Here is a 288,358-nt window from a genome sequence, read left to right as displayed (position 1 = left end):
ATACTAATACATAATTTTTAAAAACATGATTAGCACAATATTTTTAACCAAAAACATTAATAAAAAATACCATATAATAATATTTAATTACCAATTAATAATTAATTATCAATTATATAATGAACAAACAAATTAAGTAAAGAACATTATTACTTAATTACATTTAAATTACTTACCACCCTATTCCCCTATAAACCCACAAACCCACTACAGAACATATTTATCAATTAATCAATTAATTTAAATTAATTACCAATTATTTAAAAATATTTACCAATTAATTAAAATTTATTTATAATTCCTAATAATTAATAATTAATTTAACATAATTAAATTACTTCCCACCCTATTCTCCTATAAACCCACAACCTGTTACAGAACATATTTATCAATTAATCAATTATTAAAATTAATTACCAATTAATTAAAATTAAATACCAATGAATTAAAATTAATTTATAATTCCTACCAATTAATAATTAATTTAACATAATTAAATTACTTCCCACCCTATTCCCATATAAACCCACAACCCGCTACAGTACTAAAAAACAAAATTTAATTAAATTACATAAACATAAATTAAAAATATAATAAATACATAATAATATACACAAAAATAATTAAAAAATCGATATTAGTAACATCAAAATTATTAACATCGATATTACTGACATCGATATTTAAAACTTCGATATTACTAATATCGATATTAAATCTATCGATATTACTTACCTTCTATATTATGTCTCTTCGATATTTAAACTTCGATATAATTGTATATCGATATTTAAATATCGATATTTTGTCTGCATACCGTATATATGTATGTATGTATGTATGTATGTATGTAACAATGCTATAGTGCAAACTGAGCCAAGAGGCAACAGAGCGAAGTACATGGTCAAAGACATTCATAAAGCCAATGAGAGATAGAAGGTGAAGCTGGTTGGTGGATGGTTGATGGATTGTGATGTAGTGTATTTTTAAAGAGGTGCATATTCAATGATTTCCTATTTTGGAGCAGTGTTGGGACAGTCCTGATGAATAGAGGGATGTTATTCCAGATCCTGTAAACATATATGTAAAAGCCTGCTGCCTTGCATTTAACACTTGGTTGTCATGAGCTACTAAGCTACTAAGATGGAGAGCATGTCTGCAAGATAAGCCAGGATGCTGGTCTTGATGGCTTTGTAAAATAAGCAGTTGGTTTTGAAGATCGTGCAGGCTGGCAAGGGAAGCCAGTGGACCTTCATCAAGATGAGGTATTGTGATAATATTTCTTCAGTCTATGGATGAGACATACTGCGGCATATACAATGCCCTAAGTGGTGCTATTATGGATTCTGGTAGGCCACCATTCAGATGCAAGAGCATGAGGGCTTAAACAGTAGTTCTGAAGATGCTTTCTGGAAGAAATTAGATCCCTTTCTTTAGAAAAGACCACTGGTACCAGTCCATCTTTGCTTTTTTGTCTGTTTCTTGATGGTGATATTCATGTCTAGGGGGAATTCAAGTGACTTGGCATTGATTGAAAGTTGGGGTTCATAGCCATCAAAGTTCATGACATTGAGTAAAGATTGTACTGTTTTTTGTTTGTTGTTGTTGGGAAATAACAGGAAATCTGTCTTAGTTGAATTGAGCTTCAAGTAGTGACTGGATATCCAGGTCTGGATGATGTGTAGGCAGCATTTGATGAATTGCATGTCTGAAGCAGAGGAGGCTTTCAAGTGGAGTTAGGTATCATCGGCATATTGGTAAATCTTGATGCAGTTATCTGTAAGAAGAACAACAAACAGCTCCATGTAGAAGCGGAGGATGTGAGGGGACAGTATAGAAACCTGGGAATGATATATATCCTTTGGGACCTTGGGTAGCCCATGTGAATAAACTGGGATAAGTTACAAAAATGTATAATTTTCCTCCATAACCAATTTTCATCCATTAGATTTTCTCACCAAGTGATGCATGGTTGGTACACAATGTAAAAAATTCACTTATTAGCTGTAAGTACCAGGGCTTTTGGGCAACCTACAACCACTGTATAACTCTGTTCCTGGAAGTGTCCAGCAGCCAAAATAGTATATTACTTTCATAGCTCAGCCTTCAGTGTAAACAAAAGTACAAATTAAACCTGTTTGACAAATTTCTCTTTTTCCCCCTAAAGTCATCTTCTTTTCAATAATTAGTTTATTTGGGACAAATTGAAAGGTCCACACAGTTCACCATTTGCTTAATTCAGAAAGTTGGCTAGTTACCAGAAATGTGCAGCTTTCTGGGTTCACTGATGGTTTTCACACTGGTTTCCAGTACATATTGTACATATTTAGAAACTAGAAGGATTGGAAGTATTCACCTCCTCTTAGAAAATTGCAAAATGAGTGGTGACAATTTTTTTTCCTCGCTACCTGTTTCTGAACATTATTATATTGCTTTATCCTCCCAAATAATCGGAAATACCGCCCTAGCCCACGGAGGCACAAACACGGCGAAGCAATAAAAAACCCACCAGGAAAGGGATTTCGCTCTCATAACTTGAGTCACATCAAAAGACTATTTTTAGAATAAGGCATGGGGTTTCATTTGTGCAGCACTCTCTAACAAAAAGGCTTTCCCAGATGTCAAATGGACAACATTCAGAAAGGTATATACACTAAATACATCAGATGATCATAACAACTGAAGACTTAAATGTGTACACAGACACACTCACACATTACAATGAAAACAACACAGATGATTATAACCACTGGAGACTTGAATGTGCACACAGACACACTTGCACATCACAATGCCAATAATCAAAAATAAAACATATCACCGGCTGCAAACACTGCATCTTAGTCCAATGCAGACTGGGGGATTCACAGCCGGTTAAGAGACTCAGCCAGCCAGGTTCCTGCACGGAGGTAGACGCATCTGTCTTTCAGGCCTAAATCCGGGTTTCCAAGTCAACAAACCCCAGTTTTATAATCTCAAAGCACAGTTGAGGTTTTTGAGAGCCCTCCTCTGCACCAAGGAAACTTACTGGAGTTGGCCACTCTCCATGCAAGCATTGCAAAGGCAAAAGAGTTCTCATGTATCCTCCTGCGCTCTCACATGTTCTAGTTGATTATCTTAACGAAGCTTACGAAAGTCTCTAACAGCACAGAAAGCAATCTCCCAAAACAACCGTGAACATGAATAGCCTAAACAACTTGAGAAATCGGGGGGCCTGCCTGTGCGCAAAGCTCAAACTAGACAAAGTCAGAATTCAAGATGGCATGAGGGCATGTCAAAGCCAATAGTAAGAACTTCATAATACGTCCCTAAACTAACACAATGCACATTTGTGCACCATGGTCTAAAGCACTTCACACTTTATTTCCCAATGTGCAACATAATGCACATTTGAGCACCACTGCTTATAGCACTGCACTCCAAGACCAAGAAGTGCATTCCACACCTTTCTCTTGTCCTTTCAAATGCACATCCCACATGTTCTGTTCCTGGCAGGGCTGATCTACTCTGTGAAAGCTCTCCCACTCTAAATCTACAAGGTTGCATGAAAAAAATCTTAAAGGAAAAGTGCACATGCAGGAAAAATGATGTTGTACATTCAAGAAACACCTAAAGTCAATTAAAATAATGGTAGTCAAAGGTCACCACATGGTCCCAATACAAGAGAGTACCTCTGGCACTACAATTATGAATAGGATAGAGTTAGCAGAGCAAATATGTTGTTGCTGCCTTTTTTTTAGAACAAGCACACCTTTTATTTTATTGCAGTTTCAAAACTAAAATGTTGCAAATATTAGCTAATTTTTTTAACCCCTCCAAAGAAAATCACACACAATGGGTATTCCTACCCTCCAGAATATATGGGTACAAAGCATGTAAAATGAATCTGAATGACATAGCTTATGGAGGTGATAAACCTGTCAGCCTTAGGGTGGTCTTCCTCCAAAAGTTCTGCCTTACTCCTTATTTTTCTGATCTCGTTTTTGTTGGCCCTAGGACTCTTTTCACTTTACCACTGCTAACCAGTGCTAAAGTGTGGTCACTCCTTGAAACCTGGTAACATTGTCTTATCCCCAATTGGCATATTTAAATTACTCACCCTAGTAAAGTGGTACTGCATGTGCCCAGGCCTTGTACATTGATTGCTGCTAGAGAGCTTGCAGCACTTGTTGTGCCACCAACTTAAGTAGCCTTGCAAATCTGTCTCAGGCCTGCCAATACAGCCTGTGTGTGTGTGCAGCTTTAAACTGCCATTTAAATGTGGCAAAATCAACCTTTTGCTGAGCGCATACCTTCCTTTCTAAAACCCAAACATGGGAAGAGGAAAGCAAAAAGTTTGGGTGACCCTGCAGAAATGGTCATTTTCAACCCAGTCATTCTCACTCAGGCATGAGGGCAGCAGGTCTGCACAGCAAAGCAGTATTCCAGCAGGGTGACAGTCCTTTCAGCACCACAGAAGTTTTTCTTCCTGTCAAAGTCTTCCACAGGTCCAGAAGTGAACTGTAGAGTTGGTGTCTGAGATCCAATATTTATACCTGGTGCCTCCTTTGAAGTGTGAAAAGCTTCTTGTCAGACTGCTGATACTTAGGGATTGGTTCACTGCACAAAATGGGTCCACCTCTCAATCACCTCAATTCTGCTTGCTCTTACCGCACATAATCTTGAGATGATGAAGTGGGGGAAGGAAAGTATGGGAAAAGCAGGGAAGGAGACCTAGAAGCAAATAAAGCAATTAATGATAGTTTATCTCAGAGTTACATATATTCATCATTTCTCCCTAAGCAAATACCTGTAAAATAATATAACTATCATCGAAGATGTGTGTAGAACATATATGCATGTAGATTGATATATCTAGAACATGGAAGTCTGTTCCAAATGAGGTATATGAATTAGGATTTTACTGAGAAAACAAAAAAAAACACAAGATCAAGAATTAGAACAATATAAATTTCTTCCCCCTTTTGTTCCTTAGTAAAATATTCTGTGAACAATTCACATTGAGTGTTACCCACCAGAAGATAACACTTGCCAGGCTTCACAGGGGAGAAGAACAAAACCTCACTCTATTGGCGCCCCTGTTAATTGGCAATAACAAAACAAAGAAAGCAAATTCATTCTCCTGTAGCTGAAGGCTCTATATATTCGTCTAACAAGAGCTCATAATCATACTTCATAGTGATCAAATTTCCACAGTTGAAAAAAGCTACTTTATTCCTCATAGCTTTATCTGTAAACCCCAGGAAAAGTATCTTTCTTTCTCAAAGAGTATTTGTACTGTTCCAAGCAAAACACAGCCTCAGAAATTGAACTTTATTTCGAATTCATTTCCCTCCTGAACTCTCTATTTACTCCTACAGTGTGAGCCTCAAAGAATTCTTTCCATAAAGGAAAGGAATGTAATACAATATGGGTTTCTTTAGGAATTGTTCATTAAGGAAAGAAATGAAATACAACTTGAATTTCTTTCAGTTTAAATCCAGTAAATCCAAAGGTCACTTGAGAAGGCAGACTAACCATTAATTAATCCTTAAATTGAATTCATTTCAGCTGAAAACACCACTGTCTCTCTTAGGCTTTCTGAGAAATACAAAATAAAAAGATATTGAAGGAGAGCCACAGAAACTCTCCAACCAAGGTAGCCCCTCACTTATGAGCAAGGCAAAATATAACTCTTACCCCACCACAGATGATTTACAAGCAGTTGCGAAGATTCATGCTGAAGAAATTAATAATCTGCAATGCACTGCTGTCCGGAAGCTTGATTTATAGTCCTGCCTCTCCCACTTTCTGCTGAGGCTATGGAAGCACAGAGAAAATGTCTGCACAGCATCATGGGACATGTAGTCTTCTGTGATCACATAGGATATTTTGCCATTTATTTAATCAATACTCCTGACTCCTGTTTATATATTATCCATGATGATATGAGGGAATTTTGTTTAATCAAAGTTAGATTGCCTATGTTTACCAATGTTCATTCTTAAAGCCCATGGCAATGTTCAATTTTCAGAGCTCAAGGACGTGACACTTCTAGAGGATTCCCTTTGAAGTGCTCAGGTTCCCTGCCTCCCTTGCACTGGCTCCAGATGATCTACATAGGATATGCAATCCTTTGCATTAAGGCAGAACACAGCTTATGAGTAGTGGGGCTGTACCCAGCTCTGCCCCCCATCCTGCCAGTGATGGCCCATCCAGGCACACATAAGCTCTCTATGGTATGTGGCTGTCTAGGAGGAATACACAAAGACCAACTACGAAATACACCTAGTCATGTGACCCAGGGACAGGCTACAGGCCCTAAAAAGCTAATGGTACAACAAAAAACAAGAGCCCTACTCAAACACGAATCCTCCGTTTAGAAAAAGCAAAATGCTTTTTATAGTATAATCCTCACCCACCATGTTTACTAAGCCTGGGCGGGAGTTCATGGACTTTTACTTTGCGAAAGTCTGCAAAGTGCCAGAAAAACTCTGCAGCGCTCCCTGGAGTTCCGCCAGTGGCAGAGTCTGTTAAGTTGTGCTGCTCGGACTGTTTTTTAGCGCCAGGAGTTTGTCCTGCACTTTAAAATCAGTGCAACTGGCACTAAACGTTGCACCAGAGGAAGTTGCTGCTTTTTGCTACTCGAGTGGACATTCTGTTCGAGACCGGCTGCGACTGTCCGCAATGAGAAATCTCACAAGGAGGTCTAGCTCGTGATTTTTTCTCATGAGCACTCGCCAACATATCAATGGCAAGCTGCTCCAAGGAAAAAACTCTGCTCCGCTTCACTTCGTGGAGTTTTCCCAAACTCCACACTCTGTGTAGAGAGAGTGTGGGCAAAACTATGTGAACGCCACCGGCAGAGTGGAATTTTTTGCCCACCTCTACTGTTTACCACTTGGTGGCATGCTTTACCATTAGGCTCTTCCCGCGCCGCTGATGAACAGGGCATCCTGCTACCCTTGTGTTATACAGGAGCACTGTGTAGTATCTAACCACAAAATGATGGATGATAGGAGTTGGAGGGGGTTCCAGCCAGGTTAAAAATAACTGTCTGATAGGAAAAACTGCATTATATTCATTCCTCCAGGCGGTATGATTAAAATATGGGAAGAAAAGGAAGGTCTTGTTTAAGTCTGGTTTAAAGACTCTGCTTTCTTTCGTATAACTTGGTCAAAATTAAACCTTCCTTTTTAATACTTGTAAGTCATGTCTAAGTCAGACCCTGGACAGTCCAAGGGCAGGGTGCAGTAGATTTAAAAATTAGGACATGTACTTTTAAATTTTACATGTCCTGCTATTGAAAAACTCCTACATTTGTTTTTCACTACTGCAAGGCCTATCTTTCCAATAGGATAACATTGGGATTACCTTATTACATTTTGTAATTGCAAATTCCAATTGGGAAGAGATTTGAACCTCAAGTTTGTTGTCTTTGGAATCGTAATTTAAAATCACAACTTATGGTGAAATTGGATTTTAAATTGTCATTCTGAAAATGCATCTTTTAGAAAGTTGGCAATTTCTTACTTTAACCATTTGATGCCTGCTGCCCGTGTCTGATCACGTCTTTGATGGATGACAGCTGGGCTTTATGTATTCCCCCTAGCCAGCCACACACAAAGAGAGCGTAGGTGTGACTTGATGTGCCATCCTAGTAGGATGGGAGGGAGGACCTGGGCACAGCCTCACACATACTCCTGAATAGGCTGTGTCCTGTCCACACACAAAGGGTTGCATGCCCCCCTGTAGTGAGTCTGAAGTCAGGCGGGAGGGGATCTGTGCACTTCAAAGGCATTTCTTTGAAGTCTCCCCACTTCAATGGCACCACTGGATATAAGTGCTGGACCTCAGACACCACCACTTCAGTACACGTCTGGACCTGCAAAGACTCTGCCAGGAAAAGGACTACTGTGCTGCTGCAGGACTGCCACTCTGCTGGACTGATGCTCCTGAAGAACCACGTTCTCGCTGTGCTGACCTGCTGTCTGCCTGCTGCCCTTCTGGTCTGACTGAGAACGACTGGACCTGCATCCCTCGAACCCAGAGTGACTCCAAGGGATTGCTGATTTGCCTCCTGTCCTGAAGTCGCAGGGAAATAGAAGACTTCTAACTATCCTTCCTTTGAACCTGAGCTCTGCCATCTGTGAGTATGCCAAGTGGTGCCACGCCAGTCCTGGTCCCTTGGAATTGAGCCTAAGGTGCTTGTCCAACACATCACCACTGCAGAGATTCAACTGGCACCTCGTCACTTTTGCGTGGTCAGCACCGATTCATCTTCACCACTGCACTGATCCGAACCGGCACATCACCCCTGTTTGTCTGGCCTAGACCTGATGCATTGCTGTATCTGTGTCGCTCAGAGCCTGCGCTCCACCTTCGGAACCACCACTGCATGACACTCCACAAGTCAAGTCTTCGCATCTCCCTCGACGGCTGCATCAACATCATAGTCAAAACTCTGCATCGCATCAGAACTGATGATCATCACTGTTGCACTGCCAGGACCAGCACATGCCACCGACTGCACAGGTCAACCTCAACACATCACCCTCTGCACTACACAGTTCATCCGTCTACAGGATTTTTGACGTCTATTCAAGTCGATCCAAGGTACTTTTGACCTGCAGGCCCACCGTGGTCCCTGAAGCAGGCCCACTCTCTATCGCAGTCAGATGAAACGTTTGACTTTGGCGCAGTCTTGTGCGACCAGATGTTCCCCATTGGTGCTTAGTGCTTTTTGGTGCTATTTTCACATATTCTTTTAAAATTCAATATCGCCTGTTCTGCTTATTGGATATTTTTTGTTTTGGTCTTGGTTTACCTATTAAATTATGCTCTATTGTTCTAACCTGGTGTGGTATCTTTGTGTGTAGTGTTTTCACTGTTTTACTGTTAGAAGTATCGCACAAATACTTTGCACATTGTCTCTTAAGTTAAATCTGACTGCTCTGTGCCAGTGGGTGAGCACAGGCTAGTTTAGGGTGTGTTTGTGACTTAAGATAACTAGGATTCTGGTTCCTGCTTGGATAGGGTGCACACCTCTGCCAACCAGAAACCCAAATCTAAAAGACTGGAAGTTGCAACCTATAGGACCAGCAGAGTGTCTCCAAGGGCTAGGCTTTTGTAACCAGCACCTGGAAACTGCAACTGTGAGTGCTACCCTGCCAAGTGGTGTCAACCCATGCCTGGACCCTTGGAAGTGGGCCTGAAGGTGCTCTGCCAGCCCATCTGTGGACCCAGCAGAACTGGCAGATCGCCTCTGCTGGGCGGTGCAACCCTGAGCAGAACCAACTCAAAACCTCTGCTGCATGGGCTTCTCATCGCATGGATGTTGCATCACCCTCACAGCCCACAGGCTCATCAGAACCACCGCTGCTTAATGCATCTTCGATGCAGGCCCGCGCATCTCAAGTCCCTCATCAACGACAGCCTTGACGACGATGTAGCATTGCCGCCATAGACATCAATGGAGTTGCCCTGATGCTGGGAATGCAGGATGCTGAGAATGCTGAAAGAAGCTCTAGGTGCTGTCCCATTTACGGGGGAGCCCTTGCGATATTCTTTGGTAAAGTGGGGTGCCTTTGGCTATTGGCGTGGTGTTCCTCAAAGGCCTCTTTGTGGCTGGGTTACCAATCTCTGTACACAGCGGGTTCAGTGGTTTCCTTTGGAGAAGGGTGGTGTTCCTTTTTGGTGACCAATCTGGACTCAGTTGACACTCTTAGGTCAATCAGGCTTTAGATTTGATGCATTGCATGCTGCAGGAGGTCAGCCGACTAAACCTTGGAGTCTGCTTTGGTCTGGGGCTCGAGAGTGTCTTTTTCAGGAGCCACAGGCACAGTCCTACTGTTGCTAACTCAAAGTGTGGCTGGTGCAGTCCAGCAGTTGATGCAACCTCTCTTGCTTGGGGTCAGCAGGGTAGTCTTAATTTGGTCCATTCTCCACTTCCGTTGTGATCTGAGGTTCAGTGTGCCAAGGGTGCCATATTTATGCCCAGAAAGTGCCTTGGGGGGTGATACAGTCACTAGTCAATGTGAAACCAGAATCACTCATGCCGGCTGATGATTTCTGGCTGTGTGACATCTCGTAATCCCAGAGTTCATTGTTCTTCCCGCCCCCAAGACATATGAACTTTTCCATGGATGTCAGCAGTGTTTTATTTGAGCCATTGGTTTTTGGTGCTCGGCACTGGCACTTAATTGTCAACACCGGAGCTTGTGACAGTCTTCCACAAGGTTGCACTGTCTAGCTAATTAAGAGATTACCACAACAATTAATTATTTTTTCAATAAACATTAAAAATTACTATTATCTGCAGCCCGAGCCAATCTTGTAGCTTTAGGGGCTTGAAATAGTCCGAATTGTCACACTTGTAGGAGTGTGATGGTTAGTAGTTGTGTTGCTACCATTATTAGCAGCACAGCAGGGGCAATGTGTGGTGCAAGTTGCAGCAGCCTCATGAGGAGAGCCCTGGCACTTAGGTTTTTACAAATTAGGCACTGGATGTTAGGAATTTGATAGCTTACCCTAGAGGTGTGGCTAGCTGTGGGATACACGCAGACGAAAAACTAGTTTGAGCACTGGTCTCCCCTCTCTGTTTCCATCGCCAGCCAGTCTACTTGAACAAAGGGGCAACCCTTCAGGAGTATGATAGCCTTTAGCCCACTTAATACAGCTTTGCCCTTGAAGCTTGTGTTTTGTGCCAACACCCTAAGTGGCTTACTGGAAGGGGAGGTAACAACTCTCCTTGTAGCAGGCTTCTATTGCTCCTGAGCCTGGGAGTCGTTCCCTCTACTCCCCAGGAGGACACCAGGCTGTCTGGTGGCCAGCAACTGTGCAAGGCCACTGGACAAACTTGGCAACAGAATGGTAACTTTCTAAAAGTTGCCTTTCCTTAAAAGTGAAATTAAATTCGACTTGGGAATCAAGTCAGGTTAATGTCAAGATTAAGTGCCTTATTTATGAGAAGTGTTGCATCGTAAAGCCCAAGGCAACGATGCAACACTTCTCAGTGTACCCTCCTTGCGACATGATGGATGCGCTGTATTTAATGTACGGTGCATCATATTGCAAAGAGTTACAGATACATCAGTATTACTGACGTATCTGTAGGTGCAAAAGGGCGTATTGCAACGGTGTGTCTGAAAACAGACACAACTCCAGCAATGTGTCCTTTCACATGGGGCACCCTTACCCCTGCCATGATCATCTTATAGATTTCAATGCTCCACTTTAAGAGGCTTTGATGCGGGGTAATGCCCACCCTGCATACATTATGCTTGGCGCAGGTATAATGAATGTAGTGCAGGGGTGTACAAAGTGACTCATTTGCCTTGATGCATCACTTCGTAAATATGGTGAAACATGATTATTAACGCTACTGCAGCATCAGAAAAAGTGACACAATGGTGGCATAAATGTGACGTAAGGGCTCATAAATAAGGCCCTAAGTTTTTACTTGAAGTACCCATTTTAGTAGACCCATTCAGAAGTTAGCTGGGTTGAGAGGCCAACCGGTAACTCTGTGTTAGCCGAAGGGGCTACTAACATTTCCACAGCAACAACAACAATTTGAAAGTTTTGCTGTCAGGGCATAATAAACGTTTATGTCCTACTTAATTGAATACAGCTCTGAGCCTCAGGGCTCCATAGGCCTTCGTTAGAGGGGACTTACATATGTTGCGAAGGGAAAAAGGGGCTTTGCCATTGATTTAAATGGCAAATCTAAACTAGCAGTATAAAACTGCTCTGTCAGGTTGAAGTGGCAGGCTTGGAGCCATTTAGTGCTGTGTCACCCACAGGGTGGCACAACCATTGCTGAAGCCCTGGGAGGACGATCTGGCTTATGTGCCCTGGGTACCCTTGGCAACATACACTAGGGACTTATAAGTATGTCATCTTATGCCAACTGGGGGAAGCCAATTCAACAAACATTTTATGAGGGGTTAGAACACTGGCACTGGGGTCTGGTTAGCAGTCTTCAATGCACTTGGGGTGATCATGCAAAAAAGAAGCATTTCCATACAGCAGGAATCTCGGGAAGCTGACAATAGGTCTTTTGCAAGGTGAGAGCTTCGCTCTCCTATAGCCTCAACCTAAAAAGGTTTAGCATTTTAGAGGAAATATCAGTCAAATTGCCTACAAGGATGCAGCAATGAGGGGGCGCTAGAGGGTGCACACGCAGTATGGCCGCACTTTCGTGAGGCTCCTGCCGCCTGGATGCCTTATCCTTAAATTATCCTGCTTAACTGGCATATACGATTGCTGTAAACACTGTACGACTTGTGTACAGTTAACCCTCAGCTACGTTGAAAGTTTGAGGAAGAACCGTTATGGAGGAGAGCGCTGGCGAGGTCCGAAAGTTAGGGCCGAGACTTGGCTGGAGGTAGGCGGAGTGAGGAAAGCGGTGCCCGGCAGCTACGTTAGCCCGCGGATCACCAAGAGGGAGGTAGGCCACACCAAAATCGGCTGCAGGACCCCCACTTTGCAGCGGCGCGCCGTGCAAGCTGCAACCCCATGATGGCAGCCGGCGCTTAAGACTCCCTACAACTGCGGATCTATTTCTGATTAGGGCAAGGCGACGAGTCCCTACCTCCCCCGGGCGGAGTGGAGCGTAGGCGGGCCCGCGCTGCCGGACATTAAACGCCTGTCCCGCTTGCACATCATCTGTGCCTAATTTGCAGTAACGGAAGCTCCCGCGGAGGAGGAGCGGGACGGGAGGCCCAGCAGGAGAGTGAGAGGAGTACTGAGGCGGCCCGCGATCACCATCACAGGACCGCAAGGTCCGACCCGAGCAGGGACGGAGCGGACTAACCCTCCCACGCAGCAGGCACACAATTCACCGGTACCGAGTCTAGCCGGTCACTGCCTGAGCTGCCTACGAGACCGGAGAGGCCCCTCCTTGCTATCACTGGGTGCCGCTTTGCACTGGGACATTGCAATAAGTGCACATTGCCTGCTTGACCTCAGACAGACGTGTCACACCGTGACTAGCAGATTGCTAGGAGCAAATACCGTCGCGAGGGGAAGGTCTGTGTGCCTGTGAGTCCAACACAGGGAACGCATTACGACACTGGTTCCCCTGAAAAAGGTCAACCAGCACGGACACTGCCTGCAATAAACCAAACCAGCATCACAGACGCATACACTAGTGGCGCAGACGTCGAGGCCCATACTGAATTTCTAGCACCTGCGCTGTGTAGCTCTGCTCTACCGCACAACTACTACTCCTCTACTGTAGGCAGCAGCAACATCATGGGTAAACAGGACATTCGACATCCCAAACTTAGCTTTGACACTGCAGGGAAGAGGGGCCAGAGACCAGCGACGAACTCTGGCGGACCAAGCAGAGCGGAAAATGCAGAGGAGAGGCCGGTGCCATCTGACATGGACACGCAGCAGATATTAATGGAAATACGTCAGGGCTTTGCCACGGTCGTGGATAAGGTAGATCGTATGTCCTCCAGGATGGACGCCATTGCCCACAAACTCGACCTCCACGATGAGCGGATCAAGGAGGCCGAAAGGCGTATCTCTGACGGTGATGACGTCACAGCTTCCCACACAACTCAGCTTGCACGTATGAATAACCTCCTCCGAGTGATCGCAGCTAAGAATGAGGACTTGGAAGCCCGAAGCCGACGGAACAACATCTACGTAATGGACATTCCTGAATCTACGAATACTGGGCGCATGGAGGTCTATATTGAGAAACTGCTTACCAATGCTATTGGAGCTGACGCTTTCTCTTCACAGTTCATTGTTGAGAGAGCCCACCGATCACTCGGACCGTGTCCTAAACCTGGGGCCCCGCCGCGGCCCATTATTGCATGCTTGCTGAACTACCGGGATCAAGATGTGGCTTTAAAGGCAGCGCGCACCCAGAATACCTCGTCATAAGAAGGAGTCTCCTTCTCGATATATCCTGATTTTAGCCCGATGGTGCAAGAAGAACAAGAACAAAAATGAATGTACCCTCTCCTCCAATTTTTTGAAAAATTATTTATGAGGAAATAAACGAAAATGAATGCGTTTATCCTAGCCGTCAATTTTGGCTAATTAGTTTTAATTATTCTTCATGTTTCAAAAAAAGAACACATAGTCTACTCAACAAACAATCCATTCTTGTGCTATCTTACTAATAATACATACAAATACAATTAACATTCTGTCAAATCAATTTCACAATACTGACAAGAAATATAATAACAATAAATCACAAAAAATAACAGAAAAAACAGTTGTGATATGTAAAATAGAAACACTTTTACACAGTTAAACGATACATTATGTTCAGAAAGTGCAATGATGAATTTGTACAAAGACTCCTATGGTCCAGGGATCAGGCTATACTTAATATAGTGGCCGACGCGTTTCAAGTCCTGGTTTTTAGAATTGCCGGACTCTCATCATGGCTGGATGAGTCTTTTCATAGAAAGCCAACTGTTTATAGTAAAAAAACAAAAACTAATTTGTAATGCGCTTCCTAATTCGTCTTAAGCACGATAACGCATTCTTATAGACAAAAACCTACATACCTGGCCTTTAACCAGCGAAATTTTAAGACCTTCTGGTGTGAGTTCATGCAGTGCTCGCCTGTATGTAACAAAGTAGCAAAGGCTAAGTCATCTTATTTATAAAACCTAACCACATCTTATAGTCTTTTTTCTCAAGACGAAAGAATTACCTAAAAAGGTGCTCCTCTAGGGCGTAATGGTCTCAAACCTTTAAACAAAGCATCATGATCGTATTCCAGTGAATGACTCAAACTCGGTAGGAGCGAGGACGAGCCTCCATTCTCCCGTCTTCTTTGCCGAGTTGGAAAAGTCACGTGATCGTGAAGGGGGTGGAGCTACCACCGCTATTACATACAATGGATTGTGGGATTTGTATTTTGTTAAGCAGAGTGGTTCCTAGCCCGTGAGCAATATCTGGGTTACGGGAAACTAGTATTGACCCATGCTATCCCATGCTGATAAACCACATAATTTTAAAACATAGAGTTAATCGGTAGATTAAACTCTGTTAAGCTCACTCATGCAATTTAATCCTCGATTTATGCTGTCAAATTTCATGATTAAATACGCTTCTTTGCGTAATAAGGCACTTTCAACGCAAGGAGAGCGATGTTTTGAATCAATTGCGGACAAAACAGTCCATTTAAATTGATTCGCATTGTGATTTAGGGTAAAAAGTGTTCGACCATGGGTGCAGATTGGACCTTTTTCTTAATTCTCGATCTGTGTTGGGTTATTCTTATGTTTATTTGTTGACTTGTTTGGCCGATGTATACCTTATCACAAGGACAAAGCACTGCATAAACCGCATTTTTCGTTTTGCAATTTGTAAAATTTGTATGTTTCCACGAAATTCCATTGTGGTCAAAAACCTCAGCCTCCAGCGTTGAAGGGCAGGCAATACAGTTACCACATCTGTGATGTCCAGTGATCGGTGGTAAGTTCCATTGCGTTATCAAATTACTTTTTGGTTTCGGAATGTAACTGTCAGCACGTATTAGCTGCTGACCAACACTCAGGTTCTTTTTCATTGCGAAAATGGGTTTTGACATAGGGCAGTTAAGGTTTTCCAACAGATGCCAATTTTTTAAAACAATTTGTCTGAACTTGTTTGTGTGGGGCCCAAAGGTTGTCACACAGACAAGTTTTTCCAAATCCGACTTGATCTTTTTCTCTAATAGGGTCTCTCTGGGTGTGAATCTCGCTCTTTTTTTAGAGTGTTTTAGTAATTTTCTAGGGTATCCCCTCCCTTCCATTTCTTTACAGAAAGAATCAGCATGCATGTCAAAGTCCATTAACTCAGTACAATTCCTCCTGATCCGTAATAGTTGTCCATACGGCAGGTTTTGTTTTAAACACTGTGGGTGCGAACTTTTATAATGCAAAATAGTGTTTCTGTCTGTCTCTTTTTTGTACAGTGACGTGACAAGTTGTTTGTCTTGACAACTGATTGAGACATCTAGGAATGTCATTTTGCTTTTACTAGATTGTATTGAAAATTTTATATCAGTATGTCGTGAATTAACCCAATTATGGAATAGGTCCAACTCGGTCTGGCTCCCCTGCCACAGGAGCCAGACGTCGTCTATGTACCTCCACCACTGCAGTATGTTGTCAGAAAAAGGATTATTGTTGAAAATGAATTTCTCCTCATATTGAGCCATATACAGTACAGCCATTTCTGGCGCATAAGGACAGCCCATGGCCGTCCCCTTAACCTGTACAAAAAATTCGTTTTCAAACTTAAAGTAATTCATGCGGAGTGAAATTTCAGCCAATGATATTATGAAGGATGTGGGGACCCTGTGTGGTCTTTCCCTAGACTCCAGATATACTTCAATCACCTCAAGAGCTTCGTCCTGAGGGATTTGGGTATATAATGATGTGACATCCATTGTAGCCATAATCTGTGTCTCTGTGTTAAACTGAAAACCCTCCACCTTCGTGATAAAATCAGTTGTATCTCTGAGATACGATGTTACATTATGAAGAAACGGTTTCAAGAAAAAATCAATATATTTAGATGCTGGTTCTAAAACTGAATCACAGCCCGAGACTATGGGTCTTCCGGGTGGTTCTAAGTTGTTCTTATGTATTTTTGGTAAAAAATACAAGACTGGTGTTCTCGGGTGTTTTTTATTTAAGAACTCAAATTCTTTAGGACCTAGATAGCCTTGTTCAAGAGCTTCTTTAGTCAGTTTGTCAATTTTACTCTGGATCTCATGGACAGGATCTTCCCTGACTGGTCGATACCATTCACGGTTCTCCACATGTGAATTCCCAACAGACAAATACATGGGGCAGGGCCAAATTACTACTGCACCACCCTTGTCTGCTTGTTTAATGACAATTGAATTATCTGCTTTAAGATTCTGAATGGCAGCTGATTGTCCACTAGTGATGTTGCTTTTTACATAACATTTGGATTTTTCCAACTTTGTAATGGACGAAAGTACAGCCTGCTCAAAGGCATAAATCTGTTTAGGTATGTTCATGGTGGGAGTGAATTTTGACTTAACTCTTAAGCCAGTTATTTCACGATTTTTGGCCACTTCTGAACCCGAAAAATATGATTTTAGCCTAATCTTACGGCAGAATTCAAGTGCCTCTAGCTTCATCTTGGTGAAATCTGTACGTCTACTAGGGACAAATTTAAGACCCAAGTTCAGGATACTTATTTCGTCCACTGTAAGTTGTTTGTCCGAGAGATTGACTATAGTAGATTGCTCTAATTGTTGTACTGCCTGTTCCTTGTTCGCATCTCCCAGGGTTGTTTGAAACGAACCCGATTTTGTTGTCCCCTGCCTAAAAAAGGCTGATTGGGATTCCCTTGTTTATTTGGTTGCCCAGGTCGTGAGTCAGGGGAAGAATCAGAAGATGACGTATCTGAGAAACCAATAAATCGATTTCTTGAACGCCCTTGGAAGGAAGTCAATGCTCGTCTAGAGTCTAGTGTTGTGTAATAATCCTCCTTAAGGAACGGGTAGACCTGCTCTATTTTAAATGCTTTCGAATCTCTCTCGAACTGTGTAGTTTTAACATTAATTGTATGATCTTTAAAGGCAATGATCTCTTTTTCCACCTTCTCAATTAATGCTTTTGCATCAGATATTGTTGGATTTTCAGCAATCGCTTTTAACAGATCCTCTATCTCTTTTTCCTCTTGACTACACAGTCTCTGTGCCGTTTCTATGGTATGCACCATCAGATCCCTACTACATTTTGTATTGATATAACTAAAACCCTTTTTGTAATCTGGATCTTCTGTGAAGATAACAGGAATATTTTTTATCTGTAATCCCCAAGGGATGGTACCTGCCCGTAAGTGCTGGAGGAGAAAGTAACCATGAAGTTCAGTCCTAATGTGTTTTTTGCGCAATCTTGTTAATTTGTCAACCTCATTCTGTTGTTTAGCTGAGGTGCCCAAAGATAAAGACGAAAAAGGGGAAGATGCAATTAAATTTTGAATGTGACTCTCTGTAAAGGACAACGTGTCCTTCTCTGCCATATTTTGCAGTGGACAAGTCCACTGCTATCGATGTAATCGTGAATAGGACACCACGGTGTCCCACTACCCACTCGAGTAAAAACTCGCTCTACAAGTTTATCCAAAGAAGGGGTTTGGCCCAACGAGATAAGGGAGGGAAGGTAGGGCCGATTAACAAGAACAAAAATGAATGTACCCTCTCCTCCAATTTTTTGAAAAATTATTTATGAGGAAATAAACGAAAATGAATGTGTTTATCCTAGCCGTCAATTTTGGCTAATTAGTTTTAATTATTCTTCATGTTTCAAAAAAAGAACACATAGTCTACTCAACAGACAATCCATTCTTGTGCTATCTTACTAATAATACATACAAATACAATTAACATTCTGTCAAATCAATTTCACAATACTGACAAGAAATATAATAACAATAAATCACGAAAAATAACAGAAAAAACAGTTGTGATATGTAAAATAGAAACACTTTTACACAGTTAAACGATACATTATGTTCAGAAAGTGCAATGATGAATTTGTACAAAGACTCCTATGGTCCAGGGATCAGGCTATACTTAATATAGTGGCCGAAGCGTTTCAAGTCCTGGTTTTTAGAATTGCCGGACTCTCATCAGGGCTGGATGAGTCTTTTCATAGAAAGCCAACTGTTTATAGTAAAAAAACAAAAACTAATTTGTAATGCGCTTCCTAATTCGTCTTAAGCATGATAACGCATTCTTATAGACAAAAACCTACATACCTGGCCTTTAACCAGCGAAATTTTAAGACCTTCTGGCGTGAGTTCATGCAGTGCTCGCCTGTATGTAACAAAGTAGCAAAGGCTAAGTCATCTTATTTATAAAAACTAACCACATCTAATAGTCTTTTTTCTCAAGACGAAAGAATTACCTAAAAAGGTGCTCCTCTAGGGCGTAATGGTCTCAAACCTTCAAATTCATTGATTGAGGTCGTGGCGCATGGGTTCAAACAATCTAAAGGAGTGGAAGTGGTTCAGAAACAAACATCAGTCATTTGTCCCTCTGGTGTTGCACGAACGCTAATGGCGCTCGCATGTGTAAGACTTACATTAGGTTGGTTTCAATTCAGGCAGGACGCCACGACTTAAAAATGTTCAGTTCAGTGCCGATTTCAAATCTGAAAACGGAGAACCAAAGAAATGTTTACCATCGAGTACCCAGCATGTTATAAAATTATGCATGTGCACGGACCTCTTTGTAAAACGCGGAGTCACGCTTACCTTTAAACAAAGCATCATGATCGTTTTCCAGTGAATGACTCAAACTCGGTAGGAGCGAGGACGAGCCTCCATTCTCCCGTCTTCTTTGCCGAGTTGGAAAAGTCACGTGATCGTGAAGGGGGCGGAGCTACCACCGCTATTACATACAATGGATTGTGGGATTTGTATTTTGTTAAGCAGTGTGGTTCCTAGCCCGTGATCAATATCTGGGTTACGGGAAACTAGTATTGACCCATGCTATCCCATGCTGATAAACCACATAATTTTAAAACATAGAGTTAATCGGTAGATTAAACTCTGTTAAGCTCACTCATGCAATTTAATCCTCTATTTATACTGTCAAATTTCATGATTAAATACGCTTCTTTGCGTAATAAGGCACTTTCAACGCAAGGAGAGCGATGTTTTGAATCAATTGCGGACAAAACAGTCCATTTAAATTGATTCTCATTGTGATTTAGGGTTAAAAAGTGTTCGACCATGGGTGCAGATTGGACCTTTTTCTTAATTCTCGATCTGTGTTGGGTTATTCTTATGTTTATTTGTTGACTTGTTTGGCCGATGTATACCTTATCACAAGGACAAAGCACTGCATAAACCACATTTTTCGTTTTGCAATTTGTAAAATTTGTATGTTTCCACGAAATTCCATTGTGGTCAAAAACCTCACCCTCCAACGTTGAAGGGCAGGCAATACAGTTACCACATCTGTGATGTCCAGTGATCGGTGGTAAGTTCCATTGCGTTATCAAATTACTTTTTGGTTTCGGAATGTAACTGTCAGCACGTATTAGCTGCTGACCAACACTCAGGTTCTTTTTCATTGCGAAAATGGGTTTTGACATAGGGCAGTTAAGGTTTTCCAACAGATGCCAATTTTTTAAAACAATTTGTCTGAACTTGTTTGTGTGGGGCCCAAAGGTTGTCACACAGACAAGTTTTTCCAAATCCGACTTGATCTTTTTCTCTAATAGGGTCTCTCTGGGTGTGAATCTCGCTCTTTTTTTAGAGTGTTTTTAGTAATTTTCTAGGGTATTCCCTCCCTTCCATTTCTTTACAGAAAGAATCAGCATGCATGTCAAAGTCCATTAACTCAGTACAATTCCTCCTGATCCGTAATAGTTGTCCATACGGCAGGTTTTGTTTTAAACACTGTGGGTGCGAACTTTTATAATGCAAAATAGTGTTTCTGTCTGTCTCTTTTTTGTACAGTGACGTGACAAGTTGTTCGTCTTGACAACTGATTGAGACATCTAGGAATGTCATTTTGCTTTTACTAGATTGTATTGAAAATTTTATATCAGTATGTCGTGAATTAACCCAATTATGGAATAGGTCCAACTCGGTCTGGCTCCCCTGCCACAGGAGCCAGACGGCGTCTATGTACCTCCACCACTGCAGTATGTTGTCAGAAAAAGGATTATTGTTGAAAATGAATTTCTCCTCATATTGAGCCATATACAGTACAGCCATTTCTGGCGCATTAGGACAGACCATGGCCGTCCCCTTAACCTGTACAAAAAATTTGTTTTCAAACTTAAAGTAATTCATGCGGAGTGAAATTTCAGCCAATGATATTATGAAGGATGTGGGGACCCTGTGTGGTCTTTGCCTAGACTCCAGATATACTTCAATCACCTCAAGAGCTTCGTCCTGAGGGATTTGGGTATATAATGATGTGACATCCATTGTAGCCATAATCTGTGTCTCTGTGTTAAACTGAAAACCCTCCACCTTCGTGATAAAATCAGTTGTATCTCTGAGATACGATGTTACATTATGAAGAACCGGTTTCAAGAAAAAATCAATATATTTAGATGCTGGTTCTAAAACTGAATCACAGCCCGAGACTATGGGTCTTCCGGGTGGTTCTAAGTTGTTCTTATGTATTTTTGGTAAAAAATACAAGACTGGTGTTCTCGGGTGTTTTTTATTTAAGAATTCAAATTCTTTAGGACCTAGATAGCCTTGTTCAAGAGCTTCTTTAGTCAGTTTGTCAATTTTACTCTGGATCTCATGGACAGGATCTTCCCTGACTGGTCGATACCATTCACCGTTCTCCACATGTGAATTCCCAACAGACAAATACATGGGGCGGGGCCAAATTACTACTGCACCACCCTTGTCTGCTTGTTTAATGACAATTGAATTATCTGCTTTAAGATTCTGAATGGCAGCTGATTGTCCACTAGTGATGTTGCTTTTTACATAACATTTGGCTTTTTCCAACTTTGTAATGGACGAAAGTACAGCCTGCTCAAAGGCATAAATCTGTTTAGGTATGTTCATGGTGGGAGTGAATTTTGACTTTACTCTTAAGCCAGTTATTTCACGATTTTTGGCCACTTCTGAACCCGAAAAATATGATTTTAGCCTAATCTTACGGCAGAATTCAAGTGCCTCTAGCTTCATCTTGGTGAAATCTGTACGTCTACTAGGGACAAATTTAAGACACAAGTTCAGGATACTTATTTCGTCCACTGTAAGTTGTTTGTCCGAGAGATTGACTATAGTAGATTGCTCTAATTGTTGTACTGCCTGTTCCTTGTTCGCATCTCCCAGGGTTGTTTGAAACGAACCCGATTTTGTTGTCCCCTGCCTAAAAAAGGCTGATTGGGATTCCCTTGTTTATTTGGTTGCCCAGGTCGTGAGTCAGGGGAAGAATCAGAAGATGACGTATCTGAGAAACCAATAAATCGATTTCTTGAACGCCCTTGGAAGGAAGTCAATGCTCGTCTAGAGTCTGTTGTTGTGTAATAATCCTCCTTAAGGAACGGGTAGACCTGCTCTATTTTAAATGCTTTCGAATCTCTCTCGAACTGTGTAGTTTTAACATTAATTGTATGATCTTTAAAGGCAATGATCTCTTTTTCCACCTTCTCAATTAATGCTTTTGCATCAGATATTGTTGGATTTTCAGCAATCGCTTTTAACAGATCCTCTATCTCTTTTTCCTCTTGACTACACAGTCTCTGTGCCGTTTCTATGGTATGCACCATCAGATCCCTACTACATTTTGTATTGAAATAACTAAAACCCTTTTTGTAATCTGGATCTTCTGTGAAGATAACAGGAATATTTTTTATCTGTAATCCCCAAGGGATGGTACCTGCCCGTAAGTGCTGGAGGAGAAAGTAACCATGAAGTTCAGTCCAAATCCCTCAGGACGAAGCTCTTGAGGTGATTGAAGTATATCTGGATTCTAGGGAAAGACCACACAGGGTCCCCACATCCTTCATAATATCATTGGCTGAAATTTCACTCCGCATGAATTACTTTAAGTTTGAAAACGAATTTTTTGTACAGGTTAAGGGGACGGCCATGGGCTGTCCTTATGCGCCAGAAATGGCTGTACTGTATATGGCTCAATATGAGGAGAAATTCATTTTCAACAATAATCCTTTTTCTGACAACATACTGCAGTGGTGGAGGTACATAGACGACGTCTGGCTCCTGTGGCAGGGGAGCCAGACCGAGTTGGACCTATTCCATAATTGGGTTAATTCACGACATACTGATATAAAATTTTCAATACAATCTAGTAAAAGCAAAATGACATTCCTAGATGTCTCAATCAGTTGTCAAGACGAACAACTTGTCATGTCACTGTACAAAAAAGAGACAGACAGAAACACTATTTTGCATTATAAAAGTTCGCACCCACAGTGTTTAAAACAAAACCTGCCGTATGGACAACTATTACGGATCAGGAGGAATTGTACTGAGTTAATTGACATGCATGCTGATTCTTTCTGTAAAGAAATGGAAGGGAGGGGATACCCTAGAAAATTACTAAAACACTCTAAAAAAAGAGCGAGATTCACACCCAGAGAGACCCTATTAGAGAAAAAGATCAAGTTGGATTTGGAAAAACTTGTCTGTGTGACAACCTTTGGGCCCCACACAAACAAGTTCAGACAAATTGTTTTAAAAAATTGGCATCTGTTGGAAAACCTTAACTGCCCTATGTCAAAACCCATTTTCGCAATGAAAAAGAACCTGAGTGTTGGTCAGCAGCTAATACGTGCTGACAGTTACATTCCGAAACCAAAAAGTAATTTGATAACGCAATGGAACTTACCACCGATCACTGGACATCACAGATGTGGTAACTGTATTGCCTGCCCTTCAACGCTGGAGGGTGAGGTTTTTGACCACAATGGAATTTCGTGGAAACATACAAAGTTTACAAATTGCAAAACGAAAAATGTGGTTTATGCAGTGCTTTGTCCTTGTGATAAGGTATACATCGGCCAAACAAGTCAACAAATAAACATAAGAATAACCCAACACAGATCAAGAATTAAGAAAAAGGTCCAATCTGCACCCATGGTCGAACACTTTTTAACCCTAAATCACAATGAGAATCAATTTAAATGGACTGTTTTGTCCGCAATTGATTCAAAACATCGCTCTCCTTGCGTTGAAAGTGCCGTATTACGCAAAGAAGCGTATTTAATCATGAAATTTGACAGCATAAATCGAGGATTAAATTGCATGAGTGAGCTTAACAGAGTTTAATCTACCGATTAACTCTATTTTTTAAAATTATGTGGTTTATCAGCATGGGATAGCATGGGTCAATACTAGTTTCCCGTAACCCAGATATTGCTCACGGGCTAGGAACCACTCTGCTTAACAAAATACAAATCCCACAATCCATTGTATGTAACAGCGGTGGTAGCTCCGCCCCCTTCATGATCACGTGACTTTTCCAACTCGGCAAAGAAGACGGGAGAATGGAGGCTCGTCCTCGCTCCTACCGAGTTTGAGTCATTCACTGGAAAACGATCATGAGGCTTTGTTTAAAGGTATGCGTGACTCCGCGTTTTACAAAGAGGTCCGCGCACATGCATAATTATATAACATGCTGGGTACTCGATGGTAAACATTTCTTTGGTTCTCCGTGTTCAGATTTGAAATCGGCACTGAACTGAACATTTTTAAGTCGTGGCGTCCTGCCTGAATTGAAACCAACCTAATGTAAGTCTAACACATGCGAGCGCCATTAGCGTTCGTGCAACACCAGAGGGACAAATGACTGATGTTTGTTTCTGAACCACTTCCACTCCTTTAGATTGTTTGAACCCATGCGCCACGACCTCAATCAATGAATTTGAAGGTTTGAGACCATTACGCCCTAGAGGAGCACCTTTTTAGGTAATTCTTTCGTCTTGAGAAAAAAGACTATAAGATGTGGTTAGTTTTTATAAATAAGATGACTTAGCCTTTGCTACTTTGTTACATACAGACGAGCACTGCATGAACTCACACCAGAAGGTCTTAAAATTTCGCTGGTTAAAGGCCAGGTATGTAGGTTTTTGTCTATAAGAATGCGTTATCATGCTTAAGACGAATTAGGAAGCGCATTACAAATTAGTTTTTGTTTTTTTACTATAAACACTGAAGACTCTTCTCTTCCCATGAGCACTCCCCCCATGACTTCCCACCCTCCAGGACTGCGGTCACTAGCGCCGGGATGCCCTAGGGTAGCTGTGCGCTCTACAAAACTCAAAATCAAATCAATCAATCAAACAGTTGGCTTTCTATGAAAAGACTCATCCAGCTCTGATGAGAGTCCGGCAATTCTAAAAACAAGAATGGATTGTCTGTTGAGTAGACTATGTGTTCTTTTTTTGAAACATGAAGAATAATTAAAACTAATTAGCCTAAATTGACGGCTAGGATAAACGCATTCATTTTCGTTTATTTCCTCATAAATAATTTTTCAAAAAATTGGAGGAGAGGGTACATTCATTTTTGTTCTTGTTAATCGGCCCTACCTTCCCTCCCTTATCTCGTTGGGCCAAACCCCTTCTTTGGATAAACGGTGCAAGAAGAACAGCGCAAATTCATTGACGTGAAGAAGAAATTACGAGCTGCACAAATTGATTACGCACTATTGTACCTGGCACGGCTCTGGGTGACACACCAAGGAAAACAGCGATTTTTCACTAATCCACAACAGGGGGATGATTATCTGCGCACTTTGAGAAGACCACCACAAAATGCCGATAGTAGAGGCCCTGCACAGCAGAATGAAGCACAGGACACGGACGGGGAGGCCTAATGCTTGAACATTATGCTTACCTACTACAAATTGCTACATACGTTCTCCTAGATGGAACCCTCTGGCTGCGACTTTAGCTACGGGTCCTGACCATATCATTTGGGGAGGAGATTTTAACATGTCCTATGACCCAGCGGTAGATAGGTCACACCCAGCCCCACACCACTACACTAAGTCACATGCTGAATTACGAGCGATACTGCAAGAGTACGAGCTGGTTGATACCTGGAGGCATTTGCATCCGGGCGTGTGAGAAGGCACACACGTCACTGCGCAAGCTGCGTCGTGGGCACGATTAGACTACATATTTATGTCGTGAGAGCTCTGTCCTGTGATCATAAGTGCAGCACTTAGCTAGAACCTACTCAGATCACCCTTGCAGTGGAGGACCTCGGCCCCCCAAAAACGCCCTGGAGGCTGCAGCCCACTATGCTACTTGATACGTGCTTTCGAGAAGAACTTCAAGAAGAGGTCCTAGACTTCTTTCAATGCAATAAGGGGTCCGTAGACAGTGCTGAGGTGATTTGGGAGGCATTTAAAGTAACACTGAGAGGCATTTCCATAGCAAAGGGGTCAGGTGTCCTTAAAAGCATTCTGAATGCACTCACCATTCTTGAGCGTGACCTGAAGCTGCTGGAAGAGTCCCTGGCCTCACACCCAGAAGCAGCAACACGCTCCCAAATCAGAGAGAAGCTTACAGAATATAAAGAATTAGACAGGGAAGCGAACTTATGGGGCCGATATTGGACAGCGCGCAGATATGGTGAGGGGGAACGGCCAGGGAAAGTATTAGCAGCGACAATGAAACTGATGCGACCAGTGAACGGAGTGCTTGAAATAGAAGAGGGGGATGGCAGGATATATAGGGATACGGCGCATATCCTAAATGCTTTCACTGCTCACTACGCCAAATTATATACCTCCACAAGGGCAACCAAACTTGACCTTACTGAATATCTGGAAGATGTGTCGTTGGCATGGCTGAGTGACACGCAACAGCGCTTCTTGAGCACCCCATTTGAGCTAGATGAAGTTAGAGACGCCAGAATGCATATGCAATCGGGCAAAGCCACTGGCTCTGATGGCATCCCCGTAGAATTCTACAAAACATACATAGATTTCATGGCCCCGGTGTTGCGTGAGGTTTACGAGGATGCACTTGAGGTGGGCCACTTTCCCCCTTCAATGAGAACGGCCCTTATAACGTCCCTCTTGAAGCCAGGAAAGTCGCCACAGCAGTGTGACTCTTATAGACCTCTATCACTACTCAACTGTGATGTCAAAATACTAGCCAAAATTATAGCCACCCGTCTTAATCTCCTATGGAGAATTTAATCTTACCAGACCAGTCGGGCTTTGTCCCCGGCAGGGCGACTTCACACAATTTAAAGACATTCTTCTCTGTCCTGAATAATCTGTCTGAAGAGTTACCCATGGTGGCCTTATTTCTCGATGCTACAAAAGCATTTGATTCCCTAGAATGGGACTATGTATTTGCAGTTATGGAACGCATGGGGTTTCCCCCTATCTTCCTAGCCTGGATCAGATTATTATATGAATTGCCAACAGCCAAAGTGGTTATCAATGGGAAGTTGTCTCAGGACATACCTATCTCGAGAGGCACTAGACAAGGCTGTCCCTTATCATCCCTAATATTTGCGATCGCAGTGGAGCCACTGGCGGCGAAACTAAGACAACACCACAATGCCAAGGCTCTACAGTGCAACTTACGACAAATTCTTGTCTCGTTATACGCAGACGACATCACATTGTATGTCCGAGACCCCCAGCTGAACCTGAACTCCATCCTTAGGGAATTCATAAAATTTGGTAGACTCTCTGGGGTTCAAATAAATTGGACAACTAAGTTCCCCATGGATTGTCCTATACCATGGTGTGATGATGAGTTTAAATATTTGGGAGTTTGTATATCCAAGGACAGGGACGAGCTGATGAGAGCCAACTATGGAACCACTATAGTTCAAATCACGGACAGAGTTTCGCGCTGGATCGCTCTGCCCCTCTCTATGGCAGGCAGAGTCTCTCTGATAAAGATGGTTATACTGCCACAGTTGCTGTACCTATTCCTTAATATTCCTTTTTATCCGGGGAAGTATTTTTTTAAAAAGCTTAGATCTGAATTGACTCGACTGGTTTGGGGTGGAAAAAACCCGAGACTGAAATGGGAAATACTTATCCGACCTTACACCCAAGGAGGGTTTGGGATCCCTGACTTCGAGCTCTATTATTATAGCGCACAAGCACACTATGCATTTTATTGGATATTTCAGCCTCGATATGTGCCTCAACTAGCGGCAGAGCACTGGCTTGCACATCCGGTCCCCATAGAAGGTGCGTTATACATCCCGTCACCTTGTAGAGACAAGACCCCGTCCACTGTGATGAGCACAAACAACGCATGGTCACACTTGCGCAACATGCTGGGGATACCCCTGATATTCTCGCCGCTTTTACCATTGGTCTACCTCCCGGACATGCCCCTGTTATAGGAGGTGACTTTTCACAAATTCTTAGAGCGCACGAAGATAAAAAGATGGGGGGATCTGTATCATGAAGGTACATTCAGAACCCAGGAGCACATGTTTATGGGCATATAACGGTCTGCTCTGGATACCTTCCTCTATATTAGGCTGCGTCCAGGTCTTAGGGCACTCACAACAGACTTTCCCAATGAACCTCCTACTTTTGCACCATTACACAGGATATTACTAGAGGGGACAGCCAAGAAATTAGTGTCGACCATTTATAAAACTGTGCAGGGACTGAGGGAATTCGCCCCACCGGGCGCAAGGGCTAAATGGGACCAAGAGCTAGGAATAGAACTAACGGATAGGCAATGGGACTTTTGCACACAGCAAACAGAGCGCATTTCAGCGAGCAGTAGGCTTAGAATCATCCATTATAAGTTCCTTCACAGGCTATATTTTACCCCCGCACGCATGCATAGGCATCACCTGTGAGAAACAGACACCTGCGATCGCTGCCACGCCCCGGGAGCTGACTTTTTGCACTTAGCATGGGCCTGTGAAGGGGTGCAAGCATATTGGACACAGGTTTTTAAAGCTCTATCCGACATGATAAATTAAAGCATAGCTCCCTCCCCGGTCCTAGCGCTCCTGGGATACGTGGAACCGATCCAGGCAGTACATCGTAAATATACTGCACTGGCGCTACTCATGGCTAAAAGGCGAGTGGCGTGTAGGTGGGGCAGAGGGAGGGCGCCTAAATTTAAGGATTGGTTAGATGATCTTGTATACTGTCAGGAACAATTAGCAACATATGCCGAATTACTACCACCCGCTTCAAGACCGACAGATATCTGGGCCCCCCTCACATGCTACTTACTTACACACAGTGGTCCAGGCTCCCCGGAAGAGCCTTCATGAATGAGCACATAGCTCTGACGTACGGCGTCATGCTTACTTCTTAAGGCTGGAGGAGATAATGTAACTCAGATTTATTGTGCTCCGTAAATATTGCTAGATGGCTGCTTGATGTGCAACATGCACAGGTGGCGCTGGAGCTGTGATGCATGCATTTATTAATCACTGTAGGTTCCTATCTTGATTGGAGTATAGTACTGTCCTCATATGGAATTGGGCCACGATATTTTCACTCGGATGTGTGCCCTTGGGCCACCCAATAATGATATATTGATGAAATGTACCTGGAGTACTGCCTTCACGACATGAATAAGTATGAGTATGTACCTCTATCTGTCTCTATTTAATGCATGTGATGTTGACCATTTCTTTGCGGTCTCACTGCAGTACTGTGTGATTGATATATATTGGGTTGTTTTGTATCTTGTATGCCTTAAACTCAATTAACAAAGTTTAAAAAAAAAAAAAGGATGCAGCAATGAGCACTGCATACCCTGGGTGTAGAGGAACGCCTAGACTCCTGGTGCATGCCCCCCCCCCCCCCCTCAGCCACATTTCATTCTCTTTCTGAAAGAATGTTTGGGCATAAGATGGGCACTCCACATTACTCACAGAGAAGGTTTCATTACACCCCAGATAGCACCTTAGAAGCTTGAAAGTTATTTCATTTCGTGAATATAACTTTGCCATGTTTTCTGATATTGGCCACGAGGTGGAGATAGTTCCACGCATTGTGACTGAAGCTTGACTTAAAAAGTAGAATAAGACTAAACGTGACGTGTACATTTTCTTTGGCTCAACGCTTCTCCTCACGCAGGTACTCTTCCTTATTTCTGCCTTTCTTTTACACTACACAACCCGGTTATTTCAGATTTCCATTCCAGAAGCCCCAAAGTAAGCTACACTGATGATGCTGTTGTCACTTAGGGATAGATGGTCGCCCAAATTATCAAAATCTCTGGTAGCGTTCGCGCATTTTCTAAAATTGGCCGCTAGGTGGCGATAGTTCCTCACAGTGTGACTGAAGCTAGATTACACCTCATTAATACCAGTTAAACACCGAAGCAATGTAAATAAGCAACAGAAAGGTGACCAGTAAGCCTTTGCAAATGAACTTCCACTTTGTGGGAATACCTGTTGCTGCGATTTTAGTAACTTTTGAACCACTTGAGCTAGAAACAAATTTTTTTGTTAAAATCTGCAGATTATACAGCAGATGATGAATTATGTGGCAAATGGGGGAGGTCCATAATTATGCAAAAAATGCTGTAAAAATGCTGCAGCCACACAATCACATAATTCCAGTGGCCCTGATTTTAAGTTGTTTATAAATCGCGACTGTAATGTATACTTGGTGCTGGACGTTTCCCTATAAAGTACTTTGAAAATGTTTCTTAGCGCTAAACTACTTCCCACATATTCTGCACTGACAAACTACGCCAATTTTCGCTTTTAGATGTGGCCAGATGGCTTTAGCTGTCTAACATGCTCTTGCAGTAAAAATCATAAATATATTACATATAACTATGTAGAGGGTTATTTGGTCGAACCTCTTCAACCATTTTGTGTTACCATGTCGTTCACATTTAGCTTCTGCAAAGAGCATGGTCCAGTGGTATAACACACTCCGGACGCTGGCAGGCGAATGACAGTGTTTTTACACCTCAGCAGATGTGCACATCTGCCTGGCCCTTATTTGTACATATTATAAATATGTGGTTTTGTTTGAAGTAAATTCTGCCCCGTGTGTCACATTTTATGATTTTATGACAGAAGCCTGCTAAGCAAAATCATTCTTTCAATGCTAGATTGTCCTAGAGTTCACCGCTAATCAGGGTTGAACATGCAGGGCCATATTACCAAGGGCCTTATCGCCGCTTTAGCGGGAATTTTTCCCGCTAAAGCGGCGATAATTTTATCGCCCTATTACCTAGCTGTCGCTAACACCAGTTAGCGACAGCTAATAGGCGATAGCGGGCATTTAGGGGCCCACTATGCATGTCAGCGATGATTATCGCTAATGACATGCAAAGTGGGCGTGCCAAGATGTTAGCGACTGGAAACAGTCGCTAACATCGTTATCCCCTATTACCAACTTTTGGAAATAATCGCGCTAAGCGCGATTATCTCCAAAAGCTAACGCCTGCCCAGAGCAGTTCTTAGCCATGTTATCCAATGGAAGGTGGATAACATGGCTAAGAGCATTGTCACAATAATGCATGAATATCACTGATTTTACAGCGATATTCATGCATTTCCCACGATTTTTACCGCTTTTGAGATAAACCTTGATAATATCAAGGCATCTCAGCGGTAAAAATCGTCGGAGCGCGGCGATATTATAATACCCGCTAACCAAGCTTAGCGATAATTATCGCTATAGCTTGGTAATATGCCCCACAATCCCTTGTAGGCAAACTTTCACTTTATTAAAGCTTTATCGCCCAAGCCTCCAAAGGGTACATTGGGTTTTCCCACTTCTTTTGAAACAGGCTGTCGAAATGGCGCTACCGCAGGCAGAAAGTACAGGAATCTACTGTATTGCATCAATACAGTGCATTCCTTGCCCTTCACTTTGGCGTAGGGCAGCACAGCAATCTGACTTGCTGAGCTGCCCTACGCCAAATCCCCATAAATGAGGGCCTAGGTGTCATCTGTGCAGTTTATATTCCTCTGCTATGTTGACAAAAAACGTGCTCTCTTCTTCAACATTTCTGCTTTGTGTTCTGTGAGCAAATGTAAAAATGTAATATTTCCCATCTGAGCAGGATTAATTTAAGGTCTGCTTATGCTGTCAAGATCGCGTATCTTAACCTCCATAAGGGATATTGGTATGCAAGTAGCTCTCCAAGACATGAAAATGCCCAACTATAAGTACATTTTTTTAAAAAATGATCAAAGCTGAATCCCTCAAGTTGGATAAAAATGCACTAGCAGGGAAAAATTATGCATGGTATGTGATGAAATCATACCAATTTTTATGCACTCAGCCATATTTGACTGCTTATTTCTCATTAAAAATAAAAATTAAATTACGAATGCAAATAAATCCTACAAAAGAGGGCATGTAGTCATGGATTCAGCAGTGGCCAGATTCTAATTGTAGACTACGCGGTTGGCCACAAGAAACATTAGAACATATAGGGGATATTCTCAAGAACGAGTGATAATTACGGTAAAAGTACCTTAACTCAACTCTTCTTATCGGAGTCTATCGTGGGAAAATAACGCTGTGTTAACATTGTATTCACTACACAGCAGTACCATGTCTTAGGCCCACAATAACGCTTCAAATGTCCGCGATAAAGTCAACGCGATGTCACACAAATGCGAAACATGAATGCAAAAAAAGCTGCGATGAGGCCAATCGCGATACAAAAATCAGCGAAAACCAGTGACAGGCCTGCAATTCACACACGTCAGGCGGGAAAAATCACCATAAAAGTAGAAAAAAAATATACAAACAAAAGCCAAACAACAGCAAAGCACAATTGATGTTGGTAGAGCAAGTACAGAGGACAGCCAGAACCCCACAAGCTCCCCGGATGACCAGCCTGGGACCTCGGGGTCAGGGAAGGGCAAGGACAAGAAGAGTAGGAGGAAGCAGTTAAGTCCGCAGGAAAACAGGATCCTTATAACGGAGGTGGTAGAACACCATCAACTACTGTTTGTCACCTCCACTGTGTCATTGGCAACAAAAAGTGGAATATGGCAGTGCATCGAGGACAAGGTGAATGCAGTTGGAGTGCTGAAGAGGACAATGGAAGAGGTCAAGAGGCGCTGGAATGATGTCAAGCACAAAACCAAGCAGAAACTCGCCAACACCAGAAGGCAGCAATGCAGACTTGAGGTGGGAGTCCTGTGCCACAGGAGGACCTTGACGAGATGGAAGAAATGGTGTCCACCGTCATCAGTGGGGAGACGGTGGCAGGAGTTGGGGGACCGGACACTGCTCAACATGACCGGACATAACAGCAACAGGGTGAGTAACTACCAGGGACTATGGGGACGGGGGGGAGGCAGGCACAATGGCACACATGCACAATTAAGAAGAGCAGATTTGCAGACAAACCATGCCCCAGCCACCAAACTCCCACACAGAGATCAATGTACCCAAGTAAGCAAAATCACAGCGCTGTACAAGCACAGGAGTAAAAGGCACACCGCATGTAAGGGAGAAGGGGCAGCAAAATCAGAGCTGTATGGGCGACTCACACAAAATGCAGTGCACACACATAACATGCAGAGCACATCAACATTGACAACGATGTGGTACAAACCACTATACGTCCACAACAGAAGACAGGGCACAACTGGTGCCGCATGTGTGTAGAAACTGCCCAATCACAGTTGGCATTGCAGGGAAATGTGAGTTGATTATGTACAACATCCGGGATGTTGTCGAAATGTCCACTGTCCCCCATCAAGTAGACAGCTCCTCACAAACAGACACAATGTACACAGTCATGCAGTCTGTATGTAAACATGTACAATGCAACAACATACAAGTGAACACAATAATACTGCATCTCCCCTTCAGATTGCAGAGGGAAGTCCAACACCTACTGCAGAGCAGCCTGAACCTCTATTCTCTAATGATGAAGAGGACCACCACACCTTCGACTCCGACGCCCTACAACAGCTCATGGAGTGCCCCTGCAGCCCAGCTCCAGGAACAGGGCAGCCCAGCTGCTACGAGGAGACCCTACCCCCTGCACAGACCACACAGCAGGTAGCACCCACCACCAAGGCTGCCTCCCAGAACCCCCACAAAGAACACATGGCCTTCCAACGCCGTGTGTTGGGGTGCCAGGAGGATCTGGCTGAACAGTGGGGTGGGGCTGGACCGCATGGCAGCCAAACTAGATGCCATACGTGGGTGTCTAAGTCCCATCACGGACCACTCACAGTCCCTAACGGAAACCCACAGTCTGCTACATGTTCTCCAATGGACCATGGCTGACATCCCTGGAGCCCTGACTCAGAGACTAGAACAACTGTCCGGTCAGAGTGGCTCTAGCCATGTCACACAGGGGTTGGGACACATGCAGAGGTTAATGGAGACTATGGAGCGGACGCAGGCGGAAAGAGTGGCTGCCATGGCTGCACACCAGCGAGAGGTAGCTGGGTTCCTCAATGACCTCAGGACCATCCTCATGGCATTGTTGTCACAAGGCCTAGCGCTGATGCATGTTGCTGCTATCACTACATCCACTAACAAAAATGGGGAAACCCAATAGTCGTGGACCTGGGTGTATTTAGATATAGGAAAACATTGGTCCTAGACCTTTTACTTCATGGAACTGAATCAATCAATATTTGTTTATTAATTTGAATTAATAAACAAATATTGATTGATTCAGTTCCATGAAGTAAAAGGTCTTGGACCAATGTTTTTCTATATCATCACTACATCCACAGCCCCCTGCAGTGTCAGTGCCACACAGTGTGGCAGACATTCCACCTCCGGCCCCTGAGGTATCACTGCCACAGAGTGCTAGAGACAGAACACCACGGCCCACACGTGAAGCACATGAAACAGCAGTGGACGAAGATGCGGATAAATCTGACTTCCTGGTAAGAAGAAAACTGTAGCATTAATCTCCACCATATGGACGATTTCTGCTTGGTTCTGCCCTCTGCATCATCACTTTCCACTGTCCCCCGATACACTCTGCGGTACTCACCTTGGACCTCGAAACAGACTGCCATATTCTGTTTGATCGCCAATGACACAGCAATCAGATTGCTGTCTTGTCATTCCCTGAAGGACTCTGGCTGGCCCTCCACTGGGCCTTAATTGGAATGTGGGATTTGCATGGCCCTGTACTGCTCAAGCTGCAACACTCCACTGAATGTGCATTAAACATTAATTATCACACAGATGTGTCATGTTTATGATCTTTCAAGTGTGGAAATATGGATGAATGAAGGGTCAGTGATACCCCCTTACGTTCTTGTTGCTCATGTTGTTGGACTTGGGTCAGAGGGTGACACATTGCGGAATGCAGTCCGGGTGGCACCGGCACTACAACAGGGACACATGCATTAGCTACTTCCTTGTCCAGCCCAGTACGGAACCACGCCCAGAGACCCAGTATCACTGTTCACACCTTTACGCTGGACTGGCATACGCCAGGCCAGCCCACTCTGCTGATGCTCACAGGGGAGGGGACAACGCTACATGTCCCAGGTCTTCCTTGTGGTGATCTACTGATCACAGGTCTTGTTGTCAGCATGCCACAGCCACTCCCTCATGGCAGGTACACACCCACACCACACCCATCCAGCACACGGATCACAGGACATGTGACGATGCCAATAAAAAAGGCCTGGGCGCACGTGCTGGACGCCATTTCCGCTCTCTATCTGGGTGTGTCTGTGTGCATCTTATTTATGCATGAGGGCCTAGGGCCCTACCACAGCACATTCCATAGGGCCGAAGGTTACATTATGGCGTATGCACAATGATACCCAATCATAGAGGGTCCATGTTTTGCAGGTCACAGACTTGGTGGCACCAGGCACACTGCAGCTGGCACAGGAACACCGCCACGGGACGGTGACTTTCGGTGCCCTGAGGTAGGGGCACCTTAGTTGCGTAGCAGGTGTGCAGCCTGTGATGATGCCCTGTGCACTGATAAGTACTCGGCCATTGCAATATCAAGACCCAGAATCAAGTGTGCGACCTGATAGGCCGCGGTGCGGGGCTGCATGATGTGGAGGCTGCCAAGGTCGCGGGCCCGGGCTTGGAGCTTACCCCGGCATGTGGTGGGCCCTCATGGAGACAGGCCGGTGGCGAAAGGTGAGCAGTGAGGTCTGGGTGGGCAGGGGCGGGCAGTCACCACTGGGTGCTGGGAGGGGCTGGGTGTATCAGCGTGTATGCGATGATGGTGTGTGCAATCGTATGTACTCTGCCATTCCTAAATCTGTGCTCTGTTTCAGATAAGGGACCTGGTGGACTGCAGTGTGTACTGGCACGTGGTTGGAGACACACCGATGGCAGCAGGTGAGCAGTGAGGCCTGGGTCCGCAGTGTCGGTATTCTCTCTCCCTCTTTCTTTCTCTGTCTCTCTCTTTCTCTCTCTTTCTCTCTCACTCTCTCTCCCTCTCTTTCTCTCTCACTCTTTCTCTCTCCCTCTCTCTCCCTCTCTTTCGCTCTCTTTCTCTCTCCCTCTCTTTCTCTATTCCCCTCTCTTTCTCTCACTCTCTCTCCCTCTCTCTCTTTCTCTCTCTTTTTCTCTCCCTCCCTCTCTCTCCCTCCTTCTCTATCTCCCTCTCACTTTCTCTCTCTCTCTCCCTGTTTCTCTCTTTCTCTCTCACTCTCTCTCACTCTCTTTATCTCTTTTTCTCTCTCTCCCTCTCTTTCTATCTCTCTCCCTCTCTTTCTCTTTATCTCTCCTTCTCTCTCCCTCCTTCTCTATCTCCCTCTCACTTTCTCTCCCTCTCTCCCTGTTTCTATCTCTTTCTCTCTCACTCTCTTTCTCTCTTTTTCTCTCTCTCTCTCCCTCTCTTTCTATCTCTCTCCCTCTTTCCCTCTCTTTCTCTTTATCTCTCTTTCTCTCTCTCTCTCTGTCCTTTGATGAGCGCATGACGCACCTTCTTATCTCGAATTTTGTCTTGCAGGCTGTGACTTACTGATTGTCCTGAGATGACCCACCATGGCTCTTCGAATTAGTTGTTTGGTTTTTATTTTTAATAAAAATGTTTTGTTTGGTAATTCAATGATGACTGAGTCATCCTCCTTTTTCTGATCTCACATGCATGCTGAGTGTTGTACTTGTGCGACATCAGGCGAATTGTTTTGGTCATGATTTCGTGAATTTGATGTCACATATCTCTGTCGGGCGGAAGTCCGGGGGGGGGGGTTGCAGGCCTGGGGGTGGTGGGGGTGGGTGTTGTGGCCCGCTTGGGTGTCCGAACTGCATGATCATTGGCTCCATGGCATCTGTTGTTCTTCAGGTGTGGCTCTGGGTTGGGCTACCTTTCATGGTGCAGGTTGTCGTCTGACTTTACACCAGGTCAGAGCAAGTGTTAAATTCCTGCTGCTAACGTGCCTTATTGCCTGTTTTGGGATCTTATTGCCGATCTTGCTCGTCGTTCAGAATGTTGCGGAGTGATGTGTTTGCTGCTTTTTGCACGGGAACGCCTTCTCTGCATCTCATTAGCAATAGTTGCCGGTGTCATCTGTGGCTATATTATTTGAGGCTGCTATCGCAGGTAAACCGGTGATATCACCTCAGCAATAAATCCTTGAGAATATGCCACATAGTATGAGTATGTCCTAAACTGATTAACATTCAACATACTTTTTTGAAACCACTATTCTTGAAGATCGGGGTTAGAGCAGCTCGCCAGGCCCTGATTAGGTCACTATCTGGTGAATCAATCCAGTTGTTATGCCAACTGCTAAAATTTTTAAATGCAGCCGAAAAATGTTTGATATAACAAGTTTAAGATGTATCATATTTATGTTCTCGGAACCTAACAACTTTTTTATATATATTTTGCTTTTTCGTATAACTTAGTGTTCATTCTGTTAGGGTGATAATTAGAAATGTAACAATATAAGGTTCCCTGTTACAGTAATTATTGATGCACTTTATTATTGTCTTTATACAATGGAATTATTAATTATTGCACGTTGACAGTTTCAAATGCAATATGTGCAATACCTTGTTATAATAACTATTGATGTATTTTTATTGCATTTTATTCTTGTCTTTATATGTTGTAATTAGTAATTATTGCACGTTTAAACTGCAATTCGTGTAAAATCCTTTTATAGTAATTATTGTTGCATTTTTATATGTGCTACCAACGTAATTAGTTATGCATGATTAAGCATACGTCTGACTGATTTTATATCCTATCTTTATATGCACAGGGTATGGTGAATTGTTTTTTTTTTTTAGATATTGCATAATGTAAAGGTGTTTTGATTGCAATGATTTTAATTAATCAAGCAATAAAGCTGTATTATTATTATTAAAAGGTTCTTGAACTTTCCCAGTATTCCTTCATTTCAGCTGGTTATCTTTCACATGACATGACCATATAGTATGTGATGGGATTGATAAAATATTTGGATAAAGTTTAAATTATGACACTTTTAGGGGGAAATAGCCATTGTAATCATACTATGATGAGAATGAAAGCCTGACAGGAAGTAAGGGTGTCACATACTTTAATAATTTAAAAAGCCCCACTATATATATATATATGCTTCTTAAACAACCAATGAAAATATGTTGGTAATAATTTGTGCCAAGACTATCTGGCCTTTAACTCATCTATATGGTGGCTTCTCCAACAAAAGGAGCATTAGAAGAATGAAAATACATGTTTTTGATTGTTGACTGTTTTAAGGAGTTATTGGGCTGTGTAAAATATTCAGGATGTTAAATATAGTGTACAATACGGGAACTTATTGCAAAACTATTTTAAGCTTCATATGTAAGTTTATGATCGAAAATGCCTCCATTTATGCCAGCCAGGAACTCACAAAAGGTTTCTAGTGGGCATACATCTATTTATTTCTTCGGATTCACTGCCACGAGTGCAAGGGACTCTGCAGTCACAAATCACACTCAACAGGGGGTAAATGGCATTTCAAGGCATAGATTGACATAAAAGTTTGGGAACAACAAAAAACATTAGTTTTTTAGGGATTTTCAAAGTCAGATCTAACCCCTTCCCATGTTGGACATAGTTCGATATTTACTTATGCCAGGGATGCAGTATCTCCCTTGCAGTATGGTAATAAGAAGAAATCACCCCAACGTTTGATGGAAATGTAGGGGAAGGGCTTATTCTAAGTGAAAAATGTCTTCCAAAATGAGCATTTCCGCATTGGGGTCCATCTGCCCTAAGCAGCATTTTACACTTTGGGGCCGATTCCGATTTCGGCCGGAAGGGCTCCGAACCATGTTCGGAGCCCTTCCGACCAAATCAGTCAGTCCTGGTCGGATTCCTTCCCGACCGAGCCATTCCGATGGGCTTGTTTGGGAAGGAATCCGATTCGGATTTCTGGATTACAGACGACAAGTTTGGAGAGCCTCTCCGCAGTCCGGAAATTCTCCAGTACTTCCCCGGTCACCTCTGTGCGACCGAGAGAGTACAATGGCAGCTTTTCACTGCCTTTTCGTACCGGTCTGTCTGGCACAAAAGGCAGTTGAAAGCTGTCTCAGGGGGCCCCGAGCAGGGCCCCCATGGGTGTGAGGCCGCCCGATGGTGCCTTTGGGGCACCTATGGTGCCCCTCCGTTGATCCCTGCAACCGGTGGCAGGCACCTTGGGGTGCCGGCCACAGGGTGCAGGGATGAACTGCACCCCTGCTTTCAGCAATGCAAGCATGCTTTCCGGTCGGAAAGCATGCTTGCATTGTAAGGTATACGAATGCGACCAAACCCTGTTCGGTCACATCGTACTACCAGGGCTGTAACCGACGACAGCAGGTCGGTCGGTTACAGCACCTGCCCGATGTCGGACGGACTTAGGCCCATCCGACATCGGAATAGGCCCCTATGTAGAAATCTGCAAAGGATGAACAGGATCCCCCTAGAAGGTTTAGATTTTGATTACCTGTTACAAATAAATTGCTCATGAAACAATGGATAGTGGTGAGAGCCAGTAGCTTTATGTGATTCTGAGGCCACAGAATATAACACCTAAGTACGCATTTATCACATTTTCCACATAATTTGAGACATAATTTGCATCATTTTCAGATGTCACCAAAATATTATTGCCACACAATGTGCCACATAATCCTGCATAAATTACCTTCTCTTGCCATCTAATTTAGATAACCTTGTTGCATAGTTTGGTTTTACATTGCTGCATAATCTTAGTTGTCCCGATAATGGAAAAGCTCAGCACTGTATTTTGAGAGGCTGTGATTATAATGAAACATGTATTTCACAGGGAACTGAGAAATATTAACCATATGTCATGAGTCTCTGTGAAATATGTTGGCTGGTGCCTCTAGTCCTTTAGCATGTGGAGCATGAGACTACTGTTGGCATGCTTCTGAACATACATATGCCAGTGCATCCAAGAACATGCCTGACCCCAGAGCACGTATGATCCAATCTGCCTTCATGGAGAGACTTCCCATATATCTCCAAGGCACCTTGTATCACAGTCTTTGAACACTCACACGAGTGTCTCTCTTTCAGAGTGTGTCAGAACTTCTCACTTAAGCCCAGATTTAATAGTGTTTCATGCAACACAGCACTGGAACCACATTTTTTGTGCTGCATTGTTCAAGGGGGAAAACACAGCACAGAGCCCTATCTATTAAGATAGGCCTGATGCTGCTGTCATACCCTCTACTGGCACTCTAAATGACTTCCTTGCTTGGAGCACAGCCTCACTGAGCTAAGTCTGCACTGTCTAGCATAGGATTTGTACTGGAAACATACTCTTTCAGTACAGATTCCTGTATAGAGAACCATAGAAGGATCCCGTGCACTGTATGTGTGCTGAGGTTTTTAAAAAATGAAAATATTTCTCTTGTTAGTGCCTTCTTCAAGAAGGCATTTGTTTTTGATACAAAGCTCAGTTCCCAATATTAGTAGTCGGGGTTTGGTGTCAAAACTTATGGGCCTTTTCAATGAGCTGCCCCAGTAACGCCCTTAATGCGAAGTAACACAATGAAGCGCAAAGCAATGCAAAGCACTTTTTGCACTGGGAAAGAGGGCACTTGTAAGTGCAACGTTCCTTTTAGCCTGCAAAGTAAACACCATGCTTCACTTTACATCACTTTGCAATTGCGCCGTCTTCGTAAATCTTGGCCTAAGTGTCCTATTCTACCTCTGTTCGTGGACACAACCTATTGAACATAGAACCTCAGCAGTTCACCCTACAAAATCTGCCTACACATCACAGGAGTTCTGCTTGTATATCCCACAGTATTGAATATGGGGTGCCGCTCGAGTAAGGCGTTGGCGTTTGGACGTTACAGCTGCAAGGAGACTCTGGGGCAAAGGGCACTGCGAGGACCAGCAGCCCGCACGGCGACGCTGCGTGCTCTTCCCGCCCTCCCCACACAGGTGTGTTAAATAGCACCTTGCGGCCCCCGCTCCGCGGGAGCCGCTCGAGTAAGGCGTTGGCGTTTGGACGTTACAGCAGCAAGGAGACTCTGGGGCAAAGACCGGCGGGACTGCGAGGTCCAGCAGCCCGTGCGGCGACGCTGCATGCTCTTCCCGCCCCTCCCTCACTGACCTATATCTCTGGCCCACCCTAGCGCAACGTGGTACGCGCGCGGACCCGCGCTGGGCGAAGCCCGGGCCAAGTGCGGGCCCGTTTTAGCCCGTTCGAGACCGGCACAGACCGGACCGGGCCACACCCTTTGGCTTTCCAGCGCTTCTACGTGGGCGAGGTAAGGAGATTTGCAAGTTTAAGGAACTCATTCCTGGGCAGTTGCAATAGATTGAGATGGCAGGCCGCGAGCTGAGGAGCAAAACTATAACTTCGGCCTCTAACACAGTAGGAACATTGGATAATTTTATTACTAGAGCCAGCTCGCTTTTATCTAATGAAATTACTATTCTGGAAAGGCGCCTTTCGCAGGAACTGCTAAATGCTAAAAGATCGTCCTTGGGTCACATCATGAATGCAAAGAGGCTGGACAGGGGAGCGCTTGCTAATATTGCTGGCCGCGCGGAAATGATGGACATTGAAGCACATGATGGGGTAGACCTGTTGGGGGGGGGAACGTTCACATTCTAACCACACTACTGAATTAAGTGTACTGGAAGTTAATCCTGTGCCCAATGTTAATGCCAATGCTGAATTTGTCAATACTTCCCAGGAGAAGCAGAATGGTAGTAATTTAAGGGGGCATTGTGAGGGGGCCATACCCAAAAGGAAGCGCATCACCCACAAATCAGGCGGGCGAAAGGCCAAGCTCGCTAAACAAATGAGCGGCCCAGAACCCCACGGGATGTCCTCCGTAAGGGCTCCAGTAGCGGCTGCCCCCACGGAGGCAAGTTTCCCCACTTTGAATATGGCTGATCCAAATATTAGCAATTCTGCACTCATGCAAGAAGATCCAATGATTGTTAAATTGAGTATGGTTTGCAAGGCTCTCCTCGGCCCTCTGGAAGCCAGACCAGCCCAGATAGAGTTAAGGCTGTCCAATATAGAAAGGGCTACTGTCTTGGCCGGTGAGGGCTTGGATAGGGTTAAAAAGCTCTTGAGGGAGGGTGCAAAGGGGGCTAAGAAGGATCAGGGGGGTCCTCAAACTGACATCTCTAATTCTTCAGCAGGTGTAGGAGCTACAGTACAAAGGCCCCCCCTAACACTAACACTAATACTATTGGTAATGCCCTGATGCAACCACTGGTAGAGATCCCAAGGACAGAGATTGATTCTGACCAAACTGCTCAAAGGGAAACCCATGTAGTTGGCTGCCCGCCAAACAAGTTGGCAATGAATTTACCCCCGGAAGCGTGTCCCCTTGTGGTCGTATTAACAGGGGTCCCAGTGTTGGAGACTTCGGCCAGGGAATCTTTCCAGTCCCTGAAAAATAAGGTAATTAGCTGGCTGAGTAGGAATAGGCCTCTCCCCCCCCAAATCTCTAGTGAGATTTTGATGGTTCGTAGGGTGCAGTGGATAGGCAATACGGCTAAAAATATTAATGGGGACTGTGTTCTGGTAAATTTTCGAGACCCAAGAACAGTCTCACACATATGCTCCTGGCCATATTGAGATCTTGATACTACCATACTGACCCTCCCCTTGTCTTTCTTCTACCGCCCTGGTTCTTGGAGTTCTAGTTGGGAGGGGGAGGATGGTTGGACGAGAGTGGGTTCCAGGGGAGGGAGTACTGGGACTTGGGATGGGAATGTTAACATCTACCTACCAGGACCTCTCCTGAGTCGTAATCACTTTAGCCCCCTGGATATGGTCGATTGACTCCCCCCCTACGGGGTGCAGGAGGGTAGCACGGAACTAATAGGCTGTAGCAACACGACAAAACCTAGGGTTTGCTGCAGCACCAATGAATGTACCAGGCAGGCTGAGAGTAATAACAAAACACTTATAAATAGCACAGATTTTGATCCCTTGATTATTGCTCTCCAGCCTACCCAGCCGGAAGGTCCACTTTCCCCTGACGTGGCACAGGGGATCGCGCAACCTTCTACGGGAGATTCTAACGGGGGTAGGAGGGGTACCGCTAACTATGCTAATCAGGGTCCTCTAACAATACTGTCATGGAATCTGGCAGGCCTCTGTAAGAAAATCGATTGCCCTGAATGGGGAGCATTTATAGATGGAAATGATGTGTGTCTTTTTCAAGAAACATGGGCCAGAGAGGATAAGACACGCACTGGCTATGCCTCCTTCTTTATACCAGCGAGATATGGGGGAAAGGGTCGTCCATCAGGGGGCCTTACAGTTTGGGTGGGCTCACACCTAGGCTGCACGGCCAAGACCCTGAACACAATATCTGATGACGTGCAGTGCGTATTTTTGGAATGGTCCAATGGCTCTAAGCTTGCGCTGGTCAATGTATATTCTAGACCAGTGGGTGCCACCGCGGAATCTAAAACAGTTGAGGAATTGTCCTCAATCATAAGCTCCATTCCCAGTGGTGCTCAGCTTGTTATTGGGGGTGACCTCAACTGCCAATTTGAGCCACTGGCAGGCCTGGTAGATGGAGGCCTTCTGGAGGAGGATGCGCGTTGGGCAATACTGTCACTGCAGGCTCCATTCCCTAGGCCATGGACTCCACTGGCGGTCCAAATCACGTCACTAACATTTAAGCACTCCATTAGGGCGTGCAATGGGTGTGTCAAATCAGATCTCCCCCCAAAATGCACTTTTAACAAACTGGGCCATGAGTCTCGCCTGGATTACATATTTGTAGAAACCCGATTTTGGGCCACAATTAGGGATTTCTTTGTAATTCCACGAAATGATAGCGACTACAATGCCCTAAGCTTAAAAATTACCATGCCTGGTGTCGCAAGAGAGACTCTGGATGCCAGTGGTATCCTGGATTCGAGAATGCTCCTAACTAATGGTAGGAGAAGAATAAACTGGGCGAAAATAGTGGAAAGACCAGAGCGAGTTTTGGAGCTTTATGCTCTAATCCTCCCTATCTTAGAGAAGACCAGTGCTGCAACCAATGATGAACGCAATTCTGACATTCTTTCTAAGTTGGGGACCCTATACGATCAGTTAATACATAAATTGTCAGATGTGTTCTATCCTCGTATTGTCAAACGGCCAGTAAAGGGTAGCAGGGCTACATGGTATAATTCTTCCTGTAGAAGAGCAAAGGCCGAACTTGTTTCTGCCATAAAATATAAGGCTGCCAAGTTAGTAGTACAGACTCTGAGAGCTAACTATAAGTGCGTAATGAAGTATGCAAGAGAGGAATGGGACCATGACAACTGGACTGGTCTATCTAATGCGTTGGCAGCCAGGGATCTACGCAAATTCTGGTCTATTGTAAATACAGGTTCGGCAGAGCCAGCGGCTGCTGTGGAGGCAAATATAGCTGAAAGTGTTTGGGAAGAGCACTTCCGAACCCTCTACGCAGTAGGACCTACTAACTTGGAGGGAGATTTAGGGGTGGTGCTGCCAGACCAAATACGGCACTTAGACGTTACTGACTTCACGGTGAAGGAGGTCAGTGATGTAATCATCAAACTGGCAGTGGGGAAAGCCCCGGGGCTGGACAAGCTCCCGGGTGACCTTTTCAAACACCAACCTGTAGCATGGGCCCCATACCTCTCAGTTATTTACAATGCAGTCCTGAGAGGGATGCCAAAACCTGGTACTTGGCTGGGCGCAGAGATTGTGCCTATCTTCAAGAAGGTTCACCTCTGCTCCCAGCCAACTACAGGCCGATCAGTTTGATGGACGTGCCGCAAAAGATCTTTGGCAGGTTAATATTGGACCGCCTCCAGGACTGGATGGAGGAAAACTCCATACTAAGCCCCTACCAGGCAGGCTTTAGAAATAATGTATCTACAGTGGACCAGATTCTCCGGCTGAACATGCTGTTCTGGAAGTCTGTTAAGATCGAAGGGGGAAGCCTTTACACGGTTTTCGTGGACTTGCGAGCAGCCTTCGACCTGGTCCCAAGATGCAAGTTATGGGCTGTACTTACCGAATTGGGCATTCCCCATCCAATCTTGCATATTTTAATACGGCTCCATCATGACAACTTCGCACGGGTCAGGTGTGGAAGAAATGGTCTCTTATCAGCAAAATTCCCCGTTGGCAGGGGGGTGAGACAGGGTTGCGTCCTAGCGCCTACCCTGTTTTGCCTTTATGTCAATGGGGTAATCTCTCACTTAAATGGGATACCATATACTGATGCCCCCAAACTAGCCGGCAGCAGGGTGCCTGCGATAATGTTCGCAGATGACACCCTGCTGCTTTCAAAATCCCCAATGGGGATACAGAAGGTTTTGGATGGCTTTGAGGGATTTTGCGAGGAAAGGGGTTTGGAAATCAATGCTTTGAAAACTAAATTCATGATTTTCAATCCCCCTGTACCCACGAGACTCAACCCTGTAATTGGAACAATCAGACTGGAAAGAGTCCAGACTTTTGACTATGTAGGGGTAACCCTTAATGAAAACATGACGTGGGCCCCGCATCAAATTAAGTCTCAACTCAGGCAATCCCAGCTTACAGGGGGCATTTTAAAACTCTCCAACACCTCTACAATAAAACCTATTCGACCAGTTGTGGAGATTTATAAAACAAAAGTGAGAGGGGCTGTTACCTATGGGGGCGAACTTTGGGGGTATGCCTGCAGGCCTGAGATTGTTGGTACAGAAAATAAATTTCTCAGGCAACTGTTGACGTTGCCCCCTAGTACACCCCTGTTACCTATTAGACTTGACATGGGACTTCGGCCAATAGACGAGGTTGTGGGCCTGAAGCCTCTAGCGTTCTGGCGGAGATTATGGAGCACTCCGGAGCTCTCTTCCTATAGACAGGAATTAGTAGAAATCTTAAGGCTACCAAATGCGTCGAAAATCCCGTGGCTTGCATATATTAAAAATGAATTCATCAAGCTAGGGCTTCACCAAATATGGTATACCCTGAAATTGCTTGCCCTAGGACTTCAAGAAAAAGCTTGTCCAAACTCTTTTATGAAAGCAAATTAACTGCTTCTCTACACAGCGGCACTCTAACAGATTGTTTTTTAAAGGAAAAGGATTTTTATCATTTTGAAATTGTCATGGATGATATTTTCCCTGTTTTTACGAGGAAGCTGTACTTGCAGTGGAGGTATGGTACATTACCAATCAGAGCTTTTACATGCAATTGGTCTCCATCTGCTCTGAAAAACTGTCCTAATTGCAGCTGTGACCTGGTAAGTGAAACACATATCATGTTTTTCTGCCCTGCTTATCGAAAAACGAGGAGGCACTGGTTGGTGCCCTTATGCAAAAACATGAGAATTACACACTGCATGCAAGCCTATCGCATTCTTAAAACTGATTTGTCACCCATGGTGTTTTTTTCTGTTGCAAAATTCCTTGCGGCGATATGGCTTAAACGCAGGGGTGTGCTGAATATTGCATAATTTTGTAAATGTATATCCATTTTACAAAGAAAACTTTTTAGCTGATGATGCAGAGGTTATTGACTGACTTGAATCATCTACCACACAGATCCTGTACCAGCATGAATTTGTTTTTTTTCATCTAATGTCTTTTAAAATGAGAAATGTTGTTTTTATGATTGTATGTACATCTTTCAGGGCATGTATTGCCGAAATAAAGATTATGAAATGGAAAATGGAATATGACCCTCAGTAACTTTAAAAGAACCCAATGAAATATTAGAAGCGTGGCTATGTGGAAAACGTTGGTCGATAGAACCACAAAGAAAGCAGCAGGAGAGGGCAATCCTGGATGGATTGTGTTGTTACTAAGTGACATTAAATGGTTAACTTTCAAACTGTGAGTGTTTGAAAGTGCATCTAGGTTATAGAACCATGCACAGTCCTTCAGATGTGTGCAAATGCTGTGTTGTTGATATCAAATGACAGGGCTGGCTTTAAGGCAATGCGACCGGTGAAGCAACGCCCAGTGAAGCTGCACCTGCCTCTGACCTTGGAGGGTGCCATGTTTAGAAATAATATGGGTTTAAAGGTACTGAGTGGCAAAATTACTTGTGTGTCCAGGAGTTTTCTCGCAGCAGTAAAAATGTCATGATAACTGGTGACTATTGTTCCTGCTGGAGAGGGATCTGACTTTTGTCTAGTGTCTGTTTCCATTCATGATAAAATAGCGTAGAGGGTTAATGTGCCTGCTACATAGAACGTGTACCATGCAAATCACAGAACTGTATTTTTTGTAGATTGCTCAGTAGGTTACTGCTGTTTTCACATGATCATTTTGGTGCTTGCCATGCATAAGTTACAATAAAGCATGGGCGGTGAACTCTGTTCTGCCAGCGGAGTTTTTGCAACTCCGCGCTCAGCTTGGAGTGCGGAGCTCAGCAAAAATTAAGCAACCGCCACGTAGCAGAGTTTATTTGCTGGTGCCCACTCATCCTGTTGTAAACAGTGTCTGAATGAAATTCTGTTAGTTGTTCATTGTCGTTTTGTTGGTGTATTTTGATTGGGGTATCTTTTCGTAGGCTGTGGTGCTCCTTTACTCTCTCTCTGCAAACAGCGCAGTCTGTTATGACCATGGAGTGTTTTTTCAACAGTGATAGGTGCGGGTACCTGGTGCAGCGAGCACTGGCTGATGCATTATGTTGCCTGCCTAAGGAGGGTGAGAAATCCTTCAAGAGAGCTCATCTGCAGGTACGTGGTGCTTGTATTGCTCTGTCACTTCGAGAAAGAGGGGTGGAGGGCCGCTCTGAGGCCAGTTGTAGGTTTTTGGCACCATTTCAAAGGTTAAGTACACATTCACTCTGACTAGAGCCTCAGAGGCTTGCAGGGCAGGCTATGGCAAAAGAGGGTCGTTCACGTGATGGCCTTTACTCAAACTACATGTTTGAAGCAAAACAAGAGTGCGTAAAGGGACAAAGAAAGCAGAACCTCAAAAATATCCACCTTTAGTATGTGCACTAAACATGTTCAGCATAGACAAGTGAGGCTTGCACTGCCGTCACTCATGTACGGTGAGTAGCATGCATACTCATCACTAGTTTGGACGGGGAGGTTGCACTTCTGCTCTGGTCACTGTGCCTCAGGGACCCTTGCACAACTGGTCTGGGCCCTCTGTACTCACTAGTATGAGGTAAGCTTGCACTTCTGCTATGGGCATAGTGCCTCACAGTGTCTGAGGGAAGCTTGCACTAATGTTCTGTGCTCACTGCATATGAGGTAGGCTTGAACTTGAGGGAAGCTTGCCATTCCACTCTGGGCACTATGTGGCACATTCACCGTATCTCATGGAAGCTCGCACTGCTATTGTCAGTGATGTACACATTTTGTGTGTGATGATGAACACCTGCTATGCTGCAGAATTTGCAGGATAGCACACTGAACTGCTGACTTAAGAGATTCCTTTCGGTACCTTAAAAGTTCAGCCTCACATGGTCGCACAAACTAAACTGATAGCTCATATGCTAAAATGCACCGCTAATAGTCTTGTGTGTATGCCTTACAAATCACAGCTTCTAACTAGGATGTCACTTTGAACACGTGTTCAGAAAAGGGGGTGGTGATGGACAGAGCATCTGAGTTAAACAGAACACTCACACCCAGTCAAAAGATCAGGGCTTGATCCATCACCGTTTTTTAGCTCACTGCACCATCCCAGCTCAGAACCTGGCTATATGCAAATTAGTCTGACCCTGGCCCAGTGCATCATGGGAACAGGACAGACCAAACTACCAAGCCAATTCTTAACTGGAAAGGAAACAAGCTTCCGGGGACCAGTTTCTGGCATTACAGCCGTCTTCGGCCCGGCTTGCTTGAATCCTGATGGTGCAGTGAGCAAGGGACTCACATCTGAGCATACCCTGCCACTCCTATAGTGGCCAAGACGATTCAGAAAAGGGGGTGGTGATGGACAGAGCATCTGAGTTAAACAGAACACTCATACCCAGTCAAAAGATCAGGGCTTGATCCATCACCGTTTTTTAGCTCACTGCACCATCCCAGCTCAGAACCTGGCTATATGCAAATTAGTCTGACCCTGGCCCAGTGCATCATGGGAACAGGACAGACCAAACTACCAAGCCAATTCTTTACTGGAAAGGAAACAAGCTTCCAGGGACCGGTTTCTGGCATTACAGCCGTCTTCGGCCCGGCTTGCTTGAATCCTGATGGTGCAGTGAGCAAGGGACTCACATCTGAGCATACCCTGCCACTCCTATAGTGGCCAAAACGATTCAGAAAAGGGGGTGGTGATGGACAGAGCATCTGAGTTAAACAGAACACTTTGAACACGTGTAGCACACTTATATTTATGATTTTTCCACATGTAGCTGACCCTATCCTTATGTCACCAGCCTTATTCTTACATCACTAGCCTTCTTCTGTTTGCCTTGCTGGCGGGCCTGAAATTTGCGGTTTGTGTATGTGTTGTTAAGACGGAAGCGAAGTTACTCTTCCCGCTCATGAAACTTCACAGAATCTCTCTGCGTTTCTCAGTAACTCTAGAGATTTTCATGGAGTAAAACTCTGTGAGCTCCGCCCATGTCTAGTTTAGGCACGCGTGGGGAACTCAGCTCTGCCAGGGGAGTGTGCAGAGACTCGCCTATTTTGCATTCTCCATGGAACGCGGAGTACGCAAATCTCTGCACACTCTGCAGCGGAGTGGAGTTGGCCAGCCTCCACCTACACCCCCTATTAAAAAATAATTAGACATTAATTAAAACAATAAAAAAAACACCTGTACTGCGGTGTCCCCTGGCGGTGTCCCCTGGCTGCCCTCCTCCTCTTCCTTGCTGTCTCTCTCCTACGTTGGGTGATTATTGCAAAAACTGCGCATGCGCGCTTATGCGCATTTCACACAAGAAATGAGTGGGCGTGCAAGCATGCTCAGTTTTCGCAATTATCACCCAACGTAGGAGAGAGACAGCGAGGAAGAGGAGGAGGGCAGCCCTGGGACGCCGCAGTACAAGTAAGTGTTTTAATTAATTTCTAATTAATTTTTAAAAGGGGAGGTGGAGCAGATTTCCACAGAGTTTGTTCCCAACTCCATAGACCTCCGCGTAGTCCCGCTCCGCCAGCTCCACCCAGGGTTAGCCTTGTTACAACACTACTATATCACTGTGAGCTATGAACTGCCATCAATGAGCTGCATGCAAACTGCATAGGTTAGAACGATATGCTTTTTCCCCAGTCTTTATTCTAATGTTGCTGAAAAGGGTTAATTTAGGTAGAAATATATTCTTATTAGTAAAGCCAACCACTGTGGTAAGCTTTAAATCCTAAGTTTGTATAAAATATACTGCCTACTAGAATCAGTGACATTTAACTCCTACACCTTGTAATGCTGATTGTCTTGTGCAACATTTCTAATAGACTGTTTTACACACATATGTTTCATTGGCTCTGTATAATGTGTGTGTGATGTAAGGTAATCAAAAACCCTAAACCTCTGTGAGTAGTGCTATAAAATAAACGAAATGCAAGTGAGTGAAGACCTATGGAGAGATGAGGGGTTTTGGTGGAGCACTGTAGTGATGGAATTCACGGAGAAGGAGTTTTTTCGGTGGGCACCAACAAAGATTGTCGCCCTAGGCACCCCCAGTGCTAAAGCCCTACCAAATGATGTTTTTATCCGAGCTCTATGCTTTGGAAAGTGGCCCTTTCTTCTGAGTTGGTCCCTTTCTGTGGAATTGTGCTGATGTAGCTCCAGCAGAGAGTTTCCAGAAAGACTGAAGACCAGTTTTCCATCAGTAACAGTACCATACCTGTTTAGGGTCAGCCCATGCGTTTTGCTCATTGACAGCTAGATCAGCTACGCTCAGTTTCATAGGCCCAAAGCATGTGCTTTTTCTAGCAATTGCAGTTCTTTTTTTATTCATCGTGCCAGATTTACATAATACTGTATATTATCTGAATATTTAAAGGAATATTTGTCTCTTTCATGAAAAGCCTTTCAATGAGGCCTCAATGCCTCAAAGCAGTCTTGTGATACCCACTGATGTATGACACAACTTCCTGTTTGGGTTGTCGTTTGTTCCACCTGTTTTTCTGTGCTTTTGTCCCTGGCACATAACAAGCAGCCTTATATGCAGATAAACACAACTTCCTGCCTTCCTCCGATAAAAAAGCCTACAATCCATCCACAGACACAAAGCGTGCCTCACAAAGTCTTCAGTCCCCAAAGAATGTGCAGGCTCCACAGTCCTACATCTGTGGTTTGACACCCTTGCACAAACAGCAGATCCTCAGACACTCACACAATATACAATCCCACACACTCACACCCAGCACCTCCAATAGGTAGTCTTTGCCAACCACAGCAAATTGCTTAGCCAGCATCACTAGTGCAATTAAAGGTTTAAATTTAGAAATCTCTTTATTGAAGAATCACAAAGGACAAGGTAATGTAACTGAAACACATCATGGCACATTGGGAGGGTATTAAACAAGTGGGGACACCTCATTTTTGACAGTGCTCCCTCAATAACCACATGCTGAATCATATATGGATACTCACGAGGAGATAATGTATGTATGTATCTGTTTCTAAATGATTGTTTTGTTTCAGGAAACCATCACTAATATTGACTGTGAGTGTTAAATGCGTTAGTTACTAGACATGGTTTGACTGATCCAGTCATTATAGTTGCAGACTTTGGTGAATACACTTGGGTAGCCTTTCAATGCACACCATTTAGCAAACGAGACAACACCCTGAAGCTGTCCATTACACACCAGAGGTCCTCCCGAGTCACCCTGCAAGGAAAAGAAGACAATCGTGCATTAGCAAATATAATTTGTGTTTGTTAACCATTGGCTTTGTTCAACCAGCCCCTTTTCAGCACTTGGCTTGAGACATTGCCAAGCATGCCTTGGCCGAGGCCAGTGAAGTATTCATCTTTCCCCCAAACTAATAGCTGTTTCACTGTATTCTTCCACCTCCACTCCAGCGCTTGCATGAACAGCACGAGGGACTATTTTGCAATTATAGCTCTCTTTGTCCACTACTGGTGCTCTAAAATGCTTACGTTGCATGTCTTAGCACGTTAAACCCAGACTGATCGGTTTGCCAATGCTTGTTTCGTTTTGATGCAGTGGGGTGTAAATAAACTTTTGTATTGCCATTGAAAGAAATGGGCAGTAGGACCTGAAATTACAAATGATGTCATACAACTGCACTCAATAGAAGAGTGGTGAAATCATTCTTTCCCCATTCAGCCATGAGTGTTCTGTGCATTTCCAACATGTTCCCCCTAAGTCTATGAAGTTCTGTCACTGCAGTCTGTGTTCAATTTGAAGAGTAAGTTGACAGTGCTCAGCTGTGTGACTCGTTTGACTTCACCAGCACTTATTTCTGATGGGATTCATTTATCCCACCAACTCAGCCAAGTGATGGTGCACTTGCACAATCAGCTGTGCTTCGAGTCTGCCTCCTTATAAATGGGCTTCCCCTAAATGTTATTTTAAAAACAATTTCACGTCATACACTAGCTGAACAGCAGGATGCCAGGTCCATGCTACAGTCAACCTAATTTTTTTTAAAAACCTGCATACTGAGACCTTAAGTCTCACTCCCAGTAAGTGAGACTTACACAGTTGGTGGTCAAGTTGAAGAATCACTCACAGCAAGCTAAGAAAAGCTACAACCTGACCTCTCAATGCATGTCTGACAGAGTTCGCCTTTTTGCAGAGGGGCTCCTGGTAGTTGCTTAACCTTCAGGAAGCAAACACACCTCCCGGGGAGCCCTCTATTGACCCTTCATTTGATGAGTGGAACAGCTTTCAACACAGTGGAGTGCTGTGGCACAGTTATGTCAGTCTTTCATCTACCTCAGTGTGGTTTGATGTTATTTTATTCAATTCAATTCAATACTTTATTTCGGCTTTATAACCATAACGGTTCATGCAACATACAACAGTTTACATCCATCATTAAATAACAGGGCCGAACCTACTATATAAATAAGTATACAAATATTTAAAACAGATCAAATAACTTATGTTAAAAGAAGAGTTTACATCAATGCAACATTTAAGGGCGATGGTTCCAAAATCCCACTCTGCTAAATAACAGTCAAAATACAACCTCAGCGGACTTTAAAGTGACAGTGCATCTTATGCTTGGTACACCTGTGTCAGAAGCAACCATTCCCCTAAGGAGTCCCCTTTCACTTGGTGGCTCTAATTCTCCACAACAAATAACAGAAATGTGGTCACAATGAACTCAATTATCTCTCTGTGGCGCATCTAAAAATTCTAGACGCTTCCCAGTAATGAACAAATGCCAGCAACTTACACACTGGAAAGATCCATTTCTTACGAGGTGTGGTGTAGATTGGACAAACAAAAATAGTGCTCAATAGATTCCTCTGTCTGCAGACAAAAGGGACAACCCAGGGTTGTATGCCCGTTTTTGTTCCATTTAGAAGTGAAATAATTTAAGGGTAAAATACCAACCCTAACCGTAATGTACAGCATTTTCGCCTGGGCTGGTTGGAATCTGTCTAAAAAAGGCTCAAAGCAAGGGCCACTTTTATGACTCAAAAACACCTCTGTTAGGCTCCCCACTTTCTGTTCTTTTCATATTTGTTCCAGCCTATTTTACCAATAGACTGGTTTCAGTATAAGTATTGTGCCCTTTATCATTCTGTCAGGGTGAATCCATATCTCTTCCATCTTAAGAAACTCACATAAAGCCTTTATCTTCCTTAACCAGGGAATTTCAAGTTTCTTATCCAGGCTAATAATCTCCTCCAAGGTTTTCCTATACATTTTGAAACAGGGGTATTCCAGACTCAAAACCAATGCATTAAACGGTTTAGTAAAACCACACGGTCAATTCTTTTTAGGCCAAGGTCGAAATGTAGTGGAGTAAGGGGGACACTTTTAGAGAGATTATAAAGAGATCTAATAAACTGATTTTCAGCATTACTAAGCGATGTTATGTCTGCCTACCCCCTAAGCTCTGCGCCATACACTGCCCCTGATAGGGTCATGGCTCTATATACTTCCAGGGCTGGGGTTACTGCACCGCTAGAGGTAGCCTTGTATTTTCTCCATAAAGATGGTCTCGCCTCAGGGTAACATACTACCAGCACAATGCCCTGAAGCGGAAGACCTCGTCCAAGGTGCAAACCTTTGCCCTAAGTAAAGGATATGATGGTCAGCAAATACTTTTTGGCTTATATCGATTAAGTTGAGGAGTCTGTATTTGGAGACTACATCATTCCTCCCCTTCTTGTAAATAGGCACAATGATTGCTCCGCACCAAGAGAGGGGAAAATCCTCCCCCTCAAGATAGCATTGCTAAGAACATTTAAGTATGAGGCCAATACCTCAGGCTGAGACAAATATAAATCTCCCGGGTTGCAATCAGGTCCTGGGGCCTTCTCCCTTTTTAATAGATGCAGTGCCTGGGCAGTTTCTACCATTGCAAGAACTATGTTATCTTTTGACATTGTCCTGCTCTTTTGCCCAGTCTGGTCCATGCCACTTCTCTCCAAATGTCCAATGCTATTGTGTGACCATGGCATGTGCAGCTCAGTGAAATGGGCTTCCCATGCATCAGATTGAACTGTCCACTCCATATAATTTCCTGTGGCATGAGGTCCAGCAGCAATGAGGTGCTAGAAATCTTTTGTATTCTTATTGTTTAGGGCATCTGTGATTTTGTCCTATTGCTCTTTATTTCGCTCCCTTTTCGCCTTTACTTGTTTATCTTTGTAGGCCTTCTTTGCGGTCAATAGGCCCTTACCATCCCCCAGTTTTGCTGCATCAACAATTGCTGTTTTGCCCTTTCTATTCTCGCTTGTGTACCATCTAGGTGGGTGTAAGCCAAAGTTTTCCTACGCCTTTCTACAAGATTAATTGCAATTGCCTCTACTGTCTTGAGTGGGGCCAACATGTCTACGTAAAGACTGTAGATACCCGCCTGCACCTTATCATCTTCTGCTACTAAAGTCCACTTGACATTCCTTCTATTGTTGCATATAATAATTCTACTTATAGTGGAAGCGGTTCCCAGGGCAGATGGATTTGCAAGTGGTCTAGCACCAAAATCGACCATTTTCGCTTCATGTTCACTATCATTTCATGTTATTACCCTCAGTCAATTAGGAAAAACCAGAGGGAACAATTCACCAAGATATAGTCAATTTTACTTGTATACAGTCCTGCTTAACGCATGGGGGTGCACAGCAGTCAGAACTTGTGCGACCGTTAACAATATTCAGGTAATGTGCTGCCCGCAAGTCAATGATTTGCTCAACAATCCTTGGTTGGTTTTCCCTGTGATTGAAATTGTCGGCTAAAGGTGTCATTGGCCCATGACATCATTCCAGCAGATTAGGCAGAATTAGGCCCTCTGCCAATTTTGTGTTGAAGTTGCCAGCTATGAATTTAGAATGAACGTTGTTTAAAGATTCACAGCTAGATTCATCATTCAAAAATCTGCTCGCAAAGGGCCAGATTCTCAGAATCTGGCCCTTTGCGAGCGCAATTTTTGCATTTGGGATTCATCATCCCAAATGCAAAAATCGCTATTTGCGAAATCGCATATTTGCGAGGAATTGTATTTAAGGAATCTCTATTTGACATTCTTAAAATGCAATTCATTAACCAATTTTAAATTGCGAATTCGCAATTTTTGGTCGCTATTTACCACGAAGTCTGACTTCGTGGTAAATAGCGAAAAAATAGAAAAAAGCACTTTAGTGCATTTTTCTCAGTTGCATGTTACACACACACATGTCCTTTGGACATGTGTGTGCGCAACACCTGTGTAAATTTGCATTTCAGGGGTGCTACAGGGTGTCCTTTGGACACATCTGGCACCCTTGAAATCGCATCCTTATTTGCGATTAGCAAATTGCTAATCGCTAATAAGGAATAACTCCCCATTCATTCCTATGGGCCTTTAGATTCAACTGCTGTTCACATGGAACCCTTCTCCACTTCGGCCTTCAAAGTTCTCGTTTGAATATTTGCTACTACCACCTTTAGGCCTATAGGAATGAATGGGGAGTTATTCCTTATTTGCGATTAGCAATTTGCTAATCGCAGGTAAGGAAGATGTAGGAATTGCAATATTTTTTGCAATTCCTACATGAATCCCGTTTTGCAAGTCCTTAATAGCGATTCCTTATGAATCGCTATTAAAGACTCGCAAAACGGGTGTTTGATGAATCTAGCTGTCAGTCATTTGGGATAATTGAGTTACCGTTCGTGAAAGGTGATTTGTCTGGATTAGCCGGATTAGCATTTACAATTGCTATGTGCCCAGTCCCTAGTGAGTGGGCAGAAGGAATAGCCATGCCTCGTATATCTCGGTAGTCAGACTTTTTACCTTAGGAAACAATTCCATTTTGAGCCATATCAACAGCCGACTGAATGGTCTTCCTGCTTTTGAGGGAATTGCACTAGATGCAAAAGTAATATATCCCGCTCTATACACAGGTTCTACAGCTCATGTTTCCTGCATCAATACTATGTGGAATTGATCTATAAATTTACTCCACTCTGGATCTTCTAGCTTTGCTCCTATCCCCGCCACATTCCATGATACAAATGTTATAGTGCCTATCTGAACCACTTCTTCCTTTTGATTATCTAATGCCATATTTATTTGTACTCTAATCTCCACGGGATGTGGGATAGAATCTTTTTCTCTATCCTTTTTTGATTATGGGAAACTACTGGGTTTGGCAGCCTGCTGTCACAGTGTGAGTCAGCTGTGGGGCTCTGATGTCTTGAGGCGGGATGCCTAACTGTCAGTCAAGATCAGACAGGGCCACCCCACATTCCACGGGGCTACTAGATCAATGGTTGGTGCCTGTTGATTTTGGTTTGTGAGTGATATCAATAGATTGTGTGCAGTCCGGTGGGTTAATCTTAAGTGTTATGTTTGATTCGATAGGAGGTCTTCACCTATGTTCCAGTCCTATTAGACCTTCCACCGGGCAGTGGCTTGCTAGCTTTATGCCTATATAGTCTGTCAGGTGCTGATCATCACTAAATCTGGTGGCTTCCATTAAGACTTCTCTTATGACAGATCTACAGCCCCTCGTTTGCCTAAGCCAGTGAATGGCTTTATTGATTAGCGAATCTGGGGTTTCTCTAACTATGGATGGCAGTTTTGGCACATCTACCATGTATATGTCCCATTTCTTTGCTTGCCCTCCTGAAGGTCTTACTGGGATTTTGTTAAAATTTGGTGTTGATAAAGCTTGTCACGTGTACTGTAGGTTGTTTGCTCTTTTACCCGTTTCAGATTCTCAGAGTGTCAACTTACGTACATGTGTCATGTAACCATTTCAACCATCTTCCAGGGGGGCCTAAATGACTCACTGTCCATTTTGGAGACCACAGAGATCAATACTGTATGAGGCTGGATTGTAGTGCGTGTTGTTGTACCCTGACAAGGAGTACTCCCCTGGTTAACTTTATGACTGGAAACAATTGAGGAAATGGGGTGAAGATACCCCAATGCCTGACACACAGCGTGTTTCTACTTATGTGACACAAATACCACCAGTTAGTCCAATTAATCCAATTTTTTATTCCAGTTTAATGCAAAACTTTTCGTTTTTCATAATTTTTCTTTTTGTCACATGAGGGACAAACTTATATTTTCACAAAATCCTTAATGCAACGGAAATGCCAATCCAGGCCTTATTCTGAAGCAAGGAATATATATAAGTATTCCTCATCCGTAATTCCTTTATAACCCAATGCATTTTGGGCCTGTCCTGGCCCTTCGTCAGGGGTACTCTACAAAATTCAAAGCGTTGTAATCACATAATGTGCTAAAAGACTATTTAAATGTGTCCATGGACAAATTTCCATATCTGCCTCTTGTATTGAGGGAATTTTGAAGCTAGGGGCAAAACTAGCGGTACAAAAGGGGGTGGTGATGGACGGAGCATCTGAACCAATCAAACAGTCACACCCAGTCAAAATATCTGGGTTTGATCCATCACCGTTCTTTAGCCCACTCTGCCACCCCAGTTCAGACATGGCTATATGCAAATCAGTCTGACCCTGTGCCTCATGGGAACAGTCCAGCCCGAACTGCCAAGCCATGCCTTCCCTGGACCGGAAACAAGCTTCCCAGGACCGGTTTCTGGCATTCCAGCCGTCTTCAGCCCGGCTTGCTTGAATCCAGTGGCAAAGTGAGCAAGGGACTCACGTCTGAGCATACCCTGCCACACTTATGGCGGCCAAAGCGGTACAAAAGGGGGTGGTGATGGACGGGGCATCTGGGGCAAAACTAGGCCTGTTAGTTTATCGACCTTTTCATTTATAACCTCAGAAGTGATTCTTTTCAAACGGATGAACTGGGATGTGGGTAAGTGTTTTTTCAAAGTTTCAGGGTGAAAACTCTGAAAGAGCAAGCTGGAATTGCGATCTGTGGCTTTCTTGTACACTTGAGTGTGCAGTTGGTGATTGATGATTACAATTTGCACATCCAGGAATGATATGGATTCTTTCTCAATAGTGTATGCGAATTTGATCCTTGGATTGAGAGTATTCAAAGTAGCTATATGCGCCATGAGTTGGTCTTTCCTGCCTTTCCAAATTAGGAATATGTCGTCTATGTACCTTTTAAACAATATTAAACTGATGGTCCATTCAGGGTTGTGCAGGATGTGGTCAGTCTCGAACTTGGACATGAAAAGGTTCGCATATGAGGGCGCCCCCCCAAAACCCATTGAGGTACCATTACATTGATTGTAGTAGTCTTTTTCCATTCAAAATAACTATGGAAAAGTGAGAAATGCATCAACTCAATCAAAAATACTTTATTTGCTTCACAGTCTTCTGCTTTTAGTAAGCTCCATTCTAGGGCTTCTAACCCGTCATTGTGTGGAATCGAGGTGTAGATTGCTACAACGTCCACTGTACAGAGCCAATACTCTGTCTCTTCTTCAAGTTGGATGGTGTTCAATAAGTTGAGGAATGCAGTTGTGTCTTTAATGTAGGTTGGACATTTCTGTACTTTTCCATAGTTATTTTGAAGGGAAATCCATATCATTCCTGGATGTGCAAATTGTAATCATCAATCACCAACTGCACACTCAAGTGTACAAGAAAGACAGAGATCGCAATTCCAGCTTGCTCTTTCAGAGTTTTCCCCCTGAAACTTTGAAAAAACACTTACCCACATCCCAGTTCATCCGTTTGAAAAGAATCACTTCTGATGCCAACATCCTTAAAACATCACTAATTGATCAACAACAACAATATTTACAAAGAGGATATCCCATAGAGATACTAGAGGAATCTCTAAAAAAAGTGGAGAAGCTACCTAGAGAAAAACTACTTAAATCATCAAACCAAATCTCAGCACAAAAAATTGTGTATGTTTTGAAATTTTCGACAGTGTCCCAAAGGATTAAGAAAGCCATCAATCGTCATTGGGACTTAATCAAAGCTGAACCTGATCTACAAAATCTATATAACGAACGGGTGACATTTGCTTTCCAAAGATCCAAAAACCTGAAAGAGATCCTATCCACTAAAAAGGAGGCAAAAACACCATGTAAAGGTATGACCAAATGTCATAACTGCATCCACTGCAATAATGTTATCATCGGTAATGTTTTCATGCATCCAACTAAAGGCTACAAAATTGAGTTACAGTATTCAGGAACATGCGACTCCACCAATGTCATCTATGCAATTAAATGCCCTTGTGGCAAGGTATATGTTGGGCAAACTGAACGAAAAATCAAAGTAAGAATGTCAGAACACAAAAGTAACACACGAACCCTGAACAATAAATCTACTGTAGCTATGCATTGGCTCCAAGCTAATCATCAAATTTCGCAGTTGAGGTTTACAATACTTGAGATACTCCCACACCGCTGCAACATGGATCCTGTTAAACAGGGATTAAAGGCAGAATTTTTCTGGATCAAAAAACTGAACTCCCTGCAGCCTGCAGGGATGAACGATCGAATCGAATTTTCATGTATTCTCTGATTCACTAAATACTATTACATAGCAATTGCACAGCTAAGGCCACAGGCCCTCCCCGGCCCTCCCGCATACTGAATGATCACTCCAAGTGATTGAGCAAGTAATCACTCATGAAGTGTTATTATTAGGATTATTTTGATTTATTCTCTCAATGATTAGTTTTTCATGACTTATTGTATTATTCGTTTTTCATGATTTATTGTACTCCTTGAGTATTAGTTGCATCCTCCTTTAGTATTCACGATGAGAATACACACACGCCACGTAAGATTCATTGCACTCTATAGAGCAACATGAGCCCCCCCACGTGGGTTTAGGCAGACATAGATCGCACCTCATTCTTTACCGCCGACTCGTGAAACCACGTGATCGGAACCCTCACAAGGTTATTGTTGGACCTGGCCCTTTTTGACAGGTTCACCCCAAAACTTTTTGCTTTTTCCTAGCCTGTTGCTGGAACCTGGTGTTGGTGATTTTAGGCCTTTGCACACTTTTTCACTGTGGTACAGTGTAAAGTGCGTGAGCTCTCTGTGTATGTGTGGTGAGTGACCTGCCCTCCCATAGGAATGAATGGGGAATATGTATGCCCATGGTAGTTCCTGATGTGTGGGGAGTGCAGGGTTGAGTTTGGTATGTGCGAACTCGTGAGATTGAATGCTGCGCAATGATATATGCGGCATGATTCTGTCTAGTGTAGAAGTGCCACTTCTAGAAGTTGGCATATTTGTGTAATTTGTGCCTGGCGTGTGATTGGCTGGAGCCTGGTTCCAGGAGTGCCTGGGCCTGCTTGTGGATTGACTGTCTGGTTTGAGGATGACAGGGGCTGGGGAGCCCCCAGGAGGTTGTCTGAGTCAGCCCTTGGTTGAATGACTGCATCTGCAACTAGGGAAGTGGGAGGAGATAGCACCTGGGAGTGAATAAGGCTGTGCCTGCCTGCCACAATGCTGGCTCCACCTCCCGCTGGGCGACTGTCACCTCTGCCCCTCACACTGAAAGGAGTTCCCTATAACCAGTTCCAGCTGGTTCTCACACTGCCTGCACCCTTTAGACAAAGGATTTTACAGTATAAAAAGGGGCTGTGTCCCCTTACAAAATGTTCTTGTTTCTGACTTGAATCCTGCCAGGGGCGTGCTGCTGCTTGGGCCCAGGGGAATCCCTGGGCCTTGCCCAGCCCCTGGATGCCTGGAGGATTTCTGGGGGACCCCTCTGCCTTGCCTGGGCTGTTAGGGGGACTTTGCTTTGCCCTGGATTCCTGATGGACATATCTTGGACTCTGGAGACCTTTTGCTGGGTCCCCTTTGCTTCACTTTGCTGCTGGACCTTGCTTGTAGCACTGGGGGAGTGCTTTATTTGAGTCAGAGACCTTCTTTTGCCTGATAGCGCTTGGGAGCGCTTGATTTGTCTTTTATATCGCTTGGGAGCGCTTTTTGCTTTATTGGAGCGTTTCTCCGCCCCGCATTTTGCGTGCGGAATTACAGGTGTCACCCTGCTTCATGCCCGATATCGTTGTTTTCTTTATTACGGGTGCCACCCCGTTTATTTGATTATTGGGCAAGTGCCCACCTCGCTTCTGTGTTTTAAATGCTCCTCGAGGGTGCTTACCCCTCTCTGTGCCCGTTAAAACCACCGCCGCGGCCCTCGCGCTGCAAAAACAGGAAGGCAGGCACCAAAAAGCCTGACTCGGGGCGGGACTTCCGGTTTTGCGTGGAAGTCCCGCCCGCTGCCGCGTTGGGATTGGCTGGTGCCCGTCCGAAGAGAGGAGGAAGCGTGACCCGTTGCGGGGGAGCCCCGGGAAGAGAAGAGGAAGCGTGGCCCGTTGCGGGGCTCCCGTGTGCTGAGGGAGCCCCGGGAAGAGAAGGAAGCTGAGTGGCGTGAGGAGAGAAGCCGAGAGAGAAAGCGCCGGCGAAGGAGAGCCCCGCAGAGGAAGCCTGCGAGCCGGTGAGTGAGGCCGGTACTGTTTGGGGCAGCAGGGGGCGTCGGGGCACATTGCCGGTGCCCGCTCCCTCCTGCGAAGTGCTCCTCCCTGCCATGTGTTTTAGAGCCCCGTAGGCTCTCACGATGGCCCGTGTCCTGCCCTCTGTCTGGGGGGCATAGTTGGTGCAAGTGTGGCGGCCCCGGTTGGCAATGGGTCACCCCAACGTTGAGTAGAGCCCACGAGAAGGCTCCGCATTGCTTCACATAGGAGCCCAGAGAGGCTCGTGGCCGCATTTACATTATTTGGAGCCCAGTGAGGCTCTTGGGGGCATTTTATATTTAGAGTCCAGAAGGGCTCACCGCCCACATGATGTTTAGAGCCCTGAGAGGCTCCCACGTTGGCCCCATCATCACAGCTGCCCAGCACTTCGTGGGCAGCTGCCACGTTTAGGCCCCTGACTTTGGGACACAGGACGTCCTAGCCCCATCAAGGCCAGTTGGCCTAGGGACTGCCACAGGTGGTGGCTTATGTAAGTTTTTGCGCAATTGTGTGGTTTTATTGCACCTCTGAATGTTTTTAGGCATCATGTGTTTTTGCGCTATTGAGTTGTGTTCTGGCACCTCTGAATGTTTTTACGCATCATGTGTCTTCCTTGTTCTTACACCTCTGAATGTTTTATGCATCATGTGTTTTCTTTCCTTACACCTCTGAATGTGGTTTTATGCATCATGTGTTTTCCTTTTCCCTACACCTCTGAATGTTTTGATGCATCATGTGTAATGTGTTCTTGCTAATACCCCTAAATGTATTTTATTCTTAGGTGGTTGTTCTTTCCAGTACAGGTGGTCCTAGTGATGTCCTGGTCCCCTGCGTGACATTCTCCTAAGGTGGTTAGGGTTGCGTAGGTGGTATTTACCTGTTACCAGTAGTTACTGGTTGTGTGCTATACTTGCTAATTTGAGCTACAGTGATTTTATATCCTATATTCTATGTTCTAGAAGTGCTATTTCTACTAAGTGCTGATTCTGACAGTGGCCCATGTGGCCCTGTCTTGTAAATAATCCCTTGTGAATATTGCCCGTGCCAGTTGGCACAATGTACATGTGTGATTTCTATCTGATGTGTTTTGACAATACAGAAGTTATTTTGTAGTGTGCCTAGGATGTTGTTGCTGTTGTGTGCTGGCGCAAATACTTTACACATTGCCTCCGAGTTTAGCCTTACTGCTCGTGCCAAGCTACCAAGGGGGTGAGCAGGGGTTATCTTGGCGTGTGACTCCCTTGCCCTGACTAGAATAGTGGTTTCTGCCTGGCTTTGGAGTCAGCCTTAGCCTACCAGAAATAGCCAGTTCTAACAGTTATCCAATCAGAACAAGTCTCCCTGTAACCTAAGAAACATGGCTCGCTAACAGCGTTGGCAGAGTGTTTTTTATTACAACATAGTGCATAACCTTTAGCACCCATTCGTCCACCAATCACGCATCCTTAGAGAGAGACCCTGTACATACCGCCTATACTATGACGAGTCGTCACATCACGTGACTTAGGACGACACCACAAGAAGCACTGTGATAGGCTTCTTGTCAAACCCGCCGACACTAGAAGAAGCAGTGTGATAGGCTTCTTGTTAAACCAGCCGATTCCGCACCCGGAAGCGACCTGCTCGTTTCACGAAGTAAGTTTTCCTCGACTTGTCCTGCTTTGAAACTTAGCTTAAATAAGTAGCGACTTATCCACGAGCGGTACAGTCCAGCCCGAACTGCCAAGCCATGCCTTCCCTGGACCGGAAACAAGCTTCCGAGGACCGGTTTCTGGCATTACAGCTGTCTTCAGCCGGCTTGCTTGGCAGATCGGGCTGGACTGTTCCCATGAGGCACAGGGTCAGACTGATTTGCATATAGCCATGTCTGAACTGGGGTGGCAGAGTGGGCTAAAGAACGGTGATGGATCAAACCCAGATCTTTTGACTGGGTGTGAGTGTTTGATTGGTTCAGATGCTCCGTCCATCACCACCCCCTTTTGTACCGCTTTGGCCACCATAAGTGTGGCAAGGTATGCTCAGACGTGAGTCCCTTGCTCACTTTGCCACTGGATTCAAGCAAGCCGGGCTGAAGATGGCTGTAATGCCAGAAACCGGTCCTCGGAAGCTTGTTTCCGGTCCAGGGAAGGCATGGCTTGGCAGTTCGGGCTGGACTGTTCCCATGAGGCACAGGGTCAGACTGATTTGCATATAGCCATGTCTGAACTGGGGTGGCAGAGTGGGCTAAAGAACGGTGATGGATCAAACCCAGATCTTTTGACTGGGTGTGAGTGTTTGATTGGTTCAGATGCTCCGTCCATCACCACCCCCTTTTGTACCGCTTTGGCCACCATAAGTGTGGCTGGGTATGCTCAGACGTGAGTCCCTTGCTCACTTTGCCACTGGATTCAAGCAAGCCGGGCTGAAGACGGCTGTAATGCCAGAAACCGGTCCTCGGAAGCTTGTTTCCAGTCAAGGGAAGGCATGGCTTGGCAGTTCGGGCTGGACTGTTCCCATGAGTCACAGGGTCAGACTGATTTGCATATAGCCATGTCTGAACTGGGGTGGCAGAGTGGGCTAAAGAACGGTGATGGATCAAACCCAGATCTTTTGACTGGGTGTGAGTGTTTGATTGGTTTAGATGCTCCGTCCATCACCACCCCCTTTTGTACCGCTTTGGCCACCATAAGTGTGGCAGGGTATGCTCAGACGTGAGTCCCTTGCTCACTTTGCCACTGGATTCAAGCAAGCCGGGCTGAAGACGGCTGTAATGCCAGAAACCGTTCCTCGGAAGCTTGTTTCCGGTCCAGGGAAGGCATGGCTTGGCAGTTCGGGCTGGACTGTTCCCATGAGGCACAGGGTCAGACTGATTTGCATATAGCCATGTCTGAACTGGGGTGGCAGAGTGGGCTAAAGAACGGTGATGGATCAAACCCAGATCTTTTGACTGGGTGTGAGTGTTTGATTGGTTCAGATGCTCCGTCCATCACCACCCCCTTTTGTACCGCTTTGGCCACCATAAGTGTGGCAGGGTATGCTCAGACGTGAGTCCCTTGCTCACTTTACCACTGGATTCAAGCAAGCCGGGCTGAAGACGGCTGTAATGCCAGAAACCGGTCTTTGGAAGATTGTTTCCGGTCCAGGGAAGGCATGGCTAGGCAGTTCGGGTTGGACTGTTCCCATGAGGCACAGGGTCAGACTGATTTGCATATAGCCATGTCTGAACTGGGGTGGCAGAGTGGGCTAAAGAACGGTGATGGATCAAACCCAGATCTTTTCACTGGGTGTGAGTGTTTGATTGGTTCAGATGCTCCGTCCATCACCACCCCCTTTTGTACCGCTTTGGCCACCATAAGTGTGGCAGGGTATGCTCAGAGGTGAGTCCCTTGCTCACTTTGCCACTGGATTCAAGCAAGCCGGGCTGAAGACGGCTGTAATGCCAGAAACCGGTCCTCGGAAGCTTGTTTCCGGTCCAGGGAAGGCATGGCTTGGCAGTTCGGGCTGGACTGTTCCCATGAGGCACAGGGTCAGACTGATTTGCATATAGCCATGTCTGAACTGGGGTGGCAGAGTGGGCTAAAGAACGGTGATGGATCAAGCCCAGATCTTCTGACTGGGTGTGAATGTTTGATTGGTTCAGATGCTCTGTCCATCACCACCCCCTTTTTTATCCACGAGCGAGCACCTATCTTTTACCCAGCCTGATTTCACTGATCTTGGTCCTCCGCATATTTTAGAATGGGTCATAGTTCTTTCTCTTGTACATTTGCCAAGCGATACTATTTAGATCACTCCTGCATGTGTATTATCACCACCCGTTGGTAGAAGCGAACACTTACTCTTTCAGATTTACTCTTTGAGACCATCTATTTGAGCGTGTACACGCATCAGAACCCTTTAGTTTTTGATTTTGTCGCAATACGACTGAAATGTTATTAATCACTATGAGTTATATTGCTTTAGTGTAAAATTGCAGAATTTATGTATGATATCAATATGTTATGTTCTGAACGCTAAGGTCCTGTATGTTCTCTCCCACAGACCCCTGATGAAGGGTCAGTTGGTTGACCCGAAATGCAATGGGTACAATGAAATGTACTTCAAGAATATTTTAAGAATTTATGATTGGAATGAATAATTGAAAAGAATGTTGAATTGGTGAATATCCAACAATTGAATAAAGAAAAATTGGTAGAAACACCAAATGGCTGATCTTGATGATTTTTGAAAAGCCAGAGAAGAAACAACCTTGTTTCATGTTAAAGGAGCGCGCCCTTTGTGATAACGCTATCACACAACTCACTAATATACAAAGGCACTGAGAGACACAGTGCGTCAAGGACAGCGCCAAAATCAATTGACCATTAAGCTGCCTAATATAATCAAGGTGTGCACGGAGACAATATAATTTTTGTTTGGTTAGCTTTCTCAACTTCCGCGGACTTCCAAGGTGCTTTCTGTTTCACTATGGTTAGGCCAGTTACCCTTTAAGTTCACTGAATTCTCTCTTTTCACAAGCATGGGGCTCCAACTTTATTAGGTACAGCCCAGCTATGCTTATTAATATGCCTTCAGCTAGTTGCACAGAAGTTTCCTTCTTAGTTGCAGATTCTGTTTGAGCTCTGGGCAATATGGGAGAGGTAGATGACAATTAACTCTTTTGCACCATCACCTACTTCCCTATGCCTGCTGAAAATATTTGCCTATATAAAAATAAGAGGTACTGATAATATAGGTGTAGTAGTCACAGATCATGAGTAAGCTACAAAGTAGGAAAAGACGGCTCACCTCCCATCAAGTTTACATTACAATCACAATATGAGGACCCCAGTCTGCTCCCCTGCACCACGTTCCTTTGTCAACAAGCATTGGCATAGCCAATAGGTCTTGCCTTTGGGACCTTATAAGTGTTTAGTTATCCAGCATAATATCCTTGGTGCAACAACATCAAGTATTGCATGGCTAAACACTGGGTATGCTCAGACGTGAGTCCCAGGCTCTCCACACCACTGGAGTCAAGCTATCCAGGCTGAATGAAGGCTGATAGCCAGAAACCGGGCCTTGGATGTTTGATTCCGGTCTGGGAAAGACATGGCTTGGTAGTTCGGACTGGACTGTTCCCATGAGGCACAGGGTCAGAGCTGATTTGCATATAGCCAGTGTCTAACCCAGGGTGGTGTGGAGTGCAAAAAAACGATGGATTTAGGACCAGATCCTTGTACTGGGGTGAATGTTTGACATTGTTCTACATTCTGTCCATCAACTGTGTTTTTTGCAATTTTCACCCCGAGTGGGCTGGGTATGCTCAGACGTGAGTCCCAGGCTCTCCACACCACTGGAGTCAAGCTATCCAGGCTGAATGAAGGCTGATAGCCAGAAACCGGTCCTTGGATGTTTGATTCCGGTCTGGGAAAGACATGGCTTGGTAGTTCAGACTGGACTGTTCCCATGAGGCACAGGGTCAGAGCTGATTTGCATATAGCCAGTGTCTAACCCAGGGTGGTGTGGAGTGCAAAAAAACGATGGATTTAGGACCAGATCCTTGTACTGGGGTGAATGTATGACATTGTTCTACATTCTGTCCATCAACTGTGTTTTTTGCAATTTTCACCCCGAGTGGGCTGGGTATGCTCAGATGTGAGTCCCAGGCTCTCCACACCACTGGAGTCAAGCTATCCAGGCTGAATGAAGGCTGATAGCCAGAAACCGGTCCTTGGATGTTTGATTCCGGTCTGGGAAAGACATGGCTTGGTAGTTCGGACTGGACTGTTCCCATGAGGCACAGGGTCAGAGCTGATTTGCATATAGCCAGTGTCTAACCCAGGGTGGTGTGGAGTGCAAAAAAACGATGGATTTAGGACCAGATCCTTGTACTGGGGTGAATGTATGACATTGTTCTACATTCTGTCCATCAACTGTGTTTTTTGCAATTTTCACCCCGAGTGGACTGGGTATGCTCAGACGCGAGTCCCAGGCTCTCCACACCACTGGAGTCAAGCTATCCAGGCTGAATGAAGGCTGATAGCCAGGGTCAGAGCTGATTTTCATATAGCCAGTGTCTAACCCAGGGTGGTGTGGAGTGCAAAAAACGATGGATTTAGGACCAGATCCTTGTACTGGGGTGAATGTATGACATTGTTCTACATTCTGTCCATCAACTGTGTTTTTTGCAATAAACACTTATAAGGTCCCAAAGACGAGACCTATCGGCTATGCCAATGCTTTTTTGAGTGAGTGGCTCGTGCAAGTGTGCCACTGTGAGGTAGAGAAGCTGCAAGTGCTTTCACAGGAGCCCCTGTGACATTGCGCCTCTTCAAAATGTATCTTGGGTTTGGTGTAATACTTCCAGCCCCTATTCCCGTCTTCTCGCACCCAATGCATCCTTAAATGTCCCATGTACAGCCGGGGTTGACACTCCTATTACCCCTGCCCTCCAGTGACACTTTACATGTTAGGGTTGGTGGTGGACATGGTGGTGGACCTGGTGGTGGTGGTGGACGGGGTGGTAGTGATTGGCATGGTGGTGGTGGACGTGGTGGTGGTGGACATGGTGGTGGACGTGGTGGTGGGTGTGGTGGTGGACGTTGTGGTGGATGTAATGGTGGTGGGGGATGTGGTGGTGGACGTGGTGGTGGATGTGGTGGTGGTGGATGTGGTGGTGGTGGATGTGGTGGTGATGGACATGGTGGCGGTGGTGGACGTGGTAGTGGTGGTGGATGTGGTGGTGGTGGTGGAGGTGTTGAACGTGTGGGTGGTGGTGGGGGTGGTGGTAGATGTGGTGGTGGACGTGGTGGTGGATGTGTGTGGTGGATGTGATGGTGGACGTGGTGGTGGTGGAGGTGGTGGACATGTTGGTGGTAGTGGTGGTGGACGTGGTGGTGGACGTAGTGGTGGATGTGGTCGTGGATGTGGTGGTGGTGGTGGTGGATGTCGCGGTGGTGAACGTGGTGTCGTAGTGGACATGGTGGTGGTGGTGGACGTGGTGGTGGACATGGTAGTGGTGGACATGGTGGTGGACATGGTGGTGGATGTGGTGAATGTGGTGGATGTGGTGGTGGTGGACGTGGTGGTGGTGGACATGGTGATGGTGGACGTGGTGGTGGATGTGGTGGATGTGGTGGACATGGTGGTGTACGTGGTGGTGGTGTACGTGGTGGTGGATGTGGTGGTGGTGGTGGACGTGGTGGTGGTGGATGTGGTGTTGGACATGGTGGTGGCGGTGGTGGTGGTGGATGTGGTGGTGGTCTACGTGGTGGTGGTGTACGTTGTGGTGGAGGTGGTGGTGGTGCTGGATGTGGTGGTGCTGGACGTTGTGGTGGACGTGGTGGTGGACGTGGTGGTGGTGGATATGGCGGTGGTGGTGGATGCAGTGGTGGTGGTGGTGAACGTGGTGGTGGTGGATGTGGTGGACCTGGTTGTGGTGGTGGACGTGGTGGTGGTGGACGTGGTGGTGGTGGTAGATGTGGTGGTGGGGGATGTGGTGGTGGGGACGTGGAGGTGGTGTTGGACATGGTGGTGGACGTGGTGGTGGTGGTGGATGTGGTGGTGGACATGGTGGTGGACATGGTGGTGGACGAGGTGGTGGTGGACGTGGTGGTGATGAACATGGTGGTGGTGCTGGACGTGGTGGTGCTGGACATTGTGGTGGACGTGGTGGTGGACGTGGTGGTGGTGGTGGATATGGCGGTGGTGGTGGATGCAGTGGTGGTGGTGGTGAACGTGGTGGTGGTGGATATGGTGGATGTGGTTGTGGTGGTGGACGTGGTGGTGGACGTGGTGGTGGTGGATGTGGTGGTGGTGGTGGACGTGGTGGTGGACGTGGTGGTGGACGTGGTGGTGGACGTGGTGGTGGTGGATGTGGTGGTGGTGGACATGGTGGTGGACATGGTGGTAGTGGTGGATGTGGTGGTAGTGGACGTGGTGGTGGTGGACATGGTGGTGGACGAGGTGGTGGTGGACATGGTGGTGGTGGTGATGGACGTGGTGGTGGTGGACGGCTATTGGGTAGGAGGGCGCTGGCAGAATATGGATGGAGCAGAGGATCTCTAAGGGGGCACATAGGAGAGCAGAAAGAGGCCGAATAATAGATACAATAAAATTTAAAGCGCATTAAAGCGCAATGGTCCTTTAATTAAAAAACACATGTGGTGCCTGCAGTGAGAGTGGCTCACAAAGAAAAGAAACAAGTTTGTCTCCAGTGTTCAGTCCGTTTAAGCTCCTTTTATCTAGACACCCAGTTTGTTCAGGTGCATGTGTGCTCAGTGAAATCTTGTGTACTGACTTGTCTTGTGAAACCTGGCTGTATTTCTCAGCTCCCCGCTTGTGCTAGTCAGCAGCCTGAATTAACTTAATTTACACCACATGGAGTCTATGTCAAAGACATCTGTCACAAGACAAGACGTTAAATGCATGCAGTCACAAAACTCGGAATCTAGGAGATTTCATGGAACAGATTTAAACTGAAGTGTGTTCAAGTTATGAACCTTCTGTCAGTAATGAAATAAAATATTTGGTGAAACAACAGCAAAACTTTTCTGACATGTTTCTGATGTGGAAACATTATTAAACTATACAATGCAAACCAAGGTCGGTTTCAGAGGCAGACATGAGCATTGAAAAAACAGCTCTGCTTTAGAATTGCTTTTGTTCTGCATATCTGTGTGAGAGAGAGAGGGAGCAGGAGGTGAGCCCGGGAGTGGTGCGTGCGTGCGCAGTCTGCTCATTTTCAAACACTGCACTAGTGCTTGTGGCGCACCCCTGCTCGCTCTCGCAAGGTGGATGCCGCCACAAGCAAGAGTATGTGCTTGAAAATGAGCAGAGCGACGGCTAAAGGCCCTCCTATGCAACGCATGCGCGCTGCGTAGGCGAGACCTGAAAAGCAGCACAGCATAAGTGAAGCAACAGATCCCCCAGATGTATAGTACATGTAGGACATGAGGTCGCTCAATAAGACTTCCTGCTAGGGTCTCTTGTTTTACCCTTTCAACTGACCCTCCACCTTAGCTTGAGATACTCCAATTGAAGACACCGGTACCCAAGATGTAAAACCAGAGCGGTTCAAGAAGGAGAATCAGTTCAACGCTTGGATACATAAATCATACAGGAGTTACCAACGTCAACACACAACCCGGACAATGACTCAAAGAGGGTGGCCCTGCCTTGCCTCATCTTGGCAATGATTGGCAAGGACGGGCTCGTTCTTGGCCTGGGCAGAGCCCAGGTGTGGCCGGCGTATGGCCAGTATGCGCCCTGAGGGGCACCGACGCGCTTAAGTAGCACATATGGAAGACAGCTGGAGACGAACAGAGTATTGTGAGATTAGTAGTCCCCAGTGATCATTTCCAGTGATGGTCTAGTACTCTATATTGATGGCTAGCAGCAGGGTGCGTAGAGATCAAGGCAGGCTCCTCGCAAGGGTCTGTTCTTGCTACAGATGATGGCAGTGCAGCCCAAGGCAGTGGGCAGCAAACCGCAGGTAGTTCCTTGTCCTCAGCACCACGGGGTACCCACACACTTAATTTGCGTAGATGGAACACAGCTGGGGCTGTACAGAGGATTGTGGCACTCATAGTCCCTGGCGGTCATTTCCCGTGATGGCCTAATCCCCTGTAATGATGGACAGCAGCAGGGTGCGTAGGGATCAAGGCAGGCTCCTCCCAAGGGTCTGTTCTTGCTACAGGCGATGACAGTGCAGCCCAAGGCAGTGGGCAGCTAACAGCAGGCAGTTCCTTTCCCTGTTCCCATAGGTAGCTGCTGAAACACATCTGGCCGTATATATGTGGAGCATTACACCCATGGGGGAGGAACCGAATGTTTTGCAAGTTTGTTTATAGCACCCACGTTTTGTTCAAATTAGGAGCACCAAGCCCAGCACAGATGTTTCCAGTTAAATTCCCTATCAAAGGGTAACCCAAGGTAGGTAAATGTGCTCACTGTCTCCAGGCTTGTGCCTTGAATGTGAAATAATCTCATCTACCCTGTGGTATGGCTGCAGATCATGGTAAAATAATTTGTTTAATTAGTTTGCAACCCTAAGGATCCCATGAATGCCACAAACCCCTCTAACAGCAGCTGAAGATCCACACATGTTCTTGAAATAAGGACACTGTCATCTGCGTACATTAGTACGGGGATGGCTCTTGTCCCTGCCCTTTGTGGATTGGCCACAATCTCTCCTAGGTATTTCTCCAGATCATTGATGTAAATACTAAAGAGAAATTTGGGCAAGGACACAGCCTTGGTGTACTCCCTTTCTGATGTTAATTGAAGGGGTACACTCCCTGTTCAGGCAGTAGCGGCTCCTCAAGGGAGTGCTGTGGGCCGGTGGGGTGGGGCAGGGGTGGGGCAAGGTGGGGTGTAGTAAACTCCGGCATACGGCTGAACGGAGGTAAGTAAAGAAATAAATAAATAAAACGAATTACATTGCTCACGCTGTAACGCCATATGGCAATGCAGCCTGCACAATGTAATTTGTTTTATTTATTACTTTACTTACCTCCGTTCGGCTGTATGCCGGAGTGTATTACCACCCAAACAGCCCCTCCCACACCCCGCCCCACCTTCCCACAGCACTCCCTCGAGGAGCTGCTACTGCGTTCAGGCCATACCTGACACATCGCACAACATCCTCATGCAATTTACTTAGGATGTGCACCAGCCCCGCCTCCATTCCCAAGTCCGGTAGTTTTGTCCAGAGTATACCTCTGTCAACGTTTTCAAACGCTGAGCTTAGGTCTATGAAGAGGAGGTATAGTAATCCTTTCTTGACCCTTACAAACTTACAATGAATAAGAGAGAGATGTAAACATTGATCAAACGTTTCTAGTCCACTCCTGAAGCCAAACTGGGCAGAAGTCAGAATCTCATTGTCAATTGCCCAAGTCTCCATACGCTCCAATAGTATTCTTCCCATTACTTTCACTTTGCTGTCAATGAGCGAGATTGGGCGGTAATATTTGGGGTCCCCTCTATCACCCTTTTTAAAATTGTCCCTATAATACCATTTGACCAGGACTTGGGGGGCCCACAGATGATGGCAGTATTTAAAATAATGACCAGGTTTTAATGTTATTTTATTCATTTTACATTCATTTTGTTTAATCATTTTAACTAAGGCCAATCCAATGTTGCCATTGATGTCAAAGTTTGCGTGACATTAATTCCTCTCATTAAAGAATACAAAAAGGTGATGGATGGAATGCTTGAATTAATTTTAGCCACTGAAATTACTCTGGGACACATTACACAGTAGACTGTGTCACTGGAACCAAGCTATATGTTGCTGGTGAACCCTTGTTAGATCTGTCAGTCTTCCTATGGTCTTCCCCTCCAACTTTTTGCCCTCCTCCTCTGCTTTTCTGACCTCCTTTTTGCTGTTATCAGGAATCTGTGCACTTTACCACTGCTAACCAGTGCTAAAGTGCTTGTACTCTCTCCCCTTACCATGGTAATATTGGTTTATCCCCAATTGGCATATTACATTTACTTTTAAGTCTCTATTACAGTGCACTACCTGTGCCCAGGGCCTCTACATTAAATGCTACTAGTGGACCTGATTGTGCCACTCACTTAAGTTGTCCTTTAACCATGTTTCAGGCATGCCATTGCAGAGCCTGTGTAGAAATGTTACCCTTCCATGTTGAACTAGCAAAATATGGTATAAAGCAGGAATATCGACGGGATAATATCGACTAGCATAAATATCGAGGTAAGAATATGGAATTTAAAAAATATCGTTGAAGTAAATATCGTTGTAGTAAATATCGATTTTGTATAATGACAAAAATATCGTCAAAATAAAATATCGTTGTATAGAATATCGTTTAGAGAAATATCGTTGAATATAATATCGACAAAATAATTGAATGTGTTATATAAGTGTAGAAAAATTTGTTTTATGTTTAAATATTATTAATTAAATGTCTATTTTTATTATTATAGGGATCAAAATGTAAAAAAAAATTAAATGTTTGTAAATATTTTAAAAATTGTTTTATTTATTGTTTGAAATGTTTTTATGTGTTGCTTGTTAAAGGATAGATTTGGCTATTAGTTCTAAGTATTCAAGACCTTCGATACTTGGGTACATTCTTATTTTTTGCTGTAGGTATTCGTACATATTTAATGTTTGTTTACTTAGTTTAGGGCCGATTTTAGATAGAGATTGCTCTATTCTTAGTTCTTGGTAGCTTTGCTCTTTTTTGATGCTTTGGATTAGTTTATGAAGTGTGGGTTGTGTTCTTCCTATTGTGGCTTGGAAGGCATTATGCCATCCTTCGACCGCGTTGTTAGTTTTGGCTTTCTGTGCCATAGTACTAGCATACACATTCCACCCAGGTATCTTCAAAATAGTTTAAGAAGGGAGTTAATTTTTTCTCATTGGTGCGGTAGAAAGGGCTGTCAAGTAGTAAATTGTAATAGTTAGCAACTTCGGTTGTTGGTACAAATGCCAATGCAATTAACTTTTTAATCTGATAAGCAAAGTTACTGTTTGTTGAATATTCAATGCTTAAAGTAGATTTTTGTAAGTGCCTCCATATACTTTGGTTGTAGTGATAATAACACCCTTGTATAGATGTGTGAGGATATATTTTAAGTATAGCTTGAATCATGGCTATTTCAAAGTCTATTATTATTCTTTGTGGATAGTAATTATCAGTAAAATCTTTGATAGTTGTTAAAATTTCTACGTAGGTAGCATTTGTTTTATTTGGCAGCAGTGTATAAATTAAAGGGATATTTGTTTCTTGGTATTCACCATGGATGGTGTAAAGTTGATAGAAAGGTTTGGGACATACTTTAAAAGTTCCGTCCATCATCCAGGTTTCACACGATTTTAGTTTTTGCAAATTGCTATTTGTTGCAAAAAGTAAAATTCTTTTATCATGACTGTGGTTATCATACATTAAGAATTTATCTTCATTGTGTGTAATAGTATATTCAGGATATATTTTAATGTCTTGAAAAGTTTCAGGTGCTGGTGGAGTTGGATCAGAATCTCGTTTTGTTTTAGCAATTAATCTTTTCAAGTTGGGTATTGAAGGTAACTGTCCTGTGACATGTTCTGGTACCTTGCTTAAAACATTTTTCAAAATAGTGGTGCTTGTTTCTTGTGAGCCTGTACTAGCTTCTCTCAATGTCTCTAGTGCTTCTCTTACTTCGACTTCTGTTACATTGGGTGGGTGGTTATGCTCATGTACATTTACAACATTGTTATCAACAGTCTTTGCTCTACCATAGCATGCAGTTGAGTAATATTTACTACATTTCCAGTAAGTTTTATTCCCTTTTATTCTTTCTTGGGTGTAGGTGTAACCCATGTAGCTCAGCATTATTTTCCCTTTTTGAGAAGTAATAAAAGTAGCTCCTGTTGCCATGTCTAAGGTAGATCTGTGAAGACATATATATTTTTTTTTAGTAAAAGTGAAAAACATTTCTTGAGATGTGTACGTTAAAAGGAAAAAGTGCAAAAACATACTTACAATGTTGTTTTCCTGCTAATTTTATGTTTTCTGTTCTTATATGTAGATTTTCACTCTTTAATGTTCTGTAGTTGTGGTAAAGAATAGTACAAAAAAATGATTTAGTTTTATAGTTGTTTATTTTGTCTTTCTGATTCTTAATAGACACAGTGGGTATACTTACTTAATGTAGTAGAAGATGTTGTTAGTTTAGTTGTAGATTGGTAGATGAAGTTTGTATATTCTGTAAAAGAAAGTTAATTTGTGTTATTTATTGTATTAGGATATATTAGTAGGTAATTACATATCAAGTCTTTTGCAACTTTACTTTGCAACTTTTTAAAATTATTTAAAAGCTTTCTAAGTAGACATGGATAAGGCAGTTCATAATTTCATTTAATTATTATCTTGTGGTGGTTGTTGATAGGATGTTGTAGTTATATTTAAACAAATATAAAGACCATGTTTTTAGTTTCGGGAGTTTAGCTACTTTTCGACAGGTTTGTATGATAAATGAAATGGGACTTGACTTACTTGAGTTGTAGTATGCTGTGTTGTAGTCGTTGTAGTAGGTGTGTATTCTCTTCTTTTCAGCAAGGTAACCGTTTCCCTCCAAGTTTGGCCAAAAAAAGGTAATTTAAGTTAAGTTTGTAATTGTATTTATAGTAGTGAGTTAATTAATGGTTATATTTGATTGGTTCAATTAAATATAATTGAAATTCATTGGCTGACAACATTAGTTTGAATTTGAAAGCCGTTATTTTGTAAAGAGTTAGTAGCATCAATAATTGTTTTCGATTTTTATTACCAAATGTATTATATGTGTTTTATTTTAATGGTAAATATTTATTACAATGTTAAAATTAGTGAAATGTGATTTTAAGTAATCCGATAAGAGTGTATGATAGTGTTTGGTAATGTTTATATTGGTATACAACCTTTACAACACAACTTTTACAACTTACTACCATTACAACCAAACTTTTACAATGCAAAAACCATTACAATGCATGTATTTACAAGGCATGTTTTTACAACGTAGGTACCTTTACAACGCATATCATTACAACGTAAGTATTGGTAAGTATATAATTATATTTAAAATGTAATATGTTTGGGGTTTTTTAAGGGATATTTTTATGGTTCAGGGTGAGTTTTACGTTTTTGGGTAAAGGGGTATTTTTAGGGTTCAGGGTCAGTTTTCAGTTTTTGGGTAAAGGGGTATTTTTAGAGTTCAGGGTCAGTTTTCAGTTTTTGGGTAAAGGGGAATTTTTAGAGTTCAGGGTCAGTTTTCAGTTTTTGGGTAAAGGGGTATTTTTAGGGTTCAGGGTCAGTTTTCAGTTTTTGGGTAAAGGGGTATTTTTAGGGTTCAGGGTCAGTTTTCAGTTTTTAGGTAAAGGGGTATTTTTAGGGTTCAGGGTCAGTTTTCAGTTTTTGGGTAAAGGGATATTTTTAGGGTTCAGGGTCAGTTTTCAGTTTTTGGGTAGAGGGGTATTTTTAGGGTTCAGGGTCAGTTTTGTGTTTTTGGGAAAAGGGGTATTGTTAGGGTTCAGGGTCCGTTTTCAGTTTTTGGGTAAAGGGGAATTTTTAGGGTTCAGGGTCAGTTTTTGGGTAAAGGGGTATTTTTAGGGTTCAGGGTCAGTTTTCAGTTTTTGGGTAAAGGGGTATTTTAAGGGTTCAGGGTCAGTTTTCAGTTTTTAGGTAAAGGGGTATTTTTAGGGTTCAGGGTCAGTTTTCAGTTTTTGGGTAAAGGGGTATTTTTAGGGTTCAGGGTCAGTTTTGAGTTTTTGGGTAGAGGGGTATTTTTAGGGTTCAGGGTCAGTTTTGTGTTTTTGGGAAAAGGGGTATTGTTAGGGTTCAGGGTCCGTTTTCAGTTTTTGGGTAAAGGGGAATTTTTAGGGTTCAGGGTCAGTTTTTGGGTAAAGGGGTATTTTTAGGGTTCAGGGTCAGTTTTAATTTTTGGGTAAAGGGGTATTTTAAGGGCTCAGGGTCAGTTTTTAGTTTTTGGGTAAAGGGGTATTTTTATTGTTCAGGCTCAGTTTTGTGTTTTTGGGGTACAGGGGTACAGGGTAAAACAAAAATAATATATTAATTAATTTATATTAAAAAAATTATTATATATTTACTAATACTTACGTTGTAATGGTATGCGTTGTAAAGGTACCTGTGTTGTAAAAATATGCGTTGTAAATACATGCGTTGTAATGGTTTTTGCGTTGTAAAAATTTCGTTGTAAAGGTATGCGTTGTAAAAGTATGTGTTGTAACGTCATTCATACTTTATATTACTAATGTATTTTTTCTTATTATATATAAATAAATAATACATATTGTATATACATATATGTTAGAAAAGCTTTTTTTGAATGTAAATAACTATGAAAAAGTGAATAACAGAAAGGTAATGTGTATATAAGGTTATAAAGAAAATGACGATATTTTATTTATATTAATATAAGTAGAAAGGTAGTCGATATTAGTGTTGGCGATATTAGTGTAGAAGATAATGTTATTTTAAATATTGTCGATAATGTAGTAGTCGATATTTATGTAGTCGATATAATTGTTAACGATATTAGAGTAGTCGATAAAAAAATCTCGATATTTGTGTAAATCCTTGTTTAAGTATATGGTTACGATATTTTTGTAGACGATGTATTTGTGGCGATATTTTTGTAGGTCGATGTTTTAGTAATCGATATTTCATCATGGAACCGCAAAATATACCTTTTGCCAAGCCCAAACCTTTCCTTTTTATACATATAAGTAACTCCTAAAGTAGGCCCCGGGAAATCCAGAGGGCAGGGTGCATGTATTTAAAAGGCAGAAAATGTACTTGTAAGTTTTATATGCCCTGGTAGTGAAAAACTCTCAAAGTCGTTTCTCATTGCTGCAAGGCCTATAACTCCTATAGGATAACATTAGGATTTCCTTATTACATTTGATAAGTGTCATTTCCAATCGGCAATCACAATTTAAAATCAAAACTGATGGTGAAATCAGGTGTTAATTTGCAAATTCTGAAAAGGCCACTTTTAGAAAGTTGCCATTTACTTACTTTGGCCATTTGGTGCCTGTAGCCTTTCTCTGATCCATTTCTGGGTGTAGTTGACAGTTGGACTATATGTATTCCTCCTAGACAGCCATTCACAAAGGGAGCTTGGGTGTGACCTGATGGGCCATCTCACAAGATGAGAGGGAGGGGCTAGGCACACCCTCACTTACACCTGAATAGGCTGTGTCCTGTCCAGACACAAAGGGCTGCATACCCCCCTGTAGTGAACCTGGAGTCAGAGTAGGAAGGGAGGATCTTTGTGCACTTCGAAGGCATGTCTCTGAAGTCTCCTCCACTTCAAAGGCACCACTGGGTATAAGTGCTGGACCTCAGATACCACCACTTCAGTTGACTTCTGGACATGTGAAGACTCTTCCAGGAAGGACTGCTGTGCTGCTGAAAGGACTTCCACTCAGCTGGATTGCTGGTTTGCTGAACTACTGCCTGCTATGCTGGCCTGCTGCCCTCTTGCCTGGTTGTGGAAGACTGGACAGGCATAACTTCAACCCAGAGTGACTCCAAGGTGTAGTTAGCTGGCCTCCTGATTTGAAGTCTTTGAGATAAAAGACTTCCAACCAACCTGCTCGGCACCTGAACTCTGACATCTGTGAATCTACCCTGCCAAGTGATTCCACCCCAGTCCTGGAGCATGGAAGCGGGCCTATGGGTGCTTTACCAGTGGAACCAATGCATCATCTGCTGAGCGGTGCATCCCCGAGCAGAATCAGCAAAAGTCCTCAGCTGAGTGGTGCATCTTCGAGCAGAACCGACACAGCACCGCTGTCCCATGGATTGGACCCGTCGCAAATGACTCACATTGCTGCTGCATCCCTCTTCTTGGGACTGATACATCGGTTTCAGAACCACCACTATGTGACGCTTTTCCCAGCTCAAGCACCTTGCATCTCTCATCAACAGCAGCCTCAACGATGATGCCGAACCTCTGCATAGCTTCACCGCTTATCGGAACTGAAACATCGTCTCCACTGCTCTTCACTTCCTTGGCACCGGCTTTCGATTTGCAAGCTCTGTTGACAGGATCCTTGACATCGACGCAGCTAGATCTTGCATCGCAGCCTCGTTGCACCACAGAACTGACGCATTGCTTTGCTGCTTGACACATCTTCGGCACGGATTCATTCAAATGATCCACAACCAGGATTTATGGTACTTTGGTTCAGCAGGCCTAACTGGGTCCCTATAGCCAGCCTGCGTTCCATCCTGGTTGGCTTGCACTTTTGTCTTTGTCCTGGTCAAATCGAACAGATATCCCCAGTTGGCGCTCTCTGTTTGTAAGTGCTATTTTACAGTTTACTTTATTCTTTAAAAATTCATAACTCAAGTTCCACTTATTGGATTTTGGTCGTTTTGGTCTTGTATTTATGAAATGAAGCACTATTTATCCAACCTGGTGTGGAATCATTTAGTGTGGTGTGTTCATTGTTTCACTGTTTAAAATATTGCAAAAAGACTTTACACTGCCTGTAAAGGTAAGCCTGAATGCTCTGTGTCAAGCTACTGGAGGGTAAGCACAGGTTAATTTAGGGTTTGCCTGCCTCTTACCCTGACTAGGATTGTGGTTGCTGCTTGACCATGCCTCATCGCCCAGTCAACCAACAACCACTTTTTAACAGCCCTAATCGAGTTGAAACTGGTCCTAATTTCCTTATGTTCCAATTCAGGGAGGACCTGGCCTGGTAGTTTGGGCTTGCCATTTGCATTGGAGCAGGGCCAAGACGTATTTGCATATGGCTAGGTGCAAACCGGGGTGACATGGTATGCAAAATAATGAAGGACTGGAATGCAGGCCAGAGTAATTACCAAATGGCTGAGATTAATTCAAGCATTCTATCCAATCTGTTTTTGTATACTTCAGTATTGCTTCCTATCATGCCAACCAATATGCTAATTATTTCTCGCTCCAAAGAATTTTCAAAACTTGAGAGGTCTGCACATATGTGATTGTGTTTCCCTTCTGCCTACTCCTTTGTCAGTGCTTTGCAGGCTGATGAAGCAAGAGCTGTGTTCTCTGTTGGGTCCAATCCGAGGCCAGCTCACTAATTTGTGCACTGGTCGGCAATCAGTTGGTCTCACATGTAAAGCACCAGCAGTGCCAGCCTGGAAATCAAAATTACCCGTCAATGTTCAAACCTGCACCTCTCCCTTCCTCGCTTCCTTCTATCTCTCTCTCTCTTTCTCTCTCTTTGTCTGTCCAAACATCCATTCTCTATCTCTCTTCTTCTTTCCCTCTTCTAAAAACAAAAAAAAACTATTCCCCTACCAACCTACCCATTATTTTGATCTATTGCCACTCTCAGGAACTGTGAGATTTACTGAAAACGGGAATGAGGCCTACTGCTAGTGTTTCAGGCCCTTGATTCAATGACAGAGAGAGATTCTAACCTGCTGGCAGTGTCTTAAGGCTCAGTTTTAATGGTTTGTTCCAACTTATCAGTGGCGGCTCGCAGACGGAGTGCTGGCGGGTGGTGAGACGGGGCATGGGAGGGGCAGGGTGGGGATAGTGGACTCGGACATACAACGGAATGGAGTAGTCTAAGTAAATAAATAAATAAAACTATTTACCTTGCGCTCGCTGCATAGCCGAGTTGGGGCGTGCTCAGTGTAATTAAGGGCGTGGCTTAAAACACTTACGCTAAAAATCTGTGCAGAGCATAGTGTGCCGCTCGACTGGTATTTTGCTGCTTCTGTACATTCATCCAGATATGTAATACAGCAAGAAGCATTACACCTACAAATTAGCAACACCTATGACTTTGTTCTACATAACATTAAAAATAGTTCACCTCTTGTAGGCGAGGTTATGGCTAAAGCCAACTTTCGAACATCAGATAGCAGGTTCGATCCTGATACCCCCTCAACATCGTGTGATTCAAAAAATTAACGTTCCTTCTAAAATGTAACTGGTGCTCATGTTTGAAATTGAAAAACGAGTCACTTTGAAGTTACATCAAAAGCAGTGACGTGTGCTACTATTGCAGCGTTCCTTTTTATTTTCCCCCACCCCGAGGCTAAAAATGGAAAGCCCGATAGAGACCCGTTTTGGCACCAGCTTTTAAGAACTGCCAGTGCTGAGCACCGGCAAGACCCGGCCCACTTAAAGCACTGGGGCAGGGTAAAGATGGGCCAACAAATGAAGCACCGACTGCAGCTAAGAGCAGGAGCACTTGTCATTCTTACGTAGCAAGTGCTCTGCCCTCCGCGCATGAATCCGGCGCACATCATGTTGTCGGTGTAGACCGCTGGATAGGCCTGCTGACACTGTCCACTGGCGATGATAGGCACATTCAGGCACTGGAGATTATCCGCATTCTGAACTGGAATGAGAAGACACAATTATACTATTATTTCTTTTTCCTGGAGCAGTAGAGTTATACATAAACACACAGGAGAATGAATAAAATAAATATATATGTCAGCATTAGCTAGAGTGCATTTGTAATTATGATCACAAACACCTGAAATGCATCTGCCATTAGGGTTACCCATGTATGATTGCAAAACATCATTTTAAGGAATGGTGCTTCAAGAACTGGAAAGGTTTGTTCAGTTACCTTTTAGATGGCCTGAAGAAAGGGTGACTTCTCCAAGCAGCCAGAGCGCCACCCTGTGCAGGATATTGTATTTGAAAGGTGCCAAGCAGCACTTAAAAAGGGCCCCAAATAGAAGGAGAACCCCATAAAGTGAAAAAAACACTCTTGGCAAACTTATTGGAGAACAGTCCATCAAATTGTTTAGTTACAACAATCTAAAATCAGGAACACAAATTACGTGAAGAATGCAATGAATAAAAAGGGAACAATTATGTTACAACATGTCCTTTCCTTACAGGTGCCTCATTATATATGGTCTACAGGAACTCACATCACTGGAAAAAGTCTTTATTTATTCGTGCAATGGGATCCTCTGACAACATCCTATGCACTGGCCACCATCTTGTTAATGGTCCATTATAAGGCTTGACCATGCCATCTTCCTGCAAATCATGGTGTTTACCTTGGAAACAAAAAAAGAAGTCCAAGTTTGACCTCTTTCTCCCAGTGCCGCATTCCTTGACCCTGATGCTGTGATTCACCCCTTGCACCCTGAACAGGTAGTGGAACCCACTTCTGGGTGGGCATGAGCATGATGACAACCGGGTGGTTTTGCCAGTGTGGGTGCTCAGCCACATGCTGGACGCAGTAACTCAGAACACGCCACCCTAGAACATGAGCAATTTGTCCCTCTGCTGCGCATGCAGGGTCTCCCTTAAGCGTTCTACTCTCTTCTTGTCGCGATGACATGATTTATGTAAAATGGCTCCCCCATTGTGAAACAAAAAAGCAGTGGTTGGAATGCTTGTATTAAACTGAGCTCCTGGGGCCGCATTCCAGGCCCTTGTTCTTTTGCCCTCTATCCTACTCCAGACAGCTCACACCCATCTGCAAATTATACTCGGCCCTGCTCCAGGAGCAAAAGCCCTACCTGAATTACCAGGCCTGCTCCTCTGGCCCGGCAATTCATGCAGGACTGTTGCATTGGAAATCTTAGAATGTTTTTGCTCTTGTTGGGCTTTATCAGTGAAGTGTGATTTGAGTCCAATAGTAAACTGAGAAAAGACCCATCCCAGCAAAAAGAAATATAAATGTGAGCTCATTTTCCCACTTCCTTTTCTTCCTTCTTGCTCTTTTGTCCAGGAACTTATCTGAAGGAAATTCGGAAGGCTTCCCTCCAGAGCTCCCATAGAGCATTTATATGCCTGGTGTCATGTAGGCCTCAGCCCCACAGTGCATTGTGAGATTTGGTAAGTTCTGCCCATGCCAGCATCTTCTCTGGGAGGTGAAACTCTGCTTCACCTGGTTGGGTTTTCATGCTCTGAACTCTAGCGCTGACGGGTAAGAGTTTGACATGAAAGCTGGAGCTATCACCAGCAAAGAACAGATCGCCCTCTCCAGTGATCCACACAGATCCTGCCGCAGTGTTTCTTGAGCGTGGAGCCTCAAGCTGTCCATTTCATAAAGGCGTTCAAACCTCTGCAAGCTCAACCCAGGTTTCCCATCCTTCTGTCTTTAGTAAACTGAGTGCCATCAAATTGTGCACGTGTAACACCTGTTATTTGCATCTCTCAGTAAATGTAAATGTGCGGTACAAAATGGTATTTGAAAATCAAGTAGTAATTAAGATGTGGCTCCAGGGCACCCATTTATTAAAGATTTGTGCCAGGGAGGGGCGCAAACCCAATCAAAGTCTTGCCAGGGTATTAGCTTTCCAGCACAAAGGACATTTGGCTCTAGAAATGTGCCCTTTTTCTGTGCAAATAGCGCTTTGCTTCAATTTGTGGGAAGGGACCATTACTGGAGTGTAAATTTGACGGATTAATGCAAACATCCATAGATTTTGACATGAAACCCAACAAGATAGGCCAACGGGGCTCGCATAAAAAACATAATGTCTCTTTGAAGCAAGCATTAAAAAAGGGACATTTTTCAAGCAGGCCGCACATTGCATGCGGTCTGCAGTTTACATCACACATCCACTGCGTGAGCTGCACTAATACTTTATCTAGGCTTAGGAATCTGTACTTGAATGGTATGCTTCCAGTACAAATCATATGCTATACAACACACATAGACCTCTGCTCCTTGTTGCAAGGTTGCACATAATGCAAAGACCTTTTCAATGCATCAGTGCAGGGAATGTCAGTAGCAGCGGGCCATTTTAAATAAATATGGCTCTGTGTTGTTTTCTGTCTCTTAAGCAACACAGCGCAGCAACTTTATTGCTTCTCTAAAAAATAAAAAAGAAACTGGAACGAAATCTGCTGAAGGTTTGCCTGGGCACCCTTCATAAGACAACGCAAAATATGGCATCTGTTTACTTACTGCTGGGCCGCACTACATTACTTTGCGTCCTGTGGGCATCAGTACATTTTTGCAAATGCGGGCATTGGACTTACAGAAACGTTATAATAAAAGGACTATGCAGGTAGACAGGACGATAAGCAGCAATACATATCGAAGCACAAAGGTTATATGTACTGATACCGAAATACAAAACATACTTTGTGCACCTTTTTACATACTTTCTACCAGACAAAAATTATTCAATTTTTCAGCCAGTTTATATCTAATGGACATTTTACCGTCGGGTATTGTGTCTCCCAATCCAGACACAGTGCACCAGGTGCCAGCGGCCACACAGCTGTTCGGAATCGGATGAGCATACTGGTTGTAGTGTGCCGGCTGAGCAAACTTGATCAGCATGATGTCGTTATCCAGAGTTTCGGGATTGTAATTCGGATGCTGGATTTGCTTCACAGCAGCTATGTCTTGTTCAGTGAAATCAAACTCAGATCGGACTTGCTCACCAAGGCGGGCCACCATGGTGCCGGGTCTAGCAAAGGAAAATATGATTACAAATCAGAGAGAGGGAGAGGGATAGATAATCAGCATGGAGAAAATACATTGTGGAGTGAAAGGAGATAAACAAGGCAGTAGAGAATGACATTATTTATAGAGGTAGAGACATTCTCAGGGGGAGGGCAAGACTTTTGGATGAAAAAGAAGGAAAAATCAATGTTAAACAACAGTGCCAGAACAAGGAATATATTTAAATATTTTAGTATGTAAGTGGGGTTAGCTCACATATACCAGAACTATAAAAACAAGAAAGGAAAAGGCTGGACTGTGGGAGCTTGTTCTCTCTTGCTGTGTATGAACTTTAAACAAAGTTTCAAAATGGGTTTTAAAAGTCTGCAAGGGGCACAAAAAAATGACAGTAAAACGCCAAATTATTTTCATGGCATGCTCTCCTTCGCAGAGCATATAAGATGCAGAATGTAGCACGCATAGAAAAAAGAAGTACTAAGGAGAAATAAAGGGAGGAAGATGGCAGCCGTGTGTGAGCAAGATGGCAGCCGTTTGAGCAGTTGCGTTCGGCTTGGCTCCTCTCCAGCTTCACTGGATCTGCATGAGATAGAGAGTGGCGGGGCTCCCGCCGCATGATAAAGTGCTGCAACAGGTAAACAGAGATGCGGTTCCTCTCATGTTGTCTACTGGGAGTGCAAGTATCCATTGCAGCGTCTGTCACCCCTGCGGTCTGGTGTGCCGCAAAGTATTTCAGGCACAATGGGTGCTACATATTATAATTTCCCAGGCAGCGCAAGGACCAAGGGAAAGGCATGCTACCTAAGTGTCTATAGTTGACTCGAGACCGGGTCGGGGAGAGCCTTGCAGCAGCCTTGCACACCCCTGATCCACCCCACTCAAAAGTGGATCAGAGGGGTAGTGCCAGGGATATAAGGAAAATGGGTCTAACAGGTGATGAGCCTGTAACATCCTGCAAATTACTTGTTTCCTGCATCTTTCTCTTTCTGTATTCATCTTGTGTATGTTTAAGGAGCACCATGGTGATCAGTATATTGTTGATTGCAGTCAGTTGCATCTGACACAGGCTGCTGGATGGATGGAAACATTTGTACTGCATTAAACTTTTCTACAATTATTCTACTTGGAGCCTCTTCATCTTCATTTCAACTTGAATTTTACACTGGCGACGAGCTGCGGTTACAACCCATGCAACAAGAACTTGGTGTCAACATCCAACAACATAGTTTTTAATGAATAATGGACTTTGCCTTCTGAACAGGAAGACGGTCTCCTTATTCCAACTCTTACTTGATGTGAGTACACCTTCCTTTTATCTATGGGGCAATGGACTTAATTTGAGCAACCGTCACACACACCTCATACCTATTGTTGGGAGCATTATAATAGAGCAGGAGAAGCATCCTGGAATACTAGGGCAGATGTGAGGTGGTCCCAGGAGACCAGATACTGCCTCCAAAAAGGAAAAAAAACATTATCCTGAGGATTCTCATGCCCAAAACTAGATGGATCTAGGAACATTTTCTTATTATTTTTTTTTTACAAATTGTGAAATGTCGAATCAAAATGTAAGTTAAAGAAAACGATATGCTTTGTCAAAGACCATCCACAGTGTGCACTGTCGACCTTGGGGCTGGTGCAGGGCCTCGCAAAAGTCAAAGACTCTGCACATCTGACTCATTGGCACAGAGGGGCTTGTTGTGTTGACGGGGTCGTGGTGGCACGCGACCTCGTCAGATGAAAGGCGGCAACTTGTGGGGAGCCTACGGCGACAAATGAAGACCAGGAGCCAGGGATGCAGTTGTGTGGCTAGCACGGTCGTACGCCTGACTGTCCTTACGTACGCACGCCACCATTTATTTTAACTCAGGTCACATGACCCTGCGCAGCGTACCAGTTACATCACAGGTACAACACAACATTCCTTCCCAACAAACATCAAACAACAATCAGCTTCTAACTTCAGCGCTCAGCCGCCCCTGGCAGTCCACAGCACTCACTGGCGCGCTCTAGAAAACATTGACCAATACAAATAGGAACATTATTACGTGAAGTAGTCCCTCAACCTGCGGGTCAGCTCAGGATTCCCTCGAAGTCGATACTTGGAACAGCTATGCCCACTGGGCCCTCTCTCTTCGGGTCCATCCTGTGAATCACCTCGATCCTCAGAGAGTTCACAGGGTTCTTTGCCTGACTCTTCATTCTCGGAACCCGCCTCAGAAGTTGAGGCTCTGTCAGAAACATCGTCATGCACCAGCACTCGGGGCGGCTCTGCTCCCAGGTCTCAATTCATTTCTGTCTGTCTCCATGGCCCCAGCGGATTGTCCCTGGTGATAGACCGGTCCGACGGCCGGGTTCACTGGAACTTCTTAAAGTATGACACGTTTCGGGTTACTGTTTCTTGGCCTCTGGTTGCGATAACTCTAGTGCCCTTCACATTGACTACAGTCACGGATATTTCTCATAGGGCAGTCGGAACTTGCTGCTGGTCATTCTATTCTTAAGTAGCACAAGGTCACCTCTTGCTATCTGCACTGGCTGGGCACGCCGTTGTTAGCTGACTTGAGCATCGGCCTTTAGGCGTTGAGCTTTTATGTGAGCATTATCCGGCACTACTGGACGCCACTGGGGATGATGTGGAATAGAGTCAGTGATTACTCACCCCATGAGTAGATGGGTGGGGGCCACCCCCGTATTGGTGTGGGGGATCTGGCGGTAGCTCTGTAGAAATTTGAAAATGGCCAAATCCACCGACTGACCTTTGTCATTGGCGATGCGTATTAACTTATTCAACGTTTGCATAAATCTTCCTACTTCACCATCAGCCTGCAGCCACCAGGGTGTGATCCTCCGGTGCCGAATACCCAGCGCCGTGAGGTAGGCAGCCAGCTCCTGGCCCTGGAAGGGAGGTCCATTGTCCGTTCTCAGCTCCTGAATGAGGCTGTGAGTTGCCATATTTTTTTCCAACTTTGGAATTACTTCTGCGGCATTTGGTGATGCATTGACTTCGACCTCTGGATATTTGGAGTGATCATCAATGGCTACGAAGAGGTGTCGACCATCAGGAAGACTGCCAAAATCTAAGCTGATGCACGACCAGGGTTTCCGTGGTCTCGGCTCTTATTGGGGCAGGGCGAGGAGCCTCCCCCGTTGCCTGGCACCACGGGCTGGAGCAGACGGTGGCTTCCACTAGCTCATCCATGAGAGGGAACCATAGTTTGGTCCGTAGCCGAGACTTTGTCTTGACCATCCCCTGGTGACCAATGAGGGCCAGCGGGACGACCGGGCAGTCAAAGCCGATGGGATCACTAGTCGATGTTTCCTCATTAGGCATCCCGTCGTGTCCTCAGTGAGTTCCTCCCGGATGTTGTACAAGCTGTCCATAATGCGCTGAGCTTCTACAGTTAGTCTTTTCCACTCCTCCTTTGCTCTGTGCCAGTTGCCATGTCTTAAGGCCAGTTTCGCTCGTTGTAAGCAATCATCCTTGTTGTTCTCCTCTCGTAGATCATCCATCGTGAGTGGAAAGGGGCAGGACCGTGCGGTGACACACCTGACATATTCCTCTGTATCAGCGGCATCCTCCTTTTCCTATTCACTGGCTACTCTTGGGTGGTGTGACAGATAGTCTGCCAAGTTTCTGGATCCCGGCTGATACTCTACTTGGCAGTTGTAGTTTTGCAATTGCAGCATCCATTTTTCAATCCTAGGCAGTGGCTTGCTGGAGGTCCCAGAGAACAGAGCTAGCAGGGGTTTATGATCCATTGCCACAACAAATGGTTTGACGTATACGTAGAGAAGAAAATGACGGCACCCCCGTGTATTGCAATAGCCTCTTTCTCTATCTGGGAGTACCGCTGTTCCGTGTCCGTGAGACACTGGCTGGCAAAGGCCACCGGAGCCCAGTCATCTTCTGTGTACCGCTGTAGCAGCAGTACGGCTCCTAACCCAGTCGGGCCAGCGTCTACAGCAATCAGGGTCATCTTCCTGGGATCGAAGAATGCTAGAGTATTCGCCTCAGAGAGAGCATCCCTAATGTCCTGGAATGCTTTAGCTTGTTCCTTGTCCCATTTCCAGGGGGTGGAGTCCTTCGTGAGTTCCCTCAATGGTTGGGTGAGCGTCGTGAGGTCGCGGATAAACCGCCCACAATAATTCACCATGCTAAGGAAGCTGCGGACTTCATTGACTTTGGTAGGAGCAGCCGCATCTTTAATGTCCTGGACTTTGTCAGGGTCAGGATTTACCCGCTCTACACTACTATATTCCAGTTTTCACCCGCAACCGTTTAAACAGCATTTACCATTCTCCCAATTGTTACTCATAAAAAGAATTGCCTCGGACCCCGAAAATAGAACAGTTGAATCTCACAATATGATTCAAAGGTTCCGTGATAAAGGATATCCTGTAGAAATTCTAACACAATCACTCAACAGGGTTAACACACGGAGCAGACCTGAACTCTTATCTAAGCAAGTTGTCAAAAAGCCGCAAAGAATCACATGTGTAAGCAAATTCTCCACCTTGAGTACTCAATACAAGAGAATCATTAGAAGACACTGGCCCCTTCTAAAAACTGAACAGGACTTTAAGAATATTTTCCAGGAGGAACCATTATTTGCCTACAGTAGAGCTAAAAACATTGCCGAAATTATTAAACACCCTCGTGATGAACACGTGACTGAAACTTATCAAGGAACATTCTCCCAATTGTTACTCATAAAAAGAATTGCCTCGGACCCCGAAAATAGCACAGTTGAATCTCACAATATGATTCAAAGGTTCCGTGTTTAAACTGGTAACAGCTGTAATAACACCAAGGGCAATTGCATCACACATCCTATGAAGGGACATAAAATTCCATTACGCGTAAATGCCACTTGTGATACCACCAACACTGTGTACTTTCTTAAATACCTCTGCGGAATGGGATACGTCTGTCAAACTGAACGAAAATTCAAAATTCACCTCAATGAGCACAAAAGCAACATAAGAACTAAAGCCACCAAATCAACTGTAGCAGCTCACTTTTTAGAATTCAACCACCATATAAGTCAAATAAAGGCTTGCATACTGGAAGTTATTCAGCGGAAAGAAGGAAAAGACAACAAAAAGGAGTTGCTTATGAGGGAAAACTATTGGATTTATCACCTTTACACCTTGAAACATAACGGGATGAACGAAAGAACTGAATTTTTGTGCTATTTATAATCCACTTATCTACAATTGTTTATCTGACTCTGTGAATACATTAACCTAGAACTGTCATATGCTTGCAGTACTTTTTGATATTATGTTATCTTGTATCATCGTAATCCGATAACCATTGTGTTTTACAAGACAATTAATATTGCTAGCTTGTAGTGTAGTTCCTATATTCCCAATAGGCTCTGCGCATTGGAATAATATATTCAGCAGTGTAGACGTAGGACTGAGGTCGACTAGGTCTCTACTGATTATATTAGACTTAAGGTTTGCCAGCTAGCTCAGAGGTCACTAGAAACTTTCTCGAATAAACGAGGAGGAGTTTAACCTCCCTGGATAGACAAGAAGGGATTAGCTTCTGACAACCATAAAACATGACAACTTTGCTCCCTCAGAATAAGAGTGTATCTCTAGAGTCGTGTGAAAACAATAGACAGCTATTTCACTCAGTCAAGTGTGCATACTTAGTTTCACCAGAGTGCAGAGAAAAGAGAGACGGGCGTTTTCAATAAAAGGTGTTATTTATTGAGCAGTCTTCTTTCTCATACAAGAGAAATAAATTGCCACAATTGCAATATTCATAGCAAAGTAAAGTGCGTACAGTAAAAGGAGGATTAAGAAATAATACTGTAAAAGCATGGATATGGTTTTTTGGCCATAAGATACTTTAAAATAGATAAAATATATACATACTTATATACATTGGCTAAAGTACTCAACTGGTGCTTCTAAATACGCCTACCCCGGTGTACCTGACCTAAGCCTAATACTTGGGAAGGAGTATGTAAGTAGCAGTTTAAGTTAAGTTGGTTTTGCCAAGGAATCTGAATCAAGAATTCTCTTTAAGGGTTTAGTCAGCTCCGTACCTGGGTATTAGAAAGCAGGAGGTCTGGTATCTCTCTCTCAGGACTCGATATCCCAGTAACCCACGAAGGTATCTGGAAACACCGGAGCTGGATTTCTCGGCAGGAGAAAAGACAGTGTCTCTCTCAGTGCGTCAAAGGGGAGGGGCAGCGTCCGTGGGCTCTCGCATCAGCTGGGCTCTCGGGCAAGTAGATAGCTGCTCTGCTCCAAAACCACCACCGTGTGTTTGCTTAAGGCAGCGTTGGTATGATGTAAGGTTGGACATAAGACGTCAATAAAGATGTCACTAAGAACTGGCCGTTCTTAGAGTGCTCACAGGAGTTCTAGGACGAAATCAAAACAAAAGCAATGGGGAATTCCCAGGTTGCTGGAGGTTTGGTTTATTTACAGAACTCGTTGTACTTGCTAGGAGCCTGGGGTAGTAGCCTTGCTTAATTTGGACAGCATGGGCTATGACTAAATATGGATATGATTCTTATGCCTTTATAAGGATATTATTCATTATAACCACATAAGGGCATAAATCAGGGCTATCGAATTTAGGGTCCTAGATAGAACTACAACAAGATAACGTAGTTCATGTCAATGCCATGCATAGACATTGTTACACTAATGCCGTTCCTTTTTTCATTTTTGTTCGTTCAAACTGCATTATGCTTTATTGTTCACCGCACGGTCATACTATTCAGGTACTATGTCCTTTTGTCTTCTGTGAACTGTTCCTGTTTTGAGCTGCTATTTGTCACGGACCTTGCGGAGAGTAAAACCGCCGACCCGCTGCTGAAAACCCCCCACCTCTCACGGCCCCCGCTGCACGGGAGCCGTTCGCGCAAAGGACTTCAGGGGAGTTTTTATTTTTATATCTTGGCTGGAGACTGTGACCCTAAGCCTACCCGGGACTGCGAGGATCAGCAGCCTCTGCGGCGCTGACAAGCCGCAGCTGGTCCTCTTCCCGACACCGCCCCTTACTATTTAAACAATAGATTGTACGCGCACGCGGGACGCGCGCGGGTCAGCGTGCGGGTCAAAGTGCGGGGCTAAGCCCGGGCAAAGGGCGGGCCCTCTGAGGCCCTCAGAGGCTGAAGAAGGCTGTGCTGTGCCCACCCCTTTTAAAAGTATTACATTTGTTATAACGTTTATTAGTAGGCTTGTGATTCCCTTGTGCCCCCCCTAGACCTATTCGAAATAACAGCCAAAAAGCTTAGGTCTGGAAGAGTACTGATTGGAAGGTCGTGTTCTAAAACAAAATCTAATCCCCTTCGCAATAAGGTTAATCATGTTATACAACTTAAAGGTACCTGTCAGTTATTCAATCTATGGGAACGGGGGAAAGTTAGAGCATCAAATGTTGAATCTGCCCACGATGATACGGTAAAAGTTCCCTCCTCTTTGATGGGATTGGGTACTGTGGGTTTGGGGCAGGAGAATGACATGGAAAAGGGAGTAATCACTCCAGCCGCACTAAGAGAAGGTCTTGCCTCCTTGACCAATTGTTTGTCTCCCTCCCCGTATAAATTAAAAGATAAAAATTCTGGTCTCCCTCTCCCTCTACAAATTTCCCCTGAAGTTATTTTCCTGGCGGAGGGAGTGTTAGAGCATGCTTTTCTTCCTAAAACTAGTGTGCCCCCTTCTGATAAATATGAACCAAATCTACTTTCCCCTAGAGATGTACAAAATAACGATCTAGCACTTTCTGATCTGGATTTGGAGCTCTGTAAGAGATACATCGAGGTTGATACTGACAAGATTATGGATCTCATAAAAACCCCTATAACACCGGTTCCACCTGTTCTCCACCTTTATAGCAGTACTCCCTCGAATATCTCCCAGTTAAACATCTCAACGAGCTCGAATCTTAATATAACAGGTATTGCTGCTTTACTTCCTCCTAGGGTGGATAAACCAGTCTCCGATTGCCTGTCTTCTCTCGAACACTTGCTCTCCTCTATTTTAGTATTATTGGAGAAATTTGTTGGGAGTTCTGACTGTGTATTGGAAACAGTAACCCAAATACTGAAAGTTTCATTACACGATAAATTTGAGAAGAAATCCCGCTCTAATTTTGATGCTGTGGGAGAAGATCCTGTAGGGCAGAAAATTCCTGGGTCAAAGATTGGGTTTCCTAACACTTCCAATCCACTTAATGATAGGGAACAATTAGTCTTCCCCTTGAAAACCCCCATCTCAAATTGTGCAGTTGATATAGTTCCAGTAGTGGAGGTCTTTCAAGATATGGTGTTAAAGGATGATATAGAATCACCCCCAATAATAAAGGATTCAAATGAAAGAGACCCTAAGGAAGATAAGGAACTTTTCCCGATTTTTAATAAACAGCATAGCGTGGGTGACAAGGAGGTTCCAGAACTAGAAGGCGATAGAAAAAAGGAGAACTTAGGGAAAGTTAAAAAGTATGGGACAAAAAAGAGGAGACTACTCAGAAGAATTGAAAAAAATAGACAGCGAAAAATTCTCTGGAAAGAAAAGTTGGAAATGGTTTCAAATCAAGAATTACATCAGGCCTCCTTGTCGATACAAAAAGATGAAAGTGAGGATGAAAAAATAGCGGAGGATACCTCGAACCCTCTAATACAGACCTCCGATTTCCTACCACCTAATCTTTGCTCTTCTGAGGGGCCTTTTATGGTTAAAGGGGATCTGTTAAATTCAATTTCCCCAAAAAAACGAGATCATCTCCACTGGTTCTGTATCCTCCTCTCTTAATCCCTTGGCTAGCCCTTACCCCGCTAAAATGGAAGGAGTAGCGAAAAACCTCCTGAAATCCCTATGGAGGAGAGCGTCAATACCCTCATCCTGGATTTCTTCCCCTTATTTGATGCTGATTGTATTCTAAATAGATCACTGCTCCTTAAGTATTTTCAGGAATCGGTAAATTTGAAATTGTTACAAACCACGGATATAGATCTAGTACGGGTTCTGAAGACAGAGGGTGTAAATTTAACGAGGGTAAAATTCTACTCTAAATTAGTGGTGAATCTAATTTTACAAAGGTCAGAAGATTTCCAGAGTAGAGGGTTTGACGTTATGCCTTTCTGGGGGAATTTCCCCTTTGGTAGACCCTCTCAGTCTTTAAGGCCTTTAGGGTCTTCTTTATCCCTCTTGCAGGCAGTACCTGGAAATATAGAACAAGCTGGCGGTTTTGATGATCTAAAAATCCGCGTATCTAAAGATATTTGCCTTGTATCTTACCCTAATCCGCCTATGCCCCTCCCTCAGGATAAGGTTGAAGATGAAACTCCTCACTGGAACTGGTTACCTGGTGTTCTTTCTAAGAAATTGACCATTAAGTACCCTCCCAATCCTCATCTTTAGTGACAATATAATGTTACTTTCTTGGAATTGTGCAGGGGTAAAGAACTGTCCGGAAAAAAATCAATACCTTATGTCCCTAAAAGCCAGTGTGATCTGCCTCCAGGAGACTTGGTGTTCTGAGAAACTCCAGATAGGAAGGGACTATTTTGTTCTGGAGGGTCACGCTGTTCCCTCCAGGAGAGGCCATGCTAGGGGGGGGAATTGCTTGTCTATTATCCAATCGGATAAAATGGAATTTCTCCCACTATTTAGATTCCTGTAATCTTTTTCAAGCTGTAACGTTGTTTAGCCATGACAACGTTGTGGTATCTAAACCCATAGTATTAACTAACGCTTATATTCCCCCTGAAGTTAGTTTTAACGCAACTTTAAAAAGGGTTTTCGGGCGTAGTTCGCGAAGTAGCGCTATGCGAAGCTACGCGAAGTGCACTTCGCACTAAGCGAACTTCACGTAGCACTACGCGAGCTGCGTAGTAGCATGTTCGCACTGTGCAAGATGCGTTTTCAATGATTGCACAGTGTGGACAAGCATCCGGCACTGTGCAAGCATTGAAAACGGCATCTTGCACAGTGCGAGCTGTAGTTTTCTGCTGCTCGAGTAGATTATTACTCGAGCGGCAGCTTTCTCAACGCGAACAGGTAGTTTCTCATTGAGAGGGGTCGCGAGCATGCGCAACCACTCACAATGAGAAACCTGACCTCCTCGCGTTGAGAATCTCGCCGGGATGTCATTTTGCTTGCTCGCGGTCGCGAACATGACGTTCAGGACCGCGAACAAGCAAAAAATGACCGCTGCACTACGCTATGCTGCACTACGCATGTTCGCACTGTGCTACGTGCAGCTCGCGTAGTGCGAAGTTGCGAAAACTTCGCAAACTCCGCAAGCGTAGCGTAGTGCTTCGCCCAGGGTTAGTTTTCGCCTATATTCAGAGTCTTGGGGAGAAATCTCCTCCCCCTATGATAATTTTAGTAGGGGGTTTGAATTGCAAAATCTCTAATCTAAGCTTGAGTCTGTTTCGCGATAAATATAAAGAAGAATCACTTCATATCCCCCAAGCCATTCTTCCTGAAAAAATTATAACAAATAAGAGAGGGAAGATGCTTCTTAAAGAACTGTCTGTAATGGGTGGGATCATAGCGAATGGAAGGCTCCCTTCTGATTCCCCTGCAAATGTTACGCATAAATCTCATCAGGGAGAATCAATATTAGATTACATGATAGTTGAGAACTCTACCTTTGCCCTATTAAAGGATCTTTGGGTTACTGAAACGGTTTTTAGCGACCATAAATTACTTTTTTCATCTATAAATATAAATCCTCCGAAATCTGACCAATGGTCACTCAATAGCGACCAGGTAAGCTTCGGAGCGAAATCGGGACGATGCTATTGGAACACAAAAGCTGAACAAGATCTGGAGAGTGTTCTTGATGCTGCAATTAATGACCTTGCTATGTGGCAGGGTTTTGAAATTGAGTGTGTTGGACTTGGCCTTTGTCCCCCAAAATTTTTCGCTTTTGACCCCCTAATTTGAATGTCTCCCCCATGGGATTAAACCTGTATAGGCCATGAGTGGTGTGAGACCCCTTTTGAAAAATGTAATTACCTGACTGAAATGTATTGTTTTTAAAATGGATGCCATGGCCATGGGTTTTGCCACTGGACTGACATAGGTCAGCAGTCTAGATTATATTACCCAGCTACCCCTAGTTTTGGAGGGAAAGCCTGGCACCCAGGGTGCTCACCCCCTCCCCTAGAACCAGTTTAGGCTAGATGTGCCAACATTCTAGAAGGTCCTGGCACTGCCTGGGAGGAGGGTATAAATAGGGTGAAGTGACACCAGAGAGTCAGTCAGCGCAGGGACAAGGAAGGGAGGGGGCCTGTTGTGAGGTGCTACCGCCACATGGGCCTGTGAGCTGGGCCCTGCACCCCTATAAACCCCCCCGCTGCTGTCCCCATGGGCCCCTGACAAGGGAGGGCCCCTACCCAGGACACTGACGCTGTGGGACCTTGAACTACGCCAGCGCTGAGGGAAAGAGGTGCCCCCATGAGGAGGAATGCTGTGGGCTTGAACCCCCCAGGAGGTGAGGAGTGTGCCCCTGGGGCTGGCTGTGGAACTATTCGCCCCCCCTCCGTGAGGTGCGCCTGTCAGACGCTGTTTGGGGAGGTTTGTTCCCCCAGGAAGCTGTGGCCCCCTTTGGAAGTGCTGCTGCTGCATTGCCTTAAGCGTTGAACTGGGAAGTTGCGGCCCCTGTGGAAGCGCTGGACCGGGAGGAGCTGCCCGGGGAGGATTGTGCCCCCGAGGAACTGTGCCTCACTAATCTGCCTCAGTCAACCTGCCCCTGGACTGCTGAACAAGCAGTGCGCTGTGAATAGCGCCATAGTGCTGAGAAGATTGTGAGGGGAAATAGCGCTGTGGTCTGAGGAGTAGTGCGCTGTAAATAGCGCCATCTGCTGAGGAGAATCGCGCTGTGCGGGCGCTGAGGAAACTGTGAGGAGAAACAGCGCTGAGGAGCCTACCCTCGTGTCAGCGCGCTGTCTGCCGTATTGTTAATTAATTACAAGGGAGCCTACCCCTTATCGCCGCTGGAAATCACCGCCGCAGCCCGGCGCGACTGTGGAGGGGCCCCCACCGCTGTGGAAATCGTCGCGGCGGCCCCCGGTACCAGGAGAGGGCCGCCGAAGTGCAGGAAGGGCCGCGCTAGGCCCTGAGGCCGTCAGGTTCTCCCGTCACATGACGGGGGCCCGGCCGCGTCATTGGCCCGCCCCCCCCGCGCACTGATTGGCCTGCGCGGCCGTGACCTGTAAAGGCCGCGCAGGGATTGGCGGACGGCCGGGAAGGCCGGGAGAAGAGGAACCAAAGCCCCGGGTCCCCGTGAGGTAGGAGGGGGACCCGGGTGAAGTGATCGGAGCGGGTGCGCACCCCGCCGGTAAGTGCCCCACGCTCGAGGGAGGAGCCGACGCAAAGCCCGGGGTCCCCGTGAAGGAGGGGGACCCAGGTGAAGGGTTGGTGCGGGGCTCCCATGACGGAGAGGGAGCCCCGATTACTAACGACCGGAGCGGGAGGCCACCCCGCCGGTCTGTGCTCTGGTAAGGACGGAGAGCCGCCCAACAGACTGCCCCGCCTTCAGGACTCGGTGTGAAGGAGGAGCCCTGCCATCGGGAGAAGGGAGGGGGCCGCGAGGCACTCTGTCGGTGCCTGGTCCCTCCGCTGTGGAGGTCCGCACTCTGCCACGTTAGGAGGGAGAACCCAGGGATTAGTACCCTGCCTGCCGCATCCTTAAAGGTCCGGGTGATTCCCGGAGGGAAGAAGGACTACAGCCACGAGGGAGCCCGTGGGAGACAGCAAGGACCGGGCCTCAAGGCAAATGGTTGGTGCTTGCCCTATCCTCATGGAGGCCCTGGACTGCTGGTGAGTGGGGCTTTGATCAACCTGTGTGGAGGTCGGGGCACAGGGTCGGTGCTCGCCCCAGGACTAGTGCTAACCCCAGGGAAACTGTACTGAGTTTCATTGGCCCTATTGGTCCCCTTTCCAAGCCTCTGAACTGGGCCACGACATTAGTAGTCCCTGCCTGGGGTGTCCAGGTGAATGTCAGCTAGTGTAGGGCTTGGGATCTGTGTTAGTGTGGCAAGGCAGGGCTCTCGCTGAATTTCGCACCCAGTGTGTCAGTGTGTTTATGGCCTAAGGGCACACCCCCATTTAGGTTGGCCTGAGTGAACCGGGAGGGAACAGATGCCTAGGGAGCCTTCATTAGATGATGCACCAGTGGGGAGGATTAGGCTCATGCTTATGGTTTAATACCTGCCAATGCTCTATAATGTGTATGCCTAATGTTCCTGAAGAGAGTTGGCTGTTGTGTACACCCTGATGTCTTATGCTTATAGTGATGCCAACGTTCTGCCTGATGTTGATACCCCAAGGTTGTTGGTAGAGGGAGCCTAGCTATTTCCTTACAGGTGTTCCTGATATATAAGGAGGGCTCCTACCTGATAGCTATGTTAGGCGATGTATGTTCCGCCTAGGTTGGTCAACGGGTTGGCCTGATGTTATTCCAGGCCCTTGTTATGTACCAGATTGATGGGCCAGATAGGCTGATTTATTGCAGGTGTTCCTGCCCATATTATGCCGTGATGCCCTAATCTTTTCTTTCCCTAACAGGGGTTGGGTTGGTATGGTCACGCATGAGGTGTACTTACGCTAATGTTGCAACTTACAATTTCAGCCAACCCCCTAAGGATGAGAGCCTGAGTTGGCCCCGGGTCTACTGTTATTTAATCACAATTGTTCTTTATTTCAGCATGGACTTTGGACTCAATCCCTTTTAGGTCCCATGTAAATAATCCCCCTCTGAAGTACTTGGCTCTGGTGCCAGTTGGCGCCATGTTATGATGACACTGTTAATGCATTTTTGCCTTGCAGGTTGGAGATACTAAACTGCTTAATTTTCCAACTCATATTGGTGTCCTGCCTCTTTTGTGGTGTGCCCGGTGTGTTGACTGAGGGTACTGCGTGAGTGCTTCACATGTCCTCCAAGTTTGGCCTGCCCGCTTGATGCCATGCTACCCCCTTTGAGACTTGGGCAACCCCCATTTCCAACATTTGGTGGCAGCGGTGGGATAGGACTTGTGTTTGCGCAGTACCACAGCGGCCACGGGTTACACTGCAAATAGAGCTTTGGAGGTAATCCGAGCCTTGTTGTGGGGATTATTGTTGCTTCCTCCTGAAAGTGTTTGACAATTGTGTCCCCTTGTTCCACTGGGAGGGTGTGTCCCGGGTGTACCTCGCCACGATGGGGTTGATTTACCAGGAAGTGGAACTAATGGAGTACACCGAACAGGAGGTGATAGACTTCCTCCTGGAGAGAGGGATACCCCCAGTAGGGAACATTAGGAGGAATTTGTTTCTCTATGAGGCCCTCAAGAGGGGAGAGCCCTTAGAGGTTAATGGGGACTTGTCTGACTACCCCCCCGAAGTGTTGAAGGGTCAGTGGGTTAGAGACCAGAGTGAGGGCTCCCCATCCAGAACCCAGGGAGGTAGTTGCTCCGATGAGGAGGAGGAAGAGTCTAGCAGGGCAGAGACGCCAGTAGCTGTGGAGGACACCGGAGATAGGGAGTCTCGCACTGGGTCCAGTCCCGGGGGCACTGCCCCATCCCTTTCCCTGTCCCCAGAAGAGTGGGTAGATAGGAGGGAAGAGAGGGAGTATCAGCTGGCGCTGGCAAAGCTCAGGCATGCCGAGGGCTTAGCGCAGCTGAGGGTAGAAGAGCAGCGACTAGAGACTGAAAAAGTCCTAGCGCTGGAGAGGATGGCGGAGGCGGAGAGGGCCTTCGCCAGGGAGAGATCAGCTCAGGTGGGTAGGTTGTCCCCTGAGAGTGGTTTTAGGAGTCTGGATTCACCGAAGAGGGTGGGATCCAGTGGTGGCAGCGAGTGTAGGTCCAGTGCAAGGAGTCCCACTCCCGAAGCCCAAGAGACTGTGCCTGATTCCCCGGAAGAGGAGGACGGGTTAGTGTTTAGGGGCAGGGGAAAGCTGTTCCATCAGTCCTGGGGAGAGTTTGAGGAGGAGTGTTGGACTGTACTGGAGGATTGGGTGGTGAGGAGAGCAGTGGAGGATTGGGAAGGGCTGTGCCATGCCGTTATCCGGGAGCACATGCTAAGGAGTTGTGTCCCAAGACTGCGTCACCATCTGTTGCGGTGCGGGTTCTCAGACCCCAGGGAACTTGCACGGGAGGCAGACCTCTGGGTAAGTGCCAGAGCGTCTGGGAAGACATTGGGGAGTGATCCTGAAGGGAGCGAGACGGGGAGGTGTCCCGAGATGCCCCAGCTGTGGTCACCGGGCCTGGAGTGTTCTTTAAGAGAACCTCCGGTTGGGAGACTAGGCTGTCCCGATGTGTCATCCAGAGGAAAGGATCCCCTCATGTCAGGAGGACCCGGAGCCTCAATAATTGGAGCTCCAGTGGTTCGGGGGTCTGACCAGTCACAGGGTTTAGATCCTGGACTGGGGTTCCAGGTTGAGGGGTTGCCTGACCTGGAAGGTGGGGTACCTGTAATTCAGGTCCCTACCACTTTGACTCCCAGGGGTACTACTCCCAGTGGGAGGGTGCGGAGCTCTGGGAGGGGGTGCAGAGGGAGGAAGGTCTCTTCTCTGTCACCAGCTCAGCCACAGGGCGCAGATCCTGGGTTGGGTGGCCAGGGACAGGGGTTGCCTGCCCTGGTGGGAGGGACCTCTGTAACCAGAGTCCCCCCGGAAGTGACTCCCAGGGGTACTTCTCCAGTTAGGAGGGTGCGGAACTCTGGGAGGGGGTGCAGGGAGAGGGAGGACTCGCCCCTGTCACCGGTTCAGCCTGTGGGTTTTGGCTCCAGGTTGGGGAGAGAGTTGTGTGAGGGTGTCCCCCAGCGTAGGAGATGGAGGAACCCTAGGAGGAGAAGTAGGGGGAGGAGAGCCTCGCCCCTAAGGGCTGGTCAGTCTGAGGGTGTAGACCCCAGGTGGGTGGACCAGTGGCAGTTTGGAGAGAAGAGAGTGGTCCAAGGGAATTACAAGCCTGAGGCTAGAGCCTCCCACTCTAGGAAGGAGAGACATCCCACTAGGGAACACCAGTGGGGTGGTGATGTTGGTGAAAGGAGGGATGCGAAAAAGAACCATTGGGTTCCCGAGTGGAGGAGAGACTGCAGGTGCTCCTGTAGTTGCAGGCCTGCGTCCACCTTTTACCGCCCCAAGCAGGGAAGCCCATCAAGGCATTGATATGTCTACCCTGGCTTTTGGCTGGGGGGGAGTCGTGTTGGACTTGGCCTTTGTCCCCCAAAATTTTTCGCTTTTGACCCCCTAATTTGAATGTCTCCCCCATGGGATTAAACCTGTATAGGCCATGAGTGGTGTGAGACCCCTTTTGAAAAATGTAATTACCTGACTGAAATGTATTGTTTTTAAAATGGATGCCATGGCCATGGGTTTTGCCACTGGACTGACATAGGTCAGCAGTCTAGATTATATTACCCAGCTACCCCTAGTTTTGGAGGGAAAGCCTGGCACCCAGGGTGCTCACCCCCTCCCCTAGAACCAGTTTAGGCTAGATGTGCCAACATTCTAGAAGGTCCTGGCACTGCCTGGGAGGAGGGTATAAATAGGGTGAAGTGACACCAGAGAGTCAGTCAGCGCAGGGACAAGGAAGGGAGGGGGCCTGTTGTGAGGTGCTACCGCCACATGGGCCTGTGAGCTGGGCCCTGCACCCCTATAAACCCCCCCGCTGCTGTCCCCATGGGCCCCTGACAAGGGAGGGCCCCTACCCAGGACACTGACGCTGTGGGACCTTGAACTACGCCAGCGCTGAGGGAAAGAGGTGCCCCCATGAGGAGGAATGCTGTGGGCTTGAACCCCCCAGGAGGTGAGGAGTGTGCCCCTGGGGCTGGCTGTGGAACTATTCGCCCCCCCTCCGTGAGGTGCGCCTGTCAGACGCTGTTTGGGGAGGTTTGTTCCCCCAGGAAGCTGTGGCCCCCTTTGGAAGTGCTGCTGCTGCATTGCCTTAAGCGTTGAACTGGGAAGTTGCGGCCCCTGTGGAAGCGCTGGACCGGGAGGAGCTGCCCGGGGAGGATTGTGCCCCCGAGGAACTGTGCCTCACTAATCTGCCTCAGTCAACCTGCCCCTGGACTGCTGAACAAGCAGTGCGCTGTGAATAGCGCCATAGTGCTGAGAAGATTGTGAGGGGAAATAGCGCTGTGGTCTGAGGAGTAGTGCGCTGTAAATAGCGCCATCTGCTGAGGAGAATCGCGCTGTGCGGGCGCTGAGGAAACTGTGAGGAGAAACAGCGCTGAGGAGCCTACCCTCGTGTCAGCGCGCTGTCTGCCGTATTGTTAATTAATTACAAGGGAGCCTACCCCTTATCGCCGCTGGAAATCACCGCCGCAGCCCGGCGCGACTGTGGAGGGGCCCCCACCGCTGTGGAAATCGTCGCGGCGGCCCCCGGTACCAGGAGAGGGCCGCCGAAGTGCAGGAAGGGCCGCGCTAGGCCCTGAGGCCGTCAGGTTCTCCCGTCACATGACGGGGGCCCGGCCGCGTCATTGGCCCGCCCCCCCCGCGCACTGATTGGCCTGCGCGGCCGTGACCTGTAAAGGCCGCGCAGGGATTGGCGGACGGCCGGGAAGGCCGGGAGAAGAGGAACCAAAGCCCCGGGTCCCCGTGAGGTAGGAGGGGGACCCGGGTGAAGTGATCGGAGCGGGTGCGCACCCCGCCGGTAAGTGCCCCACGCTCGAGGGAGGAGCCGACGCAAAGCCCGGGGTCCCCGTGAAGGAGGGGGACCCAGGTGAAGGGTTGGTGCGGGGCTCCCATGACGGAGAGGGAGCCCCGATTACTAACGACCGGAGCGGGAGGCCACCCCGCCGGTCTGTGCTCTGGTAAGGACGGAGAGCCGCCCAACAGACTGCCCCGCCTTCAGGACTCGGTGTGAAGGAGGAGCCCTGCCATCGGGAGAAGGGAGGGGGCCGCGAGGCACTCTGTCGGTGCCTGGTCCCTCCGCTGTGGAGGTCCGCACTCTGCCACGTTAGGAGGGAGAACCCAGGGATTAGTACCCTGCCTGCCGCATCCTTAAAGGTCCGGGTGATTCCCGGAGGGAAGAAGGACTACAGCCACGAGGGAGCCCGTGGGAGACAGCAAGGACCGGGCCTCAAGGCAAATGGTTGGTGCTTGCCCTATCCTCATGGAGGCCCTGGACTGCTGGTGAGTGGGGCTTTGATCAACCTGTGTGGAGGTCGGGGCACAGGGTCGGTGCTCGCCCCAGGACTAGTGCTAACCCCAGGGAAACTGTACTGAGTTTCATTGGCCCTATTGGTCCCCTTTCCAAGCCTCTGAACTGGGCCACGACATTAGTAGTCCCTGCCTGGGGTGACCAGGTGAATGTCAGCTAGTGTAGGGCTTGGGATCTGTGTTAGTGTGGCAAGGCAGGGCTCTCGCTGAATTTCGCACCCAGTGTGTCAGTGTGTTTATGGCCTAAGGGCACACCCCCATTTAGGTTGGCCTGAGTGAACCGGGAGGGAACAGATGCCTAGGGAGCCTTCATTAGATGATGCACCAGTGGGGAGGATTAGGCTCATGCTTATGGTTTAATACCTGCCAATGCTCTATAATGTGTATGCCTAATGTTCCTGAAGAGAGTTGGCTGTTGTGTACACCCTGATGTCTTATGCTTATAGTGATGCCAACGTTCTGCCTGATGTTGATACCCCAAGGTTGTTGGTAGAGGGAGCCTAGCTATTTCCTTACAGGTGTTCCTGATATATAAGGAGGGCTCCTACCTGATAGCTATGTTAGGCGATGTATGTTCCGCCTAGGTTGGTCAACGGGTTGGCCTGATGTTATTCCAGGCCCTTGTTATGTACCAGATTGATGGGCCAGATAGGCTGATTTATTGCAGGTGTTCCTGCCCATATTATGCCGTGATGCCCTAATCTTTTCTTTCCCTAACAGGGGTTGGGTTGGTATGGTCACGCATGAGGTGTACTTACGCTAATGTTGCAACTTACAATTTCAGCCAACCCCCTAAGGATGAGAGCCTGAGTTGGCCCCGGGTCTACTGTTATTTAATCACAATTGTTCTTTATTTCAGCATGGACTTTGGACTCAATCCCTTTTAGGTCCCATGTAAATAATCCCCCTCTGAAGTACTTGGCTCTGGTGCCAGTTGGCGCCATGTTATGATGACACTGTTAATGCATTTTTGCCTTGCAGGTTGGAGATACTAAACTGCTTAATTTTCCAACTCATATTGGTGTCCTGCCTCTTTTGTGGTGTGCCCGGTGTGTTGACTGAGGGTACTGCGTGAGTGCTTCACATGTCCTCCAAGTTTGGCCTGCCCGCTTGATGCCATGCTACCCCCTTTGAGACTTGGGCAACCCCCATTTCCAACAGAGTGCTTCCTCGATTTTATGAAGTTAGTGATCGCGGTGGCTAAAAAAACGAATAAGAAAAGGTGTTTTGCAATACCCTCTTGTCCCTTACGTTTACTCAATATAGAAATAAATAAGCTAGTAAGGGAACAATACCTGTGTAAATCGTCTGAAGGTTCACACAAAGTAAGTTTATTAAAAAGAAGGAGGAAAAGGTTACAAGTAAAATTACGGAAGGAAGGGGAGGATACTGTTTGGATAAAATTAAGAGAGGCTGCCTTTAAAGGGGAAATGAGACAGTTCTGGTCGATTATAGGTGAGGGGTGTGGTTCAAGAACAAGGCCGCTTCCTATCCCCATTGAAGAACGAATATGGGTAGATTATGTCACAACCCTTTATGCAAATAATGGAGCGGCGGTTCCCTGGGTAGGTTCTATCATAAGTGATCAGTTTTTGGATCACTTATCTGAAAATGATATTGTAACAGCCATAAAGGCAATGCGCTCATCTAGGGCAATGGGGCCGGATGAACTCCCAGTATCTGTTTTAAAGCAAAGCAGCGAAAAATGGAGCAAATTTTTATGTCCTGTGTTCAACTTCTGTTTCTCCAGCGGAAAGATTCTTCCCTCGTGGAAAGGGAGCATCTTAGTGCCCCTTTTTAAAAAGGGTGACCGATCGGCCCCTCAAAACTATCGCCAAATTGTCCTTCTAGATGCAATCGGCAAAGTCTTTGCAAGATGCCTGTTGAAACAAATTAATGATTGGGTGGACCAAGCAAACATACTTCCCCTTGAACAGACGGGATTCTGAAAAAATCACGGTACCTTGGATAATTTAACTGCTTTCCAGGTAATAACGAATAAATATATCAGGGCCAGAGGTGGGGGAGTCTATGCTGCCTTCATAGACTTCTCCACGGCTTTCGATAAAGTTGACCGTCCTCTGTTGTGGAAGAAATTATTTGCTTTGGGTATGCCAGCTAGGCTGTTAAATCTAGTTCAGGAACTCCACTCTGAGACCTGGTGTAGAGTATTGTTGGGCGGGGAGAGAGGCCTATCCCAAGCAATTCCTTCTGCCAATGGTCTTAAACAGGGTTGCCTATTAGCGCCCTTGTTATTTTCTCTCTATGTTTGGGATCTCCCCCAGACCCTATCCCTGAGCGAAGGAATTGCCCCCACTCTAGGGGACAAACCGGTTGCATGCTTAATGTACGCAGATGATATACTTCTTTTAGACCTTACTCCGAAGGGTCTCAATAGTCGTCTGCATGCTTTGCATTTATTCGCTGAGTGCCATCATTTGAATATCAATATGTCTAAAAGCAAGGTAATGTGCATTACAGGGAAGAAAAAATCTAAATCGGGTAATTTTAGTTGGTTTCTGGGGAGTGAGAAACTGGAAATTGTAAAATCTTATGTCTTTCTGGGGAAAATAATATGTGGTAACTTGAGTGACAAGGCTCACATAGATAGCAACACTAGAAAAGCCATAACTCAGGGAAATGGACTGAGTGCTCTTTATAAAGCCACCGGCAGAAGACATTTTGTCTATCTGCTGGAGGCTTTTCGAGCAAAAATTCCAGCTTCCCTGCTCTATGGCACTGAGCTAATAGATTTGAGGCAATGGGGTTATCTGGATACTTTTGAGTGTAGACTTTTGCGACACTTATTGTCGGTTAACAATGCCTGTACAGTGGAAACCCTCAGACTCGAATTGGGCATACGAAGTAGTTGGGTTCAGGCCCTGGCAGGAGTAATACGTTGGGTCTTTCACCTAGCCAATGGAAAATTGGCTACTTTAAGATGTCTGATTAAAAAAGAATTATTGGGTCCTATGAAAGAACATTCTGTACTTATAAAGAACTTCAGAAGGGCTGTTATATTACTGGAACTAGAGGAATCAACTCTTTTTTCATTATCTCCACACCAGCTAAAGTTGTCATTAAAACGGGCGTCTTGGGAGTTAAGTTTTAGGAGGGATAGAGATGTCCTTATTACAAAGAAAGGTGTTACTGAGGTTGTTAATTCTTACTTATTCAAACATAAACAACCTTATGCATCTTGGACCCTCCCCCACGGCTTACGCCGCTTTTGGTTCCTCTTGAGACATGATCTTCTCCCTTTAAACAAATTATTAGCTAGATGGCATGGTTGTTCCGATAAATGCAATCTATATAACATTGACAGCTCAACTCAGGATATTACCCATATCCCTTTCATATGCCCTGCCCTAATGGTTCATCGTCGAAAGTGGGTGAGACCAATATGTTTAAAGTTAAGCATTCCTTCTGCCAAATCTTTACTCAATGCCATTTCCAATCCTCCAAATGAAATGTTCTGTTTCAGAATTTTTAATTTTTTTAAATGTTTTTTAGAATTATATTAATAGATATGATTTTCATTTTTCAGTTTTTATATAAATGGAATGTATTTTGAGAATGTTATGCTCTGTAATTTCCGTTGTCATCTATGTTTTGTTTATATGTGGATCTCAATTGAGTTCCAAATCATATTCAAATAAAATTGAAATTGAAATATGTCCTTTTAAAGCAGGAGCATTTTTTTCTTTTAATCACCCCCCTTTTCACCGCGTCATTTACGTCATTGCACTCCGTATTTGTTGTAGCTGGTAGCCACAAGGATATTTAGTTCCGCATTTAGCCACTCCCTTATTGCTCACGTCACACGCAGATTTACAGACTCGCTTCGGTAGATCTTGGAACCGCTGGTCACCTTGTATCATATTTGAAAGCTATATGCCGGTAAGAATTTGTTTGAGTCCTAAGCTCTGTGATATTGCCGCCAGCCGTAGGACGCTTTACACGTTCCTTTTAACCTCTGCACTGTTTTACCACTTTTGAACTTGTTTGCGTCCTAAGCTTGGTGATATTGCCGCCAGCCGCAGGACGCTGTACGCGTTCCTTTTAACCATCGCACTGTTTTACCACTTTTTCGTGTCGTTTTCAGTTAGCGTTTCACGAACGTTCACCTACGTATTTTTCCTATGCCTCACTTGATCCTTTCACTTTTGTACCTTTTCTTTAGGCTACCGGATCCATGCACCATTTTTTGCAGGCAGCCGTAGGACACTCATTGTGTCCGATTAAATACAGCGCTTTGTTTTTTAGCATTAGTTGCATGAACACTCACCCACGTACGTTTAAACGCTGCACTTCAGCTACTATGGGAATCCATTATTCAGTGTTTATGGCCTTGAGCCCCGACTAGCAGGCATTATTTCACCATGTAACCCAGCACGTTTAACCGCTTATAACTTAGAAGATCGCCTTCACAGTGGCGTGGTGATGGTAATATACAGTGACTATTCCCCATCAGTCATATTGCTCATTTTCCTTTTATCCTAGACACTCCCCTGACGAAGGCCTGAGTGCCGAAATGCATAGGGATGTAATGCATATACCTACCATATGGATTGAGTATGAAGTAATACATTAATCTACCAATGCTGATTAAGAATTTTGCAAAAAAAGCATTTCCAAGGATTTATGTTTTGAACATTAAATACTCAAATCGAACCATTTTGGCTATTTATTTTTATTGAAATTTGCTGTGAATTACAGCCCTTGAACCCAGTCCTTGGGGAGACACCTCCACAGTTGTGGTGGTGCAACTGGTATCTGTTCAATTACACTCCCGAGCGGGAAGTGATTCCTTGGAGCACGGCATACGTATGTGAACGTTTATCAACCCACCAGCAGTGCACGATCATACTGCATTCGAACTCAACATTACTCCCAGTGGAGGGTGAGCTCAGCATCCTGTATTCGGCGGAGCACTTGAGTGAGACGTGAGTTGTGTTCTGAGATGCTCTTGGCGTGAACCATGATGTCATCGTTGACATTGATGACTCCGGATATGTCTATGATAAGTTCGTGGATCACGTTTTGAAAGACTTCAGCTGCACTTGATACTCCGAAGCTCAAACGAGTGTATCTCCGAAGCCCCACATGATTTGAGAATGTAGTTATATTGCGGAAGGCCTCATCCAGTACGAGTTGATGGTACCCGGATCTCAAATCTAGCTTCGAGAACCAGCATGCTCCCGCCATCTCTCCGATCAGGTCGTCAATGGTGGGAGTAATGTGGTGTTCTCTCTTAATGGCAGCATTCGGGAGCCTCATGTCCACGCAGATTCTGACTGTGCTGGGCTGCTTGGGCTACCGGGTGATGACAATCAGGGAGACCCACGGGGTGGGCCCAGTCACTTTTTCGATGATACTCGTGGTTTTTAGCTTCCATAGCTCTTCTTCCACGAGTGGACACAGGTGGAATGCCACTTTCTAATTCCTTCAAACACGTTTGCGAATTCCGCCAGGATGTGGTGTACAGACTCCTGGTGCACTCCAAATGCGAAAGTTACTACTCCCAAGTCCTCCGCAGCCCGGCAGCCGAGAAGCATGCCTTGACCGTCCTCTGTTACATACACATTGGTGCTGATGGAGTGTGGACTGTGTGAGATCGGGGTCCTGAATCGGCCTCTTATCTTCAGTGGTGTATCCTGGCCATAGGCGAAGACAGTGATGGTCGAGGGGTGTAGCAATGGCACAGGATTCATGGTCTCATACAGGGCAGCAGTCATGATGTTGATCGTGGCACCTGTGTCTATTACGGCCATGACATCATGCGGGCCTACCTGGATGTGGCATTGGGGCAGTCGCCGTGCCTTCTGGGTGGTCATTCCGATCATGTGCACTTTGCGCACCACCCGTTCCTCTTTGTCATCATCGTCCATGTCGCTGTGCTCTTCCCCGCTTTCCGGTAAAAGGTTAACTACTTGTCGGAGCTTCTGGTACCTCTTAGACCTGCAGGCTTTTTCAAAGTGATTAAACCGCCTACATCCCGAACATCATTTGCCTTTCGCTGGGCATTCTGCTGCCTTGTGAGGCGGTCCTCCGCAGTACGCACAGGTTTTCACCTGTCCTGTGGACGCGGGCCAAGTTTCTCTCTTGTTCCACCGAGGTGCTGGTTTTGTCGTTACAGCGCTCACCGGTTCCGTCTTTACTGGGGACTGAAACGCCGCCTCCATATGGGCCGCTCATGCCTTTGGCATCTCCTTGGTGCGGCTAAGTGTCAGGCTTTCCTGACTCCTCTAGGATTCTTTCGCGAAGCTTCGCTGAAGCGCAATCTTGGATTATTTACCCCCTAATCTCTTCTGTTTCTTCCCTGAATCCGCACATGAATGCTAGATTCTTGAGTCTGGCATGGAAGGTGTCAAGTGATTCTTCCGGGAGTTGACGTGTTTGTCGAACGAGGAACCTTTCGTAGTCTTGGTTAGCCATTGGTTCAAAGTGTCCATTAAATGCATTGATTAGTGTGTGGTGAGTCCTCGGCGTTGCCTCCACAAGCGTCTTGGTGATGTTATGGATGTCCTTACCCCCTAGATGTAGTAGCATGTCCCTCTTTTGGTCCTTGTGGACCTTTGTAGCCTAAAAAGAAATAAGCAGGCGTTCAACCCAGTCTTTCCATTTTGGGGCCAGTGCCGATGGGGAGCCTTCCACTATAAACGGCTCTATGGGGGGTTTTGTAGACATGATGGCTGTCTGCTGCCTTTTTCTGCTGTGTTCTCTTCCCTAGCATGCTTTGCGCCGCAGTCCTGATGTGTGCTGCTCTCCTTCTCTGCCCAGTCCTGCCGGACCTCTTGATTGTTGGGTGGCAGGGTCGCGCACCACTCCCCTTGTGGCTTGTCTTCTTGCTCTCTGGTGCACACCAGAGTCTTCTCCGTCACCCACCTCTTATTTCCCCTGCAGGGCCACATAGGAGCAGGACACATGTGGGCAAGGCTGCCGATTGCAGCCACGTAGACCAGACGCACGTGGCAGCGCTGAGCAGAGGTCTGATCACCCCCAGGGCATGCACGCGCACCACTGCCGATATGGCCTAGGCCAATAGAGTGTCCCACAACAAGCAGGGGGTCGCACGGCAGTGGACGGAGCGGCAGCAGCTCACTGTTGTGCTTGCAAAGTCCGGTCCTCTCCTCAGGACGATCCGCCGAGCTTTCAAGCCCAAGCGCACTGTGGCACGAGCAGGGCAATCCCTTTGCGGCCGCAACGCGATGCGGAAACAAGGCACGCCCACCCTCGTTCACCAGTTGCTGTGTTGACGGGGTCGGAGTGGCATGCGACCTCGTCAGATGAAAGGGGGCAGCTTGTGGGGAGCCTACAGGGACAAATGAAGACCAGGAGCCAGGGATGCAGTTGTGTGACTAGCGCGGCTGTACGCATGACGGCCCTTACGTACACGCACAACCATTTATTTTAAACTGGGGTCAAATGACCTACGCAGCGTACCTGTAACGTTATGGGTACGACAAAACAGGGCTGTAGTAAGACATGCTATTAGGCGTGATTGGTAGTTATCAACTTAACCCCTGAGTGCACAGGCAACATTCACTCAATTGGGACTCCTACATCACACAAGGATTTTGCTTCAAGTTTCTGTATGTTTATCTCTGAACATTCATTTATGGCCAGTCTTTGCTTTTAATTAAATTTACTTTCCATTCTACTAAGACAGAACCACTAATATGTAGACATGTTTTTCTTAATGTTTTGTCTTCCTTGTTATTAGTTTCACGATTTAAGAATTTTGAATCCTAGCGTGATTAAGCTGAAATAAAGACTTTATCCTGAAAAAGGCCATTATGACATCACCGGCCAGCCGGGCACTCAAGCAGTGGGTCCTACTGTGTGTTTCCATGTCCAGTCACTTTGTGTGTCCCAGCTGTCCCAGAAGCCTCTATGGGACCAGCGGCTCAAGCAGAGTTAAGAAGCTGTGATTCTTCAAACAATGAACAGCCCTGGAGCATACATCCAGCAGCAGCTGTTTGAGCTTAATCAAAAATGTAACATAACATAACATAACATATATTTTCTCCAGCATAAATGGACAGATCGACCGATTAATCTGAGCCCTGCTTTTGCTGCAAACCCCGTGGATGCAATGTCCTTGGGTAGGGCCACAGACCCGAATATTGCCATGCCTTTGCCCTGCAGATGTCAATCAGGTCCACATCCCCCCTTTACATATGCTCCGCAATCACATATAAAGCGCTACAAACAGGAGGTGAACTGGGATCGTACTGTCGCAATTGTTCAGTGAAATTATTGGCCCACACAATTCGCCAGATCTCATTGGCTTACCAGCAGCCAAACAAAATCATCCTAATCATAAGTACCTGTTCGTATTGGTTAAAAGGGCTATTGCTGGTAGCCAGTCTGAACATCTATGGGTAGCCCACCCCTCCACTGACTTTATTTTGTGGTCCAGCCAGCAGTGGCTAGAGCAAACACAGGTTTTTTCCCTTGTGCAGGCAAGAAGTTCTGCAATTTTTTCCAGTTCACCAGAGGGGTAGATTTGGGCTGCTTTTGGTCCTAGTCTCACTCTTTGGATTAAGTAAAAAATAGAGCTGAAGTTCGCCTGATCACTGATCTTTTTGCCCAAATCTTGTCTCGCCGGTGTGCCAAAAGTCAAAAGATTCTGGCAAATTACCACAATGTCTTAATGGGTCACATCTTACATATGGAAAGCAACACATGTTATGTCATTCCCCACTGAAGAGATCAGTGGAAACTAATGTATTCACTGAATTTTTTCTGTGTAATAGAGGCATAACCAAAATGTCTATTTTTTAGATCTTTTGAGCAGTACATGGTAAGTTCCCCAAAAAGTTTGATATTATTCTAACTGTTCATTAGAAAGATAGCAAAAAAAAAACATATTTCCAATAATGTTTATAACCATATTTTTTTAAACAGTGGCGAAGATAATAATTCTTCAGATTCCCTGGTAATTTCTCTTTACCCAAGGAATTCCTTGGTTGAAACCCATAGTACCTATGTGTTGGGTGGAATTCTTAATTCATGGGTTGCGAAATTAACATAACCCTCCCATCACACCACGGCACCCTGAGGAGGCACTAAGTAGCTTAGAAAATTCCCCATATGATTTCTAATTGCCGCAAAACTACTTCAAGGATTTCACAGCATTCAGCTAATGTTTTCTTTCAGATTCTTTAATTGATATAGAAATGGTTTTGCATGCTTCACTTTCTCCAATAGAACTTCACCATTTGCATAACTAAGCAGGCCACAAACCGGTCTTAGGCGAGAAGGAATTAGGAACAAATTTGGCCCTGTACACGAAAAAACGAAATAGTGCAGGAGGAGATTTATACCTCTGACCGAATATACATTTCGGTTCTTTTTTCCCAATTAACCAAACTTCCAGATTTGGGCCTGGAAATTGCGCCTGATTTCAAGCATACTACTTGGAATGCCATGTGATATGTCCCTTAATGGCTCTTAATCTCCCTGAGTGGAAATCTACGTAGGGTAGATTGCTGCATAGGGGAAAGGAGCCCTCTGTCGAAAACCAAATGTAAAAAAAAAATTTCTCCTTGAGGAAAATGTGTCTCCATGGAGAATGCCATTCCTCTACACCTGCAGCAAATCTAAAAGGGGAGTTATTAACTTACACCTACCAGCAATCCTTTTGTGAATTCCTGGCAGGTGTAAATGAGGAATTTTCAGGAAAATACCATTGTGAATAGGGATCATACTTTTATAAGGAGTTTGACCGGAAATAATCTGCCAAGGACTGGGGTAAGGATACTGCTGGTGAGGCTAGGTGGTCAAAGGGATCTGCTACATCACCTTTCTACCTCTCTACCTCTGCTTGTGTCCCCATGTAGGTATGAAGTGGTTGGATTGCTGATAATTAACCAGACGAGAGTCTCCAAAATATCACTTTGTACATAAAATGAAGCAATCTAGGGACTCAAAGACCGTTCAAAAGTTCTTGATGGCCATTCCGAGGTTTGGAAGTGGTGTGGCCTTTACTGAGTGTTGAAACGCATGTCTGCATTCCACGGTCAGAGGTAATGCACAGAGGCTTCATTATGGCCGTCACAGTAAAAAAAACACTTTTCCTTAGGCTGTGAGAGCTACGCGTGTCAGCTGCATTTCGTCACTGTTTGGTACAACAAGCTGCACCGCCTATAAAGATAATGTGTGAGCAACACTACAAATGTAAGCTCTATCTGCTGTAAAGAGCAATGTTGGAAATGTCATGCTGCCATCCTAATTTGTTCAGATAAAGTACACCAGAAGCTATAGGCAAAAAGGAGTTCAGTTATAGTGCCTCATGGAATTTAATTACAACAGCAGGGGTGGTCCCCAATCCCAATGCTAAACAGCAGGTTCAAATTCAAGTTGTTGAACCAAAAACAGGTGATTTTGTGTCCTTGTGGTCTTTCAGCGCATAATGACCAGAGTTTTGAAGGCCATAAGTGGTGTTACCAAGATGATGTGTTGGTCTTCGCTAGTACCAAGGAAGAACACAAAACCAAAGTGCGGCTAGTTGTCAGGAGAATAATAGAAGCAGGATTGACTATAAAGAAGGAGAAGTGCCAATCTGAGGTGTCAGAAGTCAGTTACAAATGCTAGGGCATTTGCTATCAGGTAAAAGTGTTAAACCCAAACATGAGTTGGTAGACACCATAATAAAATTACAAGAATCAGAATCAAAAGAAGAAATTTGTTCATTTTTTGGGTATGATAGAACACTACGGAGTGTTTGTTATATGAGTTTCACTTAGGTAGAGGATGGATGAGGTGTTCACTAATAAACTTACACTTATGGCTACACTTGTTGCGTCCAGGATAGCGTCTTTCTTGTATTTCACAACCTTCACAGTTTTTTCCCCTGGGTGTGCAGTTCATTATTTGTTGTTTTTTTTGTCCCTCACTGACAGGTTTAAATGGCAGAAAAAAAGAACATCACATTGTCCACCCTAAATAGGGTGGGTGGTTTAATACTCCTTCTCTGACAGCCCCTACTCCATCAGGCTATCAGAGGAAGTTTTCTGTTGGTGAAAGGAACCAACAGCGGCTCCGTCAATTGAAAGCTATTGGTCCTCCTATATTACCAACCCTAAATAGGGTGGTGGGCCATCAGGTTAGCGAACAGCATGCTCCATCATGTTTGCAGCAGAGTACTCTCTTCGCCAAACTCTAAATCACCCCCTTATGTATCTGTTTAAGAGACTAATGCCATAAAAGGCTTTACTCATCAAACAGTGCCTTGAATTTAAGAAGTCTTAAGTGTACAGCACTCATCGAACCTGCTAATCTTTTCTAATTGAAAAGAGCTTGCTTCATAAATATTATGCAACTTCTGTGAATGTCTTAATTTTTTTTGCTTTAATAAAGACTACATGCCTATATCATTGTGTGACTAGAAATGCATTTAACTGAGACAATGACTGTTCAGAGAAGCATATAGTCTTTGGGATGAGAAACCTGCATGTTCGGCACATATTGTACAGTAAAAATTATAAAAGCTGGCAATCTACCAATAGCATCGTTTGGTTGCTAATATTATTATCAGCAGTTCTGAAGTTTCTTAACTTGTGGGGAGCCTTCCACTGACACACAGCTATAGTCTGCTGGATGGTGTTATTCACCATTCCTGAGTGAAAGTTTTGCAAGAAAATCACATTCAAAGAGACTATTTATGCATTGATTACGAGTGCCACGTTTAATTCCAAAATGAGCGGTAACACTTCGTTGGCACATATCGAAATTATGAGTTTTGCAGGAAATCAGACCTAGACAGTTTTTTCCAAGGTAAATTTTCACATGTCACATGTCAATATTTACTCTGTGAAAAATTCCCAGTAGTTACAGAAACATGCAGATGTTGCTGCAGTAAGCACCAAAATCCACAGTTATGCACCATTTTTCAGACAAAATTCAGAATAGGCAATAATTATTCCACCTGATAAATTCTGAGCACTTCAGTGTAGGATTTATATCAGGTGCAATACTTATCGCATTTGGCACTATGGCACTCGTTGTCTACTCAAATTCTTCCTTCCTTGTGCTATTCCTTACTGAAATGAGTGAAGGTACCACCTTCCCCTCTTGGCACTCTCTATCAAATTGTCTTTGTTAGTGTCCACCAGGATTATCCACTCTTTACTGCATGAAGCATACTTCAACCCCCTGAACCTCCTGTTTTTCAAGTCTGTAAAACAATTTTCCGATGAAAAACTAAATAGGGATGAGGGGGGAACATGAGTACTGGTCTGAGGAAGGAAGAATTAGAGTAGTAAAGATTACCTGCAAATAATCTGCACAACATCTCATTATTTCTTTCCTCATCCCGTCCGTACTAAAATCAGGATCAAACATCATGCCTTCATCAGGATCTGTACACTCTAGAAGAACATAATACACAGAGAAACAGAAGCGCATGTACCAACTATTCATACTTTATCATTACTCCCAAAAAAAGAAAATATAATGGGTGACCCTTGTAATAAACAACCAACTGTTCATGTGGCAAATGATTTGGTCAAAATATTTAAACGAAAAGATAACCCATTACCCTGAATTAAATTTAATCTATTACTATAAATTATTATGGAAGGGAAAGACCATGTGACCACTCTGCAAATATCTGCAATAGATACTCCAGCCCACAATGCCCATGAAGCTGTCATTTCTCTAGCTGGATGAGTCTTGTATGAATCCTTCCTGATTTCTGTTAGTCGGGCCTCATTTGAGTTTGGCAGGCATGGAAGGTCTATTCACTTTCTTTAGAGTCAGGTGGAACTATGGCAATAGCGGGTAATACTCCATCTCCACCGCTGACAAACACCTCCGACAACCCGACTGAGTAAAAGCCATCAGAGATATGGTAGTGTCTCCTCACACCCTATTCAGAGTGGATAAACAAATGGTAAGTTTTCACTATCTGTCACTACCAGGTAAAACCTGGTGGGAAGGGCAGTAAAAACTGAAAAATTACCACCACGCATTGGGAGAAAAGTCCTATGGCGAGGTGGCCATTGCTTTTAACATTTTCAAACCAAAATCCTTCTTTGGACTTTCTTTGTGAAAATAAAAAAAAATATTTAAAGTTTGAAGAATGACTCCATCATGTTTACTGAGCTCTCCATCAGATTTTCAATGCATTTACAGGAACCTCCATGACGGTGGGTCCCACAAATGCAAGAAATGTCCATTGGGCTGGTGGACATCACTAAATATGGATGACAGCACCCTCACCATGGTGGAAGTAAAGGACTCCGCTAGCCATGGCAACGGTACTACTCCGTCCACCAAGGACTAAATCAGACCCTTAATCCAGCTAATCAGAGTGGCTTTAGATAAATTATATCCCCTTTTGGAATTGTCAAAGTTAACAAATAAGTTTTCTGTTGAAATAAATCTTAACTAATATGACCACATCTACTGGATGTAAGCTTGAGTCTGTTTTAAGTACAGGATTTAGACAATAAACTGACAGTATCACCTCCTAGTCTCTATGCAAGTGTGAATTAACTTTAGGACTAAGATCTGGATCTCTCCTCAGAACATTGCATCTTAGAAAAGTCCAATGTAAGGGTAGGGAAAGAGAAATTTTTCTCAATGAGAGGGGCTTTTAAACAATCCAACACTCTGAAAGATCCGACGGAGGATGTAACTTCTTCAAGTATTCAAAGCCCTTGTAGAAGCTGTAGACAAATTCCTCCAAGGTGACATAAAACTCTTAATAAATGACCATTGTAACCTTAAGATGGCCACTGGAAAAATTATAGAATATTTTCAGGACAACAGTTCACAGGAGAAAACAGACACCATCTTCTAAAGAAAGACCAGTAATGATTTTACAACCTTCTAGTGGATACTTTAATATAAAGAGATATCAGCAAGGACAGCTCTAGATTTAGAAGTCCTGACATTTCAACCTCCATATTGATAGCTTCATTTGACGGTAGGTGGTTAATGGAAGAAGACATTGATGTAGAGGGAAGGAAACCAGGGAAATAATCCGTTCCTTAGCTACGGATGCGACATTCAACAGAGGAAATAATTCTCTCCTCTGGCAGTGGGGTAGAACTAGAATAATTTATGTCATTTTGCTCTGATTATTTGCTAGGACCTTTGTAGTGAGGGGAATCAAGGGAGAGGCCTAAAGCAGAGTAATTGACTAAGTGCTTAGCCGAGCATCTGTGCCATTGCTACAAGGTCCAATAATCTCGAGAAGAGAAACTCGGAATGGAATTCTACTGGTTTATAAAATGTCTTCCTTAGGGCCATCAAATTACTGGCAAATCTATTAAGACACAAGAATGCTGAGAGAATTCCTGTGAGGACAGAAACACCATACTCAGATGATCTACTTGAACATGAGCTGCCCCTATAGAAAGGAGCTTTTCTTTGCCCAAGAAGTAAGAACAAATCTATATAGTTAGAAGAATCACAGCCTTGGACACTTTTCCAAATTGATGGTTTGTTCACGGATTCCCTGCTGCACCCTAGTAGAATCAAATGTGGGATTTTTGATATTTTTCTTAAACTCATTGGCATACTAAAATGATTGTTAAAAAAACATGAGCATTCAATAAATGGCAAAGGTAAAGTCAACATTGTTACCTAAGTAAGCAAATAGTTTAGCCACTTATGTTATTATATTGAAAAGGTACCTCTTAATGAAAGAGTGGGCTGCTGCAGTGCCATCTCCTCCTGCAGCCTTCTTGACTCTTACGCAGGTGTGTTGTATCTGCTCCCTATCATGGTATGCAAATTAAAAGGAAAACATTGCATGTGGTGTGTAGCTGGGAAGGAGAACAGTTGGTCACTGTACAGCTTCCTAATGTAGTGACTTGTATTGTAATATTTATATAGAGCTCATAACCCCTATATTTGTCGCTGAAGCGCTTGGCTACATGGGGTAGCATGCTACACAGTGTAGGGTGTGTGGTTGGAACTGTGTTGTCTTTGGTTTAAACCTGTGTTATTTCTAAATATGGCGCCCCCCCCAATTTCAACCCCAGGTGTGGCAGCACCGGTCACACTGTCATAATGCTGGCCTGTTTATAGCACTTTTTACCAGATACGAGGTGTTGTAGTGCTTTATGGCGGGCAACACGCTGCTCTGTGACCCAGCGTTGCATATATGGTTTGGGAGTGAAATTCATATTTTTGTATATCCAATCTGTGAAGAATGTCACCAATTAAACATTTTTCTGGGTTGATCTGGATTGAAGAATTAGTGTCCTGACTGCTGGGAGGTGAAACTCCAATTGGTCTGGGTAATCTACCGACGATGACTATTTGACAGCCTAAAGGATCTTGTGAGGCCTGAGGCAAGAGACATACCTATGACCTATGACCGGTTTGAGGGTGATCCACTTCAAGTTGGATAGAATGAATTTAGTTTTCATGAATTGCCCATAAAAGCGCTGAATTATTGCTGGACAGATCCTAACTGTTTTTCTCTATGTCCAGAATTCCTGATTGTTTACTAGGATCACTGAAATAATATCAACTACCAAAATATCGACTACCCAAAATATCGAGGAAAAAATATCTACAACCAAAATATCGAGTTTGTATGTACAAACAGGTAAGTACAAAAATATCGAGTACAAAATATCGTTTACAAAAATATAGTTGTAAAAAATATCGACTTTAATAAAAACAATGTTTAATTACATTAATATAAAAAATTAATTACTAAAATATAATTAACAATACTTAAATTAACTTTTAATAATTAAATAATTAATGAAAGTAAAAAAATAATAATTTTTTAATCATATTTCTTAAAACATATATATATATAGTAACAAAATTTAATTAAATAATAGCCAATATTATTAACGTACAAATACAAAAGAGTAAAAATTACTATTCCCACTGCAAAGAGTGCAACAGTGGATATATGACGTTACAACGCAACTTTTACAACGCACTACCATTACAACGTAAGTATTGGTAAGTATATAATAAAAATTTTTAATTTACATTATTTAAAATTATTTAAATATAATTTAATTTAATTTAATTTCATTAAATTAAAATAATGTAAATTTAATTTTACTTTCTTTTTACACTGTACCCCTGTACCCCAAAACTGACCCTGAACCCTAAAAAAAACCTTTACCCAAAAACCCAAAACTGACCCTGAACCCTAAAAATACCCCTTTACCCAAAAACCCAAAACTGACCCTGTACCCTAAAAATACCCCTTTACCCAAAAATTAAAAACTGACCCTGAACCTTAAAAATACCCCTTTACCCAAAAACTAAAAACTGACCCTGAACCCTAAAAATACCCCTTTACCCAAAAACTAAAAACTGACCCTGAACCCTAAAAATACCCCTTTACCCAAAAACTAAAAACTGACCCTGAACCCTAAAAATACCCCTTTACCCAAAAACTAAAAACTGACCCTGAACCCTAAAAATCCCCCTTTACCCAAAAACTAAAAACTGACCCTGAACCCTAAAAATACCCCTTTACCCAAAAACTAAAAACTGACCCTGAACGCTAAAAATACCCCTTTACCCAAAAACTAAAAACTGACCCTGAACACTAAAAATACCCCTTTAATTTAACATAATTAGCAATTAATCAATTAAATTAAAATAATTACCAATTACATTTTAATTAATTAACAAATATTATTTAATTACCAATTAATTAAATATTACTACCGATTAATACATTTACATATTTAATAAATAATAATTAAATTACTTCCCACCCTATTCCCCTATAAACCCACAACCCGCTACAGGAAATACATTATTTTAATTTACATAATTAGCAATTAATAAATTAAATTAAATTAATTACCAATTAAATTTTAAATAATTAACATATATTATTTAATTACCAATTAACATATATTATTTAATTACCAATACCATATATTATTTAATTACCAATTAATTAATTAATTAATTAATTACCAATTAATTAATTATTACTACCAATTAATAAATTTACATATTTAATTAATTATAATTAGATTACTTCCCACCCTATTCCCCTATAAACCCACAACCCGCTACAGAATAAAATTACACAATAATTTAAAAAAAATCATTAATTAAAAATAATTATAACATAAAATGACACTTTTCACACATATTATAACATAAAAACACTATAAATAATTACATATTATATAAAAAACGATATTTTTTACTTTCGATATTATTTACAGTCGATATTACTTCACTTACCTTAAAAACGATATTTTGGCTGTCGATATTCTGTCCTGTCGATATTTTCTCCAAACGATATTTAAAACTCGATATTCTGTCCAAACGATATTTTGGAGTCGATATTATGTCTGTGTACCTGTTTACTAGTGTAGGCATGACATTTTAATTATCTTTACTGGGACCGTGTATGTTTATTTGAGCCCCAGTATATTAATAACTGGTTTATGCAGAAGACTTCAAAAGGCCAAAGTTCACTTTGATGACAAGTGTTGTCTGCCTAAAAACCTGCATATAAATGAACATACTGTCAACAAATAGAGTTTCCTATCCACATGGAAGATTGTGTATTATATTCTAAATCTATAATGAATACAACAAATGGATGGATAACATTCAGGGCTTTAAGTGGGATGAAAAAACTGTGGGGTCTCTCAAAGAGGCGTGGCCAATGTAGTTAAAGGCGTGGCTTAAAACACGTTAGCTACAAATCTGTGCTTAGCATAGTGAACCGCCCGACTTGTATTTTGATCTTTCTGTCATTGCATCCAGATATATGATACAACAAGTAACATCATACCTACGATAAGTCGGGACTATTGGCTTTGTCAATGGCTGTTAGTTGCATAATATAAATAAGCAGCAACTATGGCTCGTACATAATATTGAAAAGGTTTCCACTTAAAGTCCTGGAGACACAAGGACAATGGTGCTGTTCCGGAAGTTCAAAAAGAGAAGGGAAATTCAGAGAGAAAATTACTCTCTTTAAAGGATTTCCCTCCCCCTACAACACTCCCCAGGCATGACATCATGCCGTAACTTTTCCACTCGTGAGAAGTGAGCAGTGTGAGTACACTCAGATCGATGTGCCTGTAGTCACTGCAGTCTGGGTAAAAACGGACCGCCTGTGCCATGGCTCAAAACAGAGCCCAATAGAGGCCCGTTTCGAGGCCCCCTTTAAATAAATGCCGATGCTCAGCACCGGTGAGACCCGGCCCACTTCAAGCCCTGATAATGTTACATGATTTATTTTGGTGTTCTTTATATTTTCATTTGATTCCTTGAACTTACCAACAGGGCTAGGCTCACCCCATATGTAAGCCACAATTTGGCCATACTTTCTGCTTAAAACTGAGTAGAAACCTGTGTTGGTAATTTCCTTCCCTGCACGATCACCTCCTGCATTCCCTGAAGTGTACCCTTCCTAAGGAACATCACACCTAGCATGGATGTTCCTGAGATAGAAGTTGTTGTTCATAAACTCAGGTTGGATGTCAGGCATGAATGCATATCAATCCGGCTCGAACAAGTTCCCGCGAGAGAATCAAAATGAAGGGGCAAACAGTAAACAAACGAGCAGGATCGCACTGGGATGAAAAGTAGGCCCGGGAACCAAAATAAAAGTGGCCAGCATTAGCGAACCAGACAGGTAAAGAAGTGACCCACATTTGCAAGTTATGGGAGACTGCATCAATGCTTAACTTAGCACCAGCACTTAATCATCAACACCTGCACTTTTCATGAGTACCGGTTAAGGACATATTTATTTACGGGAAGATTAGGTGATTTGCCCAGAATCACGCTGAGACACGAATCTGGTTCTCCAGCTCCGAAGTCTGGAGCTCTGGCCATTACGCCACATCATCTCCCCACTTTCATGGTTAGTAGTTGGTTTTGTTTTAGGCACTGCTAACAGGAGAAATGGGTTGGTGCAAGTTGCCTCCTGATGAGACCCTCAGCACTTATTTTTTTACAAATTAACCACTGCACTATATTTATTTGTGTTTGCAGCAGGCAATGCTTGTGGCAATATCGTGGAATTAAGAGGGGAAAAAACGGTTCACCTGACCACAAAACAAGCCCACAAACTGCTAACAAAACGGCCCACACACTGATCTGTGAGATCAGCCCTTAAGGCACTGCCTAGCTGCCCAATAGGCCAGTCCAAACCTGCAAGTACGAACCACCGCTTTGTCCAAGTCAGTAGAGAAAATGTGTGCAACACTAGAATATGAGCAAATTAAGCAAGAATTTAAAAGTGCTTGAGCTGCTCATGAGGTGAATCTATATTCAATGACATCGTCTCCTCCCATGTACTGAGCTAACGCACTGACAAAAACTATTTATGAGTAGGGGTGGATGAATATTCCTATTGATGATGTACTGGGACCTGTTAAATCTTTTTAGTCTGTTGTAAGGCCCAGACTTACTACTCTTTCACATAATGCAGCAAGGCAAGTTGCTGAACTGCATTTAGTGAAGGGGAGAGTCCAAAACTGTGCGTATTACAAAGATATGGCACTCTTCCGCTCTCCCTGCGCTGGCACACTTGCGATTTTGAAAGGGTGTGCCTATGCGGGGGCAGGATTGCTATTGTTCAGGAAGGGATTCGAGAGTTATATGTCTACCACGTGGCCTCCCTTTGACTTTAGTACCTGATAAAAGTTGCTGGTTGTCATTATTGGCAACTGTCAGTTGTGCAGTCATATCATGCCATGTCATTAGGACTGAATGGAGTCCACAGTGAGTACCCTCAGTACCCAAAGTACTATTGCATTTTGTGGGGTCTCGACTTAGGCAGGGATGGAGAGGATCTTTGGTATGAAGGGCATTAGCAGTCCATCTCTCTAGCTTGACTCAGGTGCTGAACCTACAATGGGGAGGTAGATGCAGTTGGAGACCTGATTTGTTTCAGAACTCAGATTTCTAAATTGTGAATGCCCAGTGGTTATTGGGCATTGTTTTATAGGTCATGCACTATCTGAAGTTCTTGCACACTTAAAAGAAGTTTGTTTTACAGTTTGTGTCCTTATTTAAAATAATTTCTAATGACACTGGTGGTTTACAAACAAAATTACAAAAAACCATATCAAATGACCAGTTGGTAATAGGGCTATTGACGTTGGCAGTGTGGTGAGATGGAACACTACGCGCGTTTCGACCACAGCCTTCATCAGGAGACCGTGATTTTCCACCAAACAAAAAAGAAACAACTAAAAAAGAAATTTATAGATAAATATAATGTCAAAACAATTTTTTAATTATGTACATTCTAATTATATATCATCCAATTCATAATCCACCTGTAGATATGGTCAAATCTTTTAAACAACAGCATTTTTTATACTGACAACAGCTAATTTTATCCCTGTCCCTTTTGAGATGGGACAGGGATAAAATTAGCTGTTTTTTGTAATTGTGTTTGTATAGTTTTTCTTCATTTACTTTTGATCACTTTATATTGAAATTGTTATCAAATACATTTATATAATGAGAAAAAATATGAAAAAATAAATAGAATATATATATTTATAACAAACATGTCAGACACTATGTGGTTTTTTATAATTGTGTGTATTGTTATGTAGCCCACCTTGTAGACATTGGCATATAGGGATTGATTTGCTTGCTACAATTCGTTTTTCCACTGGATTCGAGATAGCCTGGCTGATAAGGGTTGATGCCCCTAAACCAGTCCCAGGATGCTTGTTTCCAGTCCAGGGAGGACCTGGCTTGGCAGTTCGGGCTGGATTGTTCCCTTGAGGGACAGGGTCAAGACTGATTTACATATGGCTGGGTCTAAACTGGGGTGGCATGGTGAGCAAAACAACGATGGATTTAACCCAAATCTTTTGACTGGGCATGAATGTTTGATTTGTTCTGCATTCTGTCCATCATATGTGTGTCTATTGACGAATATTGGTGAGCAATGTGACATCAAGTGCCGACCCCACTCACTCAGTGCATCATCAGTATACAAGCATGGCACCAGTAACCCACCCTGGCCACACTGTGGTGAACAAGGAAGGCTCAACGGTCAGAGCGCACCTCTGGTGTGCAAAGGAAATTTTAAACCCTGCTACGGCCTCTGCATGTCCTACCAGAAGGCCTACAAAATGCAACGCAGAAGATGGCCTACAAAGGGTAACATGGAGTCGGGAGCACACCCCGCACATGCCTCAGTACTACATTAGCTACGTGATAACAGGAGGTCACCCCGCTCACTGTGCCGTCGTCCACTCTGACGCACCATCAGGAACTCATTTGGCTGCAAGCACCCGTGGGTCGCCTGCCAGAACTACTGTCATCATGCACCTAGCAGCTGTGGGAGCCCATCCTGCTTCTACTGCTATTGGCCTTCAGGAACCCACCTTAATGGGGTGCCTCACCACTGGCTGTCTCTTCATCAATTCTGCTCCTGGGTAAGTGTTTCCAGTCGCTAACATCTTGGCACGCCCACTTTGCATGTCATTAGTGATAAATTTCTCTGACATGCAAAGTGGGGACCAAGATGGTCGCTATCTCCTACTAGCTGTCGCTAACTGGTGTTAGCGACAGCTAGGTAATAGGGGGATAATTTTATCTCCGCTTTCTTGGCTTTTAAAGCCAAAAAAGCGGAGATAAACCCCCTTGATAATATGCCCCAAAATGCTTTGGCCATGAAGATAATAGGTGCACAAATAACATCTTACAAATTGTAAGGAAAGAGATTGCAAGACAACAGGCCTTAGATATGAAAATGATAGAGTGAATAAGCAAAACAAATGCTACTACCAATCTTCACAATGAATGCATGAAGGACATTTCACAGAGGCAACTCAGAGTAGAAGTGACACAACCCCCACCAATGTCCTACCTCTGCCACAACCACCTGCACCACCCCCTAAGCCTCCAACATCACCTACTCAACCACCTACTACACAAACCTAGTCTCACTCATTCCCAACACCAGCTTTGTGTAGGAAGACCACCCCCATAAATACTTTTTGGCTATAAAATAGCAACTCCGCCCCTCACACAGCCAGTTAAGACTATTAAAACTATATACACGTTTTTGATTACCAACATGCATCTAACAATCCTGTGTGTAGAATGTTTGATGTTGCATTTAGTACATAAGAAAGTGTTATGTCTATTTCCTCATTGGTTTACATTCAAAGTATAATGCATATAGCCTTTTCATTCTAATAATGTAATCACCTTCTAACTAACTAAACATTTCTTTTGTCTGTGATCCAATGAATTAATCTGCAAATTATGAAATCAGGAAGTAAGGCATTAAAGGTTAAGTTCTAGGTAAATTTTACAAAGTGTTTAGCATACAAATAATACTTTTGGTAAACTAAAAACTGTCCTTGGGAAGGGCCAAAATTAAATAAAATAGAGTCTTAAAGGAGAGGAGAAATGCTTACTAGGATGGTGAAGGGCAAATGATAAAAACACATAAGGAAACATCAAGGATACCAGTCTATATATTTATATATATATATATATATATATATATATATATATATATATATATATATATATATATATATATATATATATATATATATATATATATATATATTCTCGCTACAAAATCCAATACACAGTCTCGTGAAATTCGAAACGGCACTCACAGGGGGGTACAAAGCCAACGATTCTTTATTTGGCTACCAGCACAGACAAGACGCGTTTCGGCGATGAGCCTTCGTCAATTGCAAGTTAGAACGCGCCGCCATTACATTTAAAACTATCTGTTCCTCCCACCAGATAGCCTGGAATGACAACAATGATACATGGAATGGGAAAATCAAATCCTGGAATCGTTACATCGACGATCTGTTGATCATATTTGATGGGACGATAGAGGAAGCAAAAACTTATGTGGGGGTTTTAAATGATAACAACTTGAATCTGAGATTCAGTGGTGAAATAAGTGATTCAGAGGTAAACTTTTTAGATTTGACCATTTTTGTGGAAGAGGGAAAGTTGCATACAGAGCTGTACCGTAAGGCCACAGCAGGTAATTGTACATTGCACGCAACAAGTCATCATCCTAAAAAACTTATTAAAAGTATTCCCTATGGGGAACTTTTAAGACTTAAAAGAAATAGTTCCACCGAAGTAGAATTTGAGAAAGCAGCCAAACTATGCATGAACAGATTCAAGGTGAGGGGGTACAAAGAGGGAGTGCTCAGACAAATTCTGAATAAAGTCAATAAAAGACCTAGACTAGATTTACTGAAATCGAAAGAAACTAAAAAACAGAACCACAAGACCTTCAGATTAATCACGACCTATTCTCAGAATTCAGAACAGGTCCGGAAAATTCTGAAAAAGAATTGGAATATATTACTAACGGACAATGTTATCAGGGAAGATTTACCCACCAATCCGTTGGTCACCTACCGTAAAGCCAGAGCTCTGAAGGATGATCTAGTACATAGTCATCTAACGGTAAAATCCAATATATCCAATAAGATACCCCTTAATGGTTTCTTTCCATGTGGCCGATGCAAGGCCTGTAAAATCAGCAAAAGGACCCTTACCTATGAAATTCCAGGTTTAAAAACCCCTAAAAGTATCAAAAAGTTTTTGACATGTACAACACCCTATGCCATCTATTGTCTGATATGTCCATGTGGACTAAAATACGTCGGGAGTACCATCAATCCGGTTAAATTACGTATACTGGAGCACATGCGTGCCATCAGCAACTTAGATGAATCTTACCCTGTGGCAAGACACTTCGACAAAATGCATGGACGCAACAGGGATCTGTTGGCCTACTTTTGTCTAGATAGTGTTCCACCTCTACCTCGTGGGGGTGATCGCCTACAAAAATTACGGCGGTTAGAGTCACGGTACATTATAGACCTACAGAGTAAGAGCCCTCATGGACTCAATACACATGAAGATTTAGCAGTCCACTTAGGATATTAATACTCTGTAGACATTTCAAGTAACTGTTTTTCTGATTGTTAAAAAGTAATATGAATTGGTTTTGTGCTTCTTTCATGTTCTTTTCTCTTTGTTTCTTTTCTCTTTTCACCTCAGACATTTTTCTATTCTTTTTCTATTCTTTCACTATAATATGGTTTGCTTCATGAACTGCCTTTTTAAATATTTGTGTATGTAATCATGTCAGTAACGAATGGTGTCATGGCACAGCCCATCTAAGGGCTAAATTAATTGGTGACAATATATATGCCCATTCAGGGCGATATTAGATGCTTGGGGATTTCTAAATATATGAGTACTAGAAATGAAGTGGAATATGAACTTTATCTGATGTACCCATACCCCTAATCTTAAGGAAAAGAGAATGATATGCATTTTTTCGTTTTCCATATGTCAAAAGTACTCTCAAGATGGCGCGAAGTGTAGCCCTCGAGTAGTCCTTTTTTCATGTTCATGCCATCACCGTGACGATTGCACTGTGTGTGTTTTAAATGTAATGGCGGCGCGTTCTAACTTGCAATTGACGAAGGCTCATCGCCGAAACGCGTCTTGTCTGTGCTGGTAGCCAAATAAAGAATCGTTGGCTTTGTACCCCCCCTGTGAGTGCCGTTTCTAATTTCACGAGACTGTGTATTGGATTTTGTAGCGAGAATCTATCGGATGGGCACACCCCCACCTGGAAGAGCACCCGCTCGTGAGTGCAGCAGGCTGGTGTATCTTTGGGAGCAAGTATATATATATATATATATATATATATATATATATATATATGTGTTATGGAATTGAAGTTGGGTATTAACATAGAGATTACTCACTTACTAACTCCTTGCCTGTCTTTGATGACAATAAAAGACCCCATAGGCACTGGATCCCAACCAAATTTCACGGGACCTCTTTTGTCCCGTTCAATCTCACCTCCCTTGATGAAACTGAATTTGGGAAAAGACTAGGGCTAGCATCTTTAATTGCTGAGAACAACAATTGCTGAAGTATTGAGGTGGAGGTACCAGCCAACAAGCCCAAGTCTGGGATTGGATCGATTAACGATCGGGACACTTATGTTGGTCCCATAGGTACTTGTATGACCCCAGCAGTTCAATCTATTGTCCAGAGCAATGCCCCTTTGGTGCATGTTCCCCTCCCGCCGCGTCCGGTGACCGAGACTGTAGGAGAGCAACCAAATGTATTTAGTGTACCACTAAATTGCTCCCAGGAGTAAGCAGTGGCTGATACAATGATAAAAATGATTAGCTGGAACATAGCAGGTATTTCCAGGAAGTTAGATGTCCCAGACTGGAATACCCTGGTGGAGTCATATATGATCTGCTTCTTCCAGGAGACCTGGAGTCTGGAACCAAACCATAGAGTCGGCTACACTACTTATTTTTTGCCTGCGGTACCTACAACATCTGGGAGGGGTCGTCCTTCGGGTGGGCTCCTTATTTGGGTGAGCATTTCCCTGGGTTGTAGTATCACACAAAGGCAATGTAGCTCACCAGACATTTTAAGGATCTCACTGAAAGGCCCCCATAGGGGGAGAACTCTTGATATATTTAATATATATGCCAGGGGCACACAAGGTGGTTCCGTATCCCCCACAATAACAATGTTAGAAAGTGAACTCAGATATTGTCACAATGGTATGCAAGTCCTCGTCGCAGGGGACTTTAATTGTACATTTGAGCCCCTTGCGACAGAGGACATTTTGGATCTTATTGAGGATGATACTAGAAGGGGTATACCCACACTAGCAATTCAGCCAATAAAAAGATGGTCACAAAGGGCCATCCAGGTGAATGCACTGACTATGGAGTTTGGTCTAAGAGCGGCAAATGGCAGAACTATCTCAGATCTTTCCGGGGCCCTTACGTATAACAGGGTCAACCATTCATCAAGGATCGATTATATTCTCCTTGATCTAAGGCTTTGGCAATTTGTGCAGGATATGGTAATATTACCCACGGTAGACAGTGATCATAACCTGCTTTCTTTGAGTCTATATCATTTGTGGCCAGTTGTACCAAGCATAGTAAAGTCCACTTCAAACATTTTTCCATCTAATTGTGGAAGGCGCCTTAAGTGGCGCAAAGTTGCCCTGGATGAAGAGAAAGTCCAGACTATAGGAACATTGCTGGTAGCCTCACAAAGTGAGATGGACACGACCCTCATAGATCACTGCCACCCCTCAAGGGTAACTGCAGTATTCCAGGATACCACTAAGTCGGTGGGAAACCTATTCCTGGTACAAACACGAGGGGGGACTGAGAGAGGGCCTCAGAGGCCCAAGGGTAAACAAGGGTGGTACACATCCAAATGTAGGAAAAAGAAGTCAGCTCTAATCAAGGCTGTTAAGGCGAAGTCGCAACCTTTGATTCAACACGCTAGGAAAGAGTATAAGCTGGTGATAACAATTGCTAAAAAGGAGTGGAAGGACCAGTACTGGCAAACACTAAAAGAGGCTAGCGCTGGAAGGGATGCGGGTCGCTTCTGGAGCACCATAAGAGCTATAAATTGTCTTGATAGCGATTCTATTACATGTAACATTACCGGCCAGGCATGGTTTAATCACTTCTCGAAATTGTACACGTACCAGCAAGGAGCTGCTAGTGATCCTGCGCCATGTAATCTCCATATATACCCAGGAGATAGCACCACAGATCCGTTAACACTTAAGGAAGTTGAATATGCGATTAGTCGCATTGTGCCCCAAAAGGCAGCTGGCCCGGATGGCATCCCCGGGGACCTGCTCCGCTTCGGTCTGCCCAAATGGGGGAAGCTTATCTATACTCTACTTATAGCTATTAATAAAGGTGCCGCTATCCCTGAATCCTGGAAGGGGCCTGAGGTCGTCCCTATCTTTAAAAAGCGTCATAGGGACGACCCTTCCAACTACCGCCTAATAAGCCTAATTGATTCCACCCAGAAGGTCGTTGAAAAGGTGATATTAGAGAGAATCCTACAATGGGCTCAAGAAAATGAGATTCTCTCTGACTATCAAGCGGGATTCAGGGTTGGCACTGGAACAATAGAGCAGGCCTTTAGACTATTGCTAATTTATTGGAAAGTGGTTGTTATAGGCAAAGGCAGTCTTTACCTCGTGTTTATTGATCTAAAGATTGCCTTTGACCTTGTGCCACGGGACCGCCTTTGGGGAGTGTTATCCGAGATGGGGATTCCCCCTAATTTTTTGTCAATCGTAGTGAGGCTTCACAAAGGAAACTTTGCGCAAGTGAGGTGGGGCACCGAGGGCCAGAAAACCAACAGAATTCCAGTGGAGAGAGGGGTTCGCCAGGGATGTGTTCTTGCTCCCACCCTTTTTTCGCTATATGTGAATGGAGTGGTTGAGCACTTCCTGGAAAAACCATCTGATGCACCATCCCTGGCGGGCGAGCGAATTCCAACCCTCTTATTCGCTGACGATACGCTTTTAATATCTAAGACCCCAGTGGGTCTCCAAAGCCTCCTTGATAATTTCCAGGCCTTCTGTACTCAACGTGGGCTCATAATTAATACAGACAAGACAAAGTGTTTGGTGTTGAACCCCCCGAAAAAACGTGGGCGACCCCCAGCACTAAATCATGTATCCCTGGAAAGGGTCACTGTATTTGATTACATAGGTATACGCATTTCTGATACCATGCAGTGGACCCCACATCTTTGTAAAATTCTGTTAGGTCACAAGAGGGTTATGGGGGCGCTCCTTAAGGAGCAGCGCTCCTCCTCAATCAGACCGATTGTCCCTGTTATTGGTATTTACAAAGCAAAGGGAGTCAGCTCTGCCCTTTATGGGGCAGAGTTGTGGGGTATCTCCAATATAGATCAACTGGTAAGGTCCGAAAATAAGTTCTTAAGGGACCTTGGGCCAGATGTAGGTAGGCTTTTACCGGTCGGTAACGGCCGAATTCGGCCGTTACCGACCGGTAAAAGGAATTTGAGATGTAGGGGGCAAATTATTACAGAATCGGTAAATTTACCGATCGGTAAATTTACCGATTCTGTAAATTACCGAATCGGTATTTTTACCGATTCGGTAATTTTGAGATATAGGTGGGACTCTACTGAGTCCCACAAGCCTTACAGAATCGATATTTTACCATCAAATTCAATTTGATGGTAAAATACCGATTCCGGTGTGCATGCACATGTGTGCATGCACACCTATGCCATATGACAGGCAGACCTGCCCTTAGGGCAGGTATGCCTGCCACATGGCACCCGAGCCTCTTTTGGGGGTGCCAGAGGGTGTCAAAGTGACACCCCCTGCACCCTTGTGACATTCGGTATTTACCGATTCGGTAAATACCGAATCGGTAATGCCCATGCATTCCTATGGGCTTCAAAGCCCATAGGAATGAATGGGCATTACCGGTCGGTATTTACCGAATCGGTAAATACCAATTTTTACCGATTCGGTAAAAAAACATCTGGATGTACCTACATCTCCCTGCTTCTATTTTACCGATTTATAAATACCGAATCGGTAAAATTCAGTATTTATGAGTCGGTAAAATAGATTTACCTACATCTGGCCCCTTATGTCACTCCCGCAGAGCACCCCAATGACACGCTTGCTACTCGATTTAGGATGCCATTCTATTAATGATCTGGCAAAAGTCCAGCCGTTGCTCCTACGGGCCCGGCTATGGCGAGTGCCGGAACTGGCAAAGTATGCGAAGGGGTTAACAGAAGTAATGTCGGTGGCTGGATGGCATAAAATAAAATGGCTAAAAGATGTAACATTTCTACTTTGCGAACTGGGCTTAAATGAAGCCTGGGTAAGCAGGTCCTCTCCCCCGAAGGCAACTCTAAAGACCCTCTATTGGAGTTGGGTCGCATCTAGAACCAGCACTGACCCAATCCTTGGCAGATTAACGGAAGAGTTCTTAAGGTTTAAGGATGTGGCATTTCGGGAACCCTACCTGGATATTGTTTGGAAATCTGTCGATAGGGCTTTGTATTTTAGATTTAGGGTTGAGGCTCTTCCAGTGCGCGCTTTAACTGCTCGCTGGAAAGCCCCGTCCCAAACAACACCATTCTGCCCTATCTGCGAAACCAGAACAGAATCTGTTGCTCACATCCTGTTTGCCTGTCCGGCATATGCGTCACAGAGGAAAAGCTGGCTTAAACCAATATGTCGGCTTTTGGGTACCAGGCACCATAATGAGGCACTTCGTATTTTGATGTCTGACACACGGTCATTGTATGTTTGTGGTCTTTCGAAATTTTTATCATGGGCATGGTCCATTAGGACAAAAAGGCTTAAACAAAAGGTTTGTTTTGGAATTTTTAACAAATATGGTCAAATTGTGATGTCATCTTTTTAACGTGTAAATGTATTGTATAAAATGTGATGCTTTTAAGATATGTTTTTATCGAATAAAAGCCTTTACTTACTTACTATATATATATATATATATATATATATATATATATATATATATTTATATATATATATATATATGCAGTAGCAAAAGCCCTTGAGCTTCAAGAAGGCATCCTGCGCTGTTCTGCCATCCAGCCTGTCTGTGCCTCGAAGCAGCGCTCACATCGTTTCGCCTTTGTGGAGTGTCCTCATAGTTTCCGACGCGTTTAGAGGCCGTGGACGCCTCTTCTTCTGGGAATTCTGGGCATAAATGACTGCTTGAACAACGTGAAGATTCAAACACAATTTATTTGGATCTGGCACCTCCCTTAGTGGGCGTGGCATTTTCATTGTCTCCGAACAGAGTTCTGGTCGGTGTAGTTTGGCACGTTGTCTAGGTATTAGAACCTTGAGTAGGCGCAGTCTTTTAGGTACTAATTAAATGACTTGATTTAACCTCGAGTAGGCAGGAGAAATCGATGTAGCGCTGGCGATTGAGTTTGAACAGCGTACTGCGAGGCCAAGGGGTAATGCCTCGGCGCAGCTTCTTCCCACATTTCTGTTTCCATCTGCGTGGGACGAATGGTGCCCTTCTTCACGGCCAGGGCAGCCGTGTAAAGTAATGTGCAGTAGCAAAAGCCCTTGAGCTTCAAGAAGGCATCCTGCGCTGTTCTGCCATCCAGCCTGTCTGTGCCTCGAAGCAGCGCTTCGCAAAGGCGAAACGATGTGAGCGCTGCTTCGAGGCACAGACAGGCTGGATGGCAGAACAGCGCAGGATGCCTTCTTGAAGCTCAAGGGCTTTTGCTACTGCACATTACTTTACACGGCTGCCCTGGCCGTGAAGAAGGGCACCATTCGTCCCACGCAGATGGAAACAGAAATGTGGGAAGAAGCCGCGCCGAGGCATTACCCCTTGGCTTCGCAGTACGCTGTTCAAACTCAATCGCCAGCGCTACACCGATTTCTCCTGCCTACTCAAGGTTAAATCAAGTCATTCAATTAGTACCTAAAAGACTGCGCCTACTCAAGGTTCTAATACCTAGACAACGTGCCAAACTACACCGACCAGAACTCTGTTCGGAGACAATGAAAATGCCACGCCCACTAAGGGAGGCGCCAGATCCAAATAAATTGTGTTTGAATCTTCACGTTGTTCAAGCAGTCATTTATGCCCAGAATTCCCAGAAGAAGAGGCGTTCATGGCCTCGAAACGCGTCGGAAACTATGAGGACACTCCACAAAGGCGAGACGATGTGAGCGCTGCTTCGAGGCACAGACAGGCTGGATGGCAGAACAGCGCAGGATGCCTTCTTGAAGCTCAAGGGCTTTTGCTACTATATATATATATATATATATATATATATATATATATATATATATATATATATATATATATATAAAGGGTGAAAAGTATAGAGTCCATAAAGAGTTCACAAGCAAGAGTCACCTTTCCCAAAATATAATAAACTAATTTTCCCAAGCCAAAGTGTGTGCATTGGGATCATGTTCCTGGAGGGGGCAAAAGTTAATGCAATCTTCTCTTTCTGGCTCCATAACTATGTTAAAGTTCTTGTGGACACGGATGTTAAATGGCTGGGTGTGGCACAACCAGACACCTCTCAGGAAGTAATGAATATAGTGGTAGCAGGGGAAACAGGGATCACAAAGGACAACAGGAGGTTTAGTAGATTGGAAAGGCACCCGGGGTCTAAGAACTGCTATCAAGGAGGTTCTGAGGCCACATAAAGTTCAGAGCTGCACAGTGAGCATCTCTCAGAGTATCCAGGCCTCATCAACAAAGTCCAGAATATCCTGAGAGATTGCTTCATGAACCTCTCTGATTGGGCTCCTTGTGAGCAGCCAAGGGCACATGTTTAGAGTGGAAGAGACTGGGCTACACAAGAGTGGTGTGGGTGTTGGGGAAATACATTTCCATTGACTCTTGTTCTTCTGGGGCTCAGTAAGAAGATGAGATAATAACTTGTCAGTGGATACACCTGGATGCTGGATGGATTGTGGGCTTTTGAAATTAAGAAGGGGCTCAGTGCAGGCCTAGATGGTGGGTGGCCTGCTCTTGGATCACCACAGGATTTTCTTCCTCAAGTTCAGGAGAAGACCCAAGAACATCCTCTTCCTGGCTGATGCTGTCAACATTCACTGTACCGACCGGTATTTGCCGTCCTACATTTGGCCCCTGGTGAAACAACTATTGGGACCGCCTTTGTTAAATTGACCTCTGGCTTACCGTGGTTTCAGTGGTCGGGGGAGTATTATAGATACCTTTAGCATGACATGCAAGGAATTGTAGAAAGAAATAAGTTGGTCTCCCAATAAATCTAATAAGTAACCTCGATGATTTGGAGTTCCATACACAGAAGGGGATCTCCATGTACATGAATTATCTCACACTCAAGGGGAATTCTGGGGCCCTGTCATCACAGATGACTTACATTTCAAAAAAGAGAATCAGCAGCCAGTCTCACAGCTGTAATGTGCTGGAATAATAGCCTGCACAGTGAAACTATAGATTGGCTGGAAATAACTGTTAGTCATGTCATATGGATGAAACGGAGGAAACCCATGATACAAGGAGTACCATTTTGAGTGGACTGAGGAACAACATATAAGCCATGAAGAACACCTTTCAGTGGAGCCATAACAGGAGTATCACACACAAGCAACCATACAGGGTCAATCATAATGGTAATCTGAGGAGCAAAATAGCACATGTTAGCATGCCTGGGACTAATGCCCCCATAACCTACCCTCCCTGAATCGCCAGAGGCCAATTCTGTCAAGGAGACTTTGACTCATCTGCCTATTTTGTTGAAAGTGTTAATTAGGTTTTTCTATGTAATAGCTTGCCCTTGAAATCTATGCGGGCATCTAGACCTTCATAGTAAATACATCACATAAATAACTGCTTTACGTCAGCCCTCAGCCATCCCAGCAGTCTGTCTCAACTGCACACTGTGTCCCACACATATGGTCCCAGAATCTCTTTCTTTAAATAGTCTCCCATACTTCTGTATGGGTGAAAAGTAAATGGATGCTGTTTGCTTATATCATTTGTTTAAATTAGTAAGACACCAACAACCTTATCAGATGCATTTGATTATACTATAAATGGCTTGCTGTTGTGAAGTGTCTAAAGTAGGGGGTCCTCACTAAGAGGCGTTTTAACCTGTCAAAGACTTATTGGCAAGCCAAAGTCCAATTGACATGTTTAGGTTGCTTCTTGAAAGTCGAGGCAGCACGTGAAGCAATTATAGCCCAATAATTTGTTTGTGAGTCATTGAAATTATTTCTCTTTGGTATGGTTCTCGGGAAACTTTCAGTTCAACACAACTTCGCGTTTCCCTTTATAGATGGATTCTTCCTTCTGCCTAAGTGACGCCCAAGGTAGAACTCAGAGCAGTGTCCATTCTGGCACTACTAAACCCTAATTGCCTACTGCACTTTTTGCAAAGCCTGAAGAATCTTCCTCTGATGGCTCAGGTCGACCTTATGTTAGCACTGAAAGCCACCAGGATATTCAGGTAGGCAAGTTGGAACTTCCTACAGCTAGTGAAAATTCCATGCGACAACCATAATAAAGTAGGGTAAGAAGGTTGGTCATCAATGCAAAGCTGGAATTGATAAAGCCCATTAGGAGCCCAAACTGGATTTTCTCCTTTACCCCAAGGGGGATTACAATCTGCGGCTATCCAATGGTTAGATCAAAAGTTCTGAGAACTATTGTAACACATAGCTCGTCCACAAGGTCATCTGTGAGGGTAATTAAGTGGCCACACATTTTTGGTGCCCTATTTGAAATTGTGGGAGTCCCTGTAAATCCACAAGTTGTGGTGCTCTTCTTGGAACCAGCACAACCGAGCTTGCCCATGGATTCTGAGAGATCTCAATCACTTCCAGTTTTAATATCTTTGCCATCTAGTCATCATACAGTGTTAGACATTACCTGACATCTGGTATATCTGCACCACTACAGAAAGACTGTGCACTGTGTCCATGTTGGGTGTGGCAACAGTATCAGCCTTAGGGTCAGCTAGAAAAGGCTTGATTACTGTCTCAGTACTGACCTCTATACTTCCTGCAGAGCAGGATGTTTGATCAGGGAATATATAGCCCCTCCTCAGAGCCACCCCTGCCACAGTAGAGCGATCCCCTTCTAGAAAGTTAAGAAAGAGGTCCTTCTCCTCACTGTCTTTCTCTTCAGCTACAAGGATCACTGCTGTGGTGGCACAGATTCAATCAGTTGATGTAATATCCAATGCGGGTCATGGCCAGCAACCTAATCAACTGAGGCTTTGAATTCATCTCCTTTGGAAGAGTTCTAGTGTACTCTTCCCTGTTTCATGATAAAGACTACTTTTCCTTTGTGCCTTTTATGCTTACTATTCCTCCAGTATATCACTGCTAGCCTGAACATTGCTCTAAGCTTTGTGAATTAACAGTGCCATCTTGTACCTGAGGGCAAGCAGAATGTCAACTATGTTATTCATGCACAACCAAGGCTTTCCTTTCTGTCCAAGACCAATAAGAGAAAGCAGCAAATAGGGTTCCTGTAAAAATGTTAAATTCACATCTTCTTTGGCACTTATTTACTGATAAGATGTGCTACTTCCTTCTAAATGGTGTCTTCAGAACACTCTCTATATTTTTTAGAGTCCTGTTAAATCTCTCAGCACATCCTTTGGTCTTAGGGTGGCATATTAAGACCTTGCATAGTACATCACTCTCTCCCCACAATGTCTTTGTGTTTGTAGATATGAAGTCTGATGCACACTTATAAAGTAGTGCTCCAGGGAATCTAAACTGAGGAAATATGTCTACTTGGACAGTAATGCTCCCCAATGTAACATCCTCTAGAATTTGCAATGCAGTACTTGTTCATTGAATGTGATGCAGGGTCTAGGGGACCAATATTTTCAGCCCCTTGCAGTTTCAAAAGATAAGAGTATGCCCAGACGTGGGTCCCTTGCTTGCTGCACCACTGGATTCAAGCTAGCCTGGCTGATATGGGGTGGTACTATGGAACCAGTTCCAGGATGCTTATTTCAAGTCCAGGGAGGACCTAGCTTGGCAGTTCTGACTGGACTGTTCCCATGGGAAGAAGGGTCAAGGCTGATTTGCATATGACTGGGTCCAAGCTGGGTTCTTGTGGCAAGCAAAATAAAGATGGATTAAACCCAGATCTGTGACTGGGGTGAGTGTTCAAAAATGTTTTAGTAGTCCGTCCATCGTTTTTTTGTGTGATGTTGCAGTCTCAAAAGATACACTAGTAGTGGTAATAAGTGTTTGTCTTTAATACTTACCACTCATCTGCCAAGTAGGAAACTAGAAGCAAATGTTCCTAAATTTCTTCACCATTTGAAGGCTATTAAAAATAAGTGAAATGCTACTGCTTAATATTATTATCCCGGAATCCTGATAAACGAGTCTCATGGGCCATGGGCCACTAGTATTAAAACATATAATTGCACCTGGGGCCCATCAGCCTTCTCTGATTCTACATTCTGGATCTAAGGGTTCACTGTACAGTAGCTCATACTCACAGGCAGTTAAGTGACCTTCTATTTGACCTTGTGTGAGGACATTCTAATACACCCTTTTCAGAGAAGAATAGTCTAAATAACCTGCTGCCTGCTCAGCTTTCGGCTTCCCCCATAAAGCAAGTATTGAAACTCTGGTAGGTTCCTCAAGTCCAATATTCAGTCCGCTGTTGTGAACTCTGACTCTTCTTCCAGAGAATCTTATGCTTCTGAAAAGTGATTCATTTTGCATACTGACCAAAGGTCGGTTTCCAAAATTCCAAATTGGAGTAGGTGGCAATTCACTCTACATTATAAATATTCAGTGACTCACTGGCAACAACCACAGGTATGGAGGCCTACAAAGGGCAGTAGACCATCATGTCAGAAATTGTGTTTAAAACTTTTTTTAAAGCAGCCTGTTTTTCCTAAAGAAATACATGTAAGAAAGAGTTTTTTGAAAAAAGTTTCACTGACAAGTGCTAGGAACCCCATTGACCATTGCCCGCTCTCTAGGAAACGTTTGTTAACATTCATAAGGGGAAAGTATCCAAAGCGGAGCCCTTCTCTTTTGCAAAAGGGATACAACCAGATCTTGGTAACTTTTCAATGGTTTGCAACTTGGAATTATTGTTTTGTCTCATAATTTTGGCTATTTGGAAGGGAGTCCCACAACACACTCATTTGAAAAAGAGATTCGAAATGGAGTTGCAAATCTAGTAAAACTTTGCCAACTCCTAATATGCCTTTAGTTGTGACAAACATTTATAGGGTTGTAAAACAAGTAATCGGACTGTTTGCAACTGTAAAAATGTTTAAAAAAACAGGAACCTAGGGTCACATGTATCAAAATTGTAAACTGCGATCACCTAATTGCGATTTTCTGAGAATCGCAATTAGGTAATTGCAATTTCCAATGTATGAAACTCCAACAGTTTCAAATACCGATTTGTAGAGGGTCGTAAATCGACCTACCTCATTAATATTAATGAGGTCAATCACAATTTGCGACCCCCTAGGAATCACTAAAATCATAGGAATGGTGGCCTGCTGGGCTTAGCATACCATCATGTCCGTGATTGCTTATAAAGAAAGCAATCTTTTTTTTATATGCAGCTCGTTTTCCTTAAAGGAAAACAGGTTACGTTAAAAAAAAAAGAATGACAAGTTTTATTTTAATTTTTTAAGAGGATGCAGAGGTCCCTGGGATCACTGCCTGTTCTTAAAAGAAAATCTACAACCATTCCAAAAGGGGAAAGGGTCCCTGGGGACCCCTTCCCATTTGCAAATGGGTTACCCCCTCCTTGAAGTAGGTGGTAAAATGCAAATGTTTTCCGACCGCATTCATGGTCACAAAACATTTATATATGCCATTTGGATTCATTATTTGGAAGGGACGCCCTAAACATGCCCCTTCAAATTACCAAATCACAAACACTTTCTTTCTTCCTTTCTTTTTTCTCCATCTTACCTTCTTTCTTTTTGGCCTTTATTCCTTCTTTTTTTCCATCTTTCTTTTGTTCCTTTTTTCTTTCCATATTTCCATCCTTCCTGCATTCTTTCCATCTTTCTTTCTTCCTTTATTTTTTCTTTATTGCTTTCTTTGCTAGATTTGTACTTTGTCCTTTTTGCCTTCTTTCTTTCTTTCTTGTCTTCGTTGTTCCTTTCCTTCAATTTTTCTTTCTTTTGTGTCTTATTTCACTTTCTTTCTTTCCTTGCCTCTTTATTTCCTTCCTTCCTTCTTTCTGTTTTTCTATCCTCTATTTCTTGCTTTCCTTCCTTCTTTCCTGTTTTCTTTCTTTCTTGCATACTTTCTTTCTTATTTTCCTGTTTTCTTGCCTTCTTTCTTTGTTTCCCAAAGGCAAGAGGCTGGCAGTCAAATTTGTGGTGGTGCCATCTGTTCTATCACAGGTGGTGTTGAGTGTAAATGACAGACAGGCAGATTGCAAAATCCTGATCTAACCGCCTTGTGTAAACCCCAATGTCCCAGATTTTGAAATTTGGAGGAGGTAGGCATGGACCAGAGTAATAGTCCCAGTTTACTCAACAGACAATATAACAGCTCCAGGTTATTCCATCTGTGAACGGAAGGCAAGCAGAATTTCTCTGTCATAGGATGCCCATGGTCAAACAACTGGTCAATAGTAAGGATGCCAACTAAGTATTACGATTAAATTGGAATTTGCAATGACTTTCTAGACACTTGAGTCCTGTGCTTTTAAAGGGAAGTTCTGGCGGCCTGGATCTGCAACATCCATAGGCAATAAAGCAGTTGAGTATAAAGTGCAATGCAGAAGTGTTCAAAAAGTATAATTTGGCAGTTTTGTGGGACACGTTTGGACAGTTAGATTTAATATACATTAAGCATATAGAAATGTCCACAAGAGATAACTGTTACCACACTAAGACTGCGTACGGCATGTGGTCAAACTCAGCAAAGACACATCTACACAGCTAACTCTGTTGTTATAATACATTTTTAGAACATCACTTAATATCCATTCTATGAATTGTAGCTCTAACATTACACATAACAATTACAAACTGGTAAAACGGCCACACCAGTTCATGTCATAAGACTAGTAAGTGCCTACCCTTAAGTGTGATAACTTTAAGCAAATATTTCAGTTCAAACGTCACATCATGGAATTTGTTGTTCCCTTTAAATTCATTGACTTCTTTCCACCTTCTGGTCAGGAAAAAGATTGTACCCTGGCTCACTGCCGTACCTGTCAATAAGCTCTGATTTGTGTATTGACTCTAATCAGATTCACACAAATTATATGGAAAAGGGCTATCAAGGAAGATAAGAGAAGCATTGAAGCATGGCCAAGGGCAGAAAGATTAGTGCAAAAGGATTGCTTCAGTGTTTAAGAAGAGAAATGAAAAATAAAGACATCTGCTGGGCCCTTCATGGTGGAAAGGGGAAAAAAATACAATTAGTAATAAATCATTTTAATGTGTTCAAATATTGTAATTTATAGAAGAATACTATTCTGAATTCAAAGAAAGTCTGATGAAAAAAATACCTTGCAAGTGGTAGGCTCTGTAAACTCACAGGGCTATTTACAAAGGTAACTTACACTTGTGAGTAGTTTACATGTGTAATTTACTCTTACAATTTTGAGTAACTTTACTACTTTTGGCTATTCACAAAATCGAAGTGTAAAGTTACTCAAAAGTATAGACTTACATGTCTCCACCCCAGTTTATGGGGTTCAGTCAGAATAAATCACAATTTATGAACCTAAAGTCACTATATGTAACTTATGACTGTATTTTATGTCTCATGGAACCTGCACACTCGGGTGGAGCTTTAGCCATTATGGCAGAGAATCCGCATGATAGTGAATTGAAGACTACCACACATGGGGCTGAGACTTCTCTAGGGCAGTGACTAAGCAACCTCTGCATGGCAGTGAATAGAAAAATGATATTTACTTGCAGGAATCCAGACCCACCTGTCATAAATTATTTTACAACCACTTTAATAATACCCACACCATAAGATCTGCTTCTTTCCTCTTCACCTTTAGTGTGCTGAAGCCACCACCGCTTTTTTCACACTCAAGAATAGTTCCTGTGTTGAAGAGGAAGAGAAATTTATTTGAGGACAAGATAGCCCTTGTAGTTAATTTAGTGGTTAAATCATACTAAGTACCCGAGCCGCCTCCATTCTCCCTCCGTGGAGCCCAGAAGACAGTCTAATGGCAGGAGGTTACTGACTTTGTAAAGACATTGGGGGAGGACATCTAGACCATGGGGGACGTTAAGAAAATTTCACAATATGAGAGGAATCGGATGAGGGAGATTTTCGCCAGGGTTCAGCTGGCTCAAGTTGTTCCTGGTGGGCCAATGAAACCCATCTCCATCTCATCCTCCCCTGGAGAAGAATGTCCTCTCGACAATTCACACTAACCTGCTATATGGGATGGCACTTCAGGACAACACTGATGTGGTGTTAATTCTGCATTAAGTACTATTTTCTCAGCACACAAATTCCCCCTTACATCCAAAATGGATGTGAGAATGCATTTGGCATTTAGAAATAGCGCTAAATGCAACAACATGCAAATAGAAGTGCTAGCTGCCATTCATGCTTGACAAATGTGGTCTTGGGACAAGATTTCCCCCCTACTTACGTCTGGTATTTAGCACTAGTTTCTTATCACAATATGCACCTTCACAACACATCTAAAAATGGCTACGTGGATGCATTTTGCACTACGAAAATAATACTAAATGCAAAATAACACAAAGAGACGCTAAATTAGTTGTCCCTATGCTAAATCCTTCCCCAAAATGTATTTTCTTTGTGTGAGCAGGCATAATCACATAGGGCCAATTACAATGACAGTGGGACTGCCACTGACAGGCCTGTCTGTGGCGCTCCCACCACCATTGGAACCATGTATTCCCCCCACCATATTACCATGGTAGGCGGATGGTTGGCGGTCGGAAAGACCAACGCCACTCATCCGACGGGCACCTTGAGCCCACATGTGAGTCGGAGGAGAATCCAATCCCTACAATGGTGGTGGTGCCTACCAGGCACCGCCATAGGGATTATGATGTCCCATTCCGCCCGCCTTTTCATGGCGGTTATCCCGCCATAGAAAGGCAGGCGAAAAGGGACTTTGGGTGCCTGTAGTGGGCCCCCTTTCACCCTGGCCCTCAGATGTGAGTTTTGGGGGGAAGTTCTGGTGCCCCCTTACATATCTCCCAACATGTGGCAGGCACTGCAGGGTGTCTGCCATGTAGTGCAGGGATATGTCAGGTGTCCCCTTATTGCATTGCAGCGTGCTGCTGCAGCCAGCATCACCGACTACAATGCAAAACATGGGCATTGCGACCGCTGTGGTGGCTGTCGCATCCTAATGCCTCTGTCGGGACCGCCGACTTCCTGTCAGGTGGTCCCGCTTACGATACGGTCCACCCGCCATCCTAATCAGCCCGAAAAAAATTGTTAATTCAGCATCAAAATCTGTTGTGGAATTACCAAAATTACAAATTTTACTCCAGCATAATTAAAATTACTCCCAGGCTGGATCACTGACGGAATATGAGAAACGTAAATATTGTGTTACAGAATATCGTGTCAAAAATATTGAGGACCAAAATATCAAGAAGGTAAGCTCAAATAGGTAAATATAGATTTACCATTCTTAACTCCTCATCTAGATACCTTGACGATATATATATCGTCAAGGTACATATATGTGGAGTTATATATAGTAAAACTTTACTTACCTCAAGAAACTTGCCTTCACAATATTTTTTACCTCGATATTTTTGACATGTTATTTTGGCCCACGATATTTGTGTTTCCAATATTCTGTCTAAATACCTCATGGCCTAATCATAATCTCCTGCCTGATATCTCTCCATAGTTGCCAATTTTCCCAGGTCCGTGCTTGACTAGGTTGGTTTTATATAGGGTTAAATAAGTGAGGTCCCAGATTTTTAAGAAAAGAAACAAGCACTGGCATACCTGGTGTGGAAACGCTTTTCGGGTTTATGTTTATGTGAATCAGTAATAATGTGTGCTAACCATTTTCAAACATGATTTTACATATATGGACTGAAAAAACATAATTTATTTTGAAACAGACATCTTAGGATTTACAGAAATGGGTTTATTAATGTGTTTTAGTTAGGCAACATATTTGTGTATAATTCTATTTTGAACAAGATGGAAGCATTTTCTGTCACTCACTAGTGCTTCGCCCCTGTGCATATCCTTTCCCCACAGGCTCCAGAAAGCACAGTCAAACTGGTGTGATAATAGTTTATTTCCACTGCTGTTGTTGTCATGCTGGTGTTAAATCTTCCATGGTGTTGTTGTAAAATTGTTACAAATAGATACGTTTTTCGTTCCTTTGCTATTCATGTGCATTCGAAGGAAGTCTATTGTCAAATGTTTCATATTTGTTCGAACATCTCTGGATTACATTAGCATGGAGGGTGTTAGTAATATTAGGAGAAAATGGCATGGTGCTTAAGTGTTAAGATAAAGATGTTTTTTTTGTGTTCTGATTTGCTAAAGAAATTATACCTTTTCTCACACCATGTTGAAATTGCATAAATGTTAATTTTCTATGCAGGAATTGTGTACAAAAAATATTTTATTTGGGGGGGGGCAGAAGACTTTCGTATTCTACTAGGAATGCTGCCCAATTTCATTGTGATTTTGCTGCCCATATTTACTTACTGCCTCCCTCATCCTTATGGCCAGGGTATGTTTGTTGTGCACTCTCATCCTTAAAAGTTCTAAGATGTTCTTTGTGAATCTATCATCTTTATGGCCAAGGCATGTTGTCTTGCCGTCTCTGCCTTAAATTTTGTAAGGTGATCTTGGCACATCTTTGCCATGTCTTGGAAACATTTCGCAACATCATTCAAGGCACAAGTCTGCTGTCCTCCTGCACATTATACTGTTGCCGGTAAAAGGGTGACTCACAGTGGGCCAACCTCCTGCATGCATGGTCATCTTTCATGGCTAACTGGTTATCCAGCATGGACAGGGGTGTCAACTGGAAGGTTGGGTGGGGACGATTGGTGAAAGGGGGATGTCTCCTCCAAAACAGATGTGTAGTCTATTTCCGATGATTGAAAGAAGATCAGAAATGTACCTTCCTGAGAGGATTGTGTTATGGTTTTACAAAGATACCTGTTAGTCGAGGGCTCTGTGGAGGTGAGTGCTTCATAGGTAGATGAAGCAGCTGTGGCTTCTAAGCTAATGACTTGTGACTGGCAATACCCAGAAGTGATTTGGGAGCAGCACGGTTGCTCATCCATGAAGTGGCCTTCTTCAAGATGTTCTGGGAGGGGGCAACAATGACACTTACTCATTCATGTCTTCCTCCTCTTTCTTTTCAACCAGCTCCAGCTCCTGATCCTTCTACATTTCTTCTTGTTGAGCAGTGCTGGCCACTGACATTATTGCCTGGAGAAGGATTGGTTTATGTCCTTGGTATGTCCATGGACATCCACTTCAGCATTTTTGTCCAACGCAATTACCCTATTGCCTTTAAGAAGATGTCAACAGCTGAGGTACATAAAATGAGGTTTGAGTCAAAGTTCAGCTGATTACTTAAGTAAACTTTGTTCTACAAATAATTAATAAAGTTAGTACCATAATGATAAGTTTACGAGCATAAAACTATTAAATTAATATTTGATCCATGGATGGAATTATTATGTCTCTAATATACAAATCATAAACTCATTCTTAGAGATTAGATTTCTGGACCTTGATGAGATCAGCTGTTGAGTCTGTGCCCTTGTATTTGGTGTTTTTCAAAATACTTCTAGAATGACCAGCTATAGAAAAAGGATTTATATTCAATAGATATTGTCAATCGATAAACATTTATCATGAGCATAAATGCTTGCATATTCTAGATACATAAAAGGAAGGAAAACATACTACATCACAAAAAAAAACTTTTAATACTAGATATTCTTCAGAATTAAGATAGTTAATGAAAAGAATAATGATGAAAAGCAGAAGTTAGGATCAGAGGTTCTAAGACTTACCAAGTGTATATTGGTAAAGTTACTTGTAGTAACTTTACTGTCATAAATTCCGTTTTCAGACTAAACCCCCTGTTTCATGGGGTGAAGACATGTAAATCAACACTTTGTGAGTACTTTTTTACTTGTAAATGGTGAATAGTCCAAAGTAGTAAAGTTACTCAAAAGTGTAAGAGTAAACTTACAGGTGTAAATTTACTGATACATACGTTTGCTGTGGGGAACAGGGCCCTGTGTGTTTAGGTTGGAGTGTTTCAAAGGTTTGGTGGTAATTTTTTGTTCAGTGAGCGTTGGGTTTGTTTTGGGCTTTATTGGTTAACTAAACACCATTAAGGTTAATAACATACCTATTGGCCTTCGGTTAGAGTTAATTTGTTTAAATTGTTGCTGGTTATTTGGCATTTTTGAATGAAAGTGGTAGGGGCCTAGAAATATTCTTTCAATGTGAGCTTGTAAAAAAATCAAACCTTCTAATTTGAGGTCAGGTTGGTGGGGAGGGGGTGGTCACAATCTGTAAGGTAGATACTGCAACCCACTAATATTAACCAACTATGATGATTGCTGACCTTAGGGGATTTTCCAGTCTCATGCCAAACTCTATCGTACTGGTTCAGGTTTGTGATGCTGCTTTCAAATATACCTGAGGATTTATTTGAGTGATGCAGTTGTTCCTGGCTGTGGCTTGCTGGTGCTGCTAGCACATTAAAGCTACTTTTAATTTTATCCTAGATTCGATAAGAGGCCTGAGAAGAGTGTTCAAAGGTGGTTTTGCTTGGTCGTACTTTTGCAGGTTGAAGTAGAGTTTGGCACCATGATTTTGATATGTTTGCCATCTGTTTATAACCTTTTCTGGGAGATCTATGTAGCTCATATTGAAGTAATCCAACAACATATAACTAGGCTACATCCCACTCAGTGACTTGTCTGAATTATGGATGGTATTTTCCTGAGAATATATGTTATTTCCTCTTAAGTGTCATTGAATGTAATCCAGCCTAGCTGTCTCCTAGCTGCTCACCCAGAGTGAGAGATGGTAATGGAATGTTGGTGTGACTGTGATGAATGGAATGCCTGAGTGCCTGTGTGAATGAGTGGTGACAGTTGGAGATGGGCTGAGCAGCAGGGAGGCTGCTACTGGTCAGGCTTGAGCAAGAGCTGGAGACAAGACTAGCAACAGGAATATGGACTGATGCACTTATTCATCTGCAACTAATAAAGAAGTCTACTAAATTCTACTTGGCTACCTGTGTCAACATGTGTAAGGTCACAACAATATACTTGTTTGTTAAGACCATTAAAAGATGTATACAAGATTATCCCTATATTTCTACTTTTTAATGTGTGGATGGTGTGGAGCCCTGTTCATTGGCCATTCAGAAACACAGAAGCCTATTGCGATCACATCCTCCTAGTACCAGGACTTCTGCTTTCACTTTGTTTAGGCAAATGGAAATTTGACTTCATCCACTGGAACGTGAGGTCAAGGCACTTCATAATGTTAAACTGACTCTCACTCTCATAGTGTTATCCTACTAAATATGTATTTGGGTGTCATCTGGAAACATCTGGAAATGTACCTGATGCTACTTTAAGGTTGGTTCCAGTGTGAGGAAGTAAAGGTTGAAGTCTACTGGGAGGAATCAGATGGGATACCATACTACCCTTCATTGTGATGTTATGCCACCAAGTGGTAGAAATGCGCTATGCATGGGCTGATCATATAACATAACAATTTCCAAATTGTACTTTTTTACATTTGCCCAACAGATATCTTCAGATTTCAGCAGCAAGTATTATTCTCATATACATTTGTTTTCTTCATGTTAGCAGCGTATACATATTAGGTGAAACACAGTAATGTGAAAGTGCAAGGGATATTTACCAGCAGCCTGTTTTTGATCCAGCCCCCAGTACATGTGAAACCCTCATGGCTAAAAGTGTCAAATGTTGATTTATGCTTCAATATTTATTTCTACTTGTATCCTGAAGTGTGACTGTATCAGATCATTTTGGTACACCTTGCTTCAACTTTGAGAAATTGATAAATCATTGGTGACATAAAGAAAAAGAGAAGTGCAGGAGAGTTCAGGTGCTTTTAATGCAAATGTCATGAGGGAACATAGGGCCAGATGTATTAAACACTGGTCGTAAAATACTGGTCACAATTTGCGAGCAGTATTGCTGCAACCAGTGTGGTATTTCCTGAAACAACCTATGTACTAATAGGTCAGATCAAAAAACAATGAGTACCCGGAGACACAATTTGAACTACCTTATAAATAATAATAAAGTAGGTTGCAAATAATGACCCACTACAATTCGCTTGCATTACATGGATGGTGGCCTGCTGGGGTCACCAAACCACCATGTCTGTGATTGCTTTTCAATAAAGCAAACTGTTAAAAAAAATGCAGCCCATTTTACTTAAAGGAAACACGATTGCGTTTAAACAAACAAAAAAGAAACTTTAAAAAAAAATGAAGCAGTGGTCTCGTGAACCACTAGCTTCTCTTAAACAAACCCTTTTTTTTACATTCACAAGTCCCAAAGAGACCTGACCTTTTGCAAATGGTTTTCCTCCTCCTGTGGGGTGTCTGTATTATATCAATGTTAAGCAACTGGATTTCACCTGATAACCATTGATTCATGCCTTTAGAAATGGATACCAATTCAGCATTTGGTAAACACACTTAGTGATCTAGAAACCCTTTTCTTAATCATTTAATTATTATTATTAATCATTTGTAAAGCACAACTTCCACCTGGCAGGCACATTGGTGCTATCAATGTTCATCGGTAAGATCAAGGCTTGGGTAACAGTTTTATTCTTTTGAATAAGGCGCACTCTGACCGAATTTATTTAGGAAAGAGACACGTTTTTAGGCCCTTCCTAAAACTAAGTGCATCTCTATTTGTGGGAGATGGGCAGCTTATTCCAAGATTCTGCTGCTTTGACTTGAAATGTTTCCCCTCCAGTTTTCCTACACCTCGGTACACATACAAGATTAGCTGACAATGATATCAGCCTCCTTGACGGTTTTTGGAGTAGGTGACATTTTCTTGTAGGAGTCTGGGTCCTGAGCCATTTAAGGCTTTGTGGACTATGCACATCACTTTAAAAATGCCTCTCTCTTTAACTGGTAACCAGTGAAGTTCTTTTAGGGTATTTTTTGCAGGATCACCCATGATTTATTAAGTGTTAGTTTGGGCGCCATTACCTGTGTTCTATTGAGTCTTTTAAGTGGATAATCTGGGCTTCCCAGTAGGAGGGCGTTGCACTAGTCAATCCTACTTAATATTGTACTATATACAACCATCTTTCTTACTGGCTCTTAAGCAAGGGGACAATTTCCCTCAAATTTCTCATACTGCCATGCTAGGAGGCTACTATCCTATTAACCTGAACTTCCACTGAGAGTTTCATAACGATCTGTACCCTTACATTTCTCACTGAGTGAGCTGTAAATAGATCCACATCTTTTGTCCACGGCTAAAAATATTTGAAAGTGGGCATGGAACTTTACTGGGGGCACAGTGCAAGAACTCTGTTTTGCTTCCATTACATTGTAATGTATTATTGCTGACCCACTTTGCCATTTCAGATAGGCAAACGTGGAAATCATCCAACTGGCTCGTGTTATCATTGTCCAGAGATATAACTCATTTGAATTTGTTTGCGTAATTTGTAAAAGACAACCCAAAAGTTTTGATTAGGGTTAGTATGGGGTGTAGATACACACTGAATAGAATAAGGATTAATGCAGACCCTTGTGGCACTCCATGTGATAACTCTTTAAATTCTGATCTAAACGGGGGGATAGAGATAGCTTGCCATCTCTCTGATAAATAGGATATAGGAAAGTGCCTTCCTCCTCTATTTACTTTAATCTATTGAGTAAGATTCGGTGGTTGACAGTGTCAAACGCTGCTGAGAGATCTAATAAAATCAAACTGCAGTCTGCCTACCGTCAACCCGCTTCCTCAGCTCATCTCTTGGTATAATTAAGACTGATTCGTCACATAGGTTGGTATGAAGCCCATCTGTTCTGGTCCAAGTAATTTATTTGATTCTAAGAAATTGACCAGTATTTTGCTGGTGTGCTTTTCTACGATTTTGACCAGATAAAGGAGCTGAGAGATTGGCCAAAAATTTCTAGGAACCTGTATATCAGTGTGTTGTTTATTTGATAAGGGAGTAACTAGTGGTTTCTTCCAAACTGCTGTTACCAACCCTGTAACTAATGATTGGTTACAGATATTTTGTAGGTCCGAGAATAATTGATTCCCTCTATCTTTCCAGATTTTATGTGGTACGGGGTCTAATATGGAGCCAGAGGAGATCAGCTAAGTTAAACACTGAATTCTTTCTCATTTAACAGGTTTATATGGCCAACTTCATACTGGCTCAACTTGCTGTAGGGTCACCTTAGAACTGCTGGGGGAGTTGGAGGGTGATTCCATGGTTTTAGGGGTTTCCCCTTGCCCCAGTGAGCTATCTTTACTACTGTTTTTTAGAACTAGGCCCACTTTATTATGAAAGATTTCTGAAAATGTATTGCATAGTTCCTGTGATGGTGCTACTATTTGCTTTGTAAAATGGGCTTAGTACTTATGAAAAAGAGTTCTAGCATTTACATATTCTCAGATTTTCCAATTCTTTGATAATTGTGAGCACTCAAACCATGTGTATTCTGGCGCAAAGTACTTTAGGGATAGAGTACAAAGATAATGGTCACAGAAAGTGTTCGCAGTTTGCAACCTGACTTTTTGCAAACAGTATCCTATTTTGTTACCTAACCTACGTCCTAATATGTCAGTTTGCAACATATTTGCGGCATATTTACTAACCTTTCATGCAATGCAGCATAGCAAGTGAAGTTACTGCTTTACATGAAAGGGAGAAAGCAGAACACTGCCATATTTTCAAAGATATGACGCAGTTCTGTTCTCTCTATGCACTTGTGCCCTTGTGGCTGCCCAACACCAATGCAGGCATCATGGAGCAATGGTGCCTGCTTTGAAGTCTGGATAGGTTTTGTGCAGGAAAAGCATATCTTACTGCACAAACAATATCCTTTGAGGTAATTTCTTGTTTGCATGTGTGCTGCAGAATGCTGCACATGCTAAGGGGAAATAACAAGAACAAAATGATATTTCTCCTCATTAAGCAAGCCTAAGGTAGGTGCACCATTTTGGGGCAAACCCATGTTTACAAATCATTGTAAATATGGGTTTGTTTCAAAATACATGGATGATGCATAGACACGTTCATATACCACCCACATAAAGCCTACTTAATGCAAGCCATGCAAAGCCATGTAAATCAGGACTTTCATGACTTTGTAAATCCCAAAAAGATGTTGTGCCTTGGTTGAGCCAAAAACGTTACGTGAGCCTGTTGCAAAATAATAGTAAATCTTGGCCTGAGCCAGAGAGTTGGAAATGCAAGGATTGCGGCCTGCAAGTGATAGCAGACCACCAGGCCTTTCTTTGCATTAGAAATCTCAAAGCTTTTTTATTCAGGCACCCTGATTTCCTTAAGATTTTCAGTTTTCAAAAACGTCAGTGAAAGTTGGTAATGGTCCCTTTAGCCCCAGCCACTCCCATGAAGCTGCAATTCCAATTTCCAAGGGGTAAAAAGGCCCAAGTAGACTCCCTCCCATTTCCGAATGAATTACCACCCCTCCTTGGAAGTCTGTAACTTTTCAATGGTTTGTGGCTGGAATTACAGTCACATCCATTGATATATTAGGTATTTATACAGTATTTGGAAGGGATGTCCAAAGAACGCCTCTTCTAAATGCTAAATTGATAATCATTTCTAAACCTATTTTACAAGCTTGAAAAACGGTTTTGACTCGTCAAATGGGTGTAATAAATAAGAAAATGATTTTTACCATTCACAAACCTTCTGATTAGTCAACTAGAGAGGTTATGGCTGGTAAAATGTTAAATACATCTAGTGTTTTGTACTTACAAAATACTGTGTGCAATTGTGTGTGTGTCTCTGAAATCTTTCAGTTGAATGCACAGACTCATAGTAGTCTTGCTCTCAATGTCACCCTCACCTGAGACTGTTTGCTGTTCACTTGTTTACTGCAAAGTAAACACTTTCTCAATACATTAGGTGTTTGTGTTCCCTTTGCCAGGTCAAAATTTGAAGGCCAATGTGATTCAGATATGACATAAATAGCCCGATTAGCTCAAATTCTAGGAATCTCTGACGCAGGACACACGATAAGGAAACATATATATACGTTCCTTTCTCGGTGTAATAGTTGTAAAACTTGGTCAAGCACCATAGCCTCGAGATGAAGCTCTTTCTTCTGCTGGTTCTGGCAGTCTGGCATCATGCAGGTAAACACAACTAAGAGAGAGAGTTAGGGACATTCCTGAGTCTTATGTAGAGTTATTTACTTGATTTGCATGCACATTTTTTGCTACCTTGCTGCTTTTTGATCATGTGTTGGGTCAGTCCAATGTGCTTCATTTTCAGATTGTGCAGGTGGACCTGACAGGAGGAGTGTGAACTAACAAGCCTTGTATTAACAAAATGAAGCATTTAAGATTTTTCCAAAATGGCAGATCATCTTGTCCCTGGATGTGAAGAGCAAGATCATAGCTAACAAGCATAGATGGTCAACCTGTGGCGGAAAAACTCACCAAACCAGAATCTAGTATTCTAGACAGGCAACATATTTTGTGTCAATAACCTCATGAATTAGTAGTAAGTTTTTAAGCCTTGATCTCGTTTTCATGGAACATCATGCAAAGGATACCTTATCAGAATGGCACACATTTGCATTTAGACAGCTGTTGACTTGAACATTGAGGAGTGTTATTATACCAAGGGTGTAATAGGTAAAATCTGCCCATGTCAAACTACTGAACTAGATCAGTGTAGTGTTGGTAATACATCTTTAAAATCCATTAAAGGAAATCTGCAATAGGGAATGGCGAACCATGTCAAATCTCCATTAGTATGACAGGAATAATCAACCCTAATGTGCTAGGAGCAATGGTGGGTCAAAAGTTATTACCTAGAAATTGACCCGTGAGGCACGGTGCGGCTACATTAAACATGCACATGTGGGCAAAACAAACATAACATAGTGGACTACCTAGAACTGTCCAATTTGCAGAAGGGGAAGAAGCACTTAGGTGGGACTGCCAGTACCACTTCTTGATAATTAATTGACTTCAGGGGGAACTGCAAACTTTTCCTCTCTGAGGCACACTGCCCATTGATATAGGGTACTCAACAACCATAAAACATAGAGTAGGAGCAGTGCCAGGGATTCCAAGGTCCTGAAGAAAACCACTAACCTCTTCTGGCTAGAAAAATTGACTAGAATGTGTGGTGAATGATTTAGATTCCCCAATTTCTAATTCTTGTTTTTTAATGGTACAGGTGGCTTCCATAATAAAATGTAGTTGGCCGCCCACTAGATAATTGTAGCTTCATAAAATTCTGCCTCCAGGTTTAACAATATCCTGGTCTTTAAAAAGGATCACTGACAAAATATAGAATACAAAAATATAGAATACCCAAAATATCGATGACAAAATATAGAATGACAAAATATCGAATTCCCATCTACAAACAGGTAAGTACAAAAATATCGAATCAAAAATATTGTTTAAAAAATATAGGGGCCTATTAGAATGGCGGACAGACCTGCGTCCGTCCGCCACCCTCGAGGTGGAGGGACCGTCCGCAGGGGCAGCGGCGGTCCCTCCTGTGCAATTAGGATGTGACCGCCACCCTGGCGGTCACATCCCATATCTTAAACATTGCGGCGGGTGCTGCTTGAAGCAGCACCCGCCGCAAGGTTAAAAATGCATGCTTTACATTTACATGCACAAAGCGGCAGGCACCGCGCGGTGCATGTAAATGCTGGGGGGTACCATAGGTACCCCTTGTGCACCTCCCACCCCCGACACGTCTTGCAGACACCGCCACCATATTTGCCAGCATACACTGCGGATCAGCGGCAGACGGACTTGCCGTCCGCCGCTGATCCCACCACAATCCTAATGTGGCGGTGGGTGTTTCAAATGTCCGTGGCCGTGAATCCGCATCCTCCAGGCCAGCGGTGGCTGCCGCCGGCCCGGAGGATGCGGATTCACTGCCATCCTAATAGGCCCCATAGTTAGTCAAAATATCCAATTTTTTTAAATGTCTTAAAAATAATTATAATTAATGAAATATTAAAAATAATTAACTAAAATGTACTTAAAAATACTTAAATAACCTTAAAATAATTAAATAATTAATTTAAGTTATAAAAAAACATACATTTTTATTTTTTAAAACATATATATATATTAACATAATATTAATAAAAAAATATACAACATTTTTACTGTAGGATAGCAGGAAGGTAAAATTTACTATTACCACTCCAGTGAGTGCAACAGTAGGGAAAGCGTTGGATAGCGTAGGGCTAAAAATTACTATTCCCACTCCAGAGTGCAACAGTAGGTAAAGCGTTGGATAGCGTAGGGGTAAAAATTACTATTTCCACTCCAGAGAGTGCAACAGTAGGGAAAGCGTTGGATAGCGTAGGGGTAAAAATTACTATTCCCACTCCAGTGAGTGCAATTTAATATAATATAATAATTAATCAATTAAAAATACAAATAAAAATTAATTATTAAAATGCATTACCTATTAATACAAATTAATTACCATTTAATAATTAATTAATTAGCTATTAAAAATTAACTAACAGTTAATTCAAAATAAATACCAATAAATAAATTAAAATATTTAATTAATTACAATTAAATTATTTCCCACCCTATACCCCTATAAACCGACAACCCACTACGGGAAATAAATTTATCAAATTAACATAACTATCAATTAATCAATTATTAAAAATTAATTACCAATTAACATTTATTTAATTACCAATTAAAAACAATTGATTAATTCCAAATAAATAATAATAAATAAATTAAAATATTTAATTAATTATAATTAAATTACTTCCCATCCTATTCCCCTATAAACCCACAACCCGCTATGGAAAATAAATTATTAAAATTAACATATTTATCAATTAATCAATTAAGTAAAATTAATTGCCAATTAAAATTTAATTAATTACCAATTACAAATTAATTAACAATTCAAAATAAATACCAATAAATAAATGTAAATATTTTATCAATTATAATTAAATTACTTCCCACCCTATTCCCCTATAAACCCAGAACCCGCTACAGAATTAAACTACGCAAAAATTAAATAACATAAAATTCATTACTTAAAATAAATTATAAAATAAATATACACTTTTCACACATATACTAACATACAAAACACTTTAAAAATTCGATATTATTAAAAATTCTATCTATTTAATACCTATATTATATACTTCGATATTTTGACTTTCTATATTTATGAAAATCGATATTAAATTACTTACCTTAAATTCAATATTTTTGTTGACTATATTCTGTCCATTCGATATTTTGTCCATTCTATATTTTGACTTCGATATTAGTGCTATTCTATATTTTGGATTCGATATTTTGTCTGTATACCCTTTAGAAAGAAATTATCTCCCAAATAGCTTTTCCTCCAGGAGCCCGTTCAGATAAGCATGCTGCCTTCTCTGAATGAAGTCCAGACCCAATGATGAAGCATGCCACCACTCCTGTGTCCTAAAAAGCGATACCTTTTGGATAGACAGGATTCCATGAAGAACCTTCTCATTAAGGTTCGGGATAACTTTTGTTGTTAGCGCTCTGCCTAAAGTACCTGGAGGACTGTTCATCTGCCCGCTGAGGGAAGGAGTGTGGATGACCTTGCAGGAGGGGGTTACGGTCCAGAAAGAGATGCCCAACATATTCACGTTGTGAGGACCACCCAGAGAAAGCTGACTATCAACAATCGGATGTCAAGAGTGACAGGTGGTGTAAGGGTGTCATCTACAACCTCTCTAAATGGTCTGTGTGTGACATTTACGGACCAACTAACACTGAGTTTTCCTGCAACTGCCAAGTGCTGGAAAAACAGGTGCTGCAGCCAAGGTGGAGAGTAATGAATGCTCAGAAGACACAACTGCTGAAGACATGACATCAAGGATGAGTCGGCCTGGTGCCTACAACTGTTAAACCTGATCACGTCTGCACATGGCTAAGGAATCTACCTTTGCTGAAGATGAGTGCTGCTGAACAGTTCTACTATGCCAACTACATACAGCAGTCCCTGTTCCAGTGCTGGGACCACAGAGAAAAAGAATACACCACTATGAGGTTATGTGTGTCAATAGTAACTGCCGCACTGCTAAAACTACAATGTCAACCAGCAGATAACAGCAGGACATAGTCTTCAACTGGGCGGAGACACTAAAACCTGTATACAAGTCTGCCGCATGGACTTGCAACTTTGCTACATGTATGAATGTAGTGAGTCAGAGACATTTTAAGCTGAGTAGTGGAACTGATAAAAGGTGGTACTTGAAGGCAACCTGCAGCTGTGCATAACTGATGCCTATACCCACAGTATATTTGGGCTGTAGTTATTGGTGGTCTCGGATAGTAAGGAGGTAGGGTGCCGGAAGAGGTATTGTAACACCTAAGTGAGAATTGTAACTTCATGTGTAATCCTTTAAACCTGACTCAGGAGTAAGACCAAGACCCTTAAAGTTGCTACTTTCTTTCTGAGATTTTTATTTTTTAAATATACTACTTCTTAGGGATTTTTAAAGATTGCAAATTGCAAAATGAATGCCTAACCATAAATTGGATTTTTTTTTGCACCCAGAACAACCACTTGGTAGTGGTTAGAAATTAAATGAAAACGCACCTTAATTTGTTCCTTCTGTTACATATTTTTTTCGGTAGAGGTAGGTCTCCTATTTAACCACCAGTAAAGATGGTGACTAAGGTGTGTTTTTAACTGTGAATTTGATTGTGATTTAATTGCTCAAATTGGCTGTGAAATGCTATGGGAATGTATTGTAAATACTCCCAAAGTAAGACTTGGTGGGTGATGATCCCTTCCCTAACATTTGCTTCGAACAATCGCCACTAAATGCTCATGTTGGGAACACCCATCACACCAACATGCTTTTTGCTTATATTCCATATCCTTAACTTTCATTTGGGAAGTTAATGTATACAAATTCTGATTGCACGAATCACCCGCAAATGGTACATTTTTACTCATTTAAGTTGAACCTAAATGCACAATTTTTTTTATAAATCAGACTCCTGAGATCAGCTGTCCCATGTCATTTTAATTTCTCTTCATTTGCGTATTACAGCTGCCTACCCGACAAAGGTCGAAGACATCAATGATATTGTCAATGGCTACAACTGTCCACGAAAAAGTAAACCTTGGCAGGTCTACCTGGAGTATGAGACAGAGGAAGGGAGAATGATGTGTGGGGGATCCCTGATCAATCAGAATTGGATTCTATCAGCTGCACATTGTATTGGCTTGTGAGTGTCTTTCTTCTTCAGTTCAATCCTCTATATGCTGAAATATTCAGTGTCTTAGTGTGTTTAATGGAAGAAGTAAAAAACATTTATCTATCACGTTTTCATTCACATTCTTTCTGAAATGTAGCATTTATTGAGGCTCCTTCCTGGTCTGAAGATGATAAACGGAGCAGGTATTTAAGTCAATTGCATTGCTTGGTTATTACTGTGATTGCATAACATTAATTTGGAGCATTTTATATTATAGACAGACTTATATTATGTGGCATACACTAGCTCTGCAACAAACTGTCCATTATCATCATGTGGGTATTATAAGTACAACTACTAAAATAATTGAAAATCTTAAAAAATAAGGACACATAAAATTATATAATATTAAACAATCTCCAATAACCACTAGACTTTAGTAATTCAGAAATCTGGGCTGTGAGACAAATCAAGTCTCCAACTACATCTACCTCCTACCTCCCCACCATAGGTTCAGCACTTGAGCTAGAGAGATGGACTACTAATCCCCTTCCTACCAAAATAGAGCATATGAATCCTCTCTGTCCCTGCCTCACCTAACCCTCTACAAGGTGCAGTAGTATTTTGGGTACAGAGGGTACTCGTTGTGGACTACAATCAGTCCTAATGACACAGCATGATATGACTGCACAACCGACAGCTGCCAATAATGGCAACCAGAAATTCCTGTCACGTACCAAAATAAAAGGAAGGCCACATAATGGAGATCCTAATTCACATATATTGACCATATGTTTGCAAACTCAGATATTAGATGTTTTCAATATGAATTTCTTCAAAGAATTACGGCTGCTCCACAGCCTTGCACCTCACCCGGACCGACAATTCATATTAGTGTTTGACACAGGCATATTTTTAGTAGTACAAATCTCACATAGATATATATATGTGCTCAATTAAGAAATAAAAATATAAAAAGAGTAATTGATTCTAGAAGACTATCTTATGTGATGCCCTGTCCCACAGCAGTCTGTCAGTGGAAACTAACTGCTAGTCTTCGATAGGTGTTTTACTCTGCTTTAATAAGGCAGATTTCACCTTGAGAGTTCCTAAATACACTAAGTATAGATTTTCATGTTGATGGTGCATTGAGGCTTTTTTGTCTGAGACTTATAATACAAACCATGGGGTCACAATACCTCTTAAATGAGCTATGCTACTATTCAGTCTGGCATCTGTGTCTTTTGTTTCCATTCTCCCCGCCCCCACATATCTTTTTACGCAGCCCTTAGGGTATCTGATAGACCCCCTACGACATAGTCCACCCAGTAAGAGTGTTCTCCCTGAAACTCCTTCCTTATTCCCTGTGTTTCGAAATGCCTCTTACCTCTTGTGTGGGTAAATAAATCCCCCATTAGAAAGCCCCCCTTCCTCTTTCTCCGCTCTCCCCTCCTATCCTACCAATAGGCACCCCATAATTGTCCATCATGATTATCAAGTTCCTCCCTTACCCTCCGGCCCCCCTTCCTCATCAGTGCCATTCTCAGTATGCTCCCTGGGGGCATTATTTTCTTCCTTATCATATGTAGGTTGAGGGACTTCTCAGTCTAAGGATCTGTGACTGCCTCCATATTTACAAGGTAGGTTCCAAAGCCTTCCCACTTCCCAAACAGCCAGACTCCTTTTCAGCTGCCTCAATCTCTTTTATCATTGCCATTTTGTTCTCTTTCCTGCTATGCACCATTTGTCATTTCTTAACCTGTGCATTATTTTCCGGCTCTTCTCTTCATTGGGCTGTGGGTCGTCATGTAGTCCTAAAATTTGCTGTGCCTCCACCACCGTTTTTGCAAAAATGTTTGTTTAATTCCAGGCAAATATGGAAGAATGTGGCGTCCCCATTGATACTAGATTTGGGGCCAAATGTATGACCCTTTTTTGCGGCCGCAAACAGGAGAACTTCTCGTTTGCAGCCGCAAAAAAGGGCAATAGCATGTACAAATGCTATTTTGTGATTCGCTGACTCGCAAAATAGCATTTGCGACTATCGCTATTAGGAAGAGGCGTCCCTTTCTAATAGCGAGTCAACATGCTATGTACTAGTGTACTAATGTTTTGCGACCGCATTTGCGGCTGCAAAACACTCACAGTTTACCACCTACTTGAAGTAAGTGGTAAACCACTCGCAAAGGGGAAGGGGTTTCTTTGCGAGTATGTTGCAAAATATTTTTTAAGAGCAGGCAGTGGTCCCAGAGACCACTGCCTGCCCTTAAAAAAAATTGACCTGAAAGGTTTCATTTTTCTTTTTTTAATGCATCCCGTTTTCCTTTAAAGGAAACGGTCCGCATTTTTGTTTTTTAAAAGCAGCTTTATTTAGCAGTCCCAGACATGGTGATCTGCTGTGTCCAGCAGGCAACCATCTGTGGGAGGGCTGTCATTTCCAATGGGCTTGCAAATTGCGAGAGGCTTATTATTATTAATGAGCTTCGCAATTTACGACCCTATTGGGAATTGCAAACAATGTGAAATACACTGTTGTACATCGGAAATTGCTCCTCGCAAATTGTGCCTCGCAAATTGCGACTCGCAAATTGCGATGCGCAATTTTACTGGTCGTACATCTGGCCGTTTGTGGTTACGTAGGAGTTTTGTTAGTTTGAGACAATCCATGCATTCTTTTAGTTTGGAGGCTGCTAGTACTTGGGAGAAGCTCAAGCCAGATTCGATCATCTCCATAGGTTGACAAGCACCATGGTTTTCCAGTTCTCTTCCAAGAAATATACCCTAATCAGGACATATGGGTGGAATTCTCAGCAGGGTCCAGGGTGAAAACCCTATGAATAGGATGGAGCTTGTTGTTTGCCTCTAATGTGATGTAACATTTGCTGGGATTTCATGTTACAGAAGTGGTCTATCCTGTAACTCATAAAACACTCACTAGTGAAAATACCATGGCTTTTTACTAAGAAAGATTTGGTGGAGAGCCTCAACACATTCAAGGTGGAATTACGGGACAAACTACATCACAACTTCAACAAAAGTATGTCTAACATGAGAGCTGACCTACGCTCAAAAATACATATCTTTCACACCGATATAGATTCTGTGAGGCAATGCATTCTGGATGCCACTGCTAGACTGGACACTTTGCGGGAACTAGTGTTGGGGATCAAAAGCTTAGGTCAGAGTTGGATAAGCTCTAGAGCCAGGAAGGTCGTCCTTCAAGGGAAGATTTGAGGATTCACAGCCTGATTGAAGAGGTTTATTACTTCAACTTAGATGCATTTGTGACTGCCATGTTCTCAAAAACACTGGGTGAAAGTCATAGTCAAATATGCCTGCCTAGCATCCACAGGCCTGGCCCTGAAAAACCTGGACAACTTCAACAGAGAGATATCCTGATCAAGTTCCATAACTTTTTTGGAAAGAAAAGAGGTTTTGAAAAAACTAAGAGAGCTGTACGCTCTCTCTTTTCAAGATCACACCTACTCTATATACCAGAATATAGTAGGTGAGAAGTATTCATGTCAATGTTCTCTGGTACTTGTTGTACCTGTTCCAGGCCCTTCTGGTAAGGGTAGAGAGGATATTACAGCAGATTCAACAGCAACTAGTGTGGTTTGTATGGCGGGGTATGGCACCCAATGTGAAGTAGGCTAGCTGGTATTGCCTAACATCTACTTGTATTATGCAGTACCCCAACTGAAAATATCATCGGAGGTGTCTATGGTGGTGTTTGAGAAGAATTGAAGACACACTGATCATGCTATTGTCAATACTACCTTTTGGGACCTGGTCTTGTTAGATAATAAACGTAGGCTCTTAAATGCCTACTTGAAAACCCTGGTGGGTATGACATTTGCGGATGTGAGACACCTTTATGGATGCACACGACATATTGTCATACCCATCCCCCGATGCTCCCATTCACTTTAATAATGACTGCACTCCAGCTGCAGAGGGTCAAGCACTTTGGAAGTGAAGAGAGGGGGGTTTGCAGGATGATATCTGATACACCTGATTCCTCTATACCTAAAACATATCTATAATGTAAAACAGAATTTCCCTCTAAGACCTAACTATTACACCATGTGTAACTCATACAGTAGATCGTGACTCCTACAACCCACTTGTCATTTTTAGAGACAAAAGCACACTTGAGTTGCTTTTCGCTAGACTGGTAGACACTAAAGGTATCATATCTATTATATATTATGTGCTGCTTTGGCAGGAGGTCCCCTGAGCATTGCCATATAACGAGAAATGAGATAGAGCTATAGGCATACAAATATCACAGTGGGAATAGCTAGGAAGAGACATGCACTCCTCCATCAAGAATGTTTTAGGCAGGGAGATCCAGCACAAAACCTGCAGTGGCTGGCACTATACTTCCTCACTCCTACATCAAATGTTCCATTATGCAGATGCTAACTGTTGGAGGGGCTATAAGGATGAAGATGATGAGATGCACATTTAATGGTAATGGCTGCTGCTTCACCCCTTGAGGGATAGAGTCTCTACCTTACTATAAGATATTTTGGGGTGCTCAATTACCTTTACTCCTGGGGAGAGGAGTTTGCCTAACGGCTAGGGCGGTCGACCTCGAATCTGGGGAACTGGGTTCAGGTCTCGGCAAGGACGCACAACAATCTGTGATTCTGGGCAAATCACTTAATCTCCTCGTGCCTAACAAAAATGAATGTAACCTCATGTAATGCAACTGGTGTTATGTAAAGCGCTGTGATACCCGTTCCAGGTCAAGATTGCGCTATATAAAAAACTCTGTAAGTAAAATAAAATACTCTGAAAGTTATGAGGCTCAGCTTGAGACCATTGAACTTTAAATGATCCCTAAACATGATTGCCATATGATGCTCCAGTGCCAGGGGCAGGCATATTAACTATAGGTTTCCACTAGAAGAAAAGGGATACCCTACTGCTATTTCAATGGTACCACAGGCTCTGACCTATTCTAGATTCAGGAACAGCTAGGCAATAATATGAATGGCACCCCTTTGCTCTTTGAGGCTAAAGGGAATCCGCTATTCAAGATTATTTGTAAGGCCCTACCAAGCACTATGTTCTATCCTAGATGGAAAGTGCTGATTTCTTTGGACTAAAAGTCTTGTTGGAGCTCTTTTACGGGGATTAGGTGAGCATACATATTGGTGAAAAGAGCTGAGTTGATGTGAGGTGATTATGTAGCTATGCAATTCTGTAAAGTTACATGGGACAGATGATTGAGATACTCCATTCATTTGAGAGGCTGGGGGCGTGTGGAAAGTTGTAACAGTTGGAAGGGGAACCCCTTAATCTCATATACACATTAAACCCTAAAAATGATCTTGCCACCCAAAATCCCATACCCACCCTAAACATTCCCTTGCCACCAAGATCCCATACCCACACTAAAATTTACCCTAATACACACTCGCAAATTTGTGCATCTAACGCTGTACAAGACTTTTCTGCTGTGCTATTTCAAAAACTACAACACTGCTTGGAGTGCCGTTCTGTATTAGAATGCTTGTTACGGAAGTTGTTCGCATTCATACACGCCCGAGAGTAGGCGTCCAACAAGAACCCCGGGTGATTAGGCTGCATGTCATCTACACACATTGGATGGAGGAAATTATATATATATATATATATATATATATATATATATATATATATATATATATATATACATATATATTACCTACTGGCGATAGCCAGTAGGTATATATAGTTAGGACGTAGCTACCATAGGAAATCCGCAACATTCTATTGGGAATAACTTTGGCGCCGGTTGAGGAATTTGCGTGTAATTTTCCAAAATTTAGGCCCGCTCCGCTCCGCTTCTTCCCTGGAAGTTTCGGGGGGATTCGTCATGCGGGGGCCGAGAAAAAAGGGAGGTCCCAAAACACATTTTCCCCATGTTAATTTCCATAGGACGAATAGACAAGGCTACAGCCCGAACCGCTGAACGGAATTACACCAAACTTTGCAAAATTGTAGGGACTGGTACGCAGAAGTGCCTGTTCTATATTTGGTGAAAATTGCTCCAGTGGTTTTTACGAAAATTTGCTTTAAAAAGATTTATATATCTATATGCACGCTTCAAGCTCTTACAGGTATGCGTACCGGGGAGCGCACCGGCGCGCCACGGAAGTGCGCGAGAGGAAAGCTGATTGGCTCTTGGGTGTCTGTGAACATTCCAAACCGTCCGGAGAGTCCTCCATCTTGTGTCTCGGTAGAACCGAGACACAAGAGGTGAAAAACAAATGGGGAAAACTATAAAAGGGGGCATGGTAGAGACCCCCTGACCCCCTAGGTTTTCTCAGGGGGGGCCTAGGAGGACCCCGAAGAGCAAAAAAATATATATATTTTTTTAAATTTCGCGGAGTACGCACTGGGTGCGATGCCATGTACGCTTACAGGTATGCGTACCCTGAGCGTACCACGGGGAAAACCAAACAAAATATACATTTTTGGGCCTTGGGGGTCCTTGTGGGACTCCCTGAGCAGGCGTAGGGGGTCGGGGTGCTTCTACCCTGCCCTCTTTGCGTGTTTTGCACCTTTGTTTCACTGCTTTCTTGTGCCTTGGTTCTACCGAGGCACAAGATGGCTGCCAACACTTCCTGGTTTGGAGTGTTGACAGATAGTGGCAGCCAATCAGCATGCCTTTCACAGGAAAGCAGCATGCTCATTGGCTGTCAACACTTCTAACTAGGAAGTGTTGACCGAGGCAGAAAAGAAGCAGAAAAACAAACGTGTAGAATGCAAAAAGGGGGCAGGGTAGAAACAACCTGACCCCCTAGGGCTGTTCAGGTGGTCCCACAAGGATATTAACATATTTAAACGATACCCGCTAATAGAATTAGCATTTAAAAAACATTGCGAATTCACTGAAAAAACCATAGGTTTCAGGCCTTATATAGTTAGGAATTAGCATTAAAAAAAACTTGCAAATTCACTGGAAAAACCATAGGTTTCAGGCCTTATATAGTTAGGAATTAGCACATAAAAAACCTTTGAAATTCAATGAAAAAAAATAGGTTTCAGTCCTTATATAGTTAGGAATTAGCATTTAAAAAACCTTTGAATATTTAAACGTTATCCGCTAATAGAATTAGCATTTAAAAAACCTTGCGAATTCACTGAAAAAACCATAGGTTTCAGGCCTTATATAGTTAGGAATTAGCATTTAAAAAACCTTTGAATATTTAAACGTTATCCGCTAATAGAATTAGCATTTAAAAAACCTTGCGAATTCACTGAAAAAACCATAGGTTTCAGGCCTTATATAGTTAGGAATTAGCATTAAAAAAACCTTGCAAATTCACTGAAAAAACGATAGGTTTCTGGCCTTATATAGTTAGGAATTAGCATTTAAAAAGCCTTTGAAATTCACTCAATAAACTATAAGTTTTAGGGGTGTTATAGTTAGCTGGACATTTCACTCATACAAAACCATTGAAATTGCTCCTATATAGTGAGTTGTACTAACTATATTTCGCGCACCCGCAATCCACTGCTGATGATGTCACATATTACATCATTCATGACATGGTCAGTGACATCACTGATGACATCTCAAATGACATCACTAATGACATCACTGATGAATCAAGCATCCTAGGACCGGTTTCTGGCTATCAGCCGTCCTCAGCCAGGATAGCTTGACTCCAGTGGCGTGGAGAGCATGGGGCTCACGTCTGAGCATACCCGTCCCACTCGGGTGACAAATGCACAAACAATTGATGGACAGAATGCAGAACAATGTCATACATTCACCCCAGTACAGAGATCTGGGCCTAAATCCATAGTTTTTTTGCTCACCACACCAGCCCAGTTCAGACATGGCCATATGCAAATCAGCCTTGACCCTGTGCCTCATGGGAACAGTCCAGCCCGAACTGCCAAGCCATGTCTTCCCTGGACCGGAATCAAGCATCCTAGGACCGGTTTCTGGCTATCAGCCGTCATCAGCCAGGATAGCTTGAATCCAGTGGTGTGGAGAGCACGGGGCTCACGTCTGAGCATACCCGTCCCCCTCGGGGTGACATATGCAAAAACAACAATTGATGGACAGAATGCACAACAATGTAATACATTAACCCCAGTACAGAGATCTGGGCCGAACTCCATCGTTTTTTTGCTCACCTCACCACACCAGTTCAGACATGGCCATATGCAAATCAGCCTTGACCCTGTGCCTCATGGGAACAGTCCAGCTCGAACTGCCAAGCCATGTCTTCCCTGGACCGGAATCAAGCATCCTAGGACCGGTTTCTGACTATCAGCCGTCATCAGCCAGGATAGCTTGACTCCAGTGGTGTGGAAAGCACAGGGCTCACGTCTGAGCATACCCGTCCCACTCGGGGTGACAAATGAAAAAACAACAATTGATGGACAGAATGCAGAACAATGTCATACATTCACCCCAGTACAGAGATCTGGGCCTAAATCAATTTTTTTTGCTCACCACACGACCCCAGTTCAGACATGGCCATATGCAAATCAGCCTTGACCCTGTGTCTCATGGGAGCAATCCAGCCCGAACTGCCAAGCCATGTCTTCCCTGGACCAGAATCAAGCATCCTAGGATCGGTTTCTGGCTATCAGCCGTCATCAGCCAGGATAGCTTGACTCCAGTGGCGTGGAGAGCATGGGGCTCACGTCTGAGCATACCCGTCCCACTCGGGGTGAAAAATGCAAAAACAACAATTGATGGACAGAATGCAGAACAATGTCATACATTCACCCCAGTACAGAGATCTGGGCCTAAATCCATAGTTTTTTTGCTCACCACACCACCCCAGTTCAGACGTGGCCATATGCAAATCAGCCTTGACCCTGTGCCTCATGGGAACAGTCCAGCCCGAACTGCCAAGCCATGTCTTCCCTGGACCGGAATGAAGCATCCTAGGATCGGCTTCTGGCTATCAGCCGTCATCAGACAGGATAGCTTGACTCCAGTGGCGTGGAGAGCACGGGGCTCACGTCTGAGCATACCTGTCCCACTCGGGGTGACAAATGCAAAAACTACAATTGATGGACAGAATGCAGAACAATGTCATAAATTCACCCGAGTACAGAGATCTGGGCCTAAATACATCGTTGTGTTGCTCTTGGCAAAGCAGGGCTGCATCCGGCAGTGTTCGGGTCCCACTCCTTCAGGATAGGAGCGGCCACAACGGCATCACTGCACGGGATGACAGAACCAGGAATTCAGGCAATAGGGAGATGGAGGTCACAGGCCTACAAAACATATGTGAGACCCCAGCTACTCTGAACCATAAGACAGATCAATCGGTAAACGGGGGTTCCCCGCGATGGGTGGAACTGGGAGTGACTTGTTTTCCTTGCTTTGACAAGAAGGAGACCACGCCTGGTATGGGTGGTGGGGCACTTGTTCATTTCCCGGATGCAGAACTGGTGGCGTCAAGGGGGCCATAAGACAAAGGGGGACCCATGGACACGTGCATTCGGTGGTTTGGCGGCCGATCCGGGAATGAGATGGGACCAGCTGCAGGCGACCCTCAGGGAGCTGCGGGTGGACATTCACCTAGGGGGCAACGACTTGGTGAGACTCAGGAGGAAAATGCCCCTTCACGACATACAGAAGCAACTCACAGAAATGGCCAGGGCATTTAGGAACTCTGCGTTTGTTTGGTCAGAGGTAATCAGCAGACACGAATGGCGCGGGGAAGTCGAAAAATCCTGCAAAAAACTGAACCTCACGGTAAGCAAGTTCTGCAGGGCTTATTCACACGGGCCACCCGGAATTCTATGGTAAAGACGGTGTGCAACTGACAAATGAAGGCATGGGAATTATCTGGAGCAACCTCTGGGGCGACATGGCACTGGCGGGATGCAAGTTATAGGGCACAGGGCGTAGTCGGGTGGGAGCCACCGGGAGACAGAAGCCTCCCAGACTGCGTGGGTGAGAACCACGCGGATAATGGTTGGTAAGGAAGCACACCGGAGGGCGGTGTGCCAGAATTGGACCACTAACCTTGGGATGCCTCACAACTGGGAGTGCTGGCCTAAGGGCAGCGGGTAAGACCACTCACCTTCAGATACCTCACGGCTGGGTGAGGCGGCTTACCGAAGAGGGGGGTAGCAAGCGGAGACGGCGCTTGCAGCCCAGCCCCCGCTGGATGACAGGGCACAACAAGAATCGGACAAGGTAGCGAGTCGTGGCCTAACTCCGGGGACAGAAGCTACTCCCTCCCCCGTGCAAAGAGAGCCCAAACCCAACCTACCAAAGAAAAACGACCCGGAAGGGCCAAGAGAGACTAGACAGAAAAAAGTACAAAGTTAAGCATGCTGTCAATGTATTCCAAATTTATTTATTTTATTTATTTATTTATTATTTTCCCCATTTATAGAGCGCAAGCGAATCATCCCCAGGGAATCTTTCAGCGTTTCGAGAAATGGGTACTCCTAGGCCATACTCATCTAAAACATTTTGGAACACAAGGAAACCCGAATGGGGCCTTCAGACCATGGGTTCAATTAATTATTATAGAAAAACAAGGGTCCTAAGGAGTTACAATATTACCACAAGATACCAATATAGACCACAATCAGTACTATATTTTTCAACGCCCAGCGGCGCGAGGAATAGTTTATTCAGGAATAACACAGAATTTCAATGACCTGGAGAGGGTCGATTATGAACATCAAGATAGGGTACAATCCTGTACCTATCCCAAGGAGGTAGAAAATCCAAAAGGATCAAGAGAGATAGAGGGAAGCAAAGAGGTTTTTCAGGCAAGAAAAATTAGTTAGGAGCCAAGGAGTGGCTTGCGATTTCAAATGAGCATTACTACAAAACACACTCAACAGTGTAAACAATAGGATATATACATAAGTTATATGTTACACTGTTTTAATGTATGTAAACAGTGTAACATATAACTTATGTATATATCCTATTGTTTCATAATCGACCCTCTGAGCATGTTTATTGTGCAGTGTCTTCACCTGCTCCTCCATTGATAGTTTGTTATCTATCCTAATGCTGAGGTTCTTAGCCCAGTTTTTAGAAGAGGGAGCTTCTCCCATCTCAGCAGGCCACCATTCAGGGGACCAGATAGTCTTGGCCTTCTCGAACAGTAGTATCTCTGTTTTAGAGGAGTTGAGCTGTAAAAAGTTCTTCCTCATCCAGCTCGGGATGCTAGACATGCAGTTCTTAAATTTAAATTGAGTTGACATCTGATGTAAATGAATAGAAGACCACAGGTACAGGTAAGCTTTAGATAAGCTTTATTGCAGCACAGAGATAGTAGGTCAGCTCCTCGTCCAACCAGAGCTCCAACTGCCAACCAGGCGAAGGAGCGCTCCAGAATACAGAACACGAGGGGAGATCTAGAATGTTAGCCCAAGGAAGGAGCAAAGCACTGTACAACATATCTCCCCTCCTTGCAATGAAAAGAAACACAGGAACAAAAAGGGAAAAGAAACACTAATGCACATAGTCATTCAAATACATTGGTGGACGGCGGGAGCGAGGGCTCCTCAGGCAGACATCAGCTAAGGAAGAGGAAGGAGGAGCAGGAGTACGAGGTAAAGAAGGAGAAACAAGAGAAGCAGAATCGAAATCAAGCACAGAACTATTGTGATAAGTACACAAGGAAGTGGAGGCATCACCACCACCCACCTCCCCCCGACCAGCAGACAAGGGAATGGGGGAAGAAGGACTACCAGAGGACAATAAGTAACCATTACAGCCATCCACTTTGGCAGGAAACAGGTCATCAGAAGAAGAATCTTTACGTTTCTGGTAGAGAGCTACCCTTCGGTAATTCCAACTCTCACCATTGGCTAGTACAATGAAGTTGGGAAAAACTTTCCTGACTTTGTAGGGGCCTCTAAACTTGCTAAGACCCTTGCTAAGTCTGCCCGGCTTAACCTTGACCAAATCACCCACGGAAATGGGCAAGGAGGCACTGTCATGGATTAAGGGAATTTCACTGCTAGAACTCAGCCAAGAAGGGGTTAATTTGCTCACGGGTGTGCGACCACGCATTAGCTCAAAAGGAGACTTTTCACCAGACCTATGGGGTGTGGAGCGATACGCCCAGACCAGTTCTTGGACACGCTCATCAGAAAAACAGCCAGACTCCACAAACATCTGAATCACACCCTTAATGAGGCGATTCACCCTTTCACAAAGGCCGTTACCCTGTGGGTTGTAAAGACTCGTCTTCTGATGCCTGATACCACAACCATTAACAAAAGAAGTCATTTTTGAGGACGTGAGTTGAGTCCCATTATCTGAAATAAGAACAGAAGGGTATCCTTCATTGTTAAAAATGCCCCTCAAAAACTTAATGGTAGCATCTGTAGTGATTTCCTTTACAAACTGAACACACAGCCATTTTGAAAAACAGTCAATAAGAACGATTGCAAACCGGTGATCAGTAGGAAGCTCACACATGGGGCCTATAAAATCTATGCATACACTATGCCAGGGAGAATTCTCAAAGGTAATCTTGTGCGTGGAGTGGGAGCCTAAAACTTTGAGGCCTCCTTACAAAAACTACACCTCAACACGCAATCCACTGCGTCATTATCAATAGAGGGCCACCAAAAGTTCAGTTTGACACGACGTTGCGTGAGGCTTTGACCCAAGTGTCCCTCATGGGCCAAGTCCAGAATTCTCTTTCTTAACAGAACAGGGGGAACGAAGCGATCGCCTCGCATTAGAACATCTTTTCCTTCTAAAGAAAGTTCATCCAAAATTTTTAGAAAGGGTCTGACGGAAGGACTAACAGTGCTTTCTCTCCTAGCACCATTAGAAATGAGACTGATAACGGCCTTCAAAGTCAGATCCTCCTCCATTCCCCTTGACCACTCATCACGGGTAAATGTGCCTCCACCTACTGACAAGACATCCTCCATAACAGCAACTGCAAGGTCATCAGACTTGACTTCAGAACTACAAACAGTGGAAGGCATAGGCAGCCTAGACAGACAATCTGCTTGGATGTTTTTCCACCCATGAATAAACTCAATCTCGCACTGAAAGTCTTGCAAACGAGAAGCTAGTCTCGCCAACCTGGGAGAACCCTTACCAGCTCCACCAGGAGCTAGGACGTTGACAAGGGGTTTGTGGTCGGTACGTAAAACAAACTTGTAACCCCACAAGTAGGTTCGAAAGTAACTTGTACCCCAGACTGCGGCAAGAGCTTCGCGCTCTATTACCGAATAGTTAGACTCAGAAGAGGACAAAGGTCTAGATGCGAATGCAATTGTTTTTTCAACGCCACCATGTTTCTGTAAAAGGACAGCGCCCAGACCTATGGCACTTGCGTCCACCATCAAGATGGAGGACCGGGTAGTGTCAAAAGGGGTGAGGACGTTAGCAGATTTGAGCTCCCTTTTTATCAAATTAAAACAGGATTCGTGTTCAGTAGTCCAACTAAACTTGACACCCTTTTTAAGTAAGGATCGAAGAGAAGCTGTCTTGGAAGCAAAATCTCTTACGAATTTCGAGTAAAACTCGACTAAGCCCATAAAGGACCGAAGTTGATCCTTATCAACTGGGGAGGGTGCTAGCTCAATAGCTTCAATTAAATTCTTTTTGGGTTTAATGCCATCCTCTGACAAACAAAAACCTAAGTATTCTATCTCTTTCAATAGGAAGGCACACTTCTCTTTTCGCAAGGTTAACCCAGACTCATCTACTCTACGTAACACCTCATGTAAAATTTTGTTGTGTTCCTGTAATGAACTACCATAAATTAAGATATCGTCTTGAAAAAATAGCACCTTATCAAGACCCTTAAAAACTTCAGAGACAAGTCTCTGGAATACACTAGCAGCTGAGACTAGCCCAAAAGGTAGTCTAGTGAATTGGAATGTGCCTTCACTGGTGATAAATGCAGTTAAGTGCTTTGAGTTATCATCAAGACAAATTTGGTGGTAGGCGTGTTTGAGGTCTAACTTACTAAAGAATCTTGCTCCTCTAAGGGTTGATACCAATTCGCCAATGTTGGGGAGGGGAAACACGTCAGCTACCACACACTTATTAAGAGAACGAAGATCCACACAGAACCTGATCTTGTTGTCCGGTTTCTGCGAGATCACGACAGGCGAAATCCAAGGAGACGCTTCAATGGGCTCGATGATACCCCCTTGGAGCATTTCCTCAAGAGTAGCCTTAACTTCATCCCGTAAAGCAAAGGGCACCCTTCTTACTTTGTGTTGTACAGGCGAACTGCCTTCCTTAAGGATTATGCGATGAGAGTATCCGATAAGTTCACCCAATTGGTCCCTAAACACATTTTTAAATCTGGCCAAAATATTCTCCACAGACGAGGTCTCAATTATGGAAACCGGGTTATCAGACCTGGGATCAACTATAATGTGGAGGTCGTATTGGTGGTGACGGCCTAGGATTGCTGGTCCATCAGCTGAAATGTATATTTTCCCATAGGCAGATCTGCCCTTGAAAGCAATTTCCGCTTCAAAGAAACCCAGCATGTCAATTCTCTCACCCTGGTAACCAGACGGGAAAATGTCGCACGTTCTCAATGCTCTTTTCCCCCAAACATTTTCCATCAAGGAAGTGGGAATTATGGTCCACTTTGAACCGGTATCAACCATGAGTGTAACAGTTTTCCCATCAATTACAAAATCATCTTTGAAAGGATTAACCCTCTGGTTATCACATGCACACACTGTGTCAGTCAGGACTAGAATTTTGTTAACATCACGTCTCAAAACATCGCATTCATCAACAACTGTAACTTTTGAGTTATTCTTATTCCTACACATCTTAGCAAAGTGTCCCGTTTTACCACACCGTAGACACTCTTTGTTGTTTGCAAAACAAAATTTCCCATCTGAAGGATGAGAAAAGCTACCACATCTCAAACACATTTTCTGATTATTCCTGTTAAGAGATGTTGGTTGTACATTCTTTTTCTGAAGAATGTAGCCTTTCTTCCTGACAATTGCAATGGCGGCAGATTCTTCGTCACTATTTTCACTAAAGGTACTCTTATGAGAGATTTCAGCCACTTTGGATTCCAAGCCACTTTTTTGCAGTTCTCGCATGCATTTTTCACTTTCTTCTACGACTTTGGCCAGCTCTATGGCATCCTTCAATGTTGGGTTCTTAGCCGCCCACAAGCGTTCTTGCACTTTCCTATTGTTGGCTTGAACAACTAATTGGTCTCTGATTAACTCATCCGCCATCTGGCCAAAGTTACATTTAATTGATAATTCGCGTAGTCTTGCTACAAACTCGTCAATACTCTCTTCAGCCAGTTGTTTATTTTTGTAAAACTTAAATCTCTGAAGGATGAGATTCTCTTCTTTACCAAAGCGAGTTTCTAATCTTGTGACAGCCTCTTTAAACTCGTCAAAATCGGCTTGTGATCCTGCAGGTAGTACTTGAGGTAAGTATCTGAACAAACGCTGCCCCTCTTTACCTAACGTGGTCATTAGCAGTGCTTTTTTCCGTTTAGGCGAATAATCTTCTCCATCCAGAGCCTCAATATAGTTATGAAACATAACTATCCAGTCTTCCCATGCTATAAGGGGATTGCCTGGCTCTGACAAAAATTGAGGAGGGAGAGCAACATTGATTGATTGAGTCATGACCTTTAAAGGTTGTTAGCAGGTAAAGAGAACTAAGTACACCAAACAGTAGAGTAAAAAGAGTAGAAGGTAAACGCTTACTGTTATTGCAGTTGATGATCTGTGAAGAATGGCTGATGCTTACTGCTTCATCACAGTCGTTTCTAGTGCTTACTGCTCTATCACACTCGTTTCCGATTATGTTTCATCACACACGTTCCTAACAATGCCCAAAGTGAGGAACTGTACTAAAACATGTTTTATAAACGTTGTGTGCGTTTATACGCACTCCGGTAACACTTACACTTGTGTGAAGATTTCGTGTTTCTAAGCGTGAGCGTGAATGTCTTCTGTTCTCCGGCGTGTAGCCAGGGTAACAGTAATGGCGTCAAAATGGCCGACAACGTCGTGACGTCGTGCGTAAACGTCAGGCGTCAGACGTTCCGAGTCTTCATCCACAACGTGAATTTGTACGGCTTTCAAAGATGCGCTCAGTGACGTAGCGTTGCCAAGTAACTCACCGACAAAGAAAGTTGACTCAGGTGACGTTGCTGCTTGTGATGATCGAGTTGCTAAGAGACGCGTTGCAGGGGAGTAGACGTTGATTGAGATGACGTCAACGCTGCACCACGAACAGAAAATCGGTGTAATTGTCAGAAAATTGATCAAGTCGCTGTCACTGAGAAGACGGAGACGATACTCCGCATTCACGCTGTGTCTCACGCGTGGATTCTTGAGAGGGTTGAGACGCTACTTCTCTGGAAAACAACTTCAGGCTGCAGCATACACAGGAAACAGTGGTCGGACTTCTCGCCAACTCAAGTCGCCAAATGATGTAAATGAATAGAAGACCACAGGTACAGGTAAGCTTTAGATAAGCTTTATTGCAGCACAGAGATAGTAGGTCAGCTCCTCGTCCAACCAGAGCTCCAACTGCCAACCAGGCGAAGGAGCGCTCCAGAATACAGAACACAAGGGGAGATCTAGAATGTTAGCCCAAGGAAGGAGCAAAGCACTGTACAACAACATCATGTCCTCCTCAATAGGGACAATTAGCCGCGTGTAGTCAGCATATGAGATGGTTTCAAACCCATGGTCTCTGATGATATCAGTCACGTACACATTCAATAGGGTGGGACTCAGGACCGATCCCTGAGGGACTCCCCTGTCCATCCCTATCGTCTGTGACGCGAAAGAGTCTAGCTGGATGCTCTGGGTGCATCCGGATAGGTAGCTTTGAATCCATTTAAGAGCCAGGCCCCTGACACCAATCCCTCCCAATCTGTCCAGCAGTATCTCCTGAGAGATGGTGTCAAAGGCTGCTGACAGATCAAGAAGGACTAAGATCACTGGAGTACCTCAATCCAATGTCAGCCTTATGGTGTCTGTGACCTCCAGTAGTGCAGCCTCCGTGCTATGTGACGGACGGAAGTCGGACTGGGAAGGATCCAGAAGGTTATTTTTCTCCAGATAGTAGGACAGCTGTTGATTGACCAGTGATTCCATTACCTTGGCGCAGCAAGGGAGGAGCGAGATTGGTCTGTAGTTTTGTTAGTCAGTCGGGCCCGTTAGTGCTTTTTTAAGCAGTGGTTTAACGAGTGTGTTCTTCCACTTGCTCGGAAATATAGCAGTATCTAGCGAGATGTTATATACCTTAGCAAGCGCGTCAGCTAAGACCGGACTGAATGCTGACATAACCATAGGTGGAGCAGGATCTAATGAAGAGCCTGATTTTACAAGGCTAAGTAAAGAGCCCACTTGCTCATTTGTGACGTGCGAGAAGGAATCAAGCCCAAAAGGAGACTCCGTTTCATGTGGCAAGTCTAAGGGCAGATGGTCTTCCACCCGATCTCCTTCCGCCAAGTCCAAAGATCGATAAATTAAATCGATCTTCTGGGTGAAATGTTTGGCTAGATGATCACACAGTTCCTGAGTGGGAGGTGGTGGCGGATTGTTAACCTTCGGGTTAGTAAATTCATTTAAGCTATTAAATAATTCTTTAGAGGAGTTTTTAGCCTCTATAATACGCACGCCCATATGTGTTCTTCTTGCTGCGTTGCAGCCATTAAAATAGGCTCTATGTTCCCTTTGGTAGAGTTGTTCATCTGACTCTGCTTTAGATTTCCTCCATTTCCTCTTCAAGGCCCTACACGTAGCCTTCTCCTTCTTGAGGGGGTCCGAATACCAGGGGTCCGGAGCTGCCCTCTCCTGAATTGTTACCCTTTTGAAAGGAGCTATAACATTCAGGGCTTCTAGCATCGCACCCTCCAGCTTTGCCCAGGCTAAATTAGGTTTCTCATCGAAATTAAATGAAGGCTGGTGTAGACTTGGCCAAAGGCAACAGAAGTTACCCTTGACCAAGGTCTACGAAGATCCTTCCGGCCTTGCGCGCGTGCGGCTGGGGTAACGGACGACATCATGAAGCTTAATGCTGCATGATAAGTCCAGCCTAAAGTTTGAGGGGGGTCAACTCCTAGCTCAGGTATGTTAGAAAAAACAGCATCCAACACATGTCCTGCACTATGAGTGGGGCCAGTAACTTTTAATGACAGGTCAAGAGATTCTATCGCTGTCACTAAACTGGCAGAATCTATCTTAGAGAGAGTCTCTAGATGTGGGTTAAAATCTCGAATCACTAGGAGTTTGTTGGGTTTCCAGGTGTGTCGAGCCAGTCTATCTAGTAATGATGTGCATAACTCTTTCTTGCTGCCACCCGGAGGGTGATAGACTAAAGCTCTCGTCCACTCGATGACTTGATCACACTCTACTCTAAATATCAGGAGCTCTAGATTTGGGGAAGAAACAGTATCCAAAGTCTTAATGTAATAATGATGATGATGATAGCTAATCCCCCACCCCGTCTACAAGGTCTATCCACCTGGGTGACCACATAGCCTACCAGAAAGGCCACTGCCAGCGCCGGAGTGGCATCCTTATTGAGCCATGTTTTGGTGAAAAGACATATATCAGGATTAGTGTCATCTAACAGGTCCCAGATTTCAGCCACAGGCTTAGGGATCGATCTGCCATTCAAATATAGCCCTCACATGCGTGATCTCTGTCCTTCCATACTCTGTTTCTCTGTGCTTCCATTCTGAGTGATATTTTGTGGATGGTTGCAGGATGAAGCATAGGAGTTGAGGGAGGCAGATTGCTGTGTAACCAAAGCCCACCCACACCATGCACACTCCTCACCTCCTATCAGCCGGTTGCCATCGGCTACTTGGATTTTATTATTACTCCACGGAGATCGCCATCTAAATGTCAGTAGTGAATCTTGCGTGTAGATTATTCTGCAGATGGAAGATACTGGCTGGAAAACCGGCAGTATCCTCTGACAGCTGGCAGCATCCCTGTGCGGACGGGCGCAGGCGGGCTTGCCTCTGGCGCACCGACAGCGCGCCCGCTGCGCACGTCCGCTGCGCCCTCGCTCAGGCTGATGAATTTATGCCCTGGCTACTAGAGCGCTAACCGCTCTTCTAGTGCCCACTGTAGAAAGACTCAACAATGATCTCTCTCCACTCAAACAATCGCCGAGTGCGGTTGCAGTGGACCGTAGAGTCAGCTAAAATGCCCTGGATGAGGTGAGAGCCAAAACGAACAATTATACTTTCCCCCAAAAGAAAAACGAAATTCAAAACAGAATGAGCAATGCTGCCCAGAGTACCTTGTCCTCCAAAAAACTGCGGCCAACAAATGACCACCACGAAAGAAACGTGTACGTTGGTTCTTTTCCAGAATGAGGAATACAGTATGGGGGAAATTTGAAATGTGCGGATGGGGAGGTATGGGGCAACTGCGTGGGTTATGAATATCGACTCTTTTGTTAGTGCCTTTCAAAGGTTTTTAACACATACAGACCTGCAGATTAATTTATGGCCGTGCTCACAGTACACACTGTGTGTGGTCTGTGGGTACTAAGTGCAGGGAGTAGGCAAGCTGGCGGTGCCCATCGGGTATGGCCTCTGTCTTTTGACCTTTGTGTAAATATCCAGTTCTTCCTTTTTATAGGTCATAAGCCGTGCACATTGAGCATAGCTTCTTGATGTGGTAGATGTGGCCCCTAGCCAAGCCCTTGATCCAGATTCACTGACTGCAGACCAGACCCTTCTCTTGGCCAAGCAGTACTTGTGCAGCAGGTACTGGGCACAAGCGTTAATCATGGCCCGGTTTTATGGTATTTATTTTGTTATTTATTTTTTGCCCACCTTGTTGGTATGTAAAATGGTACATTTCTACATTTATTCAACTGATGAATATGCACTCAGGCGTTGATGTCTGTCGTGTTTTAGTAAATTAATCTGCCAAATATAACAAAATATTACACCCATAGGTAAATATTATCTTTAAACTTCATATCTGCATATCTGCATTAACATATGGTGTGTTTAAGCAAATCTCATCCTGTTTTTTAACTGGACATGCACTCTGCCTGCTCAGCTGTTGGGATGAAATTCAGGCAAAAGAGCATGGTGAGTCAGTCACAAGAAGCACAATTTTCAGTATTTTTCTGTTTTAAAAATAAATACAGGCAGGAAGCATATTGTTTCCTGTCTGTAATTATCAGTAAAAATGGGAGCCTAATCATGGGCTTTTGTCACATTCTGCAACCCATTCTCAATAACCTGAAGCCTTTTCAGCAAATGACTAAGAGTATTCAAACAAATCATACTTTACAGTGGATAGTTTGCTTTCTGCCCACTCTTAGGGTCAGGCAATCTTTCGCATAAATGAAATTTCAAAAAGAGATCAGCACATTTCAAAAGAGGTTTGCAATAATTAAGATAGAAACTGGCATAGTGCCACCGGTAAAGCTGAGATTGTTTCTGTTTTAGTACTCTCCATTGGACAGATTTATTTTAAAGAAAAGCTGCAAGTGGGCTGTTTCCTACGAAGGCCTGTTCCTTACAGTTTTTCCTAAAATTGGGTCTGTTAGAGAGAGCATGCCATGCAGAAAATGTGGCATGTTACTGTCATTTTATTGTGATTCCCACATGTCAGTGTTTTTCCTTTCTTGTTTTTAAGTTCCTGTAAACAGGAACTAAAGTTATCTGCTCCAGTCTTCTCCATCATAAATTGTTGACCAGGGTTTCTGGAGCAGTTGACTGATGCCCCAGTGTTCCCGCAAACGCCACTTACAGGACATTTATATATTCCAACTTCTGACCTCCTTACTTTTCCCCTCATTTTTAGTTTTTTTAGGTTTCACCTACGCAGCCCGCATGCGATACATAGGCAAAAGACCTTTTGGAATCGATTCACTTTTCGCCCTAAAAACGTGCACGCTTTCCATTGCTTTGGATGTATGATCATACATCGCGCATCATCACATCGCGGGCTTTAACCCCGCGGTTAATACATAGCAAAGTTCAACACTTCGCCATCTTTCACATCACACGTATTTACAACGCAATGCGTTGATTCCTATTGGCAAGCATGAAACATCGCTGGCGCTTAGATCGCACGTCATGATAACGCGTGCTTTGCCTTTTTGTACTCCCAATGCATGATTGCCCCTCTAACCCTTGGCCCCCATTGCGACCCCCCCCCCCGCAGTGCTGCACGGGCACTCGCATATGTCACAACACGCTCCTCGGTTCGGGTACTGCTGGACCCCTTGTGTGTACAAATATGTTAGTTGGTCATTTTTGGAGACCGAGGGGGCCTAGTGTATCCTTGTGTGCCTCAGAGACACCTCTTTTCACTCACCCCTGCCTGTCTGAATGCCTGTGATCATTGTCGGGGAGGGGCGGAGGGGACATGGAAGTGTTTTATTCTTCAAAGTGCCGATTTTGAGACCATTTCCTCCAAACCCTGCAGGCGGGTTGTTGAATGAACCCCGACATCCTCTCCCAGGGGAGGGAGGCACAATGAAAAATAAGCTTCTTAAAATCTGCTCAGAGGGGTGAAAGGTCAAGTTTAACTCCAGGAATCTGCTTGTTTGCTCTCTTCCCTATTCCCTGGTCTCAGGTTTCCTGCTGGTAACATCCCCAGGCCCTGCTATGGTTAACGTCAGCGTGCTCCAGGGCTGAGTGTCTCCCTGTGGCGCGCATAGGATGCTTGTAGGTAGATTGGTATACAGGCACGACCAGTAATGGGTGGCAGAGGAGGGCGTGGGTGTATTTGTTTATTAGGGTGGTTCTCTGAGAGGTCACCTGGGTGGCAGAGAAGTTGACGTGAGACAGGAGGGAGACCTGTGGAGATTTCGTCCGTGAATAAAATGCATGGGAGAGGAGGGTTGAGTAGGGCAGCTTCAGCGGTTGAAAGGCAGTGATTAAGGGGTAAGGGAAAACAGCTTCTAGGATGAAGGGTGATAGCCCAAGGGGTTGCAGAGAGAGTCGGATGAGTTAAGGAGAGTGGTGAAGGAGGGATTGGTGGATGGATGGAAGGGCGTGAAAGAATTAGAAATGGGGGAAATGCTCATAAAGGCGATGGTTGAGTGAACGTTTTGCAGTGCAGAGGAGAGAGAAATTGAGAATTGAGCTAGAGAACGGAGTACCTGCCAGCTCCACACTGGAACCCACAAACAGAGGTATCTCTGAAGAGCTGGAAGGGGCCCTAGAGAGGCCTTCATGCTGAGATGGTGCTGGAGAAAGCGATAGAGGGCGAGGAAAGGACGTAGAGGGGAAGATGGGTGATGGGGGCAGAAGAGCATTGGGTGGTGGCAGAGTAGTGATAGTGGGAGATGGTGGGGTCGCAGCTGGAAGGATGAAGAGATGACAGGCCGGCTGAGATAGTAGAAGAGGGTCCTATAAGGGGGGAGAAGGAGCGAGTGAGGTGGAAGGTGATTGGAAAGGTGGTGTGGAGAAAGAGAGCGGATGAAGCCAGTGCTGGAAGGCTGAGGAGTCAGGAGGGATGGAATAAAAAGGCAGCAGGGAACAGGGAGTGGATTGGATGCTAAAGGGGGAAACGAAGGGAGGGGGCAAGGGCCGGGCTGCATTACCTAGGCTTGCTGGTGCAGGCAGGTGCAGGATGTTGTCACTGAGGCGTCTCCGTTCTTCCTCCTAGGCATCTCCTGCCGTCTCCCTGGCGAGCGTGCCCGGGCCTGCAGCTTGGAAAGATCCCATTTCGCACTGGATTGAAATATCTAAAGTTACAGAAGTTTTTCCTAGAAACTAGCTTCATAGAAGACACGTACAGTCCCCCTATCCCTGTGGGGACTATTGTCTCCGATGGCCTCAGTAACACCCTCAGTACTGGGTGACCATTGACTGCAGGGGGATGGCTGGGCGGAGGTATGAATGCCCGAGCCGGAGAGCTCGTATGATTTAAGATGAGCCGTTGTGTGTTATTGGTGGACAGGGGCTTTGGTCCTTGTACACATGCTTGTTCTTTGATATTAGCCTGTTTATGTGGTGACACCTTGGATAGTCATGAAAGAGACAAGGTCTAGTTGCAGAGTGGCTGGCCTTCCAGCCTGGGGTGCATCCACCCACCCATCCATCCACCCATCCATTCACCCATCCACTCATCCACCACCCAGCCACCCACGCATCCATCATGCATCCATCCACACATCCATCCACCTATCCATCATGCACCCACCACCTAGCCACCCATCCATCCACCCAACTATATCCACCCACCCATCCACCATGCATCCATCCACCTATCCACTCACCCACCACCCAGCCACCCATCCACCATGCACCTATCCACATATCCTCTATGCATCCATCCATTCACCCACCCATGATGCATCCATCCATCCATCAACCCACCCATCCATCATGCATCCATTCACCCACCCACCCACCCATCCATCATGCATCCATCCACCCATCCATCATGCACCCACCACCTATCCACCCACCCATCCATCATGCATCCATCTACCCACCCATCCACCATGCACCCACCACCCAGCCACCCACCCATCCATCATGCACCCACCACCCACCCATCATGCATCCATCGACCCATCCATCATGCACCCACCACCCATCCATCCATCATGCATCCACCATCCACCCATCCATCATGCACCCACCACCCTGCCACCCATCCATCCATCATCCATCCACCCATCCATCATGCACCCACAACACAGCCACCCATCCATCCATCATCCATCATGCACCCACCACCCTGCCACCCACCCATCCACCATGCACCCATCCACCCATCCTCCATGCATCCATCCATCCACCCATCCACCCATCCATCCATGATGCATCCATCCACCCATCCATCCAACCATCCATTGACCCATCCACTCATCCACCACCCAGCCACCCACCCATCCACCATGCACCCATCCTCCATGCATCTATCCACCCACCCATCCATCATGCATCCATCCACCCATCCATCTACCTATCCATCATGCACCCACCACCCAGCCACCCATCTATCCACCCACCTATATCCACCCACCCATCCACCATGCATCCATCCACCTATCCACTCACCCACCCATCCACCATGCACCTATCCACATATCCTCCATGCATCCATCCATCCATCCACCCACCCATGATGCATCCATCCATCCATCCATCCACCCATCCATCATGCATCCATCCACCCACCCACCCATCCATCCACCCACCCATCATGCACCCACCACCCACCCATCCATCATGCATGCATCCATCCATCCACCCATCCATCATGCACTCACCACCCAACCACCCATCCATCCACCCAACCATATCCACCCACCCATCCACCATGCATCCATCCACCTACCCACTCACCCACCACCCAGCCACCCACCCATCCACCATGCACCCATCCACCCATCCTCCATGCATCCATCCATCCACCCACCCATCCATCCACCCATCCATGATGCATCCATCCACCCATCCACCGACCCATTCATCATGCATCCATCCACTCATCCATCAGGCTCCCACCACCCATCCACCCACCCATCCACATGCATCCATCTACCCACCCATCCACCATGCACCCACCACCCAGCCACCCACCCATCATGCACCCACCACCCACCCACCCATCATGCATCCATCCACCCATCCACCATGCACCCACCACCCATCCATCCATCCATCATGCATCCATCCACCCACCCATCCATCATGCACCCACCACCCTGCCACCCATCCATCCACCCATCCATCATGCACCCACCACCCGGCCATCCATCCATCCATCATCCATCATGCACCCACCACCCAGCCACCCACCCATCCACCATGCATCCATCCACCCATCCTCCTTGCATCCATCCATCCACCCACCCATCCATGATGCATCCATCCACCCATCCATCCACCCATCCACCCACCCATCCATCATGCATCCATCCACCCATCCATCATGCACCCACCACCCATCCACCCACCCATCCATCATGCATCCATCCACTCACCCATCCATCATGCACCCACCACCCATCCACCCATCCATTATGCATCCATCCATGCTGCGCACAGACACACAAGCTCTGCTGGTGCTGCAAGTGTTTTGGAACATCTTGGAGTTTATGTTCTTTTTAGAAGTTATGTGCGTTTGATGTTTACGTGGTGCAACCAGTGTTCATATTTCATATTTTAGCTGTTCATCGCGGACGGCTTCACAACACATGCTATTGGGACGCATGCTTGAAAGTTTTTCACGTGTTGTCATTGCTAGCGATGTATATGTAATAGCGACGTTCTAGCATGCATCCCAATAGCATGCGTTGTGAAGCCGCCCGCGATGTAAAAATCGCATTTCGATAGCACTGCGAAGTAATACATTTGTTGTAACGGGTGTTTCCCATTGCTTTCAATGGCAACGTCAGCATGTTTGGTGATTCCCTTGCGGGAGCGAGCTTTGTCGCCATGTGTTAGCAATTATCGCTCCTGTTGCTGCTCGCTCTCGCAAGGGAAACGCTTTCACTTTTTGCACCAATTTTTTTTACTTTTAGCACGAGGCGCGCAAGCTTAGACTTTGTATACCTGAAACATAGAAATACTTGCATTTTTAAGCAAGGATGCAAAAACTGTAAACATTGCAAAAAAAATTAGATACTCACACACAAATAAGAGTTTGCAGGTAGGGATGAGTGTGCCAGGTTTGCTGCACCCCAGCCTCTGGAGATGCTGCCATGACCCCTTCTTCATCTTTAAGGCAGGAAAAAAGAAAGGAAAACCGCCCGCACTTGTTTGCATGTCCGCCCCACTTTCCTGGGTAGCATGTTTTTATTTGAATGGAGTCTGCAGTAGCACTACCTCGCCGCCCCCTGCCCTATGAAAAAGCAGAACAGGCATTTCATTCAATGAGGGGGCGAAAAGTGTATTCTCTTCCTTACAAAAAGCTGCATGGAGTTTAGCTCTGAGCAGGATAGCTCAGCACACTTTTTTGACGTCACACAAAACAAGCCACCCCTCACTGTCGTGTTCTGGTTGGGCCTACAAATTGCACAGATGGAGACCACACAGTGTGACGGTGGTGGTCAGTACCAAGCCTGCCACGCCCAGGGTCCTGGGCTTTTTATTTACTCCAGAACGTGCCCTCCGTCTCACGTCGGGCGGAACCATTTAACTTAAGCTTGGGGGGGGGAACAACAATTGAGGTAATACTGTTTGTGGGCCAAAGTGGTTGCGCCCACTTAGCACAACACTGCACTCACAACACTGCCCCTACTGGGGGCCGGTGTTCTGTAATTATATGTATCCCCTATCTTTTTCGTCATTGAATTAAGACGACGCACCTCCCCCGCAATGGAATCCTGCGTGGAGCCTGACTCACCTCCCTGCTTGGCATCGTTCATCCCGCACGCTCCATGCAAACAAAGTCAAAAAGTCCAGGGTCGGTCAGTCAGAGCCGACGGGGATGCATCTGTGAACGGGCATGTGCGCCCTTTGCTTGCGGGGGACCCTCAGCCCATGCTGCGTGCTCCTGAAGAACCCCTTGTCTCGCAGGGTAGTGCGCGCAGACCCCCTTTGTAGCAGCAGAGATAAGGCAGCAGTGGGTGCGGGATGCTCACAGTTAGGTATCCCATAAGCTTGTCTTGCATCCTCCCTCCTCTTCCCCCTTTCTCCATAGGGCTCCCTCGTCGCGCCTGCGTACAGCCAATACACACAGGCCATGCTTCCCGACCCAGAGGGCGTGGGAGGGGCAGTGAGCAGAGAGGGCGAACATCTGCGAGGGTGAGAGAAAACGCTTGTACTGCAAATTAATGTTCAGACAGCATCCACGTGCAAGAAGGTGCAACTGGGGTGCTTTAGACTTCTTATTTAAGTGTTATTATTGCAATTTAATTTTGCGCGGACATGGCCCAAAGGAATCAGAGCGCTTTATAACAGTAGCAGGACACATGGGTTACAGCGACTTCCAGTTAGAGTCAGGCGTTAAGTGTGATGAAAAAACTGGGGAGTCTCGCAAAGGGTCGTGGTCAATGTAATTAAGGGTGTGGCTTAAAAACACATAAGCTAAAAGTTTGTGCTTAGCATAGTGTGCCGCCTGCCTGGTACTTTGCTGTTTCTGTCATTGCATCCAGATATATATGATACAACAAGTAACATGGCACCTACAAGTCAGGACTATTGGCTTTGTCAATGGTTGTTAGTTGCATAAGATAAATAAGCAGCAACTATGGCTTGTAATTAATATTGAAAAAGCTTCTCTTAAAGCCCTGGTGGCACCACAACAATGTTGCTGCTCCTGAGTTTCAACAAGCATTGGCATAGCCAATAGGTCTCGCCGTTGGGATCTTATAAGTGTTTAGTTATCCAGCACAATATCCCTGGTGTAACAACATCAACTGTTGCATGGCTAAACACTTATAAGGTCCCAAATGCGAGACCTATTGGCTATGCCAATGCTTGTATTTCTTGCCCTCTGCCTCCTTGACTATTGTTGTACCCTACTGCCTTTATTAACTCCTTTCATTCCACAATGTATTTTCTCCATGATGTGTCTCTCTCTCTCGCTGTCTGTTTTCCTCTTTCTGATTTGTAATCATATTTTCCTTTACTAGACCCGGCACCATGGTAGCCCGCCTTGGTGAATACGCCCGATTTGAGTTTGATTTCAAGGAACAAGACATAGCTGCTGTGAAGCAAATCCAGCATCCGAATTACAATAAGAAAACTTTTAATAATGACATCATGTTGATCAAGCTAGCTCAGCCGGCACAGTACAACCAGTATGTCCAACCGATTCCGCTGCCGACCAGCTGTGTGGCCGCCGGCACCTGGTGCACTGTATCTGGATGGGGCGCAACAGCATCTGGTGGTAAGATAACCAATGGATGCAAACTGGCTTTAAAATGGAATCATTCTTGTGTGGTGATATGTATGTTGTAAAAAGGTGCACAAACCATTTTTTGCATTTGTGCATCAGTATAAACTTTATGCTTCATTACGTTTCTGTTTATGGTCCTGTCTGCCTGGCCTGCATATTCCCTTCATTATAACATTTCTTTAAATCCAATGACTACATTTGCAAACTTGTGCACGGACACACGCACGGTAATGCTTTGTTGCCCATCATTAAGTAAATAGACGCCATGTTTTGCATTGTCTTGTGATGGGTCCCCAGGCAATACTTCAGCAGATTTGGGCCCCAGTATTTTATTTTTGGCTCAGCAATAAAGTTGCTGAGCTGTGTAGCTCAGAGAGCGAATACATCAGAGAATCATGTTTATTGAAAATGTCTTGCTGCTGACACCCCATGCACTGATGCATTAGAAAGGCTGAGGTGAGTGTAAGCAGTCCAGCATATGATTTGTACTGGAGGCATACCTCTCTAGTAAAAATTCCAAAGCTTTGGGGCCATATTATCAAGAACGGCGATAACATTATCGCCACTTTAGCGGCAGGAAACTGCCACTAAAGTGGCGATTAGGGGCTTGATAATATGCCCTTGAGAATTCTCGTAGAAGCCCAGTTTTGATGTCCTTCACACCAGTACCTGGGCTTCCAAAGGAATTCCCAAGGGCATATTATCAAGCCCCTTATCGCCGCTTTAGCTGTAGTTTCCTGCCGCTAAAGCAGCAAATAATGTTATCGCCCCTCTTGATTATATGGCCCTAGATGCGCATTGAATGCATCCCACAAATTAGAGGTTACGTCATTGATATTTGCCTTGTGAAGAGCCTGCCATTAGTATGTCCTGGTCTGGGGGTGCCTAGGCACTAGGAGCAGCTACTGCACCAGAAAGATACAAAAATGCAGCCACCAGCTAGGACTTCCCTAGGGGACACTAGATCGGAGGTTTACCGGCTCCCTTGGGTGGTGGTAATGGAGCTACTGGAGTTTCAGCTGGGGGGTTTCACCCCTACAAACAGCAAACTACATTTACAACTCTTAGACCTTCATAAATATTCTGATAAGGAAGCTGAAACATGGTAATGCCTAGGTAACATATTGTACACAGTCTAAATAATCTGTAAGGTTACATGTACTCCGTTGTTACACTCCGCTCTTTCTTCTACCCGACATTAGTGCACTGTGCTGACATCTGGTGAAAATTGAAGGTCATGTGTTCAAACCCCAGAGGCACCATCTCCGGTTTTTATCCTTTAGTATTCAACACTTTGCATCACTTTCTTGAACACCTGTTATTTACAGTGCTTATAAATTACAAAAACTATGTCATGGAGCGTTATGTAAAAATAAGCTTTATTAGAACATTGCAATTTTGAGAGCTCCATTAAAGACGGTTGGAGAGGACATGAGAGTCCTTCTTCTCCCAGACTACGAGTAGCCTGCGGCTGGGGAGCGATGTAGCATGGTGGCTCCTGTCTGCCCCTGCCCTTCGATTTAGGCTTCCTGGGGATGGGTCTTAGGACCATCATTCCAGCACCAGTCATGGTGATGGGGTTGCCGCCGGTCTGAGAATGAGTATGGGGGAACCCACGCACACCCCCTACTTCGTCAAAAATATTCAATTGATCTTGTGCTAAACCCCAGGCACTGGCACACCCAAGGGTGTATTTTCTGATGATGCAATGCAGTGCCACGTGCTCTGCTTCATTCCAGGGATCAAAGGAAAAAATCCTTACACGTAGATACCTCTCGCCCTATTGGGCTGATTTTCTTGATCAAAGACTCTTTTTACTCCAGGGGGTGAGCTCTAGCCACCAAGAGCATTTTCAACAGGTGTCCTGGCTTTTAAAGGATGCACTTTGTGGGAGGCTGCTTTTATTGACTTCCTGTGGCAGTCTTCCCCTCTCCTGACTGCTGGCCTTCCCCTTGCTGGTCCTCAGGAGGTGTAAGTGTGCCAGCATCAATGGCCCTGGAGACACCCAGCTTGTCCTTAAGGTCAGCTGCAAGCAAAGCCTTTAATCTATCAAGGGCATCAGGTGGTTTGCCCTTGTAGCTGTCCATGTTGCTGCTGCCATCACCTTTCAGATCCAGGGCCTTGCTCATTGTCACTCCCTGTAAAAGTGAAAGTTCTAAATACCAGGCACCCCTCGCCACTCCTAGGGTGCCACATCATCCCTCCATCCCTGTCCCAACCCTCCTGCACAGCATTCTAGTACAATCCAATATGGCACTGGCAAGTCTGTGAAGAGCTCCTTTGAGGGCCTTAGACCCACCCCTAGCTGGCATCTCTGCCAGATACCTTGCCACCAAAACGTCAAAGGGCAACCCCTCCTATGTTGGCTCCAAATATCTGCGGTTCTTCATTGTTCAGTGGGCCTGAGCTGTCCCAACCCAGATGCAGTGAGACAGATAATTAACAGTTCCTGAGTAGGAATGGTGGGTGTGAGAAGTTGGTCTGGTATATGATGACCACTAATTAAAGTGCGCACCTTGAACAAGTCCAAACAACCCTTATAGTGATTTAGGAGGTCTCAGACAACCTTAGAAAGCTATCCAAGTGGTAGCTGTGGAGAGCAGCCTTCAGGCTTAGTCTTGAAGGAGTGTAAAGCAGCGTGTTATACCAGAATGCAATCTTATAGTATAGATTAAATGAAACGAGAACCACAAAGTAGTTATAAAAAATATGTATTTATTATATAACACTGTCTAGAACGTTACAGTATCTCCTACACAGAGAAAGACACAAAGCACACAATACTTCAGAAATAACAGTAAATAGCCCAAATACACAGTGGGCCCATGGGGGACCAAACCATATACTAATAAAGTGGTATAAGAACCATGACTCGAATCAAGACAGTGTTTAGAGGACGTAGAATTGTTGGGACCCTAAAGAACCACCCAAGGTGAGTAGATAGGGACCCCACGGAGTACGTCTGCAGTGTGAGAACACGACTGCATGCTCCATACAAATCTATGTGAAAGTGAAGGTTGGAATTTTAAAGTTTAAGGACCCTTCCCAGTGGACTTCGACGAAACCCCATGGAGGACAGAAGGTTGGAGAGGCACCCCACCCGTGGATACCGAAGTACCCAAGTTACCTATGACAGGGAAGCCGGGTGCATAGGTCTGAAGTGGCGTCGGAAACCGCTGTCGAACCCAATGGAGGACTTCAAGAAAGTGCCGCTGCTGGAATGGAGAATAGTGTCCATTGGAATCCAAACATGAATTCTTGTCAAAGAGAACCTGAAAGCAGAGGGGACTGAGTCTGGGTCACTTGGGAGTGACCAGAGCTCGTGGACGAATGCCCACTGATGTCGGGTGCTTTAGGTTGGGTGACGGTGCCCTTGACTCTGCAGCTGCGGGGACCAGGCAGTGTCGAGGATGACTAGAAGCCGAATGTGAGATGTGCCACAAAGGATGTTGAGTGCTGAGGGGTCGGTGTCCGGCAGGAGCACCAACAAGCCTCGGCAAAGACAACCAATGCAGGAGACCAAAGAAGAACATGGTTCGGACCAGCAAGGTCCAGAGGACTCACCAATTGTAGGAGAGTCAGGACAGGCCCCAAGCAAGCAGGGGAGCCCTAGGAAAACAAAGTTGAGCCTCAAGTATACCCACAGGCCGGAGGCACAGGAGTCGTGAGAGGACCTTGAGCAGTTTACAAAACAACACGCCACAGAGCACTTGGAGTGAGGTGTTTGAAGATCATTATGGTCTGGAATTTGTTCTGTAGTGGTTGAAACTGGCCACCACCCACAAGGTGGCCCAGGTACACAACCTTGCTCTGCCCTATCTGGCACTTAGTAGCCTTGATAGTGAGGCCTGCTTTCTGCATAGCCTCCAAAACATTCTTCAGGTGGACCTGGTGGTCTTCCCAAGTGGAGCTAAAGACAGCTTTATCATCGGGATATGCTGCACTATAGGCCACCAGACGTGTAAGGACTTTATTCATCAGCCTTTGGAATGTGGCAGGTGCATTTTTCAAACCAAAGGGCATTACAATAAATTAATACTGCCCACTAGGGGTAAAAAATTCTGTTTTTGGTTTGGCATCCTCAGCTAGTCTGATTTGCCAATAGCCAGCAGTGAGGTCAAATGTGCTCAAGAACTTGGCTGAGGCCAAAGTATCAATAAGCTCATCTGCCCCTGGAATTGGGTGAACATCAGTCCTAGTGACTGCGTTGAGCCCCCTGTAGTCCACACATAACCTCATCCCTCTCTTACCATCCTCGGCGTGAGGTTTTGGTACCAGGACCACTGGACTAGTCCAAAGTCTATCTGAGGGTTCAATCACTCCCAGCTCCAGCATCTTTTGGACCTCTGTCCAGATGCAATCTTTGACATGGTCAGGCTGCCTGTAAAGCTTATTTTTAACAGCCACACTCTCACCTGTGTCCACTTCATGTGTACACCAGGTGGTTTGACTAGGAGTCAGAGAGAACATATGCCTATATTGATTGAGGACCTTCTTGCAATCACTCTACTGTTGGTCAGTGAGGCTGCCTGCCAAAGTTACACCATCAACTGACCCATCATCAGGGTTCTGTGAGAGGAGATCAGGGAGAGGACCACTCTCTTCCCCCTGTCCCTCATCAGTTGCCATGAGCAAGCTCTGTCAGCCCTGTCCACAAAAGGTTTGAGCCTGTTCACATGGAGCACTTCATGGAGGCTCCAGGGAGTGCTGAGGTCCACCAGATAGGTGACCTCACCGTTTGGCTCAATTATGGTATGGGGTCCACTCCATTTGTCATGGAGAGCTGCTAGGGCCACAGGCTCCAGCACCCACACCTTCTGCCCTGGCTGGTAAACAGCCAGAACTGTCATTTGGTCATGCTAAGTTTTTTGTAATTCTTGACTTGCCTCAAGGTTTTTGCTGGCCTTCTTCATGTACTCGCCATCCTGGAGCAGAGATCAAGTACATAGTCCACAATGTTTTGTTTGGGAGGTAACTCTCATCCCTTCTTCACCAAACACAAGGGTCTCCTAACTGGATGCCCAAACAGAAGTTCAAAAGGGTTGTAGCCAACCCCCTTCTGAGGGACCTCTTTTTAGGCAAAGAGAAGGCAGGGCAGAAGAACATCACATTTTCGCCTAAGCTTTTCTGGGAGGGCCATGATCATGCCCTAGAATATTTTGTTAAAACTTTCAACTAACCCATTGCATTGTAGGTGATAGGGTGTGGTGAACTTGTATTTCACTCCACACTCCTTTCACATTGCAGTTATGTAACTTGACATAAAGTTTGCAACTCTGTCAGTTAAGACCTCCTTAGGGAAAGCTACCCTGGAAAAGATTATCAGGAGGGCCCTGGCTGCCACAAGAGCTTTGGTGGTTTTAAGGGGATTAGCCTCTGTGCACCTAGTGGCATGGTCCACCACCACTAGAATCTAACTGTGCTCAGTTGCTGTTGGAGGGTTCATGGGACCAGTGATGTCAATCCCAACCCTTTCAAAGGGAACCCCCACCACTGTTAGCGGTATGAGGGGGTCATTTGTGGTACCAGCTGACTTACCACTGGCTTGGCAGATGGTACAGGAGCGACAAAACTCCTTGGTGTCCTCAGGCATGCGAGGACAGTGAAAGAGAGGGACAAGCCTGTGCCAAGTTTTACTTTGGCCTAGGTGTCCTGGTAAGGGAATGTCATGTGCCAAGGTGAGTAGGAAGCCCCTAAACCTCAGAGGTATGGCCAACCTCCTGGTGGCACTAGGCATGGGGTCTCTACCCTCTAAGTAAAGGAGTTCCTCATCCCAATAGATACTGAACGATCTCCACTGATACACCCAGCAGCTTCAGCAGCAGCTTGCTGTATGAGGGGTTCAAGAGAGGGGCAGGTTTGCTGCTCCAAACTCAAGTCTGCCCTGGAAGGGCCTCCTGTCCCCAAGAACTCAACTTGATCAGGTTCAAGTTCATCTGAGACAGTTCCTTCACAGGGACTAGATCATCTCCCTCAAGAGACTGATCTTCACTGTGAGTTTGGGGGAAGACACAGCCTTACCCCTCCTGCTCCTTCTCTTGGAAGGCCCCTGGTCCGTTGTTCCAGGATCCAGGGCCTGTTCAGTGGTTGACAGTTTGGATTGTGACCTAGTCACAGCAAACACATCTGCAGAGATGCCCAACATTGCTGCATGAGTCCTTATTTCCACTTCAGCCCAGGCTGAAGTCTCCAAATCATTGCCCAACAAACACTCTACTGGTAGGTCTGAACCCCTCCCCAGCTAAAATTAACAACTGCCAAGGAATGGTCAGTCCTGACATTGTTTGCATTATTCACTGGGTATATTTCTCCCAGTATGATTTGGTCAGGAGCCACAAGATTCTCTGGCACCATAGTGACCCATGCACTTGTGTCCTTGTATGCCATGGACTCCTTACCATTTATTAAAAGGCTTTTGTCTGTATTTGCCCAGATTACTGGGACTGACAAATAAGGTGGCTATCCTTGCCACCATCACACACAAGCACAGCCTGAGCTGGAGTTCTGACTAGGCCAGAACCCATCTCAGGGCCCAAGGTTAACGCTACTAATCCCTTGTTCCCTGTGTCACCACTTGTACTTGTGCTAGGGCCGCAGTTACATTAGGGGCAGTGGTGGTAGGAGGATTTTCATTGGCTTTTGGACAATCAGCCTCTCTTGTCCAATGGGTCTTTTGTTTACAGAGAGCGCGCCATGGTTTCTTTTTGCCTTTTCCCTTTTTGGATTGTGACTCACCCCAGATGCAGTTTTTGGGGCCCTGATGAAGACTCTTTTTTGTCTTTACCTTGACCCCACCCTTATCTTGAGTTTTAGAATCTTGCTTCTTAAGGGTCACCACCAGAGTTCAGGGTTTTCTGCTTCACCCTGGTCCTGACCCACTTATCTGCATTTTTTCCCAATTCTTGGGGAGTAGTCAGATCAGAATCCACCAGGTACTGATGCAATAACTGATTTTGGCAATTATTAAGGATCTGCTCCCTCATAATCAAATTATACAGTCAAAATCATGTACTTTACTGCCAAGCGACCAGCCTTCCAGAGCGTTAATGGCACTATCCACAAAGTCTGCCCAATCCTGATTCTGTGCCTTCTGGGTGTCCCTGAACTTAATCCTGGTGGTTACGCCAAACTCATCAATGAGAGCACTCTTCAAAACTGAGTAATTGTCAGCATCCTCTTCTTTAACAGTGAGGAGCTTATCTCTACCTTTGTCAGGAAAGGAGAGCCACAAGATAACATCCCACTGCTCCTGAGGGACCCTCTGTAATTTACAGGCCCTTTCTAAAGCAGTTATCCATTTGTGGATGTCATCCCCAACATGGTAAGGAGGGACAATCTTGCTCAGGTTCCTATTATCAAAGGAATATTCCTTAACTCTAGGGACACTGTTGCTGCCACCAGAGAACTCTAGTCCCAACCTTTCTTTAGATCTCTGGACTTTAAGGGACTCCTTGTCAAGGGCCAACTGCTCATACCTGAGCCTAAGCCGGGCTTTCTCAAGTTCAAGAAGTTGGTACTCCCTATCAAAAGAGTCATCCCTCTTGCTAAATACATAGGTCCTTATAGACTGTCCTGAGTGATTAGACTCTGCAGAGGGAGACCTATTTCTCCTTGGTAAACTCTGCACTCTTCCAGGAGGAGTCAAGAGGTGGCCCATAGGGCCTTCTGCCCTGTCGTCTTGAAGATATGAGTTGTCCAGGTGGGAACCATCAGGTTCCCCCGGTCAGGGTTAGATTCTAGGTCATAGGGGGTGTCCCATTCTGGCCTATCCTCATTCCCTGTCCCACCCTCTCTGTCCTGTTCATCTTACCCAGGAGTTTTCCTTAGGTCTTTTTAATAGTAACAACTCTGCCAGGCGTTGAGTGTTAGCACTCCTCCCTGTCTTCAACTTTCTAGCGGCAGACAGTGCTTTCAATTCCTGGAATGAAAGTTCACTGTATCCAGAAGGCAGAGAGCCACTGGCAACTCCTTTAGTAGATATACTAATGGCGGTGTGGTGTTGCACCTACCTAATATAGTGAGAGCTAAACTCTCTTAGGTTGGAGAAATGGTGTGCTAGACCCTTGACTTACCCAACCACAAGTTCAGTAGAACAACCTACTCTAAGCTTGTAGTACTAGTGCTAGTGGTTTTTCAGTTAATCAATACAAATTTTTATCTGGTAAAACAGTGCAGGCTTGAATCTCAACCACTGCACACCAATCTGAGAAGTTGGTCTGGTATATGATGTCCACTAATTAAAGAGGGTTTGAGAAAGTGCCGCTGCTGGAAGGGAGAAAAGTGTCAGTTGGAGTACAAATGTGGATTGTTGTTGAAGAGTTCCTGAAAGCAAAGGGGACAGCGTCTGGGTCACTTGAGAGTGACCAGGGGCTCAGGAGACGAATGCTCACTGATGTTGGGTGCTTCAGATTGGTTGACGGTGCCCTTGACTCTGCAGCTGCCAGGATCAGGCAATGTCGAGGATGACCAGGAGCTGGATTCGAGCTGTCCTATAAAGGGTGTTGAGTGCTGAGGGGTCGCTGTCTGGCATGAGCACCACAAGCCTTGGCAAAGGCAACCCACGTAGGAGATCAAAGAAGAGCACAGTTCAGACCAGCAAGGTCCAGGGGACTCACCAAAGGCAGGGGAGTCAGGTCAGGCCCGAGCAAGCAGGGGAGCCCAAGGCAAGCAAAGTTGACTCCCAAATGGACCCACAGGTTGGAGGCACAGGAGTCGCAAGAGGACCTCTAGCAGCTTTACAAAACAACAGGTCATGGAGCGCGAGGTATGAGGTTTGTTGAAGATCTTTGTAGGAGATGGTGCCGGAGGATGGGGCTACTCGGAGCCCAAATACACTTGTGGCAGAATTGCCAACAAGCACTTGCACTTGCAAAAGTACTCGGTGCACTAGGGTTCGGGTATTGCAGCCCCCATGAGGGATTCTGACCTCAAACTGAGTGAGAGGGCAGTTCAAGCTTGGAGGGGCGTAGGAATCTACTTCCTGTGTTGCTGGACCCTTCGGAGTCTGTTGGAGGTTGGGAACCGCAGACCGGTCAGCAGTGTTACGGTGCCAGCGAATGCAGGGGAGTGACTCCTTCACTCCAAGGGAGATTATCTTTAGTTGTCTTGGATGCTCCACAGGTCCTGCACAGATCCTGTATGGTGCACAGGCACAGACAATGCAGCAGACTGAGAGGGAGATGGAGTCAGGCTCAAACGAAGTCCAGAGTGCCCAGAGTCAGACGGTTGAAGTGCAGTGGTTTCAGGTTTGAATCTTGTCCATGACGAATCTAAGCACCTACAGCCAGGTAAGCCCTTAAGTACCCACAGGAGAGGGTTGAAAAGATTCAGGGGACCCCCCAGCGGAGAGTCTGGTCAGAGGGGAGGTTACTCCCATATCCTTTGACCAGTTTCGCACCAGAGTGGGAGCCAACGCCTCCTATGACTGGTTTGAACTGGACTATGCTCAGGGATCCCAAATGTGCCCATCATGTAGACTTTCAGGTTCTGGCAAGCGCACCCACCCAGCTCCATTACACTAAATCATGTCTGGGAGGTGGTCACACCTCCCTGTGACAGGATGCCTTTTGTACTGCCTTCCCCTGCTCGAGCTTGGCTCAGCAGCAGGAAGGCAAAAATGTGTCTCTGATCTGCAGCAATAATTTTGTGCTGTCCGGGACTAGAAAGCTGGTACCCAGACCACAGAGAGCCCATGAGGGTTGCTCCCGATGGGTGGAATCATACCTCCCGCACTGATTACCGGTGTGGGAGTATGATTCTAACATGTTTGACACCAAACACGATAGGATTTGTTTTAGCCGTTTTAGAGTTGGTTATCACGTGATCGCATAATGCCCCTCTATGGTAGTGTATGGCGGTTTCACAGACAACCCGGGAGAATGGACTCCATGGGCTGCAGGGGTGTCCTGCTCATGCAGGGGCAGACTCTCACTTAGAACCAAGTACCCTGCCTTCAGGATTGTAAAGGCCTGCTACAGGGGTGATTATAGGTTTCAAGTGCAGTGACCCTTAGATATAGTAAACCTATATCTTTAGTAAGTGGTGCATGCACCAACTTACACCAGCTGCAATGGCAGGCCTGTAGTTCCATTTTGCATGGTCTCTCATGGGTGGCATAATACATGCTGCATCCCATGGGAGACCACTGGGGTACCTATGCCCATGGTTCATGGGTACCATATACTAGGGACTGACAAGGGTACAACAGTATCCAGTTTGGAGTGTACCTAAGTACATAACATAACATAATAGTTTAAGGAGAAAGCAGATAGACTGGGATCCTGTTTAGCAGGATCCCAGTCAGACTAGTCAAAAACAGCATCACATCAAGGAAAAAGTGGGAGTAAGCATAAGAAGCAGATCCTACTTTCCTACAATGGGGAACAAAATCTGCATCTAAGTCAATCCCTGATAATTTCTCTCTTTGTGTAGCTAGGCCTTTGCTCCCTCTACTGGTGAGCTGAGTAATTACCCAGCAGCGGGACTAAATGCCTGGAAGGGGAATCTGAACTGAGCCAGAGAAATATGAAAATATTTTATGACCAATAAGATGTATAAGCAAGTTATTGGGAACCTGCATATTCCAATTTGACATTCATGTTTCATCCCCGTTTGATACTTCGCTGGACTGGGTAGGCCCAAGTGGAGTGAAACTGCACTTTAAGTAAGATTTCAACATGTGTATAATACAGTGACATTACAGATTTTCAAGTAAAACCTACTGATCTGTCTACGCATGCTAACTAAATTATAAGGCCTACCATAGGTGCGTATCTATCCTGGCAGGGTTCCTTCTGCACCAGGCTACCAGTGCGCAATTATCCGGCTGCACAAGACAATTGTCTAAAACAAATTTGCAGACTTGTGTGCACATGCGTTCACATGTGATGAGCCCAGTGCCCCTGAACTAAGCTGTTCTTCATTGGCCTTGTCTTAAATGATGGACACTAGTAGTAACATGCTCAGTCCATTTACCAGGAAGTTACAGTGGGTGAGACTCAGCAAGAGAAACTAACCCAAAGTAAAGGTCCAAAAACCGGGTGACCAAAAAAGCCAAAACTCCTGGCAGACTAAAGGCTGGAACCTATTTGCAATACCAGTGGTGTCATCTTGTGTGAATAGGAGGTCATGGGTTTGAATCTTGATAGAGATAACTCAGCCTTTCATCCTTCAGGAGTCGCTAAATTGAGTACAGATAAAATATATAATAGTAAAACTTGCCTAGAAACAGCAGAACTGTAGATGAAATGCCATGGCAAAATAAGGTATTAATATTCCTCTCAAATCAGATCACTGACTAACCACTTAGGTACTACTTTATTGCTATTTCAAGTATTTATGCAAGAAATGCTTCAGCTCCAAATAAATAAATAAATGTTGCCTTCTCATTTCAGCAAGACCTACAGATGTTCTCCAATGCCTGAATCTGCCAATCATTTCCAATGCACTGTGTGAGGAGTCTTATCCAGCTGTCTACACGAGCAACATGATGTGTGCTGGATTTATGCGCGGTCAACAGGACGCCTGCCAGGTAAAAATAACAGTAGACTCAGCTCATGCCTGCACTATAGAACTTCATGCTAGACATTGTAGTGAGGAAGGCTTGCCTAGGAAGTTATGTGATTAGTGACAATCCTCAAATTATCCCTGTCACTCTCAAGGTGAGAAATTGTTCAGTGCTTTTCTCCTCAGCTCCAGACTGTTGGAGTGACAGAGAAGACCTATCTGTGGATTGGGTCATCAATCCAGGGGAGCCATTACAGTTAAGCAGTTTCTGTAGAGCAGTGGTTTGTGGACTCATGGGGGTTTGTGACACCTATTTAGGGAGGCTGAGACATTTATAAGATTAAATAACACCAGATATGTATATATACATATTAAAGGCAAAGCAGGAAAATTCAAAACTTCAAAATGCTCTGTTAATGTGAAGAAATACATAATTAGAAGCTAAACATTAAGTTGGTGTCATTATCCTAATCATTGGGGGAAGTGAACGTACCGCAAATGGAATCAAGTAATGACTATTGGAGACCTCAATTGAAGCAATACTGGTTAGCGCCGATAAAAATTGAGTATGTATCACGTGGCAAAAAGACCCTGACATGGTAGAGTCCAGCATATTGCTTTGTCTTGTCTTTTAGAAATAAAACACATTTTCTAAAAGCTCCTAGTTTCCCATTAAAATTAAAATGTTGATGTTCATGAATGTATTGTTTGTGAATTAAATTAAGTATTCTACAGTTTGTATATTTGTTTGATCTGTACTTGTTTCTGTCTTTTTATTTATTGTTTTGGTGTTCAAATCATAGACATTCTTTAGGGCAGTGTCCCCAGCTTCCAGTAGTGGTTCACTGAGATTCCACGGATGTCAAAAGATTAAGAATCACTTGTTTGGAGTACGGATGCACTAGTGCTCTGCACTAGGAGTGAAACTTTTTTTTTAACGATGGGAGTAGATATTCATTTATTTATACAAGATAAATATCAGGAAATGTATTTGAGGTTCTCAATCCTTGTTCACACTGATTTTGATATTTGGACTAATGTATTAGAATCGGTGCTTCACTGAACTCAATTCTTGATCACAGTTATGTTAAGTTTCAGACTTGTGCAACCCAATCTATAGATTCTTTAATTACAATCTTTGGTCAGACAATCTCAAGTTATGGGCTAGTGTATCCCAATCCTTAGTTTTTTTTATTACAATCTTTGATCACACTGATCTCAAGTTCTAGACTAGTGTATCCCAATCATTAGTTTCTTCGATCACAATATTTGGTGTGACAATCTCAAGTTATGGGCTAGTGTATCTCAATCCTTAGTTTTTTTTTTATTACAATCTTTGATCACACTTATCTCAAGTTCTAGACTAGTGCATCCCAATCATTAGTTTTTTCGACTACAATATTTGGTGTGACAATCTCAATTCAAGTTCTAGACTAGTGTATCCCAAACATTAGGTTCATCGATTACAATCTTTGGTTAGGCGATCTCACAGGATGGGCTAGTGTAGCTGAATCTTTAGTCTTTTTCATCACAATCCTTAGCCACACTTCTCTATAGCTGTGGGCTATTGTATTCTAATGTCGTTGTTGTTTTCTACCTTTTTTTTATTTTTATTTTTTTATTAGGTTTGGTGTTACTTATACAGTTAACACAGCTTAACGCCTAAAACCACAGGGTCCGGCAGCACACATAACACGTCTGTGAGTTTGTTGTACACAGCCTTCATGATGACATCCCTGGGGTCCGGCGGCGATTCGTGATTTTGATTCGTTGGAATGTGTCATTTTAATTGAACTGCTGTTGGCGCGTTGCAACTTTGCCTTGTAAATTTAGTTATAAACCCAATACTTTCCATAAACCCCCCAAAACCCCTCTCCCTCTGCCAAACACTAAGTGCCAATTCCGTGATGCATGCCTATCTATACTGTTGCTCTGTAAGTTGCTAAAAGTTTCCTAGGAGTGAAACTTCATTCTGCTCCCAGCAGCTCTCAAGCAGAGACTCCATGCATCACCTTTATAGTGTGATTGACAGTGCAGGGCCAGTTTTTGGGCATTCAGAGTAACCCTGGGCGTAGTTCACGTAGTATCGCTATGCATAGCTACGCAAAGTGAACTTTGCACTGCGCAAGCTACGCTTAGCTACGCGAACTGCGTAGTGCACTGTTCACAATGCTGTTCGCACTGATTGCACAGTGCGGACAAGCATCCGGAACTGTGCGATCAGTGCAACCACATCTTGCACAGTGCAAGCGGTCGGTTTATTTTCCACACTCGCGATCGGCAACGTGATGTTGCTGATTGTGAACGAAGTCTTGTCAGGATGTTATTTTGCTCGCTCGCGGTCGCCAACTTGACGTTGAGGACCGCGAGCAAGCAAAACATGCCCGCTATGCTACGCGTTTTTGCACTGTGCTACATGCAATTCGCGTAGTGCTTAGTTGCGCAAACTACGCAAACTACGCGGGCGTAGCGTAGTCCTACGCCCAGGCCTAATTCAGAGTATACTGCTACTTAGCATTAGTGTGGTGGTGGTAATGTTCGGTGTACGGTGGGCTTCCATCGCATGAGATGATAGATAAACATGCAAGGCAGACACGTGAAATGAAGAGATGAAGAAAAATGATATGAAACATGATGGGGAATAGACATAGTTTAGTGAAATTACTCTGAGCAATTCACCATTTTGCTACCATCATTTCTAACTTTTCTTGAGGTTATTGATGAGAAGGGTCAGTCTTTAATTTTAGTGGAATATTTCATGACTGTGACTTCCGAGCCTGCAGCTTTTTCCGAAATGTGTTCATTTTAATAGTGCAGTAGAATGCATTATTTGCATCAATTTACATTTATTCTTGGGGAGGGAACCATTGCTGCCCTCTCTGGATGAGGTTGGGCTAACACTCTTTGCTCCGTTTCTGGCATGCAACCGGATATTTATGGTCCACCACTTTCACAAATCTCTGGAGGCTGCTGGCTAGTGTGAAAGATGAGAATAGTCAATACTGTTTCCTTCTTATTAGAAAACTAGTCAGCACATCGGCATTACAATCATTAAAGTAAGCTTTGGGATATCATAGTATATAAAGCAAATTTGAGTAAAGCACTGCAAAAAATAAGGATTATCATCAGATCACTGATCAAAATAGGCAAAAAAAACATAAGTGATGGAAATTTAATAAGCAAAAAGTTATTACTGGTTCCCGTAATAGCCACTTCCTACAGATGTTATCTCCACCATTGTACTGTAAATGAATTCCTGAAATAAAGGCATTAGTGATTATTGATGCCCCCTTTAGGGACTGACCAAAGGATGCTTTATGCATTGAGGCCATTAATATAGGACATTTACCACCTGAACTGCATTCTTTGCAATTTCTCATTCCCTTATCTCAACATAATTTCCCATATTTATATCATTAGATGCTTCTTTCTCTCTTTCTTATTCTCCTTTCTTACATACCAGAAGTGTTCACTATAATCTCATGTAAGAGTGTGTATTTATTATTACAAATTTTTCACACAATGGTGAAAAATATTTTAGAGCATTTCTATCCAAATTCAATTGTGAATTTAGTTTTTGGTGAATGATACATATATCAATGTGTTTAACAAATATAGGATTAATTCTTTACCATGGCATCACTTCACTGTGTTCATTGCAGTGTATGTATGTCAATTTTTGTGTATGCTTACTTATGGTACGTGAGGTTTAAATTGACGTACATAAGTCCTATAAGTATGTCATAACACTGATGAAGAAATAAATATCACACCGCTGGTGCGCCATTGCAATGACATGTCACATCCCAAAACAAACGGTTATTAAAATACATAATTCTAAACAATTTTAAGAAAGGATATCATATAAGTGAATTTTACAAAGGAGGTTTATCATTTCCGGTGCTAAGGGTGCCACATTGCTCTGAATAGAAATACCATGGAGGGTCAGGTATTTGTCATATCATTGGAGGTGACAGGTCTATATAATGTAGGCCCTTTTTATTCATTCTCCTAATGGGCAGTCTAGGCTATCTAATCCCCATCAATCGTTAAAGTACACATTCATGGGAATGCTCAGTAAAGAGTGAATTTTGGCCTTTACAGGGAAAAACCTGGTCCCTGAAGACGTCTTAGAGACAATGCACTGTACATAATCACAGAATAGGAGGGGCTTCAACTTTCCAGACATAATCTGTTAACCACATAGGCTTTTTATTAGTCTGGCCACCTTGTTAATTTAAGCAGCGGATCGAAATGCCACAGTTCGGGTAAAAAACATAGAATGTATAACATATTATATTGCATGGCAAACTTTAAACTTGTAGTGGCAGGTTATGAAATCCTAAAATGTAATTGATTCTGCTTCCATCATCGAAAATCTTAAATTTGATTTTCACACCTCTCTTAGAATTTGATCTCTTTAAATATTTGTAGGACAGATGTATGAGGGTGTAACTCTTGCGATAATCTCTCTTTGAAAAGTTTCTAAATGTACTAAATGTAGTAGAATTACCTTTAATTACTATTTCTCTTTTTTCCACGCGAATATGTATTCTAGAGGTGACATATCTTTGCCACCGTATTTCGACTAAAAGATCTCCTTCATAAACACAAGCAAGCAATTCAAATACAAATAAATATTTTTGTCAATAATGAGAGTTTGTGATTAGTTTAAAGGATTTTATTTTATAATTAACGATAGACTTTCTCTGAGTCTTTATTGAATAGCCAAATATCAATTAGGTTACTGAATTTAAAGTAGAAAAATACAATTAATTCAGATCCTATTATAATAAATATACAACATATTCCATTAAGGAAAGAATCCCTATTCTAAGAATTAGGCACATATGATATCAGTCAGAACCCATGAAAAGTTCAAAAATAAAGACAAGAGTGAAATTAGCACGAAGCCAATAAAGCAATATTTAATAATTGCAAAGTTTCCCATACAGAGAAAATAAAGTATAGAGTAAATAAGTCTTGGTAAAGCCAATTAGTCAAAACATAAAGCTTGGGATTGTAATAAATGTCAAAGTGACACACATCCTATCGTTCTGCTCTGCCTCCACCCACTCCAGCTGAAACTGTTCTTGATCTAAAGAAATCCCTCTTCTCCCATTCTTGCGTCTGAATCAAAGTCTGCACTGCATCTCATTTCCGTCTCTCTCAATTTCAGGTCTGCAAGTCAGTCCCCCCTCTAGTTCTGTTCCGTTCTGTTCTCATCTAAGGCAGTCTTCTCCCCTCTAGTGCTGCAACTCCCAAACTAGGAACTTGTTCATTAATGGTAAAATGTTTCAAAACATGTAGTCTGATTTTGTCTTTCCAATTGAAATCCAGCAATCTCTGGAAGGCATGTGCCCTTCCCCTTCTTCCTATCCAAACACACTTCATCAGGCTTTGGCTATCTCTTTGTTCTCACTCCACATGTGAAACTTATTTAAAATAATCTAATTTCCTAACTTTCATATAGAGAAAGGTATTATTCTAACTAAACACATTACATTAGCTGCAAGATAAAATTATAATTTAAACAGAAAACATTAGAACATATTGTGGCACTGCATTTTTAAATGGGTGTGCAGTATATTCTTACAGTAAATAAAAGAGGCTTTAAGTCAGTTCATGAATAGTGCGCTTTTTTAAATAACATTTTACAAGAAACTAACCCCATATCAGGTTACATTCTGAGCTTCTCTATTTCACAGCTTGTTCTGTTGTTATCTACAAGTTCAAATGAAGCTTCTTCCTAGCAAAATGCAAACTATAAATTTTATTTAGTAGCCACTGCTCTAGTGCAATTTTTTAAAATGTTGAGTTAATTTAATAGAAACTATACACTACTACTGCACACATGTTTAATAATTCGGGTAAGGTCAGAAAATAGATTCTATAATTAAAACTAACCCTAATCTAGTATTACCTATGAATTATACTTGGCCATGTTTTAACATTTGAAAAGAGCATGATTAACTAGATACTTTCTCCTATAATAAAAGGAATTTGAAGCCTCTGTGTTTTCATTTTCGGCACCAAATGTCTACATGTCGTTTTTAAAAGTACAAACGAGATTGCCATTTTAATTTATTAGACAAGTCAGAATTTAATTTTTTAAAGTTATTTCCTACAGATGGAATGAGAGCGGCATGAACTGCTCAGACATAAGATGTTATCAACAGTGGTCTTTCTATTAGATGGACTAGCTAGCTAATTTAACCCCTTCCACGCTGATGACGAGCTGGGCTCGTCATGAGGTAGCCTCCTGCTACGCTGATGACGAGCCCAGCTCGTCACGTAACATGCGGTTTCGCAAAAGTCAGCGTACGAGCGGAATTCCGCCCGCACGCATGCGGTTAAGACAGGAGATCAAAATGTCACAGTTCAGATGAAAAACATGTTTTGTGATATTTTATATTCATGATTTTAAGCTTGGAATGTGTTAAGGCAGATTAAGAAATCCTAAAATTTAATTGATTCTGCTTTCATCAGGGAAAGTCTCAAATTTTAATTTCACACCTCTTTTAGAAATGGAATTCTGTTTGTATTTGCATGGGCGTGAACATGCCCAGGGCCGGCTTTATTGCTGGTGGCGGCCAGACCAACAACGTTTGTTGATGGCCCCCAATGACCATCTCCGGCACGGTTCCCTCACCACCACCCTTTAACAGTGCCCCTCATGTCTCCAGAACCTCTCCCTCTCAGGTGCATTAAATGTATTTATTTGCAAAGTTTTATATAGCGCTGGCTAGACCCGGAGATATCAGAACAATTTACATGAGGGTCAGAGCATTTCAGGTTACATAGTTACATCAAGTTACAGGCTTCGGTAAACACATAGGAGAAAACAAAAACATGAGATGCGGGGGAGGGAAGGAAATATAATGGGGCGACGAGGAACACAATGTAGATTTCCGGCTGGGTAATTGTCGGCCAAGGGGGTGAACCAGAGCCAAAGCTCCTCCATAGCTGCATAGGAGAACTCCACCGGCATTGGCCAAGGTTTCTCGGGCTCCAAGGTAGGTACATACAGTTATGTTATCCGCCCAGGGGCATCGTCAAAGTTCCATCGAAAGGCACCGGTCCAGATATTACTGGGGAGCGCCTTCCACTACGTTCTCCAGCTGGCCCTGAGGACAAAAATGGTGAGAGGAGAGGTGGGAAGGGACAGATTCCAAGGTCGGCAGATTGTAGAACACCCATCGTTCTTGCCTTCAAACCTCTTGACGGGGGAGGAGCTGAAGAGGAGTTGAGCCTAGAGACCTGATCCTCATCAGATTTTAGTCTTCTATAGCCCCCCACAGCGACATTGTATATTTGTTCTGGACGTCATTTTAGAGTTGGGCAAGTCCGGGCCTGACCTATTCTTAGAATAAGCAGGTCGCACTATGCCCCAGTATAGAGTGCTGATATTAAAGAGCCCCTTGTTGTTCATGGGTAACAAAAACAGCCATTTTCCTTCGGAGTCAGAGACATAGACCGGCAAAACAGTATTAAGGATACCACTGGCGACACTATTTTGAGTAGGGCTCCGAAGTACAAAAATCAGGGTCAAAGTCCCGGAGGCTGTTTTCGGTATTGAAGTTTTTTTTGTTGAAGTTTTTATTTATTTTTGCTTGATTAATTAAAACCATTGCATACAAAGGATAACATTTCTCATGGTTGGTGTTAAAAATATAATAAATGGTTTTTAAAATAGCGCAAATAATTTAATCGTTCTGTACGTTAGCCATGTTCGATACCGATATTATTTTAACTATGGCTGTTCCTATTACATTCCAGTTGGTTTGTGTAATAATTAGTCTTTTTGCCACTCAGTCCAGTGTTTTATTCTTTTTTCACTTATAGCAAGGAATTTAATTAGCCGGCAATTGAGCTGAAGCAGGTCGGGGTTGAAGCACATCATTAACGCTTGTCTGCATGATCTGGCTCCGTACTGTTTGAATGCTGGCTTTAACAAAGTAACCCTTACATCTTTCAGCATGTTGCAGATGCATATAACATGGATTGCGTCCTCAATACCGCTGCCGCATAAACGACACTGCTGGGCTCCTTCCTTTCTCTCCCAAGGCGGCAGGATTTGGTTAAAGGGACCTACCCCCAGTCGGAATCTTAGGACTTTTTCCTTGATGTTAATTTTTAATCCCATATTCAGGTAGAGCTGGGGTTTTAGTTTGCTATATGTATGTAGAACCATCCAGCCATGTGATCGTTTGGCTAATGCTTTCTTGTCCTCAATTGCGGATATTAAGCTAGTAACTTTTGTCACAGATTTTTTTAATGTTAGATGGTTTAACTGGATTTTTCACAGCTCTCTTAAACCTAGGTCTTTAATAGATTCCTCAAGGTAAACACTTGCTGGTGATTTTCCTGGGTGTGAGAGCTCCATCCAAAGTTGCTCGTTCAGGGTCCCCTTTTCATCACCTTTGATTTTATGCCAACATTTCACTTATGCTCCCATACGTTGAAAAGACTTTTTGTAGCCCACATTCCAATCGTATTTGGGCGGGGGATACCATTCTGGGGAGTTGGAAGATTGCACGATATGATTTAGATATTATATTATCAAGGGTGAATTAATTTCTTGCCCTTGAGCACTTCGCTCCTGTAAGTAATCGTTGGCTGGAGTTTTGCTTGGAGGACCCGTATTAGAGGGTCGAGTGTCAGGTTCGGTAAAAGCTTCTGTTTTAGGTATTGGGCTGAGAGAAGGCAACAACAGACAAAAATAGCCATGAAATAGTTGGCAAAATGTGAGCTGCGGTAGAAAAACAAAAAGTCAAGTCCCCTTCTGAAGCTCAGAGTAACCGCCCCAGTAGTCTTCAGGAAATAAATGCAACAAAAAAGCCCCAAAGCAGTCAGGAAATGGTGGTCAGATTGGGGGTTGCTGTAAAATAGGCAAGTCAAGCCCCTTTCCGAGGCTCAAAGCAATAACCACAGCAATCTTTGGGAGCATGGATGCAATTCAGAGAGAGCTGACATTGCTGCGGTGCAGGGAAATACAAACAAAACTTACCAGGACCCGGTTCGATGTCCGGGCGGGGGCGTCGCTCCTCCTCACCAAGATGATAGGCAACTAGTGAGGTGAGATGAAATGTGGGGCGCTCCGCTCCTCTGCAGCCAGAGTGGGGGCATCACTCCGTATGAAGGCTGTACTTTCCCATGCCTGCCTCCATGCTGCAAACCTTACATAGTCTTAGACATGACCTCAACTTCACTGTGTACGTCACAGACCTTTCAACATTCTGCTGCTGGTTTTAACCCAATATAGAAAGTTAATTCATATATTGAGCACAATTTCATGACAAAAAATGATTTCTGTTACTCCACCCAACAAATCGTATCTCAGAATCAAGACACTAAGCGCTACTGAACACTCAATAGGAAAGGGCAATATACACTTCGATCTGTTTCTTGATATCATTCTTGGTCTTGGTTGTAATGATCTGGTTAAATGCTTAAATATTAGATGGCCATTCTAGTCCATAGAATGCGGGGTAAATGTCTATATCCCCTTAACTGTAAAATATAGGCTCAAGAATGAGTGGATCTATACCAAAGTTTCAGTATAGCCATTTTCTGAGTAAATCAGTTCAATTTAAATTCATTATATATAAAAGTAAATTTTACGGATATCCTGACAATCCGGCGTGAGTCCTGTGATGCTCAATCTGCGTTGAATATCCTTTGTTTAGCACATGAAGACATAGATTAGAGGTTGCACAGTTCTGAGGTAAAGTTATAATCGTATGTGCAATTATGTATTAATCCCCCCTCGGAATGGGGAATTACTGTTTTGGACAAAACGTTGAGTCATATAATTGCATTGAATTCCCTATTTCATTATTATTATTATGTTTCTTATATAGCGCCTGAATCGACCACCGAAGGGGTATCTCCGTGCTTGCCTTGGGAACCCGTCCTGGCTTTTCCCTGTGAGATAGCCCCTACAGGGCATCCCCAAAGTGAAAGCCAGGCATCCCGCCGCAGGGGGGCCGTTGTGGAGATTAAGCAAGCTTAATGCCCAGAGTTGCAGAGTGTGAACCCATGATTAGGTCAGGCACCGAAGCGAGAATTATCGAGTCCATGGACATTTGAGCTCAAGACCCTGCCGCGTCGGGAATTGAACCCTGGTCCCGGGTCTGACCTCTGCTTCAGGGTCTGCCTGCTCTAACCAGTGAGCCACACTTCTCCTCCATGGGGTTTTAAGACATAAATTTATCACCTCCTGTAAACTTGTGGTAATATATGCAGGGCCCTGTGCGTGGGGTGGGGTGAGGAAGGGGAGTAGGGGAGGAAAGGGAAAGGTTTGTTTTTGGCAGTGTGACCATTCTATGCTGCTCTTTTAAAAAAATAATGAGAAATGAGGCTCGGCTGCTGCAGCAGTGAATCCTAATTAGATTTTTCCAAGCAGTATTACTGGCTGGAAAAATCGGATGTCACACTCCAAAGCCAGGAAAAATGGGGTGTGGAATAAAAGTACCCACTCTGAATCAGGTGGAGCGATATTCCATGCCTGCAATTCGCTCTCCCTAATTAGTTTCATAGCGCCACTCATACCGGTTTAGGGTGTCAAAGCACTTTACATCACACACTCTACACGAAGACAATCAATCAGAGGTGTGTAAATCAGTGCACAGGAAATGTTACATAGGGCAGAGAACTGCAAGGTGTAGGAGTCACATGCCATCCATACTGGTGGGTAGGATAGTTTAAGAGTGCTTGGTCTAAAGAAGTACAAGGTAAAAATTTAAAAATAACACCATGGTTGGAGGTTCTCTTCAATAATTGGAAGAGATTTCTATCCAAATGAACAATTTTTCCAACATTAAGATAATGAAAGACTGGGGAAAAAATCATAACGCTCTAATCTCTACCTTGCTTTTTGCATGCAGATCTTTGATGACAATTAATAGCTCACTGTTTTATGTTAGGATTATAACTTATAAACTACAAGTAACAAAGGATCACACAGACAAAAGCAGTGACCCACTGATCTATTTGTAACATGTCATGTGATCAAACTTCTTCCCGAGGCGAAACGCGTCATGTCGGACGCGCTGGCATTTATGGAATAAATAAAATCACTGCACCAGCTATTGAAAGGTCTGCTCTTCGTCATTTGTGGATTTTACAGCGGGCGCTGTGTGACGATTTCCAGGCTATTTATAACATATGCACTTTGTGATCTGCATGGTACATGTTCTTTGCAGCAGGCATATTAACCCTGTGCGCTACCTCTCTCTAGGAAGAACAGTAATCACTGAAGTTATCCTGACATTTTTATTCTTGCCTGAAAATTTCTGCAGGCTAGGAATGTGGCAGCAGGAGCTTTTAAAACTATAATTTACTTCAAACATAACACCCCACCTGAAGATAGCGCCCGATGAGGTCAAACCGGTCACACTGCCCTAGAGCCACCCGTGAACATGGCAGTAGGGTGCTGGAAGAGTATGATGAACAGTAGACAGATACATTTTATTCCATACCATGCAGTTTAGTTCCTGGGTGGATCCATGTCCCTGTGGACAATGCTCAAGCAACAGGCTATCTTTCATTAATCTTATTTCATGAGGACTAATGCCCCTTTCCACCCCATAAGTCCTCTATGCGCTATAGGGCCGGTAGGTGTAACATGGGACATTTTGTTGTATGTGGAGAAGGGGGATAACTCTCCCTTTCGAGTGAGAGTAGGAAATGTTTTGCTCAATACTTTTTATCATCCAGTGAACAGCAGTGTATGTGACACAAAAACTGATATCATTTTCACTCATTTTTGCCTCTGTTATGTCCATTATTTTATACCATTTAGACAAGGATATCACTTCTGAGTCACAAGAACAGGGAAAGAATTGTAAAGGAGACACACCAAAGGCAATGTAGGCTACCTATCAGTGAATCATTTGTGTTTCAAGTTATTGAATATTAAGCTCTTTCTTTAGTCACATTATATCTGAACCAAATTGCCAATTGACTCAACCTACCAGTTTTTCCTGAGGCAAACAGGTCATTTCGTCCTCTTTCCTACGTGTAGGTGTCAGAAAGCCCTGCTCTGCTGACTTTCCAGATCAGTACACAACACAAGCACATCATAAGCATTCTGTTTGGAAACGACAAAGCATTAGACTTTAGGAATTTACAAAAATGTCCCCAAAGCAATACATTTGAATTTCATTTAATTTGGCCTTTATGGCTGTGACCTCAGAATGGAACCTATAGAGAACTATTCATCATCATTGTGAAATTGACGAATACATTGCAATATGTATTCTGTGAAGCAAAGGGAAGCAGAGATGAATGAGTGCACCCAGCTGACATATCTCTGAGGAGTTAGATAACACCCCCAAGGTGTCATTAGGCATAACCTTGTCAGAAGGTAGGTACCTAGTGTGAATATCCACTTAAACAGAGTCGTTATTTATTTATCTGTCAGGGATTAAAACAAAATATTTGCGTTGGTACAAGAGATACTTTTCAAAGTCCATTTATTTCCCAGCCCATTTACAATAGTAAAAGCAGTCTCTACATCAGTAACCTGAGGTGGATTCATGTTACTGATGTTTTAAGCAAACATTATGTTGGCCTCTTCTATAGACTGAGGGTCCATTTCATAGTACTGGCGAAGACAGAAAGACCCTGTACTTCTTTTTGATACCCCAACCATCTATCACCTGCCTCACTCAGTGAAAAAACACATATGCTCTATCCTGAATATTGTAAGACAACCTCACCTGCCTAGGAAACTGATGTCACATGATCAGGGCAGCATCAATCATACTCACACAAAACCAAACACACTTAAGTCAAATGCTGTCTCAAGGATAAGACCGATCAGTGAAACTGCACAAAAGTAAAGACCTGAAAATGCCTTGTGAAATCTCCTGCCCACAGTCAGGAATATAGATGTGTATGAATGTCCTCACACTCCCACCTCGGTATGCAAATATCCAGTTCACAACAAATGGACTGTCAGTATAAGATCCCTCCCAAATGGGCCCTGGTGATGTGGGCTCATGTCCATGCAGGCACAAACAGTTTGAGCTCTCCCTGAGCAGTCGGTGAAATCACCCTCTCGGCAGAACACTGTCAGTGTGTGATCTCTCCAGAAATGTCTGACTGTGTGTGCTCCTTAATAGCCGTACCCTACTACTATACATGCCAGGGGCTTAAAGCGGGCCCCTATAGGCCCTGTGGCACAAGCAGAGCCCTAACCCTTCAGGGGGGCCCTAAACATTCAATGGCCTTGGGCTGGATAGAGGCCCACAGAATATCTCTGAAATACCGTAGACTCAGGGGTCTGTGGTATATAAATAAATAATACCGGATCTAGGTTTTACTGGACATAGTAATAACAGATAGCTCAATAAATAAGAGTCAAGATTCGAGGTAGTAGGAGTTTGCAGGTTTAATACAGCATAAAGGACAGGAACAGGACAACCTGCATAGGAATAGGATGGCAGGGCCCTGCAGGGGGGACAGGGAATGAGCGCGCTAACTTTAATAACAGTACACAAGCATATATACTAAAACAGTTGCATTACAATACATACGATAGGCGGAGCAGTGGGTGTGGTCAATAGCAGTCGCGAAAGATAAGGGTGAAAGTAGGTGTAACAAGAGGCGTATACATAGACATGTGATGTAAACGTAACAGAATATGTCATAAATGGGGCGGAAACATGGAGGGGGCTACCTAAGGAGCCGGGACCTCTGACCTAATGGTGCGCGCAAACTGACAATGACGTGTTACTAGGAGAAGCTGGGGGCTATGAACTCTGCGCTAGGAGTAGAGACTGAAGTCTGGAGAGTCAGGGCGACATGTACCTAAACCCTATCTAGTATCTAATGTTTAGAGAACATGTTGATATAAACTAAGAGTCAGGAGGGGAGAGGCTAACAGACTCTAAGACTGGAGCATGCATTATTCTACATGTAGTGCGTGATGAAGAATATTAAATGACCATTAATACAGTATTTCTCCTACATGGAGACGTGAAGGCTAGACAATGACGGAAACTATTGATGCGATTCAGTAGCTTAGGAATGCAGAGAAGGAGGGCTGGACTGATAACTAGAATCATAACATACTCTTGGCAGACTCGTAGGCAGAGCCAGGCAGAGCCGGGCACTGTGAGGCAGGAAGTAAGTGAAGGGTCAGGAATACAGGTGGGGGCTGTATCGCTCCTCAGCGAGGGCTCAGGAGACAGGAGCTGAATCTGGTGTCCGGGCCCTTTTGAGGCCTAGAAACGGGGACTTTACAATGAAATAACGTGCACACTGAGAGACGTGGCAACGTAACTTTACATAGGCCTAATACTCGTAGCTTTCACGAGAACTGGGAACTAGCATACTAGGGATGGACACAACTGTAATTGCGTCTTTAATCGAACATGGGGAATACATATGCATATTAATCATACACACATAACATAAGATGGGGAACACGTAGGGACACAGGACATGGCAAAATTTACTTTTCCACATTCCCTCCTTGTCACTACGTTTCCATCAGGAAACATCAATATTCATGATACCATCTATCATTTCATACAGTATCATTTGCTCGTCTCGAATTTTCTTGGAACGGGATTTAGGACGGGACTTGGGACTAGGAATACAAGAGGTAGCACAAATGCCACAAATCGCAGGGCCACATTGTATACAGAGGCAGCAACTGAATATGATCGCTACTGCAATACCTAGAAATGACAATACTTTCCATCCCCAGGCGGAAATTATATTCCAGAACCAACCGGACCATGTCCAGGTGCCTGGATCTTGGTGTAACATATGGGCAATCTTATGGAGTCTGGTTATAGCTGAATAAACAGACGGTGCGTTATTAGGAATGAAAATGCAGCAACTAGATCCGATGACTCTACATGCCCCGCCCCTATCGGCCAGTATGACGTCAAGGACGAGACGATTCTGGAGCACGACAATTCTCATAAAGGATTGCTCTTCGGTTAAGTTACCTAGAGCAGAAGTAGTCTCAATCACTACTGCTTCGAGTGTTCTGGTTAATCTACGTATCAGTTTACTGTTCACGACAGTACCTAAATAGGGGAAGACACCTTTATTGATATCTATATATTGTTCTAGAGCAGTTTCAGTATAATCGACAATCGGGAGGTCTCTCTTGTGTCTAGTATGTACTAGGTGGGAATTCCTATGATAGTCAGGTGGGGCTAGAAAAACTGGTGGCAGTAGGAAGGCAATGTAACAGGTTCCCTCCCAATCGAGGGGCAGACGAACATATGCGGTCTGACCAGAAACAAAATAAGAATGACGTGAAGCTTTGAAAATAGATTTCCTACTGTCACTATACTTGACAATAGTGGTACAATCACTATGTCCTACATGTACGGAACCATTCTTTCGGACACATAATTCACCTTTGACTGGTAATACTGACATAGCAGGTAAGTCTGGAGTAGTATCAGACTGAACATTCAGGACCATGAAATTCGAAGAATAATTACCTAAATTATAAACTTCATTTTCTAGATCTAACCCTGTTCTGCGGGGAAGACCTTGCTTGTCTGGGAAACATGTACTGTTAAGAAAAGACATATCTGTTGAGGATGACGTTAACGTGGACCATGCTCCACATGAACCATTATGTGAAAATGGATAAGGAAAGAGTGGCAGAACTCCCTTCGGTGTCTGGAAAGGGGGGAGTCGACCACACACCCAACAATTAGTGGCATTGCTGGTCTGGTGTGAATAATGTAACATGCGGATAAAGGAATTATTACGCATAGCAAGACGATATGAGAGTTCATGAGGAGGCAGATCACTAAACGTATGCTCTACTGTAGCATTAGAAGACTTATTTACATGAGAAACTGGAAAATACAAATAAAATGCATAACCTGTGCAGATAATCATAAGGCTGAGATATAGCAGAAAACATAAAATAATAGTGCAACTTTTAGAGTTCTCACTAACTCTCTCTCTATGGGGGTCTATTATATACATGTCAGAAACCGGTCTAACCGTTTCACCTAGGGGAGGACTTAGACAATCAAACTGGCTGACTTATTTTACTAGACCTTAATTTTTTCTTATACTCCTGCTGCGGAGTTTTCTCTAACAGGGAGGAATCTGTATCATTGTCTTTTGCGGGACAGTCCTTGAGAATAGTACTTTGGCAATCCTTAAAATCCTCGGAAATGTTCTTGGAAACAGTCTTTAGTCCGTAAAATCTTTTCACATGAGACAGGTGGACCCAGCCCTTCCTGCCTTCCAGCTTGACGGCAGTACGGGTGGCCAGGAGGACCTGTTTTGGTTCTTTCCAGCGGGGCTCCAGCGGACTTGAACGATCAAAATTCCGGACAAGAACCATGCATCCGGGAACGATGTCATGCGGTGCCACCTCGGTATTGTCTGGAAATGCGGCGGCAACCTGTGAACGACAAGAGTGTAGGGCAGACATCAAGGAAGCTAGGTAATCTGTCAGCATATTACTTGAAACATCGGTAATACTTCGAGGTCTAGGTGTACCCCACATATTAGGGGGGCGGCCGAATACGACCTCATACGGGGACAGACCTGATCTGGAATGTGCGACCATGCGCATATAAAACAAAGCGACTGGCAGAGCTACTAGCCAGTCCACACCTTTTTCTTGACATACTTTGGCAATGCGGATTTTCAGGGTCTGATTATGTCTCTCTACGAGACCGGCTGCTTCAGGATGGCGTACACAATGGAACTTCCACTGGTACCCTAACAAAAGGGAAACATGTTTCATGAGTTCAGATGAGAATGGCTGGCCGTTATCAGAATATACGACCCTAGGGAGTCCGTAACGGGGGAAGAATTCACGAACCAACTGCTTGGCAGTGGTCGTGGCTGTGTAATCTGGGACTGGATATGCTTCTGTCCATCTGGACAAAGCGCATACAACTACAAGGACATACTTGAAACCTCGACATCGCTCCATCTGAATATAATCCATCTGGAGGACTTCAAAAGGGTGGTCAGGGGGCTGGAATCAACCTTGTTCCACCGGGACACTTTTACCTGGATTAAACTGGCAACATATCATACAGGTACGGACTTTCTGCTTGGCTGCAGCTCGTAAATGCTTGTTGAACCAAATGTTCTGGATACTGTCTAACATAGCTTTTTCTCCTAAATGTGCTGGACTATGTGCGGTATTGATAATGACTTGAACCATGGAGTCGGGGAGAAACCATGTGGCTCTACCCTTCGTTACCCATCCCTGATCTGTCTGGACCCCTCCTTGTTCGGACCATTTCTTGATTTCATCGGGAGTAGCATGTAACTGGATATCTATGACATCTTGAGTAGGGTCCTTAACTGTCATACAGGTAGTCGGATCTGGAGTATATGTCTGTGTCGGATTAACTGAAATGTCTGGAGTCTGTGCTGTAAGTTTGGCTGTGCGATCTGCTAGATCATTACCTTGAGAAATAATGTCAGTAACTTTCGTATGTGCTTTGCATTTCATGATGGCAATAGATGTCGGTAAATGTATGGCATCTAACAGAGCTTGAATAAGGAGACCATGCTGAATCTTGGTTCCATGAGAAGTCATGAAACCTCTCTCCTGCCAGAGCACTCCAAAGTCGTGTACGACTCCGAATGCGTAACGTGAATCTGTGTAAACATTGACTTTCAGGTTCTTGGCGTAAATGCAGGCTTGTGTCAGAGCCACTAGCTCTGCTGCTTGAGCGGACAGAGTGTCAATACGATGTGTTTCTATAACTTCAGTGTCAGTAGTCACTGCATACGCGGCTACTAGTTCTCCTGTACTTGTTCTCATACATGAACCATCCACATAAAGTGTCAGGTCAGGATCTGGTAATGGAATATCTGTCAGATCTTGTCTTGGCTTTGTCATAATATTAACTACTTCCACACAGTCGTGTGTGGCAGGATTCGAAATAACTGACGGTAACAGTGTAGCAGGATTTAGAACGTTGCAGCGTCTGATTTCTATGTGTGGCTGGAACAGTGTCAGTTCATAACCTGTTAAACGTGCAATTGTCAAGTGCTGAGTCTGTGTACGGTTTAAAAGAACTTCCACGGAGTGTGGAACTTGTACTGTCAAGGAATGTCCTAATACTATGGAATCACTTTGTCTGATAGCTAGTGCTGTGGCTGCAACTGACTTGAGGCACGCAGGCAGAGCCTGGGCTACAGGATCTAGTGTGCTCGAAAAATAAGCACAGGGCTTGTATTGTCCTGCTTGATCTTGTGTGAGAACAGATAATGCTGTACCTTCACGTTCTGTGACGAAAAGTGTAAAAGGCTTACTGTAGTTCGGTGTAGCTAGAACAGGAGCTTGGCATAAAGCTTTCTTTAACTCATTGAAACTAAGTGTATGTTCAGATGACCAAGGGAGGACAGTCGATACAGCTGCCTCCTGTGTCGTTAACTGTATCAGTGGCTTGGCTAGAAATGCATACTGAGGAATCCATTGTCTGCAGTAAGAAGTGAGGCCGATAAAAGCACGTACCCCCTTCTGTGTCTTGGGCTGAGGAAGACTCGCTATTAACTGGATACGGTCGGGTGTCAACTGCCTACCCCTCTTGGACAGTAAGTGGCCTAAATAGATCACTTGCTGGACACAGAATTGAAGCTTCGAAGGGGACACCTTGTGCCCCATCTCGGCAAGGAAATACAAGACTGTAAGGGATGCTCGCTCGCAAGCACGTTCAGAACGGGCTGTGATCAGTAGATCATCGACATACTGGAGCAGGGCAGTGTCAGTTGGCATGTGAATGTTGTCTAGTTGTCTCTTAAGTGCTTGACTGTAAATACTAGGGCTTTCTGTGAAACCTTGAGGAGCTCGTGTGAATTTATAGCTCCTTCCATTTAAACAAAATCCGAAAAGAAACTGGCTGTCTGGATGAATGGGGACACTGAAAAACGCGTTCTTGAGGTCTATGACTGTAAAAAAATGAGGCTTCGGAATCAATGGCTGTCAATAGGGAAGAGATATCTGGGACAACTGGGTACTGGGGAATAATACATTTATTAAGTTCTCGAAGGTCAATCACTAATCGATATACTGGGGGTGCATTTGGATCAGTACGTTTCATGACTGGAATGATCGGAGAATTACATACATTGGAGTCAGTTTCTACAACTACTCCTTGAGCCATGAGCGCGTCAATAATTTTGGATAAGGCTGTTACAGCCTCAGGTGGCAATCTGTACTGTCTGATTCGTGGTAACACTACACCTGATTTGAGAGTCACACGATGGGGTGTGATTTGCATATAACCTACATCAGTTGGACCTTGCGCCCATAGATGCTGCGGAACATTGGACAATCTCGGATCAAAATCTCGTAATACATAGTGACCCTTGAAGTCACGTAGAAACAGGCGTATTCCTTCTGGGGAGCAGCAAATAACTGCACCTAATTCTTTCAGTGTTTTAATACCTAACAGATTTTCTGGACATGACTTCGTAAGTAACAGATCAGTAGTGCGGGACAATGGACCTACTTCTAGAGTAACTGGCTTAGATATCTCGTTTACAATAGGCTTTCCTGAAAATCCAAGGGAAACATTTCTAGAGCCTGAGAGCGGAGCCCCTGGAACCTCGGCGTGACTAATGGTCGTCCTACTTGCCCCTGTATCAATCAGAAACTTTCTGTCTTTCCCTAGTACTTGACTATGAACATAGGGACCTTCTTGATCTACAGGAATCTCGATGAGAGGCAAGCCTACCTCCCTCTCTAGGCTGTTTCATGAATATGGCTGATACTCTGGGTACTCGGACTGTGCATACTGGTACATCTGCTGTGTAACATGCTGTGTTGCAGCAATAGGCTGCGGTGCTGAAACTGTCTGCTGTGCATTCTGTGGCTGAGAAGTCTGTGAAACTTGTTCTTGTCTAGGCGGACGTGGTCTTTCTTTAGTCTTACCAGTAGCTATATTATGTTTCAGAACTGCACACTCGTTTATAAAATGACCTGGCTGTTTACAATAATTGCATGTCCCTTTAACGGGAGCTGCAGGATGACTGGCTTGAGTCGGACCCCTCTTCTGACTGTCTTGAGGAACAGATTGTGCAACTAGTACTTTCATTTTCGTGTCTTTCATACGTTTTCTTTCATGATCTTGCTCTTCTCTGATTCTATTCTGGTGATACTGAAGCATCTGTAACATTTGGGACGGGGTACTAGCTTGCCATGTACTTTCGACTTTCAAAACTCGATTCTTAACTTGTGGACTTGAATTCTCGACTAATTTAGTAACAAAAAGATGAGGGTATGACTCGCTACTTGTCTTGAGGCCACTGTTAATACTAAAGCATTTCTCAAATCTAGAATAAAAATCACTAGTGTCTTCGTCTTGTTTCTGTTTACAGGCTGAGATTGCATCCCAGTCTTCCTTTTTAGTGGCTAACAATCTGGGCAAAACTTGTATTAACAGTTCTGGTAATTCTTTACATTTCTCTCCAAGACCGGTACCTGGTACTCGTATCTTATCTTCAGCTTCTAGAACTGCCCAATCGATCTTTTTCTCTCCCACCTCCCAATCTTTTTCCTTGAGTTTCTCGTATACCCCTGCGGGCAACAGGACCTTTAACATTTTAATTATATCTGGATACGTGTATTCTCCCATACGGAGCATGTCTTTTAATTCTCGGTGGAACCCTGCTGGATCTTTGTCATGACAGGGAATTAATTTCTTCATTTCTAGGAGTTCCATCTTTGTAATCGGGGTGTAAACAAACACTCGTTGCATTTCACCATCTGCTGTCCTGACTGGGTGTACTTCTCGTAACGGATTCTGTCTGTCTATGTAAAAGGGTTTACTTTCTGGGGGTGAGACATGAACAAAATGCGGGTTCAGGAACGTTCTATATTTGTGGCGCTGTTCTAGAATGACACTAATTAAATCGGTACCTAGACCTTTCCATCTATACTGGAGTAACTCGTTCAGGACATCATGTAACGGACCTGGATCAGAATGTTGACCCTCATACAAAGTAATGAGGTGCTGGATCATATACATACCCACCAGTCGCTGCTCGGTTGGGGGCAATTTCAGAAACATTTGTGCCACTATTTCATCTGGAAAAGTGGTAGAATCAGTAATCCATCGGACTGCTGATCGGACTAGTTCTTGTTCATGCATAGTACTTAACTTACTATAACCGATTCGTGATTTCAGAATGTGATCGATAGCTTGAAATACTTGTTCTAGAGAACTTTGTTCTGGTGCTGGATGAGGAACAGTTTTCTTGTAGTCTAGACGTGAATGTCGGTCGGCAAGTCTAGTTCTACCTACATACGCTATTCTGGCGGGATTCTCGTCCTCTACCTCTTCAGTAGAAGAGTCATTTTCTTTCTCGTTTACTTGTGCTGCTTTACGTTTCTCGTGTAACCTTATTATTTCTTTACGAATTTTCTTGTACATACTCTCTATACTACTGATAGTTCTGTGTTTACCCTCGGCTATATTATCACTCCACCTTGTCAGGATTCTCATTTCGGCCGGATCTTTGGTCGGATAATCTTGTTCCCTTATTAAACAATTAATCAGAAACTTTAATATCATGAGCTGGATCTCAGCTTTCCTTTGAGACATGGCTTCGCCAATACTTTCTGGATCATCCCCTGTACGGATGAAACGATATATTCTGTCTAGATCTTCTTTCATATTCGGTAGGGTGTCCAAATACCCGGTCACCCGTCTTACACGGATGGAATATATAACTGTACTATCATCACCTGCGACTGGATCATAGCGGCATTCGGTGAGAGCTCGTCGGATATCTGCAACGGACTTATATTTGGGCGTACGCTGTAACGCACTTTCATGTAACTCGACTAACGTTACTTGTTGGTGTGGTGGCGGGGTACCAGGAGGACCTCCTCCTGCGGCCCCTAAACTAGAATCGTCGACTGATACTCTTCGTGCTGGCGCGGCGGGAAATTGTAATGTGGGCTGGACTGGGGGTACCGTAACAGGTACTCCGGTGACTGGAGGAGCAGGATTTACATTATTTACAGGAGCTGGCGGAACAGGATTTGCATATTCTGGGACTGTGTCGTCCAAATAGGACGAAATAAAAATATCAGCTGCGGTCGGTTTGTGACGTAGCTTGGTCGGAACTAAGGGTGGCGGAAAATTACTGGATGCCTCCGGGGTCGCTTTTGGCAAGCCCTCGGCAAGAAGAGGATACATACCCTTAATGAGGGCATGCCTCTGTCTGTCTGACTGTTCGATTTTAACTCGTTCACCTATCTCGATTAGTTCCCTTTCTTGGGCTCGTTCTAAGGATTCTCTACTTAATTCTGACTTTCTGATTTCTTTTTCGGTTCTTTTATGAGATTCTTTGCGCCATAACTCGATGGCATCTTTCTGTGACTGTCTGGCTTTCTTTTTCCATAATGCTTCTTCTACTCGCATGATGCACTCGGCATCCCATGTACCTGATACGGGCCATCTATACTTTTCTTCTAACTGTTTGGTATACTCTACCCATAAATCTAGATATAATATGGCACTTATGCCATGCTTCTGATACATAAAATGACCTGGACTGTCCCTAGGCGGGACAGGAACTGCTGCTTCTAACAGACCTTTTCTAGTTCTTAACTGACGTAGTCTGGAAAATAACGGCATGACTGAACTGTAACCTAGACACAATACGTAATTACAATACACAATGAACACGATAATTACTCCACATTCATACCACGACATTAAAATACATGAAAAACATTTAAAAATAACAGTTCGGACAGAATACTACCTTGAATACGGAAAACAGAATACATGAATTTTCTCGAGAACAGAACTGACTAGAACAGAAACTAGATGCACTGCTGAAACAGTACGAAACTTACCGGTCTCATAAAGAGACACGTCGGGACCCGCATCCACCGAAGTGGACACTTCGTTTTGGGTCTGTGTACCACCAAAACCCACGGACCAGAGACAATTAGATTGACCCTGTCTAGATACTACCCCAGCAACGGTACTCACCGGGCAGCAAGAACGGAAGGCCTCGGACTGGACTGGACTGCTTCGACGCCGGACGGACGAACTTCGGACTTCAGTTACGGGTGGGCCTCCGGATACCTCGGACCTTGGACTCTCGGCTTGGGCTCTGGTCGGGACTCGCCGCGTTCCTCCACCGCCTCGTCTGGATGCTGGACCGCCACCTCCGTCTCCTCCGTGGGCCTGAGGGATACTTGAAGCAGAAATATCTGCACGTGCACGGTATGGTTCCGTCACGGCTGCAGAGGGTCAGGGGGCCGGCGTGGCTTCACCGGCGCGTGGGGAAAGGGCAAGTCCCTATTCGGGCGCCATTATGTGGTATATAAATAAATAATACCGGATCTAGGTTTTACTGGACATAGTAATAACAGATAGCTCAATAAATAAGAGTCAAGATTCGAGGTAGTAGGAGTTTGCAGGTTTAATACAGCATAAAGGACAGGAACAGGACAACCTGCATAGGAATAGGATGGCAGGGCCCTGCAGGGGGGACAGGGAATGAGCGCGCTAACTTTAATAACAGTACACAAGCATATATACTAAAACAGTTGCATTACAATACATACGATAGGCGGAGCAGTGGGTGTGGTCAATAGCAGTCGCGAAAGATAAGGGTGAAAGTAGGTGTAACAAGAGGCGTATACATAGACATGTGATGTAAACATAACAGAATATGTCATAAATGGGGCGGAAACATGGAGGGGGCTACCTAAGGAGCCGGGACCTCTGACCTAATGGTGCGCGCAAACTGACAATGACGTGTTACTAGGAGAAGCTGGGGGCTATGAACTCTGCGCTAGGAGTAGAGACTGAAGTCTGGAGAGTCAGGGCGACATGTACCTAAACCCTATCTAGTATCTAATGTTTAGAGAACATGTTGATATAAACTAAGAGTCAGGAGGGGAGAGGCTAACAGACTCTAAGACTGGAGCATGCATTATTCTACATGTAGTGCGTGATGAAGAATATTAAATGACCATTAATACAGTATTTCTCCTACATGGAGACGTGAAGGCTAGACAATGACGGAAACTATTGATGCGATTCAGTAGCTTAGGAATGCAGAGAAGGAGGGCTGGACTGATAACTAGAATCATAACATACTCTTGGCAGACTCGTAGGCAGAGCCAGGCCGAGCCGGGCACTGTGAGGCAGGAAGTAAGTGAAGGGTCAGGAATACAGGTGGGGGCTGTATCGCTCCTCAGCGAGGGCTCAGGAGACAGGAGCTGAATCTGGTGTCCGGGCCCTTTTGAGGCCTAGAAACGGGGACTTTACAATGAAATAACGTGCACACTGAGAGACGTGGCAACGTAACTTTACATAGGCCTAATACTCGTAGCTTTCACGAGAACTGGGAACTAGCATACTAGGGATGGACACAACTGTAATTGCGTCTTTAATCGAACATGGGGAATACATATGCATATTAATCATACACACATAACATAAGATGGGGAACACGTAGGGACACAGAACATGGCAAAATTTACTTTTCCACAGGTCCTGAAACTCAGGAGCCATCCGAGCCAGTCAGACCAAGGCCAATGAATAAGTGCAAGATAGGAGAGACTCAGGGGCCCCTAGATACATACTTCAGAGGGCCCCATCATTGTTCCTTACACCACTGATAAACCCAGTAGGGCCCTGTGAGTGTGAGCTCTTTTTCCATTAGAACACAAGTGATTTGATGGTGAGATTATCCTCAAGCTATGCTTTGCAGTGTGAGCTCCTTAATATTAGTTCCTCGTAATGTGAGATAATTCCCAGCACTTTCTAAATTGTGATAATAGTGTTCATATAATACAGAACACAAAGCTGAGGGTATTATTCCTCTAAATGGAGTAGTGAGGACTATACACAAGCACAGCTGCTGCTGGAAAGCATGCTGCACCACTCAATAGTCAATATTCGCCCCTTTGCTGGGGCAGCTGTGCGCAGTATAAATAAAAATAACAACATAACATAACATAACATTCACTCATCAATGCCTCCCTGCTGTGGTAGAACTGTGAACTTTAAATATTTTAACTGATGTGTTCCCAGAGGTTATCACAAGGAGTCTGGATGTGAATGAAAGCTGGGAGATACTATTAAGCTTAGAAATGTAAGGGAGCTTGTCTGTTTCAGAGAATGGGATGATTTGTGCATGCCTTGCATTCATGCTACCGCCAAAACAGTTTGTCAATCAAGAATAAGTAGAAGAAAGAGGATAGAAGGTACCCCTAAAATAATCCAGACTATAAAGATGTTTATAAGGTCAATGATTTTAGCTTCTTTTTGGTGTAGGCATTTACCAACCTTTTTTAGCACTCAGTACAAGAACAAGATGATCAGCAGCAGTGTAAGTTGAAAATATATATATATAACCTCTTAATAAGCCGTCTCTTCTCCATTGTCTCGCCTCCACTTCTCTTCCTGACTCCCGGAAGCAAGAAGCACACAGGCTCACCTAAGCCAATCACAACGCTGATGTTACCAGCATCACAGCATCATTGTGATTGGTCTGAGCAGTCTGGTTTGGTGCTCAGACAGGGCTTGAGAGCATGTGCATGTTCTCCACCCAGGCTGTGCAATAACCCCAGGTGGAGAACATGCTAAGTGCTCATGACTGTTCGGCCAGCCCAAGACTTAAGTGCACTTTTTTCCTCCTCCCCCTGCTCTGACAGCTCAGCCCATCCCAACCTGGCTCACACTGAAAAATAAAATGGTAATAGCATTGTGTTATTATCTTTTTATATTTCTTTTTTTGCACTGCTGAAAAACAGTGGGACAAGGTTCCTCCGCTTTAGCAGTGGAGCCACCGCTTAGTTCATGTTTGCTAGATGCTGTATCTTCTCAGGCTAATGGTGTATCCATCCCTGAAGCGTGACATGGCACCCATGATTCAGTGTCTGTGTGTGGGATGTGAAGTAACCAGTGTCAGGATCCTAGGATCCTGTTATCACTGGTAGTACATAATCATTGGGCTTCACTTTTGACAAAAGATTAAGGGGCCAATTACAATGCGGTCGGAAAAGGCTCTAACCGACAGTTGGTGCCTTTCCGACCGCATTGTAATATGCCGGTCGGATTTTTTTCTGACCGCCTCCTTACAAAGGAGGCAGTCGGAAAGGAATCCAAACTGTCATTTTGACTAGCTTCCGACAGTTTGGAGAGCCTGCCCGCCAGTCGGAATGCAGCTAGTAATCCTAAGGGTGGCTCTTTCCGCCCTTGGGATTATGATGTTGGGTTTTGTCAGCCTTTCCATGCTAGCCTATCAGACACAGAAAGGCAGTCGGACCTCGACCTCCTATTGTACAATGGGAGCATGCCTTCTGGCCAGTTTACGGCTGGAATACATGCTCCCATTGTAAAGTATAGGAATGTGACCGAACAGTGTTCGGTCGGATACTAATTAGTTGGTCATCCAAGAACAAGATATCAAGCATATAGTCCAATCCCTTGTCTTTTCAAGACTTGATTTTGGAAAATCTCATCTCACCAGCTTACCATGAGTGCATCTTGCACCTCTCAGGGACGGTTTACATGCAGCAGCTTTCACTCGAAGCAAGATATTGTATCACATCATTCCTGTCTTACAAATGTTTCAATGGCTCCCTCTGAAGCTCAAACATCTTATGAGACAGTTTGGATCACTTACAAAGTCTTACACAGTTCCATTCCCTTTTCCCTGGCTAATAATCTCTACCTGTCCAATGATAGGCCTCACTTTCTCTATGGTGTAACACATCTCACAACAAACTTTCATGTAACAGCACTTGCTCCCTCCTCTCAATTGCATATTTCCCTTTTATATTCCCTCTCTATGGATGTTTGTATCTGCAAATATTCCATATAGAAACATGTTCCTATGTTAATTGCTGTACTCTGGTAACTCTGTCCCGCTGTTCTAAAGTGTTCTGATAAGCGTGAGCAAGGATGAAGCTATAATAAAATATGCAATTATTTTGTTAATTAATTTTGACATTTGTTATATAGGATGATTGACACAAGCAAGGTTTCAGTGCTCTTTAAATGTAAAACAACATTGGAGAATGTAAATTTCCTTACAATAAAAGTGGAAAAACAATAGACATGTTAATATAAACCAGTCACTCAGAGAGAATGCATGTAGAAAATATTAAAAGAAAGAAGAGAGAGAAAGGTAGACATGAAGGATGCAGCAGAGAAGGGTTGTCAGGATGAATAGGCCAAAGAGAGAAATTTGTTTGTACGTTATTTGATAAAGGTTTTCAGGTACATATTTCCAAAGTGAACAATTGGGCCACAAAATGGTGTGTTCTGAAGTCAACTCTAGAACCTTCCTGCTCCTGAGGTTTAACAGCCTTCAGATATTTATGAGGAGGAACTTAGGTGGTGTGGGTTTTGTTGGTTGAAGGCTTCAAATTCTGGCTTCTCCAGGAAACCTCTGTAGATCACAATATATTGGAATGATGTGGTCGAGTTTTTCTATACTGAAAACTAGTCTGCCATTAGAGTTAATTAAGTGAAACCAAGGAAAACATTTGATACCAATTAGAGTGGAGTTGCAGTAATCCAGTTGTGAAATGATAACTAATTAGATGATCAGACGAAAGACTTTCATTTGTAGAAGAGGATTAGGGAGCCTATTAACAAGCCCTGTGCACCACCAGAGTGTCACTTTTTTTTGACGCTCCGGCAGCACAGTGGGCAGACCCATGTCTACTAGTCCATTTAACTTCCCCAGGGGTGGCATAACGAAGAGAAATAACTTTATTCCTCCCCGTGTTTTCCTCTTTCTATGTGTACTGCATCTTGCAGCGCTGACACAAAGAGGAAAACATCTTGTTTAACCCCTTCGGCGCTAATGACAAGGTCAGCTCGTCATGGGCATAACCTGCGCTACGCGGATGACGAGCTGACCTTGTCACGTAACGCGCGATTTTTGAAATCGCAGCGTGCAGCGGGAAAACCGCTAGCGCGCATGCGGTTAATTGTTTTTGTGCAGCAAGGGACACCTTTCTTCACAAAAACAATCATTTCAGAAACAAATTCCTCTGCATCTTGCAGCACAAATAGAAAGAGGAAAATGCCTCCATTGATTGTTTTTGTGCTGGAAGGTGTCCCTTGCCGCACAAAAACAATCATTTCAACAACTCAAACACCCTTGCACCATGGTGCAATGGTGCCTGCATTGGCACAAGGCAGCCATTTGTGTGCCAGTGCAGTGAAAGAGGACAGGAATGTACCATGTCTCATAGATACATTCCATTCATGCCCATTGGTCTTTTGACACTGCCCTGTGCAAAAATGTAAATGAGGCCCTCAATTTTGTCAGGGAAATGAGAGTGGCTTTTGGGGATCTTATAGTGTGCTTAACATGTGCGGAAATAGCAAGTGTAAGTCAAACCAGATTTCATGGGGTCTGAAAAAAGTGGTAATGGTCGTAAAGGCAACTGGTTGAATCTCCGAAAACCCTTTATCATCACTTTTTGTTTTGTATTGTCTATGAAATAAAATACATTCTGTCCTATCAGGTTTAGGTCTAAGGAAGTCCAATGAATTAGCCCGATATTCACTTGTGAGGGTTAGATAGGCAGTTTTTTAGAATATGATGTTAGTCAGGGGACATTTTTATGTAAATTTGAGTGTTATTAGTACATTGATGGATTGGGCACAGGAGTTATCTATTTCATCTGTCAATGGCTCCATGTACAGATTAAAAAAAGTTTCAGCTAGGCTTGATCCTTGGGGACTCTGCAGAAGATTGAATGAGGGTCTGAAGAGAAGTTTCAGAGTTTTACTAGTTATTTGCTCTGCAATAAGTATGATTGAAAAAACTGAGGCCTGTACCTTTAAATCATATGTGATAAGTAAGTAAATAATACAATCAAGTAAATAATGCAAAATCAATAGGAGTATTAAACATAACAAAACCATGTGGTTTCGTCCAAAGTAGAGAAAAGGGCAATTCCTCATGTGAGACAGCAGCGAATGTTGCACAACTGATTACACCATCCTCACATTGTGCCGTTTATTTTTAGGTTGAGCCTAGGCAGTGCTTGTGCGGTCTCTTTGAGACATGTTGTATACACTTTGTGGGCTTACAGCCCACACATTGCTTTTTTATTTGTTACTTCGCTTGTCCTTTAAAAACGCTTGTTTGTTAGTGGTTAATCTTTACTCTTTGTCCCTCCTTGTTGTCCTTTGTTTCCTCCAATGCAGCGGCGCATAACTACTGGGATCTTTTGACTTGAGTTCTTATGTGCTATTCCTGCGGCACTATTTTTTTCTTTGTAAGCGTGTGTTCATGAGCAGTGTGTGTAAACATGTTTGAATTGTACAAACTTTGTTAAATTTTATGATTTTGGAGGGCACGCAGCTTTTATTTTATAAGCACTGTGCCTGCTTCACATACGGCGTGCTTCATACTTCAGCATGGCGCAGCACGCCTAACTTTTATCTACACGCCACATGCCTTTACTTCTGCGGGCACATTAAAACACAGATGGGCAAATCGTCATAGACCCTCTTTTTAAACCAACCCGATGACCTTCTCATCATCGTAGTGTTCCGCAAACAGCACAGTGTACTGCCATAATTTCCAAGACCACAGAATCTGCGTTGAGTTTAAAACACATTACATTTCACTAAGACGGCCATGTTTCATGTGGTGGATCAGCTACAGTTACGACTGTGACATGAAGTGGGGGTGCTGTGTAATATTAAATATTCCATCAGGTTTGTGAAACCTCTGCCCTTCGATTATTTTTAGGCTCCCTTCCCCACTATCGGTGATATCAACCTCAGCGCTACAGTATCTCCAAAACTCTTTACAAGCCTCACTGATGGGAGTGTCTTAATATTCCAGTTTCCAGTGGAATAAACAGATCAGAGCAGGGGCTGGCTGAGCCAGCTGTTTTTTTTTTTTTAAAACGAATGTTGCTATGCGTTTCATACCAGCACTTGTTATAATTGCAACTATATGATAAAATGCCCCTTAGGTTCTTGTTCGAAGGAGTGTTGTTTTCCAAAAAGGCGTATTTTTGTCTGGAGGTCAGTATGTGCCTGTTTGCTTTTCCAGTAACTAAATAGAAGTCATTGTGCTAATAAGCTGCAAATGTAGAACCAGAACAAACCCTAGAATGTCATCTACATTTCATGGTAGCTACCTCCACAATGTGTTGATTGTGCTCCTATCTAATCACTTAGCTAACATTTGGCTTGCAGAAACATTGCTTTGTCATGATTCTGGACTGATTTGTTTTGCTTCACTTTTATTGAAGCAAGGTTTGAGATCCCTCTTTAATGAAGTGCTTCTTGACATATTTTAGATATTTCGAAGCACTGTAAGCAAGTGTTTTAGCTCATTTAAACAGCTCTCATTTTAGCAAACTCAAAAGGAAGGAAGACGAAGATGACTCTGCCAGGTTTTGAATTTGTGACCTGCAGGTGATAACTGATGCCAGCGGTGAGCATTTAAATCAGTGTGCCACTTTTTCACTGTATCAGGATTTACCTCTTCACCAGTAGTGGCCTCTACTAAGTGTGAGTACTGTGGTGAGGTGAGCAGAGTGGGGGGGATAAAAAAAAAACTAACTTACCTGGGTGCCGCTGGGTGCTGCCGCATCTGCTCTGTCTCCTCTACACTGCAACAGGAAGCTTCCAGCCTCCCAGAATCCAATCACAACACTGCATTAAGCAGCGTTGTGATTGGTCTGAGCGCCGTGGTTTGGCGCTCAGACAGGGCTTGAAGGCTTTGATTTTTTCCTCATTAGGCTGTGTGATGCAGCCTGGTGGGGAATATGCAAAGTATGCATGAAGGTTTGACTGGCCCTCTTATGTCGGGCCAACCATTATGTACATTTTAGAGTGTGCTTTTCACTCCTCCCCTTCCCCCTGCACTGGACGGCCTGGCCCACTCCACCCAGTCCTGCACCCGAGCAGGCAGGAGAACTAAAATGATAACATTAGTTATTATCATTTTAGTTTTCCTTTTTACACTGTGGGGTCAATTTCATTGCACGAATTTCATTGCGTGCGCACGAACGCGAAATGCGTTTCAGTGAGCTCAATGAAATTCATTTTTTTAATTTATTTTTTTACATTAATCCGGTCAGCCGTGGGCCGGAGTTTACTACACCCCAACCTGCCCCTCCCCCGCTTTGTTCCACCTCCATGCGGAACTCCCTCCACGGGCCGTTACTGGTACTTAATGCAATTTTGAATGCATTCATTGAAAGATAATACAATCATCAAGGGCATAGTAATATGGTGCCCCAGCATCAACTCTTCCAATTGATAAATGAGATGCTCATGATACAGGCTGAAAAGTGCGCAAAATTTGCAATTGTTTCGTTTTGCAAAATTTAGGACTAATTGCGTGAAATTAGGCTTAATTACGTGAAATGCAAATCTATCATTTAGTGCTATATTTTAGTGAAAAATTTGTCCTTGCATCGCTTTAACATGTAAGGATGCATTTCATGGTAAGGAAAGCATGACAAACACAAGTGGTGTGAGTAACAGTCTCTCAAGTTCTAGCCATTTGTGACATTCTCACGCGCTCGCTGTTAAATTTTGCCATGAACAGCGCGTGATTACGCAATGTGGCAATATGGCAGAATTTCAAGAATGTTGCATATCACGATCGGCACGAAATACCCGGCGTAAATTTTATTGCCCAAACCTATACAGCTATAAACCTGGGGCAAGTTAACATGATCAATTCCAGTTTTTCTTTTGGGATTAAATTTTTTCATGTTTTATATAGTGTGTTTACATAAGCACCAGATACATTACAAAAGGACATATTATTTTTTGTCGGCGCAGGGAGATTATGCAATTTGCCCAGATTTACAGGATGTTGAGCCGACGCCGATACTCGTAACCCGTTTTCCCAGTCCAAAGATGCCAGCTCTGGTTGTTATGACACATCCTAATGTAATCTATGTTGTAGTGCTAGTGCCCGAGTATGCCTGCCGTACATGTTTTGTACAAAATATTATATTTGCAGATATGCCAGAGTCCATAATGAACTAAACAGAGAAGAGAGCTTTGCTGCATTTTATACAACAAATTATTGCATTTTCGAAAAAACATTTGAAAAGCATTGAATACCTTGTTGAAAAATTCCGAATGTAATAATCTAGCCTGAGGCCCAGTTTAGGTATGACAAATAGAGATTACATTCCTCAAACACAGTCTTTATTTTTTCATTGTAGGGAGATTCAGGAGGTCCCCTGGAGTGCAACGGACAGCTTCAGGGTGTTGTCTCTTTTGGAAACGGATGCGCCAAGGCGGGCTACCCGGGTGTTTACACCAGAGTCTGCAACTACAATGCCTGGATCAGTCAAACCATGTCTGATAATTAATGCATTGAAAGTGTATAGGCAGTGTTAAAGGTGGTTTCCTGAAGCAAAGAAATGTTGTACTCAATTTTTGAAACATACATGTGCACATTAAATTGTCCAAATCTTATGTACATAAATTAGCATGAGATAACTCAGGTGGCACCATCAGTAATGAGGCATCCCAATGTGTTTCCTACTCCCATGAAGTCATAATTTGTCTCAGATACTTATAGCATGGTTGCTTGTGTCAGCTCTAAAAAAGAATCAGAGTTTTAATCAAACAACATACTTAAAAATTTGGTGGCAACTTTCAGCACATTTCAGTGAAACATATTGAGACATCCACTGGAAAGTATAAAATGTAACTTCATCTCTCTAAGTAAGTACTTGATCTAGATTACAATGTATTGAAATGTAATTGTCCTTTGTAGTGCTTCAATAAATATATTTCTGCATATACACCAATAAATGTATTAGTGAATAAAGTAAGTGTGGGAGTACATGCTTTGTGTGTTGGAGGTGTTGGCTACAAGTGTGCATGTTTGACTGCTGGCAGTGTGCCTGAAGTGTCTGCAGTTTCTACAAGTGCATGGGGCCACTAGTGTATGTTTGAGGAAGACCGCAGTCTTGTGTTGAGAGATGCAAGTTTCATATGTCGGTTTGGGTTCAAGGTGTATATATATGTCTAGGGGTAGAGGCTAAGTTTAGTGGGCTGCTGTGTGTGGAGAAACTGGCTGCCTGTTAGAGGCCAAATTATACGAAAGCCAGGGGAGTAGCCAGAAAAATGAATACCCCCCACTTGGATCCGCAACCGAATGGCTGCGATTGCTACCGTTTCTCCCTAAAAGGGTTAACCTTTCATATTTTCGATCTTTTCTCTATTCACTTCCTTCTTCTAGCACTCTTGTCCTCTAATCCCCCATTGTCATCTCTCTTCTCCCATCCCATGTCTCCCTTCTTCTATCTCTCCCTCTTGCCTCTTCCATTTACACCCCTTCCCTCATTCTCTTGTCCAACCCTCCCCTGTTGACAAACCCTCCCTTTTTCCCCTCTCACCGCCTGCCCCCTTCCCATTTTCTACTACCCCTTCTTCTCTCATCTCCCCCTGCTTGTTTTACCCAATCTCTCACTTCCAATCACACATTTTCCTCTCTCATTATCTCCCATCTGTCTGTGTAGTCTATGTTTTCTCTTCCCTTTTTTCACCTGTAATGCCTCTTCCCATTTGTCTATTTCTCTCCATCACCCTCCTCCAGTTGGCCCTGTTTTTCGCTCTCATCTTTCTCCTTTCCTTTATCTCTCCCCACTCTTCTGGACAGTTGAAACAACAATAAACATTTTTGGGCCCCTGATCTGTACCAAATGTTTACTAATTTGGACAAAAAACTAACGTAGTTGATTATACAAGCAAGTTAGACTAAATAATGGCATGTTGGCATTTATCCTCCATAAGAGGGAAGGGAAATATAAGCATTAGATATGAAAATTGTGTCTTGGCAGGCACAAATGAAGTTCTAACACTTTCTACAGTGAGCTATATGCATTTCTGGCGTTATAAAAAGTGAGTGATATAGTTTCTGTAGTCCTAAAAGCCTGGAAGTGAAAGAAGTTTTCGGTGTTATTCTCAGGTGTCATTTTCAACTTATTAACCCTTCGCATGCTGGTGACGAACCCCAGCCGTCACGCTCCACGGTGCTCGTGTGCTGATGACGGCTGGGGTTCGTCACGGCCCCGCCCTGTTTGTTTGTTTACCGCACAGCGGCGGAAACGGGCCAACAGCGAAGGGGTTAATTACATAAGTATACTATTATTGTTTTGAAAGAGCAGAAATATATATTTGAGCCTAAAGGAAACAGGTTTGAAATATTTAGGTCAATCTACTCACATGGACAAAACACTCCAGCTGAGGCACATTATTAAAGGAGTGGAAGGAGTCAACGCCATCTATGGCCTCGCTCACCAGCCTGTTAAACACAACTTCTTTTAAACAGTGACGCTGGAACAGTTTTCTGAGTGGTAATGCTGCCATCAATGTTATATCACTAAACTCATGCAGATTGTTAAAAAGTACAAAAATTCAATTGTCACACAAAGAACAAGTGTAGAAAATGAGCCACATCTATTCAGATAGAGGATGGTATAGGTCTTGTATGTAGCTGGTGTTGTGTTTAGGATCACACTGACACAAATATATTATTAAAGCATGGTGTGGTAGCACACTGTCATTTACAGACAACACATTCTACATTGAAAGGGGCACTTATTTGTACAGAAATGCACTAATACAACTATATAGAGCACAAATGATAATGTGTGCAATTGGGTTTCAACAAATATTTGTCATTTGTGAAACACCAAAATTGATTTGTTTTGATCCTATTAAAATCATTCTTTCAATCACACTTGGAATTAAAGAACAAACTGACTATTTTGTGCATTCAGAACAGCTAAGGCATTTAAAACATGTGTCGAGTTCATTTATCAGTATTTACATTTTGCTGTATGTTTGGAAACAAATTACGCCCTACAGAGCTTTTTTTCACACCAGAAAAATTGCCAAATGCTTTACTTTTCAAAATCCTCTCGTATTGTAGTCAAAGAAAAGTAAATGCCTAGCTGCATGTTCAAAGAATAAACATCAATTTGATAGAAATAAAATGCCAGGCTATTTCTGTCTTTGAATGTGAAGCAAACGTTATAGGATAAAACTAACATTTAAAGGCTTGTTCATTGCGTATTTACCTTCGGAACTCGAGCATGGTTGTTTTGGGTGTGTTACAGAAACCTCCAACTTTTCAGTGCCTATGTTATTAAAACAAACCAAGACTTCAATGATGCAAGCCAAGACTATGTTGGCTGTCCTGGAATTTATCTCACGATTTCTCTTGGGAGTTGGGAGAGCATTTAGAACCCTTCTGGGGGTTGTGGTTCTACACAGGCAAGCCTCCAGGAAGAGGAGGTGGCCTGTGGACTGCAACCCCCATAAACCTCACTCACTGCAATGAGAGAACCGAGTGCAAGATTTCTGCAAGTGACAAGGATCTCTCAGTTCGACACAAAGTGTTCTGTGGGTTCAGTAGTTTCCTCCTCACTCAAGCTGCTGGAGCGGGGGACTCATAGTGCCACTAAGTCACTTCATCTTTCATTTCAAAAGGTTTAGCCAACAAAGGCTGGGCAATTGAGCCACCAGACCCAGTTCCTCAATAAATGCATTACTAGCTAAATGAACCCAGATTGTTGGAAGGGCATCACTACCAAATGCCTGCATTAGTAAGGCCCAATTGAGGATTACTGCTAGGGCTTCAATGACTTCCATTGAGAGACATTGTAGTGAAAGGTGTTGTGGGGACATGGTAGTCCGTAGGTTACTCTGATTATTAGTCCACTTTGATTTCTACACATGAATGATTGTCCAGCTCCAAGAGAGAGTGAAATATATAATCCTGGTAGTGACTTCAAATAGCTAGCAGCAGTGCTGTTTTGGCAAAGTGTGTGAGGACTCTAAAGGGCTGTATGTGACTGTAGAGGCTTTGAAACAGAATGTCAAGTTTGTTTTTTGATAATAGAACCTGAACCAGTTGAGCACTGTTCCTTCAATACCCACTCTGTCTAATAAGTGTTTTGAAGGGTTTCTGAGACAATAGTGCCAAAGGCCAAAGCTAAGTTGAGAAATACCATGAGGCAGCATTATCTGAAATCAAGAGTGATATCCCCAAATTTGGAAGCCAATGGTTGCTGTGTTGTGGCCAAAATAGAAACTAGATGCAAGGTCTCCTAAGAGATGATTATTACTGGTTCCCTCTTCTGGTTTCTTGGTAATGCATCTTTCCAGAAAGCTGGATAAGAAGGGGATAAAGAGTGTGCGTGAAAGAATTTACTTTAAAATGTGATGGTTTGGTGCTAACAGTGGCTTTCTATAACTTGTCTATGGCAGTGGTTGAAAATGAACTAGGGTCACAGGGGACTTTCCTTGGTGAAACTAATATGTTATGTTTCAGGCATGATTGGTGTTTGTTTGGTAGAATGAGTTTGGCTGTCCTCTTCCATATTGTTGTGCTTGTCGAGAAGTGGAAAGTTACATTTAGATCCCATGTTTCTGTATCATCTGGAAAGTTCACTGGAGTGAGTATTTGACTTCATATGTTTTATTTTATGTGGCTTATGTTGCTTGTATGGATACCTGGCATCTTTGAGATAACAGAAGTGGAGAGGTGTGGGGGATTTCTCCATCTACTTTCAGAAGCTCATAGACATTTTCACAACTTGATTATGTCATATGTATGCCTGTTTATGGTTTTCCTGGATTCTTTCAATTTAGAGGTAGCAAGAGCTAGTTTATTCATAAAGTGGACGGAGCATCTGAACCAATCAAACACTCACACCAAGTCAACAGATCTGGGTTTAATCCATCACCGTTCTTTAGCCCACTCTGCCACCCCAGTTCAGACATGGCCATATGCAAATCAGTCTGACCCTGTGCCTCATGGGAACAGTCCAGCCCGAACTGCCAAGCCATGCCTTCCCTGGATCGGAAACAAGCTTCCGAGGACCGGTTTCTGGCATTTCAGCCGTCTTCAGCCCGGCTTGCATGAATCCAGTGGCAAAGTGAGCAAGGGACTCACGTCTGAGCATACCCTGCCAACTTATGGCAAACAAAGTGGTACAAAAGGGGGGTGTCTGAACTGGGGTGGCAGAGTGGGCTAAAGAACGGTGATGGATTAAACCCAGATCTGTTGACTGGGTGTGAGTGTTTTGATTGGTTCAGATGCTCCGTCCATCACCACCCCATTTTGTATTACTTAGGGGGGGCAGGATGGGTTTCAAGTGGTAGTTTTACAGATAAGATCAAGAAGTCTAGAGCCCTTTTGCAGATATGTTTGCAGTGCTTAGATTTTCTCATTACAGTTTAACTTATCCTCCAGTCATCTTCTAAAATGTGTGGGGAATGTACAAGTAGCCCACAGTGGCAGGACACAACCACCTAACACAGCCTCAATACAAAGCCTGTGCTGGTCCCTGCAGGTATTAAGCCCTGATCTTTCGGTGACTCAGCATTGATGAAGAAATAAATATCACACCGCTGGAGCGCCATAGCAAAGACATGTCACATCCCAAAACAAACGGTTATTAAAATACATAATTCTAAACAATTTTAACAAAGGATATCAAATAAGTGAATTTTACAAAGGAGGTATGTCATTTCTGGTGCTAAGGGTACCACATTGCTGTGAATAGAAATACCATGGAGGGTGAGGTATTTGTCATATCGTTGGAAGTGACATGTCTATATAATGTAGGCCCTTTGTATTCATTCTCCTAATGGGTAGTCTAGGCTATCTATTCCCCGTCAATCGTTAAAGTACACATTTGTGGGAATGCTCAGCAAAGAGTGAATGTAGGCCTTTATAGGGTAAAAAACGAGTCCCTGAAGACAATGCACTGTGCATAATCACAGAATAGGAGTGGCTTCGACTTCCCAGACATAATCTGTTAACCACAGTAGGCTTTTTATTAGTTTGGTCACCTTGTTAATTTAAGAAGCGGAACGAAATACCAGAAATTCGTGTAAAAACATAGAATGTATAACATGTTATATTGCATGGCAAACTTAAAACTTGTAGAGGCAGGGTATGAAATCCTAAAATGTAATTGATTCTGCTTCCATCATCGAAAATCTTAAATTTAATTTTCACACCTCTCTTAGAATTTGATCTCTTTAAATATTTGTAGGACAGATGTATTAGCGTGCAACTCTTGCGGTAATCTCTCATTGAAAATGTTGTAAATGTAGCAGAATTACCTTTAATTACCATTACTCCTTTTCCACGCCAATATGTATTCTTGAGGTGACATATCTTTGCCACCGTATTTTGACTAAAAGATATCCTTCATAAACATAAGCAAGCCATTCAAATACAAATAAATATTTTTGTCAGTAATGAGTTTGTGTGTAGTTTAAAGGGTTTTATTTTATAATTAAATATAGAGGTTTCTCTGAGTCTTTATTAAATAGTCAAATACCAATCAGGATACTGAATTGATAGTAGAAAAATTCTATTAATGCAGATCCTATTATAATAAATAGTTATTCTGACTAAACATATTACATTAGCTGCAGCAGAAAATTATAATTTAAACATAAAACATTAGAACATATTTGAAATTAGTGTGAAGTATATTCTTACAGTAAACAGAAGAGGCTTTAATTCAGTTCATGAATAGTGCGCTTGTTTAAAATAACATTTTACCAGCAACTAACACCATATCAGGTTACATTCTGAGCTTCTCTATTTCACAGCTCGTTCTGTTGTTATCTAAAAGTTCAAATGAAGCTACTTCCGAGCAAGATGCAAACTAATAAATTAAAAATTAGTTGCCACTGCTCTTGTGCAATTTTTTTAAATGTTGAGGTAATTTAATAGAAACTATGCACTACTACAGCACACATGTTTAATAATTCGCGTAAGTTCAGAAAGCATATTCTATACTAACTAACCCATATCTAGTATTAACTAGGAATTATACCCGGCCATGTTTTAACATTTGAAAAGAGCATGATTAACTAGATACTTTCTCCTATAATAAAAAGGCATTTGAAGCCACTGTTTTTTCATTTTCTGCACCAAATGTCTCCCTGCAAAGGAAACAGAAAGATTTTACATTAGAATATATATTTTGCATTTCAGTCGTACTGTCTATTAGTCATATATTATTCAACATTATTATAGTTTATTTAATGATTAGTTGCAAGCAGTTACTGGTCTAGGGGAAGTTAGTTGTTTATTGTTGTTATATTCCCGATGCAGATTGTATGAATTGACCCTTTCTAGGGTGCTTTCCTCGAACTTTTTGCTTTTCTCCTTCCTAGTTTATCATTGCTCTGGATGCTAGCCTGAGGACTTTAGCGTGTTTAACACCGCCGCCATGCAGTGTCAAAGCGCTGTGCTCATTATGTACATTTTGCGGAACAGTGTATATATGATGGGCTGATTCGAGTTAGCTGTAAGACCCTTGTTGTGGGGTAAGACCTGTACCAAGGGCATGTATCTCAAATGTGCCTCTGTGGGCCTCCGGTACTGGTTGTGCCATCCACAGAGGTAGCTCATCGATTGTGCCCCAGGTTTGCCCTGGTGGGGCCTGTGTTCCCTGGTTACTGTTACTCGGCTTGGCACTCACAAAGCTGTGTGCCAAGGTACTGCATGTTTCCTGCTATATTGGAGTTCTCTCTGGTGACAGGGTGTGGTGATAGGAAAAGGTTGGGCAGGTGTGTGTATGTGTTATGGGTCCTGCTTCTCACAATGGATTAGCATGAGGGGAATTAGGGAAGGGCTGTCTAGCACCATTTCCTATGCTACGGGGAGAATGGCACCAGTATGATGTTTGGTATCGATGAATTTGTAATGGTGAATTTTCTCTGGTAGTGGGAGGGGGTTCGACATTATGGTGATGGAAATGTCATTTTGGGAAAGTGGACATTCCAATGTGTGTGGCTCTGTGTGCCTGGAAACCTGTCTCCTAAATCACAACTCGGTGTTAGGTGGATAGCCAAATATGTGCATTCCTGATAGAGGGCCATAAACTAGGGGTTCATGAGAAACTGCAGAATTTTGACTCTGACAGGCCTTTCTGGGACGGTTACATGGGGGTGGAATGGGTACCTGCATTCCAAGGGGAAGGGTCTTGCACCACTAAAGATTGTGATCAAACCTCCTGGGGTAGGATGGCAGACAGGACATAATTTAGAGAGGGCCTGTGCATTTCAAAGGTGGCCTTCCGAACTGAGGGCCCGAGTAACAGAATGAACTTAAGACTAAATCCTAAACCTACCAGTATTTGGTATTCACAGAATGCACTTACTACTTTCGGGATTCACAGAGTGAACTTACTACTTTCGGGATTTACAGAATGAACTTACTACTTTCGGTATTCTCAGAATAGATTTAAGACTACTAACTTTACGTCCGCACTCGGGCCGGAAATTCCAGCCCGGAGGCGGAGTTTCCGGCCCGGAGGCGGAGCTACTGGCTTGGGGGCGGAGGCTGCGGCCCGGAGGCGGAACTTACGGCCCGGAGGTGGAGCTTGCGGCCCAGAGGTGGAGATTTCAGCCATGGCTAAATCCCCACCTCTGAACCAGAAGCTCAGCCTCCAAGCTGCAAGCTCCGCCTCTGGGCCGGAAGCTCCGCCTCCAGGCTGAAAGCTCCGCCCCCAAGCCAGAAGCTCCGCCTCCGGGTTAGAATTTCTGGCCCGAGTGCGGACGTAAAGTTAGTAGTCTTAAATCTATTCTGTGAATACCGAAAGTAGTAAGTTCATTCTGTGAATCCCGAAAGTAGTAAGTTCACTCTGTGAATCCCGAAAGTAGTAAGTGCATTCTGTGAATACCAAATAGTAGTAAGTTTAGGATTTAGTCTTAAATTCATTCTGTGAATCGGGCCCTGAAAGTATCGTTAAAGGATATGGTGGGTATAACTACTGGTGCTTCAGCCTCCGAAAGTAGGGACACTTTTGGATTTCAAACTATACTACACTGGTTCGATACTGGGACATTGACTCAAGGAATCATTAAGACAGGAGGGACTGCAACTGGACTATCTACAGACTTGAGGTGGCTTGAAGCTTGCCGTGCTCCAACACAGGGTCTATTACTTGGTGGATTTTGCCTGGAAGTTGCTGGCCTGCAGCGAATGGCAACTGTTGTGGCCTGGGTCTCAAAGTACTTCTCAGAGGGCAAGTGCGCTGGCCTCCTGTCCACAAGATCCCAGGAACACAAAGGATATCACTTTCCCCGCAAGATCATAAGGACCGCACTGGGTGCGGCAGAGACAGGTGGAAGTGATTGTCGTTGGGAAAAGGACCATTCTGACATACACCATCATCTCACTGTGCAAGAGGAGTGTGTGCACAACGATCAGCAGCCATCTGAGGTGCCAGGACATGAGGAGTTCGAGGAGTGCAGGGGAAGCTTGCCGAGGCCAAGGGATCCATGTTTGAAACCAAGGGGACCTATGCTCACTTGTGCTCCAGAGCGTCTGGTGTCCGAGGTGTATTGGGGGAACCTGAGCCGGGAGCTGAGACTGTCTTCGACCTCTAGATTAGGAGGACAACTGTGCCTGACATCGTAGCCTCTGTCCAAGGTCATTGGCTCCATCTTCCTGGACCCATGCCACAGGGTGCTTTGTATTGAAAACATCATCGTGTGGACCGTCGAGGACCAGAGTCAGCGGACTCGATAATTCTAGCCTCGGTGCCTACTCTAACCAGGGGTCGCACTCGGCAACTCTGGGCATTAGCTTGCCTAATCTCCACAACGGCCCCATCAATGCCGGGGATGCCTGGCTCCACCTTGGGGATTCCCAGCAGGGACCATCCCACAGGGAAAGCCAGGACGGGTTCCCCAGCGGTATACAGCGCCAGGACGCCGGCTGGCAACAGTGCGCTTTACAAGTATACACATTACATTACATCATGAGATCAGAGGGGGCTTTGTGTGCCTTGTGGGTACCTGCAGCTGACTGCCGGGGGTCCATGGCAGGTTACACCTTTGCTTGAGGGGAAAACATTTCTCCAGACAGGGAGCGCTCCAGATTCCTGGGTCACAACCTTTAGTCTACGGGGGGAATAGTGATCCCACCCTTGTGCAGGTGCCGTTGGGCGCCTGGAGGTCTAATCTGGATGGATGAAACTAAGTTACAGTTTCTTTCTGTGTTAGATAGTTCAGACTGTCTAGTCAACAAGGCGCTAGCAGGGGCAACATGTATCATTGCAATGGGAAAGACTGGCCATTGCATATACCTGTAAAGTGTATATACAATTTGTGTGTCATTGTGATTTCAATAGAGACGTTTGACAATTGTGTATAACTGTAAAGTATATATACAATGTGTATCTCATTTTGATTTCAGTGCGTGTGCGTGTGTGTAATAAGTATTTTTATGCATACGGTATGGAGTCTTTTTGTGACAAAGTCAGTGTGTTGTGCCAGCATTTTATGCTGGAGTCTGAAGGATAATCCTGACAGCTCAATGCCAAGCTACCAGAGGGTGAGCATAAGTTATCGGACAAGTGTATCATGCTCATCCTATTTGGAATGGTGGGTTCTGACTGGCTTCGATGCATCTTAGCCAGCCCCAAATCGCTGGGTCTAACACAGATGATTCAAGTATCTAGATATCATTTGTCATAAAAATGTTTAAACACATTAACACAGCTGATTGGTAGACTGTTAGATTTGTAAAACAATTTCAATATTGGACAAATGGAATTTTTTTTCGCAGAAAACGGTGCTTTATGCAGAAAATCTTCTCAGGTAATTTGTTAGATATTAGACATAAACACCAATCAGGCCACATAGAGCTCAATACCATTGGTTCATACTAGACATAAGCAATATACATATATTATGTATTCTGCACAACTATGTATTTTGTCCTTGTTCAGGAGTCCTTCGAGGATCGCCACCTTGAAGTGGTCATAAGGCTTCTCTGTTTCAGTAGCCTGTAGAGCAATGCTGGTGGGAGCTTAGTCTGCTGGCAGGGTCAACCAAACAGGACAGATCAAATGGTAGACCAGACAAAGTGTGATCCATTGGTTTTCCAGGTTGGGCAAAAGTCTAACAGCCATGCCCCCTAAGAAGCATGTATGCGGAACAACAGCAAGAAGCTGAGTCAGGGACTATCTATCCAACATAAATCATATTTTTGAGGTTGCCCAAAACTCCTGGATTGATAATCTTAAATTCCCTCAGGTTTACACCTACAGCACAAATACAACATTCTGTCTTGTATGTATGTAAGTATGTAAGTATTCATGTATGTGGTGTTTGATTAGCAAAACCCTAGCCAAAATGGATCAAAGTTTTGTACAAGACCAAAGGCAAAGATAGTCAATGAATAATTGAAGGAGAACAGAAATTGTGAGAGTAAAAGCGGAGTTATTTAATTAGAATATAGAGGGGTTTATTATCAAGAAAGGGCGATACATTATCGCCGCTTTTATCGACAGGAAACTGCAGATAAAGCGGCGATAATGGGCTTGATAATATGCCCTTGTGAATTCCCATGGCAGCCCCGGTTCTGGTGTTAACCTGGGCTGCTATGGGAATTCACAAAGGCATATTATCAAGCCCATTATCGCCTCTTGATCGGCAGTTTCCTGTCGATAAAAGCGGCGATAATGTATCGCACTTTCTTGATAATAGGCCCCAGAGTTCCTTAAAGAGATGTGTCTTCAAATCTTTCCTCAATTTCAGCAGGGTTGGCTCTGGCCTGGTGTTTACAGGGATGTCTTTCTGGGGTTTGGGTGAATAATTGGAGAAGGCCTGTTGCACTGGTTTTTTTTATCTATCTTGCACTTCCTTCTTCACAGACTGATGGACTCTTAGATGTGTCTCAAGCGAACCAGTTTGGTGAAATTGTACTTCAGCTGGGCTGGAGGTGGGGTGGAGGCTCTGAAAATGCTGCAGCTGGTTTTGAAGGCGGTGTGACCCAACAGTTAGATATAATATTTATATTATTATTTCTGAGATTTTCATACTTAGCAGATGTTGCAGACACACTCTGCAACTCAGATCACACAGTAAACTTCTTTAGGTTGATTCAGTTTGTTTGTAGCCCTACAAGTTCACCCTACTACAATATACATGATTGGTGGTTAAAGAGTGCCCATCATATATTTGTCAGTTTTGGTGAAAATGTGTGAACATCTATAGGAGAAAAATGGCATTGATATTACAAGAGAATGTATCCTATGACTAGAAATGAAAAAACACAACACGGTTCTGGCTTGTGCAGCAGAGCTCTTCATGTTTCAGATGTCTGCAAGAATCATGCTTACTTCTCATGTATGCCATTTACTGCTTTAACCATCAAGGTGGACATGGTGCCACTTGTCCCATACAAAACATCATAATACATTCTTTCTTTCCTCTTATCAGTCTCATTCTGATGATCAATCTTACCAGTCATTGCATGGGCACTCATGTACATACATTTACATCTGGACTTGGGATCCTTTAGAGATTTGTGGTAATAGGTGACTGGACAAAAATGGGTTGACATTGATCCAGCGCCCTTATAGAAAATATGTCATAACAACGCTACCCAACTCCACAATACTCACCATTATTCATAAAACATTCACAAGGCCCATAAACTAACATGACATATTTTTGAGCGACTGAATCATGTGACCTAATTAATAAAACCTATTCACAAAATATATATAAATTTATATACAACTGCAGTATAATGATTTCACCATGGTTTTTGTAAAACTTTTCATTTAATTAAGTCACTTAGGCAAATGGATCTGCTGATGGTAAAAGACCATGAAATAACAAGACCAGCTTGTCTTTTCAAAAATTTATTAACTGTTTATCCAAAGAAAGTGTATTATATTTTAAAAACTCTTTATTTAAACAGCATTGTTTGAGGAAATGCAAATTAATCTGTCAGTTTCAAACAAAATCAAATAGCATGTTATAAGAAGAGTAAACAATTTTCCATCACCTAAGCCCTATTTACCCTGTCTAAAAACTCACTATGCCTAAAAGAATATAAGGTAAAAAGGAATTTAGCCCTATTGATCCTTACGTGCTCCAAAGGGTCCGACAGCACGTCACGCCTAACTGGATGCGGGAGAAGATGAGCAGCAAGAGCCCCCTCCCTCCCATGGGGACAGTTTTTATACCTTTTCTAACTAACCAAAGTATCTTTATCTCACGCTTCTTCTGAAAATCCAAACTTTCAATTGGCTGAGCCATGTCAGTCCACTGTTAGGTCACGCTCTCCTGACCAAGTCCGAGGCCTCATCATAGCCCTTATTGTTCTTAGTTTCACCATCCTCTTTGCTTCCTCAAAACGATACTTTTTCCCGGGGAGAAACTTTTACTTCCTAATCTTGGCAGGCCATTCAGCATCCTGTCCTTGGCTATAACTCCAAGAACATATCTGACTCGACCATAATTATTTCTGCACAAAACGTTGTCAGCTCAGCAAAATACTCTGCGCATGAGTGAAAACTTCACTCTGATCAAGTCTTGAAAACTGCAGCACTGCCAGTCATTTTCTTTAGGCCCATTCGTAAAACTAATGTATAAACAAACACAAAACATCAATTAATGAAAGAAATAGAATTCGTTCTGTTACCCACCCACCTTTGCTAATTATTAACCCATTAAATCTAAGTTACCTAGCAGAAGCAAATAAAGCATCAAACAGATTTATTCAACATAAAGACGAAAAGACAGACAAAACATGTGCACATAGAAATAAGCACATGCCATTAATAAAGCAGCCACATTTAATTCTGACAAAACAATAGACATGATTAATTTATTATTTCTCACAAACATGCATTTGCAACATGAAGCACATAAATGAGCACATATATTAGTTCCCGCGTGTCTTGAACTGTAATTTAATCTAAGTTGGTTAATAATATTCACTCCATTCACATTAGTATAATTATTTTATTATGGAAGTTTAACTTTGCGAGTTGAAATAAATATATTTCTAGATCTCGCTCCATCAACTCCCTCATCTGGTGATTTCAAAATCACCAAACCACTCCCAAAAATGTAACAAAATGTTATCCCATAGAAGAACATGTTTTGATTTTCACTGTGTCAGTATTTCTAAAGACTTGTCTCAGCTGGTTGTTTGCAACTCTCATATTGAGTTCTACGAAATTCTTCCAGTTCTATCCTCTTCTTTTCCCTCAGATATTTCTTTCTCTTGTGTAACATGCAACTGATCTTTAATAACAGAATCACAAAAACTATAACTAATAAAGGTGTCAGTATTTTGCCAAGAATTGAACCACCAATCTCTTGAAACCAAGTTTTAATTGCTGCAAATCTTTTGCTTAAACGTTCTGAGAAATCTTCTTCTTCTAAGGGTACAATTTCAGACTGTAACTCAGTAATGTTCTTGATATACATTTCTATATTTTGACTCTTATCTGGAATATAAGTACAGCAGTGTTGGACATGTAAAATGCCACAAACTCCTCCCTCTTTTGCTAACAGAATGTCTAAAGCAAGACGATTCTGCATTACCATAGATCGTATAGCAATGAGCTCAGTATCCACTAATTGGAAACCACTAGCTGTATCAGTTGACAACCTGTCAACAATTGTAGACAATTTTCTAATTCTTCCTGCATTCAGGTTATACCTGCTAAAGGTATTACTGCTTCAAAGATGTCTCCCGAAATTTCTGAGAAACTTTCTCTTTTGAATCTATTTAGATGATTGCTGATTTCAAATGATCCTTCTGCATTTCTGTCAACATGAAATATCTTTGGAAAAACGAATCCAACAAAGCACGTCCAATACCAGTGGTCTGGGAGGTTGTAGTAAGCTTTGTCTCCACATACAAAATAAATTCCAGGAAAAATGGGATCCTTGCCACCTTTAAATCCCCAACCCCCATGATTTGATATGTGTCCTCACAATGACTTGCACCTACAAAATAGTTATCGAACAATGTGTTGTCTCTCCTAATACAAAATTTACCACTAATTGGTTTGTCTATATGTATAGCAATATTCTCAAATGATTTACCATTAAGTTTTTCGTCCTCCAAGTGCCACAATTTAGATTTGCTCTGCTTGAGCATCTCATTTCTTTTATAAATTGCTCTTCTCTCCTCAACTAAATTCAGGAATGATTTTTCCTCAGTTCTCAATTTACATGTCAAATTATTTCTAAAAGCATACTCATAGGTAAGTTCATTTGTTACAATGAAAAATTCCCTCATTTGTTTGGCTTGTTTATGCTTATTTAAACTTTTCTCAATTTTCAGGTTTGCAAAAATCTCGTCATGATTAGAATAATAATACTCCAAACGGCCAGTCTGATAACATAAGCTAGCTATTACACTACAGGTTATGCCATAAGTAAGAGGAAGCATATTATAAGTCACTGCCTCTGAAACAGAAGCAGGCAATTTCACACAAATATAACAGTCTTTGACTTCCATGACCTTTACATACTCAGCCAGGAGTCTTGAAAAAGTATTGCTAGAAAAATCACCAACAGATCTATCTTGATGAATCTCTGGTCTATGATCAATAACTCTGTTAGTTTTGCCTGTTTCACTATGTTTGTCTTGTTTAACGGACGCTTTACTTGTCATATTAGCCTTATACATTTCCTTGTCAGTTCCAAAAGGGAAAATGACAGCTAAAACTAATCAAAGCAGGATTATTAGAACCACACAAATTAAAGACATCTTACAACATCTCCTAAGAATGGAACACCTTGAACTGTTATTAACAAAAACGTAAGGCATTTTTACTCTTTTAACAAAGTCTTGCAATTTAAAAATAAAAATCAAAAATTAAAATTGTCTAATGTCTAATTTAAACTTTCTAAATTTCTAATACCCCCCTATTTAAAAAATTTTTTTAATAAAACCTCACCTTCTAACAACTTTTCTTCGACCTTGCGTCAAAATTTGTTTTCCAGCTAACACAATTTCTTCGACCTTGTGTCACCTAACACAATTTCTTCAGCCTTATGCCAAAAACGAGAACCCTAAATCTTATTAGAAAAATACTTCAATCGTTGTCACTATTGTCTCCAATCTCTTCCTGACTCCTGCTGTTGACTTCCACTACAGGTGGAATAATTATATAAGTCCACTCAGGTGACTTATATTTTTGGTTTGGCTTCACAACTCTCTTTGCCCTATTACTAATAACTTCTATTTTCTTTCCTGCTTCACTTTTCTTTTCAAGATCCTTTTGACTTGATATTTCATTAATTTGCTCCTTTGATTTCTTAATCAATTTGTATTTTAGACCTTCATTTTCTCTAGGCCAGATATCACCTTTTCTTGGTAATTTCTTCTTTGGCTCAGTCACATTACACTCTGTTCTCCAAGCCCTTTTTCTGAATTGTCTTATCTAAGAATCTTCATCACTCTCTTCAGTTTCACTGTCAGAAATTTGAATTCTGGACTCAGTTACTTCTTTACTCAGCAATTTCACTCCGTTAGGAACTCTATCTTTATAGCTGGTACTCGGTAATTCGTCTTCTTCTTCTTCAATTACTTTCAACTTCCCAGTTTCAGATTTTCTGTTCCTGCTTTCAGAGCTTCTTTTCTGCTTTTCAATACTTTCCTGGTCTTGAATCTCAACTTGATCAGACTCTTTTTCTGTTTCTTTTTCTAACACATCTTCATCATTTTCAGAGTCTAGTATCACAATTTCCAAATCTTTTTCATTCAATGTTTCATTCACAGTTGAATTTTCCAGATGTCGACCTGCCTGTCGATCTTCAAGATCTTGATTTCTCTCAGGTTCTTCTTCAGAATCCGAATCCACAGTGGTGTCACTTTCTTCATCAGAATTTTCAAGTGTAGGTACACGAATAGTATGGCTTGCGTGTATCCACCTCTTTAGACCCTTTCACTTCACTGCATTAGTTGTGACTAGAATGACTTGTCCTGCTTTCTGCCACCTTGGTACCAGACAGTTTCTTCTTCGATTAACTTTTGTCCTTACCCAGTCACCTGGTAACAAATTATGTGCTTGCTCTTTTTCTCTTGTTTGCCCTTCAGTACCCACCTGATGGAACACAGAAGTCACAACGTCAGACAAATTCCTGCAGTACTCCAAAATGACGCTATCATTAATAGTCATCAATTTTCCTACTGGAATAAATGCTTGTCTCATCACCCTCCCCATGATTATATCATGTGGACTTAAACCTGTCTTTTTATCAGGCGTACTTCTCAGAGACATCAAAACAAGTGGAAGTGCATCAGTCCACTTCATACCTGTAGCTAGACACATTTTGCTAATTCTATTTTTAATAGTTCCATTTATTTGTTCTACAACACCTGATGCTTCTGGTATGCCTGCACAATGTAGCTTCTGCTCAATGTGTAAAGCTTCACAAATCATTTGTAATAATCTGTTTTCAAAATGTGTTCCACGATCACTTTCCACAGTCACCGGAAAACCGTACCTAGGTATAATTTCCCTTAAAAGTAATTTTGCAACAGTAACTGAATCATTGTGACGTGTAGGAAACGCTTCAACCCATCTTGAAAACAAACAGACTATTACAAGGACATAACGCAACTGTTGTGTGGAGGCATGTCAATGAAATCCATTTGCAACCTTGTGAATGGACCACCCTCCCGTCCTATTGTTCCCATGCTCACAACCGTTTTTCTGTTGGGGTTCATTTGTTGGCAAACTAAGCACCTCTGGCAAAAAGATTCTGCTATTGTCCTGAACTTTGCATTGAACCAAGTCTGTCTGAAAAGCCTGATTATAGAATCTCTTCCAATATGTCCCTGACCATGATACATCCTAGCCATGTCAGCAATCATGCTATTTGGTAAAACTGGTCTGCCATCTTTGTAAGTCCAAATTCCATCCTCTTCTCGCTGTCTACATTCTGCTTTTAACCATGTATTTTTCTCCTCATCACTTGCTTCATCTTGTAGATCCTTTACTCCCTGCCATGTTTCAACTACTATAGCATAAGTGAGCTCAAGACATGTTCATCATTCTTTTCCCGATTAATTGAACAATTATTTTTCGCACAGTACCTAGCAATCTCATCTGCATAACCATTTCCTTTTGTGATAAAATCCTCACCCTTTTTGTGAGCTGCACATTTCACGACAGCAATCATTTCTGGTAATTGAATGCCATCGATCAATCTCTTAATCAATTTTGCATTTTGATGGGTGAGCCTGCAGAGGTTAAATAACCTCTTTGAGACCAGAGCTGTCCATAATCATGCACAACTCCGTATCCATATTGACTGTCAGTTACTACAGTAATTTTTTAATCTTTTGCTCTTTCACATGCACGAATCAAATCAATCAATTCTGCTACCTGAGCTGAACGAATTCCTTCAAGACATGATGCTTCAATTACATCAGCTACTCTACAGACAGAATATGCTGCTCTCAGAAATCCCTCCTCTGTTCTCAAACAAGAACCAACAACAAAGTAAACAAAGTCTGACTCAGGCAAAGGAACATATTTTATGTCCTGTCTTAGCTTGGTGCAATATTCCAAAACATCCAAGCACTCATGATCAATGTCATTTTCATTTCTGATTTCTGTTACTATACCATCAGGCAATAATGTGGAAGGATTTAAATTCACACACCTTGCTATCGAGACATTATCTGAACCCAGAATTGTTTTCTCGTATTTAGTAAGCCTGTTACTCGTTAAATGCTGAGTTTTGCTTCTGGTAAGGAGAATTTCAACTGAATGAGGTACATAGACTTTTATAGGAAATCCCATTATAATTGCCTTACTTTGCTCAAGGCTCACACAAGTTGCAGCTACTGCCTTTAAGCAGCCTGGTAATGCTTTTGCAACAGGATCAAGCACTGCTGAGAAATATGCTATTGGCTTTCTCAGTTTTCCATGTCTCTGAATTAGAACAGACAATGCACATCCTTCTCTTTCACTGCAATATAACTCAAATTCCTTTTAATAGTCGGGCATACCTAGAGCAGGTGCTTCACACAAACTTCTTTTTAATTTCTCAAAAGCTTCCATTTCAATTTCTGTCAGAACAATTGGATCTTTTATATCAGATTTTGTTAATCTCTGCAGTGGTTTTGCAATTACTGAAAATCCACTAATCCATTGGCGACAATAGCCAACCATTCCTAGAAACATTCTTAGCTGTCTCTATGTTTTTGGAGGTTGCATTCCCTGAATCATTTTTATTCTCTCAATTGTAACTTGTCTGATACCCTTTGCAATTCTGTGACCAAGGTATTTTACCTCTTGTTTACAAAACTGTAATTTTGCAGGAGACACTGTGAACAAACTCAACATATGTTAAACACCGATCCTATGTAATTACCATGTAGCATGTCAGTTACCATAGCAACCGAACTCTGCTACCAGAGAATTGATCCAGCGCCCTTATAGAAAATATGTCATAACAACGCTACCCAACTCCACAATACTCACCATTATTCATAAAACATTCACAAGGCCCATAAACTAACATGACATATTTTTGAGCGACTGAATCATATGACCTAATTAATAAAACCTATTCACAAAATATATATAAATTTATATACAACTGCAGTATAATGATTTCACCATGGTTTTTGTAAAACTTTTCATTTAATTAAGTCACTTAGGCAAATGGATCTGCTGATGGTAAAAGACCATGAAATAACAAGACCAGCTTGTCTTTTCAAAAATCTTATTTATTAACTGTTTATTCAAAGAAAGTGTATTATATTTTAAAACTCTTTATTTAAACATCATTGTTTGAGGAAATGCAAATTAGTCTGTCAGTTTCAAACAAAATCAAATAGCATGTTATAAGAAGAGTAAACAATTTTCCATCACCTAAGCCCTATTTACCCTGTCTAAAAACTCACTCTGCCTAAAAGAATATAAGGTAAAAAGTCATTTAGCCCTATTAATCCTTACGTGCTCCAAAGAGTCCGACAGCACGTCACGCCTAACTGGATTCGGGAGAAGATGAGCAGCAAGAGCCCCCTCCCTCCCATGGGGACAGTTTTTATACCTTTTCTAACTAACTAAAGTATCTTTATCGCACGTTTCTTCTGAAAATCCAAACTTTCAATTGGCTGAGCCATGTCAGTCGACTGTTAGGTCACGCTCTCCTGACCAAGTCCGGGGCCTCATCATAGCCCTTATTGTTCTTAGTTTCACCATCCTCTTTGCTTCCTCAAAACGATACTTTTTCCCGGGGAGAAACTTTTACTTCCTAATCTTGGCAGGCCATTCAGCATCCTGTCCTTGGCTATAACTCCAAGAACATATCCGACTCGACCATAATTATTTCTGCACAAAACATTGTCAGCTCAGCAAAATACTCTGCGCATGAGTGAAAACTTCACTCTGGTCAAGTCTTGAAAACTGCAGCACTGCCAGTCATTTTCTTTAGGCCCATTCGTAAAACTAATGTATAAACAAACACAAAACATCAATTAATGAAAGAAATAGAATTCGTTCTGTTACCCACCCACCTTTGCTAATTATTAACCCATTAAATCTAAGTTACCTAGCAGAAGCAAATAAAGCATCAAACAGATGTATTCAACATAAAGACGAAAAGACAGACAAAACATGTGCACATAGAAATAAGCACATGCCATTAATAAAACAGCCGCATTTAATTCTGACAAAACAATAGACATGATTAATTTATTATTTCTCACAAACATGCATTTGCAACATAAAGCACATAAATGAGCACATATATTAGTTCCCGTGTGTCTTGAACTGTAATTTAATCTAAGTTGGTTAATAATATTCACTCCATTCACATTAGTATAATTATTTTATTATGGAAGTTTAACTTTGCGAGTTAAAATAAATATATTTCTAGATCTCGCTCCATCAACATCCATTCACCAACCTCCTGGTTCCCCACCTCATATAGAGGTATTTGGACCTCTGCACATTTGACAGCAGAAAACTCTCCTTGCTGGGCAGCTGCTAGCGTTCTAAAGCAGACATGGGTGTTTTTCAGGTCTGACTCTTTTTAGGTCAGGATGTCTGATGGCATGTCCATATTGTGTTTCATACAGCAAGATGGTGCTGGGAGAAAAACATAATTTTTAAAACCAAGCTGCCCCTTCACTCACTGACTTACAGCCTGTCAGCGACAGTTTTCATTTTTCAAAAATCACTCTAAATTTTGGGGGTTTGTCTATGAAAAATGCTAGCTGGTGCACCATGGCTAGGCAGATTGATTGGCATTAGGTGTTTACATAACACAAACAGGGAAATGTCAGGCTGAACAGCCATACTCTAATTGAGGCCCCCACAATGGTAAACTCTGTGGATACAGTAGAATAATTATACTACTTCCAAGGTTCTGCCACTGCAGAATCTCCTGCATATGATTTTTGATGGACACAGACTTTTCAATACCAAGAGAAACCTCACCACAAGTAGCTTTCTTGCTACTAAATTGAGAGAAGTAAATGCCCTATTTTGTTCTTTAGTTAAATGGAAACAATTAATGTCCATTTTGATGGCATTGCTAAGAACTAGGAATGAGCTAACATTACTGCAGTACTAATGGAAAGACCCCACTCTGAGAAGTGATTGCTGTACTGGAACCACACTGTCAAGGCAAGACTGTGAGGGATGCTACACGTTCTGGAATCTATTGTGACTGTGATACTACTATAAACAGACTCTATTGAAATGCAGAACTCCAGAGAACCTCTTGATACTGAAGTAACTCTGAACAAAAGGCAGATAGCTCATCACGTCAGCCATAGCAAAGAGTGATGCAAACACCATCAATAAAGCCACCAATAGATGCAGGCTGCTGTTCAAAACAATCAACCACTCCATATACCTTTAACCAAACCCACCTATACCTCGCTCCACAGAAAAGTGCAACGCCATCAACCTCTTCGTCAGTGAAAATATACAGGAAATTCAATAGCACATTACCAAGCTTCATCTTTTATCCTGATCCCTTCATATTCAATGGTCAGCCTTATGAGCCCTATCCCTCCAAGATCTTCTTGACTTACAGAACTCCCTTAAAGCCACTTCCTATGAAGATAATGTCTTAAAATTGTCCTTCACTAAAGCTATCTCTGAGGATGCTCTCTTACCCCAATTTACAATTGCCAATGCCTCTCTCACTCAAGTCATGTTCCTAGAATCCACCAACTCCTAAAGATACCCTCACCAGACCCTGTTGACTTTGCCAGTTACAGACCCATCGCTCATCTATCATACATCGGCAAGATCACTGAAAAAGCAGGCTATGTTCAACTCTAAAATCACATATATATCCTCAAGGTGCATAGATGAGGATTTAGGAATAGTAAATCTTTACTTCCTCTGTATGCAATTCAACATTTTATATTTTATCACTAAATATTCTGTCTGTGATTTTCTGATAAAATGATATTCCTATGCTCAATATTCCATATTACATCTCTTTTCTATGCAACTAAATGTTGGTTTCATGCAAAGGTTGGACAGTGGCAATCTACATTACTATATGTGCATGCATTAGCACATTGAAGCCAGTTCTATGAACTTTGCCAATACTTTTTTCTTAATTCTGTTTTGTTCTAGTCTGAAATTATTTTTAAAAAGGTACCATTTCAGGTCAACATAATTTCATGAAAAAGTACCTGTCATGTAAGTTCACGAGGATGGCGAACATGTGAAAGTGAGAGAGTGACAAAGTTAACAGGATAATAGATCTCCAGAAAAGAAAGCACAAAGGCAGATGTGGATGGTGGCAAGGGCAGATTTCGAAGATGGTTGTCCAGAAGGAACTTTACTTTTATATGGAAAAACACTGTCTTTAACCATTTTTTAGGTCAAGCCTAGACAGAGCTTACGCTGTCTGGAAGATCTGTTCTATGTACCTTGTGGGCTCTGGGGATCAGCCCCAGGACTTGTCTGCTTCCTCGTTTGCTTAGGAACTTTTTTTCTGTTTAACTGCCTCTATTTAACTGTCTTGATAGAAAACAACCAGTATCATGTATCTGATGGTACATGCACCCTGATTCACTGACTAGCTCATCAGTTTTATTTCCTTGTAGGCATTAGTGTGCTGGGGAGTTGCCTGGCTCTCACCTTAGTCGCCATCTTGGAGTGGCGTTTTTATATGTTTTATGCTTTTTGTTTTTCTCCCAATAGTTTTAATTTGATTTGCTTTCACAGTAGCTACACCTCACAAGGGAGCTTGTGAGTGCAGCCGAGGGTAGCTGGACCCCACTCTTATCTTTACTTTGCCCTCACGTTTGCAATCTGTCTTTTAATTGAGCCCTCGCGCTCTACAACGCCTGTGGCCACACCTCCCTCACGTCCCCAACCACTCCTATGGCCTTTAAAGCCGGACAAGGAGCTCGTCCGCTCTGCGGACGCGTGCAGTGGATGCGCCAAAGGCAAGCCCGTCTGCACCTGTCCGTGCCCGGATCACGCTCCGCACAGGCCATTCTTCCAGTTTCGCCCCAGATCCTCCCCCTCAAACATCCGCTGCAGTACTCCAAAGACACCTTGAAGAACATTCAAAATTCTGTCAAGAAATACCCAGGCACCATCTTTGACCTGTGCTCAGCCCAGGGCAAAACGCACTGCAACCTCTGTAGCCTTAACTTGCTCTTTGCCCCGTTGCCCACCTGCCCTAGGAAAGCACTAGCAAAAGTGGTACCCAGACTGTCATTATCATGCGTGTTGATAAACACCAGGTCGTTAGTCAAGCAAACCATCTTATTTCAGGAATTCTCAGAGTCCCACGAGATCAATTTAGCATTCGTAACAGAAACATGGGCAGAGGCCGCAGCTGACCCTGACTTTATCCTGTCTATTCTGGTGTGTTTTTAAAATCCACAGACTGGGTAAGAAAGGCAGTGGTTTAGTGCTTATACTTAAATCAAACCTTAAAGCAAATACCTCAAAGCTACCTGGAAGTCTTAGCTGTGAAGCCATGAGCTTCAAAGTTGAGTTAGGCAAACATTACTCTTTAAATGGTATCCTTCTTTACAGACCACTTAATCCCAAGGCCCCTTTCATCGACAGTCTTGATCAGCTTATAACCTATAAAGTGGATCACCCCGACTTCCTCTTTCTAGGCAATTTCAATTTTCACCTAGAATATAACTCTGATCCGGATACCATGGCACTTCTTGATCAGATGGCCAGTATAGACTCTCACCAACTGGTGGAAGTTGCGACGCTGTTCGGATGGGATCTTCACTGACAATTTGCATATAAGCTGGACGGACTATCTCCCTATGACCTGGTCGGACCACTATGCAGTTCTCTTTAATATAGCACTACCACAAAGACCACATTCCAAACAGTCAGGAGAATCCTTTATTAGTCGACCCTAGAACAGAGGCCAATCGGCTACTATCCCGGTTATCAAATGCTCCACTAAGCACTCCACCAGATGTGGATTTAGCGGCTGCCAACTATCACTTCTGCCTAGATCTAGCCATGACAGACTTGGGTCCACCAAAAAAAAGCTGTCACTCCAGATTCATCCCTTCCGAACCGTGTTCAACAACGCGCTAAAATCACAAAAATAACTGTATCGCAGGCTCAAGAGGAGGTGGAGACTGAACGATAATATCGTCACAAACAAGGAATATAAAGACTCCCTTCAGGAGTACAAAAGACTCATTGCCAGGGAAAAAGCCGCCTATTTCACAGAGCAAATTAGAGCAGCCAACAGTTGCACCAAAGCCCTGTATAACTTGGTAAAAAGTCTGTCTAAGTTGTCCACCCTGCAGGATACTGTCACCAGCCAGGAATTTTGTAACACCTTAGCAGACACCTTTCAAAGTAAGGTCAAAGCTGTTTATGATACCTTCTTTCAACATTCCGTCGGCCAGGCTCAGACCCTTATCCAACTTAACAAAATTAAACCTTCAATGGAGGGAATATCCTCCACCTTGTCATTCTTTACGGCCTTAATGGCCGACAAAACATCTGAAATAATTGGAGCTATTAAATTGGGCTGACCGTCAGATCCCTGCCCCCCACCCCCAAAATCTTACACCTATCGCCTGAGGCCTTTGCACCTCCCCTGATGGCGATTTTCAATGCCATGTTCATTTCCGGGAGTGTTCCTATAGAATGGAAAAAAGCGCCCATACCCTACAGGCTTATCTCCAGACTCCCCTTCCTTTCTAAAGTGTTGGAAAAGGCCATTTATTCAGAACTGTCTGCTTTTAGAAAGCAAAGTGAAATTTTGGATCCCTCTCATTTCGGTTTTCGTGCGCACTACAGCACAGAACTGGCCCTAATCACAGCCACTGAGGAGCTTAGACAAACACTGGACAGCGGGGGAGCACCGCCCTGATTCTGCTAGATCTATCGGCAGCATTTGACATTGTCAATCATAGGCTGCTGATGGACCATTTGGCCACCATCGGGATCAGGGATATAGCGCTTTCCCTGCTAGGTGCCTTCCTGTCGGAGCGATCACAGTGGGTCGCTTTAAGCGTATCTGTACCCTCTCCTTTTTCCCTGTGATGTGGGGTACCTCAGGGAACCTCCCTGAGTCCCACTCTTTTTAACGTTTACGTCTTTCTGCTGCCCAGATTAATATAAAGCTACAGTTTTTCTCTAGTATCGTACGTCGACGATACACAAATATTTGTCTCTATAAGAAGATCATCCTGCTCCACAGCAAACAGTTTCCAAGACTGCATGAGTCACATCGGGAAGTGGATTTCAGAAAATTGTCGGAAACTAAACTCCTCCAAAAAAAAAGGTCTTGCTTTTTGGTAGCAATCCTCAGTTCTTGACTAGTAACTGGTGGCCAACCCACCTTGATTCCCTACCTATGCCTGTTCCTAAAGCAAAAAATCTGTGAGTCATTATAGATGCTAAATTGTCCTTTGGAGCTCAGATTAAATCTACTGCATCATGCTGCTTTTTTATCCTAAAAATGTTGAGGAGCGTACTACCATCAATTCTGCCTGAAGTAAGGAAAAAAGTGATATCAATCCTGATATCCTCAAGACTAGATTACTGCAATGCCCTACTTACCAGTGCAACAAAACGCAGCATCCAAAAACTGCAGACCGTACAAAATACTGCAGGCAGAATTCTCCTTGGAATTCCCAAAACAGAGTCAGCAACCGCCGCTCTCTTCCAACTTCACTGGCTGCCGGTAGCTAAGCTCATTCAATTTAAATCCCTTTGTATTGCTTTTGAATCTCTCAATCAAATGGGCCCTACCCAGTTAGCTAGTCATCTCAAACGCTATGTCCCGGCCAAGTCACTAAGATAATCTGATCTCAGAAATCTGGTTGCTCCTAGAATAAAAAAAGACCAAGTGGGGTGGTAAGAGTTGCATCACGACCACAACCAAATTGTGGAACTCATTGCCTACCTCTCTCGACTAACTTGTTAACTTTCAGGAAGAGACTAAAAACCTGGCTCCTCAGGGCATAAAACACATATTCTCCTTGTGCTAAGATGCACGTGCTTTGCAGACAGCGCCTAGACACCTCAGGGCATTGTTGCGCTTTATAAATGCAATCATTCATTCATTAAAATACCAGAATTTTTTCTGCCTAGGGACTTTCTTTTTTTATTTTTCGGGCAACTGCCTCTATTTAACGTTCTTGATAGAAAACGACCAGCAGAGGTCAGTAAAATACCAGAATCACTTTAGCATTCTCTGAATTCCAGACCATAGAAACTTGTCTTTCATGAGAACCAGTAGACATAGACAGTAATATTTTTTCAAATCTTGTATTTTCAGGGATATGACCACCGAAGGCCCTGATTTTATATTAAAAACAGATCTTTGGACTGTACCATTTCCTGCTGAAAGGCAATATTTCTCTCCATGAGTTCCCATACCTGGCGTGTCACGCAGTTCGGCGCTTACTTTCCGTCCATGTTAAACAACAGCAGATGTTTCAACACCAAGGCTACTGTGCTGCATAGCTGAATACATATTAGGTTCCAAAGGCAAGACTGATTGCATTGCAAATGCTTGTGCTTTTTGTAGTTGTTCGTTGCTGGCCAGTGTGCTGATGTAATGATGTAAACTAGAGCTATAGAACTCAAAACGTATGACCTATTAACAATTGGCTCCTGATATTTAGTAGATGATCTGCTCAGGATTTCAAAAGTGAAGGGTGTTTACCAGCTGAGGACACTAAACATTATTTTTGATTTCAAACCTCTTCTTCTTACAGGCGACTCAAAAACGTGCTTTACAGGACCGGGCACCCCTTGGAATGCCAGGGTATTGCGGAGGTCAGACCAGTTTAAGGCTATTTGTGGTGTTTTCCATGGTGGTCGGTGTTTAGCCGCTCACCGCTTCACAGCGCTTTTCTTAAAAGTTATGCATAGTGACAGTGACTAGTGATTCTCAAAGCGTTGTTACTACCAGAACAGGAACCTGCTGAGGGTTTACAGACTATATCGAAGTGTTGCTAAAGCATCCCAGTCCAGGTATATTATGCAATCCGTCTCTGTGAACACAAATGTATTCAACTCAGAAGTCCATATTTAATTTACAGAGTAGATTATAGCACTCGATACTGTTTGTGCAAAGCAATAAGTCGGTCTGTGTAAGAACTCGGACTCCATACGTGGCGGAAGCTAACATAAACCGGTACCTTGCACTAGGGGTGAGTGTGCAGTGTCAGAGAAGCCAGCTGAACAAGCCCAGAGCAAAGGAGCACAATTTTTGACAACCAAATAACCACAGGAACAAAGCCAGTTCTAGGAAGGAAGTGGAAATAAACAAACCTACGTCTCCAGTAAATTGGGTGCCGCTAAATTCTGAAATGGTAACCCCCCAGCCTAGAAACAGCAGGCATACATAAAGTTTTTTTTCCAGATATTTCCTGCTTACTTTATGTCAGCAGGGCCGTTTCTAGGTGTTTCGCCGCCCTAGGCGAGAAATGAAAAATGCCGCCCCCTCACTTGTTCTCATTAGTTCCACCTTATTATACCCACTGCCCAAACCTGCCCCCCGTTTATGTACCTTTTTAGACTTCACTTCTTTCTCTCCTCTTCTTCCTCCCGCTTTCTGCTAGTTTGGATATTTTCACGCATCTCTTACCGCAGGTAACTGGTTTAATTTAGTTCTTAAGTCCTGGCATTTCAAATTCTGCTGTTGTGTAAGAGCACCAACACCTTAGCTTGGTAGAGTTGTGCTATAAATGTGAAATAAATGCCATTTCAGGCACAGCTGCCTCCCCCAGTCCTCAGACCAAGTTTTACTCACTTTGTGTGCTCCTTGCTGGCACCTTTATCATTCAAAGTCCCAATTTTACTATTCATAACAATTTCAATTCTCACCTGGAAAACTCCCAGGACCCAGTAGCTACTAACCTTCTAGGCTCCAACAGGCTTCCCACAACTTTTTAAAGATGCCACAGATCGGCTGCACACACTCTCAAACCCATCGCGACCAAGCATAATTTGATTAGTGTCGAAAGGCCTTTTCCTCCTTTATGGTCACATCACACAGCTGTCCCTGTCTTTTAAAACCCTTATCATTCAAAATACATTTAAAAATACTATTCCCCTGTTTCTAACCAGCTCATGGGCTAAAATGAACCGAGATAGCTTTACTTGGGCGTCGGACCTAGGTATCTTGTTTTACTCTGTTAACGTTATCGCTAAATGCAAAGGCATTTAATAATTGGATATCGAATACCCATGACATCATAGCGCCCAAAGACGTGGCCCTCTCTGCTCTCTTATTTACTGAAAAACTCAGAACCACCAAAAGAATCTTTTGGTGAATCTGAGTTTTTCAGTAAATAACGTTAATGTATTTTTATTTAATTTTTATTTTTTATTTTATTTAATGCTATTTTCTAAAGTGCGAACTTTACCCGAAGGTGTCATTGAGCTTTACATAAGAACCAGTTGCAAGACATAAGGATTTAGGATTACATGCGTTACATAAAATATACAAAAAGAAAAAATTGCAAATGTACAAGATGTAAAGTAACACAAGGAAGAGATACAAACAGAAAGAAAAATTGCAAATGTACAAGTAGTAAAGTCACTTAAGGAAGAGATACAAATGGATATACTCTAAGAGTCACATAGGAAAGGTAGAGAGTACAAAGGTCTACTGCATATTCTAGTAATTAGAGTTATCTCTATACACATATATAAACACATAGCAGATTTTCTCAGGTCAAGACCCCAAAAAATAAACCAGGAGAGCAGAGTTCCATTAAGTGGGGTTGGAGGGGGCACGCAGTCACAGAACCAAGGGAGGGTGGGAGGTATACAAGGGTATGGGGAAAAGGCAAAACAGAAAAGGGAAGAAACATTTGAGGATCGTCAAGGGGAAACGAGGGAAAAGGGTAAAGGACAAGGGAATGACAAGATGGCGGGTCAGGGTCCAGAGAAAAACGGCCGAGAACAGCAACAAAATAGCGGCCAGGACAAAAGAAAAAGTAAAGAAGTCCATGAGAGTCCGTGGCGGGACAGGCCGCTCCGATGAAGAGTGTTCTCTGGGGGCCTGGGGTGGGTATGTTCCGGAAGGGGCTGCGGTGTGCAAAGCAATATAGGTCGGGACTGGAGGCACTAGTGTTAAAGTGTTAAAAGGGTCCTCCGCTCTCTCTTCCTTGAGGCTACTTCACGTTGTCTCCCGCTCCGATACATACTGACTTTGCTTTCCTGCCTCAGTGCCGTAACGGTCACTGTCTCAAAACCGTTTAGCTCGGTGGCACGCTCTACTCTGTGTTCTTCAGCACTCACAGGCACGCACACTGCTCTTGTCTCGTTGGTGCAGCACTCCCATTCCATTCCATGAGCCTCACTTTCCTGGCCCTTGGCTATCTCGTCAGGTCCCAAAAGGGGGTGGTGATGGACGGAGCATCAGAACCAATCAAACACTCACACCCAGTCAAAAGATCTGGGTTTGATCCATCACCGTTCTTTAGCCCACTCTGCCACCCCAGTTCAGACATGGCTATATGCAAATCAGTCTGACCCTGTGCCTCATGGGAACAGTTCAGCCCGAACTGCCAAGCCATGCCTTCCCTGGACCGGAAACAAGCTTCCGAGGACCGGTTTCTGGCATTCCAGCCGTCTTCAGCCCAGCTTGCTTGAATCCAGTGGCAAAGTGAGCAAGGGACTCACGTCTGAGCATACCCTGCCACACTTATGGCGGCCAAAGCGGTACAAAAGGGGGTGGTGATGGACGGAGCATCAGAACCAATCAAACACTCACACCCAGTCAAAAGATCTGGGTTTGATCCATCACCGTTCTTTAGCCCACTCTGCCACCCCAGTTCAGACATGGCTGTATGCAAATCAGTCTGACCCTGTGCCTCATGGGAACAGTCCAGCCCGAACTGCCAAGCCATGCCTTCCCTGGACCGGAAACAAGCTTCCGAGGACCGGTTTCTGGCATTCCAGCCGTCTTCAGCCCAGCTTGCTTGAATCCAGTGGCAAAGTGAGCAAGGGACTCATGTCTGAGCATACCCTGCCACACTTATGGCGGCCAAAGCGGTACAAAAGGGGGTGGTGATGGACGGAGCATCAGAACCAATCAAACACTCACACCCAGTCAAAAGATCTGGGTTTGATCCATCACCGTTCTTTAGCCCACTCTGCCACCCCAGTTCAGACATGGCTATATGCAAATCAGTCTGACCCTGTGCCTCATGGGAACAGTCCAGCCCGAACTGCCAAGCCATGCCTTCACCGGACCGGAAACAAGCTTCCGAGGACCGGTTTCTGGCATTCCAGCCGTCTTCAGCCCGGCTTGCTTGAATCCAGTGGCAAAGTGAGCAAGGGACTCACGTCTGAGCATACCCTGCCACACTTATGGCGGCCAAAGCGGTACAAAAGGGGGTGGTGATGGACGGAGCATCAGAACCAATCAAACACTCACACCCAGTCAAAAGATCTGGGTTTGATCCATCACCGTTCTCGTCAGGTCCCCTCTGTTACGCGGACCCCGCGGGAAGCATCTGCTGATGCGTTAATCGCATGCCGCAAAGATGCTGCTTGAAATGTTCCAACCATTGAAAAGTAAAGAGTGGTAGAATGAAGAGTCAATAGCGTGGAAAATAGAAAGGCGGTCAATATATCAAATTGCAAAATTCAAGGCAAAGTAATGAGGAATAACTGATTAGCTTGATCCTCCATCCTATTTTCTTCTTCCTGCCACCTCTCGTGCCCCTCCCCTTAAACCATGGCCTGCGCACCTGTGCCTGCACTGCGAACTTCTCTTTTGCAAGCTCAGCTTTTTATTTTATAGATCATGACGTGCCACTTTCCCCACAGCTGCCTCACTAGCGATTGCTACTGAAACAACCTAAGTAAACGTCATTTTTCGCGGCCAAAACACTTTTCACATTGTGGGCCGAACCCAGTTCCAGGCAAAAAATCTGAGTGCATTTATGAGGCATAATCGCCGAGGACGGATTGGCCATTTATTTCAGCAGGCATTTTCCGGCAGGCGGGGTGGAGTCTGGGTCACGGGAGGCCAGTTTTTGAAGGTCGATGACCGGTGTTTCTGTCCACAGCTCCCCGGGGTATAAGGCAGCTGGCAAAAAGGGAAAGCGTGGAAATGACATAGGAAGAGAGAAATAAAGACAGGAACAGAGCGAAAGACAGGAACAGAGTTAGAAAGACAGGAACAGAGAGAGAGAGAGCGAGAGAGAAAGACAGGAACAGAGAGAGAAAGACTGGAACAGAGAGAGAAATGCAGGACAGGAACAGAGAGTGCAGGACAGCAACAGAGAGAGAGAGACAGGAACAGAGAGAGAGACAGGAACAGAGAAAGAAAGGCAGGAACAGAGAGAGAAAGGCAGGAACAGAGAGAGAAAGGCAGGACAGAAACAGAGACGACCGGTGCATCTGTCCACAGCTCCCCGGGGTATATGGCAGCTGGCAAAAAGAGAAAGCGTGGAAAAGACACAGGAAGAGAGAAAAAGAGAGGAACAGAGAGAAAGACAGGAACAGAGAGAGAAAGACAGGAATAGAAAGACAGGAACAGAGAGAGAAAAAGTCAGGAGCAGAGAGAGAAATACAGGAATAGAGAGAGAAAAATGCAGGAACAGAGAGAAAGACAGGACAGGAACAGAGAGAGCAGGACAGGAACAGAGAGAGAAAGACAGGAACACAGGGGGAAATACAGGAACAGAGAGAGAAAGACAGGAACAGAGAGAGAAAGACAAATGGAAGTGTGTGCTTGCATTGGGAACATCGCATTCAAAGACATAGGGAATCCAATCCCAGTCTATGCCTGGCGCCCCCAGCTGAGAGGAGTGAGAGCACTTTACCGTCCAGAGTGGAACATTGCACACTATCCATAATATCTCCCTGGTGGTATATGGGAATATTCATACAGTTAAAGTTAAAACCTTTATTTACTAGAGCCTAGATACGTAGAAGTGCACTGTGAAATTCTACATAAAAACAAATTATTTCCAATAATACAGAAAAGGCTGTACTGTCACGCTACAATGCTATATTCCATGGAAGAAAGCTTGATCTTTTATATGCCTGGAACGCTGCACCTGCAGAAGCCTAATGCCACATCACAGCAAAAACGTAAACACTATGAAATAGGCAGGTTACAAGCAATGTCTTTACAGACTTTGTCTATACCCTTCCTCCCTAAAGCGCACAAAAGCAGCAATGTGTGATGAGGAACACACCACCTCGATATTGTTGCGAGTGTGCGGAGAATGTTGATTTGCGCATTTTCTCCCAGCCTCTGTAAATGTTATGTCAAATGCTTGTTTAAATACTTGGATAGGCAGCACATGCCAAATGTGATAAATAATGCCCATTATATGATCCATAGACGTACCCTGGCAAAGGTTCATATTAAAATCACTGGGTAAAAGAATTTGGGTCACTGGTTAAACCAAACCTTTATCTCCCGTACAGTGGCATGTTTTTTGCCGCCCTCCCCCTTTTGCCGCCCTAGCGGCTGCCTAGTCTGGCCTAATGGTAGAAACGGCCCTGTATGTCAGGGAGCTGAGGACACTTCCAAAGTGCTCGAGAGCACAAAAAAAAGGCCGGGTGTGACGAGCTATGTCAGAGTAAGTTGAGAGGCCCCCCCGCGCCTAGGGGCAGGGGGCCTTTAGTGGCATTTCGGGCAAGATGCGAGAGAGAGGCTGGACCAGTGCTCATCTGGTCAAGGGGAGTGGGAGGGGTCGCCAGGATATATGAGGAGGTGGGGCAAGCTATTAGTGCGTCACCTAGGTGCGCAGGCGACCCCTCCTGGGAAAGGGATATAAGAGCACTGAACACGAGGTAGAAGCCCTCTTTGTCCAAATATTTTTCTACTCTCTATCTCTCTCTATATATATATATTTATATACACTAATTTCACGGAGGTTGGGATGTTAAGGGGACTCACGGAAGCGGCATCTATGGACGTCAAGGCTATTTTAAAACCGGACACTCTGCGTCCAGCCCTGCGCAGCAAGTTTACAACTGGACTGATTTCGATTCCACCCCCACACATTATCAGTGACAGCAAGGTGATTTCTGGGAGTTGTGGTTTCTACACTACTCTTGTGGCTATTTTGGTCATGTGATGGGGAGGTGCCATAGCTCCCGCCCATGGGAGTGTGCAGGACTATTAAGGACTCAGGTGGGGCAGCACCTTGATTCTACAGCGGCATCCGACGAAGGCTCATGGGAGCCGAAATGCATCATCAATAAAGCGGCTTTCCCCTGTGTGGCCTCTACCTTTCGTAATTGGAGGTGTTTTGGGCATACATATATATATATTCACTGACAAAACCATAGGTTTCACACATGTTATAGTTAGGAATTAGCATTTAAAAAACCTTAGAAATTCATTGAAAAAACCATGGGTTTCACTCATGTTATAGTTAGCTGGACATTTCACTCATACAAAACCATTGAAATTCCCCCGTTATAGTTAGTTCAGCTAACTATAACTCGCGCGCCCGCAATGCACTGCTGTTGACGTCACATATTACATCACTGATGACATGGTCAGTGACATCACTCATGACATCACTGATGACATCTTAAATGACATCACTGATGACATCATCCTTGTGAAAGAGTGGCAGACCTCCTCTCACCCTAATATAACCCTTGATACACACATTGAAAAATAGAAACTAAAATTTTTGAAAACAATGGAGAAACCAATACTAGTTAGAACAACCTATTCAGTAATTCCAAAATCTACATACACATAAACTCATTCACCAACAGTTCTATGTAGTCACTCATACATGTACTCACTCATCATATGTACACATAGACCTATACATCCTGTTACACACCTATACTCATACATAGAGTTACTCACACACATACTTACACATGCAAATAAACTTTCAAACATCCATTTACTTGCATATACAGCTATACACACACCACTACACTTACTTTTACAGAAACTTACACATACTTACTCTCTTAAACAATCACTTATAGAAACACGTACTTATTTATACAGGAACTCTTACAATATCTCACTCTCATTTATACTCGCTTATATACATCAATACTCACATATACCAGTTTAAAACATGTACTTACTCATAAAGACACTATTGAGACAGTCATTCACTCACTAACACACCCATACACACACTCATCCACCCATACAGTCCTGCACACATGCTGTCTTCAAAACACATACAAACAGTGAGTCACTCATTCATGCATCTATATGCTAAGTAATATCCCACACCGAACCACACAGACACTCATACTGATACTCTAAAAACCAACTAATAACCCATATACACACTCATGTAGCTACTCACCAACCCATGCAGACATTAATACACAAAGTGAGAAACTGATACAGATATTTAAATATTTAAACATTACTTGCTAATACATGTATTCACTAAGATACACTTAATAAGTCAGTTATACAATCAATTTTACAAAAAAAAACATCCATTTAGACACTTATTTAACCGTTTCTTCTTCCATCGACCTTTAGGTATACATATATAAAAAATAATTATTTTTCAGAAAGACACACATTCACTGGATGATGTCATCAGTGGTGTCATCAGTGATGTCATTTGAGATATCATCAGTGATGTCATGAGTGATGTCACTGACCATGTCATGAGGGATGTAATATGTAACGTCATCAGCAGTGCATTGCGGGCGCGCGAGTTATAGTTAGCTGAACTAACTATAACGGGGGAATTTCAATGGTTTTGTATGAGTGAAATGTCCAGCTAACTATAACATGTGTGAAACCTATGGTTTTTTTCAGTGAATTTCTAAGGTTTTTTTAAATGCTACTTCCTAACTATAACGTGGCTGAAACCTATGGTTTTTATTCAGTGAATTTCAAAGGTTTTGTAAATGATAGTTTTTAAATGTATTAATTGTTATATTTTTGTATACTGATTTACTACATTGTTTTAAACTATTTATTTTTAGATATTGTTTTTAATTACATTACATATTTTTAATCTACATTGAATTATTTTTTTTAAATATTAAAATTGTAATATTTGTATTTTATTTTATATTTTTTTAAATTTACATATATTTTACATAGCAGGCAATGATATCCTATGGAAGGAAATTCAAGTTACTGGTAAGTACGGTTAAAATTACTTTTCAGGATCAGTACAGGGCTGAAAGTTGCAGCACTGAGGTCTCTCCTGATAACAGGTGAGTAAATCGTTATTCGTAGTTCGGCTGATTTTTGAGAAATTTTTTAAAGTTCCAAAACTCCACACTTAGAAGAATTTCCAAGTGAAACCAGACAATGGATTCGTATGGAAGGAAATTCAAGTTACTGTAAGTACGGTTAGAATTACTTTTCAGGATCAGTAGTGGGCTGAAAGATGCAGCACTGAGGTCTCTCCTGATAACAGGTGAGTAAATCGGAGTTCGTAGTTTGGCTGTTTTTAGAGGAATTTTTTAAAGTTCCAAAACTCCACACTTAGAAGAATTTCCATGTGAAACCAGTCAATGTTAGCCTATGGAAGGAAATTCAAGTTACTGTAAGTATGGTTAGAATTACTTTTCAGGATCAATAGTGGGCTGAAAGATGCAGCACTGAGGTCTCCCCTGATAACAGGTGAGTAAATTGGAATTCGTAGTTCGCCTGATTTTAGAGGAATATTTTACTCAATAGTGAAGGAAGGGGCGGGGCCTGAGGTGACATATGTGCAAACACGCACTGTGGTGCATTTTAAGTTGTGGAATTCATTCTTCTTCAATCCTGAGGTCCCCTGTTTGGTCAACTAGCCCACCAGGTACCTCCAGGATGCGCCAGGGAGCTGCGTTGCAGAGAGGTGTTCAGAGGCCATGCCCCCTTTTTACAACAGTCTGCAACGCAGCTCCATGGCGCTTACTGGAGGTATGGCCTCATTAGACCTCTCTGCAACGCAGCACAAAGGCATGTTTGCAGAGGGGGAACTAATTCCCCTTAAATGCTGGGGGTCCCTGGGGGCCAACTAGCCCACCAGGAACCTCCAGTATGCGCCATGGGGCTGCGTTGCAGAGAGGTGTAAAAAGGGGCGTGGCCTCTTTACACGTCTCTGCAAGGCAGCCCCCTGGCGCATACTGGAGGTTCCTGGTGGGCTACATGGCCCCCAGGGACCCACAGTATTCAAGGGGAATTATTTCCCCCTCTGCAAACGCGCCAGGGGCGCGTTTGCAAAGTGGTGCCTTAATTTTTTGGGGGGGATACCCTATGCGTATCCCGTGATTTTTAAAAAAGAAAATAATTAATTTTTTTCAGCCTTGGGGGTCATTGTGGGATCCCCTGAGCAGGTCTAGGGGGTCTGGGTGTTTCTACCCTGCCCCCGTTGCGCCTTTTGCGCACTTGTTTTTCTGTTTTCTTGTGCCTCGGTTTTACCGAGAGACAAGATGGCTGCCAACACTTCCTGGTTTGGAGTGTTGAAGGACAGTTGATAGCCAATTAGCATGCAGCTTGTGCTCGTATTGGTACGCGTACTATCCTCGGACAGTAGGCGTACGGTATTTCGTCTATAGATATATCTATGATTTTAACCATTTAACAAAAAGCGTAATCTGCAAACCAAACTCTACCTTTTTGTCAAATTTGGTGTAATTCCGTTCAGCAGTTTGGGCTGTAGCCTCACTTAAAGGTCCCTAGGGAAAATTGCATGGGGAAAACATGTTTTGGGACCCCCCTTTTTTCTCAGCCCCCACTTCAGGAATCACCCCGAAACTTTTAGGGAAGGAGTGGAGCGGAGCAGGCCATTTTCTTGGAGAATTTTGCGTGTATTCGTCAACCAGCTCAAAAGTTATTCCAAATAGAATGTTGCGGATTTCCTATGGAAACTAGGTCCTAACTATAACTACCTACTGGTGACCGCCAGTAGGTAATATATATATATATATATATATATGTGATCAAGGGTAGTGTCTACCCGAAACGCGTCATGCCAAACGAAACTGAGAGGGGATAATAAACTTACCTGTGTACTGGAAAGCTGCCTGGTGGTCCGTGATTTCTGCATGCCACGCTGGAGAAGCAGAAAGTTGATGGGATATATATATATATGTGCACCTTTTAAAGGGGTAGACCACCAAACACTGTCTGCTTGTTTTCTTTTTTCTCCATATGCTGGTGGGAGGCGCACTGTGCTAACATAGAGGTAACATGATCTCCGGACGACAACTGGCAGAACCTTCAGGATAACCGACATATCAGTACCAGCACACAGGGGTGGAGGAGTTTGTATTCTAGGTGGCAGTTGTTCAACAGTTGCTATGTGTTCTGCCATGGGATAGGCCATTTGTGGTGGAGTAATCGCCAGAATGGCATACTTGGAGGAAAGGAAGAGAGTTTGGGTTTTAGTGCGGCTCACCATCCTAAGGGAGCAAAATTACAGAGAATAGCGCTTACAATTGACTCATCCTTGGGGGCCGGGGAACGGAGCACGCTCAGTTAGCCCGGTTATTTTTTGTGGGACTTAACATGGATATAGCTGGTGTGGATGAATAATTCCAACCCTGCGTTCCTGATCACAGGAGACTCCTGCAATTGTAAATACAATTGTGACATATAGTTCAAAAGAATACTGCGCAACCCAATGTTTATCAATATGTGTTGGATTAGTTTAATAAAAGTTGGTCTAATGTTGACAGTGCATCAACAAATAAAGATGTTGTTATCTGAGAATTAATAAAGACTAAGCAGTGAAGACCAGCCACTTGTATGGTGCTTTTTGTGGTGGGCAAAAGGGGGGCAAAGTCTGGTGGGCCGAATCGCACGTTATATGCCTACTATGAGAGGCCCCCCACGCCTAGGGGTGGGGGGCCTTTGATGGCATTTCGGGCAAGAGGCGAGAGAGAGGCTGTGCCAGTGCACATCTGGTCAAGGGGAGTGGGAGAGGTCGCCAGGAAATATGTGGAGGTGGGGCAAGCTATTAGTGCATTACCTAGGTGCGCAGGTGACTCCTCCAGGGAAAGGGATATAAGAGCACGGAACACGAGGAAGAAGCCCTCTTTGTCCTCTTGCCTTGGGCACCTAGCGAGTCACAGCCAGAAGCAAGTTGCCCACCCACCTGTCCCTGTTTTAAAAGGTAGAACTGGCAGGGTCCCGGGCAAGGAACATGGCGGAGACTCCTTTTTTGCGGGGACTGGCTGATCCTGGAACAGGCACGGCAGTCAAAGGGGCTCCGGGCTGGCGGGAGAGGGGGCCGTCCTGCTGGTGGTCCTGGACTCTCTGGCCCTACCCGAGATGCCGGTGCTTGGAAGAAGCAATTTGGTGAAAGCTGGTGCGCAAGGAAAGGTACAAAGCAGTACCCTGGTGACCGCGTCTAGGGAGTAGACAACGGGTAGTTACCTGAAATGGAAGCAATGGAGATGGGTTGTGGCTTGCTGGTACAACCTGCATCCAGTGTGGCGCGGGAGATCCTGAATTGTAAATACAATTGTAACCTGTGGTTCAAAAGAATACTGCGCAACCCAATGTTTATTAATGTGTGTTGGATTGGTTTAATAAAAGTTGGTCTAATGTTGACAGTGCATCAACAAATAAAGATGGCGTTATCTGAGAATTAATAAAGGCTATGCAGTGAAGACCAGCCACTTGTATGGTTCCTTTTTGTGGTGGGCAAAAGGGGGGCAAAGTCTGGTAGGCCGAATCGCACGTTATATGCCTACTATAGGCCTTACTCCCAGGTTAGGTTTGTAAACAAGATTTACTACATCTGCTGTTTGTGTCGGGTTTGTCCGTTTAGTGCATCTGGTTGTACTATGCGCTAAGAGAAAGCTTAGCTTCAGACTTCAGAGGCAGCGCTGAAAAGAGCATAGCGAACCCGACACAAGGTCAACGAAAAAAGAGCTCCAGTGGAAGCAAAGGCAAAACAAGTGTTCAACCGCCCACATGTATAGAAACAATAGGCACGTCCATAATGCATGTTGCAGTGCAGACACATAAATCTACACACATACTCGACAAGCACACTACCATTTTCCTTGCCCGGACCCTGCCAGTTCTACCTTTAAAAACAGGGATTGGTGGGTGGGCAACCTGCTTCTGGCTGCGACCCGCTAGGCGCCCGAGGCAAGAGGACAAAGAGGGCTTCTCCCTTGTGTTCAGTGCTCTTATATCCCTTTCCCTGGAAGGGTCACCTGCGCACCTAGGTGACGCACTAATAGCTTGAACCACCTCTTCATATTTCCTGGCGACCCCTCCCACTCCCCTTGACCAGATGTGCACTTCTGTTTTTGTTGGGGGACCTGACACTGTCACTGACCTGGGAGGTCACCATTTGGGCTCCTGGTCCACCGCAGCCCGAGCGCTGCTTGCTGTAACAGACACCAGGCTCTCTGCATTCCCTGCTGCCTGCCGCTTCCCAACCATTGCGGCGAGGCGGCAGATCGGGGACTACATCCCCCAGCACCGCTTGCGCCTAGGAAGGCGCGCATCCTGTCCCACCCCCGGAGGTGCGCTTAAGGCCAGCGCGAGCCCCGGGGGAGCGGGGGACCTGACACTGTCACTGACCTGGGAGGTCACCATTTGGGCTCCTGGTCCACCGCAGCCCGAGCACTGCTTGCTGCAACAGACACCAGGCTTTCTGCATTCCCTGCTGCCTGCCGCTTCCCAACCATCGCGGCGAGGCGGCAGATCGGGGACTACATCCCCCAGCACCGCTTGCTCCTAGGAAGGCGCACATCCTGTCCCACCCCCGGAGGTGCGCTTAAGGCCAGCGCAAGCCCCCGCGTCGCGGGATCGCGCGCGGGTCGGTGCCCGGGGCTAAGCCCGGGCAAAGGGCGGGCCCTCTGTGGCCCTCAGCGGCACGAGGAGGACGGGGACGGGCCAGACCCCTTGGCATCCCCACAACAGAAGGTACAGTGTCGATTCTCTTTTGTAGAAGACTTATGGACTTTCTACGGACCATCTGTATTACCAACATAGCCATATTACATAAATTATGACATCCAAGGGGGCCTATCCAATCTTCATTCAAAAACGACGCCCGGGCCAGGAAATGGACACGTACACCCAGAGCCATAGGACCCTTATCACTATCAGCGAAACAGATACTGATGATTGCTGTCAACCCCTAGACCCAACTCAAACCCTCCCACAAACCTCTGTCAGTTCAGAAAAATTGTCTTATTGGGAGGAATTAAATGCTTTGTGCGGGACTAATTTTATTCCAGTTATAGCCCCTTCCCCCGTAAAAGGCTCTACTATCGACCCTTGTGCCGATAGACCTTGCGATCCACCCCTATCACCCAAGGAGGATAGCAGCCAAGCTATTGGACTGTCACAGGGCCAAAGTGCGAAAAGGAAGTACGACGGGGTTAATGATTACGAAACAGGAGCTAAAATACAAAAACTCTGTACTGATCCCTCATCACCCGCTATAAATCCTATCTCATCCAAGGCGCACACTGGAACTTGGGATGACGAAGTAGCATCCCCCCATCTGCAACTATTGCCCCACTTTGAATTGATGTTAAGATCTGTAATAACACCCCTGTTGGACCAAATCAACATCTTAGGGGATAGGTTGACAAGCCTAGAGACTATTATTAAAGCCAATTCTTTCCCTCTCGCAAAGATTGTTACACCTAATTGTTCCACTTTCCCTACTGCCCCCAAAGTGCCTCTCACTGTAAAAACTGTCCCAACTGTAAGTCAATCTTCCAACTGCCTATCTAAAACCGTTACCAAAATCGCCCACACATCTGTGATCAATGCCACAAAAAATGTCCAAACCAATCGACAACCTCCTAAGAGACAATCTCCAATTGCCACCAAAATTGCCCGTAAACCCGTGTTACCTAATTTCTCTGCTACTAGAGCAGAACCTAATAGAGCAGCTCGTATAGATTTGCCTCCAGAAGCCGCCCCCTTTGTGCTTGTGCTTGCAGGAGTACCTGCACCCATCCACGGGAAACCTGAAAGCCATCAGGACCTATTTCATAAAGTCCTGTTTTGGTTATCAAAAAATAGACCCCTCCCACCCAACAAACAAGGTGGCATCCTGAGCGTTAGAAGGGTGGGCTGGTTAGGGTAATCATCTAAAGAAATTCCCGGGGACCTAGTTCTAGTTAAATTCAGGGACAGGCACACAGTCCCCTACTTACGATCCTCCCAGCCCCATGAAAATGATGGCTCCATTTCCGTTTGGGATCTCTACGATTTTTACCCGAGTACCCCACCTATCCCCTCACCAAGATCAACAGCCCTACACAAATATCTGTTAGGAAGGGGTACTATCAACTATCAACTCTCCTACACCCATTAGATCAGCTCTAGTTATCAGAAATCGGTAGCGAATGTTTATGGAAATCAGTATTATGTAAATATGTACCGTGGTCTTTTTTTTTATTATTGTACCTTGTGTTTTTTATATTGATGTATACTTTTATGATTTCTTCTCTGTGGAATCGAAATAAAGTTATATTTGATATTTGATTTGGTTGGGTTGATCATATAGCCCCCAATATTATTAAACTGATCAAATTCATGGAGTGCCTTCTAAATAGTTCCCCTTTCTGGTTTCAAGTACAAGATAATATAATCTGCAAAGAGTTTCACCTTTGTAATACCTGAGAGAGGTGCCTCTATAGCCTGAGAAGCCCGAATGCTAATTGGTTAAGGCTCTATAAAAAATGTTAATAAAATAGGTGAAAGAATACACCCCTGTCGGGTCCCCCTCTTTATTGCAAACGTACCAGCTAGATGACAATTGACATGACTTTGAGTGTTGGTTTCATGATAGACTTTTGATAACATGTTGACAAAGCCTAAAGGGAACCCAAACCTCTGCAGGCCTAAGCACAACGCCTCCAAGTTAACCAGCTCGAACGCCTTCTCTGCATCAACCTCGATAACCACCGCCTTCATCTATTTCACTGTGAAAAAGCTATTTGCCTGGAGCAAGAAACTCGTATTGGCAGCCATCAATCGCCCAACGACAAAGCCTGATTGGTCCCTATGAATTACACCATGGGCCAGTGGACTGATACGAATGGCCCAAACCTTCATGAAAAGCTTGTAGTTGGCGTCAAGGAGATTAATTGATCTATACGAGTTGACATCTGTAGGGTTTTTACCTTTTCTCAATAAGCTGAATATTGTTGATTCCCTGAACTGAGATGATAATTCCCCCTCATCCTTTATGATACTAAATAGCCCGGACATAAAGGGGAGTAATTTGCCGGCAGAATGGCACGTCAGCATGGATCTGTACATGGGGGCTGAAAGAACAACATATACTGCTAGAGGATTCCCAAAAAGTTTACCAAACTATGACAACCATGGCTGAGATACTACAATTTAGAGACAGAAGGGCCCGGGCTGGATAATACACAACGCATTAGTCAAGAATAACACGAAATAGACAGATTTTCACACCTATTGGAAATATGTTGGTTTGGAGGGACATGGCCAATTTCGGGAGGGGGATGGGGAAGCAGAAATAAAGGATGGATCTCTCGAACATAATCACTGTATCCCAGAATGTAATTATAGACTGTATTAGCATTGAACGTATTATGCACAATGCTTACCTACTGATGTTTTGGTTGATGTTTAAAAGCAAAATAAAAACAGTTTTATAAAAGAAAAACTACTACAGCTAAGGAATTAAATGATGTCCTAGCCTTAATGACCTGCGGCAAAGCTCAAGGCAACAATGGCTTTCCAGACGAATTTTACAAAACTTTTGCCGGCAAATTACTCCCCTTTCTGTCCGGGCTATTTAGTATCATAAAGGATGGGGGCGAATAATCATCTCAGTTCAGGGAATCAACAATAGTTAGCTTATTGAAAAAAGGTAAAAACCCTACAGATGTCAACTCTTATAGATCAATTAATCTCCTTGACACCAACTACAAGCTTTTCATGAAGGTTTGGGCCATTCGTATCAGTCCACTGGCCCATGGTGTAATTCATAGGGACCAAACAGGCTTTGCCGTTGGGCGAATGATGGCTGTAAATACAAGTTTCTTTCTCCAGGCAAATAGCTTTTTCTCAGTTAAATAGATGAAGGTAGTGGTTATCAAGGTTGATGCAGAGAAGGCGTTCGATCTGGTTAACTTGGAGGAGTTGCGTTTAGGCCTGCAGAGGTTTGGGGTCCCTTTAGGCTTTGTCAACATGTTATCAAAAGTCTATCATGGAGCCAACACTCAAAGTCATGTCAATTGTCATCTAGCAGGTATGTTTGCAATAAAGAGGGGAACCGGACAGGGGTGTATTCTTTCACCTATTTTATTTACATTTTTTATAGAGCCTTAACCAATTAGCATTCGGGCTTCTCGGGCTATAGAGGCACCTCTCTCAGGTATTATAAAGATGAAACTCATTGCAGGTTATATTATCTTGTACTTGAACCAAGAAAGGGGAACTATTTAGAAGGCACTGAATGAATTTGATCAGTTTAATAATATTGGGGGCTATATGATCAACCCAACAAAAACAGAAGTCCTGCTTTTTAACTCTCCTCCAGAGGTTCTTCAAGCATTTCTGCACTCTCAAGTAAGACATCAGACACCTATTTGGTATTTGGGGGTATATGTCACTCAGGATTATTCGAACATATTTCACTGTAATTATCTCTCAATGTTTTATAAGACAAAGGGGCTTCTTGTAAAATGGACTATCCTCCCCTTGACTCTCATAGGCAGAGTAGCCCTATTTAAGTTGTCTGTTCTCCCGCTTTTATTATTTCCTTTTTCAAACATTCCCATTAAAGTTAAGAATAGTTATTTTACCGAGTTAGATGTGCTTTTAAGGTGCTTTATTTGGAATAATAAAGACCTAGGGTTATATATTCCGCCCTCCAGCTGGATATCCTTCAGGGATCGTTGGCTGTTCCCCATTTTCAATGTTTTTATCAAGCGCCACTTCTACATCTTTGTGCCAGAGCTTTGGAAGGTGACGGAATAATCGACTCCTTCTTTGTGGATAGAATAATGCAGGATGCTGGTACGCATTTACCAATTTTATTAAGGTTCCCAAATTTCCAAAGAGAACCAGATATAGGTTCCTAGCAGATATCAGTGCTAGGCTTCTGAGCCTATATCATTGTTACAAAATGTCCTCAGGCTGTCTGTTCCTAAAGCCCAGAGAGTTAGGCTACATGGGCCTGAAAATACCATCGGCCATAGTCTCTCTTTGGGAACAAGCCAGGCTCAGAGAGGTGGGCCATTTCTTCCTTCATGGTAGATGGATGACTTGGCTCAAAATCTCAGGCTGGTGTAGTGAATCTGTCTCACACCTTTTTCTTGGTTATCACTAAATCTTATTGTTTCTTAAAGATTATAATTCCGATATTTGCAGAACAGTAATACTACATTTCAAGGCTTATTCAGGTCAAGGTTTAACCGGAATAGAGGATTGGTACCGGCTAATGCATAAATTACAGGTTTATCCAAACAGTATTAATTAACAACATGCTGGATAAAATAATTGAGGTCAATCCAGCGTTGGTACCTTTCGTTTTTTTACATAACAGGAAATCTCGAAATGTATCTAAATCAAGGCAGAGGTTTCTGGCAATAGTTTTCACTGTCACTCGCTCTCTGATTTTGCAAAGGTTGCGCACCTTTGGGTCCTTATTTATGAAAAGTGACGCATCGCTGCGTGAAAACAGCGATGCGTCACTTTTCACTGCGCTCTCCCTGCGACATGATTGATTCGTCATATTTATAATATGACGCATCATGTCGCAAGGAGTTACAGATACGTCAGTATTTCTGACGTATCTGTAAGCGCAAAAGTCACGCATTGCTGGGGTGTGTCACAAAAGTGACGCAACTCCAGCAATGCGTCCTTTCACATGGGGAAAGCCCCATGTGAAAGGGCTTGTGTCAGTCTTACGCCTGCTGTGAAGCAGGCGCAAGATTTTGACGCAACAGCGTCCTAAAAGTGACGCAGTGAAATCTCATAGATTTCACTGCGTCACTATTACGAGGCTTTTTGCGTGTGAACGCCCCCTTTGCATACATTATACCTGATGCAGGTATAATGTAGCGCAGGGGTTTACAAAGTGACGCATCTACCTAGATGCGTCACTTTGTAAATATGGCGCAACAAGGCGCATTGTTTACGCCACTGGTGCGTCACAAAAAGTGACGCACCGGCGGCGTAAAAGGCACGCACGGCCTCATAAATGAGGCCCCTGGGGTTCTAAGTTATCAGGAATGGTTTAGCGAAATGATCAGAACAAAGCAGTTTGAGAAAGCATATGCCAAAAGGATTGGAGGTCTAAAGCCATTCAATGCCTCTTGGCAGTATTTGGATAACATTTTTAATCAAGACTCTGTGGTCTATTATGGTCCAGTGCAGCTTTGGTCCATTATGGGCCATATTATCCTCGGATCGAGATGGCGCTGTTCCATTAGGAATCCCAAGGACATGTTTGTAAACGTTTATTTTTTTGGCCCACTGGCCTGTAATGCACAGGAGCGCTTTGTATTTTTTTTATCTAGTTCTTTGCACGTTATAAAAATGTATGCTTAATCTAGGAATATAACTTGAAGTACTAGGATCCGTCCACTTCACACTGTAGAAATGACTAGAAACCTTTGCACTTTATAAGGCCGTATATAGGCTTACTGATATAGGGTTGCTGAACGTACAGGTAAATCGCTTGGGAATCTGAAAAATCCATTTGGGGGCTCTATTGTACGTCTAAGTTGCTGTATCTTATTACAATGAGAATATTGTTAAGGATCTATGCTGTTTATGTATATTTATTCTCGATCTCCTAAAATAAAAATATATTTTTTTTAAATACCCATGTAAAGGCTCTTATTAAATTCACTTCAGGCAGAATGATTGCCAACATCATGTTTACTTTGAGGGTGAAACCTATTTGCACGTTTTTTTGTTTTAGGTGGTAAATGCCAACACTTACTGTTACTTTATTGACCGATTTTTTCATGGCTAGGTCGGATTTCATCCAGACTTTTAGCCACTTGCCTATTAGAGGGACATGCCCTATAACCTAGAAGAAATAGCTTGCATTTTGGAGCCTAACTAAAACATTCAAAAAGGCCTGCTGCAGTGAAATAACAAAACAAAACTACTGCTTTCTGTATACAATGAAGCTCTTGGGTAAATAATTTAATGTGTGATGTTCCAGGATACATTTTAGATGTAAATATTCCCTCATGGATTACAGTGCAAGCATTCAGTTGGATAAGGAAAATACATTGAACAATTTATCGCATCAGATGAGAAAGAAATGCTCCTCTGTATGTAGCCAAAATTCACTTTAAGCAACATTCTACAGAATTGGTAGCAGTAAGTAGTACAGATAGCTGCTTTGTCAAGCCAGACCTAAAAATGAATTATATTTAAACTTAAAAAAGACCTAAAAATGAAATATAGCACTGTTAAAAAAGTGCAGCTCCTGCTCAAGTGGATATTCCTCTTACCGTTCAGCTAGTTCTCAAGTGATCCTAGGTGTGGTTACTCTGTGCAGTTGTTTACATCTTCACAGATGTTCTCGTTAGGAAAGATAGTGCTACTCCCATTCATATAACTCTGTCTCTTCTACCTCTGACAGGTCAGTGCACAATGACTACGGACTTTTATTTAAATAATTCACTTTGATGTAACAGGTAGAAACTTCAAATGCATTGAGAGTAGTAGGTATTGTTCATTGTGTAATGTGTGCAAATCTTTAAACCTAATGAAAAGCCAATTGTTTTTGTTTCCAATCAGAAGGGTTGTGTTGTACATGTTATGCATTGAGATGGAAAAGTCAGCCGGGTAAGGCTTTAAGTTACCTGCATGCAGGAAAGAAGATTTTTTAACTGTATTTTCTTTAAAGGAATTTAATAGATTATATATTTTAAAGGTTGTAATTGTTACAATAGAATTGCAGAATATTGGGCCTCCAAAAAGCAGCAAAGATTGTCTCATTTCTATGTTTTCCCATTTTCCCTGCTTTGACTGTGTTCTCCATGGCCTTCTCACTCTCTTCTGCTCTATTTCCGATCCCGGTCCCCATTGCATTTCAATCTCAGGATTTACACTAACTGTGTAATTCACAGCACACAGCCTGTTATACATTCCGGTTTCAACCACATGGTGATTGGCTGTATCAGAGTCACTACACTGTCAATCACACCCTGGGGTGACACATAGTCTGTGATTAGTTTGGGAGTGGTGAACTACAGTGCTCTGATGCAGAGTGAATGTCAATTCCAGCCTTGAAATCTCTTACAGAGGGGTAGTATATCACTGCTATTAACAACTCACAGTGCACATGTGTGAGACCAAGTGTGGACTTCCAGCCTATCTCATATGCCCAATTCTTTCTTTTCTGTTCCCCTGATTGTCTGCAGATATGCAGCACAGGCATTGCTGCATGACTTTATGCCACGGATTTCCAACATTTTCTGTAGTGAGAGCTACTGCTGATCAGTGAAAATCATCTTGAGCTACTGAAGTGTAAACAACTTGTGCAGTGTTACCAGACACCCCCACAACCAGCTTCATTGACTTTAAGCCTAATGTCCATAGGCCATATACTAAGGTTTGAAAAAAATCCTTGGACTAGGGGCACTATGACAAGGCTCCTATGTGTGTCAGTGAGAGGGTGGTCTTTGGGGATGTTTGAACATGTGTGGCTATGAATGGGGTATATGTGTATGGGTGATTGAGAGTCTGCTTGGTAGGTACTTGTGGCACAGGACATACCTTTCACCATATGCAGCAGTGTTACATGTGTAACACAAACATACAAAGCGATACAAAAGGAGATGATGGACGGAGCATTTGAGCAAATCAAACACTCACCCCCAGTCAACTGATCTGGGTTTAATCCATCACCATTCTTTAGCCCACTCAGCCACCCCATTTCAGACATGGCTATATGCAAATCAGTCTGACCCTGTGCCTCATGGGTACAGTCTAGCCCGAACTGCCAAGCCATGTCTTCCATGGACCGGAAACAAGCATCCTGGGACCGGTTTCGGATTCATAAGTCTGCTTGGTAGGTACTTGTGGCACAGGACATACCTTTCACCATATGCGGCAGTGTTACATGTGTAACACAAACATACAAACATTTTTTTAAATGGGAGAACTTTATGGAGCAGAAAAAATGTTCTGTAAAAATGTTCATAATATGGAACATTTTCATACACTTAAAATGTGTCCTACTTAAAGTAATGGATGCTTTTTTCAGCTATAAATATGGCACCATGTCTACAAGCCACTGGGAGCAAGATGCCTGCTGTGTGTGAAGGCAACACTTTGAAATTCGAGAAAATTAAACTAAACAGTTAACTGTATATTTACAAGGATTTCATGAAACTCAGCATTTAAATTTTATCCCATTTCTAAGAGTCATATTTACAAGCACCAGCCATCTTTCTCCCAGTGGCCTGTAGACATGTTGCCATATGTATAACAGAATAATAAAGCCATGTGTTTAAAAGGGAGGAATTTAAAGTGAAGAACCATTATTCATAAAACATTAAGATATAATTGGCTTGATTGAAAGTAGAGAAAGACTAGGGGCCCGATTCACAGAATGAACTTAAGACTAAATCCTAAACTTACTACTATTTGGTATTCACAGAATGCACTTACTACTTTCGGGATTCACAGATGGAACTTACTACTTTCGGGATTTCATTGAGCTTCAAACAGGACTTCGTCATCCATCGTTTGACCTGTTCCAAGCATGTAGTTAAACTGGTTTGTGGTTGAAGGCCGTTCTTTTGCACAAGGGAGACCACTAGCTGAGTGTCATTAACATAGGTAATGATGTTAATACCATGCGGACGGACAATCCCAGCCAGCGGTCTCATGTATGCATTGAAAAGCGTAGGACTCAATGAAGAGCCCTGCGGCACCCCACAGCCCAGAGGCTTGCTTGTGGAGACGGATGCGCCTTCAAAGACCTGGAAGGTTCGGTCACTTAAAAAGGACTTGAACCAGGCCAAGGCTTCTCCTGATATTCCTAGGTCAAAAAGACGGCGTAGAAGGATTTTATGGTTTACCGTATCAAAGGCGGTGCTCAGATCAAGGAGGATCACTGCCACTGATCCTCCCTGATCCAAGATCCGCCTCGCTTCCTCTGTCACGGCCAACAAAGCAGTCTCTATCCCGTGCTTGCGGCGGAAACCCATCTGGGAAACATCAAGCAGGTGGTTACACTCGAGAAACTTAATTAAAAAGATGTTAATGTGTTTCTCGAGGATCTTGCTTACCCAGGGGAGCAGTGAGATTGGACGGTAGCTGTTAGGGTTGTAGTGTAGTTCCTATATTCCCAATAGGCTCTGCGCATTGGAATAATATCTTCAATAGTATAGACGTAGGACAGAGGTTAACTAGGTCTTCTACTGACGATATTAGACTTAAGTTTTGTGTGCCAGCTAGCTCAGAGTTCACTAGAAACTTTCTCGAATAGGCGAGGAGGAGTTTAACCTCCCTGGATAGACAAGAAGGGATTTAGTTTCTGACAACCATAGAACATGACATCTTTGCTCTCCCTGATCAAGAGTATATCTCTAGAGTTGTGTGAAAACAAAAGACAGCTATTTTACTCAGTCAATACGTGCATACTTAGTTTCACCAGATTGCAGAGAAAAGGAGAGACGGGCGTTTTCAATAAAAGGTGTTTTTTATTGATCAGTCTCTTTTCTCATACAAGAGAAATGAATCGCTACAATTGTAATACTTATAGATAAGTAAGGTGCATACAGTAAAAGCAGGATTATAAAGTAATACTGTTAAAGCATTGATATGGTTTCTTAGCCATATGTTACTTTAAAATGGATAAAAGATATACATACATATATACATTGACTAATCGTACTCAACTGGTGCTTCTAACTACGCCTACCCCGGTGTACCTGACCTAAGCCTAATACATGGGAGGGAGTAAGTAAGTAGCAGTTTAAGTTAAGTTTGTTTTGCCAAGAGTCTGACTCAAGAATTCTCTGTAAGGGGTTAGTCAGTTCAGTACCTGGGATTTAGAAGGCAGGAGGGCTGGTATCTCTTTCTCAGGACTCGGTATCCCAGTTACCCGCGAGGGCAAGCTGGAAACGCTGGAGGCTGGATTCCTCGGCAAGAGGAAAGGCAGCGTTTTTCCTCAGGGCGTCAAAAGGGGGGGGCAGCGTCCGTGGGCTCTCGCATCAGCTGGGCTCAAGTAGTCGCTGCTTCAAGCTCATCACCACCGTGTCTTTACTTAGGGCAGTGTCGGTATATTTATACCTGAGAGGTGCCGGGTTTGACATAAGGATGGACATAAGACGTCAATAAGGATGTCATTAAGAACTGGTCGTTCTTACATTCTTTACAGGAGTTCTCGAACGAAATCAAAACAATAGCAGCGGGGATTTCCCGGGTTTGCTGGAGGCTTGGTTTGTTTAGAGAACTCGGTGTGCCTTCCAGGGGCCTGGAGGAATAGTGCTTGCTTAATGTGACAGCATGCGCTATGACTAATTTATGAAACTGGTTTCTGTGCCGTTGTATGGATATTAGTGATTTATAACCGGACGAGGGTCAGAAATTGGAGTATCGATACAGGTCCCTAGATAAACACACTACACCCACTCCACGAATTCATGTCCATATTTACTAACCTAATCAATAGTAAACATAACTAAAAGTGCATGTGTATACCGAACCACCCCAAAATACATTTTTTGCATTTGAAAATAGGCATATTCGAAATACACGAAAATGAGTATAGGTACTGTATGCATTCAAGCAGTGTAATCATTCAAAAAAGGGATGCACAATTTATCTCAGCATGAATGATTTGCGAAAATAACACATGAAATGGCTCCTAATACAGAAGAAAAAAGTGCGAGACCACTTCATCACATATAAACACAATTACTTGTAAATACGCTAGAGGCCGAGGTAATGTATTGTCTCTAGAGTTCCTAAAAATAGAAGCTCTGTTCTCTAAGAATAGTTCTACCTTAAGCAGAAGATAAGTGCCAAAAAGTAAATATTTTGGATTTGGGAAAAAAGTTTTCGTTTTCAGGGGAAGAAGGAAAAAATTGTCAGTAGCTTTGTTTTTAAAACCGAAGGCCAAATTCAGAGTTCAGGGAACGCTGTGTGCACGTTTGCTTAAAGTCACTCTCTCTGTTCTGGTGAAAACATCATTTCAGACAGATTTTCAAAAAAACAGTTTACTGCCTCAGGTGAAAGTTCAACCAAGTTGGAAAATGTCGCTACCATGCAGTCGTGCGCATGTTCGCTTTCAATGATGTTTTGATCAGCATTGCTTACAGAAGGCCGTACCTGGTTGATGCTGCTTTCATCCTGTACTTCACTACCCTTCAATCGTAGTGGTGAAGTCTCCACAAATGCCGTCATCAGGATAGGTAGCCGCTGGGGACAGCACAATGCATGAGCCTTTACTGGACCCAACAAAGTATCTGCATCCAATGGTACTTCTGATTGTAGTGTAAGACATGTGTCCAACACGCATTACTCGCCGCATAGCATGCATCTCAATACAGGTAAGACACAATTCTGCCATATGGGTCTGAACGAAAGAAACCAGGTCATATTCAGATCTCTTAGCCGGGCAAATCCGAGGACTTTAGTTATGCGGTCCCGATAGCATATAGCTAGGATCGTTTCTTCCATTGTTGCTGGAGTCTTGTCTGTGACACGGCTTGCCATAACGAAGCAGGAGTAGCAAAAATAAGATGCCTGCTACGAGTCCCAACAGGAGTGGAAGTCCGCCAAAGACAGAATGGACGAAATCGGGAAATATACCCAGGACTGCTTTGAATGGGGTTAACAGTCCCGAAAAAACTGACTTAAATACACTCGCGATACCATTTGTATCAGAAATATTTAAGATTTCGCTTAGTATTTCTGCGAAGTGCAGGGGGCAATTTGTTGATAACAATGCATGTATCTCTCCCGTTGTCCTTGCAACTTGGAGATCATACGTTTCTTTTGATGACGTCAAGTGAACTGGCGTCTGTAGGAGCACAGTCTTCATTCTGCTTAAAGTATCAATTCGAATAGAAGAGATTTTCAAACTGGGCCAAATTTTTCCCTCCCTGTCTGGAGTGTCGTTTGGATACAATACTCGCTCACAGCAAGTGACCATGGAACTCACGCTTACTAGATAAGGTTTTCCTGGCAGTAAGCCTCAACATCTGTGATTCACAATTAGAATGTAACTCCCGTTAGAAAGTCTTCTAAAGAATGGTTCTATTTTTGTTGCAGGTGTGCCGAGCTGGTGACATGAAAGGTTATTTGAAGTCCCCTCACAGGCCCCATGTAAACTTATACCCTGACACAGAAGTATACCACTTAGTGATTTTTCACAATTGTTACCACTAAGAAATACACTCTGTCCTTTTTCACTATAACATGTGTGTGTATAAGGTGGGTTCCATGTTGACTTAATGTATCCTTTACCCAACCTTTCATACTGGCCTGCCTGTATATATTTTTGGCAGTATCGAAATTGGAAAGTCGTTATCGGAATAGCTATGATTCCATGTATTATCCATTCAATGACAGGTCGTTCTGACATTGTCAATGGTAATCTCTCAAGTTTTTCAATGCTCAGAATTGTATACTCTGCACCCTTTTGTGCCAAGCTGATTTGTGTATCAGTAAGGTTAAAGATACCGAATAATGACGTTGTGTTGATTAAACGCCAAGGCACGTAGCCTGAACGCAGATTTTGTAACGTCCAGCCAAGCTGTACAATAGAACGCAATTGGGACTGACTGTGTTGTAACATCTGAGGAAAATGAAATTTTACATGACCAATATGTCCCCTGCGTGTACCCTATGTTTAATGTATGTGCATGTCACCCATGCATTTTCACTTAGTGGCCTGAATAACGAGGCCTCTGCATTTACGTCCTGCATTAGGATGCCAGTCATCAAGTCTCCCATGTAAGAAACGTTAATTTTGCATTGAGGCCCATGTGTTTGCATTGTGCACTCTTAAATCAAGATGAACCCATTTTGTGGCTCAGCCTGAGCCAGTCTCTGAATTAGGGTTTCATGACTCCAGACACTCTGAGAGCTGCAGTTACGTATCCCTGACCTCGCATACTTCTGGCTCAGCCGAAAGAGGCCCAGCACGGGGTGCCAAGACAGTATTTTGCACAACAGTTATCTGCTTGCTCTACAGAATCACATTCCTGCCTGGTGAAGAAGGTAAACAGAACCCGTCTGCAGAGATAGGGCCTAGCCTTTCTGTCTCCGTTTAAGTGACTTACAGAGCTTGCATCCGTAGAAAGCCAACGGCCCCCACGGAATGAACGAAGAAATATATGCCCTCTCTGGCTCTTAGTGATGAGCGACCTTTGCTTCAGATAATACATCCCCGGACTCAAGATATCAGATAATACCAGACGTGCTGATCGCCCTGACACTGAAGGCCTCCCTACTAGACTGAATGTCAGCTCCCCCCAGTTACACGTCAGTTGCACGTCATGATCAAGTTGCGCACACAAGTAGGGCAAAGTTCCAGCTGGCCATGCAACCCCCTCCATGTATCCACCCACCTATGACTCACCTATGACTCCTCAAATGCACGCCCACATGCTCTTATCTCTCTTTCTCTTGCTATGCCTGGAGCGTTCCTCCCTATGTACGAGATTGAAAGTATAAATATTGTACTCAGTAAATAAGGTTTAGAAAACCCTTCCTGAACCTTAGTGGTGATGGAACCGATTCTCCCCTAACTCGAGTTATGGAAATAAAGCCCTTTTGAATCGGACACCACAGACTCTCCCTCTCATTTAATGCATGACACTTTGTTTATTTATAGAAATTATGACAGGGTAATATTTTATTTACCACATAAATCTGGCGCCCGAATAGGGACTAATCCCCTTCCCCACGCGCCGGAGATGTAGGTCCAGCCCTTGCCCCCTTCTACAGCCGTGACGGACTCCAAAGTGTACACGCCAGCGGGACTTCCTGCTTACTCCCTCAGGCCCACGGAGGAGACGGACTGCGACCAGGCGTCCACACGAGGCGGTGAGGATCGCGGATCATCCCAACCAGAGCCCAACCCGTGAGAGAGCAAGGTCCGAGGTTTCCGAAGGCCCACCTGTTCCGAGGCGCATGCGCAGTATCAAGTTTCCGAGGCCTTCAAGTTCTGCTTCCCGGTGAGTACCACTATGGGGAACGCATAAAGTTAAAGACGGGTCATGTTGCATGAACACGGTAAAGACGTGTCCGTTCACATGAACACGGTAAAGACGTGTCTCATTTCTGGGACCGGTATGGCTGTGCTGTATTCCAGTGCATAAAGTTGTTTTTTTAAGTACACATTTAGCTCTCTGTATCAGTTTAGATTGTATCTGTTTTAGTGTTTAATTTTTTTTAGTGTGAATGATTGTTGATTGTTTCAGTCTATCTGTATTGTGTTTCCATTGTGTTGGTTTCAACATGCCACTGTTTTCGAAATTACGTCAGATAGGGACCAGGAAAGGTATACTAGAAGAGTCAGTTAACATCCCGCCTAGATACACACCTGGTCATTATATGTATAATAAGCACGGGCTAGACGCTATTTTGTTTTTAGACTTATGGGTAGATTACACGAAGGATTTGGAGGAGAAATATAGATGGCCTGTCTCGGGAACATGGGATTCTGAATGCATTATGAGAGTAGAGGAAGCGCTATGGAAAAAGAAATCAAGACCCTCTCAGAAAGATGCCATTGAGTTATGGCGCAAAGAGTCACATAGGAGAACAGAGAAAGAATTGAACAAAGCAGAGAGAACTAAACAAGCAGCGGAAAAAACCAAAGAAAAAGAACTGCGGGAGGAGGGGGAGCGGGTCAAAACAGAACAAGCTGATAGAGAAAGAAATGCTGTCGTTCCTGGTATTTATGCCGTCCTCTCGGAAGAACTAGCTAGAATGACCCCCTCAGAAACACCCAGTAGGTCGCGAACGCCACCACCTGTACCATATAGAGTACGTAGAATAAAGCCGACAGGATCCGAGGCTTTTATTTCCTCCTATCTAGAAGAGTCCCTACCGGACTACGCAAACGCAGATTTCCCTCCGCCCCCACCAGCGGATCAGCTCCAGCAGCTCGTAAAAGAACACTCTGCAGAAGACGCGGGGCCCGGGGCAGTAGGAAGAGGGGTGTCTACTGTAGATGTAGCAATTCCACATTGTGTATATGATCCAGAACCAGGAAAGGGTTCAATGCTCGTGATTTCACTAAGACTAAGACAAGCCGTCGCATATTTGGACAAATTACCAGACATGAAAGAGCACCTAGATAAAATGTACCGTTTCATTACAACGGGGGAGGAACCCGATTGTATAGTACAAGCCATGCTACACAGAAAGGTTGGGGTTAAGAATTATATCCTACGTTTCATTATTAACTGCCTGATCAGGGAACAAGACGAAGGAGACGGAGATGTAAAACCTGGTTTGATAGAATGGAGTGATCACATAGATGCCGGTCGGCATGATAAACAGGGACAGACAGATAGCATGTACAAGAAAATACGAAAGGAAATATTAGCAATACACAGAGTAGGGTCTGACGAGAAGAGTGAGTCATCAACGGAAGAGGTAGAGTCAGAAAACAAGGCAAAGGACAAAATGAATTATGTAGGCAATGCACGACGGTTTGACAGGCCCAAGTGCCTCGACTACCGTAAACAGGGGCCAGCTATAAAAGAAAGATATTCCCTTGAAAATCTGTTCCAAGCTACTGAAAAAGCCCTGAAACAACGGATAGGGAGCGAGCGATCTCACACCCCACACGAAATGGAGTTGGCCCGGTCAGCCACCCAGTGGGTGTCAAATTCTAATATATATAGCAGTGATATAGTGGCCCAGACTTTCTTGAGCCTTCCACCGAACGAACAGCGTTTGGCTGGTATTTACATGGTCCAACATTTAATAACGTTGTATGAGAATCAATATTCCGATCCCGGTCAATTGTATAAATTATTGGACGACATGCTTCTAGACAGATGGACAGGCCTGGGTACTGAATTATTTAATGTCATCCTGGATCAACGACATAAGTACCTGAATTCTCTGACCACATGCATGCTTCCCGCCCCACACCACGACAGAAAGCACCTATACGTAGACAGACAGAACCCCCTACGAGAGGTACATCCCGTCAAAAATGCAAACAATGAGTTTCAACGGGTGTATGTTTACACCCCCTTGACGAAATTAGAAATACTGGAAATGAAAAAGATGTTGCCCTGCCATGATAAAGACCCAGGGGGGTTTCACCGAGAATTAAAAGACATCCTCCGCATAGGAGATTATACGTACGCTGACATTCTGAAACTATTGAAAGTACTGTTGCCTGCAGGTATTTATGAAAAGCTTAAGGAAAAAGACTGGGAGGTGGGCGAGAAAAAGTTAAGTTGGGATGCACTGGAAACAGAAGAAAAAGGCAGGCTCCCGGGGGTTGGTCTTGGGGACCAAGCTAAGGAACTGCCTGAACTCCTGATACAGGTTTTACCGAGACTATTGATTACTAAAAAGGAAGACTGGGATGCTATTTCAGCCTGTAAACAAAAACAAGAAGAGGACACAAGTGATTTCTATTCTAGATTTGAGAAATGCTTTACTATTAATAGTGGCCTTAAGCCAGGTAGCGAATCTTATCCACATCTTTTCGTGAGCAAATTAGTAGAGAATTCCTTACCCCAGATCAAGAATAGAGTACTGAAGGTTGAGAGTACTTGGCAAGCAAACAGCCCTTCACAAATGTTACAGATGCTACAATATCACCAGAACAGGATTAGAGAAGAGCAGGATCAGGAAAAGAGACGCATGAAAGAGACAAAAATGAAGGTGCTGGTTGCCCAAACGGTACCGGCAAATACGAACAAAAATAGCACGACACCTGTCAAGGGGAACTGTAATTATTGCAAACAATCAGGTCACTATGTAAAGGAATGTGCTGTCCTGAAACACAATATAGCTACAGGCAAGACAAAAGAACGACAATACACTCCTAGGCAAAATAGCACCCAACAGACCACACAGCAGACAGTAGCAAATTTTCCACCTCCACCACCGCCTGTTCATGCCACACCACAAATGTATCAGTACACACAGTCAGACTATCCAGAATATCAACAGTTCTCATGAAAGGGAAGTTGGCTTGCCCCTTATTGAGGTTCCTGTAGATCAAGAGGGTCCGTATGTACATAGTCGTGTACTAGGACAGGACCGAAAGTTTCCGATTGACACAGGGGCGAGCAGAACTATCATCAGCCATGACGAGGTTCCAGGGGCACCTCTCTCGGGCTCACAGAATGTTTCCCTGGGATTTTCAGGAAAGCCTATTGTTAATGAAGTATCGAAACCAGTCTCCCTCGGGGTTGGTCCACTGTCACGTACCACAGACTTGCTACTTACTAAATCATGTCCAGAAAACTTACTTGGTATGAAGATATTAAAAGAACTAGGAGCAGTTATCTGTTGTTCTCCAGAGGGAGTGCGACTGTTCTTACGTGATTTTAAGGGACATTATGTGCTGACTGATTTTGACCACAGACTCCAGAATGTGCCACAGCTCCTATGGGCACAAGGACCGACTGACATAAGGTTACATGAACATAACACCACACCATGTCACTCTCAAAGCAGGAGTAGTACTACCACGTATTAGACAATACAAGTTACCACCTGATGCCGAAGTAGCCTTATTGAAAATCGTTGACGAGCTCATTTCACGAGGGGTAGTGGTGGAGACTGACTCGAATGTATGTAACTCACCTGTCATTCCTATCCTTAAACGATCAGACCCTAGTGTACTACCAGTATACAGACTAGTTGTTGACCTTCGAGAATTGAATAAATGTGTAGTACCACAATATCCAGTGGTTCCAGACATTTCTTCATTACTGACTGCTATTGATTCTGAGGCAACGTTCTTTACTGTCATTGACTTGAAGAATGCTTCCTTTAGTGTTCCCATTCATCCAGATAGCCAATATCTTTTCGGATTTAGTTTAAAAGGACGAAGCTTTACATTTACGAGAGCACCACAAGGTTTTACAGAAAGCCCTAGCATTTACAGTCAGGCATTAAAAAGACAGCTGGACAGTATTAGCATGCCTACCAACACTGCACTACTCCAGTACGTAGACGACATCCTAATTACAGCACGATCAGAACCAGACTGCGAAAATGCATCACTGACAGTTTTACACTTTCTGGCAGACAAGGGGCACAAAGTGTCCCCTTCAAAGTTACAATTCTGTGAACAGCAAGTGGTGTACCTTGGACACTTGCTGTCCAAGGAGGGTAGACAGCTAACACAAGAACGTATACAGCTCATTTCTAACCTTTCACAACCCAAGACACAAAAGGAAGTACGGGCCTTCATTGGCCTCACTTCATACTGTAGGCAATGGATTCCCCAGTATGCCTATCTAGCCAAACCACTCATACAATTGACAACACAGGAGGCAGCGTCTTCGACTGTCCTCCCTTGGACACAAGAACATACCTTGGCATTTGAAGAATTAAAAAGAGCATTATGTCAAGCGCCAGTTCTAGCGACTCCTAGTTACAGTAAACCTTTTATGCTTTTCGTAACTGAACGGGATGGAACAGCGTTATCTGTCCTCACACAAGATCAAGCAGGAAAACACAAGCCTTGTGTTTATTTTTCTAGTACACTGGACCCAGTGGCCCAGGCTCTACCTGCGTGCCTGAAATCGGTTGCGGCAACAGCCCTAGCCATAAGACAAAGTGACTCGATAGTGCTGGGACACCCCCTGACAGTACAGGTACCGCATGCAGTGGAGGTTCTCTTAAACAGGACACAGACACAACATTTGACTGTAGCGAGACTGACAGGATATGAACTGACATTATTTCAACCACACATAGAGATCAGACGATGTAACATTCTGAACCCTGCAACACTTTTGCCCTCAAGTACAGTAAATGCACCACCACATGACTGTGTGTAAGTAATGAATATAGTGACGAAACCAAGACAAGCCCTGACAGATATTGCACTTCCAGACCCTGACCTAACACTCTATGTAGATGGATCATGCATGAGAACGAGTGCAGGAGAGTTAGTAGCAGCATATGCCGTGACCACTGCTACTGAAGTCATAGAGACACAAAGAATAGACACACTGTCAGCACAAGCAGCAGAGCTCATCGCTCTGACACAAGCCTGCATAAGAGCTAAGTACTTGAGAGTGAACATTTATACAGATTCACAATATGCTTTTGGCGTAGTTCATGATTTCGGAGTACTGTGGAGGGAGAGAGGTTTCTTGACCTCTCATGGGGCCAAAATTCAGCACGGCCTGCTTATTCAGGCCCTGTTGGAAGCAATACATTTACCTGCAGCCATAGCTATCCTGAAATGCAAAGCTCACACCAAAGTTACAGACGCCATTTCCCAGGGTAATGACCTGGCAGACCGAACTGCTAAACTTACAGCCCAGACACCAACAGACACGACAAGGACAGAGGTACCATTACTGACAAAAAGTATGACAGTCAGGGATCCTTCTCAAGATGTACTCGACATACAGACACATGCCACTACAGATGAAATAAAGAAATAGACTGAACAAGGAGGGGTCCAGACTGACCAAGGTTGGATGACTAAGGGAAAAGGCACATGGTTTCTTCCAGATTCCATGGTACAAGTAATCATAAACACAACACATAGTCCAGCACACTTGGGAGAGAAGGCAATGATAGACAGCTTACAGAATATCTGGTTTAACAAGCACCTGCGTGCAGCAGCGAAACAGAAAGTACGAACATGTATGAGCTGTTGCCAGTTCAATCCAGGTAAAGGCATCCCGGTGGAACAAGGCGGATTTCATCCTCCTGACCACCCTTTTGAGGTCATCCAGATGGATTATATCCAAATGGACAGATGTAGAGGTTACAAGTATGTCTTGGTAGTTGTGTGTGCACTAACTAGATGGACAGAAGCGTATCCAGTTCCAGATTATACTGCTGTGACAACCGCCAGGCAATTGGTGCGCGAATTCTTTCCCAGATACGGATTGCCCCGTGTCGTCTACTCAGACAATGGTCAGCCATTTTCCTCTGAATTAATGAAACAAGTGTCTCTTCTGTTAGGATATAATTGGAAGTTCCATTGTGTACGACACCCTGAAGCAGCAGGCCTTGTAGAAAGACATAATCAGACAATCAAGACGAAACTAGCAAAGATCTGTGCAGAAAAGGGCGTGGATTGGATGGTAGCCTTGCCGGTTGCCCTCTTTTACATGCGTATGGTAGCTCATTCCAGAACAGGCCTATCTCCGTATGAAGTAGTTTTCGGTAGACCGCCAAATATGTGGGGTACACCTATGCCTAAGAAAATAACTGATGTTGACAGTAACATGCT

At 43.7% G+C, this 288,358-nt stretch overlaps 2 protein-coding genes across 5 annotated transcripts; one reads left to right on the top strand and one right to left on the bottom strand.

Annotated features, from left to right (window-relative positions):
- Nucleotides 1-51,166: 51,166 nt before the first annotated feature.
- LOC144761503 (trypsin I-P1-like) lies at nt 51,167-175,472 on the bottom strand. Of its 2 annotated transcripts, XM_078646833.1 has the most exons (5): nt 175,289-175,472; nt 139,017-139,623; nt 84,375-84,625; nt 81,434-81,570; nt 51,167-51,565 (listed from the first exon to the last, which is right to left on the bottom strand). In XM_078646833.1, exons 2-5 carry the CDS (start codon nt 139,109-139,111, stop codon nt 51,416-51,418), a joined length of 633 nt encoding a protein of 210 aa, XP_078502959.1. In that variant the 5' UTR covers nt 139,112-139,623; nt 175,289-175,472; the 3' UTR covers nt 51,167-51,415. The 2 variants fall into 2 exon arrangements, with proteins under 2 accessions (XP_078502959.1, XP_078502960.1); XM_078646834.1 differs by lacking the exon at nt 139,017-139,623.
- A 105-nt stretch (nt 175,473-175,577) lies between these two features.
- LOC144761504 (trypsin I-P1-like) lies at nt 175,578-228,582 on the top strand. Of its 3 annotated transcripts, none has more exons than XM_078646835.1 (4): nt 175,578-175,677; nt 184,029-184,285; nt 195,688-195,824; nt 227,979-228,582. In XM_078646835.1, the coding sequence occupies exons 1-4, from the start codon at nt 175,601-175,603 to the stop codon at nt 228,126-228,128; spliced, it is 621 nt and encodes a 206-aa protein (XP_078502961.1). In that variant the 5' UTR covers nt 175,578-175,600; the 3' UTR covers nt 228,129-228,582. The 3 variants fall into 3 exon arrangements, with proteins under 3 accessions (XP_078502961.1, XP_078502963.1, XP_078502964.1); XM_078646837.1 differs by lacking the exon at nt 175,578-175,677 and adding an exon at nt 175,684-175,811; XM_078646838.1 differs by lacking the exon at nt 175,578-175,677 and adding an exon at nt 176,196-176,270.
- Nucleotides 228,583-288,358: the final 59,776 nt, after the last annotated feature.

The sequence above is a fragment of the Lissotriton helveticus genome, chromosome 6, assembly GCF_964261635.1.
Source record: "Lissotriton helveticus chromosome 6, aLisHel1.1, whole genome shotgun sequence".
Taxonomy (NCBI): domain Eukaryota; kingdom Metazoa; phylum Chordata; class Amphibia; order Caudata; family Salamandridae; genus Lissotriton; species Lissotriton helveticus.
The sequence above is the reverse complement of the archived record's forward strand: the minus strand, read 5'-3'. Positions and strand labels throughout refer to the sequence as shown.

What these genes read in the sequence shown, in the direction of transcription:
- LOC144761503 (XM_078646833.1), bottom strand. Translation starts at nt 139,111, where the DNA reads ATGGAAAGAATGCAGGAAGGATGGAAATATGGAAAGAAAAAAGGAACA. An exon ending in AAAGGCCAAAAAGAAAGAAG is followed by an intron (nt 84,626 to 139,016) that starts GTAAGATGGAGA and finishes TTCCTTTGCTAG; the next exon opens with ACCCGGCACCATGGTGGCCC. An exon ending in GAGGGCAGAGCACTTGCTAC is followed by an intron (nt 51,566 to 81,433) that starts GTAAGAATGACA and finishes TTTTCCTTGCAG; the next exon opens with GGTGACTCGGGAGGACCTCT.
- LOC144761504 (XM_078646835.1), top strand. Translation starts at nt 175,601, where the DNA reads ATGATCTCTCTCCACTCAAACAATCGCCGAGTGCGGTTGCAGTGGACC. An exon ending in GCTAAAATGCCCTGGATGAG is followed by an intron (nt 175,678 to 184,028) that starts GTGAGAGCCAAA and finishes TTCCTTTACTAG; the next exon opens with ACCCGGCACCATGGTAGCCC. An exon ending in GGGCGCAACAGCATCTGGTG is followed by an intron (nt 184,286 to 195,687) that starts GTAAGATAACCA and finishes TTCTCATTTCAG; the next exon opens with CAAGACCTACAGATGTTCTC.